The following is a 288,358-nucleotide window of genomic DNA, read 5'->3' as shown; positions in this document are numbered from 1 at the left end:
ATTGATATTTACAGCGTCTCTCGAGAAAGAAAACAACCATTCTCGCGAGAATTTCCGATGAGAAGGATAGCTGTTTTCTTACTGGATAAATGATGCACATGTGAAACTTTTGATAGCTAGATTAATTAAATAGATGACGGATTTCCCGTCAGTGTGAGTCGCGCAGATAAAAATTGCATACGTCGACACTTTAAAATTAAAGCGTTCATATTTATGTTGAAGCTGCGAGACATGATTTAAAACTGCGTTCAAGATTCTGCGTGTATAAGATTATTACCGATCTTGTTGCTAGATAAAGCTTATGGCCTAGCGAAGAAACATCGTGGTGAGTCGTTTACTTGCCAAGACCACGATGATATCGTTTAAGGCAATTTACCAGAACGAACTTTAAGGCACAAAGCGAACAATGCTTTTGAGAGATACGGCAGAGAGCGCGGGAAAGGTTGCCTCCGCTGGCGATCAGTGCGCTTTGTGCACTGGAACGCTTTTTAGTTCCTTTCGTACAAAGAGTCGGCTAATTAAACGCATTTGCCACATTATTACGTGCAAACCAATCGACGGAACACCTAACGGAGAATGCTTGGAAGAATTGTTATTTTCCAGGTAATTTGAACATCGTTAATTTTGACGATTACGAGACTCAGAATATTTCTGTAGGATATATTCCTATAAAAATTGGATGCATGGTATGTAACTTATGGAGTATGCTAGACGTACGTCCTGCATGGATTTCAATTCCTTGACAAAAGGTAGAGATAAACTAGACGTAATAACGATTGAAGGGAAGGAATCTTCCTGCGAATTTCGTCGTCCTTGCAAACGAGGGATACACGTATATCGGGGCTCGACTATGTGTCCCATGCGGGCGTTTATGGAAATATAATTCGTTGCTGCCATATCCTTTATTCATAAGTTGGAGCGCCGGTAAAGGAAGCGATCCGCGCCCGCGCTCTCGCTCAGGAATAGTGTGTTTGAGCACACCGAAAAGTAGACTTGCCGCGACGGCAAAGACACCTACCGAAACACTCACCACTGCACCAGTCAGCTGCATTTCCCAGTTGGCTGACTATACGTCGCAGATACATATGCAGCGTGCATGCAGTCGAGCGTACGAGTCGTATACCTACATAGGATTTCAGAAACATGACGCACCTCGGCGGCCCGTATTCTTGCGAGGAGCGTAAAATAAGGCGCCGGTCTTGCTTCTCTCGAGCACACACAACGAGCACGCGGAAAAAAACTAATTAATCCCGTGTCCGTGCTGGCTCTTACGAATTGTATGTACGGGTCTCTGAATAGTTTTCCTTGGAAAGAAAAGCGGAATTGTTCTTTTTTTTTCACGTGACGCAATTTCTTATGCAACGAGCGAGCATAGGCAATAAGCAAAAATTGATATAATCGATTTGTCTTACGAGTGTAATGTATACGCGACCGCAAATTAGATCGTCTCGGCACGAGAGATAGCAATTTTGCTCAACGATTACGCGAGAACGCACCCATGTGCGGTTTCCAGAAGATGCGCCGGGATTTCGTTGTACTCACGCGTACCAGAAGCCGCGGTTCGCGTATCTTAGCTCTAAGCTAAATCCTGCATCTTCCATTTTGCAAGAGTTGGTTGCCGTTAATCAGAGCGTAGAAAACGCAACGTTTAAACAAACTAAACTTGAGACCATAATAAGATAAATCTCGTAAAATGGATTATTTGTAAGCATTTACGAATTCTTAAAAGAGACTATAAGATGTATACCCTTATATAGTTATATTTGATACGTTTCAAGAATAGCTATTTCGGTTCCGGCGTGCTGCATGTGAATATAGTGTTCTCTCGCTTTTAACAACAAGGATATCCATTTGGATATCAATCAGTTATAGGCGGTAAGATTAATAGCATTCACGTGGCACTCGGGGAAACGTAATTTGCAATTAATATCATTCAATATCAACATCATTCTGAAATTAACTGTAAGTTAAACGATGAAAAGACACACGAGACAGGTAGATAGATAATTTGTAATTAATATCGCATAGGCCTGCGGGTAATAATTACTACACTCGAATTTTGTCCGCTACATATATATGCACACGCATGCCGCCACTCGTCAATATGATCGAACTGCGCGCGGACCACTTTGCAAGCATTATAGCACGACTGTCCCGTCGTTAGATTTTGCTTCGATCCCGTTGCCATTTGCGCGCCCGAAGCTGCACCACCGTGGTGCGCACAACGAGCTCGTCGCGTTATTTACCTCCGTTATTTGCGACTCGTCGCTCCCGTTACCAGTTGCGTACTTTTCGTTTTCGTCGGTTTCTTTTCCTCGTGCTCGACCGTTCGATGCCGTTTCGCGTACAACGTGGCAGCGCACGAAAAAGGGAAGCCAGCAGGACGGAAATTTATCACCCGCGAACAGCAGGTTATCACCTTGAAAGCGGATTTTTCGGAGCAGTTACGGGGCAGAAAGAGAGTGCACGGAACCGCCTTGTGGTTTTCGTGTTAATGGCGGCAACCTGCGGCCGGCGGACGGAGAGCGAGCGAGAGTGAAATCGCGCCATAGGGGCAACCGCGAATGAGAGAAGAAGGCAAGAAGATGGAAGGCGAGAGAGAGAGAAAGGGATCACCGTGGGAAGGCGTGCGAGAGGACGGCGCGGTTAAAAAGAACGGGCGGAAAAGACTAACGGAGAACAAAAGGGTGGTGTGCTACGAGCGGGATGCCACGTACGTCCAGAAAACACGGTACTGTTATAATAGTCGCAGGGTAGAACAGAGAGACAGAGAGAGAGAGAGAGCGCCGGCGAGTGAAACGAGGGGAAGAAAAACGAGGCGCCGTTTTCGTAAGTAAGGCACTCATTTGAAGAACGAAACCGCTGGCGAGATGAAGTCTCGCCCGGCCAACTCGTAACCGTCTAATTATCCGGCAGATACTCTTTCTGACCTACACTTAACAACCCTCTCGGTAAACTTTTTAATTACTCGCCCCACCTGCTTCTTCACCCTCGCGTCGCCCATGACTCTCCCTCGGTATAGCGTCTCTAATCTACGATGAATATTTACCCGCTCTACTAAATTAGTCAGCGACATGCTCCCCCTACCCCCCCGCTGTCTGGCTGCTGCGTTATTACAGTGGAAGGAATCTTTAAACGAAGGTTCGCCGCTTCAATTTCAATTTTGGCATTCCGCAGACGAGAACTCGCACTAATGTCATGCCGTTTTCGGTTTCCTCAGGGAAATTGTTATCGCGTAATTGCTCACAACTCGCTTCGATAAGCGTATGGGAAACATACGTCAAAATATTCCTCCAAAACAACCGTATTAATGTTTCTATTGATACTATAGACTATCATTTATTGTATCAAAAAACAGAAAAAAAAACAATTGCAATTGAATGTTATTATAAATAGAAGTTAATATAGTTTCTATTAACAGGTACCTCGATATGGGAATCGCAGATTCTCGTGATACAGGGTGGCGCGCATAAAATCTATTCCAAAAGGCAAAATACAATTTCAAAGTTATGTTTCGTCGGCGTCTGTCTGCGTATGAGTCACGCCGTATTCAATTGAACTTGTTTTTATTGTGGAGAAGTATGTTCGCACATGTTCTTTCGTAAATGCGCACAGAAATACGAAATATAACTTTAAAATGTATTTTGCGTTTAGGGTCGGTTTTATGTGCGCCACCCTGTATCTTCCAAAAGGCATAAACGATCTTTCTGAGTTCTAACGCGCAGCACACACGGCACGCAATCTACAGCGAAGATTTCCGCTTCATTCTCTTCCTTTCGTATTCCTACGATATTACAGATATTGCCGAAAACCTCCGACCAACAGTAAGCAGCCGTCTAGTGGCAGCTCTCTATGTGGGAAATACCATTACGAGCCGAACCCGGGGCCCAACCCTGCATCTTCCGCAAACCCCCTCATTGCCGCTCCGTTTCCTTACCACCTTCGGCCTCTGACGAGAGAACGCGCGGGTTATATTACAGCCCATAGTGGTAACCCTAGCCGGCATGCACTTAGAGACCCCCCCCTTCTCGTCGTCGCCGACTCCTCGAACGTTCCACCATCCCTTTACGAAAGTATTTCTGACGGTGTTACTTTTTGGCGGGCGCGGAAGAAACCACTGGCCTGCCGTCCCTTCGCCTGCCTTATACTTATAGGGGATAAGTGGATCTCGCGTATAAACGTTGCCAAGAGGATGCCGGCATGAGACGATTCAATTTGATTATCGGCTCAGAGAGAAAAGTTGCGTCTCTAATGCGTCGCCACAAGATCACGTGTCAGAGAGAATATTCCCTTAGCAGAAGATCCTAAGCATGTTATCCGTTCGGCGAATCATGTACACGATAGGCAATGGAGAACGCGTTCGGATGTATCGTGTTCGAAAAGCGTAAATGTGCAACTAACATATATAGATTAGTGATGGGATTAAGTATCTTAAAAGTAAGTTCGAATCTGTTGGCGTAGTTTCGAACTCTCAATAATTACTTTGAAAATTAAAAGCAATTCTTCAAATAGTCGAACCTGGACGAAATATGTATGTTCAAACCCTTTACGAGTACTCTACTAAAAATATAATTAAGTGTTATATAGAATATATATATATATATATATACACACAAATCTCTCTTCATTACAATTTTACATTATAATTTATACATTATAATAACATGACATATTCGAATACTACTTGTGAAAAATATTTGATTCTTTATGATAAAAATTACTTATAAGAAGTACATTTCGAATTCTGCAGATACTCATTATAAAATTCGAAACTAACTAATCGGGATTCGATTACTTCGCAAATACAATATTACGCATATGAAATATTACGTATAAAATATTGAAATTGATCCCATCTCTAATATAGATCATGTCATTAATTATATATAAACTTAAAAATTGCATAAAGCAACTGTTATAAATATAATAATGTAATAAAGTGTATAGTCAAAGAAAAATAATAACCCTGATGTCCTCACAATAGGATTTTATCAATTGTCGCAAATATGATGCGGACTACGTCCAATCGTTTTTTTAATCATTTAATGCAAAATGCAACGGTAAAAATAACTTTGATGTCCTAAGATAAAAGTAAAGTCTTAACTTACCGCTAAACGTGCACAATCTGAATTAGTTAACCGTGAGTTTGCGATTTGTTGTCCCGTTGTACGATTATGTGGACTTACCTGTAACATAAATGGAAAAGGGAAATTTAATCTCTTGGTTAGGAGCAATCAACGTCAACTTATTTGTAATGTCTATATTGGGATAATCAGCGAATAACATTAACTTAACGGATTATCTTTTTACGGATTAAATGCAGGAACGCAGTTTAGTCACGAAGATATAATGTAATAAAGAAGATACAAGAATAGCTTGAGATTCGCGATCGAGGACACGCATAATTAACGAAAAGATTTCTAATCCTCTAATGATCCAACCCACTTTTTCAAGAGAATACAGAAAAGTCAATCTACATTTTAAATTAATCTTTTCAATTTCCTAGAAAAGTGGGTTTATAGACCGGCTAATAGAGAAAATAGGATTTTTATATTTTTTATGAGAGATCCAAAATAAATTACTGCGCCATGAATACGAGAAATTCCGTATACAACGTGAGTCTGAAATTACTGTCTCCTGTGAAATCAGATTGCTGCGTTGTGGTGCACGAGAAAGAGTTCTCAAATTATCCGTGATCTCGCGAGAATTTCACGGTGCTTGGTCAAGATGAATTTAAGCGTGGCATATTCTCCCATATCTCAAAACGAGGCGCAGGAAGACAGATAATCAGCTGTTACTACAGTGACCGTTTCCGGCCAAGCACTGCGGCTGTAATTAAACGCGATATGTGAGTAATGCATGAGGCGCTTTCGCGCTAATGCGCGTTAACTTAAACGCGAGACGGTGTCACGTTCTTTTGATTGCTGAGAAAAGAAGCTGGCTGTATGTATAATCAAGTTTGACAGACAGTCAAAATGCGCCTCAAGTATATTCCACGGACAAAAGAGTTTTTGAAATCACTCGTATTGACATTTAAATGTACTCGTGTAAATTCTTTTAAGAAATAAAACCAGATATGATGCGTCATCGAGAAGTTAAGAAATGAAGTCATTAAGGAAACCAATTCCAATTCGAGAAGTAAATTTTGTTTTGTTTTACGAAGAGATACGTTCTATGCGGTATTAGAGAACGTATGATGCTATCTTAATTTATGACGATATGTATGATTTATGTGTTGTGCAAATGTTGAAGAAAAACATGTATATTTTACCGCGTGCATTTTTTTTTTTTTTTTTTTTTTTTTCATTAAGAAACAATAGTTGATGAGCCTATAAATCGTCGATCTTTATTATGTCGCGAGTGTAAAACACGTTGCTCGAAGTGTCGCGCGAATAACAGATGAGAAGACAAACTCCTCTCTTGCCTCACTGTTCGTCTGAAACAATGCGCGCGTAGGTTAAACTTATCAAGCTGTCTTGGTAACGTCGAGAAAAAGGATCTTCCTCCGTAGCGACTGTCCGTGCTCCAATGATTTCCATTTCGAAATTCTATCGCCAAACACGGCAGTATACCAATCACATCATGCTATTTTAGTTTCATGTTTTTTCATGTATATTATTTTAAAATATAATTAAAAATGGAAACCTATGAATATAAGTATGCATAAACTCTTACAATTATACGTAACTTCTAACTTCAAGCATTCCATTCCTAATCCTCGATTTTCGATTGTCTAAACAATTCTGTTTGCTGTTCACCATCATTTGATATGTCTATATATCCTCTGCGACATACTGTCTGGGTTATCGAGAATCGAAGAATCAAGCGGAGAGCAGAAATCACGGAGCTAAGAACGCGATAAAGACCGGCTACTTGAACCGCCACAAAGACACGTCGCATACCCGCGGTATTGCCTCGATCTCGAGTCATACCTTTTCTGGTTCTCGACTGCACGAGAATTCAACGGCAGAAGTGGTTCGTCGAAAAGCAAAGGGTAGCGAGAGGGTGGCGGACGGACGGAGGTATCCCGACAAGGCTCTTGCTCGAGAGAGACACCGGTAAATTGGATTACGGCCTTCTCTCTGTTTCCATCCCCTCCGGACCTCACTTAAGATCGTTCTCCCTCGTCCGCTCGTCTACTTCTACCGTAAAATTAATATCCGAAGATGAAAGAAGTGGCGCCGTGGATCTGGTGGGCGCGCCGGTACACCCTTCTCTGTTCTTCCCGCTTCGTTTTCGATCTTCATCTATCTTATTCTTTCCTCTCTCTCTTTCTCTCTTCTCTCTTGACATTATATGAAATAATCCTTCGAATTTGACAGTCTAGCTAATATCCTGTGGCATCGAAAGACTCCCTGGTTAATCCTAAAATTGGTGCACTCGACGAAAGGCTGGGCAGGATAGGGGAAAAAGGGAGATTATACAAGAAATGAAAACGCAGTGGACTTAAATAAGAAGGAGAAATGAACAGCCATTTCGCGCGGACCAATAAGTAATTATGGTATACGCGGCAAGGAGAAATGCGACTTCGGCAACTCGGCAATTTATTTCGGAACTAAAAACTTTTCGCCGCATATTCGAGGACCATACGTTATCGTTAGATCGTAAATTGCGTAATTTGCCAGGCGAGTTTGCTGGATATTTATCGCGGTTATCGATTCGAGTCCGTGCTGTTTTTTCGCCTCGTTCATTCTATTCTTTTTTTTTTATGTGATCTGCAAACAGCTGCGTTGCAAGCAATGTCTATGCGCAGAGGAAAAACGTTGGCCGAATTTTCCGTCGATTCGACGACGTTATTGTCGGAAAACGTGTCGTGTAAACTTCCGCGCCGTATGGGGATAATATTAAGCACATATGTCGTCGTATGCCGGAATGGTTCTTCAAGCGGGTTAATTAGATCGCGATGAATAAGCGACGCTGTTGAGCTTAACTCCAAAGTCTGAATTTAATGCCGTGCGGCCGAATCGTAATCTAAAATTTATCGACGAATTTATATTACGCCGGCACACAAAATACAACGGCCTTCATCGTAAAGCACGAAATGTAGTATTGTATAATATTTATTCAATGGTCCGTAGCACGGAATATCTTCGTCGTATATAACCAAACTAGAGAAACAAGATGCATGCGCTAAATCCTGTAATCCGAGCTGAGTCACGAATAATATCGCTACCAAACACGCTCTGCACAATGTCGTGTTGCCAATATCAGCGACTTTCTATTAAAAAAAAAATCTTACTTCGTTGTACATTACAACGATATTTTCTATTTGTCGTGGCATCGAGCAACACAGAAAATTGTAAAAACCTCTATCTTAATTTTAATAGTATAATGTAAATGTGGCAATTGGCTTAATCTAATTCCTAATGCACTAAGTGCGTGGAAAGTGTTACATATCATGACCTACGACTATCCTTCTGATTTCGAGACGACAAGTGGGCTTGTTTCCAGCAAAGAGCACGAGCGCGTGTATCCCTGTATGTACATAAGAAACTCGCCATCTTTCGGACGGCGTATCTTTCAAATAAACTTCTATTTGCCGAGCATCGTTCCGGAGAATTGAGGATTATTGGATTCTCGTTAGAGTGGCTAGCGGGCGTCTCACCGAAATCCAGAAGCGGCTTTTCACGGCGCTACGAGGGGGGTCTTCGGAATCACGGAAGAAGGGTGGTTTATTGGTGGGCGGTGGTTGAAGAGAGGTAACTTCGTAAGACGCATCCTATCCGCTCGAACCCTCGGGGGAGTCAAGATCGGGAGAGGAAGGGGAAGGGAACGCCGGTGCACGATCCTGGGCGGCTCTTATCGATCGGTCGTCGCCAGCGCGATAATGGCTAGAATAATTACCAGAATAATTAGGACGCGGCGATGAGAGGTATTGAGGATCGCTGGAGCGCGCGCGATCGCTGGCTAAGGCCGACAATTCCTAATGCAAGCGCCGCCGACTGCGTAATTCGTCGTCGGCGCCGACATTCTCATCTTTTAGCGGCTCCTATCGAAAACCCTTTAGTGCCACGAGACCAGGCACTTCTAATCCGCCGCCACGTTGATTATACCGATCGCATTCGAGTTCGACGATGCCGCTTTCCGAGATAATTAGGGCGCGAGAAGCACCGTTCGAGCAGTTTGCGAGATTAACTCGGCAAAAGCATTCGCTCCAACGGTTCTTGAAACGACCGCTCATTTTCACTATGCACAGAAAGGATAAAAGGTCTCTGCACGTAGGGCTCCTCCGACAGATAGCGAAATAATTTTCTTTTATTTTAGGTGTAAAATTTGTTTAACGCTATCGCGTGTTAATTTCTTTACTGCGTAAGCTGGCACCTTGATATATTTTATGTAAAGTAAAAGTATTTAATCGAAACGTATTATATGATACTGTATGCGAGAGTGTGCATTACGAGTCGCGAACTTAAAGGTTTTCATATCGCTGGCGAAAATTAAAGGAACGTCCCTGCCAATGCCTGCCTCAGCAATATGTGGCGTCAATAACGCGACGGGAGCACGATATGGCGCTCTCTTCCCGTCTCGACTCGAACGCATTTCCAATTCAAGTATCGCGCGTTCCTTTCACGATCGCATCTAACTTCTGCGATCCGTTTCCACCGCCTTCTTTGCCGCCGGGGCGCGCTATTATATTCATGCGCGAGAGAGCTCGCGCGCGACCGAAGCACACCGTCTTCGGCTTCGCGAACTTTTGAACGAATTAATCACCTCACGCGCTTCACCGCCACCGCCTCGAATTTGGGACGCGGGGAGGTTGCGAGAAACGATGGGAACGAAGGAAGGGCGGCGGCAGAGAGGATACGTGCCGGGTCTTACCTCGTATGGTCCATAAATGGCACACACTGATCCAGGAATGCATTAACAAGTTCGGCGTTATCAATTCCTGCATAATGCCGCGCGGGAGAGAAGCGTCGCTCGCCAACTTCGCCAGTCGTTCGCGCGTACGAAATAGTTTCGCCTCGGACGTGCTCCGTGCTCTACGAATACCACGTACACGACGACGGGACGTATATGTGCACGCGTGACGTTTTCAGACGTGCGTGTTTCGCACCAAAGTATTCGCGAACGCATACCTAGTTACACGTAGAAGGTGTGCGCGCGTCGTGTCGGAGATGCTGTCCTTTAGCCACGGTGCAAGGGTGAAAATAGCGATTACGCGCGTGTATGTCGCGAATAACATACAGGGACCAGCCGCATGCGACATATGCACACACACGATCTCGTTGCACCGGCCTATTTAGACGGCAGACGCGCATTCGCGCTGAGACTAAATACGTGACACATAATTCAACCAACTCCATAACCAAGTTTCAAGTTATACCGGTCCCCGACCTATCCCCATCTAGCCCCCTTACTCGTATCTCGCCCTCTCAATTTCTCCCCAGTATGCATCGCTACCAATAACGCCGTGACTCCTCCGGGCTTTGCTTACTTGCGCCAGTGTGTGCTCAAAGGTGCAGAAAGTTTCCTTTGAATCATTGGCGAGAGACATCGAGGACGCCAGCTATTAGCTCCGAGATAGATTAGGCGACTCAGTATATCCCGGTTATACGTAAAGGCACTGATGCGACTCAAAGTCTGGTATAGCAATGTTTGAAAACGTCACAGTGACTCCATGGAAAATTGGTACAAAGCTGCACTAATGTTGAAGCACGAAAATAAGTCTTTTCATATTTATATATTTTAATTATTCTAATATATTTAAATAGAAATGGAAAAATTTTCAAATTCTCACGAGTTAAATACTTTTTACAAAAATCTATTATTTCTTTATAAATGCTGGGTTGTATAACGATTCGATGAATTAAGTATATATATTTTGTTTAATAAATTTTATATTACAATATTTTAAAAGGTTAGTTAAAATACATGCTAAGAAGATATCGCGAAATTCGCGATCATAACGCAAACACGCTTTAAGGCTCGATCGAGGATTACGAGAGATATACCGAGCAATTTCTCGGAATGGATTATGAAACGTATACTGCAGGTAATGCCCCGCTTAAGCCCCTCTGCAAATAACGAATATACAAGGCATCGCGTCGGTTCTGTGCGCGCGGTTTTGCTGGCAATACGTACAGGCGCCTCGCCGGCGGCGACGTTCGCGAATCGGTCGCCTGATATTCGCTGACGAAAAACGAATTGCGCTCGCTCGTCTCTTTAACCAGTTTCTCGCAGTCCCGTCACGACTGAAATCGAGTCACGAGTGGAGCGTGTACACGGCCCTCGATTTAAGGAGCGTCGCTGTAAAACGCGGCCGGCTGGAAGATTTCTAGCGCGACAAGTCGTGTCCTCTTGTTGCGGAAATCTCGTAAGAGCGGTACTCGGCCGTCTTATTGCGAAACGTGGCTCTATCCGTAAAATATTCAATATATTTGGTCGAAATATATTTGATTCTAATTCCTTCTCTTGTCATGCTATTATGATAATTATTACGCGAATATCAGGAAAGCGGTAAAATTTCTAGAAAAAAAATTAATCGATGTAAAAAGATTATCAAAATATTTGAATCATCGGACATAATAAAGTAAATGAATACGAGTTGCTTTGACGAGTGCAGACGAAACCACCGTATCACTGTCAATAAAGGCAACCGATTGCAGAATACGTGCAGTAAATCCTTCCGAGCGACGACGAGGGAGACGACGCCGGGAAATCTTCTCTGCTCACGAGATAAAAGCTCCTCTCGTAGAGCCTGGCCGTCGATTTATGCGCGGATATATTCGAATGAGCGCAAACACAGTCTAGCAATAACTTCGGACGTAAAATTGATATCCGCCATCAATCTGAGCTGCGAGCGCGACAGATAGATGTGCGGGCGGTAGACAGAGGAAGATAAAACGGGAAAGTTTCATGAAGCAACGTTTATCGCGCGGCGGCTGTTTGTGTTGGCCGTCGCAGTATCTGCGATGGGGAAAGCCTACAAAAAGACAAGGCGGCACTCTGTAAAATCGTCAAAATCGTCTTCCGTTAGTGTTGATACGCCGCGATTTCTCCTTTTTTTTATCCATCGCCTATCGAAGAAAAACGAGCGAGTTGAAGTCGAAACTTTTCATCGAAAATAACGGCAAGCGGGGATGAGAGGCGAGAAATGCAAGGTGGAGACAATCGTCCGAAAAAAACTGTCGATTTCCTGTCCTTCGAGTTCGTCCTACGCGAAGCGTTGAGGAAGCAACTCCCCCGGAATTGCGAGCAGCGCTTCACATAATCCCGCGGTAATGGCTTTCGATAGTTGCTCCGATAATTGCAACGACGATCGTGCCGCGTTTTTCGCGACGGGTTCGAGTTACTAAAGATAACTTGCACAGCCAGCGTCGCGGGTCTTTGTAAGAATATATCGCGCGCTTGCCTGCGCGAAAACTTTTTCGTCCGATTTGTCCCTGCGCTAATAAATGAAAAATCCGATACTTGGCACTTAAACGCATTTACTTTAGTTCCGTAGCGAATAATTTGAGAACAAAGCTCCTTCACCAACAATACATTTGTTTGCGTTTCATTGGACTTTCTAACTTCAATTATTTGATGATTAACGTTAAACATTACTTCCAATTTTGATTATTTGATGTTTAAAGATGATTTAAATGTAATGATTAAAGTTACAGCATAATATACTTGAAAATTATAAAATTAATTGTAACTATATATACTTCTATGTTAAACTTGTTTTCAATAGTATACTATATAACTGTCTTTTAATATTCTTTTATATTCAATTATCTCGCATGAGCTAAAGTGATGTCAGACAGAAACCATTTATTTTAATCGTAACTGCGTGTAATAAAATTCGGTGAAATCAGTAATGCTCTCACATCGATAGCCGAACACATTCAGTTAAAATGCTTCGGTTCCGGCCGACATTGAATTTCGTAGGCCAATTTCACGGTACGTTTCTCGTTAAAAAAATAGCATGTTGCCGTAGCCCGACGCGGTGCGACGCACAGCCGTCTGTTGCCGTCGCGGTTGCCGAAGTGATGCGCGCTCGACATCGGCGCTCGCGTCCGGCGAAATACGAATTCGTTGATGAATCCCCTCGAAATTCTCAAGTTGCATAACCATCGCAATTTCGCCGCGCGTGACGTAATTTTGAATGGAGATTATTCGGATGTGCGGGTGTGCGCGCGCGGATTCGCCGGAATTCGCTTTGGCGTTCCTACACGCGGGCGTCTGCGGTGGTCGGTAGCAGGTAGGTAGGTAGGTATGTTTGGTGGCAAGCTTTGTGTCAGTCTCGTAGACTACCTGTCAAACTAAACCCACGCCATGGTGGATTATAACGCGGCGGTGGTACGCGGGATTCTAACAGTGGCAAAAGTAAGGAGAACAGACAGTAGAGAGTCCGATTAGTACGGAGCGAAAGAGAGAAATGTACATTTTGGAGGCTGCGCTCTGTGGAAGGAGATGAGGAATGGAATGGGTTAGAAGAAGGATTGAGATAGATGGAAAGAGAAAACGAAAGGATGAAAATGGAGTCGAAAATTGCACTTATTATAAGTCGTATTATATCTACAAGCAACAGAAAGCAATTATTGCTGAAAGCAATTATTCCGCTGGATTAATTGTAATAAAGTTTTTTCCAACATTTCTTTAAAACACATGCATATTATTTCTTTCAGTACGAATTTTGTAAATTCTCTATCATTTAATTCATCAAACTATTATAAAGTTTCTGCAAGTTGAGCCTTAAAAAATCGCCGGAGCGTTGAATCGATGAATCCGCGGTGCGACACCGTGAGGAAATTGATGGATCGTAAAAAAGCGGGAGTAAGGATGCGGCAATTAAAACGATAGAGTGTCTTGCGCGAACGTCCCGGCAATGGAAACTTAAGCGGTAAACTTGGGCTCTAAAATGGAACTTCGTCTTTTAAGCTTTAAGCTTCTGCGGACAGCAGGCGTCAAAGCACGAAAGCCATAATGTCACTTCGTGGCTGTGGATGTCTTTACGACTTTCGTTTAAGCGTAGACAGTTACAACGGTATCGCGATAAAGAAAGACACCCTGTTTTGTAGAGACGCTGAGCAATTTAGAAAATATTACGAGCAAAATATCTTTGTACGTCTCCAGCATCGACTGTGTTCCTGAGAATATCTGCTTGGTTTACTTTTGTTTAGAATTGAATGACTCCGAGCTGCACACTGACAGCGACGTACTTTAATATATTTGTGCATTTACATACTAGCGGGAACAGTCGACGCTACCGAATCCCTTTTATTCAGAGGGATTCGGAATAAGGCAATGCGAACCCAACGTCTCTCGCGAACGAACCAATCGTAAAAACTTTTCCAATAGGGTCCTTTAAGCAAAGTACGCCAAGGGTGTGACTTGAGGGCGTCCAGGATCGAAGAGATGCTGGACGTGGAATCTTCTGCGAGCTTTGTCAGTATAACTCGTAAAATCCGGAGCTTTGCTCCGACCTCCCGCGATTCAGAGATTTCATCGGCACGCTTACATCCTCGAGCAGCTCTGAGGATGGACCCGCGAGACTTTAAGTGATTTCCCCACGCTGTTCCTTCGCGTATCTACCGTTTATCGCGTCGTGATATAATGAGTCCCGAGTGGATTGATTCAACTATAAAATAGTTTAATTTTATTGGAATCATATTAAATATACGTAAAATTTTAATAAACAAATTCTTTTCGGCGGTATTATTCATCAATTTTATATGCGATCTTTCTTTTATTAATAATTGTTATTTTATAAGATGCATAGACCGATTAAAATAATTCAGTTATTCTATTCTTTAGGATAATAAAATTCTGGCTTTTCATGCAACTTTTGTTTGTCTGCATTTTAGTTTATTCCTGATGATACGTTTAAGAAAAAAAAATATTGGCATTATAATAATGTCTCAAGACACGGTGATAACCCGCAAACTTCTAAACAATTTTAATTTTGAAAAGAAAGAGTTCAAAATGAGAATCATAATTTATCAATTACATTAAAGTGCTGAAAGATATTAAGATATTAATTTTACAAAGATCCCCTATAATCTTGTTCGATTTTAATATCACAATGACACATTTCTTATATCGATTACAAATTTAATAGAATGTAAAAATATTAATAAAATACTTGGAATAATTTTGTCACTAAACTTGTTTTAGAACTCATAAACGAGGATTTATCTTGTTGTCGCGGTAATTATGTAAAACGGGGATATATAAATCGACCTACAAATTTGTAATTAAAATTTCGATTAAGCACGCTTATTGGAAATGTGAAACTTGAACAACGACGTTAAACGGCGGATCTTATAAAAGGATATATACGAGACGGGAAATTAGCACGACCTCGCTCGCGAATAAGTGCCGTTACGTCGCAGAATATATGGTGGCTTAAGTAGAACTTAATTAGAGACTTCGAAGCGAGCAAGTACTTTTTCTCGTGTAAAGGAGGACACGGTTTTCGCGTCGCAACAAAATGCAAGCAGCAACCAAGAGCGCGGCGTACCGTGGTTTAATTGGGGCGGAATTAATGTTCGCGCGGCTAAATGTAAATGGAAGAGAACGAAATCGCCTTTAATTTACTTCCTTGATGCAACCGTGAAAATAGATGCGCCATCATTGTCTAACAACATATCTTACGACGGTTTTCCCATTCAACGTGAATTGCGTTCTATAGCAGTCATCTCGTGTATTTTCACAGGAATAAAGAGACTATATACGACGAGAATCACTCAGCATCGAGCTAAAAGCTAAAAGCGCAGCAAAAACGTGCCCTTTTTGCGAACGGCAATATTTATCCCGTTCGATAAATTTGATCAAGCACAGCGTTATGCAGCGGCACTGTCAAATTACTCGCGCGCATTAATCCATTTTCATTTCTTCACGGGCGAGAAACGAGTATCTTATATCACGCAGAATTTATTTTATACCAGCGATCCATATAACACCGTCGAGTGATTTAAATAATAATCCAATCCGATCCGCCGTCGACGGTCGTCGCGCTTCGCAAGTTTACGTTTCGCCTCCGTGCCTCCTCGTCGGGACAAAGCAAATTTGCGAGATTGCGTTTCCACGAACCCGTGGAATGAGGAACCGGGGATGTACGAGGAGGAATAGGAACGGGATTAGGACAAGGCAGTTTGTACAGCGCGCGACAGTAATGACCTCCGACAAATGATTCTTAGCCTATTTCGCGTCCACAGAAATACAAAAAATATATATATTGGCACGATAATTTAATAAATGCAGATTTTCATATCCGTTTGGAAAATAAAATATATTTTTACGATTCTGTATATATTTTTAATTTATAATAAAAATGTAGATTCTAAGAAGAATATTTTAACTTCAAGAATTCATTTTAATTCTTTCTCAAGAATTTACTGCAGGAGTGAATCACCTGTTAACAAGAATATTGCGAAATATATTTAAGTAATTAAAAAGTATATAGAGTAATTAAGAAAGTAAAGAGTAATTATAAAGAATATTTTTCTCTGTGATAATATTGTAACACCCTGTACCAAATAGAAAGACGAAGAGTAAGTGATGGGGAGGTAAGAATGTAAGAGGGAAGAACAGATCGAGCGGAGGATGGTGATGGTGAAGCGACAAGTTCCATTCGCGAGCCACGGGACGGATGGGCCGAAGTTTTAAATGACTTTGGTATTAAAACTTTGATGGCATTTGTCAGTTTCCCGAGGCTTCGAGAATTGTTTCGCAACTTTTAAGCCATTTTAAAGCGCCATTATTGACTCATCGTTCCTCGCACGCCCGATCTCTATGTTTCGGGAACAGTCCTTATAGCTCTTCACCTAAGTCGCAGACGCACCTGCTATCTTTACGACACCGAGGTACCGTTTAAAGCGATCGGTAATAATGCTCGCGAAACACAGGAAAAGTCCTGGAACGTTTGCACAGCTGCGAGAGATAAGGTAAATTCCGCGACAGTTTTGCAGTGCACTGTTTATTTTGCCTTAATTACGTTACGGATGTCTATTTAAAATTTTCCCGTTTTCCGTGTAAATTCTTACTACGTGCGGCGTAGAAGCGCCTACAAATGTAATAAGGTGACGGCTTTTAAAGACGTGTGGCATTACCATAACTGTGCTGCACCTGTTTTCGCGTGTCCACTGCGTCCTCGCAATCACTACAGTAGTATTCATTATGGAAGTACTCAGTAAATTGCTATATAGTGCAACTGAATTTCATCAAAAACACCACTCCGTGGTGTCCTGCTCCGAGTTCAACTGTATTTTAACATGGTTTCCTCCGCAACCCTTCGCCATTTTGTCTCTGTACTTACGTGTTATTAGAAATAAATTTTACAATTGCTGCTATAAATATTATTTATCTCCATTGAGATATATCTTATCCGCTAAAAATTCTTTCATAAATCGCATTGTTTCAAACTAATATAAGAGATTTGTTATTATTAAAAACGTAAACGTTAAAAATAAATCTACCATGCATATAAAACATATTTTGCAGTGTAATTTCTTTCATATTATGTACATTAAAATTCTTATTTGTATTCATCATTTTTATAAGTAATTTTAAATCAATTTAATTTTAACTCAGTTCTTGTTTTACATAAATCGTGCACTCAACTTCCAATACGAGAGCAAATGTCAAAAAAACTATTTTAAAGCATCTTTATTTACGCGCAATTCTCCGACTTCGCTGTTCATCTCGATTGTGCGATTCGTTCGCACGGAAGTGTCCGCGACATTCGAGGTGGCAATTCTGCTAAGTAGTCTCCCCGTTTGAGCGGCCGAGCAGTAGCAGAGAGTAGTAGGAAGAACCTACTCGTGAGCTTTGAACGGCGACAAGACGGGACATTAGCGGTAATTACCGGTTAACGTCAACTTGCTCTATCCTGTCGCGGGCGTAGCTCGTTTCTGAATTGTCTTGGGAGACAAGTAAGGAAAACTCTGGTAGAGGTGCCAGTGGAGAACCGAAAAGAAAGTCTTATCTGTCTCAACCAATCAAGACCGAAGCACGTTTCCTCTGTGCCGATATTATTGATATTATTGGCGTATACCGTATGTTGACAGGAAAAAATCACATTTCGTAAAAATTAAATGAGCATCGCAATTAAAAAAGAATTATTTCGAATTATACAAATCTTACGAAAGAAAAATGACATAATTATTTCTCGACGTCCAGCAATTGGTTAAATAATTTTTTCAGCCTAAGGATTATATATATATATATAATTGTTGGCAACTCACGGTTATTTTTCAACTCAATCTTTCTTTTTCTCCCCCAAAAATCGGTTCAAAATTCTTACGGAACAGTATTTAAGAGGAGATACGCGCGGGCGGAACGAAATAAAGAAATATGGCAAAACGGTGCGAAGGAGCGGAAGAAAGGAAATTTGCGGCGAAGGCACGGAGGATTAATCCGTAAGATTTACAGCGTGGCTGAGCCATTATCGCGTTTCGTCGAGTGGATAAGAGGAGCTTGCCCTCCGGGCTTTTAATTCCGCTGCGCGTGTTTCGCCGTACCGGCTTCTTTTTCTCTCAACTTCTTTTCACGGCGCGGCGGCGCCGACCGCAGCCTTAACCCCTTAACCGCCTTATCGTCCGCGGTTGCGTGTCATCTTCACCCGGTGCGTCTGACACTTAATTAGAGCCGTTGTGCGCGAATACGGCGTGCTTGCTGCAACGCGTCCGCCAGGGACGTGCGGAATCTCTCTCTGGAAACCGCATGGAAGTCCACTTTGCGTTGCTGCTAGCATTGAACTTTAGCATGGGCAAGGACATGGGCACCGTGCGCAATTAGGGCGAGAAACAACGACATTGTTCGATCTCATGCTATCATATCGATAATTTCTAGCCTTTTACAAGGTAATTGGATAAATACAAAAAAAATAAAAAATCTGATTTAAAATTGGAGGAATAATTAGTACGATATGAATAAAACACAGGAAACTTTTACATGACAACAATGTGCAATGGAAAAGGCTAGTATCGAAAATATATGTAATCCTAAATCTATGATATTATGATGGCATCCGTGTACATCGATAATGCGTATCGATAATGCGGAATTCAAATCGGACATATAGGAAATTCGCGATTTTTCGACTGCGAGAATATAAATTAGTATATTTAACATCTTTTATTTATTAGCTTAATCGCGCGCAAGAATACGCAGCGGGCTCGCAGTTACAAAATTGCAGCGTATGTTTGCACATAGAAATGTCAGTCACGAGCGAATTAAACGGCTTAAAACGGAACTTAAGCGGATTTAGATTTGTAAAAGATGCGGCGCTGTGCGCGCAAAATATGCTTACCATGAGTTTATGCGTAAGCAAGCGTTTTCACGAGTTCATAAATTTCCGTATCGATCCGGATAAAATACAAGTAAATATACAATTTTGAAACAATCGGTACGATGTACACGTACCAAACGATTATAAATTTCTGAGCCATCATTATCACGCACTCCCTGAAATTGAAATTTATTATCTCTCCAAGAATAAATAATTAATTGCGGAGCAATAAACTATAAACAAAAAGGCAACAATTACATCAAAGAGAGATATTAATATCAAAAGCGACCGTACTGCCAGGTCAAATTTGTTAAATTCGGCTTACCCGCTCACAAACTAGAATCTTATTTTAATTAATTTGGCCGAATAATTAATTGGTTTCCCAATTAAAAGTTTCATAATTTGTTTTGAGAGGCGCTTTTAGCAGAATATGATACAAGGCATGTCCGATCTCATTTTGTTAATAAAACGCTCATTTTCGACCTTTTCTTTCTTTTAACGAGAGAGAAAATAACACGGAAACGTTAAGCGATTCTCAAAGTTCGTTCACCATGAGATTAAATAAACAGCTTGTTTATTAAAACTAACGGATTACTGATTTATCTGTCCATAATTCTTGTTACCTAATATCAAATGCGGGCCAACAGATAGACGAAGAAGCGCACTAGCGTAATTTGTATTACCCCGAAATGATTATTATTCAATAATACCAACTTAACAGACAGCTCGAAATGCGTCCGCAAAGTCTAGACACGATTTTCATGAATCGTCCAGCTCGACGCATTGCAAATTCATTTACCAAGAATAGATCACGTGAAGCACTGTCACTGTCACTCATTCATGGCGCGGCGAATCCATACGACAAATTGTCAATCAATTACGATAATCGCGGTAGATGACGACTTTCCGAAACGATTATTCCTAAAATAGTTCGATCGTAGTTCCAAAATAGTTTACATACGGTAAATGATCAGATCCGAAACTATTCGGAATTGCTTTTATTGCATTTAAAACAATGTAAACAATTGAAGAAATTACCAATGCGCATATATCTCCGAGCATTACGATCGTCGGCCTATTTTATCTTGACTTAGCATTGATAAAGCTAAAAAAAAGTTTTATTAACTAGTTTATATATCAATAAATGTTAGATAACTCACAATCAGCTTGTTTTTGCACGGTTTGCATGGTCAGTACTTACATCGTTGATCATTATTATTCAATTTATAAACTCCGTTGATGCACCCTTTGCGAATTAAACCGCGGCGAACGTGTAGTAATGTGTAATCTGAGTTCTAACTTGGTGGCCGATGTATACACCTACGTGCAAACTCGCGAAGCGCTACGTAGAACTTGGATAGAGAGGTATAACGATGAAAAGTGCGGCAAAAAAAGGAGCCAGCGGATAGCGGCAGAGGAGAGATCGAGGAACGGCACCGTTGAGAGATGGTGGGATTAGACTTGCAACTACAAACACGGGCGAAGTATAGAACGGCGGATAATTCTTCGTTCGCGGCTCTCGTGACCCGTTTTCGAAGTTAAGGCTATTGAGGCGCGGAAATATCAAGAACGTGTATTGCGTTTACCCTGCGTTTGCCGCGGTCGGGCTTCCGGGATTTCCGGCGTTCGATTTACGCTCCGTGTTTACTCTTATTACAGTTGCAAAGATTGAACATTGCCATGAAACTTTTATTATCGCGATATGATCCCTTCGTGGAGCTCTTTTTACGCGTTTTGTTCCGTGATATAAGAGTTTTAACTTTCTAGTCGTTGGGCAACACGCTGTACGAACTGTGTCAAACGTATCTCCAGCTCCCAGAAATAGCTGTAATAATAAGTAGCGAAAGTAACAATAAAGAAGATAATATTTATAACTATTTTTCACAGTAAATATTTTAGATAATGCATGGTATAATAGTGCATAAGATTGAACGTGATAAGTAAACGAAAATATTTATTAATTTCAAATGTCATGAAACGCTTAATCTACTCTGCGCATATCTATCTAAGAATATCTGCTATAAAAGTATAACAAATATATATTACAAAAAGTATTATATAGAAATATATAGACTGTGACAGTTATTGCGACAAATCCTCTGAGAGAGCTAGTCGATATACGGTTCGTAATCGTATATTGGAATCAAATCATGAATCTATCATAAATCCTGAAAATATCGCTATGAAAATATGATATCCAAGCTTCTATTTCCTCGCGGTATGGTTTCAATTTCGCAGCTATACTTCTGATAGAATTGATGCTCTAAGACAAATGGTATCCATCTTAACTTTACATAATCCTTTATCAATCGAATAAAAACAAAGAGATCAATAGCGTTCACTACATACGAATATTGACTTAAACCGTTACCGAAATATTCGACGTACATATTTAAATTGCCATTAAAACGGTGCTAGAAATCACATTTATAATGCGTTAAAAAGTCCAAGACTACCGGCGAGGTTTAAGTTATGTTGCAGGAACGGGACGAAGTTGAAAATGAGTTTGGGACTAGTTCTAGGCTACCTAGAATGCCTTTTACAAAAGTTCGGCCAACTTTTGGATTATACCTGCTTCAGGCTTTCGACTAGAACTAATTTTCGTTTTACGGAACCGCCGTTACCTTTCAAAGAAATATAACTTTTTTACTTACGTGAGAAGATATATACTATAGAAGATATATAATGAAAAATATAAAAAGTATATGCTTTGAACTAATCAAAGTCAATTCGATAATTTAGAAAATTAATATCAATAATAAGTATGAAGCGCGCAATACAAGTCTCTTATCAACAATGAACATGCGCATCAGACACAAATAGAATAAAAATATTCAAAAGAGGCTCCACGTTTCTTGAACATAGGGGAAATGTTTAAACGTCCGGAAGAGAACGACAAAGATAATTCGCCGTGCCAAGGGAGGATCAAGGTCTAGGAAACAAAGAAACTCCCTCGCCAAATTAATGATTTAATTATAAAGGAAACTTTTGCGGCCAACCGCCATCGCGGGCGCACTCCTTGGGGAGACGACGGTGGCTATCCCCATGGATAATTGAGGATGCTAAGGTCGAGTCTTATGGGTAGCCGGCAGACAACCGTGGGGGTCGGACTAACCATGATCTATGAGCAGCCTGCATATGAGTGACCTTTGTCCGCCACTGATCCCCTCGGGAATCGAAAGGGTCGGGGCGCGCACGAGGTACCGTCGGCTTGTACCAGACGTAATGGAGAAAAACTCTCCTCTCTCTCTCTCCTCCCCCCTCTCTCGTTGCTCTGTCCGCGCACGGGCTAAGTCGATTTTCGCCATCCGACGATCGATTATCGATAACGGGCGGATTAACGGGCGTTAAAACGTGTCCCGTCGGTCGCGCTCGGCAGTTTTTGCAGTACATTTCGCGGATTGTATATTTTTCCGCGGCCCCATCGCGTTTGTTGCACGTTGTTTCGATACAAACGACGACATTTCCGACTTGGAAATGAAGCGCAAGGCGCGTTTATCCTAAGCTGGCTTTCTATTGTGATTCCAAAGCCAATAGTATGACGGCCGAATGGATACAAATGTCCGAGCTCGTTGCGACACGGTCTTTTATCTCTTCGAACACACACAATTTCTGATCTATTTTAAATTGATATTTTTACTTTTACGTTTATTTCCTTCGTTCTCAATACTGTAAAAATTGATTGAATAATTCGCGAGTCGCAAATACGGTATATTGTAAAACGTTAATACAGTATAATGTAAATGTCACGCGATATTTTTCGTATTTTATGCTTTTCATATTTCTTTTGTGACGCAAATGCCCGAAAGGCGATCAATTTTCTGACGGCAGCGTAATTGAGGTCCGATTACCAGATTTGAGAAACAATGGTATTCCACGCGCGGCTTAATTAACGTCATGGTACCTTACAAATTTTTAAAGAAATCCCCGAGGGTAGAAAAGAACAGGACGGTTTCAGTGATTCATCGTCACAATGCGGTATTGGGACCTCGATGTCTCGGAGATAATATCCCCTCAAAACGAGCGCAAAACGTGGAGCAGGGAGCGGTTGACTGACAAGGCGGGCTGGCAGAAAATCTTATTCTTCTATTACGAGAAGGAAGAAAAAAAATGATGGTAACACAACGGAGGGTGACGCCTCACCCCCTAGCTTCAAGATATTTAAATCATCGTCGGTCTCGGAGCACGTTCGCCATCTCACTCGCATCATGGTGTCTACCAGACGATAAATCATATCCCCTTGCGCATAATTGCCGTAACGATAAATATTTGTCTTGACTGACAGTGAAAGGTACATTCGATCAGAACTTTGTTCACTTCGTTACTCAATATTCTATCTCAGACACGGATCTAAGGTGACGGGATGAAATCCATGAGAGAGAATAAAATATTGCGAACACGGAACAGCATCTTATTTGCATCAAACATTTGCGTTGTATATCGTTTTCTGGAATAAGTGGAATATTTTCATCTACTGAGAAAAGTAAAATTTCGAACGTTCGTCTACTTAAGAAGAGCTTGTCTACGTAGACGCCATCGTGTTTACCTCGCGTAATAAGCACGAGTGTGTGCATTCTCCCAGGTAACAATATCCTATACCTTTATTTTACGCAGCATCACATTTCGATGAGGTACACATACTGCAAGCACGATAGTGGAACGAGAAACAACAGCTCCGGCGGATAACGCGATTATGGCGTAGATAAGTGTACTCGTTATTCCTCTCTCCTTTCTTTCTCTTTCTCTCTCTCTCTCTCTTTTCGCGATAGCGCATTTTCGAGATACATTCCGTGTTATTTCTAGCTCCCGGAAGAAACGAACGCAAGATGGAGTCCGCAACGATATCTCACTTCTTATCCTCAACGCGCAACTTTCTTGTGTTTTTGCTCGCCCCATCCTCACGCTTATACATATACAGGTGATGCAACGTCAGCCGGATGAAGATGGATAGAAATCTGTTTCCGAGATAATGCGCGGAGCATCCAGTGATTTCACGCTCGTCATTCTGCGATCGAAAACTTCCGACCCTGCCGTGTCGTACCGTTCGTTTCCTCCCGGCCCGAGAAATTTCGAAATTACTCGGGCGTTGAAATTGGCTCGGCGCACGGTGTCCCGTTCTTTTATACGGTCGCGCTGATATATATTTCAAGATTAACGGAATGTTTCTTCCATGTATACACCATCGCCTCGATTATCCGTGGGATCGGCAGGATTAAATGCCGACGCGGCACTTTCCCACTGGATTAGACACGTCGTGGACCAACCCACCGCTTGGATTTAGTACATTCAGCAGCAAGAGGCAAAATGGAAGTACGATAAAATCGAGCTTGGTTTGTGCTAAGAAATTTCTTATTTATTTAATAAAAGTATATAAAGGTCGCCTGCATGCAGCAGTGTAAAATAAATATATCGATATATAAATTGATTCTGTAAGCGTACAACATCTTGTACGCTTCAGTCTATTGTTCACAATAAACAACAGGACGAAAAGTTAAAAGAAATGAGAACTTGCTCGATGACCTAATGGTCTTAAAGAGAAAGTTTTCCCTTCTCGACGAAGAAATTTTGTTTAACTCCGGAGAAGTTAGTTCTTTTAATAAATGAAGGAAGACTTAGTCTGTAAAAGTGCGCTTGTTCCTCTTTTCTCGAGACTCCAACGAGACAGATGGAATCGATTAAAAAAAAAATTAGGTTTCTGTGCGAGAAATTGTAAAAGCTGTTCTCATTAATACTTTCTTTGCCTTCGCAAAATACAGATTCGTAAGCACGAACGAATTTGGGTGAAAGAACTAAAATATGCGCAATTGAATTGTCCTACGCGCGATTGTTCTGGCGAATAGATTTTCTTTTGAATATGGGACACGTACCATTTGTGTCAAGCACACCGCGGTATTTATTTAGTGTCACGCTTGCAGTATAATGAACTATTGAATGTTTAATACGCTGTGGATTAGATGAACATGCAAATTGGTGGCACATTACCATAAAATAGCTAATACCACCCTATAAAATATTGGCGGGCAACTCGATCTAATATCGCATAGTTCCACGCGTACGATTACACTAATTCGCAATGAAGTCAAATTTGGATTGCGTTACTGGAATTTCGCTTTAATAGCAAACACGTCGCTTTATCAGCACAGTACATTACAGCTGTATAGCGACGATGGTTAAAATTAAATTTTGCTGTTAGTACGTGATGCAATTTCTTTTGTGTATATATAGTAGCTTTTCAACTTTGCATCTGTGTATGTGCTTGTACGCGTTTTTGTGTGTTGTGTATGTGTTGTACTTAATACTTTCTCCGTACTTAACTTATTACACTACTCTGTACTTCTTGTGCACGCAAACGCGGAGCTCTCGGAAACTCGGGGAAAATATATCTCGTACGGAAGCGCGTAATCACCTAGCAATGTACCTCCAAATTCTTTCCTCCCCAACAATCATATTACACGCAGCGAAAGGAATCGCGGGAGAGAAATTAGCAAAATTCGTTTCCTCGTTCCTTGCGTTGCCGCGATCTTAAATCACGAGAGAGGGCAAAGAAACATTCATGCCGGAGAATAGACCGCCGAAAGGGGACGGTATAACGGCAAAGAGCAAAATTGGGATTGCGATCGGGCGGCGGTGAAGTTGAGGTACGGCGAGGGGGGGGGGAGAGAATAATCCACGCGGTCGTATTTAAACGAGTGGCCCGGGCACGCAATGCCACGTGCCCGAAGATCATTTTCTTGCGTCTACGGTGTGCAGACTATCCGGATTACAGACCAATTTCATATTAATTTCCGGCTGTATGGAAGGAGTGGGCGGAGGGGGTCGCGGGGGGGGGGCAGCGAGACGACTGCGCAGGGTTCACCGTCAGCCCGTATCCCGGAAACGTGGCATGGGACACGAGCGTGCAACGGTATTTGTTAACGTTACCACGAAATTGTCCGCGGTTCCGAGACTTACACGGCATTCGCTCAAATTTCACCGCGAAATTGCTCCTCAGGCGAGGAGGGCAACGAGGGGGAAGGAGATGGAGGAGTGTGGTGAAAGGGGTTCAGCCACTTTGTCCATTGCGCGTGCCCGAGGTTTGATAACGCGCGGCTGGCTAGGCGACACGAAAGCGATCCGTGGCGACCACTCTCTCTCATTTTCCATCGTTGCACGCTCGAATTGTCGCGGTTGAACCCAGACTACGACGCTAGAATCGACGATAGGCTGCTTAAAGGGCTTAGGTCCTTTCGACAACAGCCTCGTCACGAGATTCTCGATGCAATTTGTATGCTTAAATGCCGCTATTTCGGGGTTAAATAATTTATACGTAGATAATACTTGTTGATCTTGTATGTAATTATTCGCGTCAATATGGATAGTTGTACTTACCCTACTTTCTTCTACAAGCATTGTAGAAGAAAGTAGGGTAAAAGCAGATAAATGGGAAAATTAGTAGTCAATCTACTCCTGTTCGCGATGTGTTTATCGAATCTCTCCTATCTCTCACAAAAATGAAGGATTATCTGATTTAATCCACTTTCCCAGATTTGCTACGCTTTTCCCCAAGTGCGAACAAAAAATTCTTATCGGTAAAAAGACACATTAGTCTTTTTTTAGCACTGTGGTCGTGGAGCAGATAAACTCTATGATAAACTCTATTTGCCATTATCGAAAATGTCTGTTAATGAGTTCACTAAAATTCCTGTTTCAGAGATGTTTCACATTCGCTAAAATTTCGTTTAAATTTCTTTTTAGATGAGAACAAAAAACGAAGGAAAGAGAAAGAAACATTACGAAACTAAAAGGAGAAATAAGTTCGAGAAATCGGCCACTTGGTTCATTGTGCGTGTTGGAGGTTAAAAGTTTGATAACGTACGAAGGGTAGAGCGAGACAAAATCGATCCGCGACGGCGACAGCGCCGGCGCGGCGGCGGCCCGCCGAAGCGAGAAGTCTTTCATTTTTCGAATTCCGGCCGCGCTCTTGCTGGCCATCTCCAAGAAATTTCATCCGTTCTCGTCGGGACGTTCTCTGAAAGCGCGACTGGAAGAGAACGGCACCGTAAACCCGTTCGCAATTTTGTCCATTTCACTTACCGCGATAAAAGTAATGTCCTACGAAATAGATTGTCCCCATAAAATCGTATCGAGTCCCTTTTGTGGCCCCGGATAGCGGTGAAGCGTACACCCCGTTCTCGGAAGCGCGAAACAAATGACCGTCGCCGCTTTATTCCGCGTGACATTATCGACCCGTCGATATCGCGAAGTGCGATTAGATTTATGCGAGCGAGATTCTTACAAGGCGCACGAATATTCGTGACCGCGATTATCGGAAACCAATGTGACTTAATTCCGCGGCGATAAAATTGTAAGCTATTAAGATCTCCCGAAGTTAAAGCTACATATTCTAACGTGGATTGCGCTTGCTGCTATCTTGTATAAAATGTAGGAATATCAGTATTTCCGTATTAAGAATCGATGCGACCTAATTCGATATTGATAAAGGTAAAATTAAGTCTCTTTTTCTTGCGGAAAAGCGCTTTATATAGACTATGTAGAGCATGCAGAAATCATATTAGAAGTTGCCTGCGCTTGTTTAAAGATTAACCGAACAAGATATTGGAATATCGTGGTTGGTGGAACGTCATGTTTGAAGATTTCATATCTGGAATAGATATTCAATGGAGAAAGAAGACATAAAGCCATGTCTATTGAGACTTTACTGTGGAAGAGAACGCGGACGACATGTCCCACTGAATTGGCCGTACAAGCTTCCTCAAAGTTGGATATGAATGTCACTCGAGCTACATTCGAAATTGCACGACATCGAGAGACGTGTTTAAATGTAAACGACAGTTGAAGTTAATCGAAAAGGAGAAACGGCCAACCTTTGAAATAAATATCGAAGTAAAATGTCGCTTATAAATCACAGCTGCGCGAAATTGAATCTCCGCGATATCAGAACGTCATATGGAAACCCATACGTTGCATTCTTGCGAAAATATTGATAGTTATCGCGGTATTTAGTCTCTTTTTCTCGTCAAAACGTCTCGCCAGAAGGTGGACGACATTCGATCGATCTCCGAGTCGTGCCATCGCAAGGAGCAACAGTTGGTTTTTATGCAGACTAATATTCGGCAAGCGTGACAGAGGACAATTTAATTCGGAATCATCCGTTTATAATGCATCGTTTCCATTGTAGTCCTCAGAATTGTCTCTTTCTCGCTATTACCGGTTACATATATATATGTATACAGAGTTGCGTTGCATCAAAATAATGATAGCTTTATAAAAAAAAAGCAAACTTTTGCTAACAAAAGCGAACAAAAGATCTTGAAATTTTAATAACAGCGCGAATCTTTCTAAAAATTTTATCCACAACAGTTGTAAACTACACGTTTTAATTAGACCTATTGAAGAAGTGAGCTCAAGGTTTAAGAGAAATAGAATATGCAAAACAACGCAGTTTCGAAGTTCTTTCGTAAAGGTTATTGTCGATCTAGAGAATTAGAGGATTAAATCGACCCGTTCTTGCACCTGACATATCTCAAATACGGACTTCGAGAGAACAGACGCGAGGGGGTGGGGGAGGGGGCACGATGGGAAGTTCACGAACATACAGTTCATTCGCCCCCGCCGGCGTGCGCAGTTGTTCGGTGGCATTATTGACAGGGGTGCGGGTCGAGTATGTAACTTTGTTAGGCCGAGACTGAGGAAGCAAGCCGTCGTGCCCTGAATTCGCAATGCGTCGCGCCCCGCCGGATTCCGCATACTAATAGAAAATGATTTTTAAACTTTTATACATGATGTAGCAGCAGGCGATCGTTTTGGAAGAAGGAACGGAATACGGAGAGTCCGCTCATGTTTAATTGATATCACGTTGTGCCTGTTTTATTTTAATTGTACGAAAACTTATAGCTTAAAAATCTTATTGTTAGTCTATCTTTCCTCTCTGAGGAAAGATAGACTAACAATAAGTAGTTGCACTCATTTGTGCAACTACGAACTTATTAAACTTTATGTAGGTAACGTGTGTGCAAACAATCGTGATCGAAAAAGTTAATAAAATTATCATTTCTATCTTTCGATCACATTGGAGAGAATATACTTAGATTATTAGAATGTAATTTGCAAGTTAAACCCGACGCGTAAAAAAGTTTTTATCGAAATCGCGAATCGGTATAATCGTTAATATCTCTATATAAAAAAATTGCAGAGATATGATTTTGGTCTTGTTTGAAAACTGAGATTCTAGCGCTAAGTATCGCTTATTTTAATCAACTAATTTGCGAGGTGTCGTCGATTCATTACAAAAATAAAAATCGTTATATCTTTAAATTACAATATCTCGGATGGTCGTATAAGAGATTTAAAATAAATTGCATTGATAAATACAAATTCTCGTGTTTATAACAATATTAAAATCAAATACTGTTTTATTCTTTCATTAAGAAAAGAAACATGAAAATGTTTATACAGCGCGCTTTTATTGCACAAATTTGGTTTAGATAATTATTATGGATTAATCTAAGTAAATGCATGATTACTTTTTCTTGCTAAATAAATTGTCTAACAAATATAATAAAAATGTGAAAAGATGCAAGGAATAATTTTCTTCTCATCACAGATAATGTTATTCAAAGATGTTAGTAAATGACAGATTATTACTAATTAAAATTATTATTGGGCGTATTAAATTCTTTCTTCGTTTTTACACAAATATTTAATATATAATAATTATGTAATTTAAAAAAAATCTTTCCCTTAAATATAATACTTTTTTAAATTTTATTAAAATTGAAGCGTATAAAATGGAGCGACATTTATATAGTATCAATTAGCTCCATTGTTTATTTTATACAACTGTAGTTATGAATATAAAATCTAATTTTCTGTACACATTTTATTCAATTTTTTACGTCTTCGTACCATTTTTCTATATTTAAAACATTTGAAACGTACAATTGCAAAATATGAGATGAAATATGATATTTACCTACTTCGTTTCTATATTTTTACATTTATATCTATATAATCTCAGCGTAATTGCGGTTTGTTAAATATTATCAAATAGTTTAAATGCTTCTTTTTTTAATTCTTATTTTAATCAATCAAAGAAACGACTTAAATAAACAAGAATAAACAATTAATATTATAAGTAACACATAATATATACAATTATTAAATTACACAATCACTTTCAATATTGCTCCTTCATCATCCGTTTCCTATAATTCCTTCTCCTCTTTTTTCTTTTCCTTCTTTCAGATTCTTTCGCTGTAGTTAACACAGTACTCGCAAAAGAACAATTAATAACGACCGCACGCGAATTAATTATAATCAAAGTACGATTGCGCGACATTTTGCATGGCACGTTCGATATTAATCGTACACGACTCACAATCTCCCGAAATACACGAAATTATTAAAAAATATATGTATCTCGACATCTACGTGTCACGATTTTACGTTACTTGAAGCATTCGATCTGACAATTCATGTGTTATTCCCCGCTTTCTATCTAAAAACCTTTAACATTAAATTACGTTTGAAATAGCGAAAAACGCTATGCGAAATAAATTCAGATCTAACTATCACGGAATTATTCGTGAACCGTCGCGAAACGATAATGTATAATTTCTATCCTCTATCGCTTTGATTCTATATAAGTACCTTGAATGAATGTGAATGAAAGAATGAATAATAAATTGTCGCGAAATATCATCGCTGTCTGCCGATTCGACTTCCACCGCTCGAGTAATAGTGCGGTATTAACATCGTGTAAACAACAGCCCGCTGTGTATTGCGATAATAAACACTGAGAACGTGCACCAAGCATTTTGTTGTCTCGAATATGTAATTCATTTATTCACTAGCGTCGAATCGCGGCGGAGGGATGGGTAAGTTATATAAGAAGTAAATCAACTAGCGAACAAGGCGTGCCAACTCGCTCTGTATTAAAGCTCATGCACAATGACAGGAATAAGAAACAAGGAATTATATATAGAGAGAATTCATAAACACGGTTTTGAAAAAAGGTATATACAACTATGAATTCTCTCTATGTTTAATTCGTTGTTCTTTATTCCTCTCCATTGTGCATAAGCCCTTACCGTCACTCTATTGTCTATTCCGTCTGTAGCCTCATCGATATATCGAACTCGGATCGGGAGACATTACCGTTGAAAGGAAGAAGACTAGCGTCGAATATTCTACTACTTTTATCTTTGTATTAATTTTAACAGGTGGATTATCGTCGCGCTTTTCCGCTGTCCAAATTCGGCAATGTAAGAGCGGTAGTGTATAACTAACGTGACGTTATTTTAAAGATAATGGAAAGAAAGAGAGAGAGAGAGAGAGAGAGAGAGAGAGAGAGAGAGAGAGAAGGAAAAGTTTTTTGTAATATTATACATATATAATATATAATGTTCGCGGCAACAAATGTATAATACTACAATGTCGTATTTTAGATCACGTAGAATCGAAAATCTTGATATATGACATTGTGCGGGTCGTTTCTAATAATCGTTATAGCTCGAAAATTATGTAATCTCGACATTAGAATTTTAATCAATTTTTAAAACATATCTATTATTATTTATAAGTACAGTCGTGGGACTCTTATATTAAATTGTAGCTAATTTCATAAAATCATCAAGTTATCTCAGCTCCTTAGTTAGTTAGAAACTTTGTCTTTTTAACATATATATATTGAAGAAGTCCATAAAATAATACAAACAATTAAAGTTACATAGTTCATTAAAATAATTTAAATCTATGAATTTTCTTTAATGCAGTCGATAAACTAGCGATGTCACGCATATTCTGCTTCAAGATATACAGCACGATTTAGCAAGGGGAACTTTCACGTCCAGACAGTTAAAGTAGATATGTCGTAAGTTTACATGCATTGTCAATGAAACTTATGTATGACGACAAGATCAGTCATTGATATTAGATTATTCCGTATATTTTACAAAAATCTTTTCCTTTATTATATATCGTATCTTTCCTTCGGTATCTTAAATTCTTTAAAAATAAAATGCACTTAACAAGAGCTTGTATAACTAATACATTAAATATATTTTCTCTGAAAATTTTCTCAACTTATATGATTGTAAATATCACATTTTTCTTTCTTCCGTTTCTTTTCTTAATTATCTCTTTCTTGTAATAATAAACATTTTACTAAATAATACTTAATAGTCACACTTTAATGATACTTGATCACGTACATGATTCAGTTATACTGCCTGCACATTCTTAATTTACATAAAAATTACGACATAACAAATAAGTGTCACGACACGATCTGTATGTCTATTTTGAGCGGCGGTTTGGTCTATTGACAGGAGCAAGTCATGCAGGAACAATTACGAAGGAATCTGAACGTTCGTTCACACACTTTACGAGCAGCAAAAGGGGAGGTTACGCGCTGCAGGCGAGAATGGTCTTCAGGATATTAGCACGTTATTGCCGGGGCTTATTGGTTTTATCGATTTTCTCGTTGTTCTACCCTGGCGGCCCTGTCTACCGTGAAAACGAATTAACATCCCGCCGTTTGTGAGGAGTGAGATGCGAATCGACGGCCATCGGAATCTTGTTAATGGCCTTGTGTCACACTCGGACCTTTGTTTTCGACGGTTTTTGTGTATAGGTAGGTGATTTTGCATTTCGTGAACCACTTTATCACTCTATCGTGATTCACTAAATACCCGTTGTGTTTGTATTTGTGTGGTAATATATGTGTTTCATTAAAAGTCAATTAATTTTATAAAAAATAATTTTACGAAAAAACTTATTATCGTAATAACAATTTTCTATAAAATTATCGTACATTAAAAATGATAAGCGGCATGTAACAAACGGCAAAGCATATTTACGTACGCATTGTCAAACAGAGATATGTTTTTACATGAGACATGATGGTGATAGACACGATTTTAATTGCAACATAAATACTGCGTAAACGACACATGGAAAATTAGACAGATAGCAGAGATATTTGTATGGATCCCGTAGCGGTAAAGCTGCGTGAGATGAAATCGGTTATATTATACCTCGAGCGCGTGTTGGTGGTACAGTACAAAGAGTAATGGGAGCCCATTATCGTAAAAATATAGTAGCTCCGCGGGACGACCAGAGAAATTATGGAAATAATTTACGCAATCGTGGAAAGTGCAGGGTACAACAATCCCTGCTAAATGCTGCCTTTCTGACAATCGATTTGTACGCGACGCATGAAAACACGCACGGCCAAAAACACACCCCCGCACGTAGCCATAGCTATATATTTCACGGATTTTTTCACATTATTGAAATATCAGAAGTTATTCCGCGCGTTTGCTTGAATCAATGAAAACGTTTATTATTTTCGAAAACAGGACCAGAAATATGTCAAACATATTTCCACTCAACTCCGAATAACGAATGTCATAATGGTATATTTATGAGAAAATTAGCAAAAACCCATTTGTAACATCCATTTACAGTTCAAACGGTATACAGAGTGTATCGAGGTATTCGAAGCTCAGTTATCAAGATATACATAAATACTGGAAATAATGTTTTGAAGAAAGAGTAGATTCTAAATGTGCGAGAAAATCGAGGGAATTATTAAATACAAATACAAGTGATGTTTTATACGTATATATTGGAAATTGTAGTTGAAGTTGTATAGTTTCAAGCAACAGAATTGAGACAAGATAACAATAATGGACATTTCGCATACTAAAAGAACGAGACGAACGCTCTTAAGTAACGAGTCAAGCAGGAATAGTAGACGCTTGTAAACAACTATCAAACTCTCTCTCGTCGTACGTCGAGTTTTCACACCCTACCTCGTTTACATTCGTTTGTCGTCGGCGTTGCATCCGTACCGCTTGTCTTTCGCTTGTCTTTCGTTGCTTTACCTGATGATACACCAACACCGACGAAACCTTCCAATCCAGTTTTTCGCGAGAGAAAACGAAAATCTCTATTCGCAACACCAAACAAACCACCGCGGCTAAATTTAATGCGTCCACAACCATAATACTCATTTTTTCGTTCGAGGTTTAACTCCGGCGCAATTTCTTGCTTTAATGTAAAATTATTTTTATGTTATAGATCAACGCAGGGTTACAGCTTACAACTCCGCTGTTGCGCATCGGTCGGTGAGTTCAAATGGACTAATATATATTTATAACACGTTCTCTCTCTCTCTCTCTTTCTCTCTCTCTCTCTCTCTCTCTCTCTAGAGCCTCTCTAGAAAATATTTTTATAATTTATAATCCTCTGCCGACTTTTTATTATACAGGTTACGCGCGGATACTCGCGCGGTGATAGTGATAGGGGACCGTGGCTTCTCCGGTATTTTGATTGACTAACTATGGGAGCTTTCCAGCAAGCGACATAAGTCGACACAAGTATCGTTTTATCTTTGTTACTTATTACCAAAAAAAAAAAGATAGAACGATGCTTGTGTCGACTTGTGTCCCGCCGCTTGCTGGAAAGCTTCCTATAAAATGACAGTTCGATATGCCCAGTCAGCCTACCTTCATTCCATCTCCACCACTCATGCTGCCGAGAAGCCGCGGCTCCACGTGATATAAAATCACGATAAACTTATTTCGTTCTTTGCGATCAATAAACTGTTATCTTACGTTGGCGGTTTATTTTGTAGATTGATTGGCATTGCCTAAGGTAACAATTAATTCTGTTCAATTAAAAAAGTATTTTAAAATGGAAATATTGTTAGTTGAATCTTAATTAATGAAAGGATTTCAACTGAGTTAATTCGTACATAAATGTATATTATTAAAGCTCATTTGAGACAATCTGTAATTCAGAATTTACAATAGAGTTTGTTATATAAGTTTTATAATGTTATATTCTGAATAATATACCTACATTTAAAAATAATCAGAATATATAAGTATATAAAATAGATATTAAAATACGTACATTTATCAAAAAGCACGAGATATAAATTTGTAGATAAAATTCCATTGTAAAATCTGCCACAAATTATAGATTGTCTAAAATGAGTCTGATATATTAAATTGTTCAACTATTATTACTTAATTCCCTCTTTTAATGATAATCTGAATAATTGACTAATTACCACATTAAAAAAATTATTACAACTATTATTTAAAGAATAAAGTTTATCTTATTTTGCTAGAAATTATTTTAATGTTTTACAGATCCATTGAGTTTCAAGATAAGCTTTTCATTAAATAAACGTTTTTTTCTCAAATTTTCGGGAAAAAATGATACCTACAATATTCAAAACTATACGAGCTTCTCTCACAAGTCGATTATTGAATCGCAAGAAATTCGGTAAATATTTATTGTACAGTGAATGTGCAATGACGACTCGGGAAAGCTGTTAGCTTTAGTAAATTTGCTAGATTTTGCAGAGAAAATTTTACTCTCTGAATGCCCATTCATCGAAGTGATCTTCATTTTTTATCAATCTCGAATAGAACAACAAAACTTTCGAAACGAAATTGATTCGCTTGAGCAAGTCGTAAAATATAAACTTAATATCGTGAAAAAAGTATTATTTATATATAGGAAAAAAGCTACGCAAACATAAATGTGTGCAGATCGCACATTTCCAATTTTCATTCGCGATGTTTGCACGCGATCTAGTTAGCTGTGGTTATAACATTCGTCGAGAAGCCGTAAGGCAAAAAATAATTACGGAACTCGGAAAGCCGTTTCTTTTCCACGACTACGGGGTAACAACTACGTAGGAAAATTGCCTGTAACAATATTTATGATAAAATCAGGAAGGGAATATAACGGGGAAAGTTCGCAAGTAATTAGCGATTGCGAAGTAGCGGGAACGTGAAGCGCGTAATTGATGATTTTCATCGAGTACGATCTTTAATGTTATTTTTATCAATCAGAAAAATGTAAATAACAATCCAAAGGAATAGAGAGAGAGAGAGAGAGAGAGAGAGAGAAATTATCGTTACGAAATTATTAATTCGCAAAGTACGTTTGATTCGTTCGGAAAATTCTGTACCTTTTAGATCACGATGTGCGTGAAAGATGATATTTACGCACGTATGTAATAAAAATAAGTTGAAATGGTATCGAGATATTATCGCTAATGTAGACAGTATTAATATTGCACCGTCATATTCGGATACATGTGAGGATTCCCGTGACGTTGTTAGGGACGCTTTCACATCTCGCTCGCGCGCGCATGCTCTTACATTTTCCGGGCACGCATATAATACATGTGCACCTACGAGAATGCAATTACTGATGTGTGCCCACGAGACTCGGAAGAGGTAGGCGCGGCATTTATCGGGGCGCCTCTGCACGCTCTCCGATCTACGGGGACACGAAGCGACAATAATGGCGAGGAATCGATGCCCCCTCGCGTGTGCGAGCGTACGCATTCGCGGTACGCGTAATAACGCGTAATAATGCGCGGTTACATACGTAGGAATATTATCCGGCGTGTATTATCCGCGCTGCATACCCGACGACTATGGGGGGTCGAGTATGTGCGCGCTCTCTCCCCATTCCTCTCTCCCTCTCCCTTTCCATGTATCGCCATTCCTATTTGAGATTAGCGCAATTATCGGCCCATCGATCAGCCTCCTCCGCGTATGGAGTATACAAGAAGAGCGTGGACACTGTCTACGTTAAACTATTGCTCTATCAAGAATGAACGTGATTGATTCGCGGACGAAGTGTAATTTAGAAAAGACGCGGAGCCAGTAGGGACCACTTTAAATGAAAGCAATGTTTTGAAACGCCTTGATTTTATAATCGCCGATACATCGTTGCCGCTCACGTCGACTTTCATTGCTTTTCCAATACAAGCTGAATGGAAGCGAGCGACAACCGACTAAACGACTGTCCGCAAAAAACCGATTTTCAAAGCTAGTCGTTGCGCCGTTCATTAATCAACGAATCGTATGGTCGTCGAATCTCTCAATACCTCAATGCGCCCGGAGAAAAAAGAACAATCGCCCGTTTGCACGGCATTTCCATTGGCGAAGTTTGCGAAGTGTCTCGACTGCAAATTCCTCGACGCTGCATCACGGCACCGGGTCTCGGAACGAGATTACGAGAGCAGTTAACGATATTCGGTACGGACTGTGGGGACCGGACTAATCTGATAACCAGTAGGTCGCATCGGTCGTCCTTCCACCTGCCGGGTCCTCCGTTCTCTCCGTCTCGTTCGACGGACGCAACGTCCGATTGTGGGTGGCGTCGGATGACGTAGGATTACTGGTAGACCGACGGTGCGGTGTCTGGTTTTCCATAATTAACGTTCGTACGAAGGATCTGTTCCTAAAACAACCCTACTTGCGTGCGTGTGCGGACTGCGGCGGAGTGGTGGAATAGCCGATTCCGCACGATTCGATTTAAATAGCCGAATATTCGTGGTACGAGCAAACGAGCCAAAAAGGAGCATAATAAATTATCGTTATATATTGATCTTTCTGATTGCTCAAATTTTTAATTTAATTCTCGACAACACTGGGTATTTTAGTTTATACTTTAGCATATTATTCGTTTTCCGCAGTGGCTTCTAAAATTATGTATTCTATTAAAAATAGCTAAATTTGAAACACCAATAAGAGATTGTACAAAAATACAATCTCAAATAATTAGTAAAGCAGAAACGACATTGTTACTTGTTACTTTGATATTCCGAGACCTCTGTCGATTGTTCGTACCTTAATCCGACCCTGGACGGACTGATCGGACCGAAAGTCATCCGTAGTAGCCGGCTTTACTCTCGGTTCGATAAGTTAATCTCGGCTGTCTACTCCTCCGCATGCTCGTGACGCTCGTGACATTGCCCTTTGATTTATTAGAACGTCGATCAACCCCACGCGATGGACCGTATCGAATTTCGAATGTGACTGTTTGCCTGTCTCTCGATATGCTTGAAGTTTACCTACGCATGGCGATATGACAGCACTGAAGAGAAAGAGTAAAAAGACGAAACATTCAACCACGTTAGATTTATGTGTTTACCAAGTGAATCGTTGACTCTTGTCGTTTTTCAGTATTTTTCAGTGTGTTTGAATAGAATGACGAAGTCATAAATGTTACGGAAGAGTAAATTTAGCCAATTTAATTGAGTTTTTGCATTTTGAAGTACACTGACTTCATATTAAAAATTTTTAATATTTAATATGTTTTTCCAACGCTTTCGGTTTTAACTAGCTACACATGTGCTACGTAATATTTTACTAAAATTAAACTAACAAATTACGTCGATAACTGGGTTCCGAATTTATATACGCTCTACTCCATTTATTAAAAGCAACATGCAAAAGTAATGAATATTATAATTCGAGAGATGAGTTGCAAATCAATATTTAAATTAATAAGATTCTTTTCGAAATTAATATTTATACGTATACGTTTGTATTAATATATACTTCTCTCACGATCAAAACCTCATAATTCAATAATTTGAATATTTGATTTGTAGTATTTATAATTGCGGTTAATTAATTTAATATACTATTTATCCAATTAACACAATTCCAATGCTTGACTGAATATGTATAGCAATGAATACATTTAATTGCAAATATCATGGTGTATGAGAGTTATAATTATCGTGAGGTCAAATTTTTAATTTATTTTTATAATATCTTGTAAATACATTCTACGTCTACATGATTCTTGATAGGAGGCGTTAGATTTGAAATGATTTGCATATTTTATCAACTCTCTCTCTCTCTCTCTCTCTCTCTCTCTGTCTCACTCTATACCGACTTACCTTACATCTAAATTAGTATACGTGCACCAAAGCGAGCCTTATGATAAATCTCGTTATGCGGGATCTATGCGATCTGCGTTAAGTTAACACGGGGTAGGAATAATTGCGCCCGCCACCGCGAGTTCCGATGGGAATCCTCGAGGCGCAGCATTCGAGGCAATAGGCACCTCGAAAACTCATCGGGTATGTAGATATCAATAAAGGGGATTCTAGGCTGTGGGCCGTAGCATCCGACGTGCGCGATTCGATCGGCTCGTTCTCAGCAATTCGCGGCATGCTGAGAACCGAGCAGCAATACCAGCCGCACCAAAACCGTAAGGGTTGGCGCTATGCCGACCCTACAGTTGAAGGGGGCAATAACATACCGTGAGTTGCCTCTGCAGTACTACGAATAATGGAGCCTCTCGACTATCCATGATTAACGCGGCAATAACGATTATTTATAGTCCTAAAACAATGTTTCACGCTGTCCACCCCTGTTCGTTTGCCGTCTCTCGTTCGACCTCCCCCCACTGTCTCTCTCTTTCTGCCGCTGCGCAAGGTCTGAATCAGCCGTCAGTACTTTCCCCATGTCCGTCTCTGAAGCGGATTTATGCAAAAAATTCCAAAACACCGTGGAAGTGTCTCCGTGGGGTCCTACTCCACGCCTAATTAATCGAACGGGATGAGTTACGGGGTGCGGGAGGGTGCGCAGCTGCGATTGGAAAAGTGAAGGATTTAGCGCGTGCAAAGGGGCTTTTATGAAAGTCGCGAAACAGATCCCTTTGTCCACACCGCGATCGTAGATCACCGCTGTCCTCGAGTACAGTAATGGGAGGAGAATATATACGGGAGCGACGACGTATCTCGGCGGATGTAATATGGGTATCGATCAACGAATGCCGCGAGGGAAAACAGCAGCAGAAATTTACCTATTTATCTATAATACCGATCAAAAGTAGATTTTGCTACGCAATGGGAAATGAAGTAATACGGAGGGGAGCGGAGGGAAAACGATTGAATACATTTTACATTTATATTACAATATAGGGTCGTGAGCAATTTTTTTTACATTTTTATTACATTTTCTTGTATAGAATGGCACTCAAAGCATAAACGTGCCCATAAATAAAATTCTTTTTTTTTTTTTTGAGCGTATAACTGGAGCAAGCTTTTTATAAATATGTATATGTTGCAGATATTATCTTTATATATTACTAAATATTTATGTTACGTTCAGCAATTTGTTTGAAATAAATTTTTAAACACGCTCGCTATCTATTTAGCGGTTCTACAATCAGCAAAGTATATGATAATTTTCATGAATCTTCTGACAAAAAAGTTTATCTCTGTGATGACGCATCGTTTCGTCGACAAGCTGCGTGCATGTCCAACTCGGAGTTTTCTCCGGCGCGTTCAATCAGCTTATGGGAGGGATAGCAGACGGACGAAAAACCAGGCCAGATATTTTTCATCCTGTTTACTGTGTAGGGATACTTTTCACGGCGTCATTGTTTGCACGGGTCAGCGGTGGCATAGTAATATCTAGTTGTCTCATTCGCTCGGCCGAGGGCGGAATAAGAGAACGAGGCGTTTGGTCCGAGGAAAACATATCCATTTCCGTGGGTGAAAGGGATGGCGAGCGAAGAGAAAAGAAGTGGAAAATGGTGGAAATAAGCGGCCAATAGAAGGAAAGGAAGTAAGGGTGGAACTTGGCTGGCTATCGACATTTCGCGCTCTCGATAATGACTCGCCGAAATTCCATCTCTCCCCGCATTCATCCCTTTTTCGCCCGCAAGATCGGTGTTTCTCCGTCCCGATTGACGAATATTATTTGCGATAAGAATTTTTCGGCGCGGAACGGACGGGTCCGATTGACCATTTCTATGCGACCCGCCGCGCCGGCTCTCGCCGATGGAGCCGGAAACGGCGAACAATTTCGCGAAGAATCCGCAGAATTCAATGCATACCTATGGGCTTCCACGTGAAGGAATGAATTAAACCTGTGGCTTTTAACGTTTCGCGTACAGATGTACTCGAAGTTTACCGGTGATTGATCAAAATACGTAAGCTGTGAGGGCGATTTATACTTTGAAACAAAAAGTAATTTAAGGAGTATAATTTTTAAAAAATTTGTTCATTACTTGATCTCTTGGCAAGTAAACGGAAAAAACAGTATTTCAAATTCTATCTGGTTTAAAAAGTTGACTTTGCTATATACGAATGAGTAATGAGCGAATCAAGTGCTTAAAAAACGGAGTCCGCCACAGAGCAGCAAAATAATAAGTAAATAACAATTACCTCATGGTTGCCCCGCTGTCGCCCGTTGCCTGCCTGGCCCCCTCCTCCTCTCCTCGGTCCTCCTTCGTTGCCGCATCTCCGTCTGTCTCCGTCGGCGCACTCACTCACTCACTCGCGACGTTCGCGAAAATCGACGATATCGTCGCTTATAATCGCGCGACACTTTGCACGGCACTCGCGGTATTATCCTGCGTTGATCTGTAACATAAAAATATTTTTACATTAAAGCAAGAAATCGCGCCGGAGTTAAACCTCGAACGAAAAAATGAGTATTACGAATGAGTAAGGAGCGAATCAAGTCGCGCTTGAGAAACGGAATCCGCCACAGGACAGCAAAATAATAAATAAATAATAACAATTACCTCACGGTTGCCCCGCTGTCGCCCGATGCCTCCCAGGCCTCCTCCTCCTCTCCTCGGTTCTCCTTCGTTGTCGCACCTGCGTCTCTCACTCACCCGCGACGTTCGCGAAAATCGACGATATCGTCGCTTATGATCGCGCGACACTTTGCACGGCACTCCCGGTATTAATTTCGCGACGCGGCGCGTACTTACTTTGTTCTTACACGGCAACGGAAGAATCACGGCGGAGAAGCTACGAACGAAACTATACGATCCGCTTGATGCCCGTTGACCCGTGACGTCACGCAGGTAGACGCTAAATGGCGGAAAGAATTTCGTAATCGCGCGGCCAACTTCACTCGCCGGGAGCAACCGTCGCGTCGCGTCGCGAGGACGCTACACTTGCTGCTTGATTAACTGCGATTAAATCATCGATTTATGAACACTGCGTATATCACCCACTATCGTCAGATATCGAAACACAATTGAATACGTAAAGTTAAACGCACGACGCACGACGTTAATAAGAGACTGCGATCTACAATCGCTAATTAAACACGCGGCGTCATTCGACTTTAGGGCTCACTCGTATCCTTTATCCGCATTCCGAAAAAACGACGCTAACTTTCACTGAAGACCGCACGAACACGACGCGAGACGCGAGTCAAGTCGACGGTTGAGAAAAGCAAGACCGATCACCCGAAAGAATGTAATCGAAAGTCAATATTACCGAATGCGACATACCTCGGCGTCCGTATAAACTCCGCGAAGCACATGTATTACACAAACATTCGATGTATCGCATCAGTTTTCCGTAATCTCAATCACCGGAGTCCAACGATACGCATTACTCCGCGATGCGATCCGAGAGCAACGACAACGACGCACGTACGTGAGAAGGGAGAAGGGAGTCGCGAGCGCCGCGGTAAACATGAGTAGCGGAGATGGAGTGGGGGGTAGGCTGACGAGGCACGCCGAACGTACGCACCGCGTCTAGTCACCCTATCTGCCCTCTAACCCCGCTACACCTGTTACCGCGGCGCCCGCGACCCGCGACGGCTGAAGTCACTAGATATCAATCCAGTGACTTTATCGACGGCCGCGACCCCGTTCTCATGTCGTTACTTCCGAATCGCATCGCGGAGTAAAGGCCTTCGCACATAAAATGCCGTAAGGACGTAAAACGTAAGCGTTAAGAAAATCGATCAATCCCAAATCAAGTATTTTCCCCTACTGGGGTTACGGACATCACAATACTTGATTGGGATTGGTCGATTTTCTTACGCTTACGTTTTACGTTCTTACGCGATTTTATGTGTGAAGGCCTTAATACACCAATCGCCGGTCCGACTATTCAGATTACGAAAAACTGTGATATTTATACCGGGAGTGCCGTTCAAAGTGTCGAAAGTGTCGCGCGATCATATAACTATCATAAGCGACGATTTTCGCTCGTGAATGTTTATTTAATACGTGTGCTTCGCGGAATTTATACGGATTCCGAGGTATATCACATTCGATTACATTATTTCAGACAATCGGTCCTGCTTTTCTCAACCGTCAACTTGACTCGCGTTGTGTCGCGCGTCGTACGGCTTCAGAATAAAGTTTTCGGAACGCGGATAAAGGAATTGAGCGGACCCAAAATCGAGTGACGCCGCGCCGATGTGTTTAATTAGCGTCATTAGCGATTATAGATCACATCTCTATTAACATCGTACGTTTAACTTCGTACTTAATTGTGTTTCGATATCTGACGATCGTGGGCGACACAGTGTTCATAAATCGATAATTTATCGCGGTTAATCAAGCAGAAAGTGTAGCGTTCTCGCGCCGCGATGCGCGACGGTTGCTCTCGGCGACTCCGGCGAGTGAAGTTGGCCGCACGATTACGAAATTCTTTCCGCCATTTAACGTCTACCTGCGTGACGTCACGGGTCAACGGGCATCAAGCGGATCGTATAGTTTCGTTCGTAGCTTCTCCGTCGTGATTCTTTCGTTGCCGTGTAACAAAGTACGCGCCGCGTCGCGAGATTAATACCGGGAGTGCCGTGCAAAGTGTCGCGCGATCATAAGCGACGATATCGTCGATTTTCGCGAATGTCGCGGGTGAGTGACAGACGCAGGTGCGACAACGAAGGAGAACCGAGGAGAGGAGGAGGAGACCTGGGAGGCATCGGGCGACAGCGGGGCAACCGTGAGGTAATTGTTATTATTTATTTATTATTTTGCTGTCCTGTGGCGGATTCCGTTTCTCAAGCGCACGATTTGATTCGCTCCTTACTCGTTCGTAATACTCATTCGTTCGAGGTTTAACCTCGATTTCTTGCTTTAATGTAAAAATATTTTTATATTACAGATCAACGCAGGGTAATACCGGGAGTGTCGTGCAAAGTGTCGCGCGATTATAAGCGACGATATCGTCGATTTTCGTGAGTGAATGCGCCGACAAAGATGCGAAGGAGGACCGAAGAGAGGAGGAGGGGGCCTGGAAGGCATCGGGCGACAGCGGGGCAACCGTGGGGTGAGTATTCGTTTATTATTCGTGTTATTCGTTTATTACTTTGCTATCCTGTTCTGTCACTTTTTCAAGCGCGACTTGATTCGCTCATATTATACTCATTATTCGGTCGAGGTTTAACTCCGGCGCAATTTCTTGCTTTAATGTAAAAATATTTTTACGTTACAGATCAACGTAGGGTAATACCGGGAGTGTCGTGCAAAGTGTCGCGATCATAAGCGACGATATCGTCGATTTTCGTGAACGTCGCGAGTGAGTGAGTGCGCCGACGGAGATGCGACAACGAAGGAGGACCGAGGAGAGGAGGAGGGGGCCTGGGAGGCATCGGGCGACAGCGGGGCAACCGTGGGGTGAGTATTCGTTTATTATTTTGCTATCCTGATTCCGTCACTTTCTCAAGCTGAAACTTGATTCACTCATTACGCGATACTCATTATTCGGTCGAGGTTTTCTTGCTTTAATGTAAAAATTTTTCTACGTTACAGAGATCAACGCAGGGTTGCCGCTTACAACTCCGCTGTTGCGCATCGGTCGGTGAGTTATTTTTTTATTTTCGGTGATAGTGATACCTGAATAGGACCGCGGCTTCTCCGGTATCCGGATTGATAACTATAAAATCAAGGTCCTATATGCCAATCAGTCTACTCTCACTTATTGCCGAGAAGCCGTGGCTCCATTCTGATTGCGCGGCAATAAATCGATAAAACGGGGATCGAACAGATGATCCATTTTGTAGCTCTACAGAAGTGCTATCACAAAGTAGCTTGTTCGGGCCCTAACATTCTCCTGGCGCGTTGTCTGATGTTTATTATTACAGCGAGCAACCGTGTGACAGAGTTGTATTTACACAAAGTCGCCACGCTGTCATTCGTACAGTGAAACTCAAACCGGCAAGTAGTTGCGCGAACCGTTCCGCGTGTGTCGTCGTACATATTATTCCTCTAAATATGGGGTCAAACATGGGGAAACATGACTAGAAAATACCAAACTTCATAATTATCACAGTAAGCAATTATTAGCTCTCGTAATTAAGAATTCATAAACGTATTAAGGCGACTGCTTATCGAAGCAGATTTCGAGTGATTTATTTACAGTAAAAAGAGTGAAACGCGATAGAGAATTGGTATTATAAATTATTATTTCGGAGTATTGATATAAGCTTATTATCTTTATTTTTAGCTTATATCCAGAAGATTGCATAAATTAACACGAACCACCACCAAACCATCCACCCAGACATACTTCCCATTGACCATTTCCGACAATACAAATTCGTTAAATCGTACGGAAAATTTTTGGTTACGCTGGCACGCCGGCAATGCGCATTAATAAACCGACGGAAAGGGAGCGAATCAGGGGGGGGGTCGACCAAAGGGTGAACGCAGACATTTCAGTATTGCGCTTTCCCTGCGAGAACGAAGCTTTTGTTTAATTGCGTCGACCGTCACGGTATAGCGGATTCGTGGGACACTAATGCGAATTTTGCGAGGGGATCTGAGATATAATGTCGTAGGTGGACCCGCGCGGAGTTGTCATCCGTTAAAATGTGTCTAACGTAGCAAACATTTTTCATTTTCATAATGCGCTCGCCAAATATAAAATACCATCCACATTAGACTTAGTGCCGTTGAATCGCACTATTATATTCCATCTGGATTTTAGTATGAATGTATTTTACATATCGACGATTTACTTAAAAAATTATTATATCGTTATCGGTGATCGATGATTATTATTATATATCATTATGCTAATTTTTCGTTGAATTTACAAGTTTATTAGCGCAATAGCATCAATTTTTGTGTGAACGATACTTAAAAATCGAGATTCACTTTCGCAGGAATATGTTCGTCTCCTATAATTCATTGCTCTAGCGGATTTGTTTATAACGTGACAAAACGCGCATGAAATCACGCCCATAAATTCTCGTTAACACCGTATATACTCCTGTACCGATACGACTTTCAGCCCCTCTTAATTTCACTCTGTGAAAGGATAAACCTTTTCTATATTCTCTCTCTTTCTCTCACAATTGTATCATAATTCGCGAAAGGCGTAATTGTTAGCTCGGAGATAGGGAAAAATCGTGGGGTACTTGCCACGAGGCAGAGAGAACGGGAGAAGTCTTCACCCTCCGCTCGTATATCTCTCGCGAGTTAGGTATATTTCTGAATTTTTAATCTCGTGAAATTTCACACCGTCATAAGAGACGCATGCTAACGCCCAAACTTGCACGCCGCTCCGTACCGAAGACCATTGTACGTTTATTAAACGCATAACACCTCCCGCTCTCTCTCTCTCTCCGAACTTTCGGAGATATATGGAGCGATTCGATCTTACCCCGTGTCGTCGTGATTCTGTCGAAACGTAAAAACCGTCTGTAAAAGCTTCCTGGCGTGAGCTAGCCGGGAGCTTGCGGCGGCAGCCTTCATCTTGGGAAATACTCTCGTTAAGGTACCTACTCTCGTTCTCGTACGAGCATAAATATTTGTAATGCGAATTTCAAAGAGTTCATGAAGCAAACCGAGGTTCTCCAACGTGGTTTCGGTGTTCCAGTTTGCATCCTCTTTTATTTATCCACTATTATTTTACTGTCGCACCGATGTCAACGTTACACGTAACAAAAGAGTTAATAATAACTACTTGCATTGCGTGGTTTACTTATACTTGCGTACAGAAAATAACATATACAGAGATGTGTGGAAATTCGGTTACATCAAATGTGTCACTGGTATCAAAGGGGACGAAATGGGAATATAAAAAATATGAGATGTTTGAAATCTCGTTGGCAGAAATTCAAAACGTCCGGCAACAATCGCGACCGCAAGGGTGCTTGTCCGCTTTAGAAAAAACCCCCCCGTTTCCATACGTAGATCACGGGCGACAGCCGTACGTCGTAAAAAAGCGTGTGACGGCTCAATATTTCGACCGGGGCCATTCTCGCGGCTTGTTCCTCTGTTAGCGATTGATTCCAATCAGCGATGTCGGGACGCTTTGTTGGGAATGACGGACGACAGGGGCGAGGTGCGGCGGCTCCCCTCTTTATTGGTGCACCGTCGAGCCATTACTTGGTTCACTGTTAACGTTAAGTGCATCGCCTATAGGTACACGGTGTCAGGACACCGAGGTAATAACGCCCTGCACTCGACCGTGCGCTGTAGGTATTCTGTGGCTGAGTGAGAACCGATTACCTCAAATTCTGTTTCCACGAGCGAGCTAGACCTGCTCTCTCCACGCGCTCTGCTGTAGCTACGAGGCTATCTCACATTCGCCATGGCTTTGCTTTGCAATCGGAGAATACGGATTCGTCTAGTCAACGCTCTCGCGTAACAGCGTCTGTTACTATGTCCGCCTATTTTCTCAGGGAGCGTTAGATATTAAATTACTTATGTGTATTAAATTTAAAAGAATATTTTTCAAGTTGCTCATTATGAAAGCGGACGTCTGATGAGCACTTCTTGATCTTTATGAAAGATTTGTCATCCATTTAGTCTCCTCTGCTTAAAACATCACCAATGGTTCGGAAACGTTCACTGCAGATCTTCGTAAAAGGCTGCTGGTAATCCGACAGTGATTCATAAGGCTATTCGCGTTAAGTGGGTCAGCGTCTCCTGAGTGAGAGATTAAAAAAGGAGATTAAGCACCAGCCATCCCTTTATATTCAGTAATACGTTAAAACGCCTGGAAGAATCGCCATTTAATGGTGCTAGCGCACGATCCGCCGACTCGCCTGAATTTCCCGATGTAACGAAAGGAATGCCCGGTTGGATATTGAAGCTCTTGTTTTTATTACATCGTTACGCGTACCCCGGCACGTCATATGGTCGCATCGTCATATTCCGTCCCCGCTTTTCCGCACAGTTTTATTATACTGCTCGAGTTTTTGACTTTTAAATAACGCTCGATTTACGAGAGAGAAGGACACGCGGTAACGCCGCGATATATCTTATCGCGTGATATTAACGGGAGACAAAGGACAAAAATTTTGAAATATCCCGGCAAGATTGATATTTTTAAAAGAAATTAAATGTCTTTTAATTTAATCATATAATTTAATTATAAATCAAAGAAGACAGTATACCAAAAGTAATATTTTACTTGATACAACATTAATTCTTTTCAATAGTTTTTTAAATAGTTTTAATAGTTCCCAAGATGTAATTTAGATGTTCCACGAACATTGCGTCCTAATTCGTATTTTCCCGATATAAACCAACCGCGGTTTTCGCACAAATCAAATTGAAATTTAACTACTTATCGAATATTGACATCGTGCGACAGATACGGATCTAATTATTATCAATTTATATATAACTTGAGCACACAGACTAGATCTGGCGTCGTTTTATCGATGATCATAAATAACGAATTGATAATTCGTAGATATATCACCGATTTAAGATTTACAAGGTTCAAATGTATTAGCAAAGTTAAAGGTCCTTTTTATTCTTGGTTATAGTTCTAGTTTTCGTATACATTGCGACATTTACCGAAATTATTCGCGACCTGTTTTCGCGTAACGAGTCTGACGGAGCGTGCTAATTCCAAAAAAGGTGCGGTGCATAACTCGATGCAAGAGAAGAGTTTGACCTAAGACCTAAGGCGTTCGATTGGAAAATGCCCTATCATGCAGCTTAGATCGCGAGAGAATGTTTAGTACCGTAAAATAAGCGCTGCTACACGGCGATTACAGCGGGTATAATTGAGGCGGGTCGAAAATCCCCTATTATCGGATTTTGTTTAACTTTACGAATATCCCTATAAATATTTATCAATACACCTCCTTCATCTCCGATGCGCCGCGTTGGCTCGCGTCTATCCGTGGACTCGGAAATCTTCCATCAAGTATCCGCAAAGTTCGCTAGCAGTCGCTGAAGCGGAAGTGAACTCTTCTTTCGGAAGGTGCGCGCTGAATTATCGTCGGATATTGAGGCCGGTTGTCGCGGAAACATATTCTACATGGTGATTCCGCCGGGGTTCACGTCCCATTGGCTTTTCGGTTATTACGTACAAAACTGACACGAAATTTTCCTCTGTCACGATACATCGGCTTTTGAAACTCTCAAATATTAAATCACATATTGCGCTGAGCGTCAAACTTCAAAATCAATATTCGTATATCACACAGACATACGTTTCTACCCTCCATTTGTTCCGACAATTATCGTTATCCGCGCGTTGAGTTTCCCCGCGAGAATCCTCTCGTCGAATCGCAGATTTTACTAGTCCTCGAAGAGAAAGTCCACCCAGAATGATCACGATAGAATTACGCGCCACATCATTACTGGTGCATTTCTAGTTGTTACTTAAAATAATACATTGCCGGGCGAAGGCCACAAAATATGCACATGGTATTATAATACCGACGCGGTATAATATATGTCGAGTTTACGAGCCTATAAACCGGAACGAACCTTAATATAAGAATGTTATAGTGTGGTCTTCATAAATTTTACAGAGTAACACCGCACTTTATCGCGATTTGATCGTATTTTATTCATACGTATCTGCGGTATGATTACACCATCCAATATTTTATCGATAGATGCATCGGGATAATGAATTGGTTATAGTTAGTACTAAGGATAAATATGTCGAGACATTTAACAGAAACTGATACGATTCTATTTTCAATAAATTATGATATGCAAGCATATCGTAAATAAATGCGTAACAATGCATAACGCAACGTAGTTTTGGAGACCGCTTAAGCGCGTTCGCCAACATCGTTTTTCCTCCCCGTGAAACTTGCAATCCGAAATAGTCATCCGGAATACGAGATTAGTAATCGTAACTTTCGAGTAACATCGACGACGATCGCGATTCTGACGAAAGAAGAAATACTTCACGATGACTTTTCCTCGCGAGAGAAACTTCTACGACCGGCAAGGAAATTACTTTCCACCAAGCTACGTGTCCCGCTCCGGGGGGTTTATGGTCTTGGAGCAGCGAACGACATTCGCGGCGGAAGACGAAAGGAGGACTTCGACGATTCAGCACATTTTCGGTCTTTCGTGTTTCATTGAGGCGCGTGTCATCGTCGAGCTGTCGAATGGAACGGAGAATAGGATGAGCTGCGCGGAGATTGCGTGAAATAAATTTACTTCTTTTCGGATTTTCACGATCTTGTCTCGAAAATCTAAGTAATACAAACCTCTAACATCAAATTTGTAAATTGTTTTTTTTTACAAATTATTTTTACAAATTGTCCAATAGTTATAAACCATAGAAAATGTAACTTTTCGCAAATAAACTTTCAAGTAGATTGTTGCATCAAAAGCAGGCAATACTATATGTATAATGTGCGGTACCGATAATCGACAATGAAACGTGTCGTATTCTCTTCGTATTCATACAATTGCACGTCAGCAGCCGCATTGTGGGCTGGCGAATCCGCAACGGATGTGAATGCGGAACATTCAAAAGTTTTTGAACGTGTTGTGCCACTATTGGACTTGTTAAATATCCTCTCGTGAAGCAACGCGGTAGATAAGTTTGTGTTAAATAAATTCAATTCCTTTCATTTTAACGCGGCTTTAAATAGTAAAAGTATTTCTTTTGCAACACAAATATAAATACCGTTTATTACTATTTACGATACTTACAAACTAAGTCACATTAAAATTGGAGATATTTGCTGAATATTATTATTGCGTATATTTTTAACAAAAACTAAATTAGATAGCTGAAAACTAAAACGTAACATATTAATACATTCGTTTCATTTTGGGTTTACGAACTTTCAGTACTTTCGTCCCTCTCACGCCATATTTCTGGATTACGACAGCAAGTATACGCGACCATATTGAACGAGCCCACCTAATTAAGGCGTTTGTTCGACCCTATGGATTATTTAAATCAATGTCACGCTACTGGTCCTCGAGAGGCTCGTTAGAAATAGGGCCAATTACCATTAAGAGGTCGACGCGGGACGGCGGTTCCCCAGCTCCCGCGATAGCGAAAGAGTCCGAAATTATGCGCTCGTGCTGTTCCCTTACCCTCAGCAATAAACTTGAAAATCTTGCATCAATCCGCCCCTTCTGGGAACAGGAAGAGAGATTGTCGCCTCGTGTTTGCTGTACGTACACGGGTATGGCATACTCGTGCGATATGTATGTGCGAGGATACTCCCGCGCTGAGTACCGACGACAGTTCTTCGCTTACGACGCGACGCCGGCACCCCGCAATATCTGGCGGAATTAGTTGTCGCCCGGGTCCCGAGGTTAAAGGGTTGCCAGACAACTGGTTAAAAGGATTATCCCTGCTTACGTTACTCGGCCCAAGCTAATGCCCCACGCATTATTAAATCATTCCTGGAACCGTCGCGGAACAGTCTGTTGCCGGATGCCGTAAGACACGAGCGCCTCGTTTTCGCCCATTACTGAATATTCTCGTTGGCGTTACTTGGAGAGTAACCGTCGCGAAAACACGGAATTACCACTTAGAGGAGACTCCTCCAGAATTCCTGCTCTAAGAGCCTGTTCCGTGCCGTATCCCCTTGGTACTTGACCCCAAGTTCAAAGAAGTTACCTTTCAAAGGGTGCTGGAGTACGGAAATTTTATTCCACAAGTACCGGCCTTGTGGAGGCTCTTTCAGTATTTTTTCAGTTATTTAACGAATAAAGCTGTTCGCAGAGCTTCAACTTAAATTTGACCTAGACCGAATTAAATGGCACAAATTTAATGTTGGAAAATATCACTACCTGTTTTCGAAAGAAGAAATCTAATGTTTCTTTTCTTTCTAAAATATGCTGATTATGTTTTGACAAATTGAATCGTATGAACAGCCCTATAGAGAAGAAAGGCACTCTTAAAGGATAAAATCAAACAGACGTAACTGGAAAAGTTTCTACTGTAACTATACATCCCCTGAATGAGCAATGAACTTTGTCCGCCAAATGGGACCGAAGAGCTCGCGATTACGCAAATCTGCCATAATTCACACGGGCACCCTTGCTCGCTGAGGTTACACGACTGCTTACCATACTGAAAGTTCCTTAATCCGCGGATTCGAACAGTACCAACTGCATCGTCGTGTCGTGGAAGAAACTCAACTTTGAAGCGTTGTAGCATTCGGTAGCGCAGTCTATAGTTTCTTTCGCGCCCCGCTTCCTCCTCGATCCTTTCGCTTCTCTTTCTCTTCCGCCACCTTCTTTCTCGAGACAAGCGCCGGTCGAATAGCTTCCTATTTAAAGTTATGGACGTTGAAATCCTTCCGGAACTGTCCGCGTAAGTGAAGGGAACGACGAAGTCATTGTTCCGCGGAATCGTTTATTCGCTCGCATTGCATGCCTCTGCAGCAGCATCGACTGGCCAGGTAGATGCAGTCGCATTTCGTGTCTTGCTCGCGTTGGCCTCATGTGCGATCCCTTTACGCTCCTCGAGTTTATGGGCGCAAGCCATCGTGTCCACGTTTGCTTCAGGCTTTACCATCGACACGACCCTGCCCGCCGGTAACTCCGTGCCCGCTATCGCACCGTGCTTACGAGCTCTCGCTCGGGTTGTATCGCGAGGAACAGAGAGAGAAACGACCGGAGCTAGCGTGGAATGGAATAACGGGGTAGCAATCTCTCGAGGTTCGAGTCCCCGGGGAATGATTCGCGTCGTAATCACGGACTTCGTCTTAATGAAAATTTCGTGGCTTTCGCGTGGCGGCAGTACGAATGTTTCGGGGAAAGAAGAACGCGTATTCCGTACGCAAATAGGACTTCCGTCCATGGAAGTCTTCTGTAGCAAACGCAACGCTGCCCTTGAAATGTAAATCGGGTTTACATGCTAAGTGTTTAAAACAATTATTTGCATACGCATTTTTATTATTAATTATTATATAATAAATACAATTGATTAACATTGCTATTTTACTTTATAATTACACGAGTAAGAAAGATAGGAGATTATGAGAAATAAAGATTAAAATTACAATGTAGAAAAGACTTGTGTTCGACACATGTGAAAGCTCCGTAGAATTATAAAATTTATCTCTGGTCGCCCACACACACAAGAGAAAGAGTTTATAAATTCACGTTGCATTTGGAGAACCCTTTTTATGCTTTCGTATGCGTAGCCTTGAATATTGCATTGCAAGGTTCCACGCAAAGTAATTGCTCTACCAAAAGTTAGTAGTTTTCATGACTAATGTAACGTTAAATTGCGATAGCCAATTGGAAATGCGAAATGGAAGTAATGAGTTGAATTGCGCGCTGTAATTAAGTGCCGATGATTACGACGATGTATCAATCAACAGGTGAATCCGATTGTTTTAGACCGCTACGATTACAGCGTTCTAACGTGCGAGCAAGTATGAATTATGACCAAACTTAACTTATCGCGCGTCATTGTCGGCGGCATCGTCAGTCGCGTCGAGATACCAATACGATCACGCGGCGCAAACATTTCTGTATGCATTTTTCAAAATTTATCGACGCGATAGCGTCAATGTTATGAAAATTTCGCGCGACCTGAAACCACTCGCGCTTGCGATGTCGCGGATATCCAAAATCGATTCCGGAAGCCAGCTGAAACGCTAAGCGCCGTTTTGAGTGCGAGGTCGCACACGCTACACAACGCGCATTGATCGGGGAAACCGCAGCGGAACGGAAAGTGCTCCAACAGCAGACCGCTCTGGCTATTCCACTGGGGAAAAATATATTTTTGCAGTGGCTTAATCTGAAAATAATTCGACTTTATGGTGACATTTAGCCGCGTGGCGGCGGCAGCGGGCGGCGACGGGCGGCGGCCTCGAGGGAGCGTGAGCGCAACGCGCAGCTTCCGTCCCGTTTCACGTACGTTTAATTGTTAGACACGTGTGTGCAAGTCCAATTAAACCATTATGTGAGGGGCGCGAAGCGGGAGAGAGTAACAGAAATATAAAATCTCGGCGGAGTGCAATAATTCACTGGCGTTTCCGCGTCGAGTTTCGCTCACCTCGGCGTTTTAACTGGTTTTTATAGTTTCTCGCGTTTCCCTCGTTACAGCCCCGGGGTTTTGCATTCGTCGCAACTGCCTTACCGGTTGTAACACGGTCGTTAAACACCAGCGCGACGTCGGGGTTTGCGCAAAGGGAATGGGGAAAAAGAGCGGGATAAAAGGAATATGCCGCGCAAACCCTACTGCGTGACTCGCCTCGCGAAATTTGAGTCGCCGTGTCCCTGTGCGGCCGGGATACGTTCAACCGCTGTTATTTTCAGAATTCGCGGGCGAAAATGGAAAGCCGATGTACCGCTAACGAGAATTCGTGCGGCGCAAATCTCACCGGTACAAGCCCTCGCATCCGCCGTAAGAGCATCCCAGAATTTTTCCATCGCGATTTTATTTTCAGCCGTGCGTTTCACGCGCGGATGCCGTATCGGGTGGAAGAGACGCGGCGGTGACGAAGAAAGCGCGAGAATCACGAGCACGTGAAAACACGTTGTCGATGAGGGCGAAGCGAGGGTAGGTCGGCGCGGCGTGGCAGTCGGCCGGGAATAAGTTATGAACTCTATGCATTTTAAATGACTAAATCTCTGGGCCGAACGTACTCTTTGCTGGATTTTTCCGGGCGAGAAATGCATTATTGGCCCGGCAATCTCCCTAGACGCCGCGTCGGCGTCGGCGTCGGCGTGGCATCACCCGGCACATTGTACGTGCGGCGTTATCGCGCGTTACACCCGCTTGTTCTCGTGTTTCAAGAGGACACAACGTGTCGCCCCCTTCCATCGTCTCCTCTTATTTTCTCCCTTCGCGTCCCTCTGGCGCTCGCAGGCAGTCGAGTCGTTGCGCTTACATTGCATCGTTCTGGAAGGGACGCCCGGGGACCTCGTCGCACGTGCGTAAAGTCACCACGCGCCTGTTGTTCCCGCAGACGGCGATGTCGCTGTCAGAAGCACAAATACAAAAAATCTTAAGAGCGAGATTTGTTCGTAAGAGGAAATTATTGAGGAATCGTGAAGAAAAATTAAATAATGCAATATAAATTGAAAAGCAATTTTTCATTTTATTTCTGTAGACAAAAAAGCAATAAAATAGATTGACGGATATCAAGCAAGTGAGTACAAATTATATGACAGTTACAGTATCATTAATTTTTCAAAATGAGCAGGATATATATCCCTTACATTTTTATCATTTTCGATACTTTAATTAACATTATACGCGCAATCGTCGAAGATAGCAGAGAGAAATAACAATCTCGAGGATAAGTCACGGGCCGCTCCAATATTTACGCGGCCGCACGACACGCTATTATGTAAACGGATGAAATTTTATCGTCGCTCACGCGTATGCAAATCGCGAAGGAAAATAAAATTTGCATTGCGCCCTTTTTCCACGCCGCCCTTTTAGAACTTCGGAATCCAATCCGACGGCGCGCACTCTCAAATTCAATATGGTGCGGCGGTGCGCATATGGCAGTGTGTATCTCGACGGGATCATAAATATAATAGGTCTAGAGGGACGCGTTGCATGATGTATCGTATATAAAATTAAAAATTTGCGACGAGATAATGATTTTCCGTAAAATTTTGCTAAGGAAAAATTAATTTTCAATTGATTATCCGGGATTTTTGAAAAACTTTGTACAGCGTCAGATGCGTTATCGTGATTATTACGATTGAAATCTGGGCAGATTCGCCTTGTATTACTTGTTTCTATGTAAATTTATTAAAAAGACGCCGCGCGCATAATCGCGCCGCCAGACATTCCGCGGTAAATTAGATTACTATCCACTCATCAATTCCTTCTCTCTTCTACTTGGTCGCGTTATCTGAAGAATTAATAAAGGCCGGACCCTGCGGAAAGGTACGGAGGGACGGCGCGCCGAGCACCACTTTCAATTCCGCATTTGCATAAAATAATCCATAGCGGCTGGACGCGGTGAGAAATTACATCGTGCCGTGGACGATCTCGAGTACCAACCCAAGGGGCGTTGGTCGAGTGGAGATATTTATTATAGGAAATCAATTTCAAACGAAGGAATGCGCGCGATCGCGGAATTCAGATAAGAAATCAGAGCTGGCTTCTTATTTTGCGCGCCATTATTGCCGCGGAATCGACTGATAACGCTTTCAATTATTGAATTATTGAATTATTAAAAGAGTCGAAAAGAGAGAGAAAAAAAAGAGAGAGAAGAAGAGCAGGGTGCGGTCATTTCGCTGGTCTAAAGCTTTAACGCGCGCGACACATAGCATATACGTGTTCGAAAGTGCTATTTCGCCGGGTTCTGTGTGCATGCAAACTTTTAACCAAAAATAAAAAAAAAGATACGCACTCTAAAAGCACGCCCGCGTCGACGATCGACGAAGCGCGAAACTATATCAGGCGGTAGATTTTTATCATCGTACGCGAACGCATCGAGCGAGAGGCTCGCCTTTTAAACGTACGGTACCAGCATTTGCTCATTGTACTCATTGGCAAAAAAGCCGGCGAAGCGTGCAAAATTTATTAACTTCTCTCTTCCTAACGACGCGAGACTCCATATACCGCACATCCGGTGCGTTCGGATACCTTCCCGAAGCCCTCCGTTTCCATTAAATACACCGCGCGCACCGCGACCGGGGAGTAAATTTTTTTCTTCCCCGCCGACCGTCATATATCTTAAATCAGTTTTACGAGCGGCATCTTCGACGCACGGGAGCGTCGCGAATGACACGTGGACGAGGGCGTGGATGCAAGCGTTTTGCAGTATTGATGCGTTCTCGGTGCACGCCGAGCTAAGGGGTCGAGGTCTCCCGGAGGTCACGTCATTTCGTGTTATTAAATTTATATAGACGACGCGGACCTCTCTGATCCCGGCGACGTAGATTTGTCAGGAGGACGGTGACCCCGCAGGCCTTGTGGGAATTCAATATTGCACTTTCCCGTGTCTCTGTCCCCCTCCTTTCTCTGGAGCACCGTTCTTCTACCCTCTTGGGGAGGCGCAGCCGGCAAATGTTTGTGAAACTAATGCAACCGTTCTGAGATTTGATGACACAAAGAGCGAGAGGACGAAGAGTGAGCGAGAGAGAAGGACAGAGGCAGGACAGGATGAGTAGTACGGGGATACACCCGACAGTTAATCTTTTGCTCAAGAGCGATCACATTTTCGGCCGGCAATGAAGACGTAGGAAGTGTAATATTTAAAAGGCAGTCTCATACAGCATAACAGTGAAACAAAGTTAAATAGTTAAAATTATTTATGTTTTAATAAAGAATACGTAATTATATCATAAGCGTGTGAGCGGTGAAAAAATATTCTACTTGTTGTTTTTGAAAATATAAGAAGATAATATTATAAAAATTTATATTTCTATAAGAAATTATGGTTTAGAAAATGAAAACCTTGAAAAGAGAGCATATCTTGGAGAAGGGGGAGTCCACTCGACTCAAGCAAAAAGTTTTTCCAAGTAATTACAAAGTTTCACGACAAGAATTTAACGATCAGCTCGCAATGAAAGCGTAGGAATTAAATAAGTATTTATATATATAATACGAATTTTAACTTTCCGAGAACTTCATTTCAGAAAGCGATGTTCTACTTGTTCTTGTTCGTAAAGAAATGAAGAAGTCTGACCTATAAGACACATTAAAGTATTATAACGGGAAATATAACCATATTTCTGTACCGAAGTTAATTATTTAAGTGCCAGAATATTTTTATTAATATTTTTATTATATTCTTTCATTAAAAATATGGTTTATTACTAATAATTAAATAACACGAAACAAATTATTTATATAGAGAGGACACTACGGTTCACAAATACAGACGAATAGCTTGTTTTTCACATCAAAGCTTATATTTTACGCTGCTGGAATATAAGCTCTGCTTACTCTTAATTAATTAATTATTATCAGATTACTAGTGCATATCCATTATTCAGATTTCAGATTATAGAGTACACATACCGCACAGTATTCGGCTTCATGTTTATGCAAAGTATACAATAATGTTTGAATAGAAGCGACCAATATTCTAATCAGACAATAGCCTTAATTAATATTAATTATCATGTGTCAGTTATTAAATAGTAGGAAAAGTAAATTGCGCGATAAAAAAATTCAGAAGACTAAACACCACGATATAACTTGAGACATACTTTTAAGTGAAAATAATATTCTTATATCATATCATGACGTCAATTCGAAAGGAAAAGAAGTTTGATACGTAGAATCCCACAATCAATTTACTATATTTTAGTAATGTAATAAAATATTACGTACGGTGATATAAATAAGACATTGTATACTTTATATGTATATATATTTTTAAAATACATTTCATGATGCTGAAATATCTCTGTACCCTATAATTTTTTTCGCTTCTCTTGTCAGAGACAAGTTGTTTCGTTTTTTCTTCTAATTTTTTATCGAAAGAAAACTATCGTCTGCTTAGGAATTTTATCAAGACACAACGTTTAAAAGACGTGGAAAAAGGAGACGCGAATAACGAGGGAATCCGATCAGGGGATTAAAGCCGTTTCCCCTTCATGAGGCAACCGGGGACTGCTACTTTTTTTTTAAATCGCCTGCGTGATATTCCGCGCGTGTACGCGAGTCGTATGTTTACCTCGCGGTAATGGGTGCCGCTGCGTGACGTGGTTTCTTAATTTTGCCGGTTTCAGTCCCTCGGACCGGATGCGGAAGGGCGGAAGGACTGCTACGAGGACGGAACACCGCACTTTGCGGAATCCGACGAGAAAAACGAGACGGAGCGCTAGGCGAGAGGCACGGTGAGGCGAAGGGGAGCACTGACGGAGGGGCGGGAAGTAGGTAGTCGAGGAAGAGAAATAGGGATAGGAAAAAATAAGGCGCGGGATGGTAGACGAGTGCGCGAGAGGCATGCCAAACAGGTGCCCAAAAGGGTATCGCGCTTTTCTATTTTTCTTCGGCTCTCTCGTGGCTGACTCCTGCCCGCGGTTCATGATCTCGGCGAAATTGCAGTTACACACGTGATGCGTGCACCTATTTTCTTTTCATATTTTTTTCTTTTCCGTGACAGCGAAATGAAACCACTGCGATGGATGAGACGCTTCACGCGCATACAATGCGGATGGAAGATTCATCATCGCGTTCGGACTTGTTGGAAGAGATTTGTTGTTTAAAAAATACGTAACATGTGCTGTGGAAAAATTTTGACATTAACGATTTCATGATCCAAAAATACTGAAATATTTATAACTCTATTATTGTGTAAAACCTGTTGCGCATATACATTATTTTTCGCGGAATCCGAGGTAGATCGTTGCTTACAAAATGCTCATCCGTTTTTAATATAAAGGACAGACATTCTGTGAACAAAGACAAAATGAAAATCTTACAGAATTTAGACGAACTTTAACCTTAGCTATAGTGCACTATTCAAGTTGTTCCTATCAATCTCATGATGTCGCCGTTTACAGCGAGAGCTAGGGAACAATGCGTCATAATGTGTAATTTTAGTTCGTCGAACTCCAGTAACGTGGGAAACTATACATCACGCTCGATACAGCACTTATATATTCGCGCAATTTCAATTTCGCTTCTCTAGATGGGTATCGATGATGCATAAAGTACCTATTCTGTAATATACCTTCAATTTTTTACGCATTTATCGTGCCGCCTCGAGAGGTATATATATATATATCTCATGCGCCGCGACTCAATTATGAACAACCAAAATCGAAAGGAATCTTTATCTTCGGCATCACGCGAGCGCGATAATCGCATTTTAATGAGTCTCCCGTCGCCGAACGACAAGTACTAATTATCCAACAATCTGTCAGCGAGATACAATTAAACCGACATTATAAAGTCTCGACGACGAGAGACAGAGTTGAAATTTCCAGACTGCCTCCACTTCGAGCCTCGCGGGAGGCCAGTCTTAAGGGAGGATCCTTTAAATTCGCATAAACGCGAGAAACTATCCCCCGCTGAATACTCGTGTACAACATCGCGACGGGACTTCGCTTCTTCCGCTGCTTGCTCCCGATTTCTTCCTCATTCCCCGTCCGTATCCCCCCCTTTCACCCCCCGTCGCTACGTCGTCCGTTCCCCCGGCACACAATTCACTCGCGCTCAAAGTTAAATACTCGGCGCGAAACTTCCGCTTTTCGCCCTGTGCCTTCTTAATCATTGACACTAACTCACGCCCGCTTGGAATGTATAAATAACTAATTAGACGGCTGACGCGGGCCGAGAGAGCGCGAGGCGCGAATGCATAATTTAAACATCCATTAACGCGCACACCATAGTTCCGCTGTTAATACGCGCGGGAAGGCCGCATGCCTTAATTCGTCCCGTGGGAATTCGGCAGAGTTCCGAATCTTATCCGGGCTTGATTCCGCCCGTACGCGTGTGACATCCTCCTCGACAGTGCGAGATGTCTTTAATATGTAAGCTGGAGCGTTTATATAGTATCGCACAATACTCGATAAATCACTACGAAATTACTTCAAAATTATCACTAATACTATTTATGTTATACTTGTACTCTGGAGTACAAGTATAACAAAATAAGATATATTTCCAACGTTTAAGATTAGGATTTTAAGACAGACAAAATCATGTATTAATACACAATATACACATTACGTGAACGTGCATTAATTAATTTTATATTGTTCTGTAAAACAATATTTATTCTCAATACGTATATAATTGCAAAAATCGAACAGATTTGATGATTTTAAGGATAGCAGCGTACAACTAGCGTAACCTTTTTTTGCGGGCGTAACAACAGCGTGTCCCAGCGCGGAAAACATCCAATACCGTGATTGCTAGCGAACAGCGCGAGTAAATGTAACATACGTGTACGCAGATACAGTCCATCGCCGTCGATATCTGCGATAGGCGAAAACGGCGAGGCCGGCGTCGGAGGGAAAAGGGTGACGAGAGGCAGCCCCGGCCCTCTGTCTCGCTCCGACTTGGTGGCACCGAGAGTTGACAGATTGGAAACAGTCCGAGACTTTTATGGCAGCTGTTTCCCGCGCGACCATAAATCCTTTATCTCGATTGTTTATCGTACGGCGAGAGAGAGAATTTCTCATTTGCGTTAAAATTGTTCCCGGGATCGTATACATGCTCGATGCGCTCGTCGTCTCCGCCGAGAGCACTCCCTCGTCGTCGCCCGCCACCCTTACCGCTCTTTCTACCCGCGAGAGTCCCGGGTATACCGCCAACCCTCAACCCCGCTCTTCCGTTGTCCGTTTCGCCATTCCCGCGTCTCGGTGAAAGCACGCGTGCATCCGGCTGGATGCAACCGCACCTGAATGCGCGTACTTATATTGGGGAAATGTTCAATTTTATGGGTCATTTCGCGGAGCTTTATGCCGTGCCGGGATTGCCCGGATTCGACGAAAAAATTCCGACCTGACGACGCCGTGGAATCCCGACCGAGCGGGCCACGCGCGCCGCCGCGGCGGTCTTTCGCTTTTACGAACGAGAACGAGAAACGTGGCATTCGGCAAAATTAAGAAGCAGCTAGTCCCTCACGCTATTATCCGTCCGTTCCTTCGCTTCTTCGCTCCTTCGTTTTATCCGCCGGGTTCACCGGGTTCGACGATGGAATTTAGTAGAAACGAGAATGACGAGCTTCGAAGTCCCGGGATAATGGCGCGTTCCATAACGGCGGGAATGTTTAAGGCGGATGGCGGTGGTTTGGGGGGCGAAATTTCGCGCTCGGTGAATAAAATTAGTCGCCCGCGCGATTAAGAGCGGAATGGAGTTTTTCGCGCGAGTATTCACGACGGTAACGTTCTTGAACGTTTTATTAACGGGACGTTATGCTCTCGTCGATGCTCATCGCCGCCCCCGGTGTCCGAGCGAGGCATAATAAGTTCGTACGATATAAAAATATGTATGCACGTAGATGCGCCTCGCCCCGCTGCAAAATCGGTCGTGCACAATACGCTCACGTCGCAATAAAAATACGCGCGCACACTCGCGGCTACGAAAAACGTTTTACAGTCACGTCGCGGTGGATTTTCAGTTTTACGTTTTGCGGAGGGGAAAGCGTGCGCGCACGTCGGTGGAATAACATTTGGCCTTTTGCAGCCGTCGATTTTCATCAAGTGATCCAACTTTGTTGCGCGGTTCGCGCGTGTTTACGCTCATCCCGTTACACCTGGTGCACGCGCGCGGCGCCCGTCGTGTATTATCCAAATTGCATTATCGCTCTCTGTTTGCGCGGTTATAACGTCAGCCGATGTATTTGTCACGGAGCGCCTCGCCTCGTACACGCTCGGTCAAATGGCTTAATTGCTTTGTCCACGCAATTACGAAATTGCTTACAATTTACAATCAGCCGACCGGACTCGCGCGCTTCTCGCCCCGATCAATTTTACGAACGTTTCGCGCGCAGACCGTCCTTTTTTGAAGCTGTTTGCCTCTGTGCATAAATCAGCGCCCGCGTCGTTCGTGCGATAAACGCATATTGATATAAACCGTTCGGCGCAATTAGCTCTGATTGTTACCGTTGGCCGATTATTCTCGTCGAAAAAATTTCGAAAATCACTGAAAATTTATTCCACGTCTTCTTATTCCGCTCGCGGTACTTTCAAATCGCGAGGCACACCGATTATCTCCCAGTTTGAATGAGCGTTGCTGCGTTGAATAAGCGAATGATTTATGAGTGTTGCCGACACATCAAGCTCAGTCGCGATCGTCACGATCATTCTTGCGCATTTTTTTAATCCCCTAGCATCCCCCGTGCTCGTGAATCCCGCACCGCTCGTATTTCACAAATATCGGATCGCACGCGGGCCGTAAAGTATTCCCAAAATTCCCGGCGCTTAAACGGCCGCGCGTGGGCATTTTGCAAAATTTATTTTCGCGAGAATCGACGAGCAGCGACGGCGGCGACGTCGACAACGGCAACGGCAACAACGGGACGATCTGTCGCCCCCCTCGCGAGGCACGGGCGGACGATTCGCGCGATTGGCGACGAAACGGCAGCGACGAGCCGCGAGTAATCGATTTTTCGCATCCGATGGGGCAATAGCAACTACGCCGTATAATCGCGAACGGCAGAATAATTTAATAATGCCGTGGACCGTGCGACCGTGCCAAATTTAACCGCGCTTACTCGCACAGTCGACTACCGATATACACAGAACGCGAGCGGGATATTAATGGAATTGGAACGGATGATCCTCGATTACCTCGTTCGTATATCTTTTGCTTTGCTGCTCTTTCCTTTTTCCTGATTTGCTTTGTCTTTCAGGTTGGATCTTTTATTGGACATTTAATGGACCGTCCATTGATTTTACGCTAAAATAGCCCCCTTTCGTATTGACTAACTCACTTGCAGAGCTCTTTTTGTGAAAAATCGAAAATGCATTCGACAGTGTACTCTTGTCCTCGAATCGACCGATACGAAAACTAAAATTTCGAAATTTCTCGGTGAGAATAAATGCGCGCAGTGTTAAAATAAACAGGGGCGGGGGAGAAGTCGGCGAGGGACGAGCGCATATTTTTATACGCCCGGGGAAAATACCGGGGTGCGAACAGCGGACCATTTTCTGGCCATTTTTCTGAGGTATCCGGCGTGGCGGACCGTGCTGTATTTGTTTTCCGCACGTAACGAGTTTCGTATATAGACGAGGTCGTTATTTGCACGCGCGATTCGTTACATACTAATTTTGATGTCGAACGTGTGAACTATACAAAACGACACGTTTTATACAATGGATTTTACCGAAATAAAACTAAAGCTTTTACAGTGGTCAAGTGGTTGACGAAACTGTCAAAACCTCGATGAAATTTGGATTGCTATTGCTGCGCAGAAGAAGTCGGTCTAATTCCGATCAAATGTTCTATAGTCCACGTCATTTAAGATGATGTATATTTTATTTGGACGTTATTTGAAACATTTATATTTATCTAGCAATGTCGCTAATTCGATCTAGATATGGCATGGCTATAAAAGCTCTAAAAGTTTCTGAGAACTTCGCGATTCAATATTACTTTGCGAATGTTTGATGTACGACGAAATTGATAGCCAATCGAGCGAATGAATCGGAGGACCCCGCGTAAGTTGGAAAGGTTTACGTCCCCCAGTCAGGCAAATGCTAATCGTAAGTACAGGGAAGACGAGAAGCCATGGGGGGGAGGAAGAAATACACCCACGCGCCACCGATGGAATCGAACGAGAAGGCTCTCCGATTCGGGAAAGCGTCAGCTCGCCTGTCTCGCACGATTTCATCCGCGCCGAAATAGCCGCGTAGCTGTGGCGTCGTCTACAAATCGAACACCACGGCCTGGCATCGTGGAATTCCTAAACGCAAGCCAATAAAAACTTTTCCAATTGACTTCCCCCGGCTTAATTCACTGGAACCGAACGTAAGTAGTGAGGCGGGTTGTATGGCGAGCAGAAGGTTACTCAACGACGACGAAGACGACGACGACGACGACGATGGCGACGGCAACGGTGGTGGCGACGACGGCAGTCGATGACTAAGAGAAGAAAGAGGAAAGATGAAGGCAGGAAGAGAAAAAGGGGTGGCATGACTGCCGACACGCTGCCTCAGAAGGAGCGAGGGTTGCGCGCGAGGGCTGCGATTCGAAGTTCGCGTTTCCGTCTGCGATCGCAGAGCTCCGATTTCAATTTAGATCGCTTGCGGGATCTGCGCGACCTGATTTGGCTTCTTTCAACAACCCTGTTCCATTTCGAGGCCCGGTTTTATTAGCCTTCTTCAATAGAACACTTTGTATACAAGTGGTGCGGCTACGAGTCGAACGTAGTCGACGGAATTGTGAGATCGGCCGCGAGGAATATGAATGAGATTTAAGGAACGCCGTATGCCCCAGTTCTTAAATAGATGATAGAAGTACAGTAAATGACAGTTAAGATATTAAGGGTAACATTATTTATTTGTAATATAACGGCACATGTATCCATTGAAAATAGTTTTTCTTCATAAAAAAAAACATTTTGTCTAAAGATCTATTAATATTATTATGCCGCATATGAATTCTGAAGTACAATACTCTTGAATTCTAAAGATACACACTTCAGAAATAAAAGAATAAGCTATTAAAGTACAAACCGACAATGTAGAAGATAGAAAAGGTGAAAACGATAAAGAAGAAGACCGCTTCAGAAAAATACGGCTACCGGGATACGATTTATCGGCGGGGCCCGAGAAGGAAAAAGGTCTTTGTAGAATAGATAGTGACGAGGGTTCGCTGTCGTGGCGGAGAACAGATTGGGAGGAGAAAGATAGGCAAGAGAAAGGGAGAGAAGGCGGCGATAGAGGGGAATCGGATATCGGCGTAGTTCCGTAAAGTTTCGATAAGTCGGTCCCGAAGCGTTTACTTCCTAGTGAGCACGACTGCCGAGCATAGGATGGAAGGCTGAAGGAAGTCTAGACTTTGGAAGATCAAAAGGCATCGTCGGCCTGGAAATAACGCGGTCCTAGTGTCTGACTTCGCAGTCGTTAAGTTTCCGGAGAATTCTCCTCTCCGTTCTTCGCCTCTTTCCTTCCTATCAAGTTTTATCTTCTTTCGCGTTCTCCTATTCTAGTCCCAGCACGATGTGATTGTCTTTCTTCTTGTGCATTGCTAGTTCTACAAATCAAATGATCGTTGTTACCCTTTCAATACTATGGGCACATATATACGTAAGATATTTGTTTCGGAGTTACAGATGCATAACGTACGTAACACGGTCGTTATGTACATACGCATATTTTCTTTTAACATAGTTTTGACGTATCTATGAAAAAATTAACGTTTAAAAATGAATAATGTCGAAAAATGTACATATTTTAGTAAAAGTCCTACATTCAGCCGTATGTTACACAACCACTCGGTACTTTAAGCTTAACGCAAAAAAGAATTCCGGCTACAGCGCTTTCTATTGCCAGGTAAATCCGGTCACACAGAACACTCAACGTGTCGCGCTATTTTGTACTCAAAGGATTAAACGCGCTTAATCCTTTGACATTCAACCGAGAGTTACTTGATATAGCAACGCTAACGTCAATCTTATTGTCTAAATAAAAAACCGACTATAATTACTGTTCGTTAATTAAAGCAAAAGTATCAACGAGAAGAAGCAAACCGTCAGTGATTCATTGATTCGGTGCAATAATATCACACGATCATTTTGCGCAGGCGGTGATATCTTAGCGGGAAACGCAATCCCGAGGAAGAGAACCGAGCGCGCGCGCACAGCATGAATGAACCGATCCGCCCTTTCATTTTTGTATCGTTTCTTGCGGGAGATTTTCCATGAGATCAAAGCACGCGACGAAAACTTTGATGTGATTACACGTCCGCGTGTAAGAACCAATTGCATCTTTTTCTCGATGGTGAAACGGAGGTGGTGAAGCTACATTCTCGCTCGACTGTCCGAAGAGAAGAAGAAAACGCTCGCGCTCTCGAGCCGCGCGCGCGCGCGCGCGCTCGTATTAGGATTCTATTAACCTATTTTTCCCGTCTATCGCGCGCCCGGGTCAAGCCACAAAAGAGAACGTTAATGACATTTCTTTTTATCCCGGGATCGGGGCGAGGCGGAGGCGCGCGTGGCCTCGGCGTAGCCGCGGAAAAATAGCTTTGTTTCGCCGCGGGGCGGGCAACGCGGGTGGTGCAGATTGCATTCCCCGCGGAACGTGGAAGCACGAGGGCAGAAGTGCCGATTGTTTCTTTATGACGATGTTGAGTAATCGCAGGGAAAACTTTTGCCTCGCAACTTCTTTTCGTTCACCACCGAGCGCGTTTCCGAGAAACGCGCTCCCGGGTATAAGAATACGTACAAACGCGAAATTTCATTGCGAATCCGACGATTGTCCCGATTCCGGCTGCGCGCTGTGTCATAAGTACACCTCAACGATACAATCGCTCCCGTTCCTCGTGCAATTTTACCAACAACGAAAGTACGTTCTTTAAAGCCGTGGAAATTCTTTCATTACGTGCGAGCCATTATGCTCAAAGGATATTCATTGCTCCAGTTTTATTATTACATTTCACTCAGTGTCTTTTATGCTTTACATTCTTTGCGCAGTTTCGATTTGCAATTTTAATGGATTGGAAATATAATTGTTCGATTTGTACGCTTTATCAGTCCGTTATCTTTTTAATTGATTAAGCAATCGATTGCGCTTTCAAAGCGCGTACCTCTGCCTAATATCATAGATTTCATTACGTAAATGATGTTACATTCGTATATGTATCCGACATTGCATTTATTAATATCAATTACCTCGAATCGCCGCAGTTATTATCGTGTCGATTTAATATTGAAATAGTGATTTTGTACTCTCACATAGTTACGCGAAATCGCAGAAATTATCGCATTTATATGTATCAGTATCAAGTATTACCACAGAGAATGCACGACTGATTGTACAATTACTATTCGCGGATACGCATTACGGTAATATCTGACTTTTGCGAATTTTATCGGGCAACAGTATCGTGAAATCTCCATCTGCAATCTAGGAAATTAGGGCAAATCCGTGAATCGAAGCAAAATCCCTCGTTACATTATTTATTTATGATCAATATATTTGGCCATTTTTTTGCTTGATCTTTGCGCTGAATCTATAAAAGGACAAGACGGTGTATTCCAATAGAGCCGGGAAGTCAAAGTTCCGGGGAATGGGAGAAGACAGGGCAAAAGGAAGGATGAAAATGGCTTTCAATATTCCGTAAAAGGAATCGCAAAAATTCGGATATTAGCTCGCTTCACGTCGATAGTAATCATATGTGAGGAGTCATCGGTCTACAAGGGTTGCACGAGCGGCAAGGGTAACCACCGCGGGAGGGAGAGAGCTGAAAAGGACGACGGAGCGAGACGGTGGGCCCCGGCTTGCCTTTGAGGTCCTGCCAAAGAACATTCCGTACGAAAATAAAACAAATAAATCGCGTGCTTCAGACGTTTACGTAATGGGAAATGAAATAGGATGTTGATGCGACGACTTGTTTCTCGCGCCGCGCTCCCCAACTACCGCTTTCGCCGTTGCAAATGTACAGCACCATCGGCGCACCATCGCCGCCCGCGATCCGTTCGTCTGCGTGTGCGAAGGCGCGCACATTGCGTTAGGCAAGGCGCGAGCCTCAGATGCGATACGCGTCTCGCTGGTCCGCCTCGCAGGAGGGAAAAACCAGGTGCGCCACAAGGAAAAATATCCAATCTACTCCTGTCGGTCAAAGGGAAAGTATCTCGAGCAAAAAGGCCGGCAGAATGACATGAACGCGGTAACGTCGAAGTAGACGAGCCAAGAACGTAAAGGAGAGTAGAGATGGAGTTCCGCGTCAGCGCCGAACTTACGCTAAAAACGTCTCTTAGTCACCTTCTTTGGCCGCCTCGCTTTCAGTTTGTTGCACGTAATTTATTACATGCTCTGTACTCGAGTATGCTTGAGTAAATGCTTATCGAGATAAGTAGTTGACGAATTATCAAAATCACCAATCGATCGCGACCTCGATCGCGACACAATAAATTATCGCGAAATAAATTATCATGAGAATAGCTAATATTGCTATTTGTGGAAATGTAATTTTATTTCGTAAAAAGTGAAAGAAACATGGATTAAATTTGTTTAATTATCATCATTTATAATGATTTAAATTTTTAATATTAATTTCTTTCCCTCATTGTAGTTTTATTCATCATACAAGTATTCTTATATGAATATTCATCCTTGGGGTTCTCGCTGCGTTGTGCGTAATGATAAACGCGTTTGATAAGAAGCTCTAAGCACTCTCTAGCGCACATCTCAGAGTGTATTTTAGACGGTAACTTTTTCTCGTTGTTCTACTCGGAGCACCTGCGTGCACAGATCGTTACGAAATTGCACGGTGCTCATGCAGGTTTTAAAAGCTCACCCGACGCGCGGCGTTTGCGGCCCGGACTTGTTTCTTGATACCCGCAGATGCTTTTCGGTGGATTTACAGCCGACAGTACGTACGTAGGCAAGTGCTCCGGTGCCACGGCGGGTAAGGCTTTGCCCGGATGGGGGTTTACAGAGGAGCGGAGACAGGGAGGAAGAAGGAAGAGAGAGAGAGAGAGAGAGAGAGAGAGAGAGGGTCCTCCTGGAGGCAGGAGGCAGCGATAAAACCAGCACCGCGAAGGCGCGTCGGCCGGGATGTTTTTAAAACTTACTCCTCCATCCGCACCGACACACCCACACCATTAAGAAGTACATACCGGGGATCCTCTCTTTCTCCACAATTTCTCTTTCACTCTCTTCCGTTCCTTCCTTGCTCTCTCGCGTTGTCTTCTTTTTCCTCTCTGGCGAACGGCCTGTAAAGTCTGCTGTGTACTACGTCTTTCGGCCTCACCCTGACAAGAATACACGTCACGCTCGAACAACTCACTCCGCACTCTTCCTATATCTCTCCTACAGCCTTACTTCCCTCCTACTATTTGCGCCGCGTTTCTTCCGTTCTCATTTAAGCCAACCAGACAAGAGCCTGGATTCGCCACGCCTGAAGCCTCTCGCCTCTCGCGATTTCGTATATCGTACGGGGGGAGGGTGATCCGCGAGCGGAACCCCGAAGTCGTTCGCGCGGATTTAAATATCTGAAAACGGCAGGGAAAACGCCCTTTTCGCCACGCGTTTAGTAAGCCCTGTTTCCCTTTTCTTTTCCCCCCGCGTCGGTCTCTCACGCGCTAGAGCGTCAATCTCCTATCAGACGGGTCCCGGCCTCCATCGTCTTACTGTTAAAAGCCGGGCTTCTTTTCTCTCCTACTCCAAATCTCGTCTCCGCTTCCTCCACTTTTTGCCGTCTGAAAGCCCGATAGACTTACAGCGCCGCGCCGGCTGTGCGCTTATCTCCGAGTTGCGTGCGAGTATACGTGCGAGGGAGCTTACCCGGTATAAAATAGGTTGAATTTAGCCGAAGTTTGAAAGGAAGATTATTAATTCGACGTATTGCAGTGTTACATTTACCGTATAATATCTTTTGCATTGCTTCATTTGTATATAATTTTATATGACAATTTTTTTCAACTCTTGACTTAGCGTGACTGAATACATAGCGATCCTGTTTCACGTGATAAATAGAAATGCATTTGATGGTGCATAAATAATTGCAAGAAATGGATAACTCTTTCAATTATGAAGATTACATCGCATTCAATTAGAAACGAGACAAATATTTTGTGAAACATCTGACGAGCGCCATCCTTTCGATCTGAAATACCCGAATTCATGTTACGTCGGTGAAGTACCTCTTAACTAAAATTTAATCGGTATTTACTTGAGTTATAGTGGCAGCGCGACGTAGCTCAACTTTCGCGAATCTCTTTAAGTTACGTACACACAGTTAATAGATCAGACCGCGCGATAATCGGATCCGCCGCGTCGGTACGGCAATAACGCCGTTCTCCCCAATCCGAGGGGAGCTCTCATTTTTCGGCGGGCGTCTTTAATTAAGATCTTCCGTGGAAATTTCCCTGGCGTATTCGGCCGGGGGGATTCATCGAAAGCGTCCGCAATTCCTCGATAAACCGTGTTGAAAGGAAACTCGTTAAAACCAATCTGCCAGGGATCGAGTCGATCGTTTTGCACCATTCGACTGCGGCAAACCGAAGGATGAAACTGAAAATCGAGTGAGGGATCGCTGAAGGATAAGCAACAGACGTCAGAGAAAGACAGCGTAGAAAGGTGATTAGAAAGAATCTTGAAAGAACGACGAGGTTTCGACGTCACCTATACAGATACCGCTCGGGGCGAATCTTATTTTTGATCACATCAGAACGGTTGATCATCAAGGAAGGAAGAAGCGGCGATCTAATTAAAAACTTTCGGAAGCCCGTCGATCCTCGGGGCGACTTGCTCATTTATCAGCATAGGCGAATAGATAAATTAAAATTAAGAACGCATAGAGAAGTTGCCCAGGGCTGTCTGTCTTTCATGGTCTCTACTGAGATGCTAATGGAGAGAAGAGAGCAAATGGACGCAAAGAAGAACACGCAGTCAAGAAGGAAAAGCAACTGTAGAGAGAGAAAGAAAGAGAAAGAGATAGAGGATGGGTTGATGGAAGTAACTACTAGACGTAGAAAGTGAACATGGCAGGTCGGCCAGGACGGGAGGATAGATAATTAGACAAGAAACACAGGCTCGCTCCCTCGCCCCTCTTCGCAGCCCGGCACTACCTGCTTCATCCGATCTCCTCCCCCACGCTTGAACCCGCATCCTCTTTAATTAATAATATAAGCGTCAGCCTATCCCTGTTTCCCAAACCGAGCACCCATCTTCTTCCCCTCGCACGCATCTTTCGATTCTCTCGCGAGTTTCAGCCATATGTTTATAGGATGGGGGCACATGTGCCTCTAAATTACAATAACATGCTCTGCCAACTAATTCTGATGTACATTACGCATTCATTTTTAACACAAAATCATAATTTCGCAAAATTTGTAACAAATATCGCGTCTTATTACATTCTTTTAATGTACATTTTGTTCTTACATTCTCATATAACTGCATATTTTAATGAGCTTCTAATTAATCTTTGATAAAAAATTAAATTACCTTTAAGTAATAAGCTTTAAAATAATGTATTGATGTATTTTTATTTATGAGAGAATATAAACGTCATATATTTTAATATTATACATAATCAGTAAAGCATGCAAACTATTCTACAATTATATAAACGTATAATTACGATCGTTATAGTTATATATGTATATAACTTTCATATCTGTCGCAATTAGTCTTTCTTTCTGACTACTGATTACGAACTATTAGCGAATGTCTTCGAAGTAGTTATTTGTAATACCGTAGTGCGATTTAAAGTTTCGTGTTCGCTTCGAATTACCGGCGACTCGGTAGTAACAATTACTCTGAAAGCATGGTGCGAAGCCTCGAATTCTCGATTAACATCGCCACTTCGCTGCCTTTCTAACTCGAACAATTGTCCGTTCTCGCGTTTTATTGTTACCGAACTCGATTCCATGGAATTGTTACTTGCTTTCTCAACAAACGCGTCATTTAGATCAATTTGTTTCGCGGGATTTATAACAAAACCATTACTAGAACCAGATTTCTGAATAGCATTTACCGAATAATTGTCCAAATTTGGCGACGATACCGATGAATTTATCTTTGAAATATTTTTATTGTTAACAAAATACGGCTTGATACGTACTCTTCGCCGTTGTCTGTCAAAGTCCAAATTAAAACCCTTTTGCGACTGACGACGCGACATCTTAGCTTGATTCACATCTTGATGTGCTGTGTAATAATCATTGTTCTGCTTCGTATAATCGTAATCATACCTGTTTCTATATTGCTGATTCTTTTTCGTTCTACCTTCATTTCCATAAAAAGACGAGAGCAGCGCATCATTAAGATGCAACGAGTCAAAATTAGCGTTCTTATGATTTATATCGCGATTATTCCAAGAAAATCCAGCGACTTCCATATTGTCCATCGAGGAAGATAGTCGATGGCCATCTGCGTTGTCCGGTGACTCGAGGAAATTTTCGATCGATCGTCTGTGCGTGTTCAAGGAGTCGAAAACTCTGTGAAATATCCGTTGATAAGTTTGCCTTTCGCGTTCGGGGATCGAATTGTTTGAGTGTGTCGTCTGACTTTCCACAAACTGCGACGACGTCGGGTAATCCGGAGGAAGAGAAATCGCGGGCGACATAGTGGTCGTCGGATAATCCGCCGGCACCACGTGAACCAAGTGCTTCTGACCTTTTTGATCGGTTCCCAGGATCAACCTCGGTGCCAATTGATTCGCTTCTTCCGCGACTTTTTCCACGGGTCTCGGTCGATGTCGTGGTCTCATATTCCTAAGTCCATGCTTCAGCTTGATCAATTCTTCTTTCTCGGTCTTTTCGGTGCTCACATTCTCCTGAACAGTAGCGTGGTTATCCTCTTGCGGCGTCCCGTCCCAGTCAGCGTTCGAGTCTCGTTCCGTCAACCGCCAGAGATCCTTTGATCGATGATGATGCTCAGAGAAACTATTTTCGAGACTAGGCAGGGAACTTTCCGGACCGTTGTCGTGCTGCGTTCTAATCGTCGGGGTCGGCGCTCGTTCTCCCTGTGGTGTCACGTAAACGTAATAATTCGGCCAGAGATTGCTGGCGTGGAAGTGATCGTCCGCTTGCGGCATTATCGTCAGCTGGAGATCATATCGCGTTTCCTCGGAATTTGGCGGTTGCTTGATCCTCTGCAGAATCCACGTGAATAAGGGACTCTCCTGAACTGCGCATGGCTCGCAGTCGATGCAGCCGTCCTGGCATAGCATCCAGTGGCCGTTTAGCAGACGATAAACGTTTCCGCGCGATAGAATGACATTCTCGTCGTCGTTCGAGTACGCGGCGATCGGCCCGCCGTAGTAGGAAGCGTCCAACGGGCGCTTATGGGGCACATTGGCATCCGACGGCGACGGGGTGACCGATTTCAGGATAATCTCGCGTAGCATGTACTCCCAGGGTGGCACGAGATGCCACAAAAGTGGCGATATCGCAGGATTGTATCGCTGCCGGAATGGATTGCCGTGACCCAGAGTAAAAAGAAGAAACTGAAAAGAGATTCAAGTTAAAATACCGGATGTTTGCTCGGTGAATAATTTATAATATGAAGCATCGGAGAGTTCGTTTAAGCTAGACTACAACATTTCGGATTCGTTCAGGGCTATGAAATTATTGTTCGATGCATTTTAAATGCGTGCGCATGTCATGTCTGGGCGCGTTTCGTGCCGAAACAATCGGGAGACAATCGTGGAACGCGTGGAATCGACTCGGATTCTGCGTGTGGAAATGGACCTCTCTCTAACTCGAATATATTATACTCCAACTGACAGTCTACGACGCTAGTTACACACAGAATAAAAGCCGAAATTAAATCTGCCGCGAACTGGCGAACAGAGATACGTCAATATTTGAGGAGCGATGTAACAGACTAATAACGGCGAATATAAAACGGCGTCTTAAAATTGAATTGTTCACACTCACCGTCACCACAGCGTACCTTTCCTTCGACGTATACATCATTTCAGAACTGCGACTGCCGCCGCACTGACAAGGTGGCCGGGGAAATCGCGAAAGAAGACGGAAAGGGGGCTGTCGCTCACCTGACGAACGAGTAAATCATAAGAACGACGTTACCGCCTGCTATCGAATACCGAGAGATGTCCGGCCATCAAGAATGCTGACATTACTCACGGTTAAACATTCACCTGACGATCAAACAATGTAACTCAAACATCGTCAATGCCGGCTTTATCATAGGTAATTTGAAACCGCAGCTATATATACAGTGTAATCACTGCTGCTGAATCATTCGCTTATAGAACGATATTTGAGATATACAGAATCTTCTCCATATTTCGCCAAATATCTCGATGATAAAGGAACGTGAAGGAGAAATAGATCTGTCTTTGAAAATAGATTTTTCTAGAATTTAGCTTAACTGTTTTAAGATTACTTTGCACGCTGCAGGTCAAGTTCTTCAGAGTGGAAAAATATTTATAGTCGAAACTATAAATATATTCGAGGTCATTTAATTTTATTAGTTTCTATCTTTAGTCTGAAATGACTTATTTGCACTGTCTCTGGTTCATGTACAAACCGATTAGGGAAGTATGACAATTTTAATTTATCTCCTCGATACGGAAAGATTCATCATCGTCGCAGGATTGATATGCGAGCGTATAAATACACGATCGAGCTGACATTGATCGTATCTATGGATAATCTAACGGAAACATTCGAGAATATCATATCCGGGAACTCGATAAAATATATACGATTCGATGTAATCTCTGCGGTAGTGTAGCCTAGCTTGATTCTATTTCACATTTCGGTCTATCGGCCACGTGCAGTTAGATAAATCGAGCCTGTTTGTGGAGAAACGACGCGCACTGAATTACTGTTTCATTAACCCGTCGTATCGATGGTATTTGATCAACGGAGATGATTGAAAAATATGCCTAGATTGCGCACTAGGTATATTTTATTTATTGTTTTATAATATTTTCACAAAATATTGTGTTGTTTAAAAAATTATTTTGTTTGATGATAATATTATGGACACACTATTCCAAATTATTATATATCTATGTATACGTAAAATATATAAAATATGGATTAAAATTAATGATGATTAAATAACGTGTTATTTGAATACTTATTTCTTAAGCAAATAACAAAGACAGTAGTGATATTTAATTAAATTTTAAGAGTGTTATTTTATTTGCATAAAGGTAAGTAAAAAGATAATAAAGAGATTCTTTGAAACTTTTAATGAATAAAAAGAACTACTGATACAAATATCTTCCATAGGAGCACGCTACTTGTCGACCATATTTGTGGCGCCAACTGTGGAGATATAGACACAACTTCACCTCCCTTAATCTACCGGATAAGGGATGAATATAGGAACGGAAGGCAATTAATTTTCAAAATTGACAATTCAGTCAATATCTTTCACAATAACCGCACTTGTGTTTAATGAACAAGAAGATAAATGTAATTATGATTCTCATGTAATTTCTGAAAAAAATTAATATTATACAAAATGGCTGCGAGAACTGCCCAAATGCCGGAAGCACCAACAGCTAACAACAGCATCGATGTTGTTAGCCTGCAAATTTCTCTTCCTCAAATGCTCGATCTTGCTCTTGGAGCACCGGAGGTAAAACAATAGCAATTATCCATCATTTACATTGTATAGATAAAGCGATTAATAAAGTTATTGATTTCAGGTTGGCGCGGTTAATTTTAATATTCTTCATAGTTTTCTCCATATCTTGTTGCATCAAATAAATTTGCAGGCTACCAAAGTCGAATTCCGTGGTGAAAACGCGGATCGCATTAAAGTAAGAAAAATAATATTCCAAGTAATTGGAAAAAAAAGGAATGTGGCAATTCTTTTTCTTATATTCACGTGAGAGCTATTGCAGAGGATGGTAACATCCTTGAAGCCGAGCCCTGCTCGGGCTTCACCTCAGCTTCACGAGTATGATATTACCGATGCTACCGGCGAAGTACAACGAATTCGAAGAGACGATGGCGCAGACGCCGATGTACTTACAGACGGTATAAACTCGTGATTTTTGTTGTTTATTTTCAGTTATATTTAATTAATTATAAATTATGCTATATAACAAAATAGATTTAACTTGATTTAGATATTCAACCGCCTGCAGAGGAAATTTTGAAAGTGACGAATGATGTGAGGCCACAAATAGATCTTGAGAAAGTCCCCGAAGCTCCGACGGTCGTAACTGTCGTAAATGGCTCTCCTCCTACAGCATTGGCGTTTGAAGAGCTTAAACAATCTGTGCGTAGGACAAATTATTTTTAGAATTAACATTATGTACGATGACAATGTAATTTATTCAGTAATAATTTAATGAACAGGTAAAACAGCTGCAGCAACGGTATCAAGCTTTGGAGGACTTGTCTACGTCTCCAGAAGTAGTCGAAAGTTTAAAGGACAAAATTACAGATCCCGCCGCGGATGTATGGCAATTTATTAACATTAATAAGAGATTGGAAGCTAACGAACAAGGTATCGATAAGGTATACTGCTTACTAATCTCGTAAACTTTTCGCGGGTGATATTTACACTCCGCACCGCTAATAGTTTAATAAAAGAATATAATGAAAGTTAAGAATTCTTAAAACTTAAAACGTTAAAATATTAAACTTAAGTTTATTAACTTATTAAATTATTGGTACAGCTCACGGCATTGGTACAAGATGTAATCAAAGGCGATACTGTCATAGCAGACACATCTTTGATTAACGCGAGATTGGATGAACTCGAAGATAAAGTCTCCAAGATGGAGCAATGGCTTATCAATCTGCAAACAATTACTGACATGTTAACCGAAGGTATACCCGTGCCAACTACTGGTATTGATGTAGAAGCAGTAGAAGCAGTAGAAGAAAAAGAAGAAATAGAAGCAGCAGCAAAAATTATAACAACCAACGATGTGATAGTACCACACCGTGAAAAAGAAGAAAATGAAGTCTCTAAAGTAGCAGTTGATAAAATACGCAAAACAGCACCTGAAAAGCTCGCTCCTCTAGTAGCACCTCTGAGTAACAAGCTTAATGATTTAATTAATATAAAAATTAGTCCAATGTTGAAGACGTTGTTACTTGAATCGTTTATAAATATGTAATGTAGTTGCTATCTTAATTTGAAAATATATTGAAAATTACTAATATAAATATATATTTAAAAATATATTTAGATGGTGCTGTTATAGCAAAAATACGTCAAGATGTTACTACATTAAAAACGGATGTAGCTCGTATACAACAAGACTTGCAAGATCTTAACAAAAGAGTTGCACGTACGTTGAGAATTTTTATATTCATCTTTATTATATTTTATTACGCACATATTATCTTTGAACATAGAGAGAGAAATACCAACAACGACTGTCGATGTGCCATTGGTAGAAAAAAAACCTGTTGTTAGAGAACCGATTAAAGAAGAAGAAAAAATAGTCGAAGTGAGTGATGTCGTAAACTTGGAACAATGCCTGGAAGCTATAAAAAGTGTAGAAACAACACATGACAAAGCTTTGATTGATGTTACCCAACGCGTAGTTGTATTGGAAACGGAAGTTGGAAATTTGTTAGAAAAAGTGGATAGTATGCAAGAAGTCGAGAAGACAGATGAAGTCAGCATTAACAAACTTGTTGCAAAAGTGCAAGAAATTGAAACGGATATGGAGAAAATCGGACAAGCGATGGACAGATTGCTCGATGACAAGGAAAAACAAGAAACGCACATTAGCGTACGAGCTTTAAATAATAAAATAAGACTAATTAAAGCATTGTTAATCTTTTAAATAGTATTTAAGTATAGATTATGTAAGAGCAGCTACTTCGTGTTTAATATAATATAATTTATTTGAATTATCGTATTTATCATAATTGATAATAACACTGACAGACACTACTGGAACAAATAGAACTTTTAAAAACTGTCAAAGCAAACAAAGAGGATCTCGAAGATGCTTTGGCCGACAAAGCCGATGCTCAAACTGTGAACAGAAAGGTATAAAGCATTACCAAATTCGCTGACACACTCATTATTGATGCAGATTAAAGTACTATAAAAATTACTGTAGGTATCACATGATCAATTTGATGCTGCCTGCGATGATCTCGCTCGTGGTCTCGAGGAAGCAATCGACAAATTGACGAAGCAAGAATCGATTTGGCAACAAGCGCTTGATGAGGTGCAGAATGAAATCGCCGCGAAGATGGATAAAGTCGAGATGATGCCACTAAAGGATTTTGTGAACAATAAATTAAAATCGCTTCAAGAAAAGTTAAAGATTATGATTGAAGCGAGACGGGAGATCGAGGCTGCAGGAACGAAAAAGCTGCTTAGGTAAACATTTCAGGCTCGCAAATAAGACTTCAACACGAGACTGTCGACTCCCATCTCTTTCATTTAGAGACGTTCAATGTATATCGTGCGACAAGGATGTTGTAATGAAGACAGACGAGCTCGGTAGATTTCGCGCTGAACCGTTACCATGCACTACCAGCATGAAACCTTATCTAACGTACGAGTTGGACAAAGTCAGAAAACAACAGAGAAGATTGCCTCACAGCAGAAATATGATCCAATTTGAAGCAGTAATGCAAGAGGAGACCAAAAAGATGAAAACGAAAGAAGAGATGCTCGCGAGGACTCCTAGGTAACCGATATTGTTTCGTCCGACCATAGAATCTCGAGAAAATATTACATATCGAAGAATAAATATGTTAGATATAAGCTGATATTGATAAATATTAATAATAATATTTAATATTTAAATGTCAATATTTGAAATAATATTGAAATATGTTCTTTTTAAAGCAAAAAAATCTCTTGTTTTTTCTCAATATTACAACTGTGAACTTAATAGCCATCAGAGTTTTTAAATAGCTTAATGATAAACGTTATTTCTTTAAGTTTAATAAGTTTGATGCACTAGAGATCATCTCTGCAATCGTTACTGCGGCGGGAGTCATACGATTACGACTCCTCAGCAAAGGGTCATGCGAACGGGACATTTCCTTACTCAATGGGGACCGGAAGCGATACAATTAACGGACGGGGTGGTAAGGGGGAAGGACGGTAAAATGTATCGCAGTCGGCGCATGCCGGGTAAGGACGTCTGCGGGCTAGATTGTTGGGAAAGCCAGATTAGCGAGGAAACTGGACCCTCGGTGAATATCAAGATGATCTAGCTGTCATAAGTAATTCACATACTCATTTCGCGAAATTTACCATTCCACTTTCACAATTCTCTCAGGAATGTGCTTCGACTGCGCCTCGTAAATCTCTGACATCCCGACGAAATAGCGCTGGAAACCGTGAGTGAATAATACAACACTTTGCATTCAGCGAGTTTACCGTATTTGACAGAAGTTACCATATGTATAATTAAATATCTTTATGTAATTATTATAATTGTTATTGTTGTTACGCGATCTGCGTACCTCTTTCGTATTCTCTTATCGCGAATTACAGAAAAGCGAAACTCAAGGAAACAATCAAAAGAACCAAAAGTATCGGAACCGGAAGAGAAATTGGTATATTACATGTCTTAATGAAACTTAAATAACGTTTAAGATATTAAAATCTAAGCTCTTTATGCAATTTTATTTAAATAAATTACAATGTTTGATTCGGCACAGACAGAAACGCACCAAGTGACATCTCTACAAGAAAATGGTGACCGTCCGCCACTTGTTCCAGCTGGACTTCAGAGTGAGATTACCTTACACAAAACTGACGAAGAGATAGAAATAGAATAAATTAAATAATTTGAAAATATACATAGCACAGAGAAAATTTATATAACTGATATAATTCAATTGATATCAATGCTTTTATAGTTTTTTTCGAAACGATACGCATTGTACAATCTTATAAAAATTTTTACACAAAATTTTCTATTCTCATGTAAAAGACTTTCTTGGGTTATCTAAAATTGAAAAGATGGTAAAACTGCGACTGTCGTGACTAAACTGGAGTTATTAACTATTTTATTATTAAGAGAAATTTCCAGAGTACACAAGATTATCTAGTGAAGTCGATTTGGAACATCGGTGGTTTGCTTACTAAAACAAAAATATTGGATCGCACTTCACGTTTACGGCCGTACAAGACCGCGTCAGAATATTGCACATCGCCGTCCGAGACATCCCTTTTTACGTAAAGGGCGTGCATAGCGCTTAAGATATTTATTGGACTCACCCCGCTTTCGCTAGACTTTAATTTATGTATATCCTACAAACGAGAACTATGCGCGCTAGTATAATCATTTATAATAATATATATTTATGTATATATTACGTAATCTAAATCCTACTTCATACAAATTTCAAGGTACAGGAAGTATCTACAAGTTAGTCTACCATATAATTTACGGTACTGCCTTTCGACAAATAATATTACTCTACGTGTACGAAGTCTAGAATTACTATAGGTATACAGCTCTATGATCTCGCAATTAAATTAATGGCGCACAGAAACTTCATCCTTATCATCATACTCAACGATACAATGCAATAAATATAATAGGAGAAATAAATATATATAGATTATAGTTTCAATGATCGGGCTATAGAGACAATATAATGTCTTAAACATTAACATATATGGATATGCATTATCGATTACAGTTAATAATACTGGCAGCTTACAGTACGACGCATGAATTACACTCAACCTAATTAGACGCGAAAGTAGAGAGTGCCTCGCTCATAATTCAAGTATTCCTGCGAGTGCAAAATTTAAATATTTTTAATTAGAAAACTAATGCTTTGCTTTTTCGTGTATACCGATTAAACGCTTAAACGATCAAACGAGGCTTTCGGCTATGACAATTTTTACAACACGGTGCTGGCACTCGCTACTTCTCGCCGTAGATTCCCTATGTCACTACTTTAATAGCAAACTGTTTCTTGCTTGCTCGGCCAACGAAAATTCGCTCACAACCTCTGCGAATCGAATTTCTAACTCGAAAAATTATTGTAACACCACGGACGTCTCGTCATCGCGTCTGAGCGACGCGTCGTTGCTGATTCTACGTAATAATAATAGCAAGTTTAATTTATTTTATTATCATTATCGCGTGCAATCGCGCGAGAACGCCGACGCGCACGCGGACAAGGGGAATTAAGTAACAGATCACAGGTGAAACTAGGCTATCTCTGTAACAAATTAATATCACATGAAAAAATATGTATCGGTTGCATCCTATCGCAAAAATCTCCTCCGCGAGTGACTCCGTCTAGTTTCTCGGACGGATGACTCGGATAACGAGCCACCGATGATTCAGACTGTCGATCACTATCGTTTTTTCCTCTTTTCTCGCGTTTCCGACCGTTTCCTGTCGGACTCGCAATTTTTATTATTTCACGAAGTTACGCGGAACCTTCGCCTCACCCAATATTCGAGCCAACTGACTGTCGTACGCTCGCTTATCGTTCTAAGCCTATTTAATCACTTATCAACGACGAGACGGACAACTAAACCCTGACTAAATGATTACGATTAGAAGTAAAGTTTGGCATTTTACTCGCGCTCGCTGCGCGTATCCGGCCTACTAGTTCTGCTCTATCCCTCGACTGGATATTAGGATTAGTTTTACTTTGGCTTTCAGCTCACGCCACGTCGGGCTGCTTCCACGCGGCACTCTGTGTGAATTTAAATACGCGCACCTTTCCTTCTTACTTAAATTATACCATTTCGTAAAACAGCGTTTCTGATCCCATTTAAAGATTTCTTTCGTAGAATTCGCATATAAATCGCGGATTCAAGGAACAACCGGGAAAAACATCCTCGAGAACGTTCTCGCGTATCCTACTAGAATCGTCAATTCCGAATTCATTATTCTTTGAGAGTTATTGATGGTCATCACTGCATCGAATTCATATCCGTTTCAAGTAATTTCGTTCCCCTGACTCTCACTACTGTAATTTCTGGTACCGCTTCTATATCGTGCCGCGATGTATGCGTTTGCCTATGAGGTAGGTTTGCGCGATGTTTTGAGGAAGACGAAGCATTTGGACACCGATCTTTACGCTTTCGAGTCCGAGAGGAAAAGAAAGAGGGATGGGATAAGCACTCGCCGTCCCTACCGATTTCTAATTTTATTGTGCAATAAAAACTTGGACTCTCGGCTATAGACATGCGAAAATAAAGTGTTGTCAAAAAGACGACGTTCATGAGCAGGTATCCCCACTTGGAGCGACCTGAGATTCTTCACACATAGCTTAAAAACTGGCCTCTCGCAAGGAATTGCACAGACCCGGACGTTTTCATCTAATCGATCGCACTGTGTATCGTTGAGCAGCTTCGCTCAGTCACCGTTTATATTTTTGTACTGTACTCGTACTCCCCCTAATATTTCACGGCGAAGCGGTATTTCCCCGTCAATGCCATTATTGTCCATTATCTCTGGCGCTCTTCGTGCGGAACGGTTCATCCAACCAGAATGCGAATTGATACGGAGGATCCTCGCGGAAGTCAACCGCGTCTCACGAACGTTCGGAAGACTCCCTCGTTCGAGAATAATACTTTCTACATCTCGTTCGCGGGTATCAAACTTATCGTTCATTGCAATCGCGCGCGCTTCGGCATTCGTCGGGGGAAAAGAAAACGGATTATCAAAAGAGCTATTCAGCGCCTTAAATGGCGCTACGATAGATGCGCTACAAAAGCTGAACTATGACCGGATGCAGGAGACACATGTGCTCAGCACCGCGTATCGGAAGACGATTCACGCTGAAATGACGGACCATTTCCGGTATGTTCTCGAACGGTTTGCTAAACTGTCCTAGAATGTAAGCATTCAGCTCTTCGTTCTTCTGGATGCGCATATGCATGAAGCCGCGGGCGCTCCTGAAACAATTACAACGACACAATTAGATGACTCATACTCAAGAGAATCCATAATATGTTCGATAAATATTAGGTCAATCGCAAATTATCGGATGCGTGAAAATGTTCATTTATGTGCCACTCACTTCAGGGATAGAGAATAATCTTGTTTGGTCGACTCGCTGTTCCTCACCAGATAACTTCCTTCTTGGTGAACTCGCAGAAGACCCTCCGCCTCGATGCGTGTGATAGAGCCGTGATACCATCTAAATAAAAAATTTCTCTTCAAATATCGTGCCTTTTAATCCGCAAAATTCTAGCAAACAAAAACATTCCGCGAAATGTATTTTTCGAAAATTTAAAGATAAACAAGTATGAGCGAATGGGAATAAGAATGCATAATTTTGAAAATGTTAATAAGCTCATTAGCGATATTCGAGTCATGTAAAACCTGTACATTAGCGGTAACGCTACGGCCTCGAAAACTCGCGCAAAAATAGAGTTATTTTGAAGTAGCACAATGAAAGGCGACAAAACACTTACCCTTGTCTCTCCAACGGAAGCTCCACGTCAACCAGATCGGCCGATATTCGTGCGGTGCTGATTTCCAGCGGTAAGCCGAGGCTCAGGCCACCGGGTTTCTTCGGCACCAATTGACCACTCAGATTCCCACTGCTCGTTCCCGCCGTGTTACTACCGGCATCCAGATTTAGAGTCATCTTCGGGCGCGCCAGACCGCCGCCTAGAAATGAGTCACCCGACAGTTAGACGCATCGTGGAACTCCCGCCAGTAAACACCGATGATATACCGACTATACGGAGTTGTCTCGGCGATCTATCGTCGCAGGCTTTACGATCCCTTAATAATTGCTACAAATCAGAACTTGGATACGTCGAAATCTATCCCAATAACGAGCGGATTAAGCTGCGTCATCCATGAAAAATTGTTACGGGCTTATTGATATTATTTCGTCACTGTCTTCAGTGATAAATTAATATTGATAATCCGATAACAATTTTTTTGTGGATAACACCCTTTGCTATGATTTAGATTAGATTAGGATGTAATAAACTGATATTTATCAAATAATTATTTATCATAAATAACGATAAACGACAAAAACCCTTAATATATTATAAAAATAACTGACAAACTGTTGTGTAATAATAATATTAAATAATATTAAAATTAAGCGAAACAGTAGCATGATTTGCGTATTTGTATGATTTGACAAACGTAAGACATAAAATTGCTTTCTAAAAAATCTTTCATGAAAGTGACAGGGCACTCTACCACGAAGCGTTTGTTCGTGCCCAATTTTTTAGTTACATGATTTTTTGCTTTGATAATATCAGGGTTGAGGGTTCGTCGTGGACGATAATGATCGACGAAGGACACTCCGTATCAAGGAAACGCCCCTGAATATAGTAGGACGCTAATTTCATTTGTTGGCGCAATCTCTTAGCGGTTGACTTCTCGGACGCGGTACATGACGCAGGTAAAACAAAATTGCTCTGACAGGTGTAACGTCGAGTTAGCCTCTTTTGCGGCTTAATGTGCCCGAAGGGCAGGGCACGCCAAAGTGGTTTCGTCTACACGCAAACACATGCAGATATTTACGATGTCTCGGGAAAAGAAACAAATAGATTACCAGCGAAGTATCTGCAGTTACGGAATTATCAGGCGAAGAAATCATTATATAATTAATTTTAAAAGATTATACCTTCGCACAAAAATTTAAATCTCAATGCAATAACATGTACCATAAAAAGCTGTTGTAAACAATAAGTAATTATATTTGACAAACTTTTCGCTGAGAAAAAGCCGTTTTTAAATTTGTGATATAATTTGTGGAAACGACCAGTTCTGGAACATCCTCTACACGCACATCAAATTACGGTGAGAGAAGGACCCGAAAGCCGGTGGGTATTTCTCACGCGCCATTTCTATTCAATTCCTCTTTGTGAAACACACGTTTCGGGAATGGTTAAACATTAACGGCGCCGAACGGCTAGCGTTACTCGACGAGATTGCGTGCGTCTGTATTATTAAATTCAATCTGGCGATCGGCCCGGCAGATTTATCCGCTTGATTTTCCTTTTCCTTTTCCCCGGGACACGAGACGGTGTAAACGGTTTTTCTCTGTCCCTGTCTTTGCTGGAATCTTGCTCCCGCGACCCAGCTCGTCTTTTGTACAGCGCCCACCCCACGAGTAATTTCTCGTCCTGACACTCGTATCCTTATTCCCTGTCTCTTCCTCCTCAGACTGTTTTAATATCCGTCTCTGACGGAGATACGTCTCAATCAATTTCTTCGCGGGCTTTCCGACCGCCGCATGCTCCCGCGGGAAATGGGGGAAAGCCGTCGAGATATTCGGTACCGGATCGTACACAGGAACGTCAAGGATACGAGTAACGTCAAGGAAACTCCTCCGCCTGTGATCATCATATACGAATTCGTAGCGCGTTTGCCTTAAGACCCCCCGAAGTTTCGTTGAATGATGTTTCGAAGTGCGGGAAGAAGGGAACGGTGATTGCGCGCGTCGTTAGAAAGTTAGAGAAGAGAAATAGCTGGGAAGGGCAAAAAATATTCCTTCGACGGGAGACACGCGAGAGGCGTCGCCGCAGACGCGTCTCCGGGGAAATTCCTGGTCACGAATGAGGTTCCGAGCAGGGACGGCGTATGCAGGCGGGAAATCTCGCAGCCGTTCGCTGTCGCGAGGGTACACACCGTATCGTCGGCGAACGGAAATTTTAATTCCCCGCAAAAATCAGGACGTATTGCGTATCGCCGGACGTCGGCAGCGGGACGCTCCTCGGAGTGACGCCGAGCCAAGAAGCCGAGCAACCCCCGCGCCCAGCGATTCGTATTTATTGCCGAGCGAAGGAGATCGAGGGTGGAACCCGCCGCAGAGATTTACGACGCTGGCGAATTTACGGCCTCGGGGAGCCGGCATGTCAAACGCGCTCGAGAAAGGAGTCAATGGCGATTCCATTGAGTGGCAAGACGCTATTAAATGGAAGATGACACCTTATGACGGCACAGTCATAAGGTCGCTGCTCGGCACGTAGGCAACTGTAAAGTCTGTCGTTTTACGAGGAAAAAGTTTGCGAACGGTAAACGCGTGGAAAGAAACATACGTATCGCTTGAAGCGAAATGTTTCGATAAATATTCAACGGAATTGCTGAACCGATCATATTTGTGTTACGGTTATCGTTTCACTCGATAGATATAAAAATATTCGCGTTGAAACTCTGGTTTCGAAAACTCTCACATACATAAAATAAAAATAAATGGAGAAGAAAGCCGCCAGTCACGATGAGTTTGCGATCTTGACGGCTCGCCACGAATGCGTCTTTAGGTTGTATGGCAATCGTTACGAGGTTCTACTCTCCCCCGAAGAAATTTTGCAATAGCGCCGAAATTCCCGAACAACAGATGCGAGATGCCGTTATGCTGGATAGGCCTTCGAGATCTCTCCGCCAACAGATGTTGCAGTTACACGCCCTTGAGCTCTTCTATCCCTCCGTCGACGGGCCCTTATCGACGCGGTGGCAAACACTTCGAACCTGCTCAGAATAGTTGATACGTCCGCGATCCTCATGAAATATGAAGTACGATAGGCGCACGTCAGACGATTCCATCGTACGATTCGAATGGTATTCGTACAATTTGTACAAGGATCACCGATACCTCGGTCCACGCTACTGACTGTGGTCACATTTCTTATTTACGAAATAACTCACTCTGGGACTCTCTTTCATTTTTTATTTATTAATTCCAGAAAACTTAAGTTGTTAATCAAACCTGCTAACAGTGGTCATACGTTTCTGATATCAGATTCTCGTTCATAAAGTATTTAATATTAATGTTAAAAAAAATTACATATGCATATTCCTAGTAAAAAGTTTGTAAATAAGTAATGATTTATTTGCTTTAATTATTATATATTGCTAACATATATATATATATATATAATATTTTACTTTAAATGAACGAAGTTTTGACCATCAAGAACGTAGTCTTGCGCATATCATAATGAAATGTCAACTCTTTGAAATAGGAAAATCAGAAATGATTAAGATCCTTAAGTCTGGTGGATAATGACGCACGGTTAGTTATTGGGAAGTCCTAGCTTTGACATCTGATCGCGTCTTTGCTCTCGTCTGCCGGCGGCGGCATATAACGACCCTAAAGATTTTACGGATGTTGCTGTCGTCATCTTAAAGAGAAACTGGTAGTGAATAGTTATCGCGAAAAGAATAGATGAAATGGCATGAAAGATATGCGCTTTAATGTAAACTAAAGTAACAAATGAATTGCAGATACGAAAAATTAACGAATTTCTAAAACTGATAAGCAATGCAATTTTTGTTAATGGCAATAAAAATTATTTAAAACAATGTAAATGTAAGATTATAAGCAATGTAAATAAAATCTACATGCAAGTAGCTTAATTATTGCGGTTTTTGTGTGTTCTGTCGAACGGAGTCATTAAAACGTGTTAATCCGAATTAGTGAAACTTGCCAGTAGAAAAGTCCGAATATGGTCAGCCGAATGGCGGTTCGCGCTGCGGTAGCATTTTGGATCGGTACCAAATGGATAACAGCAGACAGTCGCGACGCGTGACATCGGGCAAACAGTACGTGGTTAGATTCTTGAAGTTAAGGATAAAATTGTGTTTATCCGGAGCTAGGACGATCATCATATATGAAGTTTAGTACATACTGCATCACATTTGTAGAAAATCCACTCTCCGAATGGAGAATTTGGAAACAGAGCGCACGTGACACATGCAATTTGCAATTTGCAAGCTCTTCTAAAATTCACGAGCCATAAAAATTCGCGGAGGAAAAAGACGGTCGTTAAAAATCTGCATTTGCAGAAAACCATGAAAATTAGAGCTCGTCGGGCTACCACGTTTTAATTTTGCTTTGTTAACAAGCTTCGTACGTTGCAATAAGAATAACTAGTAATTATTAAATTTAATTTTGTTCAAATATAATAATCCGAGCACGCAGTGTCCTTATTATTTAACGTATACAAATTATAACTATGTAAAATTATATCACGTCGCTGCGCTTTCACAAGACACTGATTTGAATCTACTTGCGGAAGTCGCGGAAGATGACGACGCGACAGCTTTAAAATCAAGTTTCTAACCGTGATCATTCATGTGGTAGTTTGACCAACTACCAAATAGTCAGTAGACTGCGCGTGCGATGTTGACTAAACTGTACGTGGTTTGCGTGTATGAATAGCTACAAAATTGCGGATCTTTCCACATTGGGAATGGAGTAAACAGGGTAGTTCGTAACAAATTTTCGAGGCCACGCCGAACTATCGAAAACAGTCGTAAAATCACAGCGATATCTGACCCCCCCAACTCGCATATAGTACACTTATTGTTAGATAAGTATTCTCCATAACTTCTACGATTGGATCTAGCGCATTACGATGACCAAAGAAATGAAACGAAGGAAACGCGTTGAAGCTATATTTTTCGTTAAAATCAATTCTTTGAAAACATGCTTTCGAATATATATAACATGTTTCACTCTTAAAAGTAAATTAAATCAGTAAGGCACGATTTTTGTTTTAGATATTATCTCTTCTCCTTTTGTCTTCTGTCTTTTCTTTTATTCTTTTGGGCATTTATCCTTAAGCGATAAAAACAAGCTGTTTTTGTGTGAAACTCTGGAATCGCATTTGGTAGATGAGAATACAGATCGTCACGCTGGAAAAACAAAGACTCTGATGTAAGTTACACTTAACAACTTCAGTCGTAAACAACCGGAAGAAGTCTTATGTGTGTACGCTTCTTCTCTCGTTTGCCAAACCTTCCCCCGTATATCCAACGAAGCGAACCGAGCCAGATATCACCGCGTCAATGCAGTTTTTTGCCTCCCTCTACCCTCTTCTCTAGACCGTTAACGATCGCCACTAGCTACGGGTTCACGTGGTCGGCCATTAAATAGCCCTGTGCGCGAGACAGATGTGCTCGTCGAGATTGCGAGTATCAATTTTTTCGCTGTCGTAAACGACCTAAAGCGATAGTGCAAAAAAATCGAATGTATTTACAGCCCAAGTGCATGATGCATGAACAAGAAATACAACTACTTTACTTCTCGCTTTCGCGAGATCTACTCGATTTATTATATTTATTTCCGCGAATGCGATAACGCCGTCTATCAAAAGGGTCGTTTCAACGATGACGTTTAAAAGATATGATCAAAAAAGGGACAGTGCAAACTTGTCGCAAGTAGGGCGTAATATTTCCGATACTTTCAATACGCGCCTATCTTCCTAGTGACACGTACTCGTATACATTGACACCCGTGTATAAACGTGTGAACCCGTTGTATGGGGAGCATATGCAGAATAAAGCGATAGCTTTAGGCTCTATCCTCCACTCCTGTCTCTATAACGTATTGTGGACCGGCACAAGCCGATGGCTTTTATCTGAAAGCACAATGCACTGTTTTCCTTCCAGAAGTTGGCTGTCCGTCAACGCCACTGAAATGTAAAAATAATGCGTCGAAGGAAAAATCAATCTACACTCATTTTCGACGCATCATTCATCGTTTTCGAAAAAGTAGATAAAGACGCCTAGGATAGAATATTTGGGATAGTATTGTCGATATATATATTAACGAAAAGAAATAAATTTTTAATCTCTAATATATATAATTCAATAAGTATGATAAAAAGATGAATAAATAACTGCTAATCAAACAACCAATAATAATATAATTATGCCAATGACATTAATAATTGTGATATTGATATTACTAATGAGTAGAAATGTATCGGAAAAATGTAGATTGTGATAACTGAATCGCCTCATCGGTCAAGATGGCTTATCGTGATCGACGACCTATTCGCGAACTGACAAACCAATAAGACGATCCGCTAGCCATGTGCGATATTCGAAGGCAAAGAAACCGATCGATCACATCCCGTAGAGCCACCCACTCCCGAAAAAGTAATTGTCGACAACAAAACGCATAAAAAAGCGTATATCTTTGGAGAAATCTGGTCCTGATTACGTGCTAACACATTCGACGTCTCGTTCCCTTATATCTCCCTTTTTTCCTGGTCCCTCTTCAAAAGCTAATTTACGAATCCGACATCCATCAACCGGGAAAAATATTACGGGTCTCGATTCCGCTCGCAGCCGACTGCCAAATCGAGACGCGGAATATTGCGCGCGGTGAGAGAACGCGTTTTGCATCAGTCACAAAATGACATATATTTTTAATTTTTTTAACAGAATTTGTTCTACATTTATAACAAACAAGTAACGTTTTAATTTGGATTTATTTGCGTGTATTCATAAAATTTTAAAAAGCCTCTCGGAGGCATATACGAGCGCGACATTACATAATCACGCGTTGCACAAGCGAGGTACACAATTTTTGCTGTCATTAAAACGCACTCGTAGCTCTGTGTGTGTGTGTGTCCGGAAACGTTAAAGCTTTTTTATGTCTCTCCTGCATTCAACGGCGAAGAGCGCGTCACAGTAAAATGTTCGACCAGCCATAGTCGAAATAAATTATATGTAGTTTCGCGAGAACGCAACGCGACAACCGCACTTTCGTTATCTGACAAACGGAAAGGCCCGGCGCGACGAACGCGCTCGCGCGCACGTCGCATTCACGTATTTACCCGCACGTTGATTAAACTTCGTGCACAGGCGACGGCTATTTATTCATATTTTCGACCGAGGTAGTTGCTCAAAGAGCGATTGCAACTGAGTGACATGACTGAGCTTTTATCGGCGGAATCGAGTGCGCCGTACGCTTCATTTTCGGTCTGCTTCATATCGCTTCATATCGCACTTTATTGACGAATGAATGTATACACTCGTGTCAAATGGACAACAAAGAAATTTAACTCTGTAAAAGATCCAATTAATTTGTTTTATTACGCTTGTTTAAAAGACGCAAAGAAATTTGCATTTCCTTAGAGAGAAAACTTTTTAATATATTAGTATCTTTACGATCGCATAACGATGTAAAAGAAATAATATAATTCGTCCCGTAATCGTAATTTGTTCTCTGCTCGGCAAAAACCTACGAGTGATAATCGATTACGCTTTAAATCACCCAGGCAACGACGCTAAAGCGAGGTGCCGTGCTTTAGAGCCCCGGGGGCCGTAATTGATTAAATAAATCCGCGTCGGCGTATTTCACGGCGTGAGGAATCACTCGTCGCACGGTCATCGTCGCCACACCGCTCTTCGAGGCGAGAAAAAAGAACAGTTCCCAAGGACCCGTAAAACTTCCAGGCAAAACGGATTTACCGGGCATTTCGTGCCTTTATTGACATTCGACCGACGATAAAAATAGTTGGTTACTCTTTGTCCCCGTCGCCCACGTTCTCGCGCCTTCCTTCTCTCGCGCCTGCCTACCACTCCCGGTAGGTCTATACATCAGCGCACGTAAACCCAAGCGCCTATCCCTCGTGTAACAGCATTTACCGTCGTCCCCCGCGGATCGGCATCACCGCAGGTTGCGGCTCCCTCGGCCGTAGGCGGTGCGCGCAGCGCGAGAGAGCCTCGTTCTCGTAGCTCTCGCATTAGAGCTTTCGCAATTTGGGAACTCGGAGGGTAGACGACGCGCGTTCAAAGTCCCATCAGGTCGGACGATACAGCTTCGGGGGATAATAGGAGAGGGTGCCCGATGCGACGGCAACAGTGGCGGCGGCGGCTTAATCACCCGACTAATTCCGAGTGTTTCGCGATGCACTTGCATCGCACACGCATTGAGCTAGATTCACTCGCTGGTGATAAATTATTGATGTCCTATGATTTTGCTATTAATGTGATCTAAATTACAAATTGCCAGCTGCTACAATACCACTTGATAAATTGTAGTTGTCAAACATCGGTCCGTAATTGCTGCTCGTTCCTTAATTATAGCTATGGGTTATTATATAAATGCCGATATCTATCTATATCTACATACATATTGGAGAAGCTTCGTATATATTGTAGCTCAATATATTATAGTATATATATCCAATGTACTAAAGGATAGATATATGCGGCATTAATACATGGTTGACAAAGAGGCGAGTGTTTGTAGTGAATATCCAGCTGGTGGGAGCAACTAAGTGAAGCTTAACGATGTTAGCTGTTGTCTGGAAGGTTCATAACGATCAGCATCAAATTACCCTCTGCCCCTCTGCCCTGATGAGTACTTAGCTTACCTCGAGGTGCCGAAAGTATGGTTTTTATCGATTTAATGGCTAGACACTTGATTAAGAAAAAAGATGAATGGATTTCCTTGCTTCTCATTTACGTTAATTATCTTCATTTAAAATGAAATATGGAAAAAAATATTTAAAGATGAGTATATAATCGTATATTAACGGTGATTATACATTTTTAATTACGCTATATTTATTTATTTAGTACTAACATGTGGTGAAATTTTTATTTTTAATGCTACAACGCGAAATGTAAAGATATGTAAAGCAACGAGAACTTACCAAACAAAGAAGGTGGCTCTACGTCGCGTACCGAGAGACTCGACGATGCTTGAGACGCGCTGGATTCGATATTCTGAGTACATCTAAGACGCTTCCTGAGCTTCGGCATGTCGAAGGGTAAATCTCTTAGGTCCACACTGGTCGCGCTTCCGGATGTAGTGGCATCCTGTTGCATCAGCAGCCGCCTTCTTCGCAGCTTTGGCATATCGAAGGGCAGATCCGAGAGTTCCGGCTCGTTGTCGACGAAATTAATATTATCAAGCTGCGGCTTCAACAGGTGAAACCCGAAAGGCTTGCACTTGATACCAGCGCGGGACTCGATGGATATACCGCTATCCGATCCCTGGATCTCCGCGTCGCCCGACGACGACGATTGCAGCGCAAGATTAATAAGATTCTTGTTCTGCGGCGTTCGCCGCTTCTTAAAAGACGTGTCCATGGGCGAGGTGACTGTATTCGTATTGGTGTTGTTGCCTGCGGTGATGTTATTCTCTGCGGTGACGTTCTCCTCGGGCGAGGCCTTCTGCGAGTTGTTGTTACGATTGTTGTCGGAGGTCTCCGAAGCCGGCTCCTGCGACGATTTGTCGGAGATCGGTGAGAGGATATGCAATTTAGTAGCGTGGTGATTTAGAAAGCCAGGCAAAGACTGTTGATGATGATGATGATGGTAGCAATTGGTGCCGCCGCTGTCGGAACTGTGGGAGCTCAACGATCTGGTGCTGTGCCGACTGTCGGAGCTGCTGGTCGACCGGTTGCCCTCGCTGGTGCTACTCCTGATGGATTCCATGCTGCCACCGCTGCTGCTAGTCGCCATGCTCTCCGTGCTGGAATAACCGGCGCGACGTCTTGAAGTACGTAGCTTGAATTCCAAGAGACCGGCGTCTCTTCGCGGTCGCGCGAGATCGCCCTCCGCTTCGCGGGGCCTGCCTTTGAACTCCATTATCGGCCTGCTCTCGCGGATCAGACTGCGCGGTCGTTGCCTCTCCTCCCGGGGCCTGTCCTTGAACTCCAATATGAGCTCCTTGTCGAATCGACGACCCTGCGAAGAATCGATGTTCTCCTGGACGAAGGTCTTCGGTCGGCTCTTAATTTCCAGAATGCTACCCTCGCTACTCTGCGGCGAGTCCTTAGCGCGCAACAACGATTTCACCGGTAATCTCATGTCTTTCAAGCGGGGATGATCCTGCTGCGAAGGTAAATTCGGCGCGCTGCGAATATTCAACAGCAAGTGGTCTCGATTTCCATGAAATTTCGCGGGTAGAGGTGCAGTCGACGGCGGTGACGGCGTGTAATCACGTGCTGGTAGTCTCGGCGATCCGGTTTTCTCATCGCTCGAATTGATCTGGAGGGACTCGATATCTTGGGACAGAGTAGATATATTGTCTGACTGTTGTTGCGATGGCTGTTGTTGCTGTTGCTGCTGTTGCTGCTGCTGCTGCTGCTGCAAGCGGCTCGGAATCGGTTTTGGGCGGAGAAGTACAACTTTGCGTCGATGGTCCTTGCTCGATTGCGACTGGCCGGTGTAAGGTAGCGATTGTTGATGTTGCTGCTTCGACGTGTCCGTTGACGAACTCGTTCTACTCACTGGCACAGTACCGCTACTCCGTATCTGTATTTTATTTTATTTTATCCAAAACTTGCTCTTTACAAATGGAATAATAACGGCATTTATATAGTTCACTTGTTTGCTGAATAAAGTGCGCAGTTCAATGAAACTTAAAGAAAAAGATAGAAAGTAATTGGCATTAAATAGAAAAGAAGCAAGAACAAGACAGTTTGCAAAGAAAAATTTCACGACCGCGCATTTAACTCAATATCGAAGTATTGATGACAATTTGAAATCTCCGAATGTACGTACCTGGGAATGCAGTACCGCGTGATTGGTGACGCGATCGAGATCGTCGAGATCATCGTCAGAGCGATTGACCTTGCAGTCGAAGGCCGTCTCGTAGAGGTGACGTTGCCTGGCCATCCCTTCCTCGTCCTCTTCCTCGGGCTCCGCGTCTTCCTCGTCTCCCTCTTCCCCCTCGTCCTCACCCTCCACGTCGTCCTCGTCCTCGACGAGTATCGGCTGCGGGTCTATCCTCCGTGTACGTCGTAGCTTGCGCACTTGGTGCCGCGTCACTTGCGGCTGCCGTCGGTCTAGCTCATCCTCCTCCTCTTCGGGCGATGCGACGCAGGTACAAACGGTGGTAGGCAGATCATGGCTCAGCAGCCTATGCGGAGGCATGAGGGTGTGATCCCACTCGGTGATGATACACGACGAGAGGATCTCGTTTCTGGCTGGAACCACATGCTCGCTCCCCGACGTGGGGCTTACTAGATCTTGACTGCGATAGTGCGGCGGTGGCAGCGGCGGTGGATACGGCTGCTGCAGTTGCTGATAATGCCGTGGCTGGGACGAATACGAGCCTCCATCACCCGCTACCGAGTTCCTCTTGGGTATACCGGGTGTGCGCGAACGCTCGCCCGGTACATCGAGACTGACGCTCTTCCGGTACTTGCTCGGCTGCGATTTGGACAGTTGCTCCGGTACCTTGAAAAGATCGCCGTAGTAATACGGCGACGGATGACGCACAGGTTGAGCGGACTCGGTCGGGGATTGATCGGTCAGATGCACCAGAGCGACACAATCCACGAGCAGGCCGTCGGTCGAAGTTAAAGTGTCCCTGTCTGCCGATGGGGCACGGGTCGAGGAAGCGTAAACGCTATTCTTTCGTTTTTTAACGATCACTCGCCCGTCCTCGTCGTCCTCGCAGGACGAACCAGATGCTGAAGGATCTGAAGATTGATAAAAATGGAACGAAATGTTATTTTTATTGAGACAAGTGCTAATAATTATAACAAGTTATAATTTATATAATTCTTGTGCAATGTAATAATATTTCGGTTTCAAGATATGTCAGGAGATGACAAAGAATTCGTCGATCGTGAACGTAAGGATTCAGAAGATTTACGCGTAAAAAGATGTCCTGGCCATACAAAGCTCACTTTCGAGAACCCCGAAAACGGCGCGAAATTTTCATAATCGTTCTGTTGTGGAAGGAAGCGCAGGGGACTCGGGCCGCCGAAGAAAGAGAACGAAGCTTACAGGGAAAGCAAAATTGCCTTGAAATGGCAGTCTTATCTCCTTAAAAATCACTTCCTCCGTCCGTGGGATATTACCGTAATGGTCTTTGGCTTCCTTGCCTGACGTCCTATGCTTGCTCCACCCCACAACCAACCACCTCTTTCAACCTCTTCGTATTCGTCGACCCGTTCGAGCATCATCTAATGCCTCTTTAGGCTTTACGATCGTGTCACGGCCATTCGCGACATCAACGAGAGAAAGAGAGAGAAAGCAAGGTCGAGCACATGGAGGAGGCACGAAATTACGCGGACACCCGGTACATTATTATATAGGTACACATGCGAAATAGACGAAAGGACTGAAGATAATGGGCACATTATGCTCGACAGGAGAGGGCCCCACCGAAATCCTTTCTCGTTCCCTCCCTCCTTGCGAGGGCGGCAAGAACGAAGATGCGCCATAAACCATGTTGGTTGCTGCTTTTGACAGGAACCACCGCGGATGTACAGACGAACTTGCCGAACGAGAGAAAAAAAATTATTATCGGAAGCCGCTCTGGTCTATTGCATCGTCCAGCCAGCACCGCTGGACCAGACACAAAGGCTCGCAGCATCAGGATGCGGATATCGACCGCTTAGAGTGCAATAGGCAGTCGTTGTACGTCTCTATGTCGCCGGGTAATTTGTTTTTGATCGATCTCCGTTCACACAATGTGAATAATCATATCGCGCACGCGTATGCACACAATGTACACGTAATTATTTAACGGTGAATAACCCTTTGTTATACATTTATCTCACCATTTAATGCGTCCAACTTTATTAATACCCACGATTTATTTAATACTCGGCTAACTCAAATTTTCCAAGTGATATTTTCTATATTAAAGATATTACTATAATGCTGCTATAGTACAATAGATATTTTGTAATTGCTTGGTGCATACACGGCGGAATGTACTTTAATAATTTCGAGTTTTATTAATCTCAATACGGAAAAGTATATACGAATTCATCAGTCATACAAATCATATCAGTCAAACAAATTATATCATGTTAAATTCATAAATAAATGGAGAAAAACCGACAAGTCCATTAGAAATGCGGATTTGCCGCATATTCCGGTATGATATTTAGGTAAAATCACTGTGGGATCCATAACGTGGCAGGATATCCCCAATTTCCGGCGTATTTCACTATCACGAGAGGGCTTGAACTTCATTTTCCACGGTCAAATACAAAGGAGCGGCGGCTGGGGGATTCGCGAAGCGCGAAATGGGAAATTAATTCCTGGACAATGAATTCGGCAAATTATCGCACAATTCGCCTGTCGCCGTAAAACGGGGACGGACCGCGTGCGATTCCATTTTATCTTTCCTTCGAATCCGCGGCACATTCTTGGCAGCGAGTGACAAACGGCGAAGAAGCCCCGGATACGAGAAGCTGCGAAAGAAATGGTCCCCGCGAAACCAGACGTTGTCTACGTATTCAAACTTTCACAATAGGGCAGGATCGCGGAAGGCGACTGATGACCCATCCCCTTCGCGGGGATGAAAAACGGGAGTGAGGATCCATTACCTTTTCTTTTCACCTGAAGCTACTTTTCTACCGACTTTTCTCGGCGAAACTTTTCACCATTAAACTTTTAAACATTCAAAAACGGTGCGATGCGCGGGATTAGAGCGACCACCGATCCGCAGGATTAATGGTAAAAATACAATACCGGATGTTGCGGCAGAGAAGAATGCTAACGAGGAAACGCAATATTGTTTGCGCAGTTGGTGTAATATCACGATAAAATTATATCAGAGAAACGTGCCCGAGATAGGGGAACCCAATCCTCGGGAAACAAAAAACAAGATAAAGAAAACTTCCCGTGGAAGTGAGATCGAAGGAAACATGAATATGTATTTGCATCTGCTTCGTTCGTGCAACTCAGGCAAGACGTAGGATTAAATTTCGGGAAAGTAAACATATTAAAATATACCGCAATAAGCAGGATATTACACCAACTGCGTTCCGTAGCAATATCTGAAACAATCTATGGTTGAATGAGGAATGTGAAAACTTCTCTCAAAAAATCAGAATGTGACGACACGTGTGATTTATTTTGCTTTTTGTGATGTGTGGGGAAATATACGAAATTGTGTTTCAAGGCTGCCCTATATACGACCAATTGTATCGACCACCCACGTCGAGACCGATTATTCGTTCGCAAGCGAGAAAAACTGCAATGGACAGCACAGCCGGGTCTTCCATTGAACGCGCACACAAACATATATATATATATAAAAGCACACTACGTACTGGCGTGTCGCCAAATTGCAGCGATATTGATTAACGATCGATAATCTGATTTGCGAGATACCTGTCGAGGGTCGACTACATGAAAGAGAAACTAGGGGACTAGAAGGTTGATGATCGAGCAGTTCGATTAAATTGGACTGGATTACATACAGTAGTTGAAAAAAGTGCCCACGTCCGCTCTCGTGCGATGGAAACGATTTTTTTTTTAAATTGATGAGTAAAACATTCCGGACAGTTCAATCAGCTATCTGCAATTGATGAATGACATATCTGAGTAAATTTATAGAGTAATATTGTATAAAAATATAGTTATGTGAGACCGATTTCTTTCTTAATTAATTATTCACTTTATCATCACACTTTATTAAATTTTATATATATAATTATTGTGGCGTTATGCACAATAATTAGCCATTTATGCGTGCATTAATAAATCCAGCGAACAAAAATAAGCTGTATGTAAAATACAGCTAATAATGAAAAATCTACTGACGAATGCACGAATAAATGGCTAATTATTGTGCATAACGGCACGATCGGACGTGTAGACGAGTCAGTAACGGATACTACATGCGAATGAGTGATTGAGTGACAGAAAATGAAAGAGGGTACGTGTATGCAGAGTTAGGGGCGACGATACGCCGGGGATAGGCAGTGGTTCCTACCCTAATGAATCTATTACGGCCGGTGAGCGACAACCCTCGGCCTAGCAATCACTACAGATAACACGAAACGCTGTCGCATGCACCCTGTTTACATGAATCTGTAGATAACGAAGATGAACGTCCGAGGCGATCTATTTTGGATTTACAATGCACGGAATCAACGTGCGAATTAGACGAGAACACAAAAGAAACTCACGCACGAGAATTGTTATCTACGTCGATTAAGGTCAGTAGATAATGACATTGTGATTGCAATCAATTTTCGATTAGGAACAGTCGGCAAGGCCATAGAACGTGACCCATATCAACTCGTTTTTAGAAATCGCTTATCAACCTATAACGAGCATACAGCTCATATTAATACTTACTAAATTATCTGGGAATAATCAAATACGGTAATGCAAGTTTAGTTTGGTTCAATATAATTATATTATCATTAAATAATCAAATAAAACTCTTAGGTACACAAATAATTTCATATAAATAAATAAAACGCAAATTTAAATAATATTAATTTAATTCTAAAATTTAACACAATGGTGTAATCTGTAATGTTAATCGAAATTTTTGAAATATGAAATTCTTTAAAGTTATATATGATTGATTATATATCTCTGTAAATCTTATGATAATCATATAATATATATATCCTATTCCGAGGGAGCATTATTCCGTCAAACGTTATAACCGTCACGCTATGCTGCTAACGCAAAGCTCTAGAATGATTTTCTGTCTCCGGATCAGACTCTTGATTATATGATAATCCCGAACACGTGACTTCATTTTTATCACAACGGTCGCAACGTCGTTTATGCAATCTTCCGTTTCTTCTGCGATTGACGGCCGGCGGTAGGGCAAGGAAAATTCAAGGGGAAATCTTTATATAAAGAAGATCGCAACGCAAGCTCGGGACCACTTCGCTCCGCATTTTATTAGATATTGTCCCCGTAACGTGACCGAGGTGGCGATAGTGTGTCTGCAGTATATGGATCGTGGGATTGTATCATCTTTCAGACGGAAGAGAAGGAAAGCGCTAAAGAAGAAGTGGGAAGATATAAGATGGGCGGCGCAATTGCCCAACCTCGGAAGATATCGCCGGCCAACGTTCAGGAGGATCTTCAGGGCGTCTTACGAAGCAGCTACAGATTACGGGCCAAGCTGAGCAGCGACGAAACGAAAGCCAATCTCGGTTATTGGCTCCAGGATTCGCGCCAGGATCCACGGTTACGATCGCAAGATTGGCCAAAGTATCTCGTGCGAAATGTGTCAGCCGTGTCAAGGGTCGTGGAAGGGTGACGCTTGGTCGCACGAATATGAGCATAAACCATCCGAAGATTATCAAATACGTCCAGGAAGTAGATACCGAGCTGATGAACGTCGCGATAAATTCCTGGTTATGCCAAGTAGCTTGAATAAATCAATTAGTGTCGCCTGTAATCTCGCATTATCCGATGTAATTTATGATTAAAGCAAAGATTGTAACGTGACGGCGACAGAGCGATGCAGCAGCCTTTTCGTTATGAAAGTATATTTTCTTCGAATCCATTTTATTACGCTGTTATTACGCCCTCTGTCATCTTTTCGAGGCAAAAAGAAGCTACTAACAAGCCAAAGTTATAAGGATCATGGCAACGATTACAAAGTTATCACTTCAAAGGGAAGGAGATATCGGAAACAGAGGGGCGGGCCACTTTGAAGAGAATCTATCTGTTTTTTAGAAACTCGCTACAAACGCATATTCTCGAACGCGTACGCATAGTCGAGATGATTGAAGCAACGACTGATTACGAGGGTACGTCGATCCTTTGGAGCGCCGCGCCGCGTCCTTTGATTACTGTTTCGTATAAAGCCGTTCATCGATGAAACTGACAGCTTTGAATCGAAAGGATACGGTTCTGCTTGTCGAATTATAAATGTTGTTTGCTTTTTGATAACTCCATATAAACATCAAATAACAATCTTTTGTTCAGCTGAGATCTAATAAATCACAAAGCTCTTCTTAAAATATCCATTGATTCTGGAATATCTCCTGCACAGTGACACAAACCTCTCTCTTCTTCTCCCTGTTTATTCAACACATAAGACCCACAGAAAACCCTAAAACGCAGTCCTAAATCTCCTCACGGTTCGGCTGATCCTCGACGGTGATTTCGCTCCCCGTTAAGAGCGGCTATGCGAATGCAGCTGCGTCGTTAGCTTCAATTGATTTTATTGCCAATAAAATCAATGTTTAGGCTCGCCGGAAAGGGTTTTGTGGCGGTAAAAAAGGGGGTGCGAGGTACGGCACAAAGCTGTCGCTCACGGAGGCAACGCGGCGCGTGGATTATTCGCTTTCCTGTCAGTAGACATTGCGCAATTGAAATCTACGTCGGTGGTCACACGCGGGCACAATCGTTTGCGGCGGAAAGGGGTCGGATCCGACGGAGGTAAACCGAGAGGGTTTCGAACGTGCCCGAAACCTACCCGCCGATTTCGAGCGTCCGCCAAACCGTGCGTATCCCACCCCTTTATGGACTCTTCGAATTAATCGTGTCGCGAGTTTACTTTTGCTTTCAAATTCAATCTTACGTTCCGCTGCTCACTGTGCGGCGGCTCATCGAGTTAACGAGAAATCCCGTATTCGTTTTCAAATCGTGCGATGCAATTTTAATCACAACCAAGACTCGTGTACCATTTGACATACGAATACTCGATTTTATTTTTACAGAAATTTTATTCAAAATTTACTCACTACGAAAATTAGGTCAATTGAAAAGTTACAGCAGGTAATATTTTTCAATATTTTACTTTCAAAAGTTCAATATCGAATATTATAGTACGATTTCTCTCTGGTTATATTTCTGTCGCTGCGCTAAACGTTATCTCAAGGGGATACGGATTTCACCGGAAATTTCAATAGTTTATATGGAAAGATAGGCGATCTTCAGCAGTTATGAACGTTTCTTGCATGACGGGAAAGCATCTGACACAGAGATTAGGCCAAGCGCGCGCGAAATTGTCTCGCAACGATATGCAAATCGTGGCATAAATGCTAATTGTAATTGCCCATGAAATGAATTCAAGGGCTCCCTCCTGGCGAAGGGTTCGCTTCGTAGCTTAGTAGCGATCTTTGCCCTCCGAGTCTGCCGAGTATCGAGCGACAAGGCTACGTGTGTTATTTTTAAAAATTTTCATCAAGTTTGCAACCGGTTAATAAATTCATTCGTTTCATGGGAAACAAAGAAAATTATTACAAGCGATACATTCTTAGCACAAAAAAATAACCCTGCTAAAAAGTTATCTGAAAACACTAGTCGCATACAAATCTCATTAACCACTTTTTATTCACCCTGCACTCTCAACATGAACATCCGAAAAGGGCAATTGCCAAAGAGAAAGCTAAAACAGTTGCTAATTGGGGGGGACTCGGTTTTACAGTAAACGAAACAAAATGATATGATTAGGACGTTAATTCGCTTTCCGGTACACATTGCTAACGAGAATAGGACGCGGTGAGTCAGACAGTTTCGAACAAAATCCAATAATACTTTTAACAGAGCTCTCAAATAACTTTTTCTGATAAAAATCGTGTAGCAAAACCGTAAGCTTTGATGTCAATTCAATCATTCCCATATTGCAAGGCACGTCCCTCGATACCGCTATACGTGATAAACTTTCCATCTTACTACCGCGATACGCGAATTTAACTTGCGAAATTGCGCGGGGATTAAGATCTCGCCTCTAGATCTGAGCACGTACTTACCGTCGGACGAGCCAGAATTATGCTGGTGACAGTCTGTAAATGATCTAGTTTACGACGCGAGAAAGTGAGGGATATAGTGAGGCGTATCCCAAAGTAAGGCGGAAAGGGAAACGGCGCGGCGGTGGGAAGAGGAAGAGACAGAGAGAAAGACAGAGAGAGAGAACAAAGAGAATGGAGGATGAGATCGAAGACAAGGACAGAAGGGTCTGTGGTTAAATATTCATCTTCATAGCGATTACATTTTCGAGTCGTTTACATACGTGAAGTAGGGAAACTGGTAGAAATCGGATACGCTCGAGTCTACTTAATCGTTATAAACGCGTATTTATTGTATTTAGCTGGACAATGAAGCCAGACCCCCCCCTCAGGGGCTCACGTATGTGTGAGTACGGGATTGGCAACCCCGAGGTACCCTAGCCACTCAAGACCTGAGAATAGTCAGACCACACTCTGATCTTCTGGGGATACGAAAGTGGAGACCGTGCATATATCACGCTTATTTATATCATATATTTAAATCGCATAAATAAAAAAATATAGAAGATTATAAATATTATTACGAAGTTAAAACTCAAGCATGCAGATCATTCGAGCGAATATAAAAAGGTCAGACGGCATTACGTTAAAAGTCTGTGGCTGTAATTCAGCGCTCTACGCACGGGTATAAATTTCCGCTAACAAATATATATATATATACGTCGGCAGCTTTTGAACAGCGTTTGATGAACACCAGGCCCGCCTTCTCCCGCTCGGATGACGGACAAACCGACGGACGGAGATTGACATTTGCATACGATGGACCCGCACGGGCGTTAACTGCTCGGGGACGCGGAATGAGCTACAAGTCACCTGGTACCAGTAATTGAAATGAGGGTAACTTTGAAGAGGGGTCGCGCGAACAAACGAGGAGCTCGAAAAGTTCTTTCAACGACATATCGTAGATTCACGTAATATTGAACGGGATTAAAATTATGGTAGGTTTCTTTACAGAAAAAAGATTTAATTAATATCGATAGAACAATTGAAAGAAGGTAGAATATACGATTGTTCCAGAATTGCCATTATCATTACTGAATTGAATAATTATAGAACAATCGATGTAGTAATTCATTGCATCTATATTTCTCTTGTAATACGGTTGTAATGTAATTACTTTAAAACACTTGAAAATTTATAATCTTATTTGACAAAAAGCTTTCTTGCTTTTAGTTCACCGTAAATTGTTAACAATATAACGTGCCGTATTTGATTTAATTCACGGCAAAGTGCGTGCTCCACAGAAAGACAAGAAAAAATCTGTTGGGTGGGCTCTGGCTGTGAAACACGGTTAATAAGTGGAACGGCGCTGGAAAATGCGGTAGCGAGCAGGCACACAAGCTGAAATACCCCTCGAAACTTTACGGACTATGAAAGCGAAATGAGAATGGGCGGGCGATACCGCGGGTGGTTCGGCGCAGCAGGGATGGGAAGTTTAATTAAATATCACACGACATATTATGGGAGGCGGGAGGTGCCGCGCATGGTGTCGATGGCAAGTAACGTCGGGGACAGCCCGCGAGACCGAAAAGTTCGTGCCAACGAGTGAACGAGGAGCGAGCTCGTAGTAACGGACAACGACGGGGACGGTACCGGAAGTTAACGGAGGGCGGCGAACCGTCCAGACATTTCAGCGTCATCGGTACCCTTTTATAAAAGCCGCCAGTCTGAAAATTCCATTCGGTCCACCCTCGCGCGCGCGCATTTCCCTTATATTCACCCCTATCGACGCGACTGCTGATTCAATTCTCACGAAAGGAACGGCATTCCTCGAATGGCAAGGACGACAATTTATTTTTAATCTTATAATGTCTCCGTCGAAAGCCTGCGGAGATTTCATCGCGAGATGGCGAAAGAAACGTTACGGAGCAAATATTCAATGTACCAATAACAAAGAAAGCTAAGTAAATTGCTCCTCTCGTTTGATAATGGCAGAGAAACAAAACAGCACGTGTGTAATACATTTAGTGATATTATCATGTCGCTAGGGAAAACACAAGTCAAGAGGTCATATGTCTTCCCCTTTTCCTACCAAAGGACGCAAATCTTTGCACAGGCCTCGCGTTGATCCTTGCCACATTAACAATGACTTGCGAATTAAAAGCCCATGAATATGGTAAGGATGCAAATTCCGCCGGTGTTTACTCGGGATCAGTGTTACACGGCAATCTGCATACTCGAGTGTCGGGATGCCCGGTGACGCGCGACGAGGGTTGCGAATCAGGTTCGTATCGTCTACACGTGGGACAATCGTGCGGAGTTAATAACGACCCACAGCATTCCTTCGTGAGGATAACGCGGCAGGAATTTAATCCGCAAGCTCTCTCGCTAACGTTTAGAAGTTTCCTAGCCACTATTTAAGGTCACGTGAAGATACGAGAGTTTCTAATTCGTGTGGAATCTCTCTACCGCCAGGTAGTTTTGCAATCTCGCCGAATCGGTGGGTATCATCCACCGCGAAAAAGAGACGATCCCCTATTTCGCCCGACCCCGTCGATTAATCCGTTAGCCGCTCTCGCGACCAACCTGTGCGTACCGTTCAATTATCGAGGGGCTCTTCTCCCTCTCTTACCCGACACGCTAACTGAGTTGTTACCTCGATAATTCGTACGTCGTAGTATCGGCCGTAACACCGGCGGCTCGCCACATTAATTTGCGGCCTGGCATGAGAATTTCCGCTTAACTGCGTTATCCCGGAACTTATCGTACACTATCAGTGATCAATCAATGTAGAATCCAAACATTTCGCCAATATTCAGCGCTACGGCTCATGCTTCGAATATCATTAATTTTACCATAATTATTTTATTAGTATATTTAGTGTCATATTTAATTACATAATTATATAATAATATAATTAAGAGCGTTTAATATTATATTTAATATTATATATAATAATGTGGTTAAAAGTACTTAGCATTACATTTAATTATATTGTTGATCGTTGATACAAAATTGAAATATATAATTATATACTTCGAATTTTTCCTCTTTATTAAACCATAAATAGGATAAACTTCATGTTAAATATTTCTCTTTGTTTCTCAAAATAGGCGGATGCTACTTTTATGTCTATTCACTGTACAACAACTATTACATATTCAGTTACAATTAAATCCTTGCATTATCTCGACCATAATGTCCACAATGCCGGCTTAAAGAAAAGACTTACATACCTGTGTATGGTCGACAATAATTGCGATTTGCTCTGCTGTAAACTGTCGGCAAAGACGTCTCCGCTCCCGGCTCTACGTACGCTTTACTCTTGCTGTCTCTAGGGTCGCTGTATTGTTCCACAACCTCGATTTCCGCCTGCAAACAGAACACAAATTGTTTCCTTCCGTTTTCACACAAAAGAGATTCCGTATGTACATCTTCGCGTCTGAAATAGCGATCGATCTGGCGCTTCCATTAAAGAATATAGTTCTCGAATAACAAACTCGCGATAAAACGATTTGCTCGTAACGACACGAGATAGACGACATATAAGTAAAACAAATTGGCCTGGATTGTTGTAATAATACTAGTTTAACGACGTGCGTTTTTTCCGACGTTCTCGCGTGCACAGTAATGCTCGAATTTGTCCCGGGAGAGAATATCTTTGAGAGGGATTATCAGAGACAGCTTCGCTTAAATTTACACGGTAGCCCGGTGTCATTTTCGGGTCCTGAATGCAGCCAATTGCGGTAATACCTTGGCCGAAGCTCGAGGGAACACGCTTCCAACCGTCCCCTAAATGATGATCGTTATTTCGAGAGAAAACAACTGCGGCGACAATTCGTTTCCGCCGGCACGTGTGCTCCGGTGGATTAAACGTAGCGCTCAAATAATCAACCAGAATGACGACGAACTTTAATATCCCGTATAAAGATTGCCTAAGCCTGAAGGCGTGATATTTCTTAGTACAATCAAACGCGAATTGCTCGTCACATTCGTTTTAACAATCTTAACCTGAAGGAACGGGAAGAAGTAAATTCCCCTCGACTGAATTCAATCAACCATGAGCAAGTAAGGGTTTCTTGCATTGGCTGCGGAAGCCCTTCAGTCCTACGACGATTATACGATCAGTGCTTCACTGATATTAATGATAATAATGATAATAAAAATTCGACAATCTTTAGATAATAAACGACAGAAAATAAAGATCTTCACCACTGGATAAAAAGAAGAATCGGTCGATAAAAGCGTTTCTCTCTTTCTCTCTCTCTCATTCTCGGTTTTAACGTTATATCGACAATTGGGGAAGTAGAATAAAAAAAGAAACGAGACAGTGCAAGAGAAAGCTCAGCAGGGCGAGACGAGCAGACATCCGGGCAATGCAAGACGGACGAAGGCGACGGCGGAGAAGACAAGTAGCCTTAAATTGAAAGAGCCCAAAATTGGAATTCTCCTGCCAAAGTGGAGCGCTATGCCTCCAGGGGCTGTTTCGAAGACGAAGTCGATTGCTTCCAGTCATCTTACCTACCAGCCCCGTTCCCTCTCTCGTCGCGCCAGCTCTCCTCTGTAGAACGGATAAATTTGTAGATGTTTATACGGAAATTACGGAGGGATGACTCCGCAAGCACAGTGGAGGCCGCTCGATCGGCTGTCGCAAATCCGATGACGAACGGGGGCTGACTCGACTTTCCGCGAAACCGAGAACCGCGTCGGCCGAATCCCGCGTCGCGCGGGTGGTTGCGAAAACGATTACGCGGGGTTATCGGCGTGCGCAACGTTATCGAGAAATCGAATTACCGTTCGATTCGGCGAGTGAAAACGCGCGAATCTAGCGATGCCTCATTAAGCGGGCAGAGATAAATCTGTAAAGCTGTCGCGCGCGGCATTTGCAGCGGAAAAGCAAAGGCAAATAATAAACACACAGGGCGTCCCAAGTTTTGCCGTCCGGACTTCCCTCTGTGTGTGAACTGTTTGACCACTTTGAGGATTGTGCCGAATGCAATGCCGTCGAACGCAATGCAAATAGTACTCATCACACCCTATCATATTCAGTCGTTAATACCGTTCGATTTATTGAGGGCTTTAATCCGATTATTTGGTCACTGCGTCATAATTTGGCGTAATTATCTGCTAATCTAATCGCCTGACTTTATCGTATTTACGAGTTTAGACGATGAAACGAAAATTTTTTTACCACATTGTTGTATTCCATTAATAATGCATTTTGGAGAAGGATACTAGGATCATACAGAATAAATCAGTAGTTTAGTTTTTAAATATAGAATTTAATCGCTGTAAATACAAAAAATGAAACTCGCTACGAATAACTCGCCGAAAAATTTTACCGAGAAATAAATATTAATGTTGCAGCGTTGCAAAGAGTCGAGCTATATTAATGGCGAACAGTGATACGGTTCATAACATAAATAACGCTGTTACACAGAATGGCACTCTCGAGGAAACGTCACGTCGGCGACGTCGATCGCTCTTAATTTCGTGTGGAGCGAGCCAGTATTTCCACAATATCCGCGTATAATACAAGACATTATTAACAGTATGCAGATAATGGCGTTATAGGTGAAGCGGGGCCGCAAGAAAAATGAGCGATGTAAGATAAGACGCACGTAAAAGCGCTTTTTAGCGGTGAGAGTATCAATCACTCTCGTTCTCGGACGAGGGACATCTCACAAAGGGCCTGACATCAAGCACTTTCCTCACGGAGTCAATTTTTTCCCGGAATTCTCGCAGAAGGACCCGTCCCTTTTCGAACTGGTCGGGAATTAATTACGCTCACTTTTCGACGTAATTTTCCTCGCTGTGAGTTAATCGCTCCTGTGAATTCGACTTGGTAAATGGCAGCCAGTTCCCTCAGGCATTCTGCCGATGTATACGCTCATCGCTCTGCATTTATCGAATGAACAAATAGATTAGGTCTTTTGTTCGCCTTTTATGATTGAAACGTAACAAAGAGAATTGAGAATCAAAATTTTGCGAATTGGCGAATAAAATACAAAAGTCGCAACTGTGTAACAACTCTCGAAAAAGACACGTTTACTAAAGTTCTACGCTCCAAAAGCCCTTTGTTATAGTGATAAATGCGAGCAGCACCAGTGCTCGATCTCACGCATAAAATAAAGCGCTAAGTATTAAGTAGGGCTTACGAGCACGACTCATAACGATTCACCCTCTCGAGAGTCAAGTGGCACCCGCTTTCTGTCTTTGTCACACTCCCCTTTCGCTTCGTTGCGATGCTCGCGGGGGTTGTCGGTGACAACGAAGCGAAGGAAACTTTTGTTCGGCGCACTCAGGTGTCGTCCCTTTTCTACGACGTTTCTTTCTCTTTCTTTTATGAACTCCCTTACGACGCGACGGTCGTGCGGCGCGATCCCATTTATTTGTATATAGTAATCAGACACCGAGTTGATGGTAGCGAATTAAATTTTTTCAAATTAACATTTTAAATATGGTTGTAAATAAACATTTTTTAATTTAATAATATGTGTAGTAAATGTATAAAATAAATGCATACGCAGGTGCGAAGATAGTAGTATAAAACACAGTATTTTTATAAAAACTTTGATCTTTAAAAAATCCAAGTTATCTTTACTGACTTGAAAATATTGTCAAACAACCAATTCGTAGATACGTGAATATATATATATCAGTCATGGTGTACTAAATAATCAAGAAGACTAATTATACAATTGCTGAAAGTATCTACTTCATCGGTTACTCCATTTCTTCGCGAGGAAACCCCAAAACATGCTATTTCGAGCGTACTTTCGAAATAACGGCAGAACGCACGAAGGCGAAACTATATTCCCCACTGCCAAAGCGTTTAAGCTTAAAGCGAAGAGCTCGAGGCAACCCCAAGCGCCAGAAACTGAGTGGCGGAGCAATTATAAGCAACGCCGGAAGTCACCGGTCTCTCCGCCCTGCCACCGATGCTCCTCGTCGTTCCTTTCGCGTTCGTTGTTACCGCCTCTCTCTGACGCCCTTCATCCAATGCCCCCACAATGCCCCACGCGCTAACGCGCCCGGGGGGTATTTTGTCACCACTGTAATTATATTTCTCCCTTTGGCCGATTCCCCGGTCGTCCGCGTTACGAAAATATCAATACTATCGTTAGCCAACAAAACGACTCGAGCCACAGTCGTAGGAAGTGACGTCATGCGCGCAGAGAATGAATCAGTCGAGGGATCGTGTGTATAAAATGTTTATTTTAAAACCTTTTGCTGACTCTGTATCTAAAACGCGACATAAATTTCCTTCTCGCACCGTTTCACGAGTTTTTGTTATTAATTAAGTTTAATGGAAGTGATTATTTTTGTAGTATTTTCTTATTAAAGCCAAAACTTGGTGCGATATTACTGACAACATACTTCATATGCAAGGTACACAAAAGTTATTTGAAGGATTTTGTTTTCCTGCGGAAAAATGGTAACCCCTCGACCTTTTTGATTCACTGCACGTCGCGGGAGGAAAATATCGATAAACTTTTCGGACTGGGAACGTGCCACAATGGGGAACGCGTGAACGTGTAACGGTAGCGTGTTTGCTTAACGCAGAATTCATTGAACTGTAAATACAGATAAAGGCTGCGACTGCGGTGAATAAAGTTACATCGTTACCGCAATAACGCCGCACTGCGTAAAAGCAGTATTCCAAAGTTATGTATTGTCGCCGTCCGATCTCCTTAATTGAATTTTTCATGCAAAGTTCTAGATATATATACACTACTGTATCATAACTGAATTACATAACGTATCGTGACAGAATAGTGCTGAGGTTTGTAATAAACGTTTTTGACGGAATAGTAAATCGTTTTTCATTTGTAGAAAATATTTTGAATACCTTACGCTTAAAGAGCAAGCTAAGCGATATCGGTTTCAGATGCGATTTTCACAATAAAATGTTAAATCACTTACATTCTCTACAGTAGGACTCGGCAGCATCCATTGCACCGCGGAGGTTGCAGCTGCAGCGCTCGCAGGACGTCTCTTGTTGACGAAATCGACCGGTAGACTGTAATCGTCGCACAACGACACCTGCAAGCACAAGCGGGAGAAAATGATATACATCGCGTACCCTCTATTACCATTTCCCATTAACCACTCCATCCAATGAAAATTTTCTCCCGAGAACTTTCATCGCTCTTCGTATCCCTACTTAATAGAGTTTCAAAGTTGTAGGAGATGACTTTCATCAAATGACGCGAACTCCGATAACTGAAAAACTTCGCCCACGCTCTTTAAATCTGCATCACAGCCTCGTGCGCGAGAGCTGATTTTTAAACTTCTATCAGTCGCGTAAAGAATACTAATCTTCACGTAATTGATAATGTAACACAATAATAATTTATATTATGTTATCATATTATGTTATATTTTTGTAACACTCCCCTCAAAGAATAGAATCAATTTATTCTGATTTTAATCCTTGAAATAACTAAAGCAAGCCGATCGTTCCCTTCGCTAATTAGCCTCGACGCTATCGAAGCACGCACCTTCTCTGTTGTAGGGAGAAAAAATACGCACAATGTTGCTGAAAAAGTGAAGAACGATGGTATGAAAATCCGCGGGAAAGCATTCGACATCGAACGGCAGAGGATTTCTGCCACTCGACAAATCGCAGGGTAAGCACCCCAAACCTTCTCCGCATTCTCCAAATCCCCGTTGACGCTGACTGGACCAGCTCATCAGCGATATTTACTGTCTGTCGGAGAATCGATCTATCGATGCGTGAACGCCTCGTCCCACCTGGGTGCGCGCGAGAACCGAGAGCGCGGCCACGGCCTACGTCTATGCATGCATATAAATCGAGACAATCGCGGATCCCCGGGGGCGGCTTATCGCGTCGGAGACCCGGGAGGGGTGGTGGCAGAGTCCACGGGGATGCTCGGCCTGCGAAGGGAGTTTTGCGCGGGGACTCTGCATGCAAATGGTTTGCGTTTATTGTGAGAAGAGAGCGCCGTATGAATATGTGAAGTGGAAAACGAAACAAAGAGAGAGAGAGCGAGAGATGAACGGTCGAAGGACAACGAAGGGAATGGAACGAGGAATGATCGGCTCGCGGAAAAGCGGAAATAGCCACGGAGATATCGAGAAATGACGCAACTAGCACTTAACGGCGGAGGGAGCAGTGTGGGGTAGAAAAATCGATTCGCAGAGAGCTGTACTAGAGTACGCAAGCTGAAGCAATCGAGAAGTTACTTTACACGTTTTCTGGTTGTACAAAAATTATACAGATTTTAACGCACGTAACTTTTCTGAGAATTCTCCGTGTTATAAAACTGCTTGACTTAATTTTTAACACTATTTGTAGTCAACAGTAGTGCTGGAACGTGTATGGTCGGACAACGCAATCGCCGGCAGGCAACCTAAAGTAATATAGTATTCGTAGACTATCATTCGTTTACTGTTGCTAAGTCATGTAATTGAACCTAAGCGGTATAGTTTTACATACTTCACCGGCTTCAGGGCGAGCACCTACCCCTAGCTGAACTGCATTCGCTGGCACCTTTGAGGAAGCCAAGCACGAACTAGGCCGGCTCGATAGAGTAAATTTCGAGAAAATCCGAGACAATCGCCAATGAGAATCCCCGTAACTGAGAATCATGTTTCACGTTGTCTTCCGTTTATCGATAATATTGCTGGCTCGAGTATTTCCACATTGTGATATATTTAGTCTGGACTCGGCGAGCGGCATGTGAATGTTGACTTTACAGCGGGAAGAACTTTTTAACTCCGCGTAATTTTTATTCCATCAAACCTCTGAGTTATTCATGAAATATTAAAATATGATGCGTGGCTCGTACGCACACCTAGCCGATGCGGTCGTAAATCACAGCGCGCGTAATCCTTAAAGTTTGCCGAAATAGATATTTTCACCGGTGATCCCTGGGTGTCGCCCAAAATGATTTGTTTTCCCATAAATCTTCAACGCCGCGTAAGTTTTCCGAGCACTTGCTATTGAGTGAGGCCGAAAGCTCTCTCTCCGTGGACTGACATTTATAAAGTATCTATTTACGTTTTCTGTTTACCGTGTTTCTAAAGAAACGCTGCGCTATCGTTACCGCTACCGCGTCTGACGTATCGTTGTACGAAAGCGAGCGCAAGTTCGCGTTCTCCCGCGGCGGTATTTCGCGTGGCCGAGATTAAGCCGGAATATTTAGCAAATGTTTCGCATAAATCAAAGCAGCGCAATATGTTCGGAGTTCGAAGCGAGGCTATGTAAATTCATGGTAATACCGCTGGCCACCCTGCAGAGAGGAGTTTCGATTCGCGAAGAGTCGAGAGGGAGGTAAAGAGCGCATTGGGGGACGGACAAGGGGGGACCGAGCGCGACAGCGTGAGTTGGAGGGCCAGGAAGGAACAGGGAAAGTCCAAAAGGAGGGACAGAGAGAAAGACAGAAAGTGAAAGATGAGGAGAGAAAGGAGAGAGAGCGAGAGCGAGAGAGAGGAGCGATGAGCGCGTATTTCATGAACCCCTAAAGCAGCCCTGAGCATTGCGGCGACCGCCACAATCCCATTCATTCTCTTTATGGGCTCCCAAGTATTCGGGAGCGAGCTTGAATAAATCGGAAATTTGCCCCGCGGGGAGCGAGTCGGCCCTCCTCGCGATTTGCCTTTCGGCCTGGTCATTCCCGAACACTGCGTTTCGTTTTTTTGCACGCAAAGCGCGTGATGCACGACTATGATCGTTAATCCTGAGCTGTTTAGCATAGAAAATTGAGGCCAGATAATCTGAACTGATAATAAGAAACTTGATACGGTTATATATGAGAAGTAATTGGCGCATTGCTGCACAATGATAGGTCTTTAATAAGAACAATAATTTATAAGTTTCTCGTGATACGTCCTAGTGGAATAATCTGATTAATATTCTCGCATATTATGGGCGAATGCTTTCGCTTGGTAATGGTATCCGAGAGAATTATCGTAATAGAAAGCGATATTAGCGATTATGCTCCGAACTCGAGCTATGAACGGAATGTTTATTCTACAGAACTTCTCCTTATGCAGTTTGTAACATACATATCTATGCCAAACTAGTCTAACTGCCTAACTGACCGTGTTAATTCATTTTATTAATCGCTTTGCATTCTCGGTGGAGAGAAGGAATTTCGTGGTTGCGTAATCACATTAATCTTATTAAAAAGACATTATACAAAAGATATTTCTTTTGCAAGGCAATGTTTTTTATTCTAGCTTGTTCACAGAATTTATAAAATATATTAATAAAAATGTAAATCTTACTATGTAAAATTATTGAAATAATGTACGATTTTAATATTCGCGACACACTGCGCACGATTGTATTGGAAGAACCGCTAAATCAGCACAGTGTAATGGGTAAATTGTGCAAACAGATCGATCACAATGACATAATTAAATCTAACTGGGAAGGGTTACGACTTAAATAGCTAAGGGTTCTGTTGTTGATACCTCTGCAGAATCTCTAAACGCTTGTCATCAAATTGTACGCGTAACATTTCGTAAGTAAATTTGCGTTGCGGCTAGCAAACGCTCACATTGTTTCCTTTCAACGTTTCCTGAATAAAAAAAGAAAGGCAATTGCATATATAATCGTGAATTCGCAATTTATGTTATCAATACTTGTCCTCGCCATTCTCTCAACTTAACTGTAGCCATTTTCTTGAACGTGTTTTCGCCAAGTATAGAGTAGGCCGCCACTTTCTTCACCGACCTAGACAATGAGTCAGACCATAAAGAACGCCATAAAGGGAGCTAAAGATCGATGAACAGGGTTAACCATGATTGACGACGAGCGAAAGTGCACACGCAGTCTTCGGGGACTCGCTCTTCTCATTTTCCACGTTACGGCAATCTGATTCGATCTAACGCCACGAGATAAACACGTTAAAGTTTCGCGAACTGTTCTCCGGAACGCAAGAGTGAAGTCACCCGGGGCTATCCGACGTCCTTTCCGATAGCAACACGTGACGACTCGACATCTTCATTACGTATTTCCCATATGTACTCATCGCTCTTCCTTTGGATATCATTTCTTCTAGTCTACGTTCGTTACGTTACCCTGGCACCCGGGGGCAGCCTGGGCGATGACGAGAAGAAAAATCCTTCGATATCTTCGTGAAGGCGATGAAGCGCGAAAATCCTGAACTTTGAAATATATAGTATAGGTGAGTGCGAATCGAGCACGGTGAAAAAAGATCTGTATAAAGAAGTCCATCAACCTTGGAATTTATCATCGAGATCTCTTCCTATCATTTTTATTGTGGCGAGAGATTTCCTTGAAGAATAGAAATGTAGGTTTGTTGCGATTGATGATCGCAAAGAAGAACTTGCGTGATACGTGATACGCCATTATACTAAACCAAGATAAATGTATCTTCGTTAAGAGTTAAAAATTCTCAAATTTCCACGACATTTAATACCGATGCAGTATCAATTCAACATTGTCGTTTGAAGGAACAAAGACATAAGGACACTATAATTTCGCAATTTAAGAGTCACAACCACAGCATCTGGGAGTCCTTTCGTCTTCATTAAAGGTACCCGCGTGTCCCTCGACTGATGTGCTTTAGACACCCCGATCGAACCGAAACGCCTACCGGAGGACTGCGTTCCTTTTTGTCGTATCTGCAGCCCTTTGTAGGGTCACGGAGGGTCCGGCAGGTTGCTCAAAGAGAGCGTAACTTGCTCAAAGTCGAACGAGGAACTCTGCCATTATAGAAATCGAGTACTAGCAATAAGACAGACTAAGGGTCGGCCCAACAGTCCCTAATCATCCGCCTTTCTTAGGCTCACTTCGTCTTTCTTGCCCTCCTGCATTTCCTTTTCGTCCCTCTATCGCGGACAGCTAACAAAATCTCTTTAACCGTAATCTCTGCAAGGAAATATTTTAATACAAAAATTAAAATAATATATGAGAAGTATAAATGTAAAAGTAAATATTTTATATTAAAAATAAAAACGAATATTTTTTATCTATTATTATATTTTGCATATTATTTTTATTTAGAATTATATATATGTATTTAGAACTGCCTAGTTTATTTCAAAGTTTCCGCAGATCAACTTCTGCGAGCTTGACAATCTACAAGGGCTGTAAGATTCTCCTTCATGCCGCTCAATTAGAGCAAACGTCACGCCAAGGACAGAACTCATGATCTTGAAACTTTGACTTCGTAATCTTGTCAACGTGTCTCCGCCAATAGATAGACTTTGTCGGACATGCGATTTCAAGTGCACGCGTTAAACGGAGTCGTTATAAACTTCCACTGGAGAAAGGACGTCGGTCCACTTGAACGTATCGCCTCAACTTGTCTCGCCGAGGCATCCCTCCGGGTAAAAGTTTAAATAGCACTCGAAATGAAACGCGCAGATTCTCCATAATGAAACTTTACGGCCGTGAAAATCGCTCTCTCGGCGCAGAAGATAATTAATTTTTCCTGGCAATCAAACCGTTACGCAGCGAAACATCGATTATTTAACGATTCGTTTCTTCAGATTACCGTCTTCAGGCTTTTCACAATTATTAAGTAACAGTAGATTAAGTAACTATATGCAGAAATTCAAAGTTTTTAATTTACAATGGAAAATGCGAATTGATAAATTATACATAACTGTAATTATGTTAATTTAACAAAATTCGCAATCTTGCAAGTCGTGCTATTAATGTTAAATTCGTTTAAACGCTAAATCTGTTTAAGCGCTTTAATAAATTTATCACATATCGCACAATGTTCAAAAATCACTGGCACTAAATGATTTAGGTAACCCTGCGGTAATCAGGCGTGCCATAGGCCGTGGGAAGCTGCAAACAGCGCGGAAGGGTTGCGTCGATATGGTGCAACCATCGCAGATACCTGCACATACGCGCACACGGTTAGGCTCTCCCCCAACCTCCGTAATGCGTGTTCGCGTAGTCGCAGAAGCGCCGTGATTGTTCCACCGGTTTCTCTATTGGGATAAACGTCGACCCCTCCTTATCACCCCTTATCCTATGATGGAAAGGGTCCTCCCGGGCGCGGGAACGGAACCCCATTGCCTAAGGGGCTGCTAATTGATTTTAGAAGTTTCTCCTTGGGACTACCCCCAAACCCGCTGCAACATCATAGAACCCCCCCTCGGCAGGAGTTTTCGGAAAAGGCGCGCCACCGTCACGGTGAAAACGTCCTGGTTCCTAAGTCGTCTTAGAGACTCTCTGAGAACCGGCACCGCTCTCGGCCACCCTTATTTCTTGTTAAACGGAGCTCAACGCGACGACCCTCTCTATCTCGAAAACGCTTTAAATCGAAGCTTTCCGCTCTCTTGTTTAACAAGTTGCTGACGGACTTCTGCACGTATCGGAAATCCTGTTAATACTAGCCGCCTTAGTTTCAAATAATCAATGGAAAATATTTTGCAAATCCGATTCAACGTATTATAATAATATCTCTAAATCATATCTCATGTAATATATGCAAACAGATAAAAATTTGTTATTAAATAGATAGATTAAATATATAATATTAGTAAAAGGAGACAACGTTTGAACAATAATAACAAGATTCTTGTCAGAATTCTGATGATTCGCGTCGCGAACTTGACGTAAATAGAGAAAGAGGTACATGTTTTTTTTCTAGTAATTACTAGTCCAATAATAATGCAACCTTCGAAGTTGAGATTCTCCAATTCGCTCGTTTCACCCTGCTTCTTCGTTGTTGCGCTCGTCGACATTCAGTCTCTTTCTCCCGGCGGCTTTCATGCGCGTGCGACGCTCGAACAGTCGCACAATGAGCTTCCGGTTTATTAAAATCCCGCCTATCCAGAGTTGCCCGTCACGATCGGTCGTAGACGGCGGTCTAAAACGAATTCACGTCTCAGTTTCGCTTGTGTCTGGTTAGACAATGCATCGTGAAATGTCAGACGAGGCTAGCTTGGCGCAGCATTCTTTTCCATTCAGCCATGCAAAATCCGACGCGAACAGAAATGCGAAATTGCGCGCGTAACAATCGCGTAACAATCGTAGTGATGCCGCAGCGAATCGCATATATAATGCGAATTGTGTGTATCCGATATTGCAAAAATGGCTGTCTGAACATGTGCAAAAATGTATACATTTCGCAGTACGTCCGAATGGCAAATAAATTAAATGTTGTGTATTATTCTAAGATACTGTTATCAAAGCTATTATTTTTTTCGATAGGAATGATTGCGGGATTTGTTATGGAATCGACGCTGTTCGTGAAAAAAGGCGCTTCTGCTAGGAAGTGACTTCATTATTAAGACGCAGGGTTCCTGTGCGTTATCGCGTCTTTGCACCTCGCCGAGCACAAGGGCTTACCCTTCGAGGTTTTCGTCACGCGAAAACACAAACTTGCGTTAAGGAAGCCAACCTCGTTAATAACTCGCGGTACATTTGACGCGCTTCGTTTCCGGCGACATTAGCCGACGTTGATCTGGATTAAAACAGGGCCCTCGCCGTTAACGACGGTTGACTCTTATCTGGAGTCTCTATCTTTCCTCAGTCGGTGGAAGCTTATGCACAACAGTAAATCAATTTTAAATTAAATTGCGCGCATCGAGTAACACATCATTCAATCGAACATTATCGCCGTTCAAAATATTTCGAGATAAGATTTATTTTATAAAAATATTTTAATTTACCTTGTGTGTAATAAAAGAAAGCGATGTGATAATTTCAAAGAAGATGTTAAACAATTTTAAGCTAAAAAGAATCTATTTTAAGCACTGCATATCGTTTTCATAATATCACAAAACATCGTATATTTTATTTACACCTAAATAAAATATCACAGTCATATACGATACATTTATTCTGCTGTAAAGCTCAAAGGAGCGAGATATTCCAGCTACAAGAGCACGTACTCGTGTGGTTACGACCTAATTACGAAAATGACGCGTCGGAAATTCCACAAGGGACCTTACCAACCGTCATGATGTTTATTGCGCTGAATATGAGTTGAATATTCTCGATACAGCTGTATCTCTGTCTATAGACTGACGTCAGAACCGCTGATAAACTCCGCTATTTGATTGACGATCTAATCTCCGGGATTTTCCGGGAAGATTGGATATCATTACTTAGCAATTAACAATCATCCATCTCAGTTAGCGCTCTACATTTCAGAGCGTTGCACCGTGTGTTGTACATAAATGCTTCCGATATCGCTTAATCTGAGTTTAATCGTAGTTGCAGTTTTACAGACGATCGTCGGCAGTTTACAAACTGTCGGAGATTACGATGATACTTTTTATCTAGCCCGGTTGTACGGGACCAATTTGAGTAAGTATGACAAATGTTTGCGACGGACCACAAAATAACGAGGGCTTTTCTCGAGGATTACCCGCAAACGAGTTACATTTTTTAAGGCTTCGCAGAAGCGGAAACAGACGGCGAAGACGCTACTCGGTTGCCTCGTTGCTAATAAAGAATATTACGAGTCGTTCACCCCATCGTAAATTTGAAATTATATTCCGAAATTATATTTACGTAAATAACGTACTGTTAAAACTTACAGCTTACAAGTAATATTGTATCTATCCTCTATTAAAAAAATTGCAAAGTATTTTTACACGATCAAACGTGTGGTGGAATATTTTTGGCCCACACTACATGAAATAAATTTCGCGTCGAGTTGGGCGAGGGGAATACGATCTCGTCGCGAAATAAACGCGAATACGCCAACGAACATTGATTTCCACGTCCCCTCGACTTTCAACCCTTCCTGACGCGATCGCGGACGGTCCGTCCGTCTCTCAGGATCGACACGCATCACGCGCGCATACGTGCATAATTAACGAGACGTGCCGATCGGCCTAAACGCTGAATTTTGACGTACAAATCCGCAGCAACACGGGATCGGGCTAACGACTCTACCACCGACGCCCCCGAAAGCTTTTCGAAACGCTGCCGCAACATTGAATGCCTAACACTGGACCTGCGGTGAGCCGCAGCCACTAGTTTCATCATGCGTCCCTCTTGAACCGTCAAGCAGCGTAGACTTGTTTAACTCTCTGATGAAAAAGTGTCAGAGGCTAAAAATCCACATTTTTTTAATCTTATAACTAAAGTGTTTTAAATATTCACGACGGTATCTTGAAATTAAAAAGATTTTGTCTGTATAAAAATCTCGTAATACGTTTTATTGCATCAGAGTTATGGTTCAAGATCACCAATCTGGATGCATTCCAGTTACGAGCTAGTCGTGACGAGAGAACGTTGCTCCCTCATGGAGATTGTGCGTGAATGTTCCTGCATGCTCGCGGGGCATGCCGAGGATAGTCGCGTCCTCGGCAGTAACCGCGTTATCTGCGAAGCAATTTCGGTTCACGACACAGCACTGGCGGCGGTAACAATTAAGCCGCACAATCGGACACTCGATCATGATCGGGACCGTCCGGAAGAGGGATGCCTAGCCGGGGTACCGGGATTCAACGTCGGATCCCCGTCGTCAATGTGTCCTAATACGTCCTCGAATGCCCCGAAGCCTCAATGTACGGATAGGTCCGAACCTTCGTGCCCACGGATACTTAATTAATTCACTTTGCGCCGGACTTGCCGTTCGTAATGCGGGATCGGCCTGCCTAAGAGCCCCAAGGCAGTAATTGATTCAAATGCTGCGAGGGAGTGTTACCGACCAGTTATATACCGCCGCAGATACGGTTACCATTTCCGGTTGGTCGAGCATTGCCGCGATTCGCGATGCGCTTGTGGCTTACATTTCGTACGGTTTAGTTAATGAGTAAAGTAAATTTGATAAAGTAAATTTGATAAAGTAAAGTAAATTTGATAAAAGTGTAGCGTTTATATATAATTTTGCATTATTCTAGTTGTGCATCACGAACAGTAACTCGTGGTACATAAAAAATACCTGTAAATGTTTCCCTTTTTCGATGGAACGGAAGAGCCATCAATTTATGGGATGAAGAAATTACAGCTGCAGAGCGTGACTAATTGCCGCCCGCTAATTGCGGCGTAAAAACCGCACGAGACATTGTTAAAATGAGCGTTAAGGGTAGTCGGCTGAGAGCGAGGAACTTTTTGGCGATGTTACCGCGGCCTGGAAATTCTGCGGCAACGCGAAATCCGTCGACGCCGCGCGAGGGGACGCCGGGGGCGCCTAAGAAAGAACGGAGGAGAAGACGGATGCGTACCGATGGGGTGCAGGTGATTAATGTAGACGATGCCTCTCTCTGTATAATTACTTAATTAAATTCATACATCACGCGGCATTACGCGATGTACACAGAAATCCGATCCCCCTTTCGTAACGACCCCGTGGATACGGCGCTTCTATTCAGATCGTATCTCTCTAGCCTTCCCAGAAATAGGTTGTGGGGTTTGCGAGAACGTGACTCTCGACTCATTGATATCGTCCAACGATCCCGACTACGTTTAGTCGTTGACACCGTCGACGGGTTCTCCATTTCTCCCCGGGTACAATTTGAAAAACAAATTACGGTTACGCGAGATAAGAAATGGTAGCTAACTTTACGGATAAAGTGTCCATGAATTTGGACGAGAACTAAACTAATTCCGTAGTTTTAAGGGTTTCTAGAATTGGAATGGCTCGAGTCATTGCTAATTGGGTGCTGTACCGACTAGATTGCGGTCACCTCGTTAGCGATCTCGACTTTATTGTAGAATATCCGCCTGATTTTCCGACAAGACAAACGAATGGGATCCTTCGCTTATAGACGTGCCTATACTTTAATGTGTCTAATTAGATTTTATAATAAATTATGTATGCTAATTTGGTTAACAAGATAACTGTTTATCAAGCAAACAGCTGGTTCTCTTTGCAGAACTATAATCTACAGATAAAGTTAATTATTAATTTAATGACCAAAGATTAATAATCCAGATTTAATTATTACCTGTAAATTCTTCCTCCTCTCTCTTTCTCTCTTTGTTTACTTCACAGATCTCTAGAAAATAGTTTCTGGTTTGAACAGCGGAGTTTCATTATAAATATCTTATTGCTACTTTCGTGTAATATTTTTTATTGAAATCCTACTTAACTCTTTTACGTTTGAATAGATAATTACCAAGATTTATGAACCGACTTTACTTGATCCGATTATAAGTATCTGAGAAATGGTAGCAATCTGCTAAAAGTAGAGGAGATCTTTTAGTTCGATAATACTTGCCAAGCGAGAACGCATCGGCTGAAAAACATTTCCAGTTGATTGCTAGAAATGTCGGCGAGTCCGGAAAGGGTTTTGCCGACGATTGGCGAGGAGACGGCCCGACTGAAGGGGCGTGGGGGATCTCTGAAAACAGTGATCACGTTTTTTTAATTAAACCGAAAGTTAGACCCCCGCCGGGCGGGGCCGTGGAACAATCGACTCGCCGGAGTTTAATCACGACGTAATAATGACGACAAATAAATTAAACTGGCCCGTAACGCTGTCCGCCTGATCATCCCTTCGAGAAAAGATTGCGAACCGGAAATAGGAGAGACAGAGAGTGTGAGAGAGAGAGAGAGAGAGCCGAAACGTTTCAATAAACGGCCGGAATCTAAACCATTCCTCTCCACTGGGATTAGTTTTCCGAACAAAGCGATAAGGAACATTGATCTTAAATCATCTCGTTCTCATCGATGCCGTACATGCACTTCGTATACGTCATACATAAAAAAGAATATACAGTCGACAAGAGAAAAAAATCCTTTTTGCATGCACATCTGTAGTTTGGAAGCAATCCAGAGACTGAAAAATAAACGTAACGTTCGAATATCGGCTATATACGATGTTATTCTATTTATTGGCGTAAAAAAACTTGTTAAAAATGCGACGAATATTAAATAGGTTTTGCAATCTTTTCACAAATAACTAGGAAAATATTATATTTTCGAAATAACGATGAATTAACATAGTAAGCAATCGCAAGAAAAGCATTCGTAAATCCAAATTATCGACAAGAGAAACGTATTGTAGTCCGCAGCTGTAAGTTTCGCTGCAAAGTAAACAAACTCGTTAAAAGAAAGAAAGAGCACAGTTCGTGCACGTTTTTGTATAGAAGCGCAAGTTTTAAAAGTAAATTAAAATTGAATTAAAATGGAACTGCATTTAAAATATTTTTACAGAAGATTGAACCTACCTACAGTTGATTCTGTTTAAAATTACAATACGGATACAATAATACAGTTATGTAAAACATCATGAATTTATGCATTTTCGATGTTGATTTGTACCGTATGTTTACAGTTTCATTGAGGTGGAGTGCCCGCCGGAAATTTACTGCAGGCGCAATGTGAATCGAGTGTACTGGCATCAAGATATACTTTATTTCATTCAATATTATATTGAAAATAGATTATATAGTTGCTTATTATAAGCGCACTTTGGAAAAAAAAGTTAAAAAAAATAGCTAGATATAAGTTTTTTATTATCTTTACATTGATTCAAGATTCATTATCACAATTGAATCGAATTAGTAGAAATAATTATACGTGTAACTCACTTATGAAATATAGAATTTATTTTAAAAGATATAAACAGGAAAAAGAAGAGAAAGTTTCTACGGGATATGTAATACACAGAATTAAATAATTAGCGTGTAATAATTAAAATTTGCTGTTAGTACGATGGTTATGAGATATTCGCTAATCCAGTTGTGGTCGATCGAATATAGAAGTACGTTAAATACATTGCAGATGCAATACCAATACAATAATAGTGCAGCTGGAACAATATACAACGTGTGATGCTAATTCAGCCGGCGGTGAGTTTGCACACTCATGCTAAGGCCGTCGATGTTGAATCAGCACTATGGATTGCGAATGTACGAAATGCATGCGGATGCACGAAACCAACGCGAGTTTACGATTAGGGTCCTAGCTATGAAAACAGACGTTGTCCGGCTCGTGAAATACAATCGTGTCTTTGAGCGTACAAAGCGTTCATTAGAATTAACGAGATGTTCATGCTTTAGTCTACAATAATTTTTTATCTAATATTCTTGACGTGTAATACGTATATATATGAAGTATACTTAGTACATACATTATTAACACTTTCCTAATACGCGACAGCTCATTGATCGATTAACGTAAACGACATAATATTGTCACGAACCCCTAATCTCTCATTACGCAAAATGGATATGTAATTATCTTTATAGATTTAGAGATGTAGGTCCCGTTAAGCGTGTTGTTGTATCCGTCTACGGCGGTTTCGCCCTCGACGTGCTGGTGGTGTTCGGAGAATATTCGCCTTACCGCCTGGATTACAAGTTCCCCATGATTTGGTCTCGAGGGAACGGCCCGTCCCTCTCGATCTTAAAGGATCTGAGGCTGGTCGTATTTGTTAACAAAAACGACACTTCTGACTTCGGTCGTGAATCATGCAGGAGCTGTTGAAGGAACCGCGAACTTTGCTATACACGTGCAAGCAATGTAATATACGCATGATAGCACACGCTTGCTTTTTAAACAAAGGAAAGGAAAGATAAAAAGTACTTTATTGGCCGGGAACGTTGAAGAAATACATGGCAGATATTTAATCACTTTCAAAATGGTAATCATCTCCTCTGTCGAGTTTGTGACACCCTCCTTCCTGAATGAATCATATGGCGCAGCGACGAAGGACTTGCTCGAGTTCATGAAATATTCGAGCTACGAGCAGCTAAGCTGCTTGCGGAGGCCATCAACACCTGTGGTCGGAGCAACATATAACTCCGACAACTTTCCGCCACGTATTCCTCATCCTTGAAACTCCGTTTCACAAGACAATCGTAAAACCGTTAGTTCATACCAAGGACCGAATAATTTTGGCAAGTTCGGTTTTCGAAACATTAAAGATACTTCTCACAGATTACTGTGTGATTTATTATTGTTTTATATCATTGCTGTATTAAGTTTCTCATAGAACGTTAGATAACAAAACTTCGTAACTGCAGTTTTCGCTTTAAGAGTACGACTTATATCTATTTGATGTATCACAGTTGTGTCAGCTAACTTTAGTAGTAAACGCCGTTACGATATCGTTTCAAACGCCTGTGCGGGCACGTAAATCGCGATTTTACGGTTACTCGCAAATACTTGCTTGAGCATCAATTCAGGCCATTGTCATGAATGCATAATAACCAAGTTGATAGACAGAACACCTACGCAACTCCGCTTTATACGGCGCTATGAATGTGCATTGTGATAACAGATTGCGCATTGCACCAGTTAATCGAATGCAGCTGAACGGTGCGGTAAACCTGCAACTTTGGCTGCAACGTGACCGTGCACGTGAACACAATGCGCAAGTTTTGAACTTCAATTTCCGACGCTTCGATAAAATAATTATTTAAAAAGGTATATTAATTGTCATATTGCTGCAACTAAATTCTTTCGCGTCATCTCGACAGATCACGTAGAGATTGCGAAGCAATTCTAGCGGCGAATTTAGTTCTACGATTCAATTCGTCCCGACTCCAGCCTACGCTCCGGCGGATTTTTCGCAAAAAGGCCCGTCGTAAATCCGACGTATCACAATGGTGGCGCAGCAGTAATAAATATCGCAACGCGAACACCTAATGGGGGAGTTCCCGTTTCGGCGCGGAGTTCGATGATATTGTTTATGGCGCTTACGTACGGGCACGCGATATAATGGAAATTCCGGCGTCCGGCCGACTATTTATGGGACACCGTCATGTGGCACGCATTGCCGGCGAACGGAGCGTCTCTCTCCTCGTGGTATGGCACACAGGCCGCATGACTGTCCCGCAGGGACGACTATTACAGGACGACCCTTCACCTTCCTCGAACGCCGCCATGGTCTCCCATGGTGATCGTCAGCGGGGCGGTATTGTGGTCTTGTGTATCCGTGTTGCAGCAGGTGCGAGGGACAAAGAAGAACACAGGTGACAAGAGCACGTATCGACCTTCGTATATGTGTTACACACATGTATGTACGTATTACATACACTACGGGAAAAATTTTGTTGAATCAACAAAACACACACAATTTTGCTTGGCAACATACAATCTTCCGGTTTTATTAAATCAACAAAACAATTTTGTTGATTTTTTAATTTATTGATCCAATTATTTATTTTATTGAATTAAGTACACGTCTATTATTTGAACAAAATGAAATAATTGAATTCTGAAAATGGTATCATACAAAATCTTTTTTTTTTTTCAAGTTAATGATCAATTTTGTTAACTCAATAAAATAATTTTGTTGAACCAAGAACATTAACAACGTTTTAAAAATAGTAAATTTATTCAAAGAAATATTTAGTTAATGTTATATATGTATAATGATAGTATAAATATTTATAAAAAGAACAAATCAATATAATCAACAACAAAATAGTCAAAAGAACAAAAGAACAAAATATTTGTACAAATATTTTGTTAAGCCAATCAAATCATCTGCTTGGCAACATACAATCTTCCGGTTTTATTAAATCAACAAAATTTTTTTTGAAAAAAATAATTATTTCTCTCAGTGTACGGCTTTAATAAGTATGAAGTATTAAATAAATTCGTATATACTTGCGATAAGCCTGGGTTCCAAAGTGCTACTAATGCTGGTAACACTGTACGCGAGAGTGAGAAATAAATTTAGATTTAAGATTGTGTGATCAGATGAGGCATCGGATTCTCGGCGCAATCATTAATTCGCCGATTTTGATATTCTACTCTCGTAATCGGAAGGGCGATATCGAAGCGTGTGTACCAACGATAAGGATGCCGACCATCAATGACGGTGAATATCGCCCGCTGCATTTCTCCGGGTGGCGAGAACCCTCTTGCCTGCCCTTCCCGTGGGATTACGTCCCCCAGACTACATTTACATATACAGTTCGACTCTTGTACGAAGCGACGGGAGGAAAGAATTCAATAAAAGACGAGTCCATTGTCTCAAGATTCTAACTTCGATGGACTGAGATCTTGAAACTGGAGATCAAGGGGGGTGGGCTCGATGGAAAGCGGATTGAACGGACAAGGCTGTTTTCGCGAGATCCTCGGCGGCGTTTACTTGAAATTGCAAAATCGTGTCTGTGACAACCTGATTATTTTATTGCAAAGATACTTTTGAGTTCTTGACGCAACGATCGAAGTTATTGATAGCCGACCGTTGGAAAAAAAGATGACTTTTCATTCAACGTGTCCAATAAGCACATTTTTCACTCGAGAGGGGAAGGAGTTGACAAGCTAAATAAAAAGACACAGGAAGGAAACAATAAAATTCCATCGAGTGCCTGGCGAATGATACGTTGATGCCTCGAAAGTTTATTAAGCCCTATCCATCAAGGGTGGCTTTCGGCTTTCGACGCGGAAACGCGTTTTTTAATTTAACTGTCAAAGCGCACGCCCAATCGTCAGCTTTACGATCACGTCAATATCTCTCGATTTTTCGGTCCGCTCGTCTACTTTGAGCAACTGGGTTTTAGATACCTATCTGACCAAACACTTGACATCACAAACAAGCCACAATTATAATGCAAATTCTTGAAATGTAGTATCCACAAGAAAATATACAAATAGCCAAGATTTTTTTATCGTCTTTTTTGACACGTGATCTCGTTAGCTTCTGAAAGTAACGCGCGCAACTGCGAAAAAAAAAAGAAATAAAAACATAACTAATTCAAAGAAGAAGATAGCGTAATTTTTGCTACAAGAACTTCGCTTTCAAGACAAGTGAACTTATATATAATTTAGAAAATTGAGATCTCTCTGCGGCTTAAAATATCAAGACGTGGAAGGTACGAGCAAAGTGAATGAGAAGTCTCGAGTCTGCCTCCATGTTAAAGGGCATCGAAGGAATAATTTAAGTGAGTGAGAGGGATTATTCTTGGTAGGTACATCCCCTACCCCCGTGGATTCGTAGGATCATAACAAATGGCTCGGAGCACCCTAATGGAAATAAAGAAGAGCGCTGGAGGTGTTGTCGGCATGGAGTAACAACCGGCGAGCGGGATAAAGAACGGGAATACGGTGTAGGCTAAAACCACGCGGGAAAGAGAACAACGGGAGGAACAACGCGCGGGCGGACGCGCGAGAGCCGCGAGTAGGAGGAAATAGAGGCGAAAGAGAAATAGCATTTGGGGGAAGTCGAGCACCTATACGAAATTCTCGACGAGACGTATCCTAAATAAATACACGCCATTTTTCCTTACGCGAGTTTTACAGCGTACAAATAGCGTCGTGGAGGAAATGCGATCATGCCTCAACGAGAGACCGTGTCATCGACGATTCATGAACACAACCGCGCATCTTTCAGGATTTAAACCGCCGATATGTTTGTCAAATACATGGACATTCGTGGAATTTTTTTTATGTGAATTCAAAATCAGTATTAAAAGTCATTCCTCTGTTATTGCATTCCTCCATGATTGTGATACGGTTTGTTGATGCATTCTTTTATGAACACCTCTCTCGAATTTTACATTTTATTTTTAAAATTTGGCTATTCTACTGGAAAGGAGATTCTATAAACTCATCCAATTCATCAGATAGCAGCAATATAACATTGCTATCAACGAAAAGTCCGCGATTAAACACCCACGCATTAGTAATTAGCTCCGATAACAAACACGCCATGGATTACGCACGCAAACGCAATCCACGCAAGTCTCGTATATTTGCAAGAATAAATTGACTGTCGGTGCTGTTATTCTTACAAAATTGAGCACAGTTATCCACATAAGCACCACGCATTATCATCAGCTGAGGTTTCTTCGTATCTCTTTAGATTTTTATATCGCAAACGTGTAAATAAAATTGCCCTAAGTAAGATCCGTCCTAAGTTACACACTTATCAGTCGTGGCACGCAACCAGTCGCGAGACGCCTCATGCAAATTCGACCGGTCCGCGATTTTACGACGGGAGGAAACGACGAGGAAAGAGAAAAATGGCGGTCTTTTGAATAAAGCCGTCCCCGATCGAAGCCGTGATCTCTTCCCACGCGCGATACAACCTCGCTAAGCCGAGAAATAAAACCTGCACCACGGCCCCGTTTCTCACAGTCGGCTGTCGAGGGTGCGCGAAATCAATGCCCATAAAAATGTTAAAATATGGCCTTAGAGAAATTGCTAACACAATGTTACAAGTTTCAAAGTCTTCGCGAAATGACGAAGCCATTACTGAATGAGGAGAAAAATAGCCTGAATAATTTCTCGTTGGCACAAATGAAAACACGGTTCTGCGCGTAATAATGATAATGATAATACAATTACGCCATTGAATCAACAAACTTGTGGAATAATTACGCGGCATACGTCAGACCGTTATCACCTGCAAGAACGAACATCGCAAGAAAGCTTTTAGGAAATGAATGTTTCGTCGGCGGACACCCGTCCCGTGCAAATAGTAATTGGAATAATGAGAAATTAAGCGATAAAGTACCTGCATAAATTTAATCCCCTGTATAGTACCGTAACGTCAGAACGAGCTAACAAATAATCTTATTTTGTAATATGTAAAATAACAGAGATCAGTAATTCATAATGCTACGCGGTGTTATGTTTTTGTAGTAACAAACGGGAGCGTACAGCAGAAAAGTTGATCATCCTGTTGGTTACTGGCTCACCAAAATACCGCAATCCCGTTCGCAAGCCATAATCGTAAAAACCCCACCCTCTAATTAGCCAAGGACCCGCTCGCTGTCCTTAAACCTCCCATCGTGCCCTCGACACTTAACTTTATGTTCCATAAAATCGAGCGTTAAAAATATTTTATGAAAGTAGGCACCGAATAAATGTAAAGTAGTTTATTTCCACCCGTTCCGCTTTCATTCTAGAAGAATATTTTTGTCATTAGTGCTCTGAGACTATAATGAACATGCAGACAAATCTTATCTGTATTCGGCTCGCATTTCTGTACTACTTTTCTGTCCGTGACGAGAATTCAATGTTGCAAAGAACAGACGCGGAAAAAACTGTGTCCCGCTTTTTTTCAACGAATTTATCGTGGTAATAATTTATGGCCAACTACGACTTGGTGCACTCCTCTCTCTCGTAGACGATTTTTAATTCTCGCCACTGGTGGCACACGCCTTTTGTTCCAGTATTTAGTTCCGGCCAGTTTGTGAGCATCCGTGGAACGGAGAACCGGGAACCCCTCGTGCATTCAGTCCCTAAAACCACCCTCTAACCATCGCCGAGCCACTGTCTGGCCGCGCGGCTACGCGTATATGTATATATACGTGTATGGACCTGAGCCTTTACCTCCGTCTCCAGCCGTTGTCCGGCAGCGAATGGAATCACGGGAGCACGTGCAAGATCGTCGGATTAAAGATTAAAGGATTTAAGGGAGGGGAGCGAAAGAGCTACAGAAAAAAGAAGTCGCTAATGATATTGAGAAGAATCCTCATGAAAGGCCATTATCGTTTGGCTTCATTTAAGCTTCTGGTAGCCGTTGTACCAAGAGCTTTCACAAACTCTTATTGTAAATAATAATATGTTATTAAAAACACTTGTTTTTAAGTATCTTCATGTCGAGTAATCATATCGAGATACTGAGATTGATACCTATTTAATTTATGAAAAACTTAAGAAATTATTTCTGCTATAAGATATTTATCTGTCCAGATAAATTGGTTGCATATTAAGATTAAAATATAGATACAGAAGAGTAAAGTTGATCCCCGAGAGATGAGAGAAAAGAGCGAGTCTCAAAGGAAACGAGACGGCACTGGAACAATTTAAACGACAATTCGGCCGTAACCCCTAAGGGGGTGGCACGCGGTGACTCCGAGAACATATCCCGACAGGAGTAAAACCACGCGACGGCGGGACATAATTGGCCGTAGAATTAGCAAAGGGGCTTCGCTGTTTCCCGTCTTGCGTGCGGTGGACCACCGAAAGGATCGGACGTCTCTCTCGCTCTCTCTCTTTCTCTTTCATTCACTCTCATCTCCGTCGTTCGTAACCACCCGACGAGCACGAAAATTTCGAAAACGATGAGAATGGAAATGGACACGCAGCCACCCCGGGCCTCTAACTGGTTTACCGAATTACGTCGTGGACAAGATTGGATTTGACTCCATTTGTAGTAGCTAGTTCGTAGCTCGTGTCGAGCACGACTGAAGCGGGGGTGGGAAGCAGGAGATGGGAACTCGGTCTTCCAGCATGAGCAATTCGCCAAAATGCGTCGTCTCGTGTCTCCGCTCTAATCGACCTCGAGAAAACGAAGAGTCGATAAGGTCGTGCCTTAGATCGCGTGAGGAAGCAATCCCGCGGAATTAAAGTGTCAGGCCGAGCGGAGTGCGTCGGTATGGGGCGCGAAAGCGGCTCTATCCGAAAACTTGGATTAAGCTGTAACTTTTCCTGCGTCAGACTAGGATCTGCGGACCCTGCGTCAGACGCAACTAGGATATAAGATAATAAAAAAATAGCAGAAAGAAAAGTTTCCAAAATAGACATTATCATAATTTTATCGGAAATGTCCAAAATGAGTGCAGACATTATCATAATTTTATGCACGTGGAAGTAAACGGCGACTTTGTAATTATTTAATACCTAGCGTGTGTGAAAAGTAAATTGCGCAGATTTTAATTTTAATTATTTTCGTAGACCTTAAATCTTCTTTACGACCTTTCTTTTGCTTTAACGCGAAATTATCTTTAACCTTATTCCATTTAATAGCATTGTTTTTTTTTTTTAATATCACACACTAGGTTATCGTGATACGGAAGAGACGATCGTGATTAATGACCAGCAAGGTGAGGAAAATACTTTGCGGAAATCTCACGGTTCGTGAGAAATCGCCCCATCATCCGTGGAACTCGATCGAAGGGAAATACTCCCGCGGCAAATATTCCTAAATTGCGTGTAAATATCTTCTGTATCGGATCTTCAGGTGGATCCTCAGACAAGGAGTGGATATCCGCAGGGTGCGTTCGAAATAGAAGTGACGCGGGACCCCATCGGGAGATTCCGTATACCATAATATCTTTTCATATCCCGCGTGCAAATATTGGAATTTGTGAAATTCTCCGGATTCGTTCTCTCTGTAAACTGAAAGCACTATCGTATGCAACACAAATGAAATATGTCATTAATAAAGCGATACGTATTTTCTCTCATTTGTCTCGATTCTTATCTCGCTTTTCTCTTTATTTAATCTCTTTATTTAATAATCGTAGTAATTTAATAACGCCTGAATTTCGAGTACAAGACACTCGACGGTGAAACTGTCGGAAACTAACGGTGAAAAAAGAACTTTATGTATCCCAACGTATTCGTCGACGATTATTATAGTAACTGTAATTATTACAAAGCTCGGCATGGCAAAAGAACGAACTCGTATATTTTCCCCACGTCGCTTTTAATGGCGACACAGCGGAAGATACATTTTGCCAGTCGGCGGAGAATCTGGGAAAAACATCTCGCGGCGTGGTTCGACGATAATTATCGCCCAGGCACGGTCGGCTTAATGAAATAACTTGGCAACCCCTCCCTCCTGTGTACAGGTCCGCGGCCAGTCGAGTCTGTCATTGTCGTCTGTTTGACCAAACACAGGAAATCAAGCCGATCCAGCGAAGCGCACGATTCGCGATACAGTGCGTCGAGGGAGTCGCTTCGGCATCACGTCGGGGATAGACGGATCGCTAATGAAGCCACCCGTTCGCCCGTGTGCCCACAGTGTCCTCCATCGTTTTCCTACACGAGACAGGATATTTATATAGGCTGCTCTACCGTGAAATCGTAACGCCACGAAGAAGTGCACTCTGACGGTATATTACGTGCGGATATGTGGATGGTATCTGATTTCTGACGTTTGCACATTGACGTATCGAACGGAAAAATAAGCGCTCGCATTCTGCAGCACCAAATATCTCTTGAGCGTTTTCTTCAATTATCTTTACTTAAAATATTTATATATAAAATTCTTTTGTAATTTATCAGAAACGATCATTGTTAATGATTTATTTGATTTTATCCAAGTAGAATTACAATTGTGTGAATTTTGATGGTGTAATTATTTAAAATGAGCTGAGAATTGGAGATATTTGATCAGCTCGTACCTCATTCGATCAGACCTTCAAAACGCAATCCAACGTTCCTGCGACTCGTATGTATCATAGATTTCTCCGCAATCTTGCCCCCAGGTGTCTACGGAGAACCGCCGTCAGCGGATTCCCCGATCGCGGATTCCCGACGACCGTTACCCTTCTCATGGCATCCCTCTCGATGCACCCTTCGGAGGCTGCACGGCAATCATTTGCATATCTACCGTCCGTGGCGCGGCGCGTTCCGCAAAGGGCAGCCAAATTCTATTATCGAGCTCCGGCACGCGACGGCCGCGGCGATCGGAAGGGGCCTCTGCTAAGTGGGCGAATTGGAAAAATAAGGAGGGAATTCGAGCGATGAAAACGGCATGCGGATTGCCGAGCGTGTACACGGCGAGGGAGGCCAAGCAGCAATTGCCGTCGTTAAACATTGCATGGTGCCGCTGATATGCGCAAGTGGAACGGAAATTGAACTTTAGTTGAAATGAAACATTTATGGGGCACAAGCGTCATTATCAGATAACTATGAACCTTCAGTTTTCGTGCAACACGCTAATACGTCTTGTGAAAATTCAATTAAAGTCACGGACTTATTCAATTAAAGTCACGGAAGATACAGCGGAAAGCTGTAGAAAGTAAAAATGCGTCTTTTAAGACTGGCATATTAAGCGATATAAGGCGGGGACAGGTTGAATAAGTAACATCGAATAAAGATAAGATAAGGTAAGACTGGGCGCTACCTGTTTCAAAGACCACATAATTGCATTCGGATAGTAGCCAGACTTCTAAGTAGCAAGTTGCCCGCTGTCTAACGTAATTAAAACTTTTGCCTCACAACGATTCCGACCGTTTCATTTCGTGCCGCTCATCGGTTGTCCTTTCCATAATATTTAAGACAGCTAATTGTAAGTCAGGACCCTTACGTCGTCATCAGAATAGTAGCTTATCAATTCCACAAGTATATAACTCAATAAAAAAATATACAGGTTATATCTTGCAGCTGCCCTAGCGCATTGTTGGGCAAAACAATTCCGTCTGAAGTATTCGCTAACGTCAGGATGACCTGATACGACACAAAGAAGATACCGATTATAAGATTTTTTTCAATTATGGAAAATTAAAAGTCACAAATTATGTAACTTTACGTGTATTTATGAGAAAGTAAACAACTGCACTGCCAACAAATAGTGATGCAGTCATTTAATCTCAGAAAGATTTGTCCGACGAGGCGAGCTGGCTTTCCTTCCCAGGATCGCAATCGGACCTAATGAGGGAATACACTTTTGCGAGAACGTGACGAAAGGAACGCGTGATGTAGCATCAGCAGCGTCAGCAGTGATTCGAGCTCATTCTTCAAATGAGAAGCCCGGTCTTTCTCGGCACGTTCCCAGGCGTCGCGTCGTGAGAAAAGTCGTGCATACACGCGCACACGAAGGGTGCGTATGGTATTCCTTTTTTTCGAGCCAGCTACAAACATTCGCGTATCTTAAATTAAACAAGCGTATATAAAACCTTGTACAAAACACTCTGTAATATCGGTATTTCGCGGTATTAAAGGTAGGAAGACACAAAAGCCCCCTTACACAGAAGTATCGATATTTTTGTTTTAACCGAAATGAGATTGCAAGCTCTTGATGTACCATCTTCAGCTCCTCGGAGAGAACAAAGTCCCGCGAAAAGGTGGTGGAAAGGGAAACATGGACGCCTTGCAAAGGAAGGGGGATTCGAAGAAAAGGCACGGGTGCTGGATGCTATAATGTAAATGGGAGGGTGACGCGTGCGAGGGTCTCGTAAGAAACGCTTTCTCTTCCGCCCTCGTCTTCCTTCTTTTTTTTCTTTTTCATATTCCGCGAACTCGTTTCGAATCCTTCGCGTGAATGAAAGTCTTGCCCCGAAAAAAAAATGAATTCAGTTCAACAAGACCGTTGGTCTTCGGACAACGCTGATCCTCTCTTCCTGCTTGATTCCTGCTGCCTTTATTCTCGTTTCGCGAACAATCATTGTATTTCTTTTTGAACGACCGTAGAACTGCGCTTAGCCATTATTCCTCGCGTGTGACAGCATAATATTTTAGATTATTTATTAAACTTCTACAATACTCATGCAATTTTCTTCCTACAAAGGAGGTTTCTATCACGCAAAGAAGATATGTGGTCGTCATGGAGAAAAAGGGAACGAATTTTTTATAACATATAAATTTTCTTTAAAATCATACAATTGATATCTGTCAGTACCTTATTTATAGCCATCTTCTGGTTTTAATAACTTTTTTTTTCCAAATTGTTTGCTTTCAATAAAAAACCAAAAGGCAAAGGTCATTAGTCTAAACGCTTTATTGAAGAAAAGGCAATCCAAAAGACTTATATAAATTAAAAAGCAATATCATTTTCTTTCACCAAAGTATTAATTCTTTCTTCAGTATCGACAAAGTTATTTGCGAAATAGGACAGGCACTGTTCCTGTCGGAAACATTCCATCTTTTTGCTACGTTCACCACGCGATTGTATTATATGGCGTCCATAGTACTAATAGAATCTCCGTGTTCCGAGCGATACTGTTGGCGCGATGGAAAAATGCCGTCCATTACTTTTCTACGGCTCTTCAGCTCCCCGCTTCGATTCATCTTTCCGCAGCATCTTGCAAAAAACACAGCGAACTGTCGACCTAAGAAAAACTTTCTGGCCATTATGCTCCGATCAACCGATAGTTCGGACGGTTGGGAGCAGGTACCTGGAAAAATTTTCAAACGGGTGCGCGAAGTGGACCTTCGCACGACACGGTACAAAGTGCGCTCGTCCACGAAGCTCTTTTCCTCAAGTTTTTCCTTTCTTTCCGCGGCTACTTTTATCTCCCCCTTTCATACGCGCAAAAATGGGATTAGGTGCTCAAGAAAAGTTAGTTATAAGACTATCGATACGGGGGAAGAAAATCTCGCATGACATAATCGAACAAATCGCGTCCGTTCATGCACTAATGCCTTTCGCAAAAGGGAAGACAATTCTATTTGTTATGTTTCAAGATTGAAAAAGAGCTCTCGTTTGCTTTACATTGATAATTCGCTGTCAAAGCAGATTTCGAAGCTAATGAATCTGAGATATTTGTTAGTTACTCGAGTTCGCGACTCGCAATGTCGATCGATTGATGCATCTTGTGTGTACGGGGGTCGAAAACAAACACTTTCGTCCAAACAGGAAGCATTAGACGGAGAAGCATCCCCTACTTTCGATTCGAGAATTAACCGAAGTTCGTTATGGCGCGTAATTAGGAGATTAAAAAGATAAGCGCCTTTCCAGGCGTGTTTTGCCTCGTTGTCAAGAAACGGTGATTAGCAGGAAACGGACGAGATTCGGAGATTATCGATCCCAGCGGTGAGTTTTCGCGGCCGCTCCTTTGTCGACACGAATAATTAACCGCGCGGTATATAAGGACTGCGCTTGAACGAGATTGATGTTTCATTGAAAGGCTTCGTCGAAATCGTTTCCATGGAAATAATTGAGGGGGCAACGAGAATGAATAGAATCGGCGCGATGCTGGGGAGATTTGAAATACTTAAAACGCGTTTCTTGGAAACGCACCAATCGATTTCAAAAATTTCTCATTAGATCACCTCAGTATTCACAATCGTCGTGATGAATTCATTACTTTTTTATGGTCGCCGACAGCGGTAAAGTTCAGAATTTAAAGTGGGTCAAATGCTCACAAAATTTGCATAGCAGAGACAATTTAATATTGCAAAAGAAATAATCTTTTGGTTTGAATTCAATATTATTATCGCGGTATATATAGGCACAATAACTGCATCGTCATCTTTAACGCTTGATATGAAGACTATAAAGATCAAGATAATAGTGAACCCTCTGTTGACTCATTTCGCACGTCACGATAGCCGCACGAATGAAGATATGAAAGTAGTTTGTCAGCATGTCGACATCGTCGAGTCGATTGGACCGGAACCCTTCCGTAATAATGTATTCGCACAGTTTACTTCCAACAGTGGAATAAATCGACCCCTGCGGACCCACTTGTCTGAGACCCCTTTGATATCCAACGCGAATGTCTCTTTGTTCTCTGATACACGAAATTTGTCAGTGACCTAGCCACGCGAGTTGCAATTGGCCCTTGCAAGGAGATTTCTCAATTTGGCTAAAATTCTCGGTGCAAGAATCCATCTTTGCCGTAACATTATAATAATATAATATTTTATTTAGTATCTTTCGGTTTTTAACATTGTTAATTTTGAAAAGCATGAGAAAATGTATGTCGCATTATGCAATAAAATTGCCAAGTAAACTATTGTTTGGTCTCGCGCGAGGTTCGTATCGTTGCTGCGGGATGAGTCATACTCTTTCTGTCTGTTTTTAACCCGTCGTGGCGTCGGAGGCATCCGGGGCGTCGCGAGGGGTTGGAGTTTAATCTAACAACCCCTAGCTCACTTTGCATGGCCAGGGACGGCATTGGGCTCTGCGCGGGAAAGGGAGAGGGAAAGAGAGAGAGGGGGGGAGAGAGAGAGAGAGAGAGAGAGAGAACGCTGTCCACAAGGGGTGCGTTTTCCTGACTGCCCCCAGGGCAAACTACCGCGATAACCTCGGACGAACTTCTGGTATGAATAACGTTTGCCATGAATTATCATTACACGGCACGAGCCTACGCACCTTACGTCAATCGTGCGAGGGTGAAGGTCAAGCGAGATTAGAAATCTGCGATAAGCCAAGGAACATTAAGGGCTCGTAAACGAATACAAAGTGAAAAGGTAGAAGAGAAGGGATTTAATCGAATCATCTAAAGGGAGTGCGTAAAATTATTCATATGATTAACTATATAGATATATTCCACACAGAGAGAATAGCAAGAGATATTTATTAATATAAGGATACCAAGTTATCTTATATTTCGACGATATTATTTGGATATGACGATATCGGTTTTCTATAACTGTAAAATGATGCTATAAAGTAACGACGCGACACATTGCCGCGTTTGGCAATACTCGTGCAACATTGATGCACCTTCAGCAATTCGCGAGGATGCGACTCGAATATACTCTCGAGGATCGTATCTGTTCCCGAAATGGCAAAGCAAGGTATCTGTCGGGCTACGTTAGCCGCGCAACGTCCCAAGGTTCTCGACGCCCGGCTCTTGCTCATCTGAATTTCGATCACGCAGGGTTCGAGCCGAGTGTGACGTCATATCCAAAATACATCTTCCCAAGAGTAGTGTACAACGTGTGCGTAGGAGACGCGTACGCATGCACACCTGTGGGCACTGACGTGACCCCGTAAGCAGATTGCGGGAGGGTCGCTGAGAGGGTCATCGCTCTCTGAGATATTCCTACGTCTGCATTGATTTCGTATCGTGTTCAGCTGTAGAATTTTAAAACTTGAGCGGCCTCTTTTTCCGTCGACGTATAACGCCGCACACACACGATGCGCGGTCGGCGTCGAATATCAAGGGAAAAGCAAGATCGGTAAAACGAACCATGCGCGTCGCTCTCTCCGCCTCGGGTGCCACCCTAATTCCGAGCTGGTGTCCCGTGTCTGTCGATAAGGCGAGACGCATGCGAAGCGTATACGTGAAGACTATTGAAAAATTTAAGGCTGCATAAACGAGCCTCGGACAAACGAGTCACGTTTCATCGTGAACTTTTCAAGTTGCTGTCACCAAAGTATTTTCTTTTTGTTCAATTTGAGTACAAAAAATTAAGTATAACTTAATAAATATGATTTTAAGAGCCATGAAGAGAGAACGAGAGAACAAGAAATATATCTATCTACCAAGACTTGAAATTAAATGATTATAACTATTACAATTACTTTGTTTTACGATAGAAATCTACATATTTTGCATAGCATGATTATACATACTTAGCGCAAGTTTCTCTCACGTAAGCACACAAAGAAACACAGAGTAAGTAGTGCACGAAAATGCTAAGTACGGCAAACATCAAAGGCACGTTTCATTCTGAAACGCAAAGCGTGAATTCCAACCGTATAATCTCCGCAAGTGGCGCGATAAGCTCTCCTTTGGAAAATCTCCGGCCTCTTAAACGTATTTCAATGCTGAAATACGTTTTATTCTTTCTTGTACGCTATGCACGACGATCATTCGCGCGGCTGTTTGCCTACGCGCTCGCGACGTTTACGAGCTCGAGAATAATTTCTCCGCGCTCTACCCTCGACGGTTAGGAAGCTCTAAAAGCTTTTACGACACGGCTGTGTCTTACCCTTCGCCCTTCACGGCTTCCATAGGGCGGAAGCTAATTAAGGCAAACGGGGAATGCGAGCTGCAACTGCAGGAAACGCGTGTCTCTCGGTCCAGAGTGGATCGAAGGGGTGTAAGAATTCCGCCCTCCGGATACCGCAATCACGAACCGCGGCCGTCTCTCCCGCGAGCTTATTGATGCGGAAGCACGAAACGCGATTCCGTCAGAACGCAGAGTCTGATACTCGTACAAAAGTCGGAAAGTTACTATACGAGAGCGTCGAGAGTGAGGTATTCGAGCGTCGCTCAGCTGTCAACGAAGCTTTTGATGTATCGCGACGATAAAAAATCCCGCTGGGGATGCACCGGCTGCCCGTCGGTAGACCAAAACCATTTTTCAAAATTCATATAAGGGGCGTCGGGTGGCGCATCGTCCTACCCTTCCGCGGACATGCGTAGCGCCACATGGTACACGGCACGACGTCGTTGGCTAACGACGCATTCAACAGAACGGAGTTACATCGAAAGCGGACGAAACATGGTCGGCATGTGTCGCCGCGTACGCGGTAATTGCTCCGTACACGTACACACGGCGTAATTAGTTCATAATTGAAACCCTCGGCAACCGTGCGAGACGAGGGCTATTGAGGCATAAATCGCCACGGAGCTGGTTGTAATCTTCGTCCGAAATACATGCTGAATTATTACCGACGCTATTAACGCGTAGTGATGCGTTCCATCTAGATAGGTCGCGTAAGTTGCAATGGCATGCCCATCGAAGATTGCTACTATTGTTTTATTAAGCTGTTGCGACGAAAAGTAACATAGAGCTGCAATTATCTTGCTTCGAAATTAACATTTTGGTTTGATATATTTTTCATTGTTTCCGTCAAGTTAAATTGAATTTATAAACTATAATATAAGATAATATTATGATATAATATTATAACAAAAATATTGCATCGAATCACCGGGATGTCGCATTGATAGTTTCTTCAACAGTCACTCGATCTGATGTGCTGTTTTTCTTCTACTTATACAGAGTGCCGCGTTATTTTACCGGAGAAAGTTTTTCAAGGAAGCGACCGCCGTCGGAGAGCAATATTCAAAACACCAAGAGTCACCCCATCGACATTTTCCATCCGAACGGTCCACGCGTATCGTCGCGACGAGGATATCCGTCGCTGATTCCTGCCATGTTTACGTCAAAAAGAGAAAACTTGTCACGTCGCAGCCGCACGACTTTATCCCTGGACGAACCCGATTTCCATGTAAAAATTGCGAAAGGAATGAATAAGCGAAAATAACGTGCCACACACAACGATGTTTCAGTAATGACTTTTTCTCCATGCACTTCATGCCGGATAATATGCATCAAAGCATTAACAAAGCCATTGAATTTACAACTTTATTGCAGAATTAATTACTTTCCTAGTAGATCGAAGACTTGGGTCTATAGCAGCAGTGGCGAGTCGCAAATATTCGTTCAAAGCTAATACGAATTTCCGCGGGCTATATTGCGAATGGGAGAGTCGTGGGCGCTTGAATGGAATTGTAACGCGAGTTGAAAATCGATTTCCTCGAGGAGGAAGCTGTAGAATCTAAAAGGACGACGTCCACTCGTACATCGTGACCATCGCGAGGGTAAGAGGTCGCGGAAGAAGAAGAGGCTTTCGTACGAATCGTTGGGCATCTGACGGGGCCGAAAGGTCGATACTCGATATACTTCGCCGAATAGGAGACGAAAAAATTGCGTAGCCGACGCTTTGCGTGATATTCGGTACGTATCGCGGAGAACCGAGATATCCCGTCACATGCATGCGAACGTTTTTTTTTCCACAGAAATTTCGTTATTCCTCGCGTGATAGAAATAAGTTACTTCGCGCCGCGACGGCAACCGCATGATAAATAACATTGACAAGTCTGTGGCTATAATAGCCGCGTGCTATATAATTGACCCCGACGTTGAAAAATGTACTGATATAATATAAAGTTCTTGTTAATTTTACTTAGCTCCTGACATAGTTCTCTGTTTGTGATTTATTGTCGAGAAGACAAACGAATGGCCCGTTGTACATTAACTTTGTACCGTAAGAACGATGTACCTGCAACCCCGTAGTTTATGATTTCGAGCCGCGTGCGCGATTTGTGCGCACTCTCGATTAGCAAGAGCACCCGCTCTTAATCAGCAATTTATAAGCGTCTTGGCTCTCCTCTCAGCGTCTTTTTACCCTCTCGTCGGATAATCAGCGAGTTCCCTTGAGCAAATTTGCCCTTCCTGCCGGGCAGGGGCAAACACTTCGGCCGAGCCTCGCTAAATCCTCAGAATACACTCGGGTAGATGAGCTCAATCGTGAGGGGGGAGAAAAGGAACGGACGATTTCCCGCTCGGCGACGGCGCAACGCGAGTTTCTCGCGGCAATTGACCACCACGTCGCGCGTGTACGAAATCCATAGGGGTTTCCCCGGGACACCTTAAATCTATTGTCTCGATACGGCCGAATACGCCACTCGCCAGATGTTTCCCTTTCCGAGCCATTGATCTAGGTGGGCCTATGTCCCCGTCGTTCTGTTCCCGACATTACGATCGTTTAAAGTCGCGCTCGAATCCACGGGACCCCTCAGCTTCAATTATGGACACTGGCCAATTGCAAAATAGCTCTCGGGACATGCCAGTCACTTGGCGTATGCATGGGCGAGTCGGATTGGGAGGCAGAATGATGGAAGCATGAAAAGAGAAAAAGAAAGAGAGAGAGAGAGAGAGAGAGAGAGAGAGAGAGAGAGAAGGGGGGAAGAGCATATGAGAGTGAACATACACGCAAATATGGATGTATTTATGATACTGCTTAATTAGAACAGGGTTGTAAACAGGATTGCAGGACAGAGACACACGTCACTCTCGTTTCGCATTACGAGCTACTCCCTAATCTCCATTACGAGCCTGAACGTACGAGTCAAAGTCGTATACTCGTTCATGCATAGTATACGTTGCTCCGTTAAGAAAAATTACGCTATTGTGATATTTGTGATAGATCATTTTCTAAACGAGAGAGACGAAGACCAGCTGTACGAACTTTATGCCACCGCGTTGTCCCGACTAGTTATCCCCTCAATCCCCTGGTCTCGCTTACAGCGATTGTTTGGGAAAATGAATCGCGTCCTTTTTTCACCTTTAATCGGCTGCTCTTGACAATACCGAAATAGAACAAAAGGTGGTGAAAGACTTAAGAATGGAACGTGAGGTGGAAGGAAAATGAGGCATCGCGATTTCCCGTGCTTCCCTTCCCGAAGGAACAAATACCGGGACGTTATTCAAAGTTTCGCTTCATTGCGATGCAACATTGGGGTAGCGGTATGATAATCAGGAGGGGAAGACCGCGACATTAGCAAGATTGATAACGGATTGTCACGGAGAATCTGTGATGGATGTTACGCGGAGAATCTGTGCGCTTTCTCGATTCGAGTTACCACTTCGCCACTTCTCACATTTTTAAATATTAAAATTCAAAAGAATCAAAATATGAAAAAATAATTAGAATAAATCGAATTAATTACTTTGTTAAGTTTCAAATATAACTTTCGCGTTGAAAGGGAAATATATTCCGGTTTATGCGGACGGTAAAAGCTTCATTCCACTGAGTCAATAAATTAACATGGTATCTCCTGATGCATCTGAATGCATTGCAATTAGAAGCAGTTCAGCGAATTGCAACGAATCGCGGGGGACCAAGCAAACTCTATTTACAATTAGAATTTCTTTGTGTTCGGGGAATCATTAAGGCTTTTGCGACGTTGTTGAATAATTCCACAATATCTTTATACAATATAAAATATGAACAAATCGCGAGGCTGCAGCGAGTCGGAAACGAGAACCTCCGAAAGATCCGAAAACGAAAATCTGATGAATTATCGGAAACAGCGGCACATAAAAAAACACTCTCTCTGGCGACTCCGAAAAAAAAGTAACACCCATTCGCGTTCGCTGAATAATGAGAAAAGAGGGTCGAGGAGAGGGCGAAGAGAGGCTCATGTCGGCGTCGATAATGCGGAATCGTACGGGGATAAACAAAAAGATGAGCCAGACAGGGCATTAATCGCGAGCGCGCAATCGATGTTGGCGATCGCTTTAATCTTCGCCGGTCGACGACGTGCGTGTAGACTAGCGCGCGTACACGAACAGTACGCGTACAAGCCCTTTAGTTCGAGCTGTTCATCGAGCCTGAACACTCTGAACCTGGATCCGGCACATAATCAGATACAGGGCTGTGATTGCGCATTGTACGATGTGTATTGACAGACGTCACGCTCGCGTATACCTGCCTGTCGGAAATCACTGGCGGAGAAAAGATTCCGGAAAGGACGGGAAGACGAAACCGCGGTAATTTTAACGTTAACGTAACGCGTTCGATTTCCTGTAACGCGTCGTTTTTTGCCAGTATTGTACGTGTAATATCGTGTTATAATTTAATCGGATAATCAAAACGCCAATATGCTCACGTCGTGCGGAGCGGAGTAAAATACACTGACAGTCGTCATTGGATGATCATTACGTCCATGAAACCTCGTATCCTCAATTATCGCCGATAATACCTGGCTCGTACGATTCGAGGGTGCTGTCGGGTTACAGGATTTCATCGGTGGAAATACAGTGGCGGGTATATATTACTCGAACCAACCAAGCGCAATTGTTTCCCTTTGCTACAACAACTATTTCAGTTTTTCCTTTCTTTTATTTTTTTTTCTTTTATTTTTACGTTGAAATTCGACAATACGACAAAAAAATAGACACAAAAATTAACGTGATATAATAATGAGAACAGCGTGACGTATAATTTCAGTATAATTCTAATTATAAAAAGATTATCACAGAAAATATATCGCGATCATTAACAAGATATTATAAATATTAATTTAGTTTTATAAAAGAGACGAATACTCTCAGAAATGTTGGCGTTTAAAATTATCAGACCATTTCTTCTGTCTCAAAATGATTAAATAAATTCTGCAAATTTCATAACTCTTCTTCTCGCTTTAATAATTATTCCGTACACTCCAATTAAAAAATCAAATTAATGAGAATTAATAAAATTGCGTATGATATAAATAGATGTTGCACTTTAAACGAATATCATTACGTACACGCGAATGTAAAGTCCCTGTTAACTATCATCTATGCAAAGCAATTACGTATCATTTCTAATTTCTTTACGGCTTTTCCTAATTAAAAGACGGTCGGTTAGAATCAGCAAAATAACGTAGCGCCTCGCCGCCGAAAGCCCGTACGTCTTTCGTGTGCATCAAGCATTCTCAACGCGAAATTCTGCCGCGAGGCCGCCGGCCGCGAGCGACGGGTAGATGGGTCGAGGGGATGAGAAAAAAGTTTTTTTTAGAGTTTCTGATCCGTGAAAAGCAGCGATTAAGCGATTTATAAGTGCAACCTTCCCTCCCACCCTTTACCGGATCACTCGCATTTATCGCCAACCTTCTTGCTCTTACGGGCCTTACCCTTTTCCGTCCACAGCCCCGCGCCTACTCCTTTGCTCCCGTTCGTCTTTGCGATAATTCCCTTGACGTGGGGCTTTTGAGGCTCGCACGATGCCTCGGTCGTTTTAACGTGATCTGCAAAGCGAAAGCGAAACTGCCGGAACGTAAAGAAGCCGTCGCCCTCAGTAGCGTTACTTATCCCCCCGCGGCGGATGCAACTGCAATGTGCGATAATTTCAAAGCGAATTTTATATGACAGTCGTTGCTCGCCTCACTGATCGTCTGAAAGTTTCAAAGTTATTCGAACACCTATACCATGAGTTTCACAGTATACACTATAAGTTTTTTCTTTTTCATAAAAAAAAACAGATGGCTCGTTGTTTCACCGGAATACGTAAAAACTAGAAACTAGAATTATCATGGCAGACTTTATTTGGTCGTAAAATATCTTCGATCAGCAATAGCGAACTTCGGTTACAAAAAAACCCGGAACTTTTTCAAAAGGTTTGATTCAACGTGAAACGTTGGTTCGAAGTGTTGTTGAGAAGAAACGGACGAAAAAGAGTTTCCGTGAAGAACCAACAGAATAGAAGAAATCGTTGAAAAGAGAGATATGGTGCTAGGCGACGACAATACCATCATACCATGTATCTGATTTGCAACTACGTAAAGTTGAAAAGAGAATGCACACGAGATACCGGATGAGTAATGTAACAATGATAATTATAGTCTTAGGTTAAAATAATAGCTTCGATGTAGGATACACAATGCAGCGTTGCGTGTCTCGCTCTCGAGTAAATCGGAGTACTAAATTCGAATGAAACGCAGCTTGCACGAGCGGACCGATTTCGGATGATCGATTCGGGGGTACGTCGTCGCGAGGAAAAACCGAATTACACGGTACGTTAAGGATGTCCTACGAGCACATCAATCTGGATCTGGCCCGTAAGACTCCGATTTCGCGCCCGAACCCCTCGGTCTCTTCGTGCAACTGCAATAACCGGGGAACGCAATGACTCACGCGCTTTACCGCCGCTTTGCCGCCCACCGAAATCAATAGAGGTGACATCACGCGTGATTATCGCGGCTAAAATAGCGCGAGCTGATTCAGCCGTTTCGCAATAAAGCACACGTGGGCGTCGCGCGTCACTTTCTATTAGCAGTCATTATCCTTTTTCGCAAACAAAGTAGAAGAGGCAGTTAATAACTAATAATAGCTGTGACAGGTTGCGCCAGGCCTTGTGCATTTTTCATCGATCACAAACCTGTTATGTCACAGATTATTCTTTCATCGCGCGATCTCTTTTACATAAAAGCTAATACATAAAACAAAAATGCGTCAAAGTAAAGTACTAAAGTACTTGTATAGAATGTGAAATGTGTTTACAATTAAAGCGCACGCACCTTTATATTTCGATTAATATAATTTTTACGAATTTGATTAATGAACTCGACTACTTTTATTCCCGTCGTTCATGTTCAGAAGCTAGAAAAAAAGATCGACAAGTTACTGAAGTAAGTTTGTAGTCGCGCCAACTCGAGCCACGTCGTATGTACAAAAATTTGACGAATCTCCGAAGTCCTCGAGCAACTTTCCGTACTGTGGGGATTGTTGGAAACGGGGAGGAGGATAGGGGTACAACGAGAAGGATCTGAGGATGATGACGTTGATAACCGGAACAGCAGACAACGACGCGAGAAAAAGGAATTCCTTATCCCTAGCGCCCCAATGTTTGCGTTTTTGATTGGTCTCGCCCACATCCCCCTTGCTTTCTTTCATTTTCTCCTTTGCCCCTGACTCTATCCTCGTCAGTCTTTTTCATCCATATTTGCTTTGTCAAGTCGGTCATTAGGAGATAATGCTTAAGCTCTTCTATTTTGTCCCGCATTTGTCGTCTTAAGGACGCAATTATTCTTCATCCTGATTCTTATTCTTATTTTAGATCCACGGCGATGATAATCGTAAAACACGGAAGTGAATGATAGAAGAGTAGTTTTCGAAGCGAAAAATAAATAATAACCAGAAACGTCTCTCTTCCGATATGTCTTCCTGTTGCATGTGAGATATATAAATCCGAAAGTCTCGAAGGGATGACAGCTACCCGTCCATCGGCGTCGCAAAAATAACGTTTTACAGCACTCAGCGTTGAATCTGAACTACGAGTTCTATATCGCATCGAAACTCACGAAGCATATCGCGGGGTAGAATACGAACCCTTTCAGCCCGCCCATCCGATTACAGACAACAACGTGGAAAAAAGGAGGAGAGCGACGCAGTTTTCGAGAGGTACTGCGAATTTTTTTAACGCTCGAGCGCTCAAAAGTTCGGCCGCGAATGAATTTAGGGAGACCGGCAGCAAGCCGCAAAAGCACGCGCCGCAGAGAGGCATCATCGCGCACAAAAGGAAGGCACAAGTTAAAACGAAACGCCACGGAGGAGAAGGAGGCAGAAAGTGGCATTCCCGAAATGCAACAAGGGCGCTCTCGCGTGCCGAGGGTGAGAGTTTGGCTTGTAACGTTATTCGCGTTGTACACGCGCGTGTATCCGTGGGTGTAGATGTGCCCTACGTACATTTTTTTCCCCGGTCGTTCCCGGTCGCCTCTTCTGAACGCGAACCCTACGCACAACGCTATAAATATGTCCCGGCACACTAGGCTAGCCGAGGACTGCGCTATTCCCATGGTGCGAGCCTTCATCGTCGATGCGTAAAGGGTCCGACACGGTGTATTCCAAGATTATCGGATGTCCTTTTAGCCACAACTTTTTTGGCCAAAGCACGAACGATTTTTTCTCGGCGAAAATACGGAGTTCATGACTCATCCTTAAAGTAAAGTTTCAAAAATCGAATTTTTTAAAAATATTAACGCAACGATATAACTTATGTCTCTGCTCTTCTGAAATTTAGTTCATCAGAAACTATTTATTTCCAATGAAATTATAGGTATTTTACAATTTTAATGAAAAATCAATTGTAAAATAATAAAAAATCAGTAAAAAGAACAAACAATATCTTGTCGCAACATATTTTATGAGTCTCGAATATTTCGAGTCTCAGTATAGAAAATTTTATGACGTTCAAATTGACGGTGATCATTATAAATGGGACTTTGATATCAGAATTTGCAATACACGATGCATGTTATAGCGTTTGCGATACTGTGAAAAAAAGCGCGCTTTCAAATAACATGTTAAAATCCCTTTTCACTCGAATTAAGGTCATTATGCGTCGTATGATTAAAATCCTTGTACCAGGTATTAAAATAATGCATAGCAAAGCTTTATAATTTTGCGTAAAGACCATCCACAGCTTTAAAAACAAACTAATATAGCGAAAATTTGTAGATTTTGTGGCATCTCGCTTTTGCGACAACAACTGCGTCATGTAAGTTTATCCGAGAGAGAAATTGTGCTTAGAGACAACTGTACTTGAAAACACGTCAACAGATTATGCTTACCAGCACAAAGAGAAGTTGGTAGTTGACGCCGTTGTATGGAAAATATATGTAACGCTATTTCGCTCCTTCAAACTGATTTCGCTGAGAAGCAAACTATGCGTCTCTGTAACTATCGTGTGACCGAATTACCTAATTGTCAGCTATTCATGTGAAGACAATAATATCTCAATTGCTCAGACGGTATGCGTTGCATAAGATAAATTAATTTGATGTGCGATATATGTGCATCTTACACGTTGCAAACGTGAAATTAGAAATAAACAAGACTTCGATTCTAATTTGGCACGTTCTAGTTTCGCAGATGGACTGCGGTTTACAAACACGAATCTGTCAACGCTATTATTTGATACAAGAGATCAGAGTTTCATTGCTTGTAAAATGGAACATGTCTAGTAGTTGAGTACTTGTAAGTAACTCCAATCCGAATGCGGAAAGTTTTGTACGACACAATCCTTCACTCAATCAAGAACACATACATGCCAACAGAATACAGGTACAAACATGTTTCTGTAATGGAGTTTCGTCTCTTTTCTCTTTCTCCTTCTTCTTTTCTTTCTCTCCAGGCACAGCATTTCATTTTCATATTTTCTAGCATTTACACATTCTGTCGTCGAGAAATAGCTAATAATATTTGTGACAGCTTGTAGCCGTCCAAACCGTCACACAATTACAATTTATGATAAATAACGACTAACAAAAAGTCTGACTTTAAATGATGTATTGTTATAAAGTAATCACAAAATGCACAAATATATAATATTACTTCATTCTAATCTGAAAAATAGATTTACCTTTGTTCAATAATAGAGATAATATTCGACTATCAAAATTATGCACGAATATTATTGATTACAATTAAATCATCACTATCAGAAATTAAACGTATTTTCTTTTTTTTTTCTTTTAAATATATTTTATAAGAAAACGTACTTTTATTTATTTGATAACAAAAATATTCGATTCTAAACATATGTGCAACATTTTAACATCATTTATCGTAATACGCAATTAATTCACTGAAATTGATTCTATTTATGTTACATTACATGTACCAAGTATAATAAATAATTTTGTAAAAACGATATACCACACAGAAAGCAGAGAAAGAGAGAAAGAAAAAGTCTTTTCAAAATGGTGTTTGTACAAAGTACCGGCAATTCGTTCAACATATCGCGGCAATATTCACCGCAACGGCAATACACATATTTACCGAAAACTATAGGTAAGCGCGGTACGAGCGTGCAACATCCCACGAAAGTCTACAGGCTTTAAAGTTGCTCATGTGAGCTGAGCAAAACTGAGGAAGTTTAAACTCTCTAGATCGTTGTTCTATATATTCATACAAACTCATATCCCATTGACGCTTCGGTGAAACGCAGCTACCGCTCTGGGATGCATTGTGCTGACACGCCAACGCAATTATCCCCTCGAGATCCGAGTTTGCTCAACATTCATCTGTGGACGCTGTTTTACCAGTGGTTAACAATGTTTTCGAGAATAAAATTGTCCAATCTAGCGCCAGCACACATTTTCAACAATGCTAACTGATGGAGAGAATAAAGCGAATTTTTTGATAGTACAAATTGACGATTCAACACATGAGATCAACGGACAAGATATTATATTGATTATTTTATATGTGTATAAAAATAATGCTTCTGTCGTTCTGTCATGTCTAATAAAAAGTTATAAATCAATTTATATAGAAAAAAAATACGAAATATCTTGACGTTAGTATGTTTAAAGATTATCGAATTACGTAGCTTGCCAACAAAGCAAGTTAATGGTTTCCTCAGCGTTGCAGAAAGAATGTTCAAAATAATTTCGATTCCACACTTTAAAAAATCTACATAACCGTTAATTCTATCGGAACAAATTTACCGGCAAATGATTGTATCATCCGAAGATCTCATCCACGTGTTCGCGGGTGCAGCTTCCGCTGCAGAAGCTATAATGTCGTAACCCTCAGAGACAAAGCGCATAATCGTCTTAGAGAAATCAGCAAAACCCTTTTCGATCGGAAAAAAATATTTAAAAAATCACTTTACGTGACGCGATCGAAACTGCCAGCATATCTACTTAACAACTTGACAACTTGAATCCCGCGTGATGGTCGAGATTGGACTTAGGTCAGTCAAGGGTTACGATCGGAAACGCGGATGGCGAACGTATGTTTACACCGATAGGTCGACGTGTGTACGTGCGGTGACGAAACGGCGCGTCGTTAGCTCGGTCCGGGAATGCACAGATGGAGCACGAACCCGATGGATAGCCTGGAATGGACTCACCTCTCCGCCGGCTGGATGCGACCATGGGGATCCGGCCTCGGAGCTGGCCCGCGGCCGGCTAGCAGACCGGATAGCACTGCGTGAATGTTAAGCACAGGTGGCAATATCGCCGATGGCGCGGCTACGCCGCTCGAGTGGTCGGTGTGGACTGCAGAAAAGCCCGCAGATGATATCAGAGACCTAGGGGAGCACCGCATGACATCATCACGGGCCAATCCGCGCGAGCTTACCGGGGCGCAAGCGCCGCCACCCTCCCGGCGCGCCGGGGGTGCTTGCGATATATCGCAATCGATTGCAACCCCCGACTTCGCGCCCCCGACAACGGAGCTCTCTGCTGGCGAGGCTGGCTTCACCCTCCGGCTTTGAAATGTGGCGCCAAGTTTGCAGCTCTGCGACACTAGAGGCGGCTTACATCTACGCATCGTTCTCGGTTTACTAATCTTATCGATCTCCTATCAATTTTCTTCTTTGCAAGATAGACTTTCTTCTTTAAAAAAAAATATATTAAAATATCAGTATTTTTTGGACTGCCAATCGTCAACCTGATAAACTTTGTAATCTTATTAGAGATCTGTTCTTATCAAAAACTTCTCTTGATTGTAGACTTTTAATTTCCGGCATCAATAGTTTCGGAACGTTTGTCAACGAGATAAAAGTGAAAAGATTAATGTAGAATCTACGAAAACAGTGTGCGTCGTGTCGCTACAAGACGCCTCAAATAAAGTGTATATAATCGATTTGTCAGACTGACAAGCTTGACAAGAACAGATGCGGCCCGAGCGAGCGCATCATGGGCGCCGCTTACCACATTGTCAAGACAGAGCGGACAGATAATAGATAAGCCGGCTGATATCAAGCCAAACACACGCCCGTATAAATCTTATCAGAGTGGCGCTAGGTAAAAGCGTTTTGCATACGTTGCGATGTTCTACGCCGGGCCTTAGCATAGACAACAGGTAAGCTTCTTTGTCGCCCACCGCCGACGCAGCGAGCCGCGCTGAAATATGTAAAATTATTCTTGGATATTCGCACGCGGCCCCGGAACCAGCTTGCCTGCCGGCTTTCCGAAGCATCGGGACATTCCTTAGGTGCTCACGTATATCCACCCGTTTACAAGCTCGTGACGCAAACACGCGCGACCGACTGCACAGGTGCGAAGAAGGCTTACGAAGGGACATTATCATACTCGTGAATACAAAAGTTTCCTTTGTGAGGTGCGAGATTGTCGGGCGAGAAAGCGGGTCGAGCTTTCAACTGCTTCCGAAGAAACGCTACAAAACGGCAGCGCGTGAAAACGCTTAATTTCCTGAAAGGAATTCGCAACTGTGACTTTCAACGACGAAAAATCTTGCTGCCGCGTGTTCTCTTTTTGACGATAAAAACGAATCTGCAACGCAGACACGCATTAAGTATATTATTATTAAATGTTTGTATAGTAGAAGATAAATATTGCAAGATTTCCTGGTCGGTTTTTTTTTTGCTAAAGTAATATATGGCGTATGGCAGTTTTACGGAAGCATCCATCAATTCCAGAAAAACGTTTACCCTCTCGTCAAACAAGATCCTGATACCTTCTAAATCGATTTTACATTCCGTGACTTCGCTGTAGAACGTTGGAACACCCCCCCTGGAAGCGGTGTATTCCGCGTATTTATGAAACTTTACAAGCGATACACGCGTGCCTACACATGCTGAAGTCTGTTCCCTTCGAACTCGCGCAAAGGTGGTATGAGGAATGGCCGAATTATGCGACATATTGCACGATTCGAATCCGCCCTCCCGGACATAGTCGGATATTCGGGAAGAAAAAGCGGTGTTTATAAGCAAGGGGATTTGTTACGACTGACTGATTGCGCATTGCTTTGTGCTACAAAGGTGTATAAGTATTATCGATATTGGATATTCAATATTGAAAAGTTCAATTCGATCCTGAAACGCAAACAGCCATTGAGAAATTATTCGCCAACGTATGCATTTGATTCAATTGGGAAGTAATTTATTACAGATTCTTATTACTATCTTAAGAGTTTGATCATCTCCGTGTAAAAAGCTAACCGGGTCAAATTGCGGTTGTATTACTGATGAGATTTCGAGTGAGATCGATCTCTTTCTCTCTCTCTTTCTCTCTTAGCGCGTAAGCTGGAAATGGAAATATGCTCGAATCAATCACAAAGCCAGTCGCGAGATTAAGCCGCACAACGGCCGTACGCCTCCTTTATTGATCAGGGATACTTTACTGTGCCTGATAAAATTCGCCGCACGGCTTTTCGGGGCGATTGGAGATTAGGAGACTAATGTGCGGATAGCTTTAACGCTGCGAAGGATATACGAAAGATAAATCAGCAGTTTCAGGAACGCGCTGTTACAGCACAACAGGACTTGAGACCAGTATAATTACCGCAGTTTTAGATATCGATGTTAAAGTTGATAATTATTATTAACATTATTGACATTATTTATAATTTTATAATTTATGCGTGTAACGTTAATGTATATTTTCAAAGTATAACTCGAGCGAGAATCAAAAGATGAATATAAAAACCGCAAGATTCCATTGGCCCTGACATTTAGACCTACTTTGCCTAGATGACGATATATAGTGCTTTTCATCAACGTAACGAGCTATCTCAAAGTTGGCTACGTTATAAATAATCGCGTGTACAGGACAACCATTCGCGACGCGGCGAACGAAATCGCGCGAATATCACGGACGAGATTTTCCGGTAAAAATTTGATGGCGCAATATCGTCGCGAAAAGGGCAATAAGAGTAAATTGACGTCTTGGGAAAGACTCGGGGTGCTTGAATACCGGGCTGCCGTCGCGGGCTTATTTCGTCCCGTTTCTCGGTACCGTATCTATATCCTACAATACTTTCTTTCTTCCCTTTCTCGGTACGTTAACGGAGGGTGAATTGAGTGGCGCAAGAAAAATTTATTAAAGTTTTCTCAGATCTTTCCGTGGCTCGCTAGTGCGTTAATCTATAAAGACATTAGAAATGGACAAACTAAAAAATGATAAAGAATTACGTACTCAAGCTTTATCTTCTCTATCAACAATTTGAAAATTACGAAAATGCCGCAAGAACTTGTAAACTTCAAATAACTTGCAACTATGTAACTTGTAAACAACTGAAATTGTTATAGAACGCTGAAAGTTGCTTTCAATTTAATATTCCTCGAAGTCATCGCTGTCGCCCGACGCGTGTTTCCATCTCGCAGATTTACATAAGTGACTTATGGTCAGCGAGTATTACCCTCATGGCAGGCAGGGTCGTTCAGTCGTATCTTTGATGCGATGTACGCGCGGGGATTCAAATGAGGGACGGTCGTTACGGGACCCGGTGTGGAATATCACGCGAAAGTATCTGGTTTCGTTATTCGCGAATATTCGCACGTGATGTTCGCGAAAGACCGAGCGATCCGACTCTCCCTGTTTTCTGGCAACTTCTGATACTTCTCATTTTTTATCGTCACACATAGTTTGCGATTATTACATCTACGAACATTTTACAATTTTGTCAGTCTTTTATATTCTCTGTCAAAATCGCGGTTTTCACTAACAAGACGGTGTAATCCGATCAGAAATAAAGCGATTTAAAATTCATTAACCGCGACCTCATTGTAACTAAATATATATCCCCAGCGGCGATAATGATCGAATTTCGACGTTACGTTAACGTTCGATTAATTAACTCGACAATACTTCCCTAATAGAGTGGTTGCGGCATTCGATTAGCCATCGAAATTGTATTCATTAAATGGAGAAAATCCATTTCCGTACCACTACTAGGTCCGTCCCCGTACTTGCCGAATATCCCACCGTTTGCAAGTTATATTATTCCTGTGCAAATAACGCTTCCAGGTTTATCGTACCCAAGATTAAATAACGCAAGGCCAGCGAAATTTTCGCAGTAATATACACCTATAACGATGTGATACCTGATCGTAGATTTAATTTAAAGATTACACACCGTCAAAGCGAACGTAATATGATACGTAACATGCGTGCGTATGCTACGCAATCATAATTACGTCCGCGTGTGTTGTCGATTTTTCATATGTAATTAGCTGTCATCAATTAACGCTTACGAGACGCTATTCGAAACGGTGATCTATCATACATTATGAATTATGACTCGCCCGCCAGCGACAGGGAAAAGCGATTTTTTTCTTCAAACGTGTGACAAAATGCAAATTTTTTCTGCATTTTATTTCACAGTGTCTGCAAATAATTTGAAGTCGATTTTTCTCTGACGAGAATTTCTGAGAGAATAATAATCAATTCTGATTTGGTCGAGGAATTCGTGCGAAAAGAGAAGTCGCGAGGAATCTCTGCGACGCTCTGCAATATCACGGGGACCATATGAATAATCGTTAATTAATTCCAAGCACGGCGCGAGCAAAACGACCTGCCCGCCGGCGAAAAAGCACGGCCCGACTTATATTCCCAATTTTTTATCCGCATATGTAACGAGCATAATAAATACCGGCGGCGGTTACCATTCGGTGACGCGAAGTGCATAGCAACGAGAGCAAGCATTTTTTTCTCCTCCCGCCGTACTGTCCCGTCCGCGCGCGAGCGCTTTATCTGCCGTAACAAAACGTAGAAGCAGTTCTCTATCATGAGCGGAACGTTTTATCAGATAAAGTCGTGCTATCGGTCTCGGTAGATAAGGGAACGGTGACAGACTGACGATGACACACGGTGCCCGTGCTTTCGGAAGTGTACGTGTCACTCTGGATATTTTTTTTTCGTTCCCCATCGTACGTGTAATTCTTGTCTCTATTTCCGTTTCGAGTGGAAGATAGCTAAATAAAGTAAGTAGTACCCTTATTATCAACAATAATCTAACAATCCAAGAAAAATTGTTGAATTATACAGTAAAAATATTTGATAAACATATAATGTAAAAATATATGTATGTATATCCAGAAATATTAAATAAATCTACAATTCTTAAGGTTTGCTTTAAATACGATTAACTATGAAATAACTGAAATAAATATTTATAAAGACCTTCGAGTCGCGATAGTACGTGTTCGCGGATGTCAGTCAAATGGCGGAGAATCAGCAGCTTTCTTCGTGATCGTTATCAGGTACAAAATTCAAAACGCACACACACACACACACTTGGTCAAATAATCGGAACTCGTATCTCCGAACGGGCACACTCGCGCCGCGCATTCGTTCTAATCCTGTTCGCACTTTAGCCGTAACCCTCGTTCGCCTCTCTTAAGTCCTCCATTATTCTATATTGAATTGCACATAAATCTTCATAGCAAAAGAGCAACTCGGATCGCGCTCCCGCGCGAGCAAGAGAGCACGGAGTAATTTCTCTTCATCTTCCCGCGGATAGGAGCGGAGCGAGCGGCGGGCTTTGCTTGTACTTCGCTGAAGTAGATTCGTCTCAATCTCGGTCCGAAAGACCGATAAGAAGGACAACCGAAGGACCGTGGCACTAAATAACCGCCCTCGCCGATAAGTCATGGACACTCTGTATCCGAATCTGTACGACCGCCTAAAGACCGAGGGCCTCTGTCCCATCTGCTTCATGGAGATGGAGCTGACGCCCAGATACTCGTGCGTCAACGGGCACAACGTGTGCCACCGTTGCAAGCCCTATTACTACAGCTGCCTCACGTGCTCGGCACCGTTGGACGTGGAGATCCTGCCGCCGCAGATGAGCACACCCCAGCCGGTGCACTTGATGCCGCATCCTATGCCACCGCGCAGCTACGACGATCACAGTCCCAGCGCGCCGCCGATAAATGATTTCCTGAGCCACGAGAGAAGACCCTGGCAGCCGCCTATGCCGTCTCAGAATCAGCAACTCGAACTTTGCTCGTATTCTTATCTAGGATGCTGGATAAAGATACCGGAGCATCTGCGAGTACTTCACGAATCGAGGTGCAACGAAGACTTCTTGTTGTCGCTATCAATTTATGATCTTTGTTCGTCAGTCGCCCATATACATTGCGCACATATATTTATTAATATTAATGTTGAAAATTATAATTTTAGGTGCCAGTTTCGACCGCACTCCGAGGAAGAACATGGACCGACCGATTTTCGCCACGACAATTTGATAGAGTGCTCATTCTCTGCAGCAGGATGCAAGGTACGAACGGTGCCGTGGAGACGCAGCATCCACGAGGAGCATTGCATCTACAAGGACAGGTTCCAGGGTGTGAACGATATCAGCGACGGTCTCGCGTCCGCGACCATCACCGATTACGGCGGTGACCCCAATGAATTGGTGCAGTGCAAGTTTAGACGATACGGCTGCATGGTGAACATACCAAGAAGACGAAAGTACATACACGAGCAGAAATGCAACTATAGAAACCATCAAGGGGATGTGGAGAACGAGTTTATCCCTCAAGTTTATCCCTCGGAGCCGGAACTGGATCCCGACGAGCAAGTAAAATGCAGATGGTATGAATACGGCTGCCGGGTCAGGCCGAAGCGCTGCCGTAAGGAAATTCACGAGGTTAAATGTAACTACAGGATGGAAGAGTGCATGTGGAAGTATCATGGATGCAGCGCCATATTTAAGCCATCGTTAAAATATTCCCACGAGAGCAACTGCGATTTTGCCCATTAATTATACCGAGTTAAATTAATGATATTCGAGCAAATTAGTATGATTCTCGCGTATCTACAAATATGCGCGCATTTATCAGAACGATTACAATTTTTTTTTGTAACTAGACTTTGGAAAAATGTTGGCCAAAATGCAAATCGTCCTCGACCTCCCTACCGCGTAACACAAAGACATACAAATTGATTGTTTCACCTCGTAATCGTTTAATTAAACGGAATACCAGCGGGAAATGTACATTCCTCCCTTCTGTAACGTCAAACGAGAGTAACTAGAGTGTCGATACCAGTAAATCGAACAGAGCCGGCAATTCCATTAATCGGTAACAAGCTGCGAGCCGAGTTCGTCAAGAGATAACAACAATTAGCAAACAACAAAGTGGCCCTGATTGTCGGTCGCGTCGAGATGCGGGGCGATTTTGCAGAAACGCATTAGCGATTTCCAAGAACCCGTGGGGATAATACAGAAGAGGATTATTTACTCTTTCTCGCGCCACTCTCTGTCCTCCCGTTCTCGCGCGTGATAGCGAGAGACTTCCGCCTGTCGTTCCGGGGATCATCTTGAGCATGATCGCCCGGAATGAGGGAGTGATGGCGCGGCTGGGATATCCAACACCTGCAGGCTAATGGTTAGTCTCCCTGTGCGCCCACGATCGCACCGTCGCTCGACGAAACGACACCTACACGCTTATAGCGTCCCATTTATAACGTCGGCGTGAGCAAACGATGGACGCGCAACTCTGCCTCGATGCGCTATTACGGATAATATCCCCCACGTCTAAAAATATTGGTCTCGAAGTCAATAAAACAATTTGGTGTTTATATCAGTATCAAAAATAAATTGAGCAATTTTACTTATTTTTAGTTGTCATAAATCGCTTAAAAAATTATGCAATTTTTTATAGATAATTTGCAATAATTTTGACGAACGGGCATTCATGATAAATTATTGTCGAGCTGAAAGAAAATCAATTTGTATTGGATTATTATATATAACGCACATTTACGGAAATATTGAAAAATCAGTGAAGCTCTGCAGAGAAGCAAACGAAGGTTGAAATCTATTTCTTGCGTCATGAAAATCTGAGACGGTCCCATGGGTAAAAGGTACGCCTTCGTTCCTACTAAATAAATATCGAACGCATCGTGTCGCGAAGAAACTCTTGTCCGTCCGCAATGCGACCGGCTCGTCATCTTGTTCGGTCAGAACTTTAACGTTTAACGTCCTCGGGCCGAGGGTGGCCCGACGGACAAAGGGATGCAGGGACTGTTTTACATGGTAAAGACCAAGGAAGACCTCCACCTCTGACCAGCGGATGCCTTAAAGAGGATATTACGCCAAACTCAGGTTTCACAATTGTACAAAAAGAGAAGAGAGTATCAAATTATGTCAGGAAACAATCGGACTCTCATTCAAGGCAACGTCTACCCCACGATCGCTACCCTTTACTTCCTCTAATTGCATTTCAAATTATTCGCTGATTTTTAATTAACCGATTTACAAAGAGATTGCGCACCTTAAAGAAGATACTTTATTCAAACTGATTTCGCGCTTCGAAACATCTACTATCCGATTCGTGCACACAAATTTATTTTACGCAATTGTATATTTTAAAAATTTAAATTTGTCGCATGCGTGTCTGGTTTATGCTTTGTCATTTCCTGTTATGTAAAGTAATATTCTCGTGCGCGATCTCATATCTTTTTCATAACAGATAACGTCATGACAGAATCAAAAAAGCATATTAAAGTCGTAGTAAAAAAAAAAGATCCGTCCACTCTCAATAAATCAGAAAAACGTGACATTGCATTAATATACATATCTGTTATTTCTATGTAAAACAGCGACGCGAAAGGGAAAGTTGATAGCGGATAAGGGACGATTTATCAGACGAAAGTTAATGGCTTTTTTCTTCATTAAAACCTCTTTCGCATAAATTAATAAGCCGATCAGCGTTAGATGATGTAAAATAAGATGGCAGCTCGTCGCCGAGTATTTAAGGAGGCTCGTAGACGGAATGGATGCAGACACGACAAGCTAAAACCGGCTGCTTCGTGGGATTGAGTGAAGGGATGAAAGGAGGAGATGCGAGTAAATTGCACCCCTGGGGACGAGCTTGACGAGTGGCGCGAAAGACGCAACAAGCCAGAAGTCAGCCAACTTTAATTAAGACAACATTGGAGACCAGATATTTTCACGGGACTTTAAATAAAAACTCGGACTTGTAACATTTTTCGTTATCTGTGAATTTGTAAGATCTCGTTATACGAACAAAATGATAGAGATGTAACATATTTAGTTGCTGCCATGTACAAGAAATCCCAAAAATTTAACAATTTATGTTTCACGCACTTCATATGGTTTCATATGATTTTATTAGCCAGGTTGAAATAAAGCTTTCCTTTAAAGAAAATAAAGAATTATCACTGAAATTTTCTCGTAGTCAATATTATATATTTTAACAATTCACATATATTAGAAATCTGTTCGAGAAAAGGAGAAAATCAATTTAAATTTTATGAGAATTTTATGAGAAAAAGAAAGAAAATTATGAGAATTAATGAGAAATAACATTTTACTGTTTGCCGTGCTCTTAGCTTAGTTCCCGACAATCCCTTTTAACCGCACAATTTAAAAGCTGACGGTTCTTGTTGAAAAAAATCGACTTTAACTTGATTAAAGACGTCGTAGATAAATGATGATTTGGCAGGGTAACAGGAAGTTCTGGAATATCTCCTGTATTACAGCGATAGCGCGGATTAAGAGAATATCGAGATCTGATGATCTCGTGACCTCTCAAGAAACGTATCGATCTAGCACGGTCGTAGATCATCGCCGTCCTGCGTGTATGCTCGTAGAGCATGCCGATTCGATAGCACGGAGGGAAGACCGCGTTCCCACGTAAATACTTCACGCCAAAAAATGACGACGTTCGTATCTCTCGAACTGCCGCCTGCGTATTGCGCGGCACGCGAGCTCCATAATTCACGTTAGCGTTGCACGCCGGCCGCGAGGGAGAGCCGACCGATCGTATCTCAATTTCATCAGGATATAACTACTGGGACGTCGATGTAACGAACAAATCCGCGTAACCGTTTCTGATCGGAGCATTTGATCGCGCGGCACGTACGTGATTATCGCCGAGGCGAACTCGAAAGATAAAGATTTGCGGCGAGTAAACATCCGTCATCGAGACGGAAATCCCACATGGAATCGCGTATTGGAACACAAGTGGAAGATTCCGAAAAATTATATTATATATAATAATTAAAATATCGTTCATGACATAATAAACTAAATATAAAAATCTATGTGAAGCTGTTAATAAGATCAACACAATGTATCGCATACTAAATAAAAACCATTGTTATTTATTCGCGAGCTAAGTAGCACAGGAGCAGAGTTTAGAGGTCGATAAAACTCACAGTATATTTATAACCAGATGTTAACTTTTAAAACAGATGTATATACTTTATACAACTTAGGGCCAAAGCACATAACGTGACATAGCGATATATGACAGTCGTAGTCGTGGACGTAAGTAACGCACAAGACTGTCAGAATAGTAAGCTTGTGCGTTACTTACGTCCACGACTACGACTATCATATATCGCTACGCCATGTTATGTGCTTTGGCCCTTAAGCAAACAAAAAATGTAATTGGCGTATGAAGCAAAAATAAATGCGCGCGATGGAACTAACAATTGATTATTAACAATTGATTGGCAACTAGCCACGAGATTTCGACTTTTTGTTATCGTGCTTTTTGAAGATTTGATTCATGATATCAAAGCTCGACGCGTTTTGATAGTCATCAGCTGTTTTATTAATGTTTATTTCTACCAACGTAGATTAACTTTAATCTCGGTTTAACTTACTTTTTATCTTTTTTTAATTTTCAGAACTAAAAAAATATAGAAAGTAAGTTAAACCGAGATTAAAGTTAATTTACGTTGGTAGAAATAAACATAACACTAAGATCTTGCAAACAAGTCTTGTTAATCCTCGTTTCGTTTTATCTCACATGTTTATAAAAAAACGTTACATATTATGCTTTTAAGAACAACAAAGACCAAAGAAATCAAACGATTTCCATATTTTAACAATAAATTCCATTAATTGCTAATGAACATGATTAGCTCTTAGAACATTATTTATTCTTTGAAATTTCTTCGTTAAAATAATATAAAAGATTATTAAAAACTAATATTAATATTTATTTTATATGATTTACAGATAATCTATTCGTTCTTGTAGAAATTAAGAGTAACCACCATCGTGTAGCCGACAGCTTTTCAGCGAAACATTCATTAACAATCCTTAACAAGCAGAAGATCGCAAGAGAACCCTTGCAGAGCACTCGGTGACTAATAATTAACGCTATGATATCTTATTTCGGCGCACGTCCGCGGAACAAACGATTTCAGTGTTCGGTGGCGGCAAACTTTTTCCCGCGGTATTAAGATTCTTAATACAACCCTTTCGTGCTGGGACGGGGATGAATGCGGGAGTACATTCATGACGGCGGAAAGACAGGTCGAGGAGGAAGAGGTACGTCTCGAGGAAAAAGCGAATTTAATGAAACGAGAAAAACCCCGGTGAAGGTGTATTTGTAATGCAAATATCTGGCCGACGCTCCCGAAGGGACGGAAAAATGAAAGCATCGAAACAGGCGGGAACGAAATCGAGCGTCCCATCGCTCGCTCTAATCCGATTTCGAATTCTTCGTCGTCCGCCCGCACGCTCGCTCGGTCGAATCACGTTCCCCGACGCTGCACAATCTTAGCAAAAAAAAATCCTAATTTTCCCCTTCTTAATTACCTTGGGGGATTCGACGAAATCTCAGAAACTGCAATACAGAAATCGCAACTCGAGTGTTTATATTATTCTAAAAATTGCAGCTCGGTCTAACGTTGTCGACGATTCTGTCTCTTGTTCGCGCATATTTGTGTCATTTTTAGCGCAGCTAAAATCGCCGTTCGGTGTTTCAACGTGGGACGGCACTTGCGAAAGTGGAGGACTGGAAAAAGTGGTATGGAGAGGATCGAAGGAATCATTATTTACCGAAAGTCGACTATTGTCCCCTTTCGACGGACGCATTGTCGAATTAAGAGCTTTTGTCGCGGAGAACGCCTGGAGGGCGAGCAACGCGCTCGTCCGCGTGCTCTGTCCGTCTCACGACAGTCCGCGTTCGCTGCTCTTTCTCTACGGTTTCGACGTGCACCTCCCTTCCCGCCGCGCCAGTCGCGCCAAATGAAAGCACTTTTCCGCCGAGTAGACAAAATAAATCGAGTCGCGCATGACAATGCCGATAATTTCGCAACAATACGCACCCGCCCGGCGTCAGGAGCACGCACGAATAAATACGCGCTTGCAGGAAACGCGCGCGCGAAAAACGGACGGGAGATCGGTAGGGTTGAAACGCCCGTCGCGTTTCTTTTCCAAACAGCGTAGCGGCTGAACGTCAGGGTGAATCAGCGTGAGATAATACGTGCCGAAATGGCCTTCTCGCTAGCCATCGGGCGTACTTTTTTTCGGAGGTTTCGTAAAAGAAATTGTCCGTTAATGGAAGCTTGTTTTACGCCAAATGTATGAAAACACTATAAATAGGCGGGAAAAATTATGCTTCAGTATTGTTACTGATATTTCAACTCTTTTATCACGCTTTCAGAATAAATCCGGAAAGTATGTTGAGAGACTGACCGGAATCGAAAAAACAAGACGTGGAGAACTTACTCAGGCTATTTGTTTAGAAAAGCAAAAGAATAAGGCTAACCAAGCAGAAGGGACGATATGGAGCGATGATTTATGGGCGATAATTAAAGGGCCGAACGTCACCGCCGGCTGCGTGTCGATGACCAACGGCCGATGCGTGAGGCTCGTATTAATTGGATGTTTTAATATCCACCGCAAGCACCGACCCATCAATTACTAATCCCAAAAAATCCGTCGAACAAACGCGCAAAATTTTATCTGTAAATGCAAATCGATTCCTAAGTGCGAGCGAATTTGATTTAAAAAATATGAAGAGCCTATAACGACGGCTTTTAGCAATTTTTATTGTTCTCCTTCTTCCGCCGGAACGCGGAATCCTCAGCATCACAATTCAGATTTCAACGGTAATTGTCAATCCTTGTGGAAGAATTGCGGAAATGGAAACTCTTATTTTTCCGCTTAAGCTTCACCGCGACAGCGCTCACACACGCTCACACATATGTAACTGTATCGGTAAGAACACTTGGAATCTGTTTTGTCGCAGACGGACAAGCATGTGAGAACCCTCCACGACGGGTTCTCTCGAGTTCTCGCGAGAAGTATCGGAAGAAGTTGGATATGGTTACGATGATGTAAAAAAAAAGGGGACTTTTTAATGGTGTACCCAGGTGTTGGAATCCCTATCGACGTTAAGCTGTACTTAATGCTTGGTCTTTCAGCGCGGCCCTTCATAGAGAACTAAACAACCTTCCTTATTTCCCCGGTAAGTGCTCATCCTCTTGGCTGCAATTTCCTTTCCTTAATTGCAATAAGGATAGCATAGTAATAACGTAAAAACTTATCGTCCTAAATGAAACGCTTCTTACTTATATGACGCAAAATTGCTCGTTCGTATTATCTCATATTTGCGGTATTAAATAAAAGATTAAATACTTTGTAATTTCTTTGCTTAATTAGCTAATGTTAAAATAATTATCTTTCGACTTCTTCGTTATATCTTGTCTGCTGTACATTTTTAAGGCAATAATTTATAAATTTATCACCCTAGAACAAACAACATGCACGATTATTAGCATAAAAGTACTTTAAAATGTTTTGCATTATATATTAAGAAAATATTTCATAAAGATAATATTAAATATATATGTGAGTATTTTAACATTAACGTTCTATTATATATTAATGTATTCTAATATCCAAATTTTGTTACGACGTTCGATCAACGTTTTACTTTCGAAAGTAATCATTGCGAGACGACCTCTATTTCTATCTTTATCGCCTGTCAATCTAACGAGTCATCTCATCCAAGGTCTCTTTGAGATCTCCTTTAGTACCCTCGAAATCCCCGGGAGCTACTACCGCCGGTGGTAAAACCCAGCGCCTCGATATCCACTTCTGGACTGCAGGAAAAATGGGAGGCGTGAGAGGTGCGTGGCCGTGCAACATTGGGAGATAATATACGAGCCCGGCGCGGTTTCTGTGCGCGCGAACTTGATGTAGAGACCTCTCTTGAAAAGTGGCTGTCCTTGTTGGTACCACCGGCAGTTTTCGCCATGATTTACAGGTGAACGCGACGTCGGCCGCCCCGGCGGCGCTCGGTCTGACTCGGGGATTACCTACTGCGCGCAGTAGAAAAGGGAAACGTTGGGTACGCCGAGCATTCGTAATCGCCTCGAACTCATTTCCAGCGCTAAAAGCAAATACGTGCTGTTACATTCTACAAGAGGCAATGAGAAATCAATTTCATGAATAAATAAAATACTTTTTTATAAATATATATGTTTATAGGAGATCATAGAAATAATTAATACAAAAGAAACATGTTTCGCTATATTAGATAAATGTTTAGAAACGTGCTGCTATTTAACGAACGCATATGATCAACGAAATTGACGCCAATTTCATTAAAGTAACGATAAGTCCATTTCAATGCAGGACATAATAGTGTTTCTCAATTATTCAGAACAGCGAAACAGAATCGCGTTTCTCTCCGCTAAACTCGCGCTGAAATCGTGACGTTATTCTCGCGCGAGGAAGCGCAAGGTCGGGTGATATTTCCGTCTGCGGTTTTACCCTTGCATCCCCCTGTCTGTCGAGAGCGTTGCAGATAAAACGCTTTGAATTTCAAGACGCGACAGCGTCGTCCGTCACGACTGGAGATTCGTTCTGTCCGGCCGCAAGTTGGTGGCGAGTTGGACACAGTAGCCGCGCGCGTCCGTACGACCGCCGGAGAGTCTATCTACGTTGGTAATTCGCCGACGGTTTCTATCGTCTCGTCGGGGCTCCGAAACTTTCCCCGAGAACTTTGGCAATGGCGACGTACATATGTATTGGACATACATATGTATGGGAGGGGGAGGGAGGGATACACGTACACGAGTCCTGCGATTTCGTCGGATCGGAATCTTTCGGAAGAATTCTTTGTCGCAGTTCTCTACGGATTGTCCCGACAGCGTGAGGGAGGCGAAAGAAAAGGCCTATTGTCGACTTTTTCATCGAATTCGCAAAGCGCTTAATCGAGTTTTAACACGATCGCGTTAGAGCGGGATAGGGCGACCCGTAAACTGCTTTTCCGCGAATTGATATGTGTAGCCTTAAATTCACCGTGAAAATGAACCGAAGCCGAGCGCACCTGTGTCACAGCAGCCTCCACGGTACGAACCAATCTGCCATTGCAATGAGCGCCTTTAACTATTATTTAAATCATATAAAATATTTCTTTTGTTAAATTATAATTGCAAATGTTAATTTGTTTAAAAAAAAAAACTCATAAAACTCGATTTCTTGGAAGAATTTTCCAAAAATTGTTCATATTCCGAAAAAAACTCGCGTTTTTGCATATTACTCGAACTTCCAACACCATACTTTAATGTCCTGCGCAAGGGGCGGAAGAGTGGCGCCTTTTCATCGCGGCGCATTAGTCGTGTAGACTTTGACGAACCAATTAAATAAATGGTCGTAAATAGCCTCGGCGGCGAGGACGGTGGCGCGGCACCGCGAACGAAAGCGCCTCCATTAAGAGTTACAGCACCATTCACCCCCCACCCCCTTCTATTCCGCGGAATGACGTTGGGAGCCACTCTCAGCCCTCGCCTCATCGCGCCGTTGTCGTCGTCGCCGACGTAACAAGAATCACATTGGATCTACAAAGGGTTGACAGAAGACTTTCGTCAGTGCATACGACGCCTCCATTGTTCCCGCTGTAAGATTGATCCCGCGCGGCACACCCCACGTTTACCCCCGTGAAATCACCAGCTGAAGGACGACGTAAAATGATACAGCACCCTCCGGGAGCCGAGGGATTTCCCGGAAAGAGCGATAATAGAAACACCGTGTCGAAGGATATTAAATTTCTCTTGCGAAGAAACATCCTTTCTCATTTAAATCGAACGATTGTAATTTTAGTATCAGTTTTACTCCGTTTATTTATCAATATTATCACGGCGCTATCGCTGGCGGCGTTCTCATCATTGTATACGGCGAAGCATTCCAAAGGAGCGAATACAGCAATTGCGGGGACTTATGAAAGTATGATTATAACGTACTCTGAAAATAGTTTCAAAATGAATCTGAAGTATCTGGCGGAGGAGAAATGCAGAAGACGTACCGCTACGTCTGTTACGTATACAGGAATAATAAGAATGATTTCGCTCGCAAGACAACGACTGACGGGAAAGAGCGAAGGGTTTTCTCTTGTATTTCGATCGGTGTACAAGGTGCACACGTATCAATACATAAAATACACGCGCGTAAGATTTTTAACAGTTCGGGTTATCAAACGTAGAGGGAAGAAAATTCGAATGCAGTCTGGCTGACTGACTTGACTGGCAGCGCATAACTCTTGTAAGCGCGCGCAAACGTCTGAAACGTTCATCTTCGCCGATCGCGCACCGACTAATACGGAAAGCTGAGCCACGTAGCGGGTGTAGGGATCGTAATAATGCACGTAACCCGCGAGAGATATACAGCGCGGGAGATGGATTTACGACGCGACGTCTTGAGCAGGAACGGAGAAATGTGAGCGAGAGCGCGAGCGCGAAATATGAGAATGAGAATGGGGATGAAATGAGGGGGCGGTGGGTGCCTATTTAGTGCGCTACGTCGGCTGTGTCAACGTTATTATACCGCAGATTCTCGAGGGAGAGCTCTCGCACGCTCGCGCCGAGCAGGAGGGACGCGACCGAGACGAATAGATCACAGAAGTGGTTTTTTAAAATATGAATAGGCACCGTCGTAAAAGCAAGCGAGCGCGCTTCGAACAAATCCTTCCAGCAAAGCTCTTCAAAGTTGATAAATTTTACCGTATGGAAATCAAAATATTTTATTATTCTTGATAAATATATTATCAAGTTCTGTCTACATGTAAAATAATAAAATTATTGAAATTTGTTTTAAATTGCTAATTATCTTTTCTTTCTTTATATAAAAGCAGTATTGAAAGCGATCGCAATCTGTATCTATATATGCTTTTTATTTCGCTATGTACATATCATATTTCTTTCGTTTTTCACGTAACTAATTGTTCCGCTTCTTAACTGAATAATCTCGATTGTTCCCTAATCAAAAAGTGACTACTGGAACCGTTCGTGTCTCAAGAGATAAAATCTTCATTTTTTTAGCATCTCAAGATGATACGCTCTCAAGACGAGATTCAAGTAGCAATTACAAATATGGATGTTAATAGGTATATCACAGAAGTTGATCGCCTTAATAACAAATGAATCGTAACGATTCAAGAACAGGAAGCTGGAGTCTTTATCTCGGGAGACTCGTCTGTCCCGCGATCTTGTGTGAAGAAAGAAACTCAGCGCGAGCAGGATATTCGAGATAACCGCGGTAATAACCGTTTCTCGACCCTCGAGAGAGCGAGCGAGATTGAGGCGCCTTTTATTCGCAAACGCGCGCGAAGTCCTGAATTGCGCTCCAATTTAATGAAAATTCTTATGAAAGCTAATATTTTCGCCGAAGATATCACAAAAGATTATTTGACCTCATTGCATCGAAATAATACGAATGCTATTAGGATGAAGAACTCTTCGTTTAAATTGTTAGAAATTCCTGTCCGCGATGTAGGAACTTCCAATCTGATTTTTTTTGCAAAGGGTCCGCCATTAGCCGAACACGCTTTCGGGGCGTTGAAAAGCAAAATGTGTACAAAGGGACATCGTCGTCGCGCTCGTTAAAAGTTTCGAGACTCTATGCGCCCCATAAAAAAAATACGCTCGACGATTTTAGGGTAATCATGAGAGCATCGAAACGACCCCTGCAGGACAAAATTCCTTTTCATTGTTACGCGAACGTTAGTTTCGATACATCTCCTTCACGAATCCGAACATTCAATGCGCACGGTATGCGCATTCGTTGCCAGGTTTACAAGTCTCTCCTTTCCGGGGAGATCCTACAACTCTTCTGGCAAGGAGCGCGATTGCTAAACGAAACAAGGATGCGGAAGAGAGAAGAATTTTTCCGCGCGGCGGATAGAAATAAATAAGAACAGCGGGGGATGGTTATGCGGCGAAGGAGGAGTCAGAAAGAACTGTCGGCGGAAGATAGATCGGAAGGTACCTCGGGGATTCTATCTTTACGTCTGGCAAAAGTGTGCTTCGACGTAGAGCTTACCAGCGCAGAAAGAGCGGTCCGAAGCGATAAAACATGCCGAGCGGTTTCGTGCCGTAATAATAAATCGCGCATTAGATTTTTATGACGGTATTACTTTGAGATTATCGGGTCATTGGCCTTAGTAGTAAATCCGCAATAAACTGCTATTTCTGTAAGTAGGTTGGCTGAATATTATACCTAGAGCGTATAAACGTGACGAGCCAGCTATCATAGCTTTATCAGTAATTATCATAATGTTCTTAGTTTAATTTCTACACATCTTGTATATAAAATACGTGAAGGAATGTTACAAAAATAATTAGGAAATTATTAAATGTGTTTAAATGCGCGCGTCACAGACAGTAATAAAATTAGAGCTTAACTGTTTATATACACCATATATAGTATATTTTTAACAGCAAAAAATTTAGGCTAAACATTAACGTAATTTTTGTATCATTAAAATTTACAATTTCTCTTATTTTAAATCTTTGTTATTCATTCGACGAATATTCACATAATTGATGATCGCCAACGAATATCCCTAACTGGCTTCGATCCCCTCGGAAGGAGAGGTTCCTTCGTTTCCTGGGCAGAATTGAGGTTTCGACGGTGAAGGGACCACGACGTATATGTAAATTGCATTGTCGCAACTACGGATACGGGTTCATGGCGAAGGTCTGACCGGCCAATTAGCTTCTCTAGAGGCCCCTCGATAGAATCGCGCATCAACTTGAATCGGCGATTCCGCGCGCAATTATAGCCGCTTTAGGTAAGGGAGGCGAAGTCAAACGGGCATGCAAATCACTTTCCTTATACGAAGCATCTACAAGAGTATGTCAGAACATGTGAAACTCTCGTAAATTCTTGCATTATAAATTAATTGTATATATAATATTTTATAACAAAATACGAACCGCTTATACAGGGATTTTTATTATTAGGATATTTTATACAGTTTCCTAAATAAATATAAAAAATTGAAGGAAATATCCTCTTCAATTTTTTAAAACTTAAGAGAGAATTAAACCCTGTATAGCTTTTACATATATTTCTATTAACATTTTTATTACTAATTTAATATTATTTATTAAATAACGTAATGATTTGTACTAAACTTTTCAAAATTATTTCTTATGTTCTTCTTATGTGCTTCTAGGTGAACATGAAATAGTAAGAGTTGTGCAAAATAGCTCGCGGCATTTTCTGTAGCGTCCTCTGTATCAATTTCACTGCACGGATGTATAACTTTTTATATAAAACGCAATATTCATGTAGAAAATTAATAATAAGTTAATTCCTGCCCACACTTTATAGTAACAGATATTTTTTTATTATTTAATCTTATTTATAGAAGGAATGTTTGTACAAAAATCTTCACTTACTGTTGATAAGAGAATACAATCATATACTTACAATTAGTGCTACTACATCTCTTGATAAGATCCCACAGGTAGGTAAAGAGGACTTCCACCGATAATACAGGCTAGTGCTTGCGAAGCTTGCGCAAGCTGGGTCAGCTTTTCGTGAGTTACCCATAGAGCGGCGCAAAGAACGCATCTTTGTCTCCATCTAGCCGAGCTTTTTCGACCATCTCGAGAGTTCCCTCTTACGTAATATCAAAATTATCATCAATGCGAGATAACTAAAGCTTTTGTAAAGTTTATTTGCGGTAGATCTAAGTTCAATATGCTGTAATTAAACATCTATATTTTATCGTTTAAATATATTCATGTGTTGTTTTGACGAAATAAATATTCAACATTATAGTGGACATTATGTATATTATGCGGCAATTGTTTCAATGATAAGCTGAATAAATGCGAGCAAATTGTATGTAATATTACGTATACTTAATATGTATAATATAAACAGCACGTAATTTAATGCTTATAAATGCTCATCAAGCAATTGCAACTCGTGTATAAACTAATTCTATAAAAAGACATACATATTGATCGCATTAAAATTTCTATCAAATCGAAATAGATAGAACTTGTACATTGCTCGTTCCTGGGGTTTAAATCTCCAGACCCGCAAGGAATGTTCATTAAGGATCTCGAATACCAGATCTCAGTAAATCGCTGGAATAATATCCCTTCTGATTGCATCACGTAATCATAAACTGTATAACCGTAATAATATCGTTGAGCGTGTCATTCCGCAATGCACGTCGTATATCAATTCCTTAATAATTGTGACGATGCAAACATGAAAAATATTTGACGAGCGTGTGATTCGATTCACCTTCTCATGCACGAATTCCTTTCGTGACATGCCCGAATGAAGGAAAGAATCGCGTCAAATTCCAAGAAATATTTACTCGTATATACAAACGCAGAGTAACGTCTATCAAAGCAACTAGGTGCGCCATTGCTTCTAGCTAGTCATTGCATAATATTGGTTAGCGACTTTTCTCTCCCCCGAACTGATCTTTTATGTTAAAAATTAAAAAATAAATATAAATCATATATTAACACGATACTTACAAAATTAATATTTTTAACAATGAAGCATAACAACACATAAACAGCACTTCAGAGTGAAATTTCAAAAAGAAAGAATGAAAACATTTATACATGTAATTAAAAGTGAATTGAGTTAACAGTAAACACAATAAAAAGCACTCGTTGGACTTGTTAAACGCGCATCGCTAACGGAAATGCACTGCGAGATAAAACTGCACAGTTATGTCAGTTAATAGCCCGAAAACCGGGCGCAAGAGCGCAATAAAATATGCATGAACAACAAGAAGCGAGGGTGCCGCGGGCGAGAAAAACGAAGCGTCGCCGATGCAAAGGACGATACGCCGAAAACGCGCATCGCTCCGTGTTTACAGCCTCACTATCACGCTCGTAGAATTTCTCATCAAGTTTCCCGATGAAACGTGCATGGAGAGAAAGAAGGAGAATGGAGGAGAGAACGGACGAAATGCTCGTCGAGGCGCCTCCGACCGCGTGCCAGAAGCCGCGCGTGAGCGCAGCAACGCAACGGCGAGAGACGCTCCGTGTGTGCTCCATTATCAGAGAAATTCCTTGTATCGGCGTCTTGAAAGGAACGTTTCCTCCACTTTTCCCTCCAACGCTCGGCGAGGATGCGATCAATGCCCCCGCGTGTTACGAACAAGGAACAGGAAGCGTTAGAGTTCGTCTAAATCCATCTCGCGGCACCTGAGATGCGAGTTATAGTACATCGTACAATCGCGGAGAGAAGTCTCTCGATACCGAAAAGGAAAATCGCGCGAGTTCTCTGTGACACTCTTTCCACGGTTACGCTTTCCGCGTTAAAAATTTCCCGATCCTGATAGCTTTTTACGCAAACGCGCGTATAGCATATTTTGTTCAACGATACTCGAAGCGAATACATATGTACGCGCAATGAAACGCGAACGTGCAAACTTTAATTTTATCGAAAAAGAAATTTCCTACCGAGAAAATAACTTCTTTTTCGTACTGTTGCGTTTATATACGCATACTTTTCTCCTTTCGCGAATTTAAGTTTGTTCAAGTTTGAAAGCGTAAACAGCGTGTCTATATACAAATAGTACAGTACTCAACTCAAAATTGATACGTAAAATCGTTTATACCATAATTCTGAAAAATAAAAATGGAAATGTGTATTGAGACAAAAGTGAGTGTTTTCAAATTTTTTCGGAAGTCAGGAATTTTCTTAGAAATTCCAGACTCTGAGGCGCGCTGAAAAATATCACAGTTTAAACGGCGGTCGGAAATATGCGGAATAAAATATAATACAGCGAAAGCGCGGCGTACATGGAAAATTGATGGAAAAGGATCGTTGATCTTTCCATTCCTTGCTGCAAGGTCGCAGTAAGAAATGCATTATATGTTTCTCCGTCGTCGTAAATAACCGATGTGTATCGAGGATTCCGGGCCACTTTAAGGAATGAAAAAGATCACGGATGAAAATCCGGCGGTAGAAACGAGTGATTTTAACGACACTCAATCTCCGGATTGGATTGCGTTGCATTTCAATGCGGGACAGGGGAAGGATGCCGCGGCAAATATCCGACGCGGTTCGTTTCCGTCCTTCCGTCACTTATTCGTGAAATGTAGTCGCTCACCTTCGGTGCCGAGAGTTACGACGCTGTAATATTGGATCTCTCGGGTTATCAAGGGTGCCTTGAGCGCGTCGCGGCTATAATAATACGCTTACGGCACGAATCGATTAACCTGAGCGTGAATAATTTCCAGCCGCAGTATTCGCGAATGAATTGCTTCGCGGGCGTTCTGTTTACAAGGTCATAATTGAACGTATATATTCACGGATATTCACGTCTCGTATTAGACGATTGATCGACCGTACGCCATCCAACCCTTCCTTAACGCCTACTATTTACGTTATCAAGCCGACTGTGATTATAGTTCTCGCGCCCGGAGGGAGTTATCATCCCCTTTGCGGTCCCATGTCGCGCCCACGTTGTACCATATTTTGCTCCGACAGAGCCCGCACGGTTGCAGGCTATATCGTTAAAAGCTATTTACTCTTAAGCAAGCAACGCAGACCTCGTAGGGGAGTAAATAACATGAAACCATCTTTGTATGATATTAATAAATAAAACATCATGGTCGTATACTCATCAAATATCGTAAGCTAAAAATGAAACAGGAATACAGAGATACAGAGATAAAATTAAATAATCTTGTGAAAATACGTTATTACGGAGGAATAAATTGAAGAGATAGAAACTTCTATTCATGCGAATCAAGAGAAGCTAAGCAAACATGATAATACATTGTAATTTAAATCAACGGCGAATGTCGTCCATGTGATGAAATTCAGGGTCTTCGGATAAATGAAAGTCGTTGAAGCAATGTATAAAATGTAGAGCGGATCGAGACGGGCAAAGTACATAAGCAACGGAGTGCGACTTAATTCACTTGAAGCGTTAATTAATCACGACGAAGCGATGAAAGCAGATCCCTCGAGCGTCTCCCCGATAACGCGTCGAGCCCGATAAGTCTGTGGATTAAGAACTTCCGTGGCGGCCAAGATTTATCGATACACGATGAATCGAATAATAGCACGATCGGCGCAAGGAGCGCGATTAGTCTCGCTTCCCCGCACTCGGTCGTTCCCGGTTGAACGAGAATCCATCACATGGACATATTGGATTTGAGAGAGGATCGAAAGCTCGTTTCCTGCCGGCGCATACTATCCATCCACGTGCACCCGTCGTATTCCGCGATATTTTTGGATAAGAATATTCCCGTCGACTTGATAATTTTCCCGCGAACAAAATCGCCTTTATTATAAATTGCGATTGTCACGAGAGTATCTGAGGAAGAAATTTTTCTCATAAATGCATATTTACTGGAAAAGTGGTATCGATTGTTTTATGTAGAGTTGCAAGTGCACCTGTAAAGCTTAAAAGCGATACGACGTGTACAAGATGCCCGAAACCGGATGCGAGAAGGTATAAATTTTCTACTTATCACAATAGAGACTCAACGTCGCGTGAAAAGTTGTCAACGCAATATCTACTGGTCCTTTACCAATTTTCCGAAATGTCAATTGTCATTTTTAAAGAAGCCAAAAGACATACGACGTCCTTAGCGAGATCACCGAGAGCCGCTGAATCTCGATAAGTCTACCATACAACCCGAATGCTACATCTGTCTGTCGCATAGAAACTCGGTAACTTCGAGCAACAAGAACGTTACGGAATTTACGTGCAGTTCAAAGTCCAATGTCTCAACACGATATCGAATTGGTACTTGTTGCAAATTTGAATAAGTCCGTCCCGATGTTCCGGCAACTTGCACGCGCGCGCGCAAGAGCATCCCCCGGGAGTGAGAGCGGCATTTGATACGACGTAATCGATAAGGGCACGGTGCTATTTCATACGGTAGCGGCGGCGGCGGTACGAAAAGCATACATTTCCGAGCAGGATTTCCAGTGTTAATAAATTTAAAAGGCTGGCCATCGCGCGGACGAAAATCGATAATGAAGGTGTCGCGACCGCGAGAGCAATTATCGCTAATCCGGTATACGAAGAGCCGCGAGATAAATGGCGAAATGTAATAAAATGCACCAGCTGCTCTTCCTCTCTTTCCCTCCCTCTCTCTCTCTCTCTCTGTCTCTCTCCTCCCGTCGTCGTCAGTGCACGCAATCTCATGCAAATTCAAATAGCTCGCTTCTTTATCGCGGGTATGCGGGTAACAGCAAAACGGACGATCTCGCCGTACCTCGACGTCCTCTCGACCACACTCCATCTACAAACATCTCGCGACCGACCGCCGTGTTTTATCCAAAGTGTTCGAAAGTTAACGAGAATGCCGTCAAAACGCACGATCTTTCACGAATCGCATTTGATTATTATCAATATAACAAGATATATCAAGAACACCTCAAATATTTCTTCCTCTAACAACTGAGCGTAAGCGAACATCATTCACAGTAACTTCACAGTCATTCGAGATGCATAGCCGTCAAAGGGCCTCTCGCCCCGCATCTTATTGTGACAAGAATGTCGTGATTCTAAAGGCCGTATCCGAAAATTTAGTATTAGAATAAGGAAATAAAGTTGCATGGTAACCGAGTGTTTGCCACGAAAAAAATACGACGCTGCGGAATTTGACCGAACTTGCATTTTGTCTGACTCTGCAATGATCATATACGATCCGAATAATGACCTGAACCTTCCCCCCTCTCTCTCTCCCTCTCTCTCTCTCTCTCTCTCTCTCGTTGCATCGAGAACTACAAAAAGGTGAAAAAAATGTTAGTCGACTTATTCAAAAGTGTTGGTAAGCTATCAATCGTGATTATTGGTATCAACGGTATCCTAAAATACTTCTTCCGTTGTAAGAGAAGTTAAAATCGTGCAGAATAGTAAGTGGTAATTTCGAAAGCTATTATTATATATTATGCAATATCATCAAGATTTATAGTCATAAAAACCGTCAAAACGCACAATCTTTCGCGAATCGCATCTGATTATCAATATATAACAAGATATATCAAGAACACCTCAAATATTTCTTCCTCTAACAACTGAGCGTAAGCGAACATCATTCACAGTAACTTGAAGTAGTCTGTTCTCATTAAAATACTTCATTATAGATTGTGCAATATTGCCGAAGTTTGTAACCGCGGCAAACTTCGACAAAGTGCATTGTTATGTTACTCCCACGTCACAAGTTTGTTTAGCATTACATTCTGCTACTTGCTGCTACTGCATGTCACATTCAGCCGGTAATCCCGCGATGTGACGTATACATCATATAACAGTGTTAAATTTTTAAAACTGAAAATCAAGTTGCGACTTGAGAAAAGCGAAAGGCAAACAAAGTATAAAATTACGTAATAAATTTTTAACGATTAGAAACTGCAGAAAATAAATGTTTCTTTTTATGAAATCATTATTATCACTAAGATAACTACTTCAAGATTATTTTATACATTTGTTGTTAGATTTATGTATAACATAAAAAGTTACGCGATACTCGACAATGTCCAAACTCATCAGTGTTTTCTTAATGATAAAAGTCAATAGGAAAATGATAACATAAGTCGCGAGCAAGATAGTATTCCAGGTAGATTAAAAACTACTTTAAATATCAATGCGCATGAGATATCCTATCTAATCTTATGTAATTTAAACTTATAAATTTTACAGACAAATATTCAAGTGTGTGTCATAAACATCAGATTTAGAGTAATCAGCTGATACCGCGCGTCGTACAAGACTACTAACGATGACGATACAGTTATTGTTCTTAATCCCTTTATTCGCTATTGCTCATGGTGAGTAATCTAACAGACAAGTTGATCGGCTTTGCGATCGTTTAATTTAGTGCAATTAAATTTAAATGTAATAACAAATATAAATGCAGGCGTACCAAAGAAAACAGATACGCAAATTGTGGGGGGAAGATTTGCCCAACCGGGTGAAGTTCCATACCAAGTAAGCTAACAAATTGCTATTAATTAATATCATTACATTAATTGCTCTGTCTAAAAAATATGCGTAACATTGAACTGAATTTCAAACTAGAACCATTAAGTTAACATTTCTCATTCAGCTGAGTCTACTCTAAAAATAGACGTGTAATAATATTAATAAATCTCAGTATCTTGTTGTCACGAAATACATTATTTCAGGTTTCTCTTCAATATATTAAAACAGGGAAACACCGTTGCGGTGGAGTTATAGTTAACCAGTATTACATACTGACTGCCGCTCACTGTGTAGATGGGTAAATATGAGAATCTAAACTAATCTAAAGAAACGTTTCAGCAATATAAACTGTATATAGATATAAAAATGTGTTCTATATGTTCGTGATATTCTTTACAGTGTAGACGTTAGCACCATTTCGGCCAATGTGGGACTAATAGACCTACAAGAACCGCATGCGATACATCTGATCGAGTCCTCTTATATACACGAAGATTACAATTTCTACGATTCATGGATCAATGATATCGCTTTACTTAAGGTAACATAGAGTTAATATAATAGCAATCAACACATATATAGTTTCAATTAAATTAAGCAATTTGAAAATTAAGACTGTGCAAAAGTATAGAAAATTCATTTTCAGCTTCAATCTCCAATTAAATTTTCCTCTCTGGTACATGCCGTTACTCTAACAAATCAAAACTTTACGGCCGGCACGAAAGCAGTCGTATCGGGTTTCGGCAGATTATCGGTAAGTTTCTTAACAATTCAACCATTTAGACTGCCAGACGGCTAGGTCTTCGACAATCGTATTTTAAATTGTTTTCACAAGTCACGCTTATATTTTTGTACTTTGTGTACTTACAGTTTGAAGGAGAGAAAACTACACAATTATATGTCGCGGACATTAAAATAGCCGATCAGGCTTACTGTAGAAATGTGTACGCGAGCAAGTTTGAAAATATTTACGATACGCAATTATGTGCAAATGAGCCAACAGTAGAAAAGGGTTCGTGCCAGGTAAGCTATTTACATAAGGCATTGCAATAGATCGCCGTCATTAGTTACTACTAGTTGCACATGCAATTTTACGCTGTCTGGCCGGGTAGAGTCATTAACTATTTAACCTGAATTATTTTTCTCACGCAAAGCTTCAACTCGTTCCTAATGTCTTCTAAACGCAATGTCTTAATACAATGCTCGCACTTCGAGTTGTATAACGTGCTTCAGATTCTCGATAAGAAAATCAGCCCGATTACATATCATGTAATTAGCAATCATATTGGAGACATATCATGATTGCAATCTCTCACTTATCATAAATTTTTATTTATCAATTAATTTATCAATTTATTTATTCATTAATATAATACTTAACAACATAAGCGCATGAAACGTGCGGTGACTATAGCATTTCAATTCGCCGCCACTGATTATGTTGATTGTTAATGTACCGTATTGATTATTTTGTATATTAACATATTCAGCTCCTCGTTATGTTTTGTAATTTAGTTTAATTGACAGCAAGATTGCAAAACTCACAACTGAGCGAATCGAGAGTCCTTTGTCGTCAAACATCAATTTCATTAAAATAATAAAGCGAAAATAATACAAGCTAGCTCTGTACTAGCAGAGAAATGTAATTGTAGTCAAATGTAAAAAATAATTTTGTTTGCGAGTTGGTTTTTGCAATCAAATCTTTGTCAAATATATTGTTAACGAGAAATGTCATTTTTCAGGGAGATTCCGGTGGCCCCCTCACTGCCAATGGTATGCTCATAGGACTCGTCTCGTGGTCATATAGATGCTCTGACACAATATATCCTACCGTATATACACGCATCTCGTCGTACATTTTCTGGATACTTAAGCAAATCATTAAAAGCCCAAGCTCATAGATATAATAAATCGTTAAATATACCCTATCATATATACCACGCGTCCCGTCGTACGTTCACTGGATAATTAAGCAAATCATTAAAAACGTCCAAACAGATGTAATAAATCGTTAAAAATATATCACGTGTGTTTTACTTCGTATAGCTTACATACGCGCTTAACACTTTCCCTATACTATTCTAGAAAATAAACACTTAATCTTATAAAGATCAATATCATCGAAATATGGTGCGATTATTTTATATTAATATTTTTAACTTCCGCAGTTTGGCAAACAAATAGCAGTAGACGAGATGATTACAAAAATTTATCAGTTGAAGCAACAAAAAACTAGCCACAAATTTAGTTTCATACAAACCATATTTTTGTTCAGTGCGCTATATTTGTGTGTTAGTATTATTAAATTTTCCAACTGAATTCTTATGTTGCATCAACCAAGACATTTGTTTGTCCATATCCAAACAAAAGAGTCAACCAAATTTTATTTCATTTAACTAAATAGATTTCTCAGTGGCATGTGCATAATGAATTTGAGAGAAGATCGAAAGCTCGTTTCCTGCTGGCGCATACTATCCATCCGGCATCCACGTGCATCCACTTTATTCCGTGATATTTTTAGATAAGAATATTTCCGTCGACTTAATAATTTTTCCGTGAAAAAATCATCTTTATTATAAATTGTCACGACGGTATCTGGGGAAGAAATTTTTCTCACAAATGTATATTTACTGGAAAAGTGGTATCGGTTGTTTTATGTAGAGTCGCAAGTGCACCTGTAAACCGATCTCGCCGTTTCTCGACGTCCTCCCTACTGTACTCCGGATCCACAAACATCTCGCAACCTGTCGCCGTGTTTTATCCAACGTGTTCGAAAGTTAACGAGAATGCGAAGTAAACAATAATCACTCGAGCCGACAAAGGGCCTCTGGCCCTGCATCTTGTTGTGACAAGAATGTCGTGGTTTTAAAAACTATATCTGAAAGTTTAGTATTACTGTATTAGAATAAGGAAATAAAGTTGCACGGTAACCGAATGTTATACCAAGCAAAAAAAGTACTACGCTGCGGAATTTGACCGAGCTTGGATTTTGTCTGACTCTGCAAGGATCATATACGATCCTAGTTATAATTTAGAGACCCCCCCTCTCTTTCTCTCTTTCTCTCTCGTTCCATCGAGAATTACAAAAAGGTGAAAAAAATGTTAGTCGACCTATTCGAGTAAAGCGTGTGTTAAGCCATCAGTCGTGATTATCGGTATCAACGGTATCCTGAAATACTTCTTCCGTTGTAAGAGAAGTGAAGATCGTGCAGAATAGTAAGTGGTAATTTCGAAAGCTATTATTATATATTATGCGATATCATCAAGATTTATAGACGCAAAAACTATCAAAACGAACGATCTTTCGCGAATCGCGTCTGATCATCAATATATCAAGAACACCTCAAATATTTCTTCCTCTAGCAACTGAGCGTAAGTGAACATCATTCAGAGTAACTTAAAGTAGTCTGTTCTCATTAAAATACTTCATTGCGCAATATTGTCGAAATTTGTAACCGCGGCAAACTTCGACAAAGTGCATTGTTATGTTGCTCCCACGTCACAAGTTTGTTTAGCATTACATTCTGCTACTTGCTACTACTGCATGTCACGTTCAGCCGGTAATCCTGCGATGCGAAGTATACATCATATAACAGTGTTAAATTTTTAAAATTAAAATTTACCAAGTTGCGACTTGAGAAACGCGAAAGGCGAACAAAGTATAAAATTACGTAATAAATTTTTAACGATTAGAAACTGCAGAAGATAAATCTTTCTTTTTATGAAATCATTATTATCACTAAGATAACTATAATACTTCAAGATATTTTATACATTTATTGTTAGATTTATGTATAACATAGAAAGTTACACGATACTGAAGACTCATCAATGTTTTATTAATGATAAAAGTCAATAAGAAAATGATAACATAGGTCGTGAGCGAGATAGTACCCCAGTAGATTAGGAACTATTTTAAATATCAATAAGCATAAGATATCATATCTATAATCTTACGTTATTTAAAATTATAAATTTTACAGACATATATTCAAGTGTGTGTTATAAACATCAGATTTAGAATAATCAGCTGACACCGTCGCACAAGAACACTAACGATGACGCTATACTTATTGTTCTTAATCCCTTTATTCGCTGTTGCACATGGTGAGTAATCTAAAAGACAAATTGATCAGCTTTGTGACTGTGAACTAAAGTTTGAACAGACTTTTTAGAGATTCAGTCCGAAATTATACATATTGTGAATATGCTCAAGTTTTTTCAAGTCGATGTGAGTTATCGCTCTGTATTTGAGTTATCACTGCAAAACAAACAAAATATAAAAAGCAAAGAAAAACGCGTTTAAAGTTTTCAATGCATTTTTTTAACTAAAAAAATTTTTTTGATCCTAACAAACATTGTATTACGACAAAGTCCAAGTTTCAGTTCATTTCTTTGTAATAAATTAAAAAAAAAACATTTTTATTTCGACAATTTTCGACATTCATTTTCGACAAATCTAACTGCGTCCATTTAATTTAATAGAACTAAATTTTAATGTAATAAATTTTGAATGCAGGCGTAACAAGAAAAATAGATACGCACATTGTAGGGGGAAGATTTGCCAAACCAGGTGAAGTTCCATATCAAGTAAGCTAAAAAATTACTAATAATTAATATCATTATATTAACTGCTCTGTCTTAAAAATATGCGTAGCATTGAACTGAATTTCAAACTAGAACCGTTAAGTTAACTCTTCTCATTCAGCTGAGTCAACTAAAAAATGGACGTGTAATAATATTAATAAATTTCTGTATCTTGTTGTCACGAAATACATTATTTCAGGTTTCTCTTCAACGTATTAGAACGGAGAGACACTTTTGCGGTGGAGTTATAGTTGACCAGTATCACATACTGACTGCCGCTCACTGTGTAGTTGGGTAAATATGAGAATCTACAGAAACGTTTCAGTAATATAAACTGTATATAGATGTGAAAATGTGTTCCATAAGTTCGTGATATTTTTTACAGTGTAGACGTTAGCACCATTTCGGCCAATGTGGGACTAATAGACCTACAAGAACCGCATGCGGTACATATGATCGAGTCCTCTTATATACACGAAGATTACAACCGCACCAATTCATGGATCAATGATATCGCTTTACTTAAGGTAACATAAAGTTGATACAATTGCAATCAACACATACCTACCCATAGTTTTAATTAAATTAAGCAATTTGAAAATTAAGACTGCGCAAAAGCATACATAAAAAATTCATTTTCAGCTTCAATCTCCAATTAAATATTCCTCTCTAGTACGTCCTGTTACTCTAACAAATCAAAACTTTACGGCCGGCACGAAAGCAGTCGTATCGGGATTCGGCATGTTATCGGTAAGTTTCTTAACAATTCAGTCATTTAGACTGCAAGACGCTAGGTCTCGACAATCCTATTTTAAATTGTTTTCGCAAGTCACGCTTTTATTTTTGTACTTTGTGTACTTACAGTTTAAAGGAAAGAGAACTACACGATTAAATGTCGCGGATATTGAAATAACCGATCAGGCTTACTGTAGAAATGTGTACGCGAGCATTGGAAATATTTACGATACGCAAATCTGTGCAAATGATCCAACAATAAAAATGGGTTCGTGCCAGGTAAGCTATTTACATAAGGCGTTGCAATAGATCGCCGTAATTAGTTACTACTAGTTGCACATGCAATTTTACGCTGTCTGCTCAGGTATAGAGTCATTAACCATTTAACCTGCATTACTCTTCTCACGCAAAGCTTCAACTCGTTCCTAATGACTTCTAAACGCAATGTCTTAATACAACGCTCGCACTTCGAGTTGTATAATGTGCTTCAGATTCTCGATAAGGAAATAAGCCCGATTACATATCATGTAATTGGCAATCATATTGTGGAGACATATCATGATTGCAATCTCTCGCTTATCATAAATTTTTATTCATCAATTAATTTATAATTTATTTATTCATTAATATAATATTTAACAACATACGCGCATGAAACGTATGATGACTATAGCATTTCAATTCGCCGCCAATTCTGATTATGTTGATTGTTAATGTACCGTATTGATTATTTTGTACATTAACATATTCATCTCCTCCTTATGTTTTGTAATTTATCAATTTACTTGACAGCAGGATTGCAAAACTCGCAACTGAGCGAATCGAGAGTTCGTTATCGTCAAACACCAATTTCGTTAAAATAATAAAGCGAAAATAACACAAGCTAACTCTGTACTAGCAGAGAGATGTAATTGTAGTCAAATGTAAAAAATAACTTTGTTTGCGAGTTGGTTTTTGAAATCAAATTTTTGTGAAATATTTTGTTAATGGAAAGTTGCATTTTTCAGGGAGATTCCGGCGGCCCTCTCACTGCCAATGGTATGCTCGTAGGACTCGTCTCGTGGGCATTAGGATGCGCTGACACAATATATCCTACCGTATACACACGCACCTCGTCGTACTTCTTCTGGATACTTAAACAAATCATTAAAAGCCCAAGCTTATAGATCTAATAAATCGTTAAATATATCCTACTGCGTACACACGCATCCCGTCGTACGTCCACTGGACAATTAAGAAAATTATTAAAAACGTCCAAACACAGATGTAATAAATCGTTAAAAATATATCACGTGTGTTTTACTTCGTATAGCTCACATACGCGCTTAAGACTTTCCCTATACTATTCTAGAAAATAAACACTTAATCTTATAAAGATCAATATCATCGAAATATGGTGCGATTATTTTATATTAATATTTTTAACTTCCGCAGTTTTAGCAAACAAATAGCAGTAGACGAGATGATTACAAAAATAATCGGTTGACGCAATTAAAAAACCAACCACAAATTTAGTTTCATACAAATCATATTTTTGTTCAGTGCGCTATATTTGTGTTAGTATTACTAAATTTTCCAACTGAATTTTTATGTTGCATCAAACAAGACATTTGTTTGACCATATCCAAACAATAGAGTCAACCAAATTTTATTTTATTCAACGAAATGGATTTCTCAGTGGCATGTGCATATTGGATTTGAGAGAGGATCGAAAGCTCGTTTCCCGCTGGCGCATACTATCCATCCACGTGCATCCATTTTATTCCGCGATATTTTTAGATAAGAATATTCCCGTCAACTTAATAATTTTTCCGTGAAAGAATCACTTTTATTATAAATTATGATTATCACGACGATATCTAGGGAAAGAATTACTCTCACAAATGTATATTTACTGAAAAAGTGGTATCGACCGTTTTTTGTAGAGTCGCGAGTGCACCTGTAAAGAGATCTCGCCGTTCCTCGACGTCCTCTCAACCGTACTCCGCATCTACAAACGTCTCGCAACCTGTCGCCGTGTTTTATCCAAAAGTGTTCGAAAGTTAACGAGAATGCGAAGTGAACAATAATGACTCGAACCGACAAAGGGCCTCTCGCCCTGCATCTCGTTGTGACAAGAATGTCATGGTTTCAAAGACTATACCTAAAAGTTTAGTATTAGAATAGTAAATAAAAAGTTTAAATTAATTTAGGCAATAAGAGCCAAGCGTGATATTCAGTCGCTAAAATCAAGAGACACGGTAGTGTCTCGCGCCAAGTACACGCGGAGCGAGACCGACCGTGACTCTTTTACGCGACGCGACGGGTTGCGAGTATCCGAGATGTTGAAATCTTGATTTTACAAAGTTAATTACATTATCAAAAAATACATCACGTACGTTTCGAGCCTTTTTGGGGTCATTTTCAGCGCATTGTCTAAACATTAAAATACAAATACTTATATCTAATTTTGAAGTTAACTTTGTAAAATAAATTTTAACGACTGAATATCGCGCTTGGCTCTTATTGCCTAAATTAATTTGAACTTTTTATATAAGGAAATAAAGTTGCACGGTAACCGAATGTTATACCAAGCAAGAAAAGTACTACGCTGCGGAATTTTACCGAGCCTGGATTTTGTCTGACTCGGCAATGATCATATACGATCCGAATAATGACCTGGAGATTCCCCCCCCCTTTCTCTCTCTCTCTCTCTCTCTCTCTAAAAGGACTACAAAAAGGTGAGAAAAAATGTAGTCGGCTTAGTCGAATGAAGCGTGCGTCGACCGCGATTATTGGTATTATAACAGTATTCTAACTTTTTCGTCTTCTGATGTTGTAAGACAGAAGTAAGGATCGTGCAGAATATTGCTAAACGGTAACTTTGAAACTTATTATTATATATTGTATGACGTTGCCAAGATTTATAATCGCAAAAGCCGTCAAAATGAGTGATCTTTCGTGAGTCACATCCATAATTATTAATATCACAATACAATCTCAAATATTTCTGCCTCTAGCCACTGAGCGTAAGTCATTGAGAGTAGCTTGAAGTAGTATATTCTCATTAAAATACTTCATTACGGATTGCGCAATATTGTCGAAATTTGTAACCGCGGCAAACTTCGACAAAGTGCATTATTATTTTGCTACCACGTCACAAGTTTGTTAGCATTAAATTCTGCTACTTGCTGTACTGCATGTCACGTTCAACCGGTATAATCTTGCGATACAAAGTACATATCATATAATAGTATTAAACTCTTAAAACTGAAATTTACTTAGTTGCGGACTCTGTGGGAACGCGAAATGCGAACAAAATATAAAATTACGTAATAAATTTCTAACGATTAGAAACTGCAGAAGATATATCTTTTTTTTTATGAAATCATTATTATCCCTAAGATAACTACTTCAAGATTATTTTATACGTTTGTTGTTAGATTTATGCATAACATAGAAAGTTACGCGATATTAGACACTCATCAGTGTTTTATTAATGATAAAAATAAATAGGAATATGATACCACAGGTCGCGAGCGAGATAGTACCCCAATAAATTAGGAACTATTTTAAATATCAATAAGCATAAGATATCATATCTATAATCTTACGTTATTTAAAATTATAAATTTTACAGACATATATTCAAGTGTGTGTTATAAACATCAGATTTAGAATAATCAGCTGACACCGTTGCACAAGATTACTAACGATGACGCTATACTTATTGTTCTTAATCCCTTTATTCGCTGTTGCACATGGTGAGTAATCTAAAAGACAAATTGATCAGCTTTGTGACTGTGAACTAAAGTTTGAACAGACTTTTTAGAGATTCAGTCCGAAATTATACATATTGTGAATATGCTCAAGTTTTTTCAAGTCGATGTGAGTTATCGCTCTGTATTTGAGTTATCACTGCAAAACAAAAAAAATATAAAAAACAAAGAAAAACGCTTAAAGTTTTCAATGCATTTTTTTAACTAAAAAAATTTTTTTGATCTTAACAAACATTGTATTACGACAAAGTCCAAGTTTCAGTTCATTTCTTTGTAATAAATTAAAAAAAAAAACATTTTTATTTCGACAATTTTCGACATTCATTTTCGACAAATCTAACTGCGTCCATTTAATTTAATAGAACTAAATTTTAATGTAATAAATTTTGAATGCAGGCGTAACAAGAAAAATAGATACGCACATTGTAGGGGGAAGATTTGCCAAACCAGGTGAAGTTCCATATCAAGTAAGCTAAAAAATTACTAATAATTAATATCATTATATTAACTGCTCTGTCTTAAAAATATGCGTAGCATTGAACTGAATTTCAAACTAGAACCGTTAAGTTAACTCTTCTCATTCAGCTGAGTTAACTAAAAAATGGACGTGTAATAATATTAATATATAAATTTATGTATCTTGTTGTCACGAATTATTTCAGGTTTCTCTTCAACGTATTACAACAGGGATACACCGTTGCGGTGGAGTTATAATTGGCCAGTATTACATACTGACTGCCGCTCACTGTGTAGATGGGTAAATATGAGAATCTAAAGAAACGTTTCAGCAATATAAACCAATATAATGTATATAGATATAAAAATGTGTTTCATACGTTCGTAATATTCTTCACAGTGAAGACGTTAGCACCATTTCGGCCAATGTGGGACTAATAGACCTACAAGAACCGCATGCGGTACATCTGATCGAGTCCTCTTACATACACGAAGATTACAACCGCACCAATTCATGGATCAATGATATCGCTTTACTTAAGGTAACATAAAGTTGATACAATTGCAATCAACACATACCCATAGTTTTAATTAAATTAAGCAATTTGAAAATTAAGACTGTGCAAAAGCATACATAAAAAATTTATTTTCAGCTTCAATCTCCAATTAAATATTCTGCTCTGGTATCTCCCGTTAAACTCATGCTAAATCAAACCATTCCAGTCGGTACGGAAGTAGTAGCATCGGGATTCGGCAGATTATCGGTAAGTTCCTCAACATTCAACCATTTATAACTGTAACTTTCGATTAAACTCACTTTTCGTCTCCTTCTAAAGAAGACAGTTAGAAAGAGATGAAGATTGAGTTTAATTGAAGGTTACATGTAATCGACGTTGGTGCAACTAGCCCTTAGACTGTCAGATGCTATATAGGTCTTCGACAATATCATATTTTACATTGTTTTCGCAAGTCACACTTATATTTTTGTATTTTGTATACTTACAGTATAAAGGATCGAAAACTATACGATTACATGTCGTGGACATTAAAATAGCCGATCAAGCTTACTGTAGAAATGTGTGGCCAAACAAGTCTCAAAAAATTTACGACACGCAAATCTGCGCAAATGACGAAACAGAAGAAAAGGGAACGTGCAAGGTAAGAAGCTATTTACAAGGCGTTACAATAGATCACTGTCATTAGTTACTAGTCGCACGTGCAATTTTACGCTGTCTGCCCAGGTAGAGTCATTAACTATTTAATCTGCATTATTCTTTTCACGCGAAGCTTCAACTCGTTCCTAATAATTTCTAAACGTAATGTCTCAATACAAGGTTTGCATTCCGATTTGTACAATGTGCTTCAGATTCTCGATAAGAAAATAAGGACGATTACATATCATGTAACTGGCAATCATATTGTGGAGACATATCATGATTGCAATCTCTCGCTTATCATAAATTTTTATTCATCAATTAATTTATAATTTATTTATTCATTAATATAATACTTAACAACATACGCGTATAAAACGTGCGATGACTGTAACATTTCAATTCGCCGCCAATTCACTGATTATGTTCATTGTTAAAATTTACCTTATTGATTATTTTGTACATTAACATATTCGGATTCTCGTTATGTTTTGTAATTTAATTTAATTGACAGTATGATTACAAAACTCACAGTTGAACGAATCGAGAGTCTGTTATCGTCAAACATCAATTTCATTAAAAAAAAGAAGTGAAAATAACACAAACTAACTCTGTATACTAACAGAGAAACGTATTTATATTCAATGTAAAACGTTAAATGTAAAAATTAACACTGTTCGTAAGTTGGTTTTTCCAATCAAAACCTTATGAAAGATATTGTTAACTAATGGGGAATTGCATTTTCTAGGGAGATTCTGGCGGCCCTCTCACTCTCAATGGTGTGCTCATAGGACTCGATTCGTGGGGATTTGAATGCGGTGACAAAATATACCCGGAAGTGTACACACGTGTAGCGTCGTACATTCAATGGATAATTGACCATACAACGGATAGTTGACCGTACAGAAAATATAAAAATATGTTTTGATACTTAATGACGTATACAGGAAAATCGAGAATTGATATATTATATTAAACGTATTATATTAAACATATAAATGTAATAAATCGTCAAATATATATCACATGTGTTTTACTTCTTGTAACTTACATATACGCTTAACACTTTCCCTATACTATTCTAGAAAATAAACACATAACTTTATAAAGATTAATATAATCGAAATAAAGTGCGATTATTTTATATTGATATTTGTAACTTCCGCAGTTTGATAAGCAAGTGGCAGTAGACGAGATGATTACAAAAATAATCGATTGACGCAACGAAAAACCAGCCACAAATTTAGTTTCATACAAACCATATTTTTGTTCAGTGCGCTACATTTGTGTGTTAGTATTACTAAATTTTCCAACTGAATTTTTATGTTGCAATCAACCAAGACATTTGTTTCTCCATATACAAACAAAAAAGTCAACCAAATTTTATTTCATTCAACTAAATGGATTCTCAGTGGCATGTGCATATTGGATTTGAGAGAGGATCGAAAGCTCGTTTCCTGTTGGCGCATACTCTCCATCCACGTGCATCCATTTTAATCCACGATATTTTTAGATAAGAATATTCCCGTCAAATTAATAATTTTCCCATATGAAAAAATCACTTTTATTATAAATTGCAATTGTCACGACGGTATCTGGGGAAAAAATTTTTCTCACAAATGTATATTTATTGGAAAACTGGTATCGATCGTTTTATGTAGAGTCGCGAGTGCACCTGTTAAGTGATCTCGCCGTTTATCGAAGTCCTCTCGATCGTACTCCGCATCCACAAACGTCTCGCAAACTGTCGCCGTGTTTTATTCAAAGTGTTCAAAAGTTAACAAGAATGCGAAATAAACAATAATCACTCGAGCCGTGAAAGGGCCTCTCGCCCCGCATCTCATTGTGACAAGAATGTCGTGTTTCTAAAGGCCATATCCCAAATTTAGTATTAGAATAAGGAAATAAGGTTGCATGGTAACCGAAAGTTTGCCACGCAAAAAAAAGACGACGCTGCGGAATTTGACCGAACTTGCATTTTGTCTGACTCTGCAATAATCATATACGATCCGAACAATGACCTGAAGCTTTCCCCACCCCACTCTCTCTCTCTCTCTCTCTTTCTCTCTCGTTGCATCGAGAACTACAAAAAGGTGAAGAAAATTTTAGTCGACTTATTCGAGTAAAGCGTGCGATAAGCCATCAATCGTGATTATTGGTATCAACGGTATCCTAAAATACTTTTTCCGTCGTAAAAGAAGTGAAGATCGTGCAGAATAGTAAGTGGTAATTTCGAAAGCTTTTATTATAAATTATGAGATATTATCAAGATTTATAGTCACTAAAACCGTCACTATATATATATAAAACAAACGATCTTTCGCGAATCTCGCATCTGATTATCAATATAACAAAATATATCAAGAACACCTTAAATATTTCTTCGTCTAGAAACTGAGCGTAAGTGAATATCATTCAGAGTAACTTGAAGTAGTCTGTTCTCATTAAAATACTTCATTATAAATTGTGCAATATTGCCGAAATTCGTAACCGCGGCATACTTCGACAAAGTGCTTTGTTATTTTACTCCCACGTCGCAAGTTTGTTTAGCATTACATTCTGCTACTTGCTGTACCGCATGTCACGTTCAACCGGTATAATCTTGCGATACGAAGTACGCGTATCATATAATAGAATTAAACTCTTAAAACTGAAATTTATTTAGTTGCGGACTTTGGGAACGCGACAAACGAATAAAATATAAAATTACGTAATAAATTCCTAACGATTAGAAACCGCAGAAGATATATCTTTCTCTTTATGAAATCATTATTAAAACTAAGATAATTACTTTAAGATTATTTTATACACTTGTTGTTAGATTTATGCATAACATAGAAAGTTACGCGGTATTAGACTCTCATCAGTGTTTTGTTAATGATAAAGTAAATAGGAAAATGATAGCACAGGTCGCGAGCGAGATAGTACCCCAGTAGATTAGGAACTATTTTAAATATCAATAAGCATGAGATATTATATCTATAATCTTACGTTATGTAAAATTATAAATTTTACAGATATATATTCAAGTGTGTGTTATAAGCATCAGATTTAGAATAATCAGCTGACACCGTCGCACAAGATTACTGACGATGACGGTATACTTATTGTTCTTAATCCCTTTATTCGCTGTTGCACAGGGTGAGTAATCTAAGAGACAAATTGATTAGCTTTGTGACTGTGAACTAAAGTTTGAACAGACTTTTTAGAGATTCAGTCCGAAATTATACATATTGTGAATATGCTCAATTTTTTTCAAGTCGATTTGAGTTATCACTCTGTATTTGAGTTATCGCTGCAAAATGAAAAGAAAATAAGAAACAAAGAAAGACGCGTTTAAAGTTTTTAATGCATATTTTTAACTAAAAAATTTTTTTTGATTCTAACAAACATTGTATTAGGACAAGTCCCGGTGTCAGTTCACTTCTTTGTAATAAATTAAAAAAAAAAACATTTCTATTTCGACAATATTCGACAATCATTTTCGACAAATCTAACTGCCTTCCGTCCACTTAATTTAATAGAACTAAATTTCAATGTAATAAATTTTAAATATAGGCGCAATAAGAAAAATAGATACGCAGATTGTAGGGGGAAGATTTGCCAAACCAGGTGAAATTCCATATCAAGTAAGTTAACAAATTACTATTAATAAATATCATTACATTAACTGCTCTATCTTGAAAATATGCTTAGCATTGAAGTGAATTTCAAACTAGTCGAACTATTAAGTTAACTCTTTTCATTCAGCTGAGTCAACTCTACAAATATAGACGAGTAATAATATTAATATATAAATTTCTTGTATCTTGTTGTCACGAAATACATTATTTCAGGTTTCTCTTCAACGTATTAGATCGGGGCAACACATTTGCGGTGGAGTTATAATTGGCCAGTATTACATACTGACCGCCGCTAGATGTATAGAAAGGTAAATATGAGAATCTAAAGAAACGTTTCAGCAACATAAACTGTATATAGATATAAAAATGTGTTTCATATGTTCGTGATATTCTTTACAGTGTATACGTTAGCACCATTTCGGTCAATGTGGGACTAATAGACCTACAAGAACCGCATGCGGTACATATGATCGAGTCCTCTTATATACACGAAGATTACAACCGCACCAATTCATGGATCAATGATATCGCTTTACTTAAGGTAACATAGAGTTGATATAATTGCAATCAACACATACCCACAGTTTTAATTCAATTAAGCAATTTGAAAATTAAGACTGTGCAAAAGCATACATAGAAAATTCATTTTCAGCTTAAATCTCCAATTAAATATTCTCCTCTGGTATCTCCCGTTAAACTAATGATAAATCAAACCAATCCATTCGGTACGGAAGTAGTTTCATCGGGATTCGGCAGATTAGCGGTAAGTTTTTCAACATTCAACCATTTATAACTGTAATTTTCGTTTAAACTCACTCTTCGTCTTCTTCTAAGGAGGACAGTCAAAAAGAGAAGAAGAGTGAGTTTGATCGAAGGTTACAATTAATCGACGTTGGTGAAACTGGCCCTTAGACTGTCAGACGCTATATAGGTCTTCGACAATATCATATTTTACATTGTTTTCGCAAGTCACACTTATATTTTTGTATTTTGTATACTTACAGTATAATGGATCGAGAACTATGCAATTACATGTCGTGGACCTTAAAATAGCCGATCAGGCTTACTGTAAAAATGTGTGGGCAAACAAGTCTCAAAAAATTTACGACACGCAAATCTGCGCATATGACGCAACAGCAGAAAAGGGTCCGTGCCAGGTAAGCTATTTACATAAGGTGTTGCAATAGATCGCTGTCATTAATTACTAGTCGCACGTGCAATTTTACGCTGTCTGTTTAGATAGAGTCATTAACTACTTAATCTGCATTATTCTTTTCACGCAGAACTTCAACTCGTTCCTTATAATTTCTAAACGTAATATCTCAATACAAGGCTTGCATTTCGAGTTGTATAATGTGCTTCAAATTTTCGATAAGAAAATAAGCCCGATTACATATCATGTAATTGACAATCATATTGTGGAGACATATCATGATTGCAAACTCTCACTTATCATAAATTTTTATTCATCAATTAATTTATAATTTATTTATTCATTAATATATAATACTTAACAGAACATACGCGTATGAAACGTGCGATGACTATAGCATTTCAATTCGCCGCCAATTTACTGATTATATTGACTGTTAAAATTTGCCGTATTAATTATTTTGTACATTAACATATTCGGTTTCTCGTTATGTTTTGTAATTTAACTTAATTGACAGTAAGATTACAAAACTCGCAGCTGAGCGAATCGAGAATCCGTTATCGTCAACCATCAGATTCATTAAAAAAATTAAGTGAAAATAACACAAACTAACTCTGTATACTAACAGAGAAACGTATTTATATTAAATGTAAAATGTTAAATGTAAAAATTAACACTGTTCGTAAGTTGGTTTTTCCAGTCAAAACCTTATGAAAGATACTGTTAGCTAATGGGGAATTGCATTTTTTAGGGAGATTCTGGCGGCCCACTCACTCTCAATGGTGTGCTCATAGGACTCGATTCGTGGGGATTTGAATGCGGTGACAAAATATACCCTACCGTGTACACACGTGTTTCGTCGTACATCCAATGGATAGTTAACCGTACAACGGATAGTTAACTGTACAGAAAATATAGAGATATGTTTTGATACCTAATGACGTATACAGGAAAATCGAGAATTGATATATATTAAACGTCCAAACATATAGATGTAATAAATCGTCAAATATATATCACATGTGTTTTATTTCGTGTAACTTACATATATACGCTTAACACTTTCCCTACACTATTCCAGAAAATAAACACATAATTTTATAAAGATCAATATAATCGAAATAAAGTGGAATTTTTTTATATTAATATTAGTAACTTCCGCAGTTTGGCAAGCAAGTGGCAGTAGATGAAATGATTACAAAAATTATCAGTTGAAGCAACAAAAAACCAGTCACAAATTTAGTTTTATACAAACCATATTTTTGTTCAGTGCGCTATATTTATATGTTAGTATTACTAAATCTTCCAACTGAATTTTTATGTTGCATCAACTAACACATTTGTTTGTCCATATCCAAACAAGATAGTCAACCAAATTTTATTTCATTCAACGAAATGGATTTCTCAGTGGCATGTGCATATTAGATTTGAGAAAGGATCGAAAGCTCGTTTTCTGCTGGTGCGTACTACCCATCCTTGTGCATCCATTTTATTCCGCGATATTTTTAGATAAGAATATTCCTGTCCACTTAATCATTTTTCCGTGAAAAAAATCACTTTTATTATAAATTACGATTGTCACGACGGTATATGGAGAAGGAATTTTTCTTACAAATATATATTTACTGGAAAAGTGGTATCGATCGTTTCATGTAGAGTCGCGAGTGCACCTGTAAAGCGATCTCGCCGTTTCTCGACGTCCTCTCGACCGTATTCCACATCCACAAACGTCTCGCAACCTGTCGCTGTGTCTTATCCAAAGTGTTCAAAAGTCAACGACAATACGAAATGAACAATAATCACTCGAGCCGTCAAAGGGCCTCTCGCCCCGCATCTCATTGTGACAAGAATGTCGTGATTCTAAAGGCCGTATCCGAAAATGTAGTATTAAAATAAGGAAATAAATCTGCATGGTAACCGAGTGATTGCCACGGAAAAAAAAGACGACGCTGCGAAATTTGACCGAACTTACATTTTGTCTGACTCTGCAATGATCATATACGATCCGAATAATGACCTGAACCTTCCCCCCCCCTTTCTCTCTCTCTCTCTCTCTCTCTCTCTCTCTCGTTGCATCGAGAACTACAAAAAGGTGAAGAAAATGTTAGTCGACTTATTCGAGTAAAGCGTGCGGTAAGCCATCAATCGTGATTATTGGTATCAACGGTATTCTAAAATACTTCTTCCGTTGTAAGAGAAGTGAAGATCGTGCAGAATAGTAAGTGGTAATTTCGCAAGCTTTTATTATAAATTATAAGATATCATCAAGATTTATAGTCGCAAAAACCGTCAAAACGAACGATCTTTCGCGAATCTCGCATCTGATTATCAATATAACAAGATATATCAAGAACACCTTAAATATTTCTTCATCTAGCAACTGAGCGTAAGTGAATATCATTCAGAGTAACTTGAAGTAGTCTGTTCTCATTAAAATACTTCATTGTAGATTGTGCAATATTGCCGAAGTTCGTAACCGCGGCATACTTCGACAAAGTGCATTGTTATTTTACTCACACGTCACAAGTTTGTTTAGCATTACATTCTGCTAATTGCTGTACTGCATGATATCACGTTCAACCTGTATAATCTCGCGATACTAAGTACATATCATATAATAGTATTAAACTCTTAAAACTGAAATTCACTTAGTTGCGGACTTTGAGAAACGCGAAAGGCGAACAAAGTAAAAAATTACGTAATAAACTTCTAACGATTAGAAACTGCAGAAGATATATCTTTCTTTTTATGAAATCATTATTATCGTTAAAATAACTACTTCAAGATTATTTTATACATTTGTTGTTAGATTTATGCATAACATAGAAAGTTACGTGATATTAGACACTCATCAGTGTTTTGTTAATGATAAAAATAAATAAGAATATGATACCACAGGTCGCGAGCGAGATAGTACCCCAGTAGATTAGGAACTATTTTAAATATCAATAAGCATAAGATATTATATCTAAACTTACGTTATTTAAAATTATAAATATTACAGATATATATTCAAGTGTGTGTTATAAACATCATATTTAGAATAATCAGCTGGCACCGTCGCACAAGATTACTAACGATGACGGTATACTTATTGTTCTTAATCCCTTTATTCGCTGTTGCACATGGTGAGTAATCTAACAGACAAATTGATCAGCTTTGTGACTGTGAACTAAAATTTGAACAGACTATTTAGAGATTCAGTCCGAAATTATACACAGTACAAAATTACCTTTTTCAAAAAAGGTAAAAAAAGGCGCCAAGTACACGCGCAATGTATGTTGTAAATCTAAAAATCTCAAATGGTAGTAGCTTTATTTCTTTCTAACAAAATAATTCACAAAATTTCGTTACCTAACTCAACCCAATTGATGATATATGTATAGTAGCTTTATTTCTCCCTAACAAAATAATTCACAAAATTGCGTTACCTATGTTAACCTAAGTGATACGTATTTCAAAAAAAGATATGAAATCTTTAAATTGCGCCAATTGCAAAGAGAATATATACACTTTGAAAAATAATTTTGCAACTACTTTTAAAAAATGAAACAAAATTGTGTTACCTATAACTCATCCCAAGTGGTATGTATCTTTGTATTCCTGAGAGTCTTTCTATCAACCCAAGTGGTAGTAGTTTTAATTCTCCTTGATAAAATTATAATATTACAAAGAATTATTTTAATCACAAAGAATTAAAGAGGTAACATTATAAAATAAAAATATTTAATTAAAATAAAATAAATAAATTTTTCTTGTAAAAAACTTGGCGCTGCTTTTTTAAGGTTTAGAACCTTTGCACAAAACTTTCGTATGGCAACGTAGTGTAACGAAACGTGGGTCAACGCACAAGAAACGTATCGGTTACGGCGTTAAGCGTCATCTACAATGGCAGCAGGAGTATGCAGTAAGACGTAAGCAGTAAGCTATTCTATTGACCAATCACAGTCGATTATTCTTGAATTGTAAAAATCCCATTAGTCAATAACTTACTGCTTACGTCTTACTGTATACTCCTGCTGCCATTGTAGATGACGCTTTATACGTCAATACGTTTCTTGTGCGTTGATCTACGTTACGTTACCATACGAAAATTTTATGCGGAGGCTCTAACCGATACGTTTCTTGTGCGTTAATCCACGTTACGTTACGCTACGCTATCATACGAGAGTCTTGTGCGGAGGCTCTTATCCAGACAAATTTGCATAGCGCATAAACATAAGCGTAAGAAATTGATTGGTTTACATGTATATGTGCAAAAGGAAATAGACCAATCCATCTCTTTATGCATATGCTTATGCACCTATGCAAGTTTGTCTGGGTTGACCTTAAAAAAGCAGCGCCAAGTTTTTTACAAGAAAAATTTATTTATTTTATTTTAATTAAATATTTTTATTTTATAATGTTACCTCTTTAATTCTTTGTGATTAAAATAATTCTTTGTAATATTATAATTTTATCAAGGAGAATTAAAACTACTACCACTTGGGTTGATAGAAAGACTCTCAGGAATACAAAGATACATACCACTTGGGATGAGTTATAGGTAACACAATTTTGTTTCATTTTTTAAAAGTAATTGCAAAATTATTTTTCAAAGTGTATATATTCTCTTTGCAATTGGCGCAATTTAAAGATTTCATATCTTTTTTTGAAATACGTATCACTTAGGTGGTTGACATTTAGAGATTCAGTCCGAAAGTATACATATTGTGAATATGCTCAATTTTTTTCAAGTCGATTTGAGTTATCACTTTGTATTTGAGTATTCACTGCAAAACATAAAGACAATAAGAAACAAAGAAAGACGCGTTTAAAATTTTTAATGCATATTTTTAACTAAAAAAATTTTTTAGGTCCTAACAAACATTATATTAGAACAAGTCCGGTTTCAGTTCATTTCTTTGTAATAAATTAAAAAAAAATCATTTTAATTTCGACAATATTCGACATTCATTTTCGACAAATCTAACTGCCTTCCGCCCACTTAATTTAATAGAACTAAATTTTAATGTAATAAATTTTGAATACAGGCGTAATAAGAAAATTAGATACGCAGATTGTAGGGGGAAGACTTGCCAAACCAGGTGAAGTTCCATATCAAGTAAGCAAACAAATTACTTTTAATTAATATCATTACTAACTGCTCTGTCTTAAAAATATGCCTCGCATTGAACTGAATTTCAAACTAGTCGAACCATTAAGTTAACTCTTCTCATTCAGCTGAGTCAACTCTAAAAATGGACGTGTAATAATATTAATAAATTTCTGTATCTTATCGTCACGAATTATTTCAGGTTTCTCTTCAACGTATTAGAACAGGGAAACACCGTTGCGGTGGAGTTATAATTGGGCAGTATTACATACTGACTGCCGCTCACTGTGTAGATGGGTAAATATGAGAATTTAAAGAAACGTTTCAGCAATATAAAGCAATATAATGTATATAAATATAAAAATGTGTTTCACATATGTTCGTGATATTCTTTACAGTGAAGACGTTAGCACTATTTCGGCCAATGTAGGACTAATAGATGTAAAAGAACCGAGTGCGGTACATCTGATCGAATCCTCTTATATACACGAAGATTACAAAAGCACCAATTCATGGATCAATGATATCGCTTTACTTAAGGTAACATAGAGTTGATATAATTGCAATCAACACATACCCATAGTTTTAATTAAATTTGAAAATTAAAACTGTGCAGAAGCATACATAGAAAATTCATTTTCAGCTTCAATCTCCAATTAAATATTCTCCTCTGGTATCTCCCATTACACTATCGCTAAATCAAAACATTCTAGACGGTACGGAAGTAGTCACATCGGGATTCGGCGACTTATCGGTAAGTTTTTCAACATTCAACCATTTATAACTGTAATTTTCGATTAAACTCACTCTTCGTCTCCTTCTAAGGGGGACAATTAGAAAGAGATGGAGAATGAGTTTAATCGAAGGTTGCAGTTAATCGACGTTAATGAAACTGGCCCTTAGACTGTCAAACGCTATATAGGTCTTCGACAATATCATAATTTAAATTGTTTTTGCAAGTCACACTTATATTTTTGTACTTTGTATACTTGCAGCATCGAGGAAAGTTAAATACACGATTACATGTCGTGGACATTAAAATAGCCGATCAGGATTACTGTAGAAATGTGTGGACGAACAAGTCTTATAAAATTTACGACACGCAAATCTGCGCAAATGATCCAACAATAGAAAAGGGTTCGTGCCAGGTAAGCTATTTACATAAGGCGTTGCAATAGATCACTGTCATTAGTTGCTAGTCATACGTGCAATTTTACGCTGTCTCCCCAGGTAGAGTCATTAACTACTTAACTTGCATTATTCTTTTCACGCGAAGCTTCAACTCGTTCCTAATAATTTCTAAACTTAATGTCTCAATACAAGGCTTGCATTCCGATTTGTATAATGTGCTTCAGATTTTCGATAAGAAAATAAGCCCTGTTACATATCATGTAATTGGCAAGCATATTGTGGAGACATATCATGATTGCAATCTCTCGCTTATCATAAATTTTTATTCATCAATTAATTTATAATTTATTTATTCATTAATATAATACTTAACAACATACGCGTATAAAACGTGCGATGACTATAGCATTTCAATTCGCCGCCAATTCACTGATTATGTTGATTGTTAAAATTTACCTTATTGATTATTTTGTACATTAACATATTCGGATTTTCGTTATGTTTTGTAATTTAATTTAATTGACAGTAAGATTACAAAACTCGCAGCTGAGTGAATCGGGAGTCCGTTATCGTCAAACATCAGTTTCATTAAACTAATAAAGTGAAAATAATACAACCTAACCCTGTATACTAACAAAGAAACGTATTTAAGTTAAATGTTAAATGTTAAATGTAAAAAATAACTTTTTTCGTAAGTTCGTTTTTCCAACCAAAACCTTATGAAAGATATTGTTAACTACTGGGGAATTGCATTTTTTTAGGGAGATTCTGGCGGCCCTCTCACTCTCAATAATGAGCTCATAGGACTCTATTCGTTTGGATTTAAATGCGGTGACAAAATATACCCTACCGTGTACACACGTGTTTCATCGTACATCCAATGGATAGTTGACCGTACAACGGATAGTTGACCGTACAGAAAATATAGAGATATGTTTTGATACCTAATGACGTATACAGGAAAATCGAGAATTGATATATATTAAACGTCCAAACATATAAATGTAATAAATCGTCAAATATATATCACATGTGTTTTACTTCGTGTAACTTACATATACGCTTAACATATACACTTTTCCTATACTATTCTAGAAAATAAACACATAATTTTATAAAGATTAATATAATCGAAATAAAGTGCGATTATTTTATATTGATATTTGTAACTTCCGCAAGTTGGCAAGTAAGTGGCAGTGATCGAGATGATTACAAAATAATCGGTTGACGCAACAAAAAAATAGTCACAAATTTAGTTTCATACAAACCATATTTTTGTTCAATGCGCTATATTTGTGTGTTACTATTTCTAAATTTTCCAACTGAATTTTAATGTTGCATCAACCAAGACATTTGTTCGTCCATATCCAAACAAGAGAGTCAACCAAACTTTATTTCATTTAACGAAATGGATTTCTCAGTGGCATGTGCATATTGGATTTGAGAGAAGATCGAAAACTCGTTTCCTGTTGACGCATACTTTCCATCCACGTGCATCCATTTTATTCCGCGATATTTTTAGATAAGAATATTCCCGTCGACTTAATAATTTTTCCGTGAAAAAAATCACCTTTATTATAAATTGCGATTGTCACGACGGTATCTGGGGAAGGAATTTTTCTTACAAATGTATATTTACGGGAAAAGTGGTATCGATCGTTTCATGTAGAGTCGCGAGTGCACCTGTAAAGCGATCTCGCCGTTTCTCGACGTCCTCTCGACCGTATCCGCATCCACAAACGCCTCGCAATCTTCGCCGTGTTTTATCCAAAGTGTTCAAAAGTCAACGACAATACGAAATGAACAATAATCACTCGAGCCGTCAAAGGGCCTCTCGCCCCGCATCTCATTGTGACAAGAATGTCGTGATTCTAAAGGCCGTATCCGAAAATGCAGTATTAGAATAAGGAAATAAACCTGCATGGTAACCGAGTGATTGCCACGGAAAAAAAGACGACGCTACGAAATTTGACCGAACTTACATTTTGTCTGACTCTGCAATGATCATATACAATCCGAATAATGACCTGAACCTTCCCCCCCCCCTCTCTCTCTCTCTCTCTCTCTCTCTCTCTCTCTCGTTGCATCGAGAACTATAAAAAGGTGAAGAAAATGTTAGTCGACTTATTCGAGTAAAGCGTGCGGTAAGCCATCAATCGTGAATATTGGTATCAACGGTATTCTAAAATACTTCTTCCGTTGTAAGAGAAGTGAAGATCGTGCAGAATAGTAAGTGGTAATTTCGCAAGCTTTTATTATAAATTATAAGATATCATCAAGATTTATAGCCGCAAAAACCGTCAAAACGAACGATCTTTCGCGAATCTCGCATCTGATTATCAATATAACAAGATATATCAAGAACACCTTAAATATTTCTTCATCTAGCAACTGAGCGTAAGTGAATATCATTCAGAGTAACTTGAAGTAGTCTGTTCTCATTAAAATACTTCATTGTAGATTGTGCAATATTGCCGAAGTTCGTAACCGCGGCATACTTCGACAAAGTGCATTGTTATTTTACTCACACGTCACAAGTTTGTTTAGCATTACATTCTGCTAATTGCTGTACTGCATGATATCACGTTCAACCTGTATAATCTCGCGATACAAAGTACATATCATATAATAGTATTAAACTCTTAAAACTGAAATTCACTTAGTTGCGGACTTTGAGAAACGCGAAAGGCGAACAAAGTAAAAAATTACGTAATAAACTTCTAACGATTAGAAACTGCAGAAGATATATCTTTCTTATTATGAAATCATTACTATCGTTAAGATAACTACTTCAAGATTATTTTATACATTTGTTGTTAGATTTATGCATAACATAGAAAGTTACGTGATATTAGACACTCATCAGTGTTTTGTTAATGATAAAAGTAAATAGGAAAATGATAGCACAGGTCACGAGCGAGATAGTATCCCAGTAGATTGGGAACTATTTTAAATATCAACGTTATTTAAAATTATAAATATTACAGATATATATTCAAGTGTGTGTTATAAACATCATATTTAGAATAATCAGCTGACACCGTCGCACAAGATTACTAACGATGACGCTATACTTATTGTTCTTAATCCCTTTATTCGCTGTTGCACATGGTGAGTAATCTAAAAGACAAATTGATCAGTTTTGTGAACTAAAATTTGAACAGACTTTTTAGAGATTCAGTCGAGAAATTATACATATTGTGAATATGCTCAATTTTTTTCGATTTTAGTTATCACTCTGTATTTGAGTATTCACTGCAAAACGAAAAGACAATAAGGAACAAAGAAAGACGCGTTTAAAATTTTTAAAGCATATTTTTAACTAAAAAAATTTTTTAAATCCTAACAAACATTGTATTAGGACAAGTCCGGTTTCAGTTCATTCCTTTGTAATAAATTTAAAAAAAATCATTTTTATTTCGACAATATTCGACATTTATTTTCGACAAATCTAACTGCTTTCCGCCCACTTAATTTAATAGAACTAAATTTTAATGTAATAAATTTTGAATGCAGGCGTAACAAGAAAAATAGATACGCACATTGTAGGGGGAAGATTTGCCAAACCAGGTGAAGTTCCATATCAAGTAAGCTAAAAAATTACTAATAATTAATATCATTATATTAACTGCTCTGTCTTAAAAATATGCGTAGCATTGAACTGAATTTCAAACTAGAACCGTTAAGTTAACTCTTCTCATTCAGCTGAGTCAACTAAAAAATGGACGTGTAATAATATTAATATATAAATTTATGTATCTTGTTGTCACGAATTATTTCAGGTTTCTCTTCAACGTATTAGAACAGGGAAACACCGTTGCGGTGGAGTTATAATTGGCCAGTATTACATACTGACTGCCGCTCACTGTGTAGATGGGTAAATATGAGAATCTAAAGAAACGTTTCAGCAATATAAAGCAATATAATGTATATAGATATAAAAATGTGTTTCATACGTTCGTAATATTCTTTACAGTGAAGACGTTAGCACCATTTCGGCCAATGTGGGACTAATAGACCTACAAGAACCGCATGCGGTACATCTGATCGAGTCCTCTTATATACACAAAAATTACAACTCTACCAATTCATGGATCAATGATATCGCTTTACTTAAGGTAACATAGAGTTGATATAATTGCAATCAACACATACCCGCAGTTTTAATTAAATTAAGCAATTTGAAAATTACGACTGTGCAAAAGAATACATAGAAAATTCATTTTCAGCTTCAATCTCCAATTAAATATTCTCCTCTGGTATCTCCCGTTAAACTAATGCTAAATCAAACCATTCCAGTCGGTACGGAAGTAGTCGCATCGGGATTCGGCGACTTATCGGTAAGTTTTTCAACATTCAACCATTTATAACTGTAATTTTCGATTAAACTCACTCTTCGTCGCCTTCTAAGAAGGACAATTAGAAAGAGATGGAGAGTGAATTTAATCGAAGGTTACAGTTAATCGACGTTAATGAAACTGGCTCTTAGACTGTCAGACGCTATATAGGCCTTCGACAATATCATATTTTAAATTGTTTTTGCAAGTCACACTTATATTTTTGTATTTTGTATACTTACAGTATAAAGGATCGAAAACCATACGATTACATGTCGTGGACATTAAAATAGCCGATCAGGATTACTGTAGAAATGTGTGGACGAACGATTCTTATAATATTTTCGACACGCAAATCTGCGCAAATGATCCAACAATAAAAAAGGGTTCGTGCCAGGTAAGCTATTTACATAAGGCGTTACAATAGATCGCCGTCATTAATTACTACTAGTCGCACATGCAATTTTACGCTGTCTGCCCAGATAGAGTCATTAACTACTTAATCTGCATTATTCTTTTCACGCGAAGCTTCAACTCGTTCCTAATAATTTCTAAACGTAATGTCTCAATACAAGGTTTGCATCCGATTTGTACAATGTGCTTCAGATTCTCGATAAAAAAATAAGCCCTATTACATATCATGTAATTGGCAATCATATTGTGGAGACATATCATGATTGCAATATCTCGCTTATCATAAATTTTTATTCATCAATTAATTTATAATTTATTTATTCATTAATATAATACTTAACAACATACGCGTATGAAACGTGCGATGACTATAGCATTTCAATTCGCCGCCAATTCACTGATTATGTTGATTGTTAAAATTTACCTTATTGATTATTTTGTACATTAACATATTTGGATTTTTGTTATGTTTTGTAATTTAATTTAATTGACAGTAAGATTACAAAACTCGCAGTTGAGTGAATCGGGAGTCCGTTATCGTCAAACATCAATTTCATTAGAAAATAAAATGAAAATAATACAAACTAACCCTGTATACTAACAGAGAAACGTATTTAAATGTTAAATGTTAAATGTTAAATGTTAAATGTTAAATGTTAAGTGTTAAATGTTAAATGTTAAATGTTAAATGTTAAATATTAAATGTTAAATGTTAAATGTAAAAAATAATATTGTTCGTAAGTTCGTTTTTCCAACCAAAACCTTATAAAAAATATTGTTAGCTATTGGGGAATTGCATTTTTTAGGGAGATTCTGGCGGCCCTCTCACTCTCAATAATGAGCTCATAGGACTCTATTCGTGGGCATTTGAATGCGGTGACAGAATATACCCGGGAGTATACACACATGTGCCGTCGTACATCCAATGGATAATTGACCATACAACGGATAGTTGACCGTACAGAAAATATAGAGATATGTTTTGATACTTAATGACGTATACAGGAAAATCGAGAATTGATATATTATATTAAACGTTTAAACATATAAATGTAATAAATCGTCAAATATATATCACATATGTTTGACTTCGTGTAACTTACATATACGCTTAACACTTTCCCTATACTATTCTAGAAAATAAACACATAATTTTATAAAGATCAATATAATTGAAATAAAGTGCGATTATTTTATATTGATATTTGTACCTTCCGCATTTTGGCAAGCAAGTGGCAGTAGACGAGATGATTACAAAAATAATCGATTGACGCAACAAGAAACCAGCCACAAATTTAATTTCATACAAACCATATTTTTGTTTAGTGCGCTATATTTGTGTTAGTATTACTAAATTTTCCAACTGAATTTTTATGTTGCAATCAACCAAGACATTTGTTTGTCCATATCCAAACAAGATAGTCAACCAAATTTTATTTCATTCGACAAAATGGATTTCTCAGTGGCATGTGCATATTGGATTTGAGAGAGGATCGAAAGCTCGTTTTCTGCTGGCGCATACTATCCATCCACGTGCATCCATTTTATTCCGCTATATTTTTAGATAAGAATATTTCCGTCGACTTAGTAATTTTTTCGTAAAAAAATCACCTTTATTATAAATTGCGATTGTCACGACGGTATCTGGGGAAGGAATTTTTCTCACAAATGTATATTTACTGGAAAAGTGGTATCAATCGTTTCATGTAGAGTCGCGAGTGCACCTGTAAAGCGATCACGCCGCTTCTCGACGTCCTCTCGACCGTATTCCGCATTCACAAACATCTCGCAATCTTCGCCGTGTTTTATCCAAAGTGCTCGAAAGTTAACAAGAATGCGAAATGAACAATAATCACTCGATCCGACAAAGGGCCTCTGCCCTGCATCTCGTTGTGACAAGAATGTCGTGATGCTAAAAGCCATATCCGAAAATTTGGTATTAGAATAAGGAAATAAAGTTGCATGCATGGTAACCGAGTATTTGCCACGCAAAAAAAATACGACGTTGCGGAATTTGACGGAACTTGCATTTTGTTTGACTCTGCAATAATGATATACGATCCTAATCATAATTTGGAGCCCCCACCCCCTCTCTCTCCCTCTCTCTCTCTTAGTTCTTAGTTTTACAGTATGTTATGTATTATTGATATCGGCTATATTTTTTTGCTTTATACTCTATATCCTATTAATTGTTTTAAAGTTGGATCATTTGTTGCTCGCCTTATGAGAGAGAGCATGCACACGTTTTTGTAACTACAGTATTGTACTTTTATCTTTGCCCTTTAGCCATTGCTTAAGCAAGATAAATTATATATATCTATATTATATATATATATATATATATATATATATATATATATGTATATATGTATCTTGTTGCATCTCGAGAACTACAAAAAGGTGAAAAAAATGTTAGTCGACTTATTCAAAAGTGTGTGGTAAGCTATCAATCGTGATTATCGGTATCAACGGTATCCTAAAATACTTCTTCCGTTGTAAAAGAAGTGAAGATCGTGCAGTATAGTAAGTAATAATTTCGAAATTTCATTATAAATTATGCGATATCATCAAGATTTATAGTCGCAAAAACCGTCAAAACAAACGATCTTTCACAAATCGCGTCTGATTATCAATATATCAAGAACACCTCTAATATTTTTTCCTCTGGCAACTGAGCATAAGTGAACATCATTCAGAGTAACTTGAAGTAGTCTGTTCTCATTAAAATACTTCATTATATATAGATTGTGCAATATTGCCGAAGTTCGTAACCGCGGCCAACTTCGACAAAGTGCATTGTTATATTACTCCCACGTCACAAGTTCGTTTAGCATTACATTCTGTTACTTGCTGCTAGTGCACGTTCGGCCGGTAATCCCGCGATGCGAAGTATACATCATGTAACAGTGTTAAATTTTTAAAACTGAAATTTACCAGGTTGCAACTTGAAAAACGCAAAAGACGAACAAAGTATAAAATTACGTAATAAATTTTTAACGATTAGGAACTGCAGAAGATAAATCTTTCTTTTTATGAAATCATTATTATCACTAATATAATTACTCTCCACCTCTCTCTCTCTCTCTCTCTCCTCCCATCGTCGTCAGTGCACGCAATCTCACGCAAATTCAAATGGCTCGCTTCTCTATCGCGGGTATGACGGGTAACAGCAAAACGGGCGATGTCGCCGTATCTTGCCGTAACTCGACATCCTCTCGACCACACTCCATCAACAAACATCTCGCGACCGACTGCCGTGTTTTATCCAAAGTGTTCGAAAGTTAACGAAAATGCGAACTTCACAGTCATTCGAGATGCATAGCCGTCAAAGGGCCTCTCGCCCCGCAACTCATTGTGACAAGAATGTCGTGATTCTAAAGGCTATACCTGAAAATTTAGTATTAGAATAAAAAAATAAAGTTGCATGGTAACCGAGTGTTTGCCACGCAAAAAAATACGACACGGCGGAATTTGACCGAACTCGCATTTTGTCTGATTCTGCAATGATCATATACGATCCAAATAATGACCTGAAGCTTCCCCCACCCCACTCTCTCTCTCTCTTTCTCTCTCGTTGCATCGAGAACTACAAAAAGGTGAAGAAAATTTTAGTCGACTTATTCGAGTAAAGCGTGCGATAAGCCATCAATCGTGATTATTGGTATCAACGGTATCCTAAAATACTTCTTCCGTTGTAAGAGAAGTGAAGATCGTGCAAAATAGTAAGTGGTAATTTCGAAAGCTTTTATTATAAATTATGAGATATTATCAAGATTTATAGTCACTAAAACCGTCACTAAAACAAACGATCTTTCGCGAATCTCGCATCTGATTATCAATGTAACAAGATATATCAAGAACATCTCAAATAATTTTTCCTCTAGCAACTGAGCGTAAATGAACATCATTCAGAGTAACTTGAAATAATCTGTTCTTATTAAAATACTTCATTTAGATTGTGCAATATTGCCGAAGTTCGTAACCGCGGCATACTTCGACAAAGTGTATTGTTATTTTACTCCCACGTCACAAGTTTGTTTAGCATTACAATCTGCTATTTGCTGCTACTGCATGTCACGTTCAGCCGGTAATCCCGCGATGCGAAGTATACATCATATAACAGTGTTAAATTTTTAAGACTGAAATTTACTAAGTTGCGACTTAAGAAACGCGAAAAGCGAACAAAATATAAAATTACGTAATGAATTGGTAACGATTAGAAACTGCAAAAGATATATCTTTCTTATTATGAAATTATTATGATTACTGGGATAATTACTTCAAAATTATTTTATACATTTGTTGTTAGATTTATGCATAACATAGAAAATTACGCGATATTAGACACTCATCAGTGTTTTATTAATGATAAAAGTAAATAGGAAAATTATAACACAGGTCGCGAACGAGATAGTACCTCAGTAGATTAAGAATTATTTTAAATACCAATAAGCATGAGATATCCTATCTAATCTTATGTAATTTAAAATTATAAATTTTGCAGACATATATTCAAGTGTGTGTCATAAACATCAGATTTAGAGTAATCAGCTGATACCGTCGCACAAGACTACGAACGATGACGATACAGTTATTGTTTTTCATCACTTTATTCGCTATTGCTCATGGTGAGTAATCTAACAGACAAATTGATCAGCTTTGTGACTGTGAACTAAAGTTTGAACAGATTTTTGAGAGATTCAGTCCGAATATATACATATTGTGAATATGCTCAATTTTTTTTCCAAGTCGATTTGACTTATCGCACTGTATTTGAGTTATCACTGCAAAACGAAAAGAAAATAAGAAACAAAGAAAGACGCGTTTAAAGTGTTTAATGCATATTTTTAATTAAAAAATTTTTTGAATCCTATAACAAACATTGTATTAAGACAACTCCCGGTTTCATCTCATTTCTTTGTAATAAATTTAAAAAAATCATTTTTATTTCGACAATTTTCGACATTCATTTTCGACAAATCTAACTGCCTTCCGTCCATTTAATTTAATAGAACTAAATTTTAATGTAATAAATTTTGAATGCAGGCGTAATAAGAAAAATAGATACGCAGATTATGGGGGGAAAATTTGTCAAAAAACCAGGTGAAGTTCCATATCAGGTAAGCTAACAAATTACTGTTAATTAATATAATTACATTAACTGCTCTGTCTTAAAAATATGCGTAGCATTGAACTGAATTTCAAACTAGAACCGTTAAGTTAACTCTTTTCATTCAGCTGAGTCAACTCTAAAAATAGACATGTAATAATATTAATATATAAATTTCTTGTATCATGTTGTCACGAAATACATTATTTCAGGTTTCTCTTCAACGTACTACAACGTTAGAACACTTTTGCGGTGGGGTTATAATTAGCCGGCATTACATACTGACTGCCGCTAGCTGTGTAAATGGGTAAATATGAGAATTTAAAAAAAACGTTTTAGCAATATAAACTGTATATGGATATAAAACTGTGTTTTATATGTACGTGATATACTTTACAGTGTAGACGTTAACACCATTTCGGTCAATGTGGGACTAATAGATGTAGAAGAACCGTATGCGATACATCTGGTCGAGTCTTCTCATATACACGAAGATTACGACCGCACCAAGTCGATCAATGATATCGCTTTACTTAAGGTAACATAAAGTTGATATAATTGCAATCAACACATACTCATAGTTTTAATTAAATTAAGCAATTTAAAAATTAAGACTGTGCAAAAGCATACATAGAAAATTCATTTTCAGCTTCAATATCCACTTAAATATTCCCCTCTAGTACGTGCCGCTTTACTAACGCCAAATAAAACCATTCCAGCCGGTACGAAAGTAGTAGCATCGGGATTCGGCCGATTATGGGTAAGTTTCTAAACATTCAAACATTTATAACTGTTACTTTCGATTAAACTCACTCTTCGTCTCCTGCTAAGGAGGACAGTTAGAAAGAGATGAAGAGTGAGTTTGATCGAAGGTTACAGTTAATCGACTTTGGTGAAACTGGCCCTTAGACGGTCAGATGCTATATAGATTTTCGACAATATCATATTTTAAATTGTTTTTGCAAGTCACACTTATATTTTTGTATTTTGTATACCAACAGTTTGAAGGACCGAAAACTATACGATTACATGTCGTGGACATTGAAATAGTCAATCAGGATACCTGTAGAAATTTGTACCGGAATTGGAAAAATATTTCTGACACGCAAATCTGCGCACATGGCACAAAAGAAGAAAAGGGTTCGTGCGAGGTAAGAAGCTATTTACAAAGCATTGCAATAGATCACTGTCATTAGTTACTAGTCGCACGTGCAATTTTACGCTGTCTGTCCAGGTAGAATCATTCACTACTTAACCTGCATTATTCTTTTCACGCGAAACTTCAACTCGTTCCTAATAATTTCTAAACGTAATGTCTCAATACAAGGTTTGCATTCCGATTTGTATAATGTGCTTCAGATTTTCGATAAAAAAATAAGCCCTATTGCATATCATGTAATTGGCAATTATATTGTGGAGACATATCATGATTGCAATATCTCGCTTATCATAAATTTTTATTCATCAATTAATTTATAATTTATTTATTCATTAATATATAATACTTAACAACATACGCGTATAAAACGTGCGATGACTGTAACATTTCAATTCGCCGCCAATTCACTGATTATGTTGATTGTTAATTTACCTTATTGATTATTTTATACATTAACATATTCGGTTCCTCGTTATGTTTTGTAATTTAATTTTAATTGATAGCAAGATTACAAAACTCGCAGCTGAGCAAATCAAAAGTCCGTTATCGTCAAACATCAATTTCATTAAACTAATTAAGTGAAAATGATACAAACTAACTCTGTATACTAGCAGAGAAACGTATTTATAGTTAAATGTAAAAAATAACTTTGTTCGTAAGTTGGTTTTTCCAAAACCTTATGAAAGATATTGTTAGCTATTGGGGAATTGCATTTTTTAGGGAGATACTGGCGGCCCTCTCATTCTCAATGAAGTGCTCATAGGAATCGATTCGTGGAGATATAGATGCGGTGACATGATATACCCTGCCCTGTACACACATGTCCCGTCGTACTTCCAATGGATAATTGACAATACAGAATGCCATATACCCGTATGTTTTGAGTAATGACGTATACAGGAAAATCGAGAATTGATATATATTAAACGTCCAAACATATAGATGTAATAAATCGTCAAATATATGTCACATGTGTTTTACTTCGTGTAACTTACATATATACGCTAAACACTTTCCCTGTACTATTCTAGGAAATAAACACATAATTTTACAAAGATCAATCGAAATGAAGTGCAATTATTTTATATTAATATTTGTAACTCCTGCAATTTGGCAAGCAAGTGGCAGTAAACGAGATGATTACAAAAATAATCAGTTGACGCAACAAAAAACCAGTCACAAATTTAGTTTTATACAAACCATATTTTTGTTCAGTGCGCTATATTTATATGTTAGTATTACTAAATTTTCCAACTGAATTTTTATATTGCAATCAACCAAGACATTTGCTTCTCCATATCCAAACAAAAGAGTCAACCAAACTTTATTTTATTCAACTAAATGGATTTCTTAGTGGCATGTGCATATTGGATTTGAGAAAAAATCGAAAGCTCGTTTTCTGCTGGCGCATACTTTCCATCCACGTGCATCCATTTTATTCCGCGATATTTTTAGATAAGAATATTCCCGTCGAATTAATAATTTTTCCGTGAAAAAATCACCATTATTATAAATTACGATTGTCACGACGGTATCTGGGGAATGAATTTTTCTCACAAATGTATATTTACCGGAAAAGTGGTATATCGATCGTTTCATGTAGAGTCGTGAGTGCACCTGTAAAGCGATCTCGCCGTTTCTCGACATCCTCTCGACCGTATTCCGCATCCACAAACATCTCGCAATCTTCGCCGTGTTTTATCCAAAGTGCTCGAAAGTTAACGAGAATGCGAAATAAACAATAATCACTCGATCCGACAAAGGGCCTCTACCCTGCATCTCGTTGTGACAAGAATGTCGTGATGCTAAAAGCCATATCCGAAAATTTGGTATTAGAATAAGGAAATAAAGTTGCATGCATGGTAACCGAGTATTTGCCACGCAAAAAAAATACGACGTTGTGAAATTTGACGGAATTTGCATTTTGTTTGACTCTGCAATGATCATATACGATCCTAATCATAATTTGGAGCCCCCACCCCCCTCTCTCTCCCACTCTCTCTTAGTTCTTAGTTTTACAGTATGTTATGTATTATTGATATCGGCCATATTTTATTGCGTTATACTTTATATCCTATTAATTGTTTTAATGTTGGATCATTGGTTGCTCGTCTTATGAGAGAGAGCATGCACACGTTTTTGTAACTACAGTATTGTACTTTTATCTTTGCCCTTTAGCCATTGCTTGGGCATGATAAGTTATATCTATCTATCCATATATATATATATATATATATATATATATATATATCTTGTTGCATCGAGAATTAAAAAAAAATGAAAAAAATGTTAGTCAACTTATTCAAGTAAAGTGTGCATGTGGTAAGTTATCAATGATTATATCGGTATCAACGGTATCCTAAAATACTTCTTACGTTGTAAAAGAAGTGAAGATCGTGCAGAATAGTAAGTAATAATTCCGAAAGCTTTTATTATAAATTATGCGATTATATCAAGATTTATAGGCGCAAAAACCGTCAAAACGAACGATCTTTCGCGAATCGCGTCTGATTATCAATATATCAAGAACACCTCAAATATTTTTTCCTCTAGCAACTGAGCATAGGTGAACATCATTCAGAGTAACTTGAAGTAATCTGTTCTCATTAAAATACTTCATTATAGATTGTGCAATATTGCCGAAGTTCGTAACCGCGGCATATATACTTCGACAAAGTGCATTGTTATTTTACTCCCACGTCACGAGTTTGTTTAGCATTACATTCTGCTTCTTGCTGCTACTGCATGTCACGTTCAGCCGGTAATCCCGCGATGCAAAGTATACATCATGTAACAGTGTTAAATTTTTAAAACTGAAATTCACCAGGTTGCGACTTGAAAAACGCAAAAGGCAAACAAAGTATAAAATTACGTAATACATTTTTAACGATTAGAAACTGCAGAAGATAAATCTTTCTTTTAATGAAATCATTATTATCATTAAGATAACTACTCTCCTCCTCTCTTTTCCTCCCACACTCTCTCTCTCTCTCTCTCTCTCTCTCTCTCTCTCTCTCTCTCTCTCTCTCTCTCCCCTCCCATCGTCGTCAGTGCACGCAATTTCATGTAAATTCAAATGGCTCGCTTCTCTTATCGCAGGTATGACGGGTAGCTGCAAAACGGACGATCTCGCCGTATCTCGACATCCTCTCGACCACACTCCATCCACAAACATCTCGCGACCGACCGCCGTGTTTTATACAAAGTGTTCGAAAGTTAACGAGAATGCGAACTTCACAGTCATTCAAGATGCATAGCCGTCAAAGGGCCTCTCGCCCCGCAACTCATTGTGACAAGAATGTCGTGATTCTAAAAACTATTCCTGAAAATTTATAGCGTTTTTCATTGGCAGAACTGGTGCGCACTCAGTGCGCATTAAGGCCGTTGTACACTGATTTAATCTCTAATATTTAAAGTAAAATGCAAATATTTCGACTGATAAAATACCCAGTACATATTTTACCAAATAGTGCAATAAAGAATATTGAGGATTTCATGATTTAACCCGTTTATATTAAACATACACATTACGTTGATTTGTGTACAACGGCTTTAATGTGCACTGAGTGCGCACCAGTTCTGCCAAAGAAAAACGCTATTAGTATTAGAGTAATGAAATAAAGTTGCATGGTAACCGAGTGTTTGCCACGCAAAAAAAATACGACACTGCGGAATTTGACCGAACTTGCATTTTGTCTGACTCTGCAATGATCATATACGATCCGAACAATGGAACTCCCCCCCCCCTCTCTCTTTCGCTCTCCTTGCATCGAAAACTACAAAAAGGTGAAGAAAATGTTAGTCGACTTATTCGAGTAAAGCTTGCGGTAAGTCAATCATCAATCGTGATTATTGGTATCAACATCCTAAAATACTTCTTCCGTTGTAAGAGAAGTGAAGATCGTGCAAAATAGTAAGTGGTAATTTCGAAAGCTTTTATTATAAATTATAAGATATTATCAAGATTTATAGTCGCTAAAACCGTCAAAACGAACGATCTTTCGCGAATCTCGTATCTGATTATCAATATAACAAGATATATCAATAACATCTCAAATATTTCTTCCTCTAGCAACTGAGCGTAAGTGAACATCATTCAGAGTAATTAGAAGTAATCTGTTCTCATTAAAATACTTCATTATAGATTGTGCAATATTGCCGAAGTTCGTAACCGCGGCATACTTCGACAAAGTGCATTGTTATTTTACTCCCACGTCACAAGTTTGTTTAGCATTACATTCTGCTACTTGCTGCTACTGCATGTCACGTTCAGTCGGTAATCTCGCGATGCGAAGTATACATCATGTAACAGTGTTAAATTTTTAAGACTGAAATTTACCAAGTTGCGACTTGAGAAATGCGAACAAAATACAAAATTACGTAATGAATTGTTAACGATTAGAAACTGCAGAAGATATATCTTTCTGTTTATGAAATTATTATGATCACTAAGATAATTACTTCAAGATTATTTTATACATTTGTTGTTAGATTTATGTATAACATAGAAAGTTACGCGATATTAGATACTCATCAGTGTTTTATTAATGATAAAAGTATGTAAATAGGAAAATGATAATACAGGTCGCGAGCGAGATAGTACCTCAGTAGATTAGGAATTATTTTAAATATCAATAAGCATGAGATATCCTATCTAATATTATGTAATTTAAAATTATAAATTTTACAGACATATATATTCAAGTGTGTATCATAAACATCAGATTTAGAGTAATCAGCTGATACCGTCGCACAAGACTAGTAACGATGACGATACAGTTATTGTTCTTGATCACTTTATTCGCTATTTCTCATGGTGAGTAATCTAACAGACAAATTGACCAGCTTTGTGACTGTGAACTAAAGTTTGAACAGACTTTTTAAAGATTCAGTCCGAAGTTATACATATTGTAAATATGCTCAATTTTTTTCAAGTCGATGTGACTTATCACTCTGTATTTAAGTTATCACTGCAAAACAAAAAAAAATAAGAAACAAAAAAAGACGCGTTTAAAGTTTTTAATGCATATTTTTAACTAAAAAAATTTTTTAAATCCTAACAAACATTGTATTAGGACAACTCCCGGTTGCAATTCATTTCTTTGTAATAAATTTAAAAAAAATTATTTTTATTTTGACAAATCTAACTGCCTTCCGTCTACTTAATTTAATAAAACTAAATTTTAATGTAATAAATTTTGAATGCAGGCGTAATAAGAAAAATAAATACGCAGATTGTAGGGGGAAGACTTGCCGAACTGGGTGAAGTTCCATACCAAGTAAGCTAACAAATTGCTATTAATTAATATCATTACATTAATTGCTCTGTCTCAAAAATATGCGTAGCATTGAACTGAATTTCAAACTAGAACCGTTAAGTTAACTCTTGTCATTCAGCTGAGTCAACTCTAAAAATAGACGTGTAATAATATTAATATATAAATTTCTTGTATCTTGTTGTCACGAAATATATTATTTCAGGTTTCTCTTCAACGTATTAGAACAAAGCAACACTTTTGCGGTGGGGTTATAATTAGCCGGTATTACATACTGACTGCCGCTCACTGTCTAGAAAAGTAAATATGAGAATCTAAAGAAACATTTTAGTAATAGAAACTGTATATAGATACAAAAATATGTTTTACGTGATATTCTTTACAGTCTAGAATCTATAGAAGCTAGCACCATTTCGGCCAGTGTGGGACTAATAAACATACGAGACCCGCTTGCGGTACATCGGATTGAGTCCTTTTATATACACGAAGATTACAACCACGACGGAAATTGGCTCAATGATATCGCTTTACTTAAGGTAACATAGAGTTGATATAATTGCAATCAACACATACCCACAGTTTTAATTAAATTAAGCTATTTGAAAATTAAGACTGTGCAAAAGCATACATAGAAAATTCATTTTCAGCTTCAATCTCCAATTAAATATTCTCATCTAGTGCGTCCCGTTATACTAAGGCAAAATGAAACCATTCCAGCCGGTATGAAAGTAGTAGCATCGGGATTCGGCAGATTATCGGTAAGTTTCTCAACATTCAACCATTTATAACTGTAACTTTCGATTAAACTCACTTTTCGTCTCTTTCTAAGGAGGACAGTTAGAAAGAGATAAAGAGTAAGTTTAATCGAAGGTTACAGCTAATCGACGTTGGTGAAATTGGCCTTTAGACTGTCAGACGCTATATATATATAGGTTTTTGATAATATCATATTTTAAATTGTTTTCGCAAGTCACACTTATATTTTTGTATTTTGTATACTTACAGTCTGAAGGAGAGACAACTAATCAATTATATGTCGCGGACATTAAAACAGTCGATAATAATTACTGTAGAAATTTGTACCGGACAATGAAAAATATTTATCCCACGCAAATCTGCGCAAATGACGAAACAGAAGAAAAGGGTTCGTGCGAGGTAAGAAGCTATTTACAAGGCGTTACAATAGATCACTGTCGTTAGTTACTAGTCGCACGTGCAATTTTACGCTGTCTGCCCAGGTAGAGTCATTAACTACTTAACCTGCATTATTCTTTTCACGCGAAGCTTCAACTCGTTCCTAATAATTTATAAACGTAATGTCTCAATACAAAGCTTGCATTCCGATTTGTATAATGTGCTTCAGATTTTCGATAAGAAAATAAGCCCTGTTACATATCATGTAATTGGCAAGCATATTGTGGAGACATATCATGATTGCAATATCTCGCTTATCATAAATTTTTATTCATCAATTAATTTATAATTTATTTATTCATTAATATAATACTTAACAACATACGCGTATGAAACGTGCGATGACTATAGCATTTCAATTCTCCGCCAATTCACTGATTATGTTGATTGTTAAAATTTACCTTATTGATTATTTTGTACATTAACATATTCGGCTCCTCGTTATGTTTTGTAATTTAATTTAATTGATAGCAAGATTACAAAACTCGCAGCTGAGCAAATCGAGAGTCTGTTATCGTCAAACATCAATTTCATTAAACTAATAAAGTGAAAATAATACAAACTATAACTCTCTATACTAGCAGAGAAACGTATTTATAGTTAAATGTAAAAAATAACTTTGTTCGTAAGTTGGTTTTTCCAAAACCTTATGAAAGATATTGTTAGCTATTGGGGAATTGCATTTTAGTACGATTCTGGCGGCCCTCTCACTCTCGATGAGGAGCTCATAGGAATCACTTCGTGGATATATGATTGCGGTGACAAGTTATACCCTGCCGTGTACACACGTGTTCCGTCGTACTTCCAATGGATAATGGACAATATAGAATGCCGTATGTCCACATGTTTTGATACTTAATGACGTATACAGGAAAATCGAGAACTGATATATATTAAACGTCCAAACATATGTATAGATGTAATAAATCGTCAAATATGTATCACATGTGTTTTACTGCGTGTAACTTACATATACGCTTGACGCTTTCCCTATACTATTCCAGAAAATAAACACATAATTTTATAAAGATCAATATAATCGAAATAAAGTGGAATCTTTTTATACTGATATTTGTAACTTCCGCAGTTTGGCAAGCAAGTGGCAGTAGATGAGATGATTACAGAAATTATCAGTTGAAGCAACAAAAAACTAGCCACAAATTTAGTTTCATACAAACCATATTTTTGTTCAGTGTGCTATATTTGTGTGTTACTAAATTTTTCAACTGAATTTGTATGTTGCGTCAACCAAGACATTTGTTTGTCCATATCCAAACAAGAGATTTAGTTGCGTTAACCAAATTTTATTTAATTCAACTAAATGGATTTCTTAGTGGCATGTGCATATTAGATTTCAGAGAGGATCGGAAACTCGTTTCCTGCTGGCGCGTACTACCCATCCATGGGCATCCATTTTATTCCGCGATATTTTTAGATAAGAATATTCCCGTCGATTTAATCATTTTTCCGTGAAAAAAATCACTTTTATTATAAATTACGATTGTCACGACGGTATATGCGGAAGAAATTTTTCTCACAAATGTATATTTACTGGGAAAATGGTATCGATCGTTTTATGTAGAGTCGCGAGTGTACCTGTAAAGCGATCTCGCCGTTTCTCGACGTCGACTCGACCGTATTCCGCATCTACAAACGTCTCGCAACCTGTCGCTGTGTTTTATCCAAAGTGTTCGAAAGTTAACGAGAATGCGAAGTGAACAATAATCACTCGAGCCGTCAAAGGGCCTCTCGCCCCGCATCTCATTGTGACAAGAATGTCGTGATTCTAAAGGCTATACCTGAAAATTTAGTATTAGAATAAAAAAATAAAGTTGCATGGTAACCGAGTGTTTGCCACGCAAAAAAATACGACACTGCGGAATTTGACCGAACTCGCATTTTGTCTGACTCTGCAATGATCATATACGATCCGAATAATGACCTGAAGCTTCCCCCACCCCACTCTCTCTCTCTCTTTCTCTCTCGTTGCATCGAGAACTACAAAAAGGTGAAGAAAATGTTAGTCGACTTATTCGAGTAAAGCGTGCGATAAGCCATCAATCGTGATTATTAGTAGTATCAACGGTATCCTAAAATACTTCTTCCGTTGTAAGAGAAGTGAAGATCGTGCAGAATAGTAAGTGGTAATTTCGAAAGCTTTTATTAAAAATTATGAGATATTATCAAGATTTATAGTCGCTAAAACCGTCAAAACAAACGATCTTTCGCGAATCTCGCATCTGATTATCAATATTTATTTATTTATTTATTTATTTATTTATTTATTTATTTATTTAATATAACAAGATATATCAAGAACATCTCAAATATTTCTTCCTCTAGCAACTGACCGTAAATGAACATCATTCAGAGTAACTTGAAGTAATCTGTTCTCATTAAAATACTTCATTTAGATTGTGCAATATTGCCGAAGTTCGTAACCGCGGCATACTTCGACAAAGTGCATTGTTATTTTACTCCCACGTCACAAGTTTGTTTAGCATTACATTCTGCTACTTGCTGCTACTGCATGTCACGTTCAGCCGGTAATCTCGCGATGCGAAGTATACATCATATAACAGTGTTAAATTTTTAAGACTGAAATTTACTAAGTTGCGACTTGAGAAATGTGAAAGGCGAACAAAATATAAAATTACGTAATGAATTGTTAACGATTAGAAACTGCAGAAGATATATCTTTCTTTTTTTGAAATTATTATGATCACTAAGATAATTACTTCAAGATTATTTTATACATTTGTTGTTAGATTTATGTATAACATAGAAAGTTACAAAGTATGTAAATAGGAAAATGATAACACAGCTCGCGAGCGAGATAATACCTCACTAGATTGCGAATTATTTTAAATATCAATAAGCATGAGATATCCTATCTTCTCTTATGTAATTTAAAATTATAAATTTTACAGACATATATTCAACTGTGTATCATAAACATCAAATTTAGAGTAATCAGCTGATACCATCGCACAAGACTAGTAACGATGACGATACAGTTATTGTTCTTGATCACTTTATTCGCTATTTCTCATGGTGAGTAATCTAACAGACAAATTGACCAGCTTTGTGACTGTGAACTAAAGTTTGAACTGAGTTTTTAAAGATTCAGTCCGAAGTTATACATATTGTGAATATGCTCAATTTTTTTCAAGTCGATATGACTTATCACTGTGTATTTGAGTTATCACTGCAAAACGAAAAGAAAATAAAAAACAAAGAAAGACGCGTTTAAAGTTTTTAATGCATATTTTTAACTAAAAAAATTTTTTAGATCCTAACAAACATTGTATTAGGACAACTCCCGGTTGCAATTCATTTCTTTGTAATAAATTTAAAAAAAATCATTTTTATTTCGACAATTTTCGACATTCATTTTCGACAAATCTGACTGCCTTCCGTCTACTTAATTTAATAAAACTAAATTTTAATGTAATAAATTTTGAATACAGGCGTAATAGGAAAAATAGATACGCAGATTGTAGGGGGAAGACTTGCCAAACTGGGTGAACTTCCATACCAAGTAAGCTAACAAATTGCTATTAATTAATATCATTACATTAATTGCTCTGTCTTAAAAATATGCGTAGCATTGAACTGAATTTCAAACTAGAACCGTTAAATTAACTCTTGTCATTCAGCTGTGTAAACTCTAAAAATAGACGTGTAATAATATTAATATATAAATTTCTTGTATCTTGTTGTCACGAAATACATTATTTCAGGTTTCTCTTCAACGTATTAAAACGAAGGAACACTTTTGCGGTGGGGTTATAATTAGCCGGTATTACATACTGACTGCCGCTCACTGTGTAGAAAAGTAAATATGAGAATCTAAAGAAACATTTTAGTAATAGAAACTGTATATAGATACAAAAATATGTTCTACGTGATATTCTTTACAGTCTAGAATCTATAGAAGCTAGCACCATTTCGGCCAATGTGGGACTAATAAACATACGAGACCCGCATGCGGTACATCCGATCGAGTCCTTTTATATACACGAAGGTTACAACCGCGACGGAAATTGGATGAATGATATCGCTTTACTTAAGGTAACATAGAGTTGATATAATTGCAATCAACACATACCCACAGTTTTAATTAAATTAAGCGATTTGAAAATTAAGACTGTGCAAAAGCATACATAGAAAATTCATTTTCAGCTTGAATCTCCAATTACATATTCCCATTTTGTACGTCCCGTTATACTAAGGCAAAATAAAACCATTCCAGCCGGTACGAAAGTAGTCGTATCGGGATTCGGCAAATCATCGGTAAGTTACTCAACATTCAACCATTTATAACTGTAACTTTCGATTAAACTCTTCGTCTCCTTCTAAGGGGGACAGTTAGAAAGAGATGAAGAGTGAGTTTAATCGAAGGTTACAGCTAATCGACGTTAGTGAAACTGGCCCTTAAACTGTCAGACGCTATATAGGTCTTCGACAATATCATATTTTAAATTATTTTCGCAAGTCACACTTATATTTTTGTATTTTGTATACTTACAGTTTGAAGGAGGGACAACTACACAATTATATGTCTCGGACATTGAAGTAGTCAATAATGATTACTGCAGAGATGCGTACCGGAATTCGAAAAATATTTATGACACGCATATCTGCGTAAATGACGAAAAAGAAAAAAAGGGTTCGTGCCAGGTAAAAAGCTATTTACAAAGCGTTGCAATAGATCACTGTCATTAGTTACTAGTCGCACGTGCAATTTTACGCTGTCTGTCCAGGTAGAGTCATTCACTACTTAACCTGCATTATTCTTTTCACGCGAAGCTTCAACTCGTTCCTAATAATTTATAAACGTAATGTCTCAATACAAAGCTTGCATTCCGATTTGTATAATGTGCTTCAGATTTTCGATAAGAAAATAAGCCCTGTTACATATCATGTAATTGGCAAGCATATTGTGGAGACATATCATGATTGCAATCTCTCGCTTATCATAAATTTTTATTCATCAATTAATTTATAATTTATTTATTCATTAATATAATACTTAACAACATACGCGTATGAAACGTGCGATAACTATAGCATTTCAATTCGCCGCCAATTCACTGATTATGTTGATTGTTAATTTACCGTATTGATGATTTTGTACATTAACATATTCGGTTCCTCGTTATGTTTTGTAATTTAATTTAATTAATAGCAAGATAACAAAACTCGCAGCTGAGCAAATCGAGAGTCCGTTATCGTCAAACATCAATTTCATTAAACTAATAAAGTGAAAATAATACAAACTAACTCTGTATACTAACACAGAAACGTATTTATAGTTAAATGTAAAAAATAACTTTGTTCGTAAGTTGGTTTGTCCAAAACCTTATGAAAGATATTGTTAGTTATTGGGGAATTGCATTTTAGTACGATTCTGGCAGCCCACTCGCTCTCGATGAGGAGCTCATAGGAATCGCTTCGTGGGGGGGATATGAATGCGGTTCCAAAATACACCCTGACGTGTACGCACGTATCCCGTCGTACTTCCAATGGATAATGGACCATATAGAATGCCGTATGTCCATATGTTTTGATACTTAATGACGTATACAGGAAAATCGAGAATTGATATATATTAAACGTCCAAACATATGTAGTGATGTAATAAATCGTCAAATATATATCATATGTGTTTTACTGCGTGTAACTTACATATACACTTAACACTTTCCCTATACTATTCTAGAAAATAAATACATACTTTTATAAAGATCAATGTAATCGAAATAAGGTGCGATTATTTTATATCAATATTTGTAACTTCCGTAATTTGGTAAGAAAATGACAACAGAATTTGCTTAAAGAAAACATACGTTTGGACAAATTGCGTACAGATTCTATATAGCGCGTTTTGTAACTTTTGCGGTCGATGTGACAGCGGTAAACGTATCTCAAGAGAGAGAAGTGGGTCAGTCAAAGCAAATCCGTTTAACCGTTCCGGCAACGTGCGCCAAGTGCACGAAATTGTTTCGGAGAGATTAATGAACATTTCTCTCTCAAAAATGGACGCAAGAACCATTTGTATCTATCTCCTCTTGTTTCTGCGCGACGTTAATTTCTACGTTTCCGCACACGCGCGCATAGACGTGCAGGTCGTACGAACGGAGGGTTCTGGCGCGTTTGTTGAGATATATGCTTCGCATAATGTGTGTTCTTCCATTTCATAAAAGGCAGTAATAAACGTTCACGTGCATCAGAGAAAAGTATTCGAACAATTTCGAATTGTTTTTGCGAGCAAGTAAATTTCGTCGATCGAGTTTATCAAAAAAGAAAAACGTATGCATTTGATTGATGTATCGCTGTCGCTGAGAAATTCGATGTTGCGAGGTATCGGATTGAAACTGAGTAGGAAAGTAGTTTGCAGAGAGACGGGTCGCGCCGATGCTCTTTGCTTTTACGACGCCGTGAAGGCGAAATATCGAAAATGCCTGGCATCCAACCGATCCACGTTATTTGACTCTGCCGGTTCTCGTGCTTAATGCACACGAAAGCGAAAAACGGAGACTCCCACCTCCCGATACGTTAAAATTATTAGACAGAAAACGAGAATGAAAATTAAATACAGCAGATAACAACCGCCATTTCAAACAATAATCACGAGAAACGCGCGATTACTGTGAGCTCCGAAAACGGTTTTATGATTCCCCGTATTTCCTTTGGTAAACTTTGCGCTGCAACTTACGTCTCCGCTCACGCTACGCTACTCCCTCGGGTACTACATATAATTGTTAAGAATTACAGCGCAAGAAACATCTGTGAGCTTGTTTTCTCGGATTTAAGTGAGCTCTAATTCTCCTAAATGCTCTACAAAGATATAAATTACATATATACCTGGCAATAATTATTATATAATAACAGCATTCTGCTTCTTTCATTAACCATTAACCAAAATAGTTTAGATATTCTGATACATTTTTGAAGAAACAATACGGTTTCTCTTTAAATTCATCAAATATTGCGTTACAAAGGTACAATTAATAAATAAATTGATGACAATAAATTACGTATTTCGCAATGATTATTTTATTCATAAATTCTGCATTTTCTTATTACGAATTAAGAAAAATATAATTAAATATTCTAAGGCATTTTCTTTTTAAATAATACTTTCTCGTTAAAAAAAATTGTCATTAAAAAAATAATACTTTTTCGTTAAAAAAATTCTCATTAAGAAAACCATCAAATGTTATACAGTTTAGCCGATGGGGCATTGCTCAATGAAAAATAATGCACCAGGACTACATATTTCGCATTTATAAGTACATGTTTCAGAATCTACATAGAAATCTTCTTCTCTCAACAAAGCAATAACACATGCTGTCTCTCATTGTCAGAAATTATCCGAAGCTATTCGTGTATTCATTCATGTGTTTATCTTCACCGGATAAATCTAGATAATTCAAAGATTCTGAATAGTTCGACAATAATGTGCATCAACACATCGAGAACAGAGTTAGACTATTTCACTACCTGTATGATCGATGAGAAGCTCTGGATGCGGGGTCGTCGGACGCAGGTGAGTCCTGGAACAGCGGTTCTCAATATCACTTTTTGGTTGCCAGGATCGATCGACTCCCTACCTCCTTCTACACCCCGAGGTATCGCGATAACGGTACGTCCAGGTCACAAATCGAAAATCGCAGAATTGTCGATTGTATCGTCACGTTTCGACCGATCTTCATAGCCTGTTGCTTTTAATAATAAATTAGAAATTCCGTTTAAAAACGACGATATCAACGCGATAACATCCTGTTTGTTTCGAAAATTAACAGATCTCGATATATCGCGCTTCAAGTACAATTACACGGCCGCGTTATTATCTTCGCATTCGGCGGTTCGGTTTCAACCATCACGAGTCGGGCTGCATTCCATTAGGTAGGGAGAATCGATCGACCCCTACCTTGGGAGCCAGGCATCCCGCGGCTGTCTGTCAAGATTTCGTGATAAAGAAGGATGGCGCCTTCCGGGACAACTGAATCCAGTGGCGACATTGCGGAGCTGCGGATATTCGGAATGAAGTATACAAATGCTTCGAGTAACTTGGGAAAACTTCCGTCTCTTTAAAGCTGGAGCATTCGGCTCATCATGAAGCTTACCTCGGATAATCTCTCGACCGTGACGTGATTGCCATACGATTGAATTCGACTTGTGTATCCGCTCGCGCATTGAGTAAGTTGGAGAACGCCAGCTTTCTCTCGCGGAAATCCTCTTTTTTAAATATCGCGAAATGAGAAATATAAATTTACGTATTTTCTCAACAAATCCACGTTGCATTAGCTTCATCCCGTCGGTTTTGATGAAGCTATGTTGCGGCAGTGCAATCAAATCCGGCAGGATGCTACGTACAAATCCGCTCGCTGTGTAGATAAAAATTTTCGGGGGGATATTTTCATTTGTATCGCGTGTCATATGCGCTCGATATGTATGACCTGAAAAACAAGTTTTCCGATAAACATCATTTTTTTTCCTCACGAAAAATTCCGAAAATTGGATATCGCATATCAGTGTCATACGAGAATGGTAATGCGCATAAATAAAAGTTAGCATTCACGCATCGCATTAACATCTCCTATATTTACAGCCTATCGCAACGATTTCGTGTCTCAGTACGTTTAAGGGGGAAACTGGCAAACTGAGATTTAAAAGGTCCAAATTAGGGCTGCATTATTCAGAAGATCACTCGACCGTTTAAAAACGCGGCGTGTTTAACTTGCATCGTAAAAAAAAGAGATGATGTCTTTGCGGCATTATCAGCACGTACAAGACTTTCGAAGTATCTGGAGCCGAGCCAACGTCGCCTTGGATGCAGTTTCGCATCTGTTCTGCTATCGATCGGAAGGTCACTCAACCAGGTGCCGTCGTAATGGGTTATGACGCCCCCCCAGGGGATACGCCACATTGACTGACGGCTACTTCATCCTAATTGGATAAAAACAGCGCACAATTCGCTCGTCTTAAAATGATGGATGCGGCAATGAAGAGACGGGTTTTTAACGGGCACCGTTTCGCAACATTGCACACTCAGAACTGTAACGGCATTTTTAATGCGAACGCCTACACACGCCGGTTCCGCGATAAATTAATACGTATTATGTGTCGTTATAGGAAAGCGAGCAGATTTTCGTAAAATGGAAGAAATGATTGAAGCTCTACGTGCAAAACTATAAATCTGTGTGAGGATATAGTTAGCACTAGGTAATCCCAACACTATTTCTATCATGTTTACGACTGATACAATTCCAGTAAATATAAACCTTTACTTATCACTATGACATTGATTACTGCATAAAAATAAGTTCAACCTTCGAAGTTATAAAAATTCTATTCTCTGTATCTATACAATCTTTTCATTGTCAATATCATCGGAGCTATCGATTATTTCCACGAAGTACATAAACGTAGTAGGGATGTGATAATCTTCGTGATAATTTAACAATAAATTTAATATTTAGCTTCAGAATTTTCGTAATACATCATCGTCGGTCAATCCAAATGATAAGCTGTTCAGAGTCCGACATTCATCAATATCTGACAGGTAATTAAAATTTATTGAAATGTACATATTATACACAGAAATCTTGCGAAAAAAATTATTGGACCCTTTAAAAAATACGATAATTCTAACGACAAACTTAATTGTAAAATTTTAGGAAAGGAAATAAATACGTAAAATGTACATAATCGTTTATAAATATGTGAACCTTTAAAATAATTTATACTTATAAACTCAAACGCATAGAAAAAATATCTCATCATTGAAAATTAATTATTGAAAATTAATTATTCGTTCATTTATATGAAGGCAAATGTTAAACTATTTGATCTTCAGTTATTTCTTAATTTCTAGACAAAGTTTAAGTATGTAAAATTCTATCCATTTTTTTAAAGATGTTAAATCAGAGAATATTTACTACCTTATTCGACAACGCGCATCCGTTTTACAAATACCCGTTGATACGTGAAACGAAAACAGCAAACAAAAAATCAGACGTAATCGGCAATTAAATGTACTTATCTAATCTGGAACGCAGGAAGACTTGCTACTCAACGGTCTGTTAACAGGTGTGCCATTTATCATCAGAAAAGTATATAATTACTTCATTGTTCAGCAAATGTGATTGTTGGCGCTTAAAATGCTGTCTTCAGTTTTATTTCTTCTTGGCGTAGCTTCTACCTTCCAGCGTGAGTAAAATTAATATCAACAGAATAAATATAATATAATAGAAATTACCTACATTTTTTGTATATTATGCATTATGACCGTAGTGAAATGAGATATAAACTGCCCAGTTTTTTGATTAGTAATTTCGATAAGTCGAATTGACACTGTTTGAATCTTCACAAGAGCAAGTTTTGACCAATTAATCAAATTGCCGTTGATTAAAGTGACTCAAATAACAAAAATTAAAGTAATGTCTCGTACATCGATGTGACAACTGCAACAGGAAGAAATATAATAAAGTGCTGTTTTAAATTGAATTTAATCGAACGCTACATTGATGACGTATACATTCAATTGCATTAAAATATACAGCTAACTCTCTGGTAAAATTTTAGCTCAATAGGTTCATTGTTGTGTTAACAGCCACCGTATCCGAGTTCGACCCACGTATCATAAATGGTGAGGATGTAAAACAAGGTGAAATACCGTATCAGGTGAGTTGTGACTTGTAAAATGACGTTATCTGCTAAATTCAAGTAAAATTACTTTCTTACGTAACAAATTTAGTATCAATCTCTCAAACAATGATACAGATACTCCGTTTTACATAACTCTCATTAACTAAGTGCTCGAAGATGCAGAAAAAAAAGAATGGATCATCAGGTAGAAATTATTTTCCAGGTCTCCCTGCAGATGCCAAGTAATAGCTTTCATTTTTGTGGCGGATCTATCGTTAATCTAAATTTCGTCGTTACTGCTGCTCACTGCGTCGAAGGGTAATTAGCTTTCACAGCCAAGTAACATGTGTCTCGTGAAATGTCAGAGCTTGCGATTTTAAAAGAGATGCTAATAAATTTGCGTTTTAATTACGACTATTCCATCTGCAGCAAGCTTCCTAGGGACGTAAAAGTTATCGCCGGTACTGTAAATTTGAACCGTCCAGGCGCAGGCGCGACACGTGCGGTTAAAGAGATCATTACTCATAAAGAATACAATCCTTCTAATTCATGGGTTAACGACATCGCATTGATTAGGGTAAGTTGTCCAATCGACTGTTTTTTCGAATCTCGATGTCAGTGGCTCTCGTCACTGACGCAACGTTTTGTTTCTTTAGGTGTTCTCTCCTTTTAACCCATCGAGCAACGTTGGTTTGGTAACTCTGCCCGCACAAAATGAAACTGTCCAGGAAGGGGCTGTGGCCAGAGTCTCCGGATTTGGCAGATTATCGGTAAGCGCAGCACAATTAATTTCACGCGATATATGTATATCGTTTGCTGCGGTTTTATATATATATTTGCTAAAAGCAGCAACAACGGTTCTAACGCCGTAATTCTCTTACAAATTACAGCCAGACGGGCCCGGATCCAAATACTTACAAAAGGCTAACATTTACATAGCTAAACAGGACTATTGCAAAAGAATGTATGACAGGATGATGTATGATATTTACGATACTCATATTTGTGCCTACGATCCGAACGTCAACCGAGGATCTTGTAAGGTAAACGCAGCGAACGTATAATAATCTTTTTAGCTTTTTAGACTAAATTTAATCCTTAATAGAATTATAAGATAAAAGTTAAACGTAACTTAGAGAAGACAAGATAAACAATTGCGAAAAATAGTTGATTAACACTCCCGGCGAAATATATAACAAACCAGAATTAAAAGAAAGAGCAACAGTTGCGAAAGCTGTATCGCTTTAAAGCGTCACGCGAGCTTTAAACATTTTATGCATGCGCGAATCGTTCTTTTTTTTCTGTTTTAATTTTAGAAAACATTTTAATCTTCTTTTGCAGGGTGACTCGGGCGGTCCCTTGATCGTTAATGGAAAGCTTGTCGGGCTCGTATCATGGGCGAAAGCTTGTTCTCTTACTGACTATCCAACTGTATACACTCGCGTACCTTCGTACATCGACTGGATCAAGAAGAACGCCGTATAAATTCAATTGATATATTCATTATTCGTATAGACTGACGATCGTCAATTCACACAAGCATACCGAGCACAGGTTACATTCATATTTTTTTTCTATTTTATTCCGTCGCGTTGAATGTGCCGCCAATAATTTTATCTCGCACGGGCAAAATTTGTTACTGCTGCTATACAGTAGATTATGTCGTATCTTTCAAAACTGACTGCTGATATGATAAGGCTATCAGTAGACACGCACGGAGATCAGTCTCGTGTCAGATGCTGTAATTTAAGCAAGAAATTTGTACAAGCACATTTGCGTTGATAATTCGTTTTGCAAATATGTTTGTGTTATTTTCACTTATCTCGCAAAATGTTTTATCACGGTTCCAAAATCTATAGCAAACATGTCACACTGGTGTTTATTTCATATATCTATTATTTATAAATTAGAAAGACTTGTAAATATTGAATAATATATAAAGTGTTCCAGAATTGAAGGGAATTGATGTTCTTAGAGAGTGTAAGAATACTAAATATTATAAAATTAAATAAATATAAGAATATGGGGTAAATGTAGTATGTAAATAGATTCTATCTGTCGTTAAATTTAAATTTAAATTATACATACTCAAAGTCCCTTTGTATATAAATGTCTGTAAATTGTGTAAATAAAAAAAGGCCCATAATATAGTGTAATTAAAATACGTTATCTTGTTATGAATAAATGCTCTTTTAATCCAAACAGTCGACTAAGCTAATTAAGAACGACAGGTCGTCTAGATTATTATCTTAAGTTTTTGCATTTATCTCGTGAAATTAAATCAGACCGATAACAAGCTAAGTATATCGTCGTTAGATAGAGTCATCGGTAGAATCATTAAGTAACGTCGTAATACTTTTCAACCGTGTTCCGTCTATAATTAGTTGCCGCACACACGATCATGATTATTCATATAATCTGCTCCGTCGCCTTGACGATAATTAACTTACCCCTGTAGCGGTGCTAACTTGCCATGAACGCGCCAGCCGTAATTTGCACTTGACTAATTACAAAGACGTTACGCGACATTACAGCGGTACCGCGATTAACGTTTCATATAATATTTCTCGCGAGGGTATAAGAAGCGTTTGTTTATTCCGATGCCTAATAATACGTGACGTAATAAGTAAACTTAAATATTGCGCATCATGCGGTAACAATATTCACCGTAAACAATTTATGATATATATAGGGCGCAAACGTGTGCAAAATCTGCCGACGCAATTTACGCACGAGGAAATACTTGTTGATCTGAAACGATCTTCCATTTGCACGCGCCACTACGTTGAGATTAATATTTTATTAGTTCGACAAACATACATAGTGCAATTGCGGCAAACGTTAATAAATTTATCGATCATCTATATTGGTCAAATCAACAGACTCAGTTATCATTCTGAACGAGGTGATGCGACTCATGCATGACCCCATATTTCCGCCGTTAGTAATTTAAATAAACCAAATAACACTTCACGTATTTTTAAACGCTGCGGTATATTGATCAATAAATTTGAGAGTCCCATTGACATATTGATTAAAAGCAAAATTTACAATTTTAATTAAAATTAAAAAATTACACTTTAAATGCAGTTTCGACAAATAATTTACATACGAATATTTACGTAGTGTTATTAACTTCAGATTATCAAATCGCGCTTCACATTTTCATACTAAAGACGCAATTCGATTGTTCGCGGTTATCTTCGCTTAAAATTACAAATATTACCATGACTGTCAGAAGTGTTATATCTTCTCCGTTTTCCCTGAAAGAGAAAACTTTCTTCTTTAAAATATTAAATCGATTTCAGGCATCGTGCCCAACGAGAAGCAAAATGGAGAGGAAAAGAGCACACAAACACGCTTCATATTAAAATCGTACAAATGACACTACGAATGAGAAGCTAGGCGTTAATAAGCGACGTCGATATCCACACAGAACAGATCCGAGATTTTATGCAAACTGGTAATCGATGTTTTTTTATCACGGTTGGTCATGCGCGTAGCGTCGTAATATGCAGACGCCGTGGCTACTACTTTTCCGAGGACGAGCAAGAGAAGAGAATACCGCCCGCACTCGTTCAACCGTTTTCTGACGGTCGCTCCAGCAAGGACATTGTCGAAGTTCAACGCACCTCAATAACCCCTAGAAGTACACACTTGGGTCTAAGAGACCCAGCCAAATTTTCGAGGGACTGATATCGCGGGGCCCTTGACATTATAAAGACAGCTCTGCGGCGTAGAAAAAACTTTGGTCCTACCCCTACCATTTGCCGCTAGGCAAATCTCTGTAGTTATTTATAGTTGCGGAACAGTGCGAAAGATAGTATCGGGTCTCAGAGACTCAAGTTAATACGACTCGGTCGAAATTCAAAGTAAGTTCATGCCTCGTTTTTTTTTTTTTTTTGCTAGTTTGGTACTAAATAAGTAGTATTAAATAAATATTAACGTTTTTGTTATAATCTTTCGATATTAACAATCATTTATTGGTTTATAAGTATGACTTTGATATTAATGTTTTATAGAATGTGTATACACACACACACACACACACGGTGTACATAAGTCATGTTTAGTCATGGTAGTCATGTTTTTTTATCTCGTTTCTAGTTTAATTTTTTAAGAAATCACGCGAAAACATTTACTTTTACGAAAAAAGAGACCTCAAAAATCGGCTTACTTGACCCCTGGAGATTTTGTTGATAACGATCAAAAATTACATTGCTCTGTTTTTTTCCTGAAGATATGACATCTGCTCTTTCAGAATCCGCAAGAGAAATTGAATTCTACCGGATAATTTCAAAGTTGTAAATTTTCAAAAAAATTGCAAAACTCGTGTTTTTCCTCCTCAACAAAAAATTCTTACACTTAAACGACTTTTTGGGGAAAAATACGAACCGCACAGAGTTTTCGCTTTTACAGATGTATTCTTAACAGTCTCCTCTTCAGTTTGAAAAAAAAAACATTCAATTAGTAGTTTCGCGGAAACTACAACATTCGAAAGTTGGCCGGGTCTCACAGACCCAGTGTGTATGACTAAGTAGCCAAAAATATTTGTGTACTACTAGGGATAAATTGTGCAATTGTTAAGAAAATCGCCGTGACTCTGACGCAGCGTTTCAATAAGCGTATTAATTCCATCACAATGTAATCACCAACGTGACTTCATTTAAGCACGAATTTATAATATATAGCAAACTGTATTGAAATAACTCTTCAATACAGAAAAATAAATAAATTAAATTAGATGTTAAAATAAAAAATAGTTAATTGTAAAAATAAATAGTTTTTGAGCAATTTGTAGGACGCAAAATTCATCATATTAATTCATCCTTCTATCCAGAAATCTATTCAGAATTAATCGCAGATAAAAATTATCAACAATGTGAAACACGTTATAACATTATATACACGCTACATAAAGCGTGAATGTGATAAAAGGACATATTATTAGTAACAATCGTCATATCACGTAATATGAATTATACACACTTCTCTCCGCGCAAATAATAGCCCAGAAAATGCATACTTTTATATCTCTTCTCATAAATCCTTCCTCTCTTTTAAAAGAGCGCTCGCTTTGTTTGAAAATCTTGGCAATTTTACGCGTGGAAGGAAAAACGGTGTTCTCGGATTCTCACGAGCGCTCGCGCGAGAAGCGCCCGTTGTTTCCGGACCAACCTTTGAACCTTTTATTCTATTTGCAGTTTTGCAACAACCGATATTCCAAAAGGGACTCTTGAATAAAACATGCGATAGCAAATTTCACCGACGTAAGGAAATAGATATTCTCCTGTGCAAACAATATGCGCTTGCGATGCACGCCCAACGAGCAAATTTGCGAAATGGATTTGTAAGCAGAACTTAAAAATACAGCGACACAACGATATAAATATCGCCTGTTCTACTTGTCCCATTTTTACGCACTATCATTAAAACCAGAACACTTATCGTGGTACTTCTGTTGAAACAATTTAAAACACTAAATGACTGCGGAATATAGACTGTATCTGATAAGATAATCTAACTAACTCCCATTTGTTATCTAAAGAATGTGTAATTAAGAAACTTATAGTTTCACACCCGATATATTTACGAAGAGATATATTTACGATTGTACGAAGAGAATTATTTGGAAACATTTTTTATCGCACCAAATATTTTTGTCGACCGATAGAGTTACCATTATCACAGTTGGTAAACGATTGCGCTCGTATCTGCACAATACATGCCATCATAAACATATTGATAAATACATTACTAAAATCTGATAAATATCCTCATCGCGGCGCCGCGTACAGTTTCATAAAATAAACAAACATTTGTACAATTAAAACATTGCACCAAAACTGTAAATAATAAAATTTAAATGTTCAATTTTTCAATGTAATTTCTTATATCGTGGTTTCTTCCATCAGCGATATAAAACACGCGATTACAAAAGGATCTGCAATTACAAATTCCGAACGAACGGCTTTCATTGCTATGAATTCGCTTGAGAGTTAACTAATTCCATGTATGTATGAGTTGTAAATTTATTTGGAGCTTTCACATGCTAGCAAGTTTAGTAAAGGGCAGGCGAACACGATTGAGAGTTCGTGCACGCAAAGTATCAGTGATCTCGATCGACAAAGCTTTGATCATCCATTCGGTCGATTACATGATCGAGGCACGAAGTCGCAGATAAATCCTGAAACTCTGACAGCCCGCAGGCATCCTGGACCTGCGATCGAGATTGTCTCTCACCTATCCGTTTGACGGTCAGGATTTTCTGATAAAAATTCGCAGGCTACGAGGATGACCGGAAACTTCATCCCTCGTGAGACTTCCTATTGAAATTAGCGCCGCGAGCATGAAACTTTTAATAAGAGACTATTAAAGTTTTTAATGCAGCGTAGCTTACCATTTCCGACAAAATTATTATCTCGCAACGTCAATTTTATCTTTGAAAATAATTTTTTTCTTTACGTAGTTATTAATTGTAAAGATCTTACAACGTTTAGTTTATATCTAATATAATATAATGTACGAACCTAATAAGAAAATTATTCTTCGTGGTCAAAAACAGAGAAAGTCAAAAAAGTGATAAGATTATAATAGCTCTATATCTAATCAAGTATATATAAGTTGTTTGCGAACGGAGTTAGTGAACGATAACTATAATCAGTAGCTTATACTTCCGCGAAGATAAAAAATAGCATTGTCTACCGAGCTACAAAAAATCAACTCATTATGGGTTTCATTGAATGATAAGCGAAAAAAAGTGTGAAACGCTGCTATTATCATTATCATATCGAATTATCATATCGATAACCATAATTATCATGTCGAAGAATCGTGATAGTCCTTTCAATCGATTTAATCGCAATCAAAGAGTGCGATTAAATCGTGCGAAAGATTCATCGAGCAAGATTAAAGATACGGGAAAATCCAGATCCATATCATATATCAAAAGTGACACCAGGAATCGACAGAATACGATTATTGCTTTCCTCGAATGATAAGAAAAATAATAATAAAAGTAATTATTAAAAAGAAATTATAATAACTTATTACAAATTATGCCTACTTTAAATAAAATACGCTAAGATTTGTATTTAATTTTGACAGCTGCATTACCAAAAGTATCTCAAATAAAAAATCGTGGAAAATATTTCGACAAAAATATTTTTAAAATCATAAAAAGTTACAAGTGCGATATGCTAAATAAATAAATATAATTACTTAAATTATTAATCTTTTAATAATTTCAAAAAATGAAATAATATTAAGTAATATATATGAAACCGCGATGAATCGAAAGAGAAACATTTTGAGAGAATAAAATTCCAATGACGACACAGTATCACGTGCTTATCAAGACGAATGATCATTGATCAATCCGTATCAGTACATCTCCGATATACTACTTCGCAACTGATCTATCTAATCTAATTTCTTAAGAAAACTTGACAATCGTTGGACTACTTACACGGAAGAGGGGCGACGCAATTAGAAACAGGTACATATAAAATCGCGGCGTCGACGAGTTCAAATCAGGCTTCGGTCAGTGATCAGACAATGGCGTTGAGAGTTCTGTGTCTCCTCGGCCTTCTGGCTTTCTCTCACGGTAAGTGATAATTCTCTCGAGTGAACCGATAATCATTCAATCAAGTGAACACAAATTAATAACTCTCTTAGAAATATCTTGGGGAATAAATCGCTTTACTGTGTCGTATTATTCAAATAAGTAATTTTTTTATTTATCTGCCAATCAATTAAATACACAAATAGAAATAATAGCAAAACTATCCTTTATAATTTTCAATGAAACTTCACTGAAAGATTGCTAACTCACACAGATCCAAAAATTCAATATTAAAACACACCTGAGAAACGAACTATTACTAGTTACAATTTAAATCTCTGTGAAGATTGTGTTTCTTCCGCTGCATTTTACATATAGTGATAATGACTTATCGTTGCAGCTGGAGTCCTTCCATTCTTTGATCCCAGGATCGTGAATGGAGAGGATGCTAAAGTAGGCGAGATTCCATATCAGGTACATGTTACAAAATTCATTACAAAAATTAACAGTATATACATATATATAAACTAGTATACGTATATATATATATATATGTTCGTATAAATACTTTTCATTATAATTAACGTATGAAAATATATATAAAATTATTATATGAACAGATGTGCAGATATTAGAATGCTATGATATTTTCACAGATTTCTCTTCAAGATAAATATTCTTCCTTCCACTTCTGTGGTGGATCAATTCTGAGCGATAAATATGTCATCACAGCAGCTCATTGCGTTGAGGGGTAATTTTATTATTATTACTTTTAATAAAATAATTGCATATGATTCACGCTAATATATCTCTCTACTATAAACATTTTCACGCGTACATACGTGTAAATATTATTTTACCAATGTAAAAAATATGACATATTCACTGTATTATATATTTAGGTAAAAATTTAATCAATTATAAATTTCGTGTTGTAGCAAACGCGCCAATAGCATAAAAGTTGTTGCTGCAACGATCAATCTAACAAGCCAGGAGAAAACACAGCATGATGTCGAAAGAATCATTATTCACGAAAACTATAACCCCGCTAATTCCTGGCTTAACGATATTGCTTTATTGAAGGTGAACATGGCTTAAATTTTCTTTTCACACGAGGAAATTAGAATCTTTCTAATTTTTTTCTAATAAAACATTACAAATCTCAAGTAAAAATTGTCTTTTAGGTAAAAACTCCCTTCGTAAAATCTAACAAAGTTGGACACGTTCCTCTGCCACCAAAGGGACATACCGTTAAGGCCAACGAAGTAGCTGTTGTATCAGGATGGGGCAGACTCTGGGTAAGTTTTTTGTCATTTTAAGTATCATTTAGTCTGTAACTTAGACTATAATACTAGATATTTATAATATCTAGTATAAAAGGAATAAGAGAAAATTAGTGTCACTCCGACAGCAACAGTTATAAATGTTATTGCGAAATTGCAGCAAAATGGACCAACCACTACTAAGTTACAACGAGTCAACATCTTGATCGCTGATCAAGAATACTGCAAGTATATGTACAACAATATGGGATATAATGTCTACCCCACGCAAGTTTGCGCGCACCATCCGGAAACTGAGAAAGGATCTTGCCACGTAAGTTTATCTTAAAATTTCAACTGCCATTGCATCGGTCCATCTATTTAATATCCTCACGACCAAATATTTAAAACCTCGATGAAGAAATTAAATGCACAAAACAAGATCTAGACGTCATATTTAAAATGGCATCTTGCTTCTTCCAGGGTGACTCTGGTGGCCCATTGACTGTCGGTGGAAAACTCGTTGGATTGGTATCCTGGGCGAACGGTTGCGCCAGCACCTCCTACCCCACCGTATATACACGTGTTGTCTCTTACCTGGATTGGATTAAGGCTAACGCGGTCTAAACTACTCTCTCTCACTTCCAACTATGGCTCGTACTTTGTCCTTCGTTCTGTATAATTTTTTAGACATCGGTTCTTAAAACCTCTAAACTAAGTAATCTAAACTAAGAAAGAAAGATATTTCGATGTAAAAACTGTACGATAACGATGTGACATAGGGTTGTACATAGTAGGTGCCCTCAAAATTCTGTACACTTTTTTGACGAAATAAATATTACTTTGATTTATTCAAAGAAAACTACTGGTGAATTTAGCCTGCCCGAAAAGACGATGAGGAATTATATCGCGCGACAAGTGCCGTCCGTCCATCACTTATCACAAATCGAATCCAGAGGGATTTCGATATAGAGCTATTGGATAGCGCAAGAGGTCGAATAGAACTGGGCTCTGTCGCTAAATCAATACACCGTGACCGCGCGGCCCTCACGTGTTGCTCTTATTTCCGGTGACACTTGGCAGAGCGGAAACGATGCGCACGTTTCAGCCGTAATTGACAGTCATGATCGTATCGACAATTCTCTATTCAGTAAAACTTGATCGTAGATGAAAGATATGCGTTAATCGTGTCATCAGTAGCTCCACAAGCGTATTCTTATTACTTCCTTTATGACGTCTAGCGACTTTATAATTGTGGAAAAGAAAATAAAAGATAATACGCGATGTCTCTTCGAAAAACAAGTCGCACACACCCTCCAGATTTACGGACGAGGAAAAGGCAATCGAGAACGAAAGAGAAACTTTCCGCAAGCTGTAACCCCGAGAAGAAGAAAAACGGTATAAAAATATAAACGAACTTATTACATTTGTTTTTTTTTCCTGGGGGAAGTATAACTAATAGCAAACGTTATAAACTTTCCGAATAAGAACAAGACGAGCTGCAACTATGCAACGAGACGGCTGCTACTCGACAAGAAAGCGCGATCGCAGATCGTTCATACCGAATTCTATTCTGCCACCGTATTTACATTGCTCTAATGAATTTCTGCTGTCGCCGTTCTTCCAAGAGTGATAGGCTTCAAACATCGCTCTCCATTTTGTTTTACTGCATGAAAAAGCCTGATAGTTGCTCATTTCTAACGGAAATTATTATTAAATGCAACTCCTTCCAGTGAGCCCTTTACTCTTTTTATTTAAAAAATATTCTCGATAATCTTAGAAGTCAGTTTCACTATTTGTGCGAAAAATCTGAATATTTCACGATTTGGTTAGCATAATTATAGTTCGAAATTTTCACCTGCAATTTAACTCTCAGAAATTAATTTGTCGCACAGAGACGGACGGCTACTTTCCGCCCCAATTACGTAACAAATGTTATAAGCTGTCTCACCCGTATCTCGCATAAATATTCCCGAATAACTTTACGGTTCAAAACCGCGTGCTGAATACGGTATATTTACTGTCGCCTGGCCGAAATAAGATGTATAATATGTACACACGTATACTGCGAAGACCATATTCCCTAACTCAACTATCCAAGCAGATACATTGTGACGTGACAAGTCGCATCCGCCACCCGGACGGGCTCGGCCGAGGGGAATTTCGGGGGTGCTTCCTCGCTCGGAGCGGGGGAAGGCATGCATACGGAAATGAATAGACAAAGGTACGTATCCGTTTAGAGGAAAGAAGATCTCATTAAAAAAAAAGCGCATCCAAGTTATTTATCCATTAGAGGAAAGGAGATCTCATCCGAGCTATAGCACATCCTTCCTTCCTTTTACGTTTTAATCCAAAAATATGTTAATCAGCTTGTCTCCTTCTCTCTGCTCGTCTCGAGCTCGATATTAGCTTGTCTCATCAAGTTTGCCCACTCACAATCAAGCAGAAAAGGTGAGAACCTCCCAGGATCCGCTAGAAACCTGCGTCTCGGCTCGATGCTACGAGCGAAAATGACAATGCCTCAGATGACTGAAAGCACACATTGCCATTATGGCAATGTCTCAGATGACCGAAAGCACACATTGCCATTTACACGATTATCTCCAGCCTTTCCAGCACAATCTGTCCAAGAGGGTAAATAAGATTACGCCTTTAAGGATGATGCTTTACCAAGATTGGGGGATCGTTGCTGTACCCAGGCTGAACGAATAATCCGTGTAACTTCTGTGCGTATAACGCCCAATATGCTTGTTCGCTTACGCGAACTCGTAACAAGATGTCTGGCGTCACGGACGTCGACCAAACTTCACCTCCTTCACTGCAGGACACTTCCAATTCACTTTTCAAGTAGCGGGAAATCCTTAGAATTATATAGCGTAGGCGGAAGTCAGTCAGGTCAGGTCGGGATATTAAGAAAAGCTAAGTTTTCCTCAATCAGGGAACAGGAACCGTACTACTTCTTACTCGTATGAATTTACGTTCAAGAGTGCGAGAAAATCAATATCAAGTCCCAGTTTTTTATTATTATTGATTTATTAATTTGCAAACGTCGTTGCTAACGTGCCGGTCACGTGTACGTTGCTATACCGATCACGCATGCTTTCAATCAGATCATATGAGACGCGTTTCACGCGTCTAACTTCACGCCTCTGACTCTTCTCGCATCGCGAACTCTAAACAATGGGTTTCATTGAATGAAGCGAAAAAAGTGCGAAATGATGCTATTATCATTATCATATCAAATTATCATATCGATAATCATAATTATCGTGGGAAAGAAACGTGATATCCCTTTCAATCGATTTAAACGCAATCAAAGAGTCGTGCGAAAGACTCATCAAGCGGGATTAGAAATATGGGAAAATCCAGATCCATATCAAAAGTGACACCCAGGAATCGACAGAATACGATTATTGCTTTCCCCGAATAATAAGAAAAATAATAATAAAAGTAATTATTAAAAAGAAATTATAATAACTTATTACAAATTATGTCTATTTTAAATAAAATACGCTAAGATTTGTATTTAATTTGGCAGCTGCATTACCAAAAATATCTCAAATAAAAAATCGTGGAAAATATTTCAATAAAAATATCTTTAAAATCATAAAAAGTTACAAATGCGATATGCTAAATAAATAAATATAATTACTTAAATTATTAATTTTAATAATTTCAAAAAATAAAATAAAATTAACTAATATATATGAAACCGCGATAAATCAAAAGAGAAACATTTTGAGAGAATAAAATTCTAATGACGACGCAGTATCACCTGCTTATCAAGACGAATGATCACTGATCAATCCATATCAGTACATCTCCGATATACTACTTCGCAACTGATCTATCTAATCTAATTTCTTAAGAAAACTTGACAATCGCTGGACTACTTACACGGAAAAGAGGCGACGCAAATAGAAACAGGTACATAAAAATCGCGATGTCGACGAGTTCAAATCAGGCTTCGGTCAGTGATCAGACAATGGCGTTGAGAGTTCTGTGTCTCCTCGGCCTTCTGGCTTTCTCTCACGGTAAGTAATAATTCTCTCGAGTTGACCGACAATCATTTGTTCAAGTAAACACAAATTAATAACTCTGCTAGAAATATCTTGGGGAAAAATCGCTTTACTGTATCGTATTAATATTATTCAAATAAGTGATTTTTTTTTGTTTATCTGCCAATCAATTAAATACACGAATAGAAATAATCGCAAAACTGTCGTTTATAATTCTCAATGAAACTTCGCTGAAAGATTGCTAACTCACAAAGATCCAAAAATTTACTATTAAAACACACCTGAGAAACAAACTATTACTTGTTACAATTTAAATTTCTGTGAAGATTGCGTATTTCCGGCTACATTTTACATATAGTGATAATGACTTATCGTTGCAGCTGGAGTCCTTCCATTCTTTGATCCCAGGATCGTGAATGGAGAGGATGCCAAAGTAGGCGAGATTCCATATCAGGTACATGTTACCAAATTCATTACAAAAATTAACAGTATATATATGTAAACTAGTATACGTATATATATATATATGTTCGTATAAATACTTTTCATTATAATTAACGTATGAAAATATATATGAAAATATATGAACAGATGAGCAGATATTAGAGTGCTATGATATTTTCACAGATTTCTCTTCAAACTAAATATCATTCCTTTCACTTCTGTGGTGGATCGATCCTGAACGATAAATTTGTCATCACAGCAGCTCATTGCGTACAGGGGTAATTTTATTAGTATTACTTTTAATAAAATAATTGCATATGATTCACGCTAATATATCTCTCTACTATAAACATTTTCACGCGTACATACGTGTAAATATTATTTTACCAATGTAAAAAATATAACAATTCACTGTATTATATATTTAGATAAAAATTTAAACAATTATAAATTTCGTATTGCAGCCGACGCGCCACTGACATAAAAGTTGTTGCTGCAACAATCAGTCTGACAGACCGGGAGAAATTGCAGCATGATGTCGAAAAAATCATTATTCACGAAGAATACGACTCCGCTAATTCCTATATTAACGATATTGCTTTATTGAAGGTAAGCATGGCTTAAATTTTCTTTTCACACGAGGAAATTAGAATCTTCCTAATTATTTTTTTCTAATAAAACATTACAAATCTAAAGTAAAAATTGTCTTTCAGGTAAAAACTCCCTTCGTAAAATCTAACAAAGTTGGATACGTTCCTCTGCCACCAAAGGGACATACCGTTAAGACCAACGATATAGCTGTTGTATCAGGATGGGGCAGACTCTGGGTAAGTTTTTTGTCATTTTAAGTATCATTTAGTCTGTAACTTAGACTATAATACTAGATATTTATAATATCTAGTGTAAAAAGAATAAGAGAAAATTAGTGTCACTCCGAGAGCAACAGTTATAAACATTATTGCAAAATTGCAGCAAGGTGGACCAACCACTAATAAGTTACAACGAGTCAATATCTTGATCGCTGATCAAGGATACTGCAAGTTGATGTACAACAATATGGGAATGAACGTCTTCCCCACGCAAGTTTGCGCGTACCATCCGGAAACTGAGAAAGGATCTTGCCACGTAAGTTTATCTTAAAATTTCAACTGCCATTGCATCGGTCCATTTATTTAATATCCTCACGACCAAATATTTAAAATCTCGATGAAGAAATTAAATGCACAAAACAAGATCTGGGCGTCATATTTGAAATGGCATTTTGCTTCTTCCAGGGTGACTCTGGTGGCCCATTGACTGTCGGTGGAAAACTCGTTGGAATGGTATCCTGGGCGAACGGTTGCGCCAGCACCTCCTACCCCACCGTCTATACACGTGTTGTCTCTTACCTGGATTGGATTGAGATAATTATCTGGATGGAATCGTGATTTCTGCCCAGTGATCTGAATGTCAACGTGAAGAAATTCTAACGCGGTCTAAACTATTCCCTCTCACGTCCAACTATGGCTTGTACTTTGTCCTTCGTTCTGTATAATTTTTTAGACATCGGTTCTTAAAACCTCTAAACTAAGTAATCTGAACTAAGAAAGAAAAATATTTCGATGTAAAAACTGTACGATAACGATGTGATATAGGGTTGTACATAGTAGATGCCCTCAAAATTCTGTACACATTTTCGACGAAATAAATATTACTTTGATTTATTCAAAGAAAACTACTGGTGAATTTAGCCTGCCCGAAAAGACGGTGAGAAATTATATCGCGCGACAAGTGCCGTCCGTCCGTCAGTTATCACAAATCGAATCCAGAGGGATTTCGATATAGAGCTATTGGATAGCGCAAAAGGTCGAATAGAACTGGGCTCTGTCGCGAAATCAATACACCGTGACCGCGCGGCCCTCACGTGTTGCTCTTATTTCCGGTGACACTTGGCAGAGCGGAAACGATGCGCACGTTTCAGCCGTAATTGACAGTCATGATCGTATCGACAATTCTCTATTCAGTAAAACTTGATCGTAGATGAAAGATATGCGTTAATCGTGTCATCAGTAGCTCCACAAGCGTATTCTTCTTACTTCCTTTATGACGTCTAGCGACTTTATAATTGTGGAAAAGAAAATAGGAGATAATACGCGATGTCTCTTCGAAAAACAAGTGGCACACGCCCTCCAGATTTACGGACGAGGAAAAGGCAATCAAGAACGAAAGAGAAACTTTCCGCAAGTTGCAACCCCGAGAAGAAGAAAAACGGTATAAAAATATAGACGAACTTATTACATTTGTTTTTTTTTTTCCTGGGAGAAGTATAACTAATAGCAAACGTTAGAAACTTTCCGAATAAGAACAAGACGAGCCGCAACTATGCAACGAGACGGCTGCTACTCGACAAGAAAGCGCGATCGCAGATCGTTCATACCGAATTCTATTCTGCCACCGTATTTACATTGCTCTAATGAATTTCTGCTGTCGCCGTTCTTCCGAGAGTGATAGGCTTCAACATCGCTCTCCATTTTGTTTTACTGCATGAAAAAGCCTGATAGTTGCTCATTTCTAACGGAAATTATTATTAAATGCAACTCCTTCCAGTGAGCCCTTTACTCTTTTTATTTAAAAAATATTCTCGATAACCTTAGAAGTCAGTTTCACTATTTGTGCGAAAAATCTGAATATTTCACGATTTGGTTAGCATAATTATAGTTCGAAATTTTCACCTGCAATTTAACTCTCAGAAATTAATTTGTCGCACAGAGACGGACGGCTACTTTCCGCCCCAATTACGTAACAAATGTTATAAGCTGTTTCACCGTATCTCGCATAAATATTCCCGAATAACTTTACGGTTCAGAACCGCGTGCTGAATACGGTACATTTACTGTCGCCTGGCCGAAATAAGATGTATAATATATACACACGTATACTGCGAAGACCATATTCTCTAACTCAACTATCCAAGCAGATACATTGTGACGTGACAAGTCGCGTCCGCCACCCGGACGGGCTCGGCCGAGGGGAATTTCGGGGGTGCTTCCTCGCTCAGAGCGGGAAAAGGCATACGGAAATGAATAGACAAAGGTACTTATCCGTTTAGAGGAAAGGAGATCTCATTCAAAAAAAGCGCATCCAAGTTATTTATCCATTAGAGTTATTTATCCAAGCTATAGCACATCCTTCCTTCCTTTTACGTTTTAATCCAAAAATATGTTAATCAGCTTGTCTTCTTCTCTCCGCTCGTCTCGAGCTCGTTATTAACTTGGCTCATCAAGTTTGCCCACTCACAATCAAGCAGAAAAGATGAGAACCTCCCAGGATTCGCTAGAAACCTGCGTCTCGACTCGATGCTACGAGCGAAAATGACAATGTTTCAGATGACTGAAAGCACACATTGCCATTATGGCAATGCCTCAGATGATCGAAAGCACACATTGCCATTTACACGATTATCTCCAGCCTTTCCAGCACAATCTGTCCAAGAGGGTAGGGAAAGTCCGGAAGACTTGACCATAGAGGAGAGTTGAACCACTTCAAATATCTCGTTTAAATTTTCAACAAAGAGCTCAATCCGAGCACGTGACAATATGACGCTTGGTAGTGCGTTTCGACTGTGAGTGAGACAAACGTGTTTTAACGTGCTCGGATTGAGCTCTTTGTTCAAAATTTGAACGAGATATTTGAAGTGGTTCAACTCTCCTCTATGGTCAAGTCTCCCGGACTCCCCCTAAATAAGATTACGCCTTTAAGGATGATGCTTTACCAAGATTGGGGGATCGTTGCGGTACCCAGGCTGGACGAATAATCCGTGTAACTTCTGTGCGTATAACGCCCAATATGCTTGTTCGCTTACGCGAACTCGTAACAAGATGTCTGGCGTCACGGACGTCGACCAAACTTCACCTCTTTCACTGCAGGACACTTCCAATTCACTTTTCAAGTAACGGGAAATCCTTAGAATTATATAGCGTAGGCGGAAGTCAGTCAGGTCAGGTCGGGATATTAAGAAAAGCTAAGTTTTCCTCAATCAGGGAACAGGGACCGTACTACTTCTTACTCGTATGAATTTACGTTCAAGAGTGCGAGAAAATCAATATCAAGTCCCAGTTTTTTTTTATTATTATTGATTTATTAATTTGCAAACGTCGTTGCTAACGTGCCGGTCACGTGTACGTTGCTATACCGATCACGCATGCTTTCAATCAGATCATATGAGACGCGTTTCGCGCGTCTAACTTCACGCCTCTGACTCTTCTCGCATCGCGAACTCTAAACAATGGGTTTCATTGAATGAAGCGAAAAAAGTGCGAAATGATGCTATTATCATTATTATATCGAATTATCATATCGATAATCATAATTATCGTGGGAGAGAAACGTGATATCCCTTTCAATCGATTTAAACGCAATCAAAGAGTCGTGCAAAAGATTCATCAAGCGGGATTAGAAATACGGGAAAATCCAGATCCATATCAAAAGTGACACCCAGGAATCGACAAAATACGATTATTGCTATCCTCGAATAATAAGAAAAATAATAATAAAAGTAATTATTAAAAGAAATTATAATAACTTATTACAAATTATGTCTACTTTAAATAAAATACGCTAAGATTTGTATTTAATTTGGCAGCTGCATTACCAAAAATATCTCAAATAAAAAATCGTGGAAAATATTTCAATAAAAATATTTTTAAAATCATAAAAAGTTACAAATGCGATATGCTAAATAAATATAATTACTTAAATTATTAATTTTAATAATTTCAAAAAATAAAATAAAATTAATTAATATATATGAAACCGCGATGAATCAAAAGAGAAACATTTTGAGAGAATAAAATTCCAATGACAACGCAGTATCACCTGATCAATCCGTATCAGTACATCTCCGATATACTACTTCGCAACTGATCGATCTAATCTAATTTCTTAAGAAAACTTGACAATCGTTGGACTACTTACACGGAAGAGGGGCGACGCAATTAGAAACAGGTACATATAAAATCGCGGTGTCGACGAGTTCAAATCAGGCTTCGGTCAGTGATCAGACAATGGCGTTGAGTGTTCTGTGTCTCCTCGGCCTTCTGGGTTTCTCTCACGGTAAGTGATAATTCTCTCGAGTTGACCGATAATCATTCGTTCAAATGAACACAAATTAATAACTCTCTTAGAAATATCTTGGGAAAAATCGCTTTATTGTGTCGTATTATTCAAATAAGTGATTTTTTTTGTTTATCTGCCAATCAATTAAATACACAAATAGAAATAATCGCAAAACTATCCTTTATAATTTTCAATAAAACTTCGCTGAAAAATTGCTAACTCACACAGATCCAAAAATTCAGTATTAAAACACACCTGAGAAACGAACTATTACTTGTTACAATTTAAATCTCTGTGAAGATTGCGTTTCTTCCGCTGCATTTTACATATATAGTGATAATGACTTATCGTTGCAGCTGGAGTCCTTCCATTCTTTGATCCCAGGATCGTGAATGGAGAGGATGCCAAAGTAGGCGAGATTCCATATCAGGTACATGTTACCAAATTCATTACAAAAATTAACAGTATATATATGTAAACTAGTATACGTATATATATATATATATATATATATATATATATATATATGTTCGTATAAATACTTTTCATTATAATTAACGTATGAAAATATATATGAAAATATATGAACAGATGCGCAGATATTAGAGTGCTATGATATTTTCACAGATTTCTCTTCAAACTAAATATAATTCCTTTCACTTCTGTGGTGGATCGATCCTGAACGATAAATTTGTCATCACAGCAGCTCATTGCGTTCAGGGGTAATTTTATTATTATTACTTTTAATAAAATAATTGCATATTATTCACGCTAATATATCTCTCTACTATAAACATTTTCATGCGTACATACGTGTAAATATTATTTTACCAATGTAAAAAATATGACAATTCACTGTATTATATATTTAGATAAAAATTTAAACAATTATAAATTTCGTATTGCAGCCGACGCGCCACTGACATAAAAGTTGTTGCTGCAACAATCAGTCTGACAGACCAGGAGAAATTGCAGCATGATGTCGAAAAAATCATTATTCACGAAGAATACAACTTCGCTAATTCCTATATTAACGATATTGCTTTATTGAAGGTAAGCATGGCTTAATCTTTCTAATTTTTTTTTTCCTAATAAAATATTACAAATCTCAAGTAAAAATTGTCTTTCAGGTAAAAACTCCCTTCGTAAAATCTAACAAAGTTGGACACGTTCCTCTGCCACCAAAGGGACATACCGTTAAGGCCAACGATGTAGCTGTTGTATCAGGATGGGGCAGACTCTGGGTAAGTTTTTTGTCATTTTAAGTATCATTTCGTCTATAACTTAGACTATAATACTAGATATTTATAATATCTAGTGTAAAAAGACTAAAAGCAATTTGGTGTCACTCCGAGAGCAACAGTTATAAATATTATTGTGAAAATGCAGGAAGGTGGAGCAGCCACTACTAAGTTACAACGAGTCAACATCTTGATCGCTGATCAAGAATACTGCAAGTTGATGTACAACAATATGGGAATGAACGTCTTCCCCACGCAAGTTTGCGCGTACCATCCGGAAACTGAGAAAGGAGCTTGCCACGTAAGTTTATCTTAAAATTTCAACTGCCATTGCATCGGTCCATCTATTTAATATCCTCACGACCAAATCTAAAATCTGTATTTAAAATCTCGATGGAGAAATTAAATGCACAAAACAAAATCTGAGCGTCATATTTGAAATGGCATCTTGCTTCTTCCAGGGTGACTCTGGTGGCCCATTGACTGTCGGTGGAAAACTCGTTGGATTGGTATCCTGGGCGAACGGTTGCGCCAGCACCTCCTACCCCACCGTCTATACACGTGTTGTCTCTTACCTGGATTGGATTGAGATAATTATCTGGTTGGAATCGTGATTTCTGCCCAGTGCTCTGAATATCAACGTGAAGAAATTCTAACGCGGTCTAAACTACTCCCTCTCACTTCCAACTATGGCTTGTACTTTGTCCTTCGTTCTGTATAATTTTTTAGACATCGGTTCTTAAAACCTCTAAACTAAGTAATCTGAACTAAGAAAGAAAGATATTTTGATGTAAAAACTGTACGATAACGATGTGATATAGGGTTGTACATAGTAGATGCCCTCAAAATTCTGTACACATTTTCGACGAAATAAATATTACTTTGATTTATTCAAAGAAAACTACTAGTGAATTTAGCCTGCCCGAAAAGACGGTGAGAAATTATATCGCGCGACAAGTGCCGTCCGTCCGTCAGTTATCACAAATCGAATCCAGAGGGATTTCGATATAGAGCTATTGGATAGCGCAAGAGGTCGAATAGAACTGGACTCTGTCGCGGAATCAATACACCGTGACCGCGCGGCCCTCACGTGTTGCTCTTATTTCCGGTGACACTTGGCAGAGCGGAAACGATGCGCACGTTTCAGCCGTAATTGACAGTCATGATCGTATCGACAATTCTCTATTCAGTAAAACTTGATCGTAGATGAAAGATATGCGTTAATCGTGTCATCGGTAGCTTCACAAGCATATTCTTCTTACTTTCTTTATGACGTCTAGCGACTTTATAATTGTGGAAAAGAAAATAGGAGATAATACGCGATGTCTCTTCGAAAAACAAGTCGCACACGCCCTCCAGATTTACGGACGAGGAAAAGGCAATCGAGAACGAAAGAGAAACTTTCCGCAAGTTACAACCCCGAGAAGAAGAAAAACGGTATAAAAATATAGACGAACTTATTACATTTGTTTTTTTTTCCTGGGAGAAGTATAACTAATAGCAAACGTTAGAAACTTTCCGAATAAGAACAAGACGAGCTGCAACTGTGCAACGAGACGGCTGCTACTCGACAAGAAAGCGCGAGCGCAGATCGTTCATACCGAATTCTATTCTGACGTATTTACATTGCTAATGAAATTTCATTTCTGCTTTCGCCGTTCTTCTGAGAGTGATAGGCTTCAACATCGCTCTCCATTTTGTTTTACTGCATGAAAAGGCCTGATGGTTGCTCATTTCTAACGGAAATTATTATTAAATGCAACTCCTTCCAGTGAGCCTTTTACTCTTTTTATTTAAAAAATATTCTCGATAATCTAAGAAGTCAGTTTCACTATTTGTGCAAAAAATATGACAATTTCACGATTTGGTTAGCGTAATTATAGTTCAAAATTTTCACCTGCAATTTAACTCTCAGAAATTAATTTGTCGCACTGAGACGGACGGCTACTTTCCGCCCCAGTTACGTAACAAATGTTATAAGCTGTCTCACCCGTATCTCGCATAAATATTCCCGAATAACTTTACGGTTCAAAACCGCGTGCTGAATACGGTATATTTACTGTCGCCTGGCCGAAATAAGATGTATAATATATGCACACGTATACTGCGAAGACCATATTCCCTAACTCAACTATCCAAGCAGATACATAAACTTGTATAGTTTGCAGAGCTTATATACCCCCTAGTCCTAGACTCTAGAGGGTTAATTTCCACAGTATTACAGTATTATGAAGTAGCCACAAAGGCATTATTCTCTCTCATAACTGCGCATAAAGTAGTATTTACAATCGTGTCAAAAGCAATCATGCATTTGCGCAGCAACTTTGTAATATATAGTACTTAAATGCAAGTAAGACAGAGCTTAGTATTATTGTCGTGTTACAAAAATATATATAAATATGAAATATGTGTTGAACTATAGAAACAAATTAAATATAATTTTGTACCACGAAAATAAATATCATAAATAACGGCGTTTATTCGCAGAGCCGTGATCTCAGTCAAATCGTTTATTAAATCTGCATCCTGAGACGAACGAATAGAAATGTCATGCAGTATATAAGGGAAAAATCCTTTCAAAAAGTGTCTCGACGAAGCCACCGAGGAGCTTCGACAGAACGAAGCCCTTTTGATTTGCGATCAATTCGGCATCGTCGCGCTACTCCTTTTCCTTCCATCTTCTCTCTCTTTTCTTCTTCTTACACATCTTACGATTTCCCCTTCATTTCTTCTTTTGGACCGGCAAAGCGATCTTGGGATAAGTCGTCGTGACAACTCAATTTTATTGGGACTTTATCGAAATAACTGCGAAACCGTAGGTTTTAGCTCGCGAATAAGTTAATGCTTTATGATCGATGACAGAAAAATAGTAAATTTCTATAATTTATGAAAATGAATCAACAATAAGGCTAAAAAAGTTTATAGAATTATATTAAATCTAACAAAAATATCTTCGATTGATTGCAGGACATAAGTTCTCTGAGACGTTATAGTTTATATATTTTAGTAATTTATTCAATTTCAACATTAAGCATTTCATTTTGCATAGATTTTTAAGTGAAAATAAATTAAGTATTTTGTATAAATTTTTAATTATAAGTAAATTTCCAAATATACATCTTACTATTTAGTGCTGCACGTACATATTCGCGGAGTAGCTTCCGGATATTGACAAGTTTACTGTAAGTCCTGTCTCATATATACAGTGTGCCACATGTACACCATTAACCGCTGAAGCATAATTTTCGTGGAACCGTTTCCATAGAGCTTCTTGGTTCATTTTGTGTAACGATTATACACGATCGTTAGATCTTGCAAATACCTACATACTTTCGATGTATACATAGCAGCTATTGCGCTCGGTGAACCTTGCTCAAACATTATGTATTGGAGAATATTTGCGCTAAAAGTAATTTATGCATACGCGAAATTAACTTAAGAAACACGCTAATGCGTTTATTAAAAGCCTAACAATGAGAAGATTTTTGTAATTAATATTGTATCTTATCTTAATTCAGAACAGGATAAACTTATATAATAATGACTATTTATATACACACACAAAATTTATAACAATTAATTGTACATAAATGCTAGATATTAAAAATATATAAACTATTCACATACTAATAAAATAAATATGACGAATGTCTGATTATCGTTTACTTTTACTACTTTTGTAATACAGAACGTACGAGAGATTTCAATTCGTCAAAAATACCTATGCACTGTTTTGACATGAGGAATGTAACTATGAATAATATTCCCGTACTCAGTAGTCTTTAGCTGATGGATCCATGATTATCGTATAAACTAAGTTTGCTCTTATTAACTGAAAGCAATCGCATCTAAAGGCAACTACCTTGGAGAGATATTAAGTCTCGCGTTTCCAACCTACGATCGAGTAAATGGCCGCATAAATGAGTTTAAATGAGCCTTCAAAACCGTAAATCATAAACTCGAAACTTGCGCCCTTCAATGTTGTTCAAATTCTCGATGTGGTCTATTAAATTCCTCCACCTCGAATAACTCTTGATTGTACGGTAATGACAGAAAATATTCGCGACGTGACGTAAAAAATAGAGGTTCCGGACTTGTCTTATACTAAATCTTTCGCTTTCATCATCGTAATGGAATTCCATTTGCGTTTCTACTCAGCAAAATTTATTTTTAAAAAAGTTTCGCCCTATAAAAACCAGATACCGGAAGAAAGCGTCACATTAACTACGAGTTATAGTTCGCATATTTTCAAATTGAATGTTCTTTTCAGGAATGTGTGAGTATCTCACCCGATGTAGAATAGCACGTGCTGCGCATACGAAATTAAGTCAAGCTTTGGCACGAGGCCAATCAAATCCCTCGGGTTTTTATCACTAATATAGTCTTTACTTTTTGTGTTATTAGTAATATTGGTTAATATGGCGAAAGTTTACGACAGGATTGCGTTTCGCAAAATTTGAATATTAAATATTACGATACGTTTATATCGTAATACAACAATATTTAATAATAGTTATAATTTATTCAACGCAGATTAGTGATTACAATATTTATACTTTTGTGACAGAGATAAGATAAGACAATATTACTTCAACATCGTAAATAAAGCAATCTTTATTCTATAGTCTCTTATGCCATTAAAGTTTCAAGAACTCACCTGCACATGAAATCGAGTATAGGACTTTTCTTCGGTCCTCTAAAGGCTGTTGGAGTTTGAAATACTATTGCAATAGGATATACACACGAGAAAGTGAATCAAAGTTATAATGTCACACCATGAGTCATCGTATGAATCTTTCTTTCGTGTTACAGTTATCTACCCCAGTTAAGAAGTAATTTAAGTGAAACAATGAATAATTTTCGTGATATCTTTCTTTTTCTTTTCTTTTCTTGTAGGTACTTATAATTGGTTACATTACATACAAAAATAAATTCTATTATTTTGCAAAATGTATTTTAGAAAATATATTTTTATGTAAACGGATTAAATGCAAAGCGGTATTTCAATTAATTATGCAAAGGTCTAAATAAAAATTGTATCTTAGTATTAATTTAACATTAATAGTATATAATATTAATACTATTAGTATTGACAGGATTATAAGAAATAAATAGAACTCGTAAGTATACATTATTTGATTCGCTTTCTATTAACAATTCATATGATTCTTTAAACGTTTAAACTATCATACTTTATATATAACACATGTGATATATTACAGTTCGAGAGATATTTCCGCATTACTTCGCATTATCTCGTGCTATTTTTATCCAATAAGAAACAAAGAAATATCTCGTTTAGGGATACCTTGGCGGTGATACTCGGTATGCATTTCTAATTACGAGCGAGACCAAAAACGGACGGACACTCACCTGTTTGCGGAGCGGCGTGACGCACTCATCCTTGGTACGCTCGAAGCGCTCGAACTTGAAGCTGTTGCTGCGGTAGAGCTCGTTGTCGCTCTGTTGCCTCCTGCAGAGCCGTCGCGTGAGCGCGCGCGGCCTGCAGGGCGCACATTCGGTGGCGAGCTCCCAGTGCAAATGCAGCATCGCGAGTTCGGCGGTGCAACGTGCCATCGCGCAACCGGCACGCCTCACGCGGCACTTGACCCGCTTGATGCGGCCCTCGGGCTGCGGCTTGTGGCCGCAGGGCTGCGTGCCGCTGCAGCTGCAGTCCGTGCACGTGCGGCGCGTACGGCGCGTTTTCACCGTGTGCGGGCACGGCTTCGCCTCCTCGCTACACTCGCACTCGCACGGCGCCTCGCCGCCGCCTGTGTGGGCGCAGTTGGCTCTCTCGTCGGCGCACTCGCACGGCTGCTGCTGCTGCAACTGCGTGGAGGAAACAGGGGATGACGAAGATTGCGCGGCCGCTCGGCGACGGGTACCGGCTGCGTGCCGGCAGGAACGATCCGCGCACTCGCATCTGCAACGAGAAACGTGTTAACGAATGAGAAAAGGACGAATTTGAGCGACGAACATTTGCCAAGTTACAGGACAAATATTAGAGTCAAAGAAAAATCTTTCTATTTTTTAATTTTGAAATTGTTTACTTCTAAATTTAGATCATTAATTACGCTAAAATGTACAGTTTCGTTATTTCGAGGCACACGAATCGCAAACGTTACTGCTTTCGAAGCGTCGTATTGATCTTTCTGAGATTTAAATACCATACGTTAAGCAATTATGCAAGTGTCCATATATTACTGGAAAATGTCGATTTCTACACAAAACGGTCGCGACATACTTCGCCCGAGATATTTGACAGCCACAAGTTGGACCGCGAGAGTTCCTATCGACTATTGGAAACTTTATTTTAGCGTATTATCGCACAATAATGTTGTAAGAACGGAAAGATTCCGCTCGAGGAAAATAGGAAGAAAACTCAAGTGAAAATCTGAGGACTGTGATCGTTCGCGTGTGGCTATATCGTGACTAAACTTCAAAGCATCCCAGATAATTGCATCGCGAATTAAATTGACCTCATTACTAAATTGATTTTATAATTTTCTCTCTAAACTTCTCTCGTTTCAATAATGTTAAATTTGCAATTTCTTAAATTTCTTGCGCTTCCCATGTTTCTTTATTAATGAATCTCTTTCATCAGGAAATTTATGTATGCAACATAAACGTTTCAATTCCCCGTGTATTTATTTATACACGTTAACATTATGTAAAGTACAAATTGCAGTGTAATTGCGAGAAACATCTTGTTTCGTGATAAATTCATGTTAATATATCCATAAATGCGCACGTACAAAAAAAATCTACTCCGTAATTTAACAAAACTATATAAGCTATTCACGATATTCATGAAAGCCAGAAATGGGAATAAATATACAATATTCTCTGCATAATTTGCCGTAGCACGTGGCACTTCGTAAATCAATATCTCAGCGTTCTAGAGAAGAGATAAAAGAATTGGCACGAATTGGCATTCTCAGGTTCTTCAAACAGATGAAGATTTCCTCCGTTACTCCGACATGAAAATGCTTTCAAACGTTGCATTTCACGTTTCGCCATCGCGTAAATCCTCTCATGTTAATTCAGACAAGGTAATCACCTTGTTTACCCTACAAACGTCAACCTCGGTTTGGCTGTCGAGCGAACTAGGGTTGGCAGGTCTATGGGGTAACTATACTATTCGCGTTCACCTAAAACCTGCTTACGATCGGCGCAAGTGCCAACGGTACGTTGCCACCTGACCTCCACCATGCCTTCCACCCCTTTCACCGCGATCTTTCAGACCGCGCGGTTGAGCTTTATGTAATCGACCGTTACCTATCGCCATCGAATCACGATAATGTCAAAAATTGCCACCGATAAAAGTTATTCGCGAAGTAAAATGGCACGAATTAGACAAAAACCGGGGATAAAAGGAGATACGGATAAAACTGGAGCACCACCCTATATGGATATAACTGTTGCTCGTCATTTCCACTGCTATCGATCGCACGAAGCGACTGAAATTTCGAAGGGAATAATCAACGATAGTCTTTCAAAGGAATTTATCACGACACAATGCCGCAATACATATACGCAAGTACCGGCAACAATTTTTTTTTTCGATTATCTATCACCAGAAAGGTCATTGGTCAACAAGTGCTATCGACCGAATAGGTGCAGAGTCTCTCCCGTTCTATGAACCGCGATAGCAATAACTGTGATAGCAATATCACCAACCTACCCCAATTTTCAACCTACCCCAATACAACTACCCCCCCTCCCCAGCTGGCTTTTACAGTACAGGGTGGAATACACACGGCGCTATTACATCGTCGCGTTTATTTACCTTCTGACCCTTCTCACGGCCGATCCTCGCTGGGCATGCGGACAGGGCTGTGCTTCCGGCGGACAGTCGCAGCTGATGGTGGCCGCGGCGGCGGCAGCGGCGGCGGCAGTAGAAGCGGGAGTAGCCGGTCGGGTACGACGAACCCTGATTAGCACTGGATGCACCGGACACGGCTGCACCTGGCAGCCGCAGACGATAGTCTGGGGCCCGCCGCCGGAGCTGCCGCGGGACTTACGGCCGCCGCCGCCGCGCTTCGCGCGTTGGTCCACGTGCAACTGGCACGGCTGCACGGGACAGCCGCAACGGGCCGCGGCGCCGCGACGTCCGGCGCCCTGTACGCGTCTCCACACCCGCTCCATTCAACCACCGGCGTGCGACTGACAATCGGCCGCCCCACACCATCGTTAATCCGGCGGATCGCGCGGGCGCGCGGGACCGCTTCGATCCTCTCCGCGCGACCTCGGTCGTCCTCGGCTACGTCGTCTCTCCGGGGGATGAAACACCCCCTCTGGCTCTCCGACCGTCATGATGCGCGCTGGTCCACGCTGTCTCCCTCGCGCCCCCGTGACGTTCCTTCCTTCCAAATGCGCGTGGGCGCACGGACAAATCCGGGCGTTTACCCTGAGTGAAAGGTCACCGTTGACTCCTTAGCTGAGATCTCGCGCGATAATACGTTGCCTTAATATAGAATTAAGATAATTGATGTTTGCCTCCGAGTTTGAGGATCGTGGGAAGACCTTAGTAATATATGCGACATGATGAGAAAAGTGCGAATACTATGTGCGTGTTCCTTATTAATGACATCCGATTTCACCCTGAAGCTCTGTGCTCGTATATTAGAGAATTTTTAAAAGACATTTACAAATTTTTATTTACAGAAATTTACAATAATTTTATAAATGTGATTGTGTTATATAAAAGCATGTATCCCCAGAGAATGTGTATTAAATAATCCTCTAATAACTATAAACAAAAGGACGCTGTATTTTCCTATGTAAAATTCAACTAATCATATCAATCACATTAAGTCGATCGTGTTGTACTTAAAACCGAAGCAGCAAAAATCTGCTGCAGAATTCGTGGTATATTCTTAAGATCCATGCACACAAACGCGCGACCAGAAGGCATCTTCTTCATCAATCTAAAAATAATACAAGTGTTTTAATTAGCACCGATCGATAGGATTAAGAAAAGACGAGTAACAAAACGATAAATTTTTATTATCGTTAAAACTATACCTGGTCGCTTGATCACCCAACGATCCAATAAAAATAGCGTAGGAATTCACGTCCGCGTTAGACGTCAATAATTTTGCGAATCGTGCAGGAGAGATCCCGTAACGCTCTAGATTCGCATCCGAGAGTACAACTACGATTGATTCGTCGGAATCCTCTTTCGCCAAGCTCGCAATTGCATGCTGCGTCGCCTCCAATGTATTATCGCCGGACGTGCAAAATTGCGAGTGAGCGTGCATCGTCTGCGAAGATAAATAACCGCTCGTTAATTAAATCGCGTGGCTTATCCTTTCACGAGAAAAGAAAAACGACAAAAATGAATCTACTCGCCTTAATCACCTCCAGCCTTCGTTTATTGTCCGTCGGCGGTTGCGTGCGATCGACAAAGACAATACGGTAATCGTCGCCGGAATGGCCGACGATGTCGTATTGAAATTTACCCTCGTAACCGCTGAAAGCCTCCATTACCATGACACAGGCCTCCAACTCGCGATCCAGCCGGCCGTCGTAGCCGTTGAACCTGTACATGCTGCCGGACACGTCCGCGACGAGTTTCAATCGTTTCGGTTTCAATTGCGGCGCGCCGATCTCCGGCTCCTTCTCCGCCCGGCGCCGATAAATCGTCTTCTCGCCGGTTAATCCCTCGATTAGCTTCGTATCGTCCAGCTCGCCCGACGTCTGATGCCTGCACCATTGCCGCTCGTTGCTCTTCGCCTGCAGCGTACCTATAAATGGCATGCGAGCGTGCGATACGCGATAAGGAACGCCGACTTCCATAAAAGCCGGATTCGCGGGGACGCTCACCTAATATGACCCTCAAGGCCTGCACCTGATTGTGAACCGCGTCGCTGAACTGAGCGTACAGCTTGTGGTCGTACTCGCTCATTTTTATGTCCTTGAGTCGCTGCTTGAATGCGCGGAGGCCCATCTCGCGTGCGGCTTTCTTTATATGCTCCGGCACCGCGTTCTTCTCCTCGTCGCTGAGTTGATGTACAGTGTGTCCAGCGTCCAACCGATACGGACCCCCCTTTCCGCCCAAACCCGCTGTATCTCTGCCTAAAATATAATTTCACGCGTATCCTATTGCAACAGTTGTTGATGATCAGAGACACAGGAGATAGTATTTTAGTGCGACAACGTGTAATTTCCCTTTAGATTTTATCCTGTTCGTTATCTCGTTTAAATATACCCGTACCTCCGGTTCCCCCGGCCCAAGTGTTACCGCCCACGTGCGGTTCGTTATTCTTATCGATCCTTCCGTGTTTCGGCCCGCTGACATTCTGCCCCGAATACCTCTCTTTCGTGATCTGCATCTTCTCCTCGTCGGCGCCTATCATTTTACGCCACGCACCTAACGACTTTTCTATATTCGTGATTGATGTCTCCCATAAACGGACGCAGCCACCGGCGTCTATTGTGACGAGACCTTCGTTCGACGTAAGTGACGCATAAAGCGGAAGGTCCTTCGCATACAGCCACTGTGTCAAGGGCGAGACGTTAACCGGTCTGCGTAAAAGAGATTTAATGATTTTTCTCCGTTGTTCCATCGGAAAGAAATATGCGCAATAATAATAAAAACATATATGACATATCAATATTATCTTTCAAAGACAATAAAAACGTGAATAAAGTTCTACAACTCTCATATTTCATAGCATCATATTACATTTTTTATTTTAATTTATTTAATTTTTCCTTAAAAATTTAATGCTTGTTGCAAATTTACTTACTCCGGAATAGGTATGTATCGCAGCTTGTGGTTCACCGTGTCGACTATCTCTAAGTAGCCGGAAATTCCCGTGTGCTTCGTGTCCTTCGGATAAACCTCGTCGGGTACCTGATTGGGCGAGATCGTTCGGATCACCTGGCCGTTCTGCGTAACAATAGGCGTTATGAAGCTGCGCGTTCTTCCTCTCCTCGGCCAAAAGTGCAGCTCGTTAGAGCTGTCCAAATCGGGGAAGCCCGTCGCTATGCCGGCGTACGTATTATCGGTCACCAGGAGTCTGTTCGGGCAGTCTATTTTCTGCTGAAGAGCTTTGCTCAGCTCCGTTTTGTGCAGGCTGCTCCTGCCGCAATTCAAGACACTGCCGGTCTTCAGATCGACGCTGTTAGACTCGGCCAACTCGCGCAGCACGTACGGGCACGGATCGGAATCCGAGGATTTCGTAAGAATGTACTTATCCTTCGACGCGTCCTGAATCAACCATTTCCTGTCGGACGCGAGTAAGACCGATTCGATGTTGCACGGCAAGCTCATCGAGTAAGCGCACATGCTCTGCAAATCGATAACTTCGAGCTTGTCGTGGTCCTGCGTGTACAAAACGATCAGATTATGCGACGGGAGTAGATCCGCCTTCATCTTCCACTGAAAATTTTTGCTCCTGAAGGCGTTCGATATCCTGTCGCTGGCGGTATCCAGAAAGGACGAAAACTGCAGTTCTCGAATCGAACCCTCGTTTACGTTTACCACGAGTATTGAATTGCTCTAAAAACGATCAGATCCGATGAACGCTATTACGAGGGAAAGGGAGGGTTTGCGTTACTAACAGACTACTTACAGTTTCTTCGTGAACTAAAACGTCCCCGAGATTGTCGACCGCGATGCTGTAAAACGGCATATTGCCCCTAACGGGGCTGATCACACCTTGCAGCGACGTTTCGCGAATCTGGTCGGACTCCGGCGTCATGCTAAATATACTCAGGGGATTCGAGGTGAGAACGTGTATTCTGTCGTCCGTGCCATCCCCTTTACTTCCATTCGCGACCGCTAAAGCGGTCACCGTGCTGTTTTCGCTAATGGGTAGTGTCCAGTAACTCTGGAGTTCCGTGAACCAGGCCGATCTGGCTTCAACTCGATCCAGCGTTCGATCGTTTTGCGTTGGAAATGTCGGCGATTTCAACTTAACGTACCTTTCCTGAACGGGCATATTTTGAAACGTGCTCAAAACGTTCCAACTACCACAGATCTTCATCTCAGGCAAAGGTATTCTGCAATGGAAAAGGGGAAAGGACATTGTACGCGTGTGAAAATCGACATTTCGTATCTTTATTTTTCTCGTATTTTCATTTATTACGTATAACAATAGGTTCATCATAAAATTGATAAAGTACAAAATTGTCCGAATTAATTATATTTTTCTAATACTCTTGTGTGTTTATATATTTTACAAAATACTTAAAGAGAGTACGTAAAGATTATCTTACTCCTTAGCTAAGGCAACATTGGTTGGACTCGTTCCAACGGGAATTCCGTGCTTATGGAGCACGGTTACCAAAGTGTCGAATATTTCCTGGCTATATCGATCAAAATCGAAGACGTTACGCACTACGGTACCCAACGGTTCGTTCGGAAATTTCTACAACATTATTAAAAAGTGCGTCATCAATTACATCGTCACTGATCGATCATCCTGAAAGATCCTCGTATCATCTTACCTCTAGATGTTTAACTAAGTTAACCACCTCTCGGGTCGAATAAGGATACGAGACTAGGCCTTGGTCGGCCATACTTCTCAGCTCGCCGAAAGCTCTCACTAATTTATGTATCGTCCGCTCGTCTATGTGCGGACCGTACTGCTTCAGGAGCTGAATCTCGCTTCGAATACTCGGATTGTCGACGGAATGCGTGCTGAACAGGTCTCCCAGAGCGCCGAAGAAGTCATTGCCCAAAAACGGGAAACCCGGCCTGTTAGCCAACACGATCATCCTAAAGTCCGGGTGCATCGGTATGCTGTTCGCGCTGCGGGCGTTCCCGCTGCCACGGGGAACAATTCGTCGACCGTCCGACAGAATCATTTCGCCCGATTCCACGAGGGTCTGAAAATGACAGGAATCGTCTCGCGATTCACGACCGACAAAGTGTTCGCGCCATAATGGCTCCGCTATAACGTCGAGTACGTACTTTCAATATACACGTCACATGCGTGGGCGCTTTGTCCGCCTCGTCGACGACGAGGACGTGGCCCAGTTTAACGGCCTGTACGAGCGGCGAGTCCTCGTAAACGACTTTGCCGTCCCTGACCATCGGCTGCAGAGTCAAAGTTTGCACGGTCGTATCGCGGTGCAGCTGAATGTACTCGCGCGGCCGGTTCAGCAGCTGCAGCAGCCGGTCCACGATCTTGTTCTTGCCGACGCCCTGATTGCCGACCAGCAGGAAATTCTGTCCCAGACCGAAGTCCTGCAACAGTCGCTCCAAGAGCGCGACGTGCTCCGGCACGTCGTAGAACACGATGTCGGGTACTTTACTGAGCGCCGTGGTACGATACCGATCTGCGACCGTGTCACCGATCCTAACAGAGTCTTCCGTAACCGAGCACTCGATCGCCGAATCCACCGTGGACTTGGGCGGGACGATGCCGAGGCGACGGCAGGAGTCCTCGAGAGCCTCCTTCGCGATCGCCGGCAAGAAGCGCGCCAGACACGCGCGTTGCACCGCGTTGTAAGCGTCGTCGCATCGAAATCGATGCATTCGCTCTGCGATTCTCAAAAGCTGTCGAGTGCTGAGCGATCCGGCGAGAGACAGTAAGGTCGGATCGTTGGACGAACGTAAGACATGCGCTAATTCTACGATACTTAGCAATGCTTGGCTAGGTTCCCCAAACTGCAAAGAAAGTACTCGATAAGAATCTATCTGCGATCGAGGATGCATCTATACAAGCTTTCCTGCGATCACCTTTGACCGAATGATGTGAATCTCCTCGCGTTTGCCGAGCGGCCTCATCTCGTGGAAGAGGAATAAACTGAGCAGCTCGGAATTCAACCACTGACCGGACGAGCTATTGATGACCGGCGGCTCGGCCAAGGCTATCAGCCTGAAGGCGGGATGGATTCGCAGGACACCGCGGTCGCGCATCTCGTCGTCGGATCTGTTATACTCTTTCTTTATCTCGTCGTAACGATCCGCTCGTATGAGCCGCTTACCATCGTGCAACTGGAGCTCCCGATCGTGAACTAATCTATAGGCAAACGCGGTCGCGTTATCATCGCTTGTAAATTCGCTTGTTAAATACCACGAACCGCGAACGCGATTTTACCTGTGCAGTACAGCTAAGGTGCTAGAATGAATCCTGTTGATGCCGTCCAGCACGGCCAGTTTGCCGTGGAGGGCCGCGTCGACCAGCGGCGAATCTCTCCATACCGTGTCGCCGTTAAGCGACGTGGTCCGTTGTTGTATCAGGTCCCTGGAAGTCATATCCTAAGGAAATATTTCAACCGTTTCATTTCTCGAACAAACTACGCCGCGATCGCAGGCGCGACTGGTCTTTCTAAGTTGGAGCTGAGTTGGATCGTTTCTTGCTCCTCTTGCGAACGAGAGCGCAAATCGGATATTAGCGGGTACTCTCGCAAAAGGTAGACTTGCCTGATAAAGTACTATTGGCTCCACTTGATACCCTAATAAATCGGCGAGCCGTCGGACGGTGGTGGACTTGCCGCAGCCCTTCGGTCCGATCAAGCAAAAGTCGGACGCCAAATGAGATTCCAGCATGCTCGCCAACAAATTATTCTGATAATTAGTCTCTATATAATAATCGTTGTTCGCGCCATTAGATAATTGGCTCGTGCCGCGGGGAACCTATTCGCAAAATAGATACGGATACTTACAATAAGCAGCGGTGATTAATAACGTAGAACCAATGCGAATAATTATTTATACAGCTTACGTGAAAACTTGTTTTCGTATTATCGCGTTTTATGCTGATCTCCAAAGAATCGTCAGCTTTCTTGGTAACGTCTACTTTACTAGTAACGCTACGCTCCGTTTTGGAATCGTTCAATACGCTAAATGTTCCAAGGATATCCTTGACGGCATTCTGACCCTCTTTACCCAAAAATAGTTTGTACGGGTAGAATCTATGGAAAATGTCGTACACCGACAAGTCGGGATTTTTGTCCTAAGCACAAACACGCGAAATTAGTATAAAAATAACGACAAGGTGCCTGCGGTATCCTAGAAATTTACCATAATTAAAGCAGCCGACGGCAAATTGTCCAAAGGAAAATCTGGCAGGCCTATGGTGACAGCTTCTTGAGTAACTAATGCGTGAGCGCACGATAACAATTGCGACAATTTCCCACCGTCGACGTTCGGCGTTAAGTTTCTCAAGACCTCGAATTGTTCCTTAAAAATCAAATCTTGATATATAGTACCTCGATATCCCCAAAAATACACTAAAATTTAAATAAATTATCTAGCACACTCTGTAGCCTTCTATTTTCTTACAGAACGAAGGTATCGATACTGTCAAATATAATTATATTTAACTATATCACTGTATTTAACAACCAGCCAGAAGATGCAATCGAGTTTTCAGTCATTAAGCAAGCAAGTGAAGAACTTAATGCTTAATATCGTTACGCTCGCGGGCAACTGATAACAGCCTGATAACATTTCTCGCGCTCGAGCATTGCAGTAGTCACCCGGCTGACGAAAGTTCGCAACTCGGAAAGTTTACAGGGCTGTTGCTGGGCGTAATTTATTTAACGTTACTTAACGGTCTATCTGCAGTGCGTTGAACTACTAGAATTCGGTGCGGAACTATCTTCTCATTACTTCTCCGCCTTCGTCGGCATAGCTGGCATCCGAGGGAGAGGGACAGGGAGAGAAAGGCAGAGAAGAACCGACGGAAGCGTGCACGTGAGGAATGTTATATACCGCGATTCGGTACGAAACGGTCCTCCTTCCGAGAGAGAGAGAGTGATTAACACCGAGAGCTTTCCAACATTGCGCGCCCGAGCACCGAGTGAATAACTACCACTCGGCACGGAAGCCGTGCCGAGAGATATCCGCCCACCCTCGGAATTTCCATCGAAAACTTTCAATCGGCCCGAGTTATAATCTCGAGCCCTCGATCGGCCGTAATTGCGGCGTTGGCGGAAATGTGGTTTTCGTGACTCGTCCCCGGCACCCGCCGCAAAAATAGAAGAGAATCAATTTTCGGTCGAAACGTTCGGTAACTCCCTCGACACCACGTACGGTTATTACGCAGCTCCGCTCAACGTATTCAGGTACTTCCGGTTATCTGCCCTTGTCAAACATCACGTCGATTTCGAGGCGGATGAATAATAAATGATCGACGACCGATTCGCGGTATCAGTCGCGAATTAAAATGCGAGCTTGTTGTTAACCGTGAAGCCCGAGCTCGGAAAAGTTCGCAGTCTTGTTTCATAGATGTGTCACCGGGCTATCAGGACGTTAACTGGCTTATTTCGCAAACACGCGATTCCCCATTTCCACAGCAATTTCCAAGTTCAATGCACTCGCGTCGGAGATGAAGAATATCGTATTTATTATCGGATAAAAGACTGTCATTATTTCAACAGCGATATTTTTGCAGCTTTAGACTTTACTTTGCAGAAATGTAATAATATAACTTCGGTGTATATTTAGGAAATGCGGCTGGTTCTAAAGTTACCGTAACTATTGCTATGTGTTATTCAAGTGTTCACGCATCTACCACTCGTGATAAATAACTACGGATGGGTCACGGTAGACTCGGGTAGACTTAAAGTATGGCAACATTTTTTCCAAAGGACATCCATCAGCAGTAAAGTCAAACTTCTATTTTAATACGCCGACTTTCGCGATGATTGATTATTAAACGATGATGCCGTGTATGTAGAAAATAGATGTCCGCGCACCCCTTTCTCCACCAAGTTTTATTACTCTGAAAATAGACGCCGGGCATATTATAGAGCTGTCTTGTGCGATTCCTAAACACGCCGCTCTATTATTTTCGTTTTCCATTGTAGCGATTGCAATTTCGCGGAGGTGGCATACAAGTCAACGAAGTCACGAGCAATGTTACATATAATCCATGTAAAACGCAAGGCTAACTCCGATCTAATCCGAATAATATTACGTAACGTATAATAAAATCATAAATAATAAAATTTAATAAAGTAATAAAATAATATAATTTTTCGTATTTCTGTTTCAAGCAAAAATTGAGAACAAAAAGATAAGGTCGCACTCTTCTTGGGATTAGAAACAAATGACTAGAATATAATTATAATTTTATACATCTATGACGCAAATACTCTACTTCTAAAAATTGTTTTAATTTATAAAAAAAATTTTTGAAATTTTCCAAAAAAAATATTTAATTAGTGAAAGAATCGTAATATAATTTATAATACTTTAATACTGTAATAATTTATAAGTTAGCATTTTAGAGTTATAGTAACTTTATTTAAATTAAAACCGTCTATAAATTATCTGTGAACTCTCTGACATATGTGTCTCTGGGTTCGTTTCTGCGCGTGACAGCAATTTCTACCGGGCAAGCAATATGTACTCTACGCTTCGTGACGGATAATATTCGTTTCACGAGAAATGGTTTAAATACTCCATGCCGTGTAATTATTTTGAAGTTTTAAATGATCTTTTCTATGAGTTTATTATTAACTGAGTTCTATTCAGTTTCCGACCGACGTAAAACAAGGCGATGTCTCCGTCGACTCCAATTCTCTCGACAGACAATAACGGGCTCGCGACACGGCTGCGGATTAACTCTCAACGAAAATGCTATCTATCGCAGAATGTCAAGATGTATCGCAAAGTTAAACTGAAAGGGAATTGTACAGTATAACTTTTTTGTCAGCTCGTTAAACATTAAATAATAAAAAAATTTAGTAACAGAATTATCCAAAAGTTTTTTTTTTTCATAATAAGCTTGCATTCGAAAGTTTGAATATTCGGACACACTTTTGTGCATTTAAAAATTGTTGACGTATAATAATTATTTAATCAAAACTTATTTATAGAAATTTATAATTTTGTAGTTATAATGTAGTTATAATTTAATAAATACCTTACATTTTTGCAGCACCACGTCATATATTCGCGTCTCGACAAACGTCATAAAATGCACCAGGTCTTTAGCAACAATAATTGCACATTGTCACTTTTAAAAAATGAGCAAACTGTTTATTAAATATCGTTGATTACAAATATTCGCTTCGTTTCCTTTCCCATCCGCGCTGACAAATAAAAACTCACAACGCGACATCGAGGCAGGTGACGGTAAAAAGAATGTCAGGCGCAGTTGGAACGATGACACACACGAAAATAGGAACGCGCGTTTGACCAGTCTATCATTCAATCGCAGGCCAGGGATTCCAGCGAGGACGTCCGTTTCTCAATGGAATTGAAGCTCGGCATGACGATGTGCAGCTGCAGACGGCCAGGCGGGGACCACACGGCCAACCGATCGTTTCCCGATTCATCATCGTTCCTCAAATCGGACTCCTCCGCGCTCGTAGCTCGCGTCTTCGAACCGATGCTCTCCTCCCTCCGAACTCCGTCCTCTTCCGTCTTATCTTTCATCCTGGATAACCGCTTCCGAGCAAACTTCGTCTCGCACTCCAATTTCAAGTTCTTCTGCAGTTTGTAGTTCTGCACGACTACGCGCTCTCTCTCCGTGAACATCGAACCCTCGCGCGTCTGGGAGAGATGTCTCCTCCTCCTGGCGGCAGCACCCCATCGCCGATCATCCTCTCGGACTCTTGAATTCTCTTCCGACCCGGTCTCAAGCTCGTAGTCCTGCGCTCTCCCGGAGAGGTCCAGCCACTGTAACACCCTCTCGGACAACGGATTCCAATGCGCGTCCGACGGTCTATCGGCTTGCTTGTATTCCGTCATAGTGGAGAACGCGTCTCGCTGCAAGCGCAACGATTGTCCGACGCTGTTGCAATCGAGGTTCTCGCTCGTCGAAAACGTCGTTTCTTCATTTTCTAACGTTTGATAACTCACGCGGTCCTCGTCCGACTTGTCGTTCACATATATCTCCAGGAGACCTCCGGCTTTCTCGCTGCACATCCTCGCGCAGGGTGGAGCCGATTGTCTGCGCACGATCCTCGGCGGGATCTTGCTGTCCGGAAAATTCTTCTCCACCACCACGTGCAGATTCATAAAGCAGCTGTTCAAGCGATCCAGTCTGGTCTCGGCCTGTTGACGTTTCGCGGGGAAACTCTTCTCCATGGACGTTCGCGGATGCCGACGTAGCCGCGGATTAACGACGACGGGATCGTCAGGTGATAGAACAGCGTGACGCATACCGTCCACCCAGACGGTTCGGACGAACAAAGGCCTCTCCGATGATGCCCATATAGCCGGCATAACGCGATACGATGTGCGGAAGGGTATTAATAATTACCTCGAGCGGTAAATAAATAACGTTTCAAGGTCCGATAAAAAAAGCTTGGCGTTTTCTATGCCCAGTCAATTTTATTTCAGGATTCAATAACGTTATATCTCAACACTGCGCAATAGATAACTGTAAGATTATATTAAAATTTAATATGTATTTAGTATATGATTTATCTACCGCGTTTTTCGGAATATAAATTGACGGTGGTAAAAAAAAAACTATAAATCAACGTAGTTGACATCCCTTCAATATCCTTTAGTAATAAATAAACGAGGGTACGCGGATGATATTGTCACGGCACCATCTCGCAAAAAAATTTCTTCTTCTTCTTCTTCAATTCTGATCGGCACCAGGTGGAAGCGATCACCTATACGGCCATCAACGGCAAAAAATTTCAAACGAGCGAGAGCAATTGCAATCTAATTACATTCGTGACGACGCGACAGACGTTACCCGCGCTGTCGAACTATGCGCCGGGACTTGGAGAACCGACGGCTTCCCGGCTTGCCTCCTTTAATACGTATAAGCTCGTTCGAATCCCAACGTATCGACTCGCGGGCGTACACGGGGAGGACAGGTAGAGTTTCGACTGCCGGGGACACGCGATCCAAGCCGCGCGATGCCTGTGGCCATGGCGCAGCCACGAGCCCGCGTTTATATGCGAACGAGAGGAACACCGGAAGGAAGGGATGGGACGGAGTGCCCCCCGCGGAGGGGTTCCGTGACGACCTCCGCACCCCATGCCTAATGGTACGCCACTCCCGGCCCCATAAATCAGGCGAAAGTTTCGCCTGAGTAATATCCACGTGCGCAACCGTCTCCTTCGAGACGCGCGAGCGGATAGTTTTACATACGACATTCCCTTAGAATCCCCTCTTTCCTTCCCTCCCCCGCTGAATTATCCAAATTGTTGCTTCCTCGTACTTTTATCGTAACAGTTATACATCTGATAGCCGAGCGAGACTGAGAGCATAATTGAGACATAAATCAGACTCCGTGTCCCTTAATTGTCGGGGGAGGCAATTTTAATAATGGGCCCCAGGCAATCGTACGAATACGTACAATCGCGAATTACCGCGACCAAGTTTTGATGAAGCCGCATCGCTATGCAATCAGAAACTTGTTTAATGACTTTTCTAAACGTTTACTTCGACTCCGCGCGCGATATGTCCTGGAAAGGTGACACCGGTACGTTCCGCGTAACGTTCAACATTGTGACGCTTCTTGCGGAACGACACGCGGAATCTACTCGGTTTTATTCCTCTCTGGCCGATCACGTTAATCTTTTTAAAGTCACGCGCACTCGGGTATACTTACCTCGAACTTCGGCGGCGGAATGTGACGCGCCTGGAACCTGGATCTGAGAGGGGGATCTAGCGGGTGGCCAGGATATCGCGGTGACGGTAAGCCTAATGCTATTACTATAAAATCTTCGCTGACCCGCACGAGACGCCACTTGTCCAACTCCGTCTGAGTGTGCGTCTGAAAATAAATTACATATAATTAAAAGTAGCAGCTTAGACATAGTTTCGCAGAAAGACATCAACGAAACCCTATAAGTAAATCGCAGGTAGATTAGTACCTTGAGCAATTTGTCGTAGCGGGACGCCGGAATGAGAAATCTACCGTCCTCCAAATGCATCTCGCGATTCTCCAATAAATTATTTAGCACGGGCAACACATTCCGCTCCGCCTTTTCCACACCTTCGATCAAGAGAACTCGCCCGTTGGTCGCGGCCCTCACCGCGCTCTGATCGTGATAGTACGCGGTGCCGCTTTTGATCTCTCGCCTCTGCTTCAAGTCCGCTTCCGTCGTGTCGCGGGTAAGCGCGATGAACTCCAATTCCCGTCCGGTCAGCTCCAGGAAGGCGAGCGCGAGATCGCGCCTTCGCATACCCGGTCCGCCCATCAGAAACATATCTTGTCGCAAAACGTCCTTCTGCAGCATCCATTTTAAATGCCTCAGCGCCTCCTGAGAGTGGGTGTTTAACACTGTTAAAAAAGAATAAAACAGCAGCGCGTTAAATGTAGCTCTTAACGATCTACTGACTGCAACCTTGGTGTGGAGCCTCTAAGCGGCAAAGCCTGCGACACTAACAGTATTTTCTTGGAACGTATTCCGGCGTGCTCGCTGGCCTCACTTCCTTCGATACGTCAGCGATAGTGACGACTACGTTCTCTGAAAAAAAGAACAAAGATTAAATGGTTACGCCCACGCACTGTAAAAAAAAAAAAGAAAACAAGACAGCAACGAATCATCAGGTTAAGGCTGGATTCGGGGAGCGCGCTATTAGCGCTATACTATTTGCTTATTCTATCCTTATTGTTTTACACCTGATGAGCGATAAAGATAGAATGATGCAATAGCGCTATAATAGCGCGCTCCCCGAACGCAGCCAAAGTTAGTCGCCGCGAGCTCACCTGATTTACAGCGTACGAGCGACGGCAGGTTAGACCAGAGCCTGCCGGATCGCTCCAAGATTCGACCCGCTGTCGATGGACAGCGAGAATTCCGCAGGACGGATAACATCTCGAGGCGGTCTCTCAGATCTCCTTGAAATACATGATACGCAGCGGCGTCCTGCGAACGCGATTTAAAATTTAAATGGAACAGATGACGGGCGTCCGACGAGTCGCCGCAAAGTGCTCCGAAATAATGACAGTCCGTCGGTCGAATCTCGAGCACGTTATTTTTTCTTTTCCGACGCACTTCGAACGGAAATGAGGAGTCTTGTACACTTGGCCACTTGGACGGACGTCACGCTCATCGAGATGTTTAGAAGACATAACCAAGCTGATCGCCGACACCGAGCGATCACGTGGTTGCTCGAGATTGCATGAGCCATGAATCAGCACACGCGCCAGTCGCCAGTCAGCTGATTTCATTCCAATCGCTCTCTCTCTGCTCACAATCAGTGCTCATTGTGTCCGACGATATCCGCGTGGTGTCCATTTGAATTAAGGTAAATTAGATATATTTTCTCTGATTATGTAGTCAATCCATTAAATCAATCCATTATGCAGTCATTGGTCTAAAATAAACTGTCTGCACCCGTATCTGTATTATTTTCTGTTTTTAAACTTAAAATATGGTTACATCTTTAATTTTGAAGTTAGTGAGTGATCATTACGAGCAGCCGAGCCGTGTTTCATTTTCGACGAGCGGTTTCATTTTCTGATATTTATTTGTGTATTACCAATTTCGTTTCGCTTAGTGCCGTTAAATCTCTAGTATACGCACTAAAAAGAATTTAAAGTCGATGTAAAACTTTTATAATATATAGATACAGACGGATAGATACAGACTAATCTATTCTATAAAAAATAATGGATTAGACCCGAGCAAGGCGAGGCAAGCTCTGGTTTAAGTTCTTTGAACGCAACAGACTTTTATGAATTCATGAGCAAAAAACCAAAAATGACTGAAGAAAGCACAGATACCAAAGTTGAATTTTTTTCTCTGTTGTGCTTTTGGTTCTTTAGCAACTGATCAGTAATTACTTTCTTGTGTTTGTAGCACCTATTTGATCCAGAAACACAAAACTTTGCAGAAATATCCAAGAAGCCTACATTTGTGGACCATTCACTACTCAACGAAGTCATCTTTAAAACAGGAAGAAAAATGTTTGTATCAGCTCCAATATATAGTGCAGATACGACAACTGCGTCACATTTATCAATAATAAGATCCGACTATGAATACCGGCCTTGGAATCTTCGATTTTTGGGGCCATCATGGATTGGAAGATCCAGAAATACACATAAAATACACATAAACATTACATACCGTTAGAGAAAAGAATGTATGCTTCCCCGAAATAAATATCTTTGACCGGCCTTAGAATCTTCGATTTTTGGGGCCATCATGGATTGGAAGATCCAGAAATACACATAAACATTAAATACCGTTAGAGAAAAGAATGTATGCTTCCCCGAAATAAATATCTTTGACTGTATGAAGATTTGCCTAATTTCTAAACCATGAACAATTGTAAGATACAGTTTTAAGCTAAAAAATTCTTTAATTGTGAGTTACGAAAAGTATCAAAGTTCTCATAATATTTAAAATCTATCAAAATAATAAAGTAGAAAAGAATATTTATTAAAAATATTCCATCCTTATATTTTTTGTTTATTATTACGTATTAGTAGTACCAGCCGTACCAGGCATGAATGACAGTGCGATCTGGTGCACCACATGCGTCACCACGCGCGTGTGCGCGACGCTGCCTTCAACACGGTTTTTTTCTCTTTATATATGCAGCGCACGTTTTTTTACACCTTCTATTATTGCAATTAAAATGACTAAAGCAAATGATGATTTCAACGCAACCGTGATTCAAGTATCGGAAAAAAGCCAGTAAATGTATCGGCGAATGCTCCATTTTATTTACGGGATTTAAACTTTAAAACAACTTGATACGCAGCTTTTTTTCCGAATAATCGCGATGGAAATGTACATTATAAGTAGTGGCATAATAGACGGAATTCGTTTTATTTTATGACGCAATGATTCTACGTGTCGCACATATACAGGATGATTCTTAATTGCATGTCGATACTCCAGGAAGTGAATCTATCTAGAAGGCAAAATAAGAGAGATTACGAGATAACAAATTATTTAAGTTTTCTAAATTAAATTACTTACGTACATGTAATATTCTTTTTTATTTCAGATACATTCTCTGAAATTTTAACATATAATTGATAATCACCCTGTACGTTTTGTGGCATAGAGCAGGAATCAAAGTCCGACCGTCGAATCAATCGTAATGAAAATCCGCAGATGAAATGAGAAGTACATCGATATATCCCTTTATTTTTTCCGCTAGCTTTTATTATATATATATATATATATATATATATATATGTATATATGTATATATATAAGTTTCGTTATCACATTGACCAGTATTACAATTCACTTAAAGCTCGCCTTGTGATGCTCCGTCTACAACTTTATTATTTGTATTTACTTAGTCATGTAATCACTAGAAACTCTCTAACGGTATTAAAATCACGAAATTAAAATCAAATAAAAAATTAGATATTTTGTAAATTATGCGCGCTTTTATCGATATATATCGATATTTATGTATATATTAAAAGGTCATATTTTAATCGAAGTTGATCGAATATATAAAGCAAGCATTCAGTAGTCGCCAATAATAAGTGTACACAAATTTGCTTGCACATGCCATGCATACATGTACAAAAAAGAGATATTGCTAATAATTAGCCTTTAAACAATAATCAAAACTTCTGTAGTAGAATACTGCAAGAAAATGCTATGCTAAGTAGCGCATAGTAATGACGAATTATTTCGCGCTCTCTCTCTCTCTCTCTCTCTCTACATAGCTGGCTACTTAATTCATACTAGCTATTGAGAGAGTATTTAATACCACATACATTAAACTTAGTACAAAAGGTAGTTAGAGTTTAGTGCCTATGCAATATATCACATATTTTTATAAGATACACAGGGGTTTAAGGCCTATTTACATACTTCCGGAGTAGAGGGGTTTACATCCGATAAATTTACTGATGGTACAGACCTATCACGGAAAGATATATATATCGACCTTGATGACGACTGATATCGTATCTTTTATCGGTACTCTTCAGTACTTTAATACTGGGGGATAAAAAGAATATTATATCTTAAAAGTAAAAGTTAAGATATCATAGTGAAACGTAAACAAACATTGCTACTTTAACGAAGACTCTGCAAAGAGGATCACAAGTGTTATAATAGTATGATTCAAAAACTTATTATAACAGTCTTTGTCAATACTGCAAATTAGAATGTATAATATTTATATGAAACATACATTCAATCAATATCCATTAAATACCACACTATATATCTTTTATAAATATTCATTATCAATAAAAGTCTTCTAGCTACACAGCATTATGGATACAGTGATCGGTCATTGAAATTAACGATCAAATAACGCAGACCGCAGATTGTACACAACAATAGACTACACATTTCCTCTTCTTGCTTTAGAAATATCTCTAAAAATTCATAGATCATGTTAATATACTCGTTCAGGCAAATTACATTATGCATATAAATAGCATTAAACAGGTACTATGGACTTACTTCCGGGTAATCGTCTCTTCTAACATTTGCGGGATAATAATCGACGATTAATGGACGTGGACGTTGGCCAATACCAGCGGGCTGCTGGAGACCACACACCTGCTCCTCATTCGTGATTACAGTCACCAAAGCGTTAATGACTTTCTCGTCTAAGGCCGTCATTGCCTTGTTCGGCGCCTTCATGCGCCTGAGGAACAAAGCATTCCACTTCTGCCGCAAATGTAAGAACAGTTGAGCCGTTTCGGGATCAAGCTTAAACACCACCCAATCGTCAAGTTTAAAAATGGTTCCTTCGTGAGATTCGTCAACCTCTGAATCCGATTCGCTTTCCGGTACAGCTGCAAACACAATAGCAATATTTTTGTATACACGATTACGTTGTGAAAAGAAAATATGCCGTGTGCATATGTGAAATACCTTACCTTCAGCTTCGTAGATTACATCCATCGGTAATCTAGCTGGTCCGCTAAATAACGCTATAGTTAATGGATTAACGAGTGTAACTACTTTCACATGACAGAAACGTCCTGTACGGCTCATCTCCTCATAAAGTAACCAATCGCACGGTAAGGATTGTACATTGGTTGCATGCGTTTGTGCAGATGTCATCCTCGAAGACTTCGGATAATCTCTTAAAGTCGACGAGGGATGGAAGAATACCTTGACCTCTTTTCTGTAACAGAGTATTAGTAGCAATGTTATACAGTAACTACAAATCATCTGAACTTCTATCTGATAATATCTAATAATTGTACGTACTGTGTTCGTAGCTGCATATGCTCTCGATCAACTCGAATCAAGTTGGGATACAAGCCCGCGGTCAGGGCTGCTTTCACGACCGCCCAATTTTCTGAATTCGAATTTAAGTCTCGAATATCTCCGGGACTTCTGGCTCTGACGAAGCCGGACGCGCGCAATTGGCCGAGAAGCTGCGTACGCATTCCAACTACCATCTCCATCACGGGAGCGGAGATGAAATTTTTCTCGCAAAAGGCACGTTCCTTGCCAGTTGCTCTAGCGTTCTGCCAGCCTTGGAACGCCCTCAGGACGGCCATATGATCCGAAAACGTTCCGGTGGCAAATTTTTTTCGCGCCGCCGTCAAGGCTCTCTTTTGCGACGGTTGTGACGGTAATATAAAGGGATCCCTGTAATAATATGTTTCGTGCACAATTAAGAACAGTTGTAAATAATAATTTATTATAACTCTACTATGCATTTATGCAATATATACCCACTTGTATGCTAAACTACAGACGATGGTTAAAATGGGATCCAGACATTTTAGGACGACGGCGTATAACAACATCTTCCCGAGTCTTGGTTCAATTGGCAAATCCAGCAAATGACTTCCTAATTCGGTTAAATCCTCCCACGGGTCTAATGCATCGATTGTCTTTAATAATTGTACTGCGTTCCTGGTCACTACGTTAGACGGTGGCTCCAGAGCTTTGTCCAGAAACTCAGCTATAGGTGTGTTTCCCGAAGTTAAATGTTTCGTATATAAGCAGAGTTCTTGTAGCGGTAATCGCAGAATTTCGGGTGTCTGGTAAGGCTGCATGTTATCGTATCGGATCGAAGAGAACAGACGGTAACAGATTCCTCTCCTACATCTACCCGCTCTACCTTTCCGTTGCTTCGCACAAGCTTGAGATATCCAGTTGGAAGTCAATGTGCACACACTTGATATAGCATCGAAAGACTTCTCTTTAACTTTTCCCGAATCAATAACGTACACGACATCGTCAATCGTAATACTTGTCTCTGCTATATTCGTGGAAAGGATAATCTTTCGCGTGCCCTGAGGACTAGGTTTGAACACCTTCTTCTGATCGCAAGTCTGCATGTTGGAGTGAAGAACGTACAAATTGTAGCGTAAACCCTGATTCATCTTCTTATCCTCCCCATTTATCTTCTCTTTCATCGTAACTATGTCGTCGTACCCTGGTAGAAATATTAAAATAGAGCCGGGAGGCATTTTTATATGAATGTAAAAGACCAACTCTAACAATAGATCGTAGTCGATATTGTCGTCGTTAAACGTATGATGGTATATATCGAGCAGTAGTTTATCCTCTTCGGAGAGCGAGGTCTCCCCGATGTGCGCCAGTGCGTTACTCGGTACCCCGCAATCGTAAGTTTTCATATAAGCTTCGATTAGTTCGGCACATTCGGTATGATTCCTGCTCTTTGCCCAGTCTAACGCTGCCCAATCGTTAGCGGATCTCAAGTTCAGATTCGCGCCTAGATTTAGAAGTTGCTCGGTCGTGTTTACACAACCTCTAGCCGCGGCGGCCATCAACGGTGTGATAAAAGTCTCCGAATGCTGGTAATCTACAGAAACGTTTTCAGACAGTATAAAATGTAAAAGTTGCGCAAAATTATCCTCTCTACCATTTACCCATGCGTCGAAAATACTTTTGTCCATTTCTTCTATTAGCCAGGGTTCTAGCTTAACCTTCTCCGGTATAGGATCGCTTTGCTGAGCTAAAATGGGAGCGGGCAGTAAACTCTTCTCGCTCTTGGTACTTCTATTCGAATGCTGGGGCTTGTATTGCTTCCAAGACTCCAGGGTCTTCTGCTTGTCTTTCCATTTTAAAAATTCCTTCTTTTTTACGAGCATTTCCTTCGTCATGTAACCGGTCATTTTCAAAACATCCTCTAAGAAGAATACATCCACGTCGTACGATCGACCGGGAACGTTGATGACAACGCACTTATTGAAATACTTGGCAAAAATAGTAGTGTCCATCGTGGCGCTCATAAGTATCAGTTTCAAGGAACGATATTTAACCAACGCATCCTTTAAAGCTATTAGAAGGAAGTCACAGAATCTGTCCCGTTCGTGAACTTCATCGACGATGATATGCGTGAGCGTAGTCAAGGCGGAGTCGCCGCCCATTAAAGTCCTAAGCAATACTCCATTGGTACAGTACGTTAGGAGAGTTTTAGGAGCTACTCTGCTTTCCAGTCTTATTTGATACCCGAAAGTTTGGCCAATTTTCTCGTCCCTCTCGAACGCTACCCTCTCGGCCACAGATACCGCTGATAAACGTCTAGGTTGCGTGCAAATAATTCTACAAGCTTGATGCTTCTGCTGACACTGTTCCAAAATGTACTGCGGCACCTGCGTGGTTTTGCCGCATCCCGTCTCACCCGCGATTATGACCACTTGATGATTGCTCAGCGCACTGAGAATTTCCTCCCTCGCGTTAAAAATTGGCAGAGACTTGCGAAAGTGCAGCACATCGAAATTGGTTTTTAACTGAGGTACTTGCGGTATGCTGTTGTTCAGCCTGCCCATCGCCTTAGTGTTCGTATTTACTGCAACATTAAAAGTGTCCCTTCTCAAAAGCCAGTTTGGTTAGATATTCACTGCTTAATAATAGTGATTAATAATTGTGCGATGCATTTTATAAATTAGATACGAATAATCTGATATAAAAATATGATTGATACACCCATGATTTCAATTTGCGTACCATCATTATTAAGAGGACGCTCTCTCTCGATCGGAGGAAGCAGGTCTTGACATTCCTTGTGATTCAATGGGAAAGTTTGCATCAAATTGCATATACTCTGCTTCGAAGATTTCTGCAGCTTTATCACAGTGTCAGCTTGGACAATCGTCGAACCTTCCCTCTTATACACCGTCAGAAACCGATTTGTACCTTTCCTGTAAAAATAGAAGATTAGGATGAGTCTACCGTGGAGAGGAATAGATTGAAGAAACGTAAGGTGTTGCTGAATCGTACCCTCGGCTCTTCGACTTCAGGCCAAGCTCTCTAGCCAGCTCGTGGATGTACGCTCGCTCCTCCGCCGTGTACGACGACGGGAACTCTAGCTCCTTCTGATCCGGAGTGTCCAGCAATTTCCTTACGGTCAGGTTCACTGCGATACGGGTATCCTCCCCTATGGGACGGTGCCTCTGTTGTTGCTGTTTTCTTCGCGGCATAGCGGACGCTCACAATCAGATCGTCTGTCACCAACAAGTCAACGCTTACAACAATTCGACGGATCAACGGTTGTCAATTCACACATATGTGATATCTTCATTGTTTACGCATATGCTCGTAAGAATCTTAAAACGTCTACAAGGTTAAACAGCATTTAGGTGAAGATGCGCGGGCCGACTGCAGAATCAATATGCCAATAAAAAAAAAAGAAAAGAATATAATACCGGGGTACATTCTCGGCCGTTACAATAAACAGAAAATACGAGTCTGTCGAGGGGGAACAACCCCCGCGCTCCGAGAAAATCGGACGATCACCGGGCGCATCGCCAGCCGCATCTCTCCCCCCTCTCTGCCGCACCAAAAAAAAATAAACAAAGAAGAGCAGGAACGAACTCGCGCGCGGCGCGCGGCCGTTTGCGTGCTTACCAATTTGGAGCAACGGACGTCGAAGGTCATGAATCCTTGCTCCGGCTGCGACGGCACCCTCGTCTCGGCGAGGCGCTGTGCGGAATCGCGGCTCGCTCGCTACCACTCGCTACTCGCTACTCTACGTTCGCCTCGCGCAGGAGCGCATTTAACGCGCGGGTATCAGGGAGGGAGAATACGTTCGGAGGTAACGCGAACGTCGAGATTGTCGAGGACGCGTCGCGCCACCGAGCACGAGAACTCGAGAAGTGACGAGTGACGAGTGACCACCGATGGCGCCGGTCAGCGAGTCGGCGACGGGCAACGGCGGACAACGGCGGACAAACGACGAAGCGATATTTAAGAATTAAGATGGAGTTCAGCACCACCTTGCACGTCGCGACGGCACCCGCTCGTCCCGGACGCTCCGCGGGTAAGAGCTCGACGTTGCCCGGAGTCCACGTTGAATTTAAAGACCAAAGTTATTACCCAGAACCAGAACGCGCAGCGACGCTCCTGGCTCCACGTGCGTCAACTGTCAACGCGAGAGAGAGAGAAACACGAGGAATCGCAGTCGAGGACGAGACACTTGCTCTTGTCGCCTCCACCGATTTTTAATTTCTCTCTTTCGTGTCGACCGCCAGCGGCCAGAGTTTCTCGGTGGCCGCGCGCAGCAGCGGCCGACGCCAACGCCGGCGTCGCTGCCGTCGCGACGCCGACGGTGCGCAGCGCGAGTACGCCGTTTGACAGCTCGATCGCGGTGCGCGATACGTGGCGTGCAATCCGTGCATACGTATTGCTCTCCCCCGCGGTGATCGCGTCGCCCTTCGCCTGTCACCCTCGCGCTTCGCCTGTCACATCCGCGCCGGGTTGGAGCGGACCGGAAGAGGACCGGGAGATCGAGAGACGCGGAGTGCTGCGGCCGCGACGAGAGGAACCCCCACGGGAGAGAGAGGCTCTCTCTCTCGACGTCCCTCCCGTGCCCGTCCCCAGCCGCCCCGGGTCGTTGCCCCGCACCGGTGACGGCTATGTCGGCGAGGCCGCGACGCGGTTCTTGGACTCGCCGGCACTCGCGCTGGTGCCTGGTCGCGGAGCGTCGGAATCAGTTGTGATGTGTCTAAAAGCGGACGCGGCTACGCGGACGACGTGCGTGGAAATGACATTCGTGCGTCCCTCGTGGAGTTCCTACGGTTGAGAGCATCGGCGAGAGAGGAAGAGAGAGAGAGAGAGAGAGAGAGAAAAGGAGAGAGAGAGAGAGCGAGAGATATAAGGAGGGAGAAGACGGTAGACAGCGGAAAGAGGAGAGAGAGCGAAAGGGAGAAGGTTCTTCCTTCCGTTGACCGACTCCCGGCGGGGTCCGCGGCACGGTCCGGATCGCGCGAGAAAGAAACGAAAGGAAAGGCGGACACCGGCCGATCGATGTTTTATTTGTGATGGGAGTGCCTGCGCGGGGAGCACTCGCGGCGATCGTGGCGGTAACCGCGCTCGCCGTGTACCTCAACAGCCTCGGCTGCGGCTTCGTCTTCGACGACATCTCGGCGATCAAGGACAACCGCGATCTCAGGCCCCACACGCCCCTCAAGAATGTTTTCTACAACGACTTCTGGGGCACCCCGATGCACAAGGTGCGAGAGAGCGAGAATGAAAGAGAAAGAGCGAGCGAGAGAGAGAGAGAGAGAGAGAGAGAGAGGGTGGAGAGAGAGAGAGGGTGGAGAGAGAGAGAGAGAGAAAAAAAAAGAGGAGGCATCGTCCGACCCCCGTTGCTGGAGGACGCGCGGCCGAGATCCCCCCGCCTCCCTCTTCCCCCTCCTCTATAGATGGCCCCCTACGTATTGATCCGCGAGCGTCCTGTCCATTTCATCCCGATCCGATCCCCCGTCCTGTCTTCTTCCGTTTCCCTCGTCTTCCGTTTCCCCCTCGCGCGCCCGCGGGACCGTCCGACCGCGGAGCGGGGATCGAAATCGATGCTCGGTCTCGGAAATTTCGGAAGATTTTTTTTCCTCCCCGCGCCCCGACACGCGCGAGAGAACGATGATCCTTCCCGTGTTTGCTCTTGACGATTCGCAAATATTAGATTTTTACTTATCTCCACTCCTCGACAATTGACATCGCCGACAATTCTATCGATTTCAAGAGCATCGGATCGGTGGCTCTTGAAATCGTCGTATAGTTTCAAGGAAGATTCAGATTCCACGTAAATTCCTCGAGAGACGAATAGATGATTATCCATCATTCTTATACAATAATGCCTTAATGACATCAAATACATATTTTTCTTTAGCTACAATATCGATAATAATATATTCAAAATCACTAGCGGATCCTGACGACGATAATAGGAGGGGTTTCGGCAAAATTATGTGATTAGACATTTTTCTTAGTATCACGCTTAGCTTTTACTTCAGGATCAATGAGGTGAAATTTTTTATCTTGCTTTAACGTTTAATGCATTTTTTTTCTTAGATTCTTTTAAAACAGATCTAATAAAACTGATTTCTTTTATTTGGAAGGAAGGTTTTATCCCTCCCCCTCCCAGGATCCGCCAGTGTTCAAAATTATACTAATTAGTAGAACAGAATAGACTTTTTCTCTGAATATCGCTTTTATAATTACAAAAGATGCAAAAAAATTGCTATTACGATCAGTGGCAATGCTATCTTAAAATTACATTGAATAATTTGAATGTTCCTTTTTATGGGTCTTTTTATATTTATCTTTTGCCAATAATTAATCGCCAATAATTAACTCCAAATAGATCAATTGCTTCTCCTTTTCTTTTAAATAGGAACAATCGCACAAGTCTTATAGACCTCTTTGCGTTCTCACATTCCGGTGGAATTACCTGATTCACCAACTAGATCCTATGGGATACCACCTGCTAAATGTTATTCTACATGTTGGAGTATGCCTATTATATTTCAGGTTGGTTTACATCAATTTTTGTATTTCACTTTGCAATATTATTGAAAGCTTACTTCTATAAGGCTCGCGTTAAAGGGCAAGAAAAAGAAATAGCGTAAAAAAAATTGCTTACAGGACCTGTTTGATGTTTCTGCCAGATGCAGCAAGTTTCGTGTCATCTTTATTTTTTGCTGTGCATCCTATACACACAGAAGCAGTATGTAACAAGAGAAAGAAAAACATTTGAATTATTTACCGCAAATAATTGTCATTGGTAAATACAATTGTAATTTATATCCCCCAGGTCACAGGCGTAGTTGGTAGGGCAGAAACTTTGTCCTCCTTATTTTACCTGGCAGCTTTAATCACATATACTAAATGTTGCAAGAGCAAAAGATCTACAGGGTGGAAATCCTTGATGTTGTCTATGTTTTTTGTATTTACTGCGATGTTGTGCAAGGAGCAGGGGATTACGGCAACTGCAGTTTGTGTACTGTATGAAATTTTTGTTGTACAGAAGGTAAAATTCATTCGATGTACATTCATTATGGAGCGTGTCCGGCGTGTTCTCCACGGCAAGATTATGCTGATGCTTGTAACTTTATTCAGGTTAGAGCGAGGGATATTTTCTTAGCACTGAAGTCAGCTTTTGGTGGTAATAAAATTTCACCTGCATGGTCAGGCGAGGGTACAAAACGTTTGACCGCCCTCACACTTGTTACATTTAGCCTGCTTATCCTACGGTTACATATAATGGGCTCAAAGTTACCTGTATTTACCAGGTACGGTTATATATATATGTACGATTTACATATAATTTTGTCCACATAGCGTAACTAATAATCTCATGTATACACCTTCTAGATTCGACAATCCCGCATCGGTTGCAACAACACCAACAAGACAGCTTACGTATAATTATCTCGCTGCAGTGAATCTAAGACTGCTATTTCTTCCAAGTGATTTGTGCTGTGATTGGACAATGGGGACGATACCATTAGTAGAAAGCTTTACCGATGTCCGTAATCTCGCGACCCTAGCTACACACGGAACCGTACTAGGATTGTTTGTGACAGCTGTTGTAACACGTAGCAGACAAACGTCAGTTATTCTTATCATGGTCAGTAGAGACGAGCGATGGACAATTAGATTATAGTGTAGTCGATTAGAATATAAGTAATTGAATAATCATATATGTCTGTGTGAATAAAATGTGCATGTGTTCTACTTAGAGAATTTTGTACATACAGATCCTATAATTAACAGTACTAATATCTAATACGTTCCCAAAATAATGCCTGCAGAGTTTGGCTATGATGATACTTCCCTTTTTACCCGCGTCGAACCTTTTCTTCCCGGTTGGATTTGTAATTGCTGAAAGAGTGTTGTACGCTCCTTCCATGGGGTTTTGCATGCTTATTGGATATGGATGGAGTATTTTGGCAGACAAGAAGTAAGTCGACTCGTCCGTGGACGTAACTTTGTACGGATTGTGTGAAAATTGTAGAAAATATTTCTCTTGCATAAATACCATCTTTCAGGTGCAAGAAGCTGGTACTATTTTTACTCGTAACCCTTCTGGCAGCACACACGACGAAAACATTCATCAGAAATTACGACTGGTTAGATGAATACTCAATATTCATGTCTGGCTTAAAAGTGAACGATAAAAACGCCAAACTGTTTAATAACGTGGGTCATGCATTGGAGAGCCAAGGCCGCTTTAAGGAAGCATTAAATTTTTTCAATATGGCTGTACAAGTTCAGGGTGATGATATTGGAGCGCACATTAATGTCGGAAGAACTTACAATCATCTGAAAATGTTCAAGGAAGCTGAAGACGCATATTTAAAAGTAAATAATATCAGTGAATATCTATACTAATTTGTCTAACTCTTTCGATAACTTCTACTTTCTTTTTTCTAGGCAAAGTCGTTACTACCAAAAGCGAAACCAGGAGAATCTTACCAAGCACGTATAGCACCAAATCATTTAAATGTGTTTGTTAATTTGGCTAACTTGATAGCTAAGAACGCAACTAGATTAGAGGAGGCTGATTTATTATACAGACAAGCGATCAGTATGCGCGCGGATTATACACAAGCATATATTAATCGTGGCGATGTCTTAATTAAACTTAATCGTACAAAAGAGGCTCAAGAAGTTTATGAGCGAGCACTATTTTACGACAGTAATAATCCTGATATCTATTATAATGTAAGTATCGAGTTATTATCTAATATTGATGGAACACGGTCAATGTTCAATATTAGAAAGAAAAATTGATTACAAAAGTTAAATTATTGAAATTTCCACAGCTTGGTGTCGTATTTTTGGAACAAGGGAAAGCATCCCAGGCTTTGGCATACTTGGATAAAGCTTTAGAGTTTGATCCAGAACATGAACAGGCATTATTGAATTCCGCCATACTACTCCAAGAATTGGGACGAGCAGAATTGCGTAAAGTAGCTAGAGAGAGACTGTTGAAACTTTTACGAAAGGTAATCGCGTCTCTTTTTCGAAATGTCCTTAAAATTATGATTATGTTAACATAGACTTATGTGTGTGTGCATTTGTCTGATTGCAGGATTCTAATAACGAGCGCGTACATTTCAATCTGGGAATGTTGGCCATGGACGATCATGACAGCGGCAGCGCGGAGCGTTGGTTCCGCAATGCCGTCGCACTGAAAGAAGATTTTCGCTCGGCACTGTTCAATCTGGCGTTACTCTTAGCCGACGAGCAACGTCCGCTTGAAGCGGCACCGTTTCTGAATCAACTAGTCAGATTCCATCCGGATCATGTGAAAGGCCTAATCCTTTTGGGAGACATTTATATCAATAACATAAAGGATCTAGACGCTGCGGAAAATGTAAGACGTCACACGAAACTTATCACAATTTTCTTTTAAAATTTGCATTTAGAAATATATGCAGTTTATATACTTCGTATAAACAATAACAGAAGATCGTTTGCGTCAATAATTCTAAATATATAATGTCAACGTAATCGTTTCAGTGTTATCGTAGAATACTGCATCTGGATCCCACCAACATTCAAGGATTACATAATTTATGCGTCGTGATGGTGGAACGAGGTAAATTAGGCTTAGCAGCGCAATGCTTGGAACGTGCTGCCGCTCTGGCGCCACATCAGGACTACGTGCACAGGCATCTCTCGATCGTGAGGACCCGTATCAGTCGTCTACCACCAGATCAGCGCGACAACGACATCTTTGACGACTCTTTTTGGAACAGTAACGTGAAGGACAGGCCTTACAATACCGAGTCGTCGAACGGACAATTTCTAGGAAAGACGGATTCCGTTTTCGCGAATCACGCGACAGTTCACAATCACATAGGAAGTAAGCAGAGCAATACCGATTCCCTGAATAATCACATTATACATTTGAAAGGTCCATCAAAGCCTGCCCGTGCAATGAGCGGCGTCGGTACGGAAACGAAGGACGGACAGCGTCCCAAGCAAACGACGGTCCCCGAACTGACTAATATCGTGGAACCTACTACGGACAGGGTTTTCGATAGGATTATAAGCGCTGACGTAACGAAACTAGATATCACGCAGAAACACGGCTCGAAACACGCGAATTCCGATCAGTTCAATCAGAGTGCCGCCGCGACTGTTAGCGGCAAGCAAGGAATTCAGCAGACAAAGGACAGTGCGTTGTCATAGTATTAATGTAAAATCCGCCGAATACTGTAAAGTTATGCATATAACGAAAGGTTATGGTGGTACAGTCATATAGAGCTAATGTGTGAATATAAAATAAATACAGAGTATTGTTTTATATGCTGTATAAAAAAAAATAGGACGTTTTATAAAATATATTTAAAAGAAATGTGCATTTTTCATTTCCCTCATGTGTATTCTTCTCCTACATCAGTCTTGTCATGCTCCTATATCTTCGAGCTTTCACATTCTATGATTAATTGAAGATGCACGAGAAACAAAACGTTGCGACAATTCCATATAAATTCTTCTATTATCCTATTAAATATATAATGATAATTCCAGCAACTTTACATCTTTTAAAATTATATGTTATAAAATTTATATGCGTTTTATTTTTAATAAGTTTACTGTCTTTACTAACGTTCGACTAAATAATAATCCTTCTATGAAATCCCAGTTTTCTACGGTATGTCACTACAGAGTCGCATTCTATTTATAGCTTTATACACACAGAAAAATTTAAGTATATCGAAACGATTATGTCGCGGAGATATTACAGCGAAAATCAGATATCAATTATGTTTGTTGATTCCTTTGGTAGTACTCGAATATTTTTGCAAGAATATATATATCATATTTGTCGTTTTGCTTTTTTTCTCTCTCGATATGCGTATATACAAAGTTTATTCGAAAGGTCATCGCCCGATCGTCAATTTAGTCCATGCATTACCTGCAACTTATTATCGATTGCAGCACGAAAGCAAGCCGTTGCGGGTTGCAAAGTGGCAAAGTAATGAATCAAGCTGGCTTTCATGTTCATCGGATGCCAGGCTGTTGAAACATCATACAGTATGCATGTGGAAGTTACAAGACTTTTTATCACGTCCCTCACCCACGGACCAAACGTATTAACGCGCTGGTGTGTGCATGTAATGTAAAAAAGCTACGCCCGATAAATATGGAAATGAAAACACGAAAGTTTGCAATGTATAGGGTGCTTGCGAATTACCCAATTTCGCATCTGCATTTCCATCCGCGTGAAAACGCGTTAAGCGGAATTGCAATTATTTATTATTTTTCCCATTTTTATCATTAAGTTTTACGTGAATATGTTGCAATGCGTGTATGAATTTTATCACATCCTTAAAAGATATATATTTTATGTACATATTAATTTTAAAAAAAGTGTCTAGCTGTGATTTTTTTCTCGATACGTTCATTTTATCGGCGACAAAAATTCTATATTAATATTTTCTGAAAACTAAAATTAAAAAAAAAATATTAAAGTTTAAGTTTATTATGTTTTAATTCAGATTATAATTCAGATATAATTTTTTGCTAATCAAGATAATCGCCGAGATAAAGAAAAAAACTACAAAAATATTTCCATCAGAGAACTTATTCAACTAAAATTAGATCGTGAGCTGCTTTTATTAATTTCATCGTTCTAAAGATCTTTATTTGATTACTGTATAATTAACGAGAGAACTAGGCGATCAAACAAACAGCACGTTATTTTGGCCCGGTCGAGACACGGCCGCTTCTAAATATTATTACAGTGATGACATTAGCGTGGTCTACATATATCGCACCGAAGATACAAACAAACCCTCGATATAATCTATATTAGGAACAGCTAAATTAGATTTTGTATTGTCTCTGCAAAATCCGGTCACCGACGAATGAAAACTGGTAACTGGACGTGAAGGTTAACGCGTTAATCGTCCTCCGAGACGACCGCTCGCCGGATCGACCGACTTTGCGGCGCGACGCGACGCCCTAAGAAAACCGAAGACGCTCGTTGACCCATTATAGCTCGCAGAATCCTGTTCCAATCAAAAACAGTGTCCTTGTCACGCCGGCTCAGCCTGAGCGACTGTAAAGGTGAGTGTTCCACTTAAAATTTCCATTTTCGGTCGCCGACGAGCGCTATTTCGGGGACGGAAGGTTTCCGATCTAGCGTCCAGTGACATGAAACGCTTGGAAGAAGGTATAACCACTTTCGCGGAAGCCTGAAAGATACTCTATAAATAAAATTTGAAAGATGTCAACGAGCATTGTATCATTAAGTATGAAAAGTGCCAGAGAATTTCTAGATCAGTTAAATATGTGAACTTTAAGAAATGTAGAACAAGATAAAATTATAATGCACAAAAAGTTTTATATACTGTGCCGCATAAAGAAATAATGAAATGTGCTTTATTCAAAATGTACTTTAAAACAGATAGAGATATCACAAAATAAATCATGATAGTATAAGTACCTTACAAAAGCTTAGATCTTTATAAAAAAGTTATATAAAAAAAGTTTGTTATCCTAAGATGCTTTGTGTCATATTTTTTTCCATATTTTTTAAAATGTCCAAGTCTCAAGGGCCATTTTATTGCTAAAAGATGAGATATATACGATGTTAGATTTATAATATGGTCCAAATTAATAAAATAAAAAAAGAAGTCAGACGTCATCTAACTTGATGTCGCCGCGTAGTTTCTGGCCGTGAAATAAAGAACGGCGAGTCTTTCGGGGGTCTCGGCACCGAAATCGGCTAGTGCGAGGGTGCAAAATAAGGGTATAAGGGGCAGTTCACGGTTGACCGCCCTTCCGTATTATATGCAAGCGGTATGAAAGCTGACAGGTAAGACGGTGCTTAATGAACACGTCTCCGCTGCTCAGGATTACTACTGGCGAGCTGAGCGTTTATAAGGGAGGCGACCACCTTTTCGGCCACCACAAGACGCACCCGCATCATCGAGTAACAATCGTCGGCACGCGCGCACGGTGAGTACCACGCCGAGACCTTTCGCCACCTTTTGCACCGTACCGATATAGCATTGTCGTAAGGGACACGCGCACGCACGCACGCATCGACCTTTAATAAATTGTAAAATTAAACGTAAAAAACAAATCCGCGTAAGATTGATGATTATAAGACCGCAGCCTGAGTTTCGCACAGTTTGCTTTGGGACAAACCTCTCCAGTCTTGAATATATTTTTAGAACTATTCTTGAATTTAATTTAATAGGGTTTCAATTGAACAAGGTTTAAAATATCTCCTCTAAATACGACAGCGCTTTTTGCAATGGTAAAATTTAATGACATGCGATCGATCGTGTAATTTATTGTTAGATCACTGTCATATCGTGTATCACTGGCATATATGAATCTAAAGCTCGTGGGATTTGTGTACCGCAGCCTGTCATTCTCTCCTCATTCGAACCTTCGAATCTATCGAACCTATCAATTACAGACTACAGCGATTTAATTTAATCACTCAAATGCGACGTGTTAATTATAGAGCCTCGGCGCCGTGTGAGAATAATCAGAGTTTTCAATGCAGATAATGTGATCCTTGATAAAGATACATTTATTGTCGATTCGCGCGTTTACGGCTCATTTTTATTTCGTAACACGTTTAATGGTTTACGCTTCGGTATGTTGTAGTCTCTTACATTGCTCGTCGTCCGTGGTGAATATTGCAGTACTTCGCTAACTTTTTCCAATATTTATGATACAAGCTGCTCGCTCAGGCGGTAAATATTGTGTATCGTGCCATTCGAGTTCTTGCAAACGAATATCAAAAGCAGAGAGACGTACGAGGCTAATGTCACAGGTAAAAGCCACCTTCTTAGCCTTTATCGATCACGATCGTTGACCGCGTCTTATAAGGTTTCTCGGTATTTTTTTCTCCATTCCTCATAATCGCGATTTCAAGCGTGTGAAATAAGGTATTTTTCGTAAAGCTCCCCTAATGTCACGTATTCCAAGAAAATTTCTAAGCAACTCGAGCTTATATATATATATATATTTTACCACGGATGCAAAGAATAACAACGAAATAAAAACGGCAAACAAAAATTCCAAACAAAGGTTGGCCCATTTACCTCGGAACGGTGTGTCAAACGGGCCTACTTTATGAATTTTTAAATATTCCATCATGAACGAAAGACGTATTATTATTCCACGTAATCGCAAAAAGTTCTATTAAAATCAGTAAATTCTAATAATAGCGAGACTGAATTAAAATAGATATGCGTTTTTAATAATCATTCATCGCGCAGGTCATTAGAGGTACGATTTTAATCTAATACTTCGTAAAGGACGTAAAGATATACGGTGAATGAAACAGCTTGAAGTTATGTTAGATAAGTGAGGGTAAAAAAGTTAAAGAGGTGGGCCCCACTGCGCCGTGGAAAAAAGCTCTTGACTGTCGTGGATAAACCGGGGTAGCGAACGAGTAACGTCACGCGAGCCGCGCGCTATACCTGAAGATTCTTCGTATTACCGCAATGCCTTACGACTTACGATTAACTTATCGCTAGATCACGTCCCTATACACATCCGAGTTGGTTTCTTGGAAAATAAGCTCGCGAAATGTTTTTTAACTTCTCGATCTAATGAACGCGACTTTTCCTCAATTTCTTTCCTTCGCCAGCATGTCGCACCACATATACTAACTGGCACGAGTGATTTAAAATGTTCTGGATCTTTTCCATAATATTTCTTTGTCATAATTACATTAATTGCATTTTGTTCGGCAATATGATATGAGATTATGCAATCGGATAATGCTAATAATTAAAAAAAAAAAGGTTGAAATATTATCCTCACCTCTCATTGATATTATTTCATTATTATTCTCAGATAAAATTAGACATTTATATTTTGAGAAAACTAAATGCAAGAGAGAAACTCAAAAATCGTAACAAAGCCATATAGTTTTGCGTAATGTTTACGGATTCGCAAAACGCAAGTTCGCCGAGTGCGAGGAAGATCGCGTTATTGTTTCAGAGACTCGCGATATTTTTACTCCCGCGCCAGAAAATCGCTGGTTTCTCTGATCACGTGCCCAGTAATGGGTCCATTAGGACTGGGCGATGAAAGTAGGACAGCAAGTACTTTCCGCTCACGAGGACAATTGCCCGCGTATAGCGTACAGCTCCGCCGACTCAATTGCAGGACTTGTGATCGTTTAAGGGGAGGGCAGCATATCTGCCCGGCACTCGTAGATCAAGATCGTTACCAGTGGTAAAAGCCTTAAGAAGTGCTAATTGCTAAAAGTGTTGAAAGATTTCGCACGAAAGATCTCAACCGCAGACTTGCGTGTTCATTTACGACAGTTTTTCTATAATCTTACGAGCCACCGTATAATTATGGAGACTATTATACTATTATCTTGCTACAGTCATGAGTCATGAAAAATGAACGTATGTCGCAAATTGGACTTCACGGATAAATCTTACACCTCACTTCGTCGCAAGTATAGGTTTTATTTTGAATGGAATCTGCATTTTGGTCGCAGAGATGCTTATTACTTCTAGCTCGGCATTGCGCGTCTCGCGACTTAACGATTATGCGAAAAGTGCTAAGGTTTACGCGCGCAAGTACTTACGTGATCTCGCCCTACGCGAGAACAATGTGGAGAATGCAGGCATCTCTGCCCGGCGGCGATCGCTATCGTACCCGAAGAGAGAGTGCGGCGAGAGTACATCCGTATACGGTCTGGTTGTAGCACACGTTCGCAGACAACTGTCCAGACCGCAATTGGCCGTCTGCGGTTGAAAGAATGCCGGGACAAAAAATAAGAACAAAAAACTCCGGCCGCCGTATCCCCCATGTCTCCGCACCTCGTACACGACCTCGCGATGGAGGTCATTCAATTTGGATGTGATCGTTCGCAGACCTCGTCGTCGCGACTCTTGCAATTCGTCGGTCGCGAGAGAAACCGACCATCAGCAGAAAGTGGAGAGGCGCGCGCGGACAGCAGAACTCATGCGAGTGCAGTTAGTCCAGTCACTATGTACAAAAAAACGGATTATAAAAGACATAATTCTGACCCAGGATTTTTCTTTTGGGGGGTGTTGGGGGGCTCAAGAAAAGCTTAATCTCAAGTTTTCGACCTCTGTTTCCCGCTTGCTTTTTTTACGGGAGTAAAAAATGTGAAAAAATGGTTTTTCCGCGATAACTCGGTTTCTAATAAAGTTACAAGGTCGAATCGGAGCTCATTTTAAAGCTTTTTTTACGCTCTACAAATTATGTCGTATAACATTTTTACGTATGATTGATTGTTTTCGAGACATCGAACGAGAAAAGGAAATAAAAAAGTATGATATTTAGTTTTTTTCTTTTTACTCATTATTGTCGTCCGAAATTGCAAAAATGCTTCAAATGAAACTTGTAGAGCGTAAAAAAACCTACAATTTTCATTTGTTATTCATTTCATTTAGTTGAAAATTACGCCTTGTAGAGCGCCTCAAAGTGGAGAGTCGTCGCCATCGCGTCAACGGCGCAGCGCGTTGGTTACGTCGATACGCGGCACCGAACGCTTTCGCTAAGATTTCAGACTTTAATGTTTTCTTCATTGTTTTATATAAAGTAAACATACTAGCAAATGTTTACTATAGTAAACATCTGCTCGCCGGTCCTTTTTATCGCATTTGCCAGTCGTTTTCTGTATATCGCAGCAAGCGGATGCTTTTCGAAACGAGAATTTTGTGGACATTTTGTTAGTGCAGTTTTTGGACATTTTGTTAGTGCAGTTTTTAATGAACAACAATGAGTGACTCGGATTGTTTTATATGTGAAAAACCTTTGATAACAGACGTTCAAGTGGTGAAATCGAGAGGTATTAAATCTCTTTTATTGGCGAGCGAGCAAAGAGGAGATGCGGAATATTATTGAAAGTTGCAGACATTGACCGAAGTTGCTGTACACGGGGCGTGTTACAAAACGTATTTGAATAAAAGATTAGCTTCGTTGGCTTCTCGGCGAAGTGGCAATGGCGAATCACCATCAACATCAAGAGAAGAACAGTGTCATCCAGATTTCCATTTCAAGAAAAATTGCTTATTTTGCGGTAAAGAAGCGAAAGAATCGTCATCAAAAGTACCTGCTAAATATCGAGTAAAAATTTCTTTAATAAATCACGATTCGTCGAAAGAATATATTCTGACAAAACTTGATGGTCGCAATGATGAAGTTGCTCGTGCAATTGTGAGATGGATGACTATTTCAACGACGACGAAGACGACGAGCAACACCCGAACGAGGTTCAACTTCAAGAAGACGATGGCGACAATCAGCCACGACCAAAACGTTCAAGACATGAATAACTTGTTATTTATTAAGTAATGAACAAAATGTATAAAGTATTTCTTTCTTATAAACTTACTTCACAGAATATTGTCACTTAGATATAAAACTGCACGCTTTCATGTATTCTTCAATGAAACGGTAAGTGTAATTTTCGTTTCAAAACAACTATCTGCAATGGCAAATACGTGTTTGATTTTCTTAAGAAAACTTGACGGTTTCAAAATATAATAATTTCAGGCTTTGCAAGATTTATTTGCAGGCGTA

The 288,358-nt window shown here is 40.4% G+C and overlaps 18 protein-coding genes and 2 long non-coding RNA genes across 36 annotated transcripts; 15 read left to right on the top strand and 5 right to left on the bottom strand.

Moving 5' to 3' along the window:
* Window positions 1-71,542: 71,542 nt before the first annotated feature.
* LOC139815018 (uncharacterized) lies at window positions 71,543-73,495 on the bottom strand. The gene has a single exon (XM_071781603.1). The coding sequence runs from the start codon at window positions 73,410-73,412 to the stop codon at window positions 71,712-71,714; it is 1,701 nt and encodes a 566-aa protein (XP_071637704.1). The 5' UTR covers window positions 73,413-73,495; the 3' UTR covers window positions 71,543-71,711.
* A 2,013-nt stretch (window positions 73,496-75,508) lies between these two features.
* On the top strand, window positions 75,509-79,448 carry LOC139814857 (uncharacterized). Its single transcript, XM_071781347.1, has 13 exons — window positions 75,509-75,625; window positions 75,696-75,809; window positions 75,894-76,029; window positions 76,122-76,273; window positions 76,354-76,515; window positions 76,677-77,040; window positions 77,196-77,301; window positions 77,369-77,747; window positions 77,906-78,010; window positions 78,084-78,349; window positions 78,417-78,662; window positions 78,942-79,176; window positions 79,263-79,448. The coding sequence occupies exons 1-13, from the start codon at window positions 75,509-75,511 to the stop codon at window positions 79,329-79,331; spliced, it is 2,451 nt and encodes an 816-aa protein (XP_071637448.1). The 3' UTR covers window positions 79,332-79,448.
* A 1,905-nt stretch (window positions 79,449-81,353) lies between these two features.
* Hwt (SH2 domain-containing adapter heavyweight) lies at window positions 81,354-252,947 on the bottom strand. 2 transcript variants are annotated; one of them, XM_071781462.1, is made up of 9 exons: window positions 252,558-252,947; window positions 250,142-250,691; window positions 110,024-110,143; window positions 105,334-105,469; window positions 94,197-95,119; window positions 92,339-93,947; window positions 83,384-83,582; window positions 82,987-83,106; window positions 81,354-82,861 (listed from the first exon to the last, which is right to left on the bottom strand). In XM_071781462.1, exons 1-9 carry the CDS (start codon window positions 252,914-252,916, stop codon window positions 82,672-82,674), a joined length of 4,206 nt encoding a protein of 1,401 aa, XP_071637563.1. In that variant the 5' UTR covers window positions 252,917-252,947; the 3' UTR covers window positions 81,354-82,671. The 2 variants fall into 2 exon arrangements, with proteins under 2 accessions (XP_071637563.1, XP_071637564.1); XM_071781463.1 differs by lacking the exons at window positions 250,142-250,691; window positions 252,558-252,947 and adding an exon at window positions 149,471-149,628.
* LOC139814942 (uncharacterized) lies at window positions 154,074-156,929 on the top strand. Of its 2 annotated transcripts, none has more exons than XM_071781469.1 (3): window positions 154,074-154,288; window positions 154,751-155,378; window positions 155,493-156,929. In XM_071781469.1, the coding sequence occupies exons 2-3, from the start codon at window positions 154,957-154,959 to the stop codon at window positions 156,073-156,075; spliced, it is 1,005 nt and encodes a 334-aa protein (XP_071637570.1). In that variant the 5' UTR covers window positions 154,074-154,288; window positions 154,751-154,956; the 3' UTR covers window positions 156,076-156,929. The 2 variants fall into 2 exon arrangements, with proteins under 2 accessions (XP_071637570.1, XP_071637569.1); XM_071781468.1 differs by having other exon boundaries at window positions 154,075-154,288; window positions 154,828-155,378.
* LOC139814948 (trypsin epsilon-like) lies at window positions 173,113-177,339 on the top strand. The gene is made up of 8 exons (XM_071781478.1): window positions 173,113-174,234; window positions 175,022-175,149; window positions 175,239-175,309; window positions 175,507-175,601; window positions 175,703-175,844; window positions 175,950-176,057; window positions 176,174-176,326; window positions 177,046-177,339. The coding sequence occupies exons 2-8, from the start codon at window positions 175,101-175,103 to the stop codon at window positions 177,202-177,204; spliced, it is 777 nt and encodes a 258-aa protein (XP_071637579.1). The 5' UTR covers window positions 173,113-174,234; window positions 175,022-175,100; the 3' UTR covers window positions 177,205-177,339.
* On the top strand, window positions 178,403-181,913 carry LOC139814950 (chymotrypsin-2-like). Its single transcript, XM_071781480.1, has 8 exons — window positions 178,403-178,519; window positions 179,287-179,410; window positions 179,823-179,893; window positions 180,090-180,184; window positions 180,276-180,417; window positions 180,533-180,640; window positions 180,755-180,904; window positions 181,633-181,913. The coding sequence occupies exons 2-8, from the start codon at window positions 179,362-179,364 to the stop codon at window positions 181,789-181,791; spliced, it is 774 nt and encodes a 257-aa protein (XP_071637581.1). The 5' UTR covers window positions 178,403-178,519; window positions 179,287-179,361; the 3' UTR covers window positions 181,792-181,913.
* On the top strand, window positions 183,334-191,783 carry LOC139814952 (chymotrypsin-2-like). Of its 3 annotated transcripts, XR_011732621.1 has the most exons (9): window positions 183,334-183,482; window positions 184,245-184,368; window positions 184,780-184,850; window positions 185,046-185,140; window positions 185,240-185,381; window positions 185,493-185,603; window positions 185,845-185,997; window positions 186,742-188,212; window positions 189,011-189,054. XR_011732621.1 is itself a non-coding variant. In XM_071781482.1 (8 exons), the coding sequence occupies exons 2-8, from the start codon at window positions 189,086-189,088 to the stop codon at window positions 191,668-191,670; spliced, it is 771 nt and encodes a 256-aa protein (XP_071637583.1). In that variant the 5' UTR covers window positions 188,088-188,212; window positions 189,011-189,085; the 3' UTR covers window positions 191,671-191,783. The 3 variants fall into 3 exon arrangements, 2 of the variants coding, with proteins under 2 accessions (XP_071637583.1, XP_071637584.1); XM_071781482.1 differs by lacking the exons at window positions 183,334-183,482; window positions 184,245-184,368; window positions 184,780-184,850; ... (2 more) ...; window positions 185,493-185,603; window positions 185,845-185,997 and adding exons at window positions 189,552-189,622; window positions 189,830-189,924; window positions 190,016-190,157; ... (1 more) ...; window positions 190,621-190,773; window positions 191,521-191,783 and having other exon boundaries at window positions 188,088-188,212; window positions 189,011-189,134; XM_071781483.1 differs by lacking the exons at window positions 183,334-183,482; window positions 184,245-184,368; window positions 184,780-184,850; ... (2 more) ...; window positions 185,493-185,603; window positions 185,845-185,997 and adding exons at window positions 189,552-189,622; window positions 189,830-189,924; window positions 190,016-190,157; ... (1 more) ...; window positions 190,621-190,773; window positions 191,521-191,783 and having other exon boundaries at window positions 188,111-188,219; window positions 189,011-189,134.
* On the top strand, window positions 192,890-198,035 carry LOC139814953 (chymotrypsin-2-like). 2 transcript variants are annotated; one of them, XM_071781484.1, is made up of 8 exons: window positions 192,890-192,987; window positions 193,774-193,897; window positions 195,803-195,873; window positions 196,067-196,161; window positions 196,263-196,404; window positions 196,508-196,618; window positions 196,860-197,012; window positions 197,757-198,035. In XM_071781484.1, exons 2-8 carry the CDS (start codon window positions 193,849-193,851, stop codon window positions 197,904-197,906), a joined length of 771 nt encoding a protein of 256 aa, XP_071637585.1. In that variant the 5' UTR covers window positions 192,890-192,987; window positions 193,774-193,848; the 3' UTR covers window positions 197,907-198,035. The 2 variants fall into 2 exon arrangements, with proteins under 2 accessions (XP_071637585.1, XP_071637589.1); XM_071781488.1 differs by having other exon boundaries at window positions 192,898-192,994.
* LOC139814954 (chymotrypsin-2-like) lies at window positions 199,109-203,827 on the top strand. Of its 2 annotated transcripts, none has more exons than XM_071781489.1 (8): window positions 199,109-199,224; window positions 199,983-200,106; window positions 200,512-200,582; window positions 200,778-200,872; window positions 200,972-201,113; window positions 201,225-201,335; window positions 201,577-201,729; window positions 202,553-203,825. In XM_071781489.1, exons 2-8 carry the CDS (start codon window positions 200,058-200,060, stop codon window positions 202,700-202,702), a joined length of 771 nt encoding a protein of 256 aa, XP_071637590.1. In that variant the 5' UTR covers window positions 199,109-199,224; window positions 199,983-200,057; the 3' UTR covers window positions 202,703-203,825. The 2 variants fall into 2 exon arrangements, with proteins under 2 accessions (XP_071637590.1, XP_071637591.1); XM_071781490.1 differs by having other exon boundaries at window positions 199,128-199,224; window positions 200,021-200,106; window positions 202,553-203,827.
* On the top strand, window positions 205,371-220,145 carry LOC139814944 (chymotrypsin-2-like). 3 transcript variants are annotated; one of them, XM_071781473.1, is made up of 8 exons: window positions 205,371-205,468; window positions 206,251-206,374; window positions 206,793-206,866; window positions 207,069-207,163; window positions 207,256-207,394; window positions 207,506-207,616; window positions 207,858-208,007; window positions 208,736-209,072. In XM_071781473.1, exons 2-8 carry the CDS (start codon window positions 206,326-206,328, stop codon window positions 208,901-208,903), a joined length of 786 nt encoding a protein of 261 aa, XP_071637574.1. In that variant the 5' UTR covers window positions 205,371-205,468; window positions 206,251-206,325; the 3' UTR covers window positions 208,904-209,072. The 3 variants fall into 3 exon arrangements, with proteins under 3 accessions (XP_071637574.1, XP_071637573.1, XP_071637572.1); XM_071781472.1 differs by lacking the exons at window positions 206,251-206,374; window positions 206,793-206,866; window positions 207,069-207,163; ... (2 more) ...; window positions 207,858-208,007; window positions 208,736-209,072 and adding exons at window positions 217,416-217,539; window positions 217,956-218,026; window positions 218,229-218,323; ... (2 more) ...; window positions 219,019-219,168; window positions 219,892-220,145 and having other exon boundaries at window positions 205,378-205,468; XM_071781471.1 differs by lacking the exons at window positions 205,371-205,468; window positions 206,251-206,374; window positions 206,793-206,866; ... (3 more) ...; window positions 207,858-208,007; window positions 208,736-209,072 and adding exons at window positions 216,522-216,622; window positions 217,416-217,539; window positions 217,956-218,026; ... (3 more) ...; window positions 219,019-219,168; window positions 219,892-220,145.
* On the top strand, window positions 211,808-215,426 carry LOC139814946 (chymotrypsin-2-like). 2 transcript variants are annotated; one of them, XM_071781474.1, is made up of 8 exons: window positions 211,808-211,928; window positions 212,706-212,831; window positions 213,224-213,294; window positions 213,497-213,591; window positions 213,677-213,827; window positions 213,939-214,049; window positions 214,297-214,446; window positions 215,174-215,426. In XM_071781474.1, the coding sequence occupies exons 2-8, from the start codon at window positions 212,783-212,785 to the stop codon at window positions 215,342-215,344; spliced, it is 798 nt and encodes a 265-aa protein (XP_071637575.1). In that variant the 5' UTR covers window positions 211,808-211,928; window positions 212,706-212,782; the 3' UTR covers window positions 215,345-215,426. The 2 variants fall into 2 exon arrangements, with proteins under 2 accessions (XP_071637575.1, XP_071637576.1); XM_071781475.1 differs by lacking the exons at window positions 211,808-211,928; window positions 213,224-213,294 and having other exon boundaries at window positions 212,717-212,831.
* LOC139814956 (uncharacterized) lies at window positions 221,551-226,727 on the bottom strand. 4 transcript variants are annotated; one of them, XR_011732624.1, is made up of 3 exons: window positions 226,592-226,727; window positions 222,621-222,953; window positions 221,551-222,522 (listed from the first exon to the last, which is right to left on the bottom strand). It is a non-coding gene; the product is annotated as an uncharacterized lncRNA (long non-coding RNA). The 4 variants fall into 4 exon arrangements; XR_011732625.1 differs by lacking the exon at window positions 226,592-226,727 and having other exon boundaries at window positions 221,551-221,914; window positions 221,995-222,522; window positions 222,621-223,294; XR_011732626.1 differs by lacking the exon at window positions 226,592-226,727 and having other exon boundaries at window positions 221,551-222,209; window positions 222,425-222,522; window positions 222,621-223,294.
* Window positions 224,310-227,327, top strand: LOC139814951 (chymotrypsin-2-like). The gene is made up of 7 exons (XM_071781481.1): window positions 224,310-224,706; window positions 225,110-225,180; window positions 225,368-225,462; window positions 225,574-225,721; window positions 225,801-225,914; window positions 226,035-226,187; window positions 226,486-227,327. The coding sequence occupies exons 1-7, from the start codon at window positions 224,658-224,660 to the stop codon at window positions 226,627-226,629; spliced, it is 774 nt and encodes a 257-aa protein (XP_071637582.1). The 5' UTR covers window positions 224,310-224,657; the 3' UTR covers window positions 226,630-227,327.
* On the top strand, window positions 232,597-234,832 carry LOC139814949 (chymotrypsin-2-like). The gene is made up of 7 exons (XM_071781479.1): window positions 232,597-232,750; window positions 233,109-233,182; window positions 233,365-233,459; window positions 233,647-233,791; window positions 233,893-234,006; window positions 234,152-234,304; window positions 234,454-234,832. The coding sequence occupies exons 1-7, from the start codon at window positions 232,702-232,704 to the stop codon at window positions 234,595-234,597; spliced, it is 774 nt and encodes a 257-aa protein (XP_071637580.1). The 5' UTR covers window positions 232,597-232,701; the 3' UTR covers window positions 234,598-234,832.
* Window positions 237,859-240,136, top strand: LOC139814943 (chymotrypsin-2-like). The gene is made up of 7 exons (XM_071781470.1): window positions 237,859-238,004; window positions 238,370-238,443; window positions 238,617-238,711; window positions 238,898-239,042; window positions 239,147-239,260; window positions 239,406-239,558; window positions 239,708-240,136. Exons 1-7 carry the CDS (start codon window positions 237,914-237,916, stop codon window positions 239,858-239,860), a joined length of 825 nt encoding a protein of 274 aa, XP_071637571.1. The 5' UTR covers window positions 237,859-237,913; the 3' UTR covers window positions 239,861-240,136.
* On the top strand, window positions 243,365-245,669 carry LOC139814947 (chymotrypsin-2-like). The gene is made up of 7 exons (XM_071781476.1): window positions 243,365-243,524; window positions 243,884-243,957; window positions 244,155-244,249; window positions 244,436-244,580; window positions 244,658-244,771; window positions 244,917-245,069; window positions 245,230-245,669. Exons 1-7 carry the CDS (start codon window positions 243,476-243,478, stop codon window positions 245,380-245,382), a joined length of 783 nt encoding a protein of 260 aa, XP_071637577.1. The 5' UTR covers window positions 243,365-243,475; the 3' UTR covers window positions 245,383-245,669.
* A 448-nt stretch (window positions 252,948-253,395) lies between the features above and the next one.
* C12.2 (von Willebrand factor A domain-containing protein c12.2) lies at window positions 253,396-266,496 on the bottom strand. Of its 4 annotated transcripts, none has more exons than XM_071781458.1 (19): window positions 266,362-266,496; window positions 266,039-266,119; window positions 265,523-265,932; window positions 265,258-265,422; window positions 259,752-259,910; window positions 259,453-259,683; window positions 259,152-259,364; window positions 258,826-258,986; window positions 258,465-258,747; window positions 257,694-258,392; window positions 257,228-257,608; window positions 256,997-257,148; window positions 256,351-256,780; window positions 255,523-256,277; window positions 254,988-255,298; window positions 254,597-254,848; window positions 254,123-254,517; window positions 253,796-254,034; window positions 253,396-253,698 (listed from the first exon to the last, which is right to left on the bottom strand). In XM_071781458.1, the coding sequence occupies exons 1-19, from the start codon at window positions 266,468-266,470 to the stop codon at window positions 253,581-253,583; spliced, it is 5,544 nt and encodes a 1,847-aa protein (XP_071637559.1). In that variant the 5' UTR covers window positions 266,471-266,496; the 3' UTR covers window positions 253,396-253,580. The 4 variants fall into 4 exon arrangements, with proteins under 4 accessions (XP_071637559.1, XP_071637560.1, XP_071637561.1 ...); XM_071781459.1 differs by having other exon boundaries at window positions 265,523-265,912; window positions 265,991-266,119; window positions 266,362-266,427; XM_071781460.1 differs by having other exon boundaries at window positions 265,523-265,912; window positions 265,997-266,119; window positions 266,362-266,427.
* A 265-nt stretch (window positions 266,497-266,761) lies between these two features.
* Window positions 266,762-267,894, top strand: LOC139814955 (uncharacterized). The gene is made up of 2 exons (XR_011732622.1): window positions 266,762-266,903; window positions 267,458-267,894. It is a non-coding gene; the product is annotated as an uncharacterized lncRNA (long non-coding RNA).
* A 905-nt stretch (window positions 267,895-268,799) lies between these two features.
* LOC139814940 (3'-5' RNA helicase YTHDC2) lies at window positions 268,800-274,765 on the bottom strand. 2 transcript variants are annotated; one of them, XM_071781466.1, is made up of 8 exons: window positions 274,430-274,765; window positions 273,803-274,046; window positions 273,530-273,723; window positions 271,286-273,371; window positions 270,809-271,195; window positions 270,472-270,722; window positions 270,050-270,387; window positions 268,800-269,961 (listed from the first exon to the last, which is right to left on the bottom strand). In XM_071781466.1, the coding sequence occupies exons 2-8, from the start codon at window positions 274,000-274,002 to the stop codon at window positions 269,950-269,952; spliced, it is 3,468 nt and encodes a 1,155-aa protein (XP_071637567.1). In that variant the 5' UTR covers window positions 274,003-274,046; window positions 274,430-274,765; the 3' UTR covers window positions 268,800-269,949. The 2 variants fall into 2 exon arrangements, with proteins under 2 accessions (XP_071637567.1, XP_071637566.1); XM_071781465.1 differs by having other exon boundaries at window positions 273,803-274,026; window positions 274,430-274,764.
* A 309-nt stretch (window positions 274,766-275,074) lies between these two features.
* LOC139814941 (protein O-mannosyl-transferase Tmtc3) lies at window positions 275,075-281,168 on the top strand. Its single transcript, XM_071781467.1, has 12 exons — window positions 275,075-276,033; window positions 277,194-277,330; window positions 277,445-277,526; window positions 277,614-277,829; window positions 277,919-278,091; window positions 278,174-278,429; window positions 278,614-278,762; window positions 278,851-279,163; window positions 279,236-279,526; window positions 279,628-279,810; window positions 279,897-280,181; window positions 280,328-281,168. The coding sequence occupies exons 1-12, from the start codon at window positions 275,842-275,844 to the stop codon at window positions 281,000-281,002; spliced, it is 2,952 nt and encodes a 983-aa protein (XP_071637568.1). The 5' UTR covers window positions 275,075-275,841; the 3' UTR covers window positions 281,003-281,168.
* Window positions 281,169-288,358: the final 7,190 nt, after the last annotated feature.

Source organism: Temnothorax longispinosus, chromosome 6, assembly GCF_030848805.1.
Source record: "Temnothorax longispinosus isolate EJ_2023e chromosome 6, Tlon_JGU_v1, whole genome shotgun sequence".
NCBI lineage: Eukaryota > Metazoa > Arthropoda > Insecta > Hymenoptera > Formicidae > Temnothorax > Temnothorax longispinosus.
The sequence above is the reverse complement of the archived record's forward strand: the minus strand, read 5'-3'. Positions and strand labels throughout refer to the sequence as shown.

Coding starts and splice junctions, on each gene's coding strand:
- LOC139815018 (XM_071781603.1), bottom strand. CDS start 73,412: ATGCTACGCGAGATTATCCTGAAATCGGTCACCCCGTCGCCGTCGGAT.
- LOC139814857 (XM_071781347.1), top strand. CDS start 75,509: ATGGCTGCGAGAACTGCCCAAATGCCGGAAGCACCAACAGCTAACAAC. Junction 75,810..75,893: donor AAAACGCGGATCGCATTAAA/GTAAGAAAAATA, acceptor GAGCTATTGCAG/AGGATGGTAACATCCTTGAA. Junction 77,041..77,195: donor TCCTCTAGTAGCACCTCTGA/GTAACAAGCTTA, acceptor AAATATATTTAG/ATGGTGCTGTTATAGCAAAA.
- LOC139814942 (XM_071781469.1), top strand. CDS start 154,957: ATGGACACTCTGTATCCGAATCTGTACGACCGCCTAAAGACCGAGGGC. Junction 155,379..155,492: donor CGAGTACTTCACGAATCGAG/GTGCAACGAAGA, acceptor TTATAATTTTAG/GTGCCAGTTTCGACCGCACT.
- LOC139814948 (XM_071781478.1), top strand. CDS start 175,101: ATGACGATACAGTTATTGTTCTTAATCCCTTTATTCGCTATTGCTCAT. Junction 175,310..175,506: donor CGGGTGAAGTTCCATACCAA/GTAAGCTAACAA, acceptor ACATTATTTCAG/GTTTCTCTTCAATATATTAA. Junction 175,845..175,949: donor ATGATATCGCTTTACTTAAG/GTAACATAGAGT, acceptor ATTCATTTTCAG/CTTCAATCTCCAATTAAATT.
- LOC139814950 (XM_071781480.1), top strand. CDS start 179,362: ATGACGCTATACTTATTGTTCTTAATCCCTTTATTCGCTGTTGCACAT. Junction 180,185..180,275: donor GCCGCTCACTGTGTAGTTGG/GTAAATATGAGA, acceptor TATTTTTTACAG/TGTAGACGTTAGCACCATTT. Junction 180,418..180,532: donor ATGATATCGCTTTACTTAAG/GTAACATAAAGT, acceptor ATTCATTTTCAG/CTTCAATCTCCAATTAAATA.
- LOC139814952 (XM_071781482.1), top strand. CDS start 189,086: ATGACGGTATACTTATTGTTCTTAATCCCTTTATTCGCTGTTGCACAG. Junction 189,135..189,551: donor TTTATTCGCTGTTGCACAGG/GTGAGTAATCTA, acceptor TTTTAAATATAG/GCGCAATAAGAAAAATAGAT. Junction 190,774..191,520: donor CAGAAAAGGGTCCGTGCCAG/GTAAGCTATTTA, acceptor TGCATTTTTTAG/GGAGATTCTGGCGGCCCACT.
- LOC139814953 (XM_071781484.1), top strand. CDS start 193,849: ATGACGGTATACTTATTGTTCTTAATCCCTTTATTCGCTGTTGCACAT. Junction 195,874..196,066: donor CAGGTGAAGTTCCATATCAA/GTAAGCAAACAA, acceptor GAATTATTTCAG/GTTTCTCTTCAACGTATTAG. Junction 196,619..196,859: donor CGGGATTCGGCGACTTATCG/GTAAGTTTTTCA, acceptor GTATACTTGCAG/CATCGAGGAAAGTTAAATAC.
- LOC139814954 (XM_071781490.1), top strand. CDS start 200,058: ATGACGCTATACTTATTGTTCTTAATCCCTTTATTCGCTGTTGCACAT. Junction 200,107..200,511: donor TTTATTCGCTGTTGCACATG/GTGAGTAATCTA, acceptor TTTTGAATGCAG/GCGTAACAAGAAAAATAGAT. Junction 201,114..201,224: donor ATGATATCGCTTTACTTAAG/GTAACATAGAGT, acceptor ATTCATTTTCAG/CTTCAATCTCCAATTAAATA.
- LOC139814946 (XM_071781474.1), top strand. CDS start 212,783: ATGACGATACAGTTATTGTTCTTGATCACTTTATTCGCTATTTCTCAT. Junction 213,295..213,496: donor TGGGTGAAGTTCCATACCAA/GTAAGCTAACAA, acceptor ATATTATTTCAG/GTTTCTCTTCAACGTATTAG. Junction 214,447..215,173: donor AAGAAAAGGGTTCGTGCGAG/GTAAGAAGCTAT, acceptor ATTGCATTTTAG/TACGATTCTGGCGGCCCTCT.
- LOC139814944 (XM_071781472.1), top strand. CDS start 217,491: ATGACGATACAGTTATTGTTCTTGATCACTTTATTCGCTATTTCTCAT. Junction 217,540..217,955: donor TTTATTCGCTATTTCTCATG/GTGAGTAATCTA, acceptor TTTTGAATACAG/GCGTAATAGGAAAAATAGAT. Junction 218,782..219,018: donor CGGGATTCGGCAAATCATCG/GTAAGTTACTCA, acceptor GTATACTTACAG/TTTGAAGGAGGGACAACTAC.
- LOC139814951 (XM_071781481.1), top strand. CDS start 224,658: ATGCTGTCTTCAGTTTTATTTCTTCTTGGCGTAGCTTCTACCTTCCAG. Junction 225,722..225,800: donor ACGACATCGCATTGATTAGG/GTAAGTTGTCCA, acceptor TTGTTTCTTTAG/GTGTTCTCTCCTTTTAACCC. Junction 226,188..226,485: donor TCAACCGAGGATCTTGTAAG/GTAAACGCAGCG, acceptor CTTCTTTTGCAG/GGTGACTCGGGCGGTCCCTT.
- LOC139814949 (XM_071781479.1), top strand. CDS start 232,702: ATGGCGTTGAGAGTTCTGTGTCTCCTCGGCCTTCTGGCTTTCTCTCAC. Junction 233,792..233,892: donor ACGATATTGCTTTATTGAAG/GTGAACATGGCT, acceptor ATTGTCTTTTAG/GTAAAAACTCCCTTCGTAAA. Junction 234,305..234,453: donor CTGAGAAAGGATCTTGCCAC/GTAAGTTTATCT, acceptor TGCTTCTTCCAG/GGTGACTCTGGTGGCCCATT.
- LOC139814943 (XM_071781470.1), top strand. CDS start 237,914: ATGTCGACGAGTTCAAATCAGGCTTCGGTCAGTGATCAGACAATGGCG. Junction 238,005..238,369: donor CCTTCTGGCTTTCTCTCACG/GTAAGTAATAAT, acceptor TTATCGTTGCAG/CTGGAGTCCTTCCATTCTTT. Junction 239,261..239,405: donor CAGGATGGGGCAGACTCTGG/GTAAGTTTTTTG, acceptor GCAAAATTGCAG/CAAGGTGGACCAACCACTAA.
- LOC139814947 (XM_071781476.1), top strand. CDS start 243,476: ATGGCGTTGAGTGTTCTGTGTCTCCTCGGCCTTCTGGGTTTCTCTCAC. Junction 244,250..244,435: donor GCAGCTCATTGCGTTCAGGG/GTAATTTTATTA, acceptor TTCGTATTGCAG/CCGACGCGCCACTGACATAA. Junction 245,070..245,229: donor CTGAGAAAGGAGCTTGCCAC/GTAAGTTTATCT, acceptor TGCTTCTTCCAG/GGTGACTCTGGTGGCCCATT.
- Hwt (XM_071781462.1), bottom strand. CDS start 252,916: ATGGAGCGGGTGTGGAGACGCGTACAGGGCGCCGGACGTCGCGGCGCC. Junction 110,144..250,141: donor TCACGCCGCTCCGCAAACAG/GTGAGTGTCCGT, acceptor TTGTGCTTGCAG/GTGTCGTTGTGCGACGATTA. Junction 93,948..94,196: donor ACGCGGTACTGCATTCCCAG/GTACGTACATTC, acceptor AATAAAATACAG/ATACGGAGTAGCGGTACTGT.
- C12.2 (XM_071781458.1), bottom strand. CDS start 266,470: ATGTTATCCGTCCTGCGGAATTCTCGCTGTCCATCGACAGCGGGTCGA. Junction 254,518..254,596: donor GGCCTTGAGGGTCATATTAG/GTGAGCGTCCCC, acceptor TGCCATTTATAG/GTACGCTGCAGGCGAAGAGC. Junction 254,035..254,122: donor GAAGGCTGGAGGTGATTAAG/GCGAGTAGATTC, acceptor TTATCTTCGCAG/ACGATGCACGCTCACTCGCA.
- LOC139814940 (XM_071781466.1), bottom strand. CDS start 274,002: ATGCCGCGAAGAAAACAGCAACAACAGAGGCACCGTCCCATAGGGGAG. Junction 273,724..273,802: donor CTGAAGTCGAAGAGCCGAGG/GTACGATTCAGC, acceptor CTATTTTTACAG/GAAAGGTACAAATCGGTTTC. Junction 270,388..270,471: donor TGTAATCTACGAAGCTGAAG/GTAAGGTATTTC, acceptor TTGTGTTTGCAG/CTGTACCGGAAAGCGAATCG.
- LOC139814941 (XM_071781467.1), top strand. CDS start 275,842: ATGGGAGTGCCTGCGCGGGGAGCACTCGCGGCGATCGTGGCGGTAACC. Junction 277,331..277,444: donor GTATGCCTATTATATTTCAG/GTTGGTTTACAT, acceptor AATTGCTTACAG/GACCTGTTTGATGTTTCTGC. Junction 278,763..278,850: donor AGTATTTTGGCAGACAAGAA/GTAAGTCGACTC, acceptor ACCATCTTTCAG/GTGCAAGAAGCTGGTACTAT.